The 288358-nt window shown below is 46.1% G+C and overlaps 1 protein-coding gene and 1 long non-coding RNA gene across 2 annotated transcripts; one reads left to right on the forward strand and one right to left on the reverse strand.

The window, feature by feature from the left end:
* Positions 1–91031: 91031 nt before the first annotated feature.
* LOC123154428 (uncharacterized) lies at positions 91032–91748 on the reverse strand. The gene is made up of 2 exons (XR_006476840.1): positions 91626–91748; positions 91032–91514 (listed from the first exon to the last, which is right to left on the reverse strand). It is a non-coding gene; the product is annotated as an uncharacterized lncRNA (long non-coding RNA).
* Positions 91749–284670: 192922 nt separating this feature from the next.
* On the forward strand, positions 284671–286151 carry LOC123153158 (peroxidase 1). The gene is made up of 3 exons (XM_044572410.1): positions 284671–285136; positions 285217–285382; positions 285469–286151. The coding sequence occupies exons 1-3, from the start codon at positions 284744–284746 to the stop codon at positions 285879–285881; spliced, it is 972 nt and encodes a 323-aa protein (XP_044428345.1). The 5' UTR covers positions 284671–284743; the 3' UTR covers positions 285882–286151.
* The last annotated feature ends 2207 nt before the right edge of the window (positions 286152–288358 follow it).

Raw genomic sequence — 288358 nt, forward strand, 5'->3', positions numbered from 1 at the left:
TACGTTGGAGACGTATCATCTCCCGCTACATTCGGACGCCCGACGAACTGCACCACCTTCGGTGAGGCAGCAGCGACACACCTCATGCTGGATCCATGCGCCATTTGGGCGGATGCAATGAATACCCAAAGAATGGAGTCCGAGCGCTGCCATCGGACGGCCTCCTCCGAGGAGCATTAGATCGCAAGGCGGGCGGTGATTTCCTCCTCAGGGCCGCATGGGATGAGCTCTGGATCAATGGATTTGGAGGTGTAGGATTCAGATCCATTGCCCGCTATGCTGGAGAAGGCCGGAGACCTTCGGGTGGGAGCTTGGGGAGCGGAGTGGAGTGGAGTTAATAGGGTTTGGTGCGGGGAGTGGATGGGGATGAATATATGTGGGGCCGACTGGGCCATCTTGGGCGGTTCCGATGTGGCAGACCTCCCGGTTGTGTCTGTCCCTCCCCATATCCGCCCCATGTTTGGGCTGGATATGAGGGGTGTCGTTCAGCCAGGGCATTTCAGGCCGGTTGAGGCGCCCGTCAGGGTCTGATTTTTTAGTGACCAGTGACTGGGCTTTCCTCCTGGGCGTTTGAGGGGTGTTCAAGGCGCCCGACTGTAGTGCTCTTATATTGTGGGAGTGAGCGAGTACATTTGACAACAAATCTACATATATTTTTTGTAAAATATAATACATATTTCTATAGTTAAATTGAAGATCTAACTCAAGGGAGTACATAGTATAATTTGTTAGATTTGGTTACTGTATACCATCAGATATGTATTGTATATCCTGCAAAAAAGATATGTATTGTATATACGTAGCATGATCCTTGGTTGGCTCAAGGCTGATCCTTGAAGCTCATACATTTTTCTCGATGGATGTAAGTGCATTTAGTATCTTTTCATGGGTTCTAGATGTCTCACAAAATAAAGAGGATTAATGTATTTGTGAATATACATAGGTGAAAGTCTCTGAGGTTTGATTTATTAGTGGATCATGACCCCCTAAAAATAATGTAAGAATGTTTAAGTCTTTGGAATGCCATATAAAGAATTGGAATCCGAAGAGTATTATTTTGTTTACTTGTTTCTTTACTCTTCATTGAGTTATAGGGCAGTTCATAATATTAAGGGGTTGTAATTGAAGCAATAGTGCAATACTGAAAGTGTTTGTGTGTGTGCTCAATCGAACATATATACACTTGTGAGTGAAGGACTGGAAATTTCCTTCCACGTAAAACCTTCTAGCTCGTGTGTCGAAGTTAACTCTGCAGACACTTGAGTTAGAATTTGATGGCACAACATTTCGGGGGTGTGCCAGCAACTAGAAGTCGTCCCATCAGGTTGTACCACTTACTGGACAGAAGTCGTCGTGGTTGTTGACAGTAAAAGCCACGGTGCCCACGTGGATCGTGCAGACAAGGTGGGTTGGTGGGTTGATGTGACCTGGACCACCCTATTGGCAGTGAAGGTGGGGGAGCCAAAGGTTAGGCTCTCTCCCAGCGAGAGGCCTCCATAGGATGGAGAAGATCCAATCTGAGATCGGTCTCCAGCTAATATGTCTCGTGCCTGGCGCACCAAGTAACGGTGCAGAAAACCGCCAGATCTCTCGGTAGGGGTCCAAGCATAGCTGGAAGTCACAGATCAGAAGTCACATGAGGGATTTACCCATGTTCGGGCCTATGGAGAGTAACACCCTACATCCTGCTTGTTATTGTTATTCATTGTAGAGGGATACCTCGGGCAAGGGGTTACAATGGTATATGAGATTGCTACCGAGAGTTTCTATCTGAGAGCAGATGGGAATGAGAGCCCTCTAGCCTCCCCTTGTATGCACGATGAAGGCTAAGGTTTTACATGTGGGCAGATGCTATCTTTATCGCCACCGCCCTTGGCTTGGGGAGCAAGGTGGTCTACGGCGGCCATCTTCTTTTTTGGGGCTCCCTTCTGTCGTGGGGCTTCGTGGGCCCCTGGGCAGGCCTTCTATCGGTCTCCCCTTGGTGAACCACCCTCGGTGTATGACACCATCAATGTCTGCTCATGCCAGATTCACCAGGGAAGAGGAGAAATCATTGTTCGAGACCATTGGGATCCTCTTTAAGATGTGTCAATCATTCAACGCATACTGATTGATGATATCAACAAGGGCAAGCTATATAAGCGAAACAAAAAGGCAGATATGGCAGCAACTGGCATGGAGACTCAGCTGATAACCCACAAGTATAGGGGATCATTTGTAGCCTTCTTCGATAAATAAGAGTGTCGAACCCAACGAGGAGCTAAAGGCAGAACAAATATTCCCTCAAGTTCTATCGACCACCAATACAACTCTACGCACACTTGACGTTTGCTTTACCGGAAACAAGTATGAAACTAGTTTGTAGGAGTAATGCTAGAACTATGTTGCAAGAATAAAACTAGAAGTAATTTGAAAGATAATAAAAGTTAGGTGTTTAGTAAAAGGGTTTGTGTCAACAAGAAAATTATTTGTCCCTAGGCAATCGATATCAAGTACCGATAATCATTCTTGCAATTTTATATGAGGGAGAGGCATGAGCTAACATATTTTTCTCTTCTTGGATCATATGCACTTATGATTAGAACTCAAGCAAGCATCCGCAACTACTAAAGATCATTAAGGTTGTGAAACCCAACCATAGCATCAAGTATCAAGTCCTCTTTACTCCCATACGCCATAACCCACTTATCCGCGTTTAGGCTGCTGTCACCCCCGCAACACTGACAATAAGCAAACCATGAACATATTGCAACACCCTATAGCGAGGGCCCCTCACGTTTGCGCGAGATGGAGGGCACCGTAGGACAACACCATAAATAAAATATACAATCATACCAACCAAGATCACGATTAACCCACATGACAAAACGGATCTACTCAAACATCATAGGATAACCACAGATCATTGGAAAATAATATATGGAGTTGAGAACCAAGTTTGAGTAGATATTACTGCGGGGAGAAGAGGGGTTACACCGCTGCATAGAGGGGGAGAAAGTTGGTGATGACTGTAGCAAGATTGTTGATGTAGATCACCGTCTCGATCGTTTCCTCGGTGGCACTCCGGCGCCACCGGAAGCGAGGGGGAGAGAGCCCCCCTCCTTCTTCTTCTTCCTTGGCCTCCCCTAGATGGAAGGATAGTTCCCCCTCTGGTTCTTGGTCTCCATGGCCGTGGAGGGGTGGGAACCCCTCCGAGATTTGATATCCCTCTCTGTTCTCTTCTGTTTCGCGTTCCCCAGATCTGGCCGAAAACCGTTTCTTATATTCTCGGAGATCCATAACTCCGATTGCGTTGAGATTTTAACACGATTTTTTCTGGATATAAGCTTCCTTGCGCCCGAGGTAGAGATCCAACCGACGTACCGGGTGGGCACCACCCACCACCATGCACCTGGCTCAAGGGTCGGACCCTGGTTTGTGCCCACCACGGGACTCCGTTTGTGGTGATTCCAACTCCCAAAAATCACATATATTCCAAAATAATTCTTCGTGAAATTTTATTGCATTTGGACTTCTTTTGATATGGATACTCTGCGATACAAAAAAACTGCAGAAAACAGGAACTGGCACTGGGCACTGGATCAATAGGTTAGTCCAATAAATCATATAAAAAGTTGCCGAAAGTATGTAAACGTTGTATAATGTTGGCATGAAACAATCAAAAATTACAGATACGACAGAGACGTATCAACATCCCGAAGCTTAATTCCTACTCGCCTCGAGTAGGTAAATGATAAAAAAAGATAATTTTTGATGTGGAATGCTACCTAACATAAACTTGATCATATGTCTAGTCATGGCATGAATATTAAGACATAAGTTATTCAAAGCAATAGTATATAATTTGACATAAATACATCAATACTCAGGCATCCCAACAAACAATCATGTCTTTCAAAATATCAACGCTAAAGAAAGCTATCCCTACAAAATCATATAGTCTTGCCATGCTCTGTCTTCTTAACACAAAGTATTTATCATGCACAGCCCCGATGACAAGCCGAGCAATTGGTTCATACTTTTTAACACGCTTCAGCTTTTTCAACTCTCACGCAATACGTGAGCTCAAGCCATGGATATAGCACTACGGGTGGAATAGAGTATGATGACAGGGGTAAATATAGAGAAGACAATAAAAGTAAGAAAGTCTCACATCGATGCGGCTAACCAACGGGCTATGGAGATGCCCATCAATTGATATCAACATGAGGAGTAGGGATTGCCGTGCAACTAATGCAATAAGAGCTATAATTGTATGAAAGCTCAATATGAAAACTAAGTGGGTGTGCATCTAATCCTATAATGAAAAATTCCCACTAGTATATGGAAGTGACAACATAGGAGACTCTCCATATGAAAAACATGGTGCTACTTTGAAGCACAAGTGTGGTAAAGGATACTAACAATGCCCCTTCTCTCTTTGTTTATTATTTTTTTATTTTTTTATTTTTTTTCTTTCTTTTACTTTTTCGTTCTTTTTCTTTTTCCTTTTTTTCTCTCATTGTCTGGAGTCTCATCCCGACTTGTGGGGGAATCATAGTCTCCATCATCCTTTCCTCATTGGGGCACTGCTCTAAAAATGAATAATGATTATCATCACACTTCTATTTACTTATAACTCAAAAGAAAATAAAAGTTACAACTCGATGCCTATGACAAAGTATGACTCTATATGAATTCCTATGGCATGTACCAGATGTGCAATGATCTACCGTAACCTGTATGAAAAATGATGAACGGTGACTGAGCCACAAACACTATGTCAGCTATATGATCATGCAAAGCAATATGACAATGAATGCTCAAGTCATCAAACAGAAGCGGTGGAAGTTGCATGGCAATATATCTCGAAATGGCCATGGAAAAGCCATAGTAGGTAGGTATGGTGACTGTTTTGAGGAAGATATAATAAGGCTTATGTGTGATAGAGCATATCATATCATGGGGTTTGGATGCACCTGCAAAGTTTGCACCACGTCTCGGTGTGAGAAAGGGCAATGCATGGTACCATAGAGGCTAGCAAATTGCGGAAAGGTAAGAGTGCATATAATCCATGGACTCACATTAGTCATAAAGAACTCATATACTTATTGCAAAAGTTTATTTGCCCTCGAAGCAAAGTACTACTACACATGCCCTTAGGGGGATAGATTGGTAGGAAAAGACCATCGCTCGTCCCCGACCGCCACTCATAAGGAAGACAGTCAATAATAAATAATGCTCCAACATCATAGCATAACGAGAGAATATACGTGCATGCTTCGGGAATCACAAACCTTGACACCAATATTCTTACTAAACACAACCGTTTACTAGTAACTCCCACATATTCCATCTCTATATCGCAAAAACTATTGCAAGGAATCAATCATATCATATTCAGGGATCCGTAAGTTTTATGTAGGATTTTATGACTAACCATGCAATTAACCAAGTCCTTTTGACTCCCTAAATAGATATAAGTGAAGCATGAGAGTTTAATTCCTTCTACAAAATACCATGCTCTAATAAATATAACTGAAGCAAAAGAACATTCTACAAACAACGGTTTTCTATGTGAAGAGAAACAGGCAATCCAAACTTCAAATGATATAAGTGAAGCACATGAAGCATTCTATAAATCCATACTCAAAAGAAATAAGTGAAGTGCAATGAGCATTCTATAAATCAACCATGGACTATCTCATACCAGCAGGGTGCATAAAACAAAAGTGAAAACTAAATGCAAAAGACGCTCCCAGATTTGCACATATCGCATGAACGAAATGAATCCGAAAACATACCGATACTTGTTGAAGAAAGATGGGATGCCTTCCGGGGCATCCCCAAGCTTAGACGCTTGAGCCTCCTTGAATATTTACTTGGGGTGCGTTGGGCATCCCCAAGCTAGCGCTTTTGCGAAAGTGTGTTAAGTCGACTAGAGGGGGGTGAATAGGCGATTTTTATAAATTCTTCACTATGGAATTTCAGGGTGAGGAAATTCCTAAGCGAAGAACTACTTGCAGCGGAATAAGTACTTAGATGCAGACATGACATAACATAAGCATGGATATCATGATGAATTAAAACAAGGCACAGAGTACAGAAAGCGTAAGCACAGGATAAAACAGGGTGAAGACAAACAGACTGAAGAAATTGAACTAAGGAAATTGAGGAAGTCTTCAGTCAAAGCCTTCAAACAGATATGAAGAAGCACACAACACAGTAATGAGGAAATGGAAGGGTTGAGGAAATAGAACTAGTTAGCTCGGTGAAGACAATGATTTGGTAGACCAGTTCCAACTGTTGTGACAGTTGTATGTCTGGTTGGAGCGGCTAGGTATTTAAACCTGAGGACACACTGTCCCGGACACACAGTCCTCACCGTATTCTCCTTGAACTAAGGTCACATAGACCTCATCCAATCACTCGTGGTAAGTCTTCATATGACTTCCAAACCTTCACAAACTTGGTCACCCAACGATCCACAATTTCCTCTTGGATGCTCTAGACCATGACGCCTAACCGTCTGGAGGATGCACAATCCTCAAAGGTAAAAAGCGTCGGTTCCACATAGGACCAATCTCTTCAGTGATGCTCAATCACTTTGGGTTTGTAGGTGTTTGGTTTGGGGTTTTGGGTTTTTCCTCACTTGATGATTTTCGCTCAAAGTCCTCGGAGGATGGGATGCTCTCAATGACAAGTGTCAGTTTCTCGCGGAGCATCCAACCAGCTAGTGGTTGTAGGGGGTGGCTATTTATAGCCTAGGGAGCAGCCCGACATGATAAGACATAAATGCCCTTCAATGATATGACCGTTAGGTGGATATTTTGGGACAGCTGGCGCGTAGCACAACAACGGTCGGAAATTTGGCTATAAAATTCCTTAGGGCTATCATGTTCCTCACTTGTAGGCAACCCGCACTGGCAAATTTCTAACTCCTCAGTCAAAACAAATTCATCAGAGACCAGAAGATCTTCGTCTCTGTCACTGAAGAAATTGACTGAACTGTATGAGATTTCCAATGCTTCACTCGAAGGAATTAGTAGGTGTAGGATTTTGAGATGAGCATCACTCCGAAACTTTTCCTTAGTTTTACCTCGACCCCCTTTAACAGTACGGTGTTTCCTATGACTCAAGAAAGAGGAAATGAAACTACGAAAACAAAAGTCTTCACGCTTCATGTTCCTCATATGAATATCAAGTCTTCACGGTCACACCAATTTCTTCACTTTCAAAGTTTTCAGAAAGTCTCCAAAAATCCAAAGTCTTGAGTCGAAGACATTCATTTTTAGGGGTCAACTTTCTCTGGAAATATCAAACTCCTCATAGACTTATAGACCTGTGTACACTCACAAATGCATTAGTCCCTTAACCTACAAGTCTTCAATACACCAAAATCACTAAGGGGCACTAGATGCACTTACAATCTCTCCCTTTTTGGTGATTGATGACAATATAGGTTAAGTTTTCAATGGGGATAAACATATGAAGTGTAAATACTGATATTGAGGAATTTGATTGCAAGATATAGAAGAACTCCCCCTGAAGATGTGCATAGTGAGGAATTTGCTTTTGAAGCAATGCACATTTGAAGAGTAAAATCATGGAGATCTCCACCTATATCTTGTAATTCATACACGCATTTAACATAAGATATGAATAATTTGAAATGCATGATGAAATATGGTGACTGATATGATTCAGCATGCGTGCATCTGCATATATGAGGAAATAGCATGCAGAAGAACATAGCAAAAGTATCAGACCACCATCGGGTTTAAGTTTACAACTCGATCCAATAAAACTTCAGAAGAACGAGAGTTGTAACTTAGAAAAAAATGCCCATATAAAGAGACCCGCTTGAAGACTAACTCAAATTTCTCCCCTTTTGTCATCGAATGACCAAAAGGGACGAAAAGTGAGGACTAACGCCCCTGAAGAATATCATCACTGAGTCGATGAAGGAGCGCCAGTGTTGTTGGGGTCGGTTGTTGAGGTAGGGCCTGCCGTAGTGTCGTCCAAATCTTCATGCTCATCAGTCTCGCGCGATGAAGAATATGAGCTGACTACCAAGGAAGGAACTTTGGTCTTCTTGAATTTCTTCACTGGTGGTTGAGACTATTCAAAGTCCTGCTTGAAACCCATTTGCTTCAAATCTTCTTCACCATACAGATGAGACAGAACAGCACAGATGCGATTGAATACTTCATGGAGGTAGAAGTGGTTCTTCTTCACTGCACTGTGTGTAGCAGTCATGTTGTGAAGAATAGAACCAAACTGACGCTTAACCCATTTGTGGTTGTGATCGACCTTCTGGTGAAGACTGAGGAGAAGCTCACGACTAGTCATCACCCTTGGAGCTGTGCCTTGAGGATTTTGTTTTGAGGCATTGGCAGCAGAGTCATGAGTGGCAGAGTGATCATTGGTGGAATAAGATGCAGCTTTGCGGAACTGACCATCCAATGGACGGATGCCTTCATCAATAATAGCAGTAGCCTTGCCGCTTGAGGACTTCTATTGGGGGCAAGTAACTGACGTGATTCTGCAAATCAGCCTTGTAGTTGATTGAAGACCTTGATCTGAGTAATCTCATAATCCAGGGAGCGTAAGGCTTCAACTCAAAGGGAGACAATGCAACATTGGCCAGAGTCCTCATGAAGAAATCATGGTAGTTGACAGGGATGCCATGAATGATGTTGAATAGCAGATTCTTCATGATACCAATGACCTCTTCTTCATTAGAGTCGTGGCCCTTGATAGTACTCAGAGTCTTGGACAAGATGCGATATATGGTCTGTGGTACATACAGCAATCCCTTCACGAGGAATTTGGTTCTTGAGGCTTGACCGGGCTTCAGCGGCTTCATCAACACTTGCATATAATGGTCAGTAAGTTCAAGTTCATGATACATACAACGTGCACCTTCAAGGGGAGGACTGACAGGCAAGGCATGAAGCAATTCAGAGGCCGGTGCTTTGAAGTGAGTATTCTTTGTCATCCAGTCCAATACCCAAGAGTTCACATCTTCAGCATTTCCTATGATGTGAAGCGTTGCATAGAAGTGAAGAATTAGTTCTTCATTCCAATCACATATATCAGTGCAGAAGTTGAGAATGCCAGCATCGTGAAGAACACTGAGGACTAGCGTGAAGCAAGGTAGTGCTTCCATGTCCATATGAGGAATATTTGCATGATCAAATACTTTGTCCTTATTGAAATGCGGTGAAGAATAGAAGTTGGCTTGGTTGGCAGTCCAGAAACGCTTCCTTCTAAGACGAGCAGAGTCATACGGGTTGTAATCTGTGAAGAAAACGTGTTCATGGAAGAAGTCAGCGGCCTTAAATTTTGCTTCTTGGAGAAGGGATTCTTCGGCTTGAGCTGAGGAGTGTCAGTCAAAGTCATCACAGCCTCAAGAATCACGTTCTCAGGAACCACATGCTGAGGAATATCAGTTTCAGTTACATCATGGCTAATCTTTCCTTCAACAGCTTTTTCATCAGCACTAGTGGCTGGAATTTCTTCAGGAATACGAGGTTCTTCAGAGCCCGTAACAACTTCAGTGTGCACAGGGGACTGAGGGATTTGTTGTAGTGGGGTGAAGAGTGGAGAGTTGGGGTGCTGACTATCCCAATAGTCATCATTTAGCACTAGAGTGGAGCACCCAATATCCACGTCTTCATCTTCTTCATTTAGTTCTTCAACGCCTGCCTCATCAGCTGTGAACTAAGGCATAGGCGATGAGATGATAGGAGTTGAAGGGATATCATCCGCTTCAATTTCTCCGTCCATCTTCTCTGTAGAAGCAGCAGAAGGAACGTCTTCATCCGATCCACTTGGGATCACATAGTCTTTACCAAAAGGAACGAGTTCCTTTGATCGCATGCTCGAAACTGGAATAGCATTAATCAGATTTTCAAATGAGCTTGTCAATTTATTCATCTTCTTTGGTGCTGAAGACTGAGATGAAGTAGATGCTTTCCTTTTCTTCACTGTTGTTCGCTCCGCAACTTTGGTTTTCTTCGCTTCTGATGTAGAAGGAAGAACTGAGCTTGTTGTTGGTGCAGGAGGAGCAGAGGAAATAGGTTCAGTTTCTTCAGGCGCAACTGATGCAGTTGCCCTGGTTGATTCAGATTCTTCAGGCTCAGCGGTTGATGCCTCAGCTGGCCTGGCTTATTCTTCAGGCGCAACACAAGTGGTAGCCCTGGCAATGTCATCAGTAGCTGGAATGCAGTCATCAGCCCTGTTACTCTTATTTTCTTCAGCAGCCTGATTTTCATCAGTGGTGCTGGCATGTTCTTCAGTCGGCTAAGCAGATGCTTTACCTTAGGAATTTCAATGTGCGTTTGGGTAGCAACATTGGGGGTGAATGTCTTTGCCAATTTCACGAATCTGAACTTGGCTCCCTTCCAATCAGCATGGTAGGCATCAAATTCATCACTAAGGTTTTTGATCTCAGCTTGAACAGCCACAAGTTCATCAGTTGTCATCTTGACAACGTTTTTCTTCAGATAGCGCTCTTTCTTGTACTGCACTTTCTTCAGCTGACTGGCCTTTTCAAAACTTCCATTTTTCTTTGCCTATGAAGGCGGTCAGCATGTGACTTTGGCCAGAAGTCAGCTTGAAGTCTGGCATAGGAGTGTTGGGCTGCCAGAGATCAATGTATTCAAGGATCACCTTTGGATCCAGTAGGAGAGGAGCTTCACTTCCTTTGGCTCTAGCGGCCCTGTGCTGTCTGTCTCTGATGATTTCTTCAAGTTCTTCATCATCAGCTTTGTCATCACTGGATAGCACATGGAAGGCAACATGCTTCTTTTGAGGATTTGGTCTAGTGCCTCGTCCAACAGTGGACTTGGTCTTCAGCAATGTGGGGCCTGTTCAGGAATTCAAAGGAGCTGAAGAACTTGCAGAGGCTCCTGAGGCAATTGATTTGCCCGTGGTCCTTTGACACGAGGCGATATGCACATGTGCTGAGGACTTTGTCAGAGGAGCTGAGGGTTTTGGAGCTTGAGGAACTGGGGCAGCTTGAGGAGTTGGCCGTGAGGGCTTAGCAGAAGAGCTTGGCCGTGAGGGCATTTAAGAAGAAGTGCCTGTCTTATGTGCGGGCTTCTTGGGCATAGCCTTCTTAGGCTTGCTAGCAATGTTCTCAGCAGTGGCATCAGCAGAGTCTTCATTGAATTTCCTCACTGCTTTTTTAGCCATTTTGGCTAGTTTTGCTTGGCGCTTGGCCCATTCATTAGGATAGTCCTCACCACGCTTGAGGCTGGTGGGATTAGCTTCTTGGCCAGGTGCCAGTGGAGGTCTTGGGCAAGGAGGGTGAAGAGCGAATTTCTTCATGTACTTTGGAGTTACATACCTGTACTCCCTCCATTCCTGTGCCCATCTCCTCTCTATCCTTTGTATGCACACCTTGAGATGATTTTTGTCCTCCTTTCCATGTTTGGCCTCATCAGGAGTGCAATATTCCTCATAAATGTCATTAGGGATCTCAAAACCTGTGTTGACTTCCAGCTTCTTTCCTACCTTCTAAGGTTTCTTTCCATCAACCATTTTCTTCAGCTGAGGTTTTGAACAATTGAATTCTCTGAAGTGGTATGTTGTTTTTCTTCGAGGAATAGTGCAAATGAGTTAAGTTGATGAGAACCTAGTGATTCAGCAGCAGACATGTGTACGTGTGAACAGAGTATAGGTGTGAAGAATTTGGAGAGGTCGCATGCGTTCTCAGAAGTTTTTGCAAAAAGAACAAGTTTGAGGAATTTGACCAGATGTGTCTTGAGGAATTTCACTAAGTGTTCTTTGAATTACTCCCTCCATTCCTTTATGTAAGGTGTATTTGTTTTTTAATAAAATTCTAGAATGTAAGGTGCATTTCATCTAATTCCTCCTAATTCCCTTGTTAGCCCTCCAGAAAAAGGAAAGTATCTCCCTCCTGATTGTTTGTATCTATCCTTCTAGTAAAAGAAGGAAACTATCTCTATGTCGATTGCATGTATCTCTTACTTTTCTGGACTAACTGATTTACTTGCCACTAACCAATAAATTTGCGAAGGGTAATTTCGTCCTAACATATCTATAATTATGTGCCTTGGTCACCGTGCTGAAAATAATACACCTTACATAAAGGAACGGAGGGAGTAGGTTCTAGAGTTGTATAGATTGAAAATCCACACAATTGAGGAATCTTGAAGAAAAAAACATGGCTTAGGAAACAGATCAAGAACAGATGTTTGTGTGAGGTGTTTAGAGTGTGAAGATTGAAGAATAAACACCTTTTGAAGATTTTGACAAAACCACTAGAATCAATAAGGGCAGTAAAAGTAACTTTTAATTACACACGACAAACTGGGAATGTAGATTGGAAGTTCGTCAGTGCAGATCTTCCACGCCATAACTTGGCAGAGGAAGATGGCTACGGCTGTGGCAGAGTGAAGAAATCCGTGGCCGGTGTCGGTGTCAAAACCGGCGGATCTCGGGTAGGGGGTCTCGAACTGTGCGTCTAAGGTGGATGGTAACAAGAGGTGGGGGACACAATGTTTACCCAGGTTCGGGCCCTCTCGATGGAGGTAATACCCTACTTCCTGCTTGATTGATCTTGATGATATGAGTATTACAAGAGTTGATCTACCACGAGATCGGAGAGGCTAAACCCTAGAAGCTAGCCTATGGTATGATTGTTGTTGTCCTACGGACTAAACCCTCCGGTTTATATAGACACCGGAGGGGCTAGGGTTACACAGAGTCGGTTACAAGGGAGGAGATCTACATATCCGAATTGCCAAGCTTGCCTTCCATGCAAAGGAGAGTCCCATCCAAACACGGGACGAAGTCTTCAATATTGTATCTTCATAGTCCAACAGTCCGGCCAAAGTGTATAGTCCAGCTGTCCGAGGACCCCCTAATCCAGGACTCCCTTAGTAGCCCCCGAACCAGGCTTCAATGACGATGAGTCCGGCGCGCAGATTGTCTTCGGCATTGCAAGGCGGGTTCTCCTCCAAATCCTGAGTACCTATTGTAACGAGTTGTGTCCGGCCTCCCATGAATGTTGCACTCCTCGGCTTCTGTGCCTTAATAATGGCTATCTTCCACATTTCGAGGGAATGCGAGAGGTCGGGTGGTTTTACATTTACCACCCTAACCAGACAGATGAATCATCTATTTAAACAGTCGGGGATCTTCAGATCTAGATCACACCACCTTCCCACAGCGAGTATCCATCGGAGCATGCCCGGAAAAATCCATCCCATCATGGCCGGCCACCGCAGCTCCTCCTCTCGCCCCATAGCCCTAAGCCAGGTAGTTGGGAGAAGTGTTCTACTACCCATAGACAGCTAGTAGAGTTGCAGACCCAGGGGTTTCTCCCTCCTGCGTACATGGTCCCCATCCGAGCCGTACTAGCCACTTATAATGGCGGGGAGCAAGAGGAAAGCTTTCCCAACCCATCCACGGGGGAGCGGGTATGCCTTGTCCCTTATTTATTGAGGGGATTCGGATTTCCAATCCATCCATTCCTCCGCAGGCTCCTGGAGTTCTATGGCCTCCAGCTGCATAACTTTACTCCCGCCTCCATATTACACATCACAGGCTACGTTGCCCTTTGTGAGCTATTTCTGGGATGCGAAGCTCATTTCGCGCTATGGCAGAGGCTATTTTGCCTCGTGCCCCGTACACAGAAGGGGCCAATATTTCAAGTGGGCGAAGCCGAAATATGGCGCATCGCCGGGACCGGATACCTGTCCGGTACTCCGAAGAAGACATCCAAAGACTGGCCTTCGGAGTGGTTTTATATGGAGGACGTTTCCCTCCGAGACCCTATTCGGATGGGCCTTCCTGAGTTCAACAATGCCCCTTTGAAGAAATGTCGTAGCTGGCGCCCTCGGAGCCCCCAAGAGGAAGATAACAGAGAGGTCCTTTACCTGATGAGCCGGATAAAGACACTGGCCGAATTAGGACTGACAATAATCGAGGTTATGTCAATATGTATAATGCGGGGGGTGCAGCCACTTCAATATTGGGGAAAACCCATGTGGCACTTCAATGGAGAAGATGATGCCACCCGCTGCGGCCGTAAAGGTCCGGACTCTGCCACCGCTCTGGCGAAAATACTATCCGATTTATATAAGGGAGAGGAAGAGGAGTTCATCCGTATTAAGCCGCGGGATGGATTCTCCATGTACAACCCCCCAAACTGGGTGAGCTACTGCTTTTGACTCCAAACCTTCCCTCTTTCTTCCCGAACCATATGGCCGACGTCGGACCTGTAGGGCCTGATGGGAAAGAGATCTCCGTCAGCTTGGTGTATGACCAGGTGAAATTAGCCACAAAGTATTCCCAACAGGATTGTAGGCTAGACAGCCTATTGGATGGTATAGAAGAAGAATTTAGTCAGTCTAAGTGACTGTGTACTTCGAGTGACATATATTGTCCCTAGCCGGATTGTAAATCATTTGTCATGGCGGACCTTTTCGCTTCGACCTTCGGACCCGACAATCCGGAATGTATCCAAATACCCGCTCGGTTATGTAAAAATCGGGGTACGCGTGGAAACCAGGCGTAGGAGTGATGATAAGTGCTTGAACAGACAAGTACCCAACTAGTTATGTTATATTACATGGAACATCTTCCAGGGAGAATAGTTCCGTTAAGGGTTCCTTTCCCTAGGTACGCATGCATTAATGTGCATGTCCAAACAGCGACAAGAGATGCAGGATATAAACATCTGGGGGTATGTATTCTAATAAGTAAAAAAGTCATCCTTTGTTCGCCGGCCGATATTCCCTTAAGAACGCTAGCTTCCGGCTTCACCCAGTCTGAGGTACACGTCCTGCTGACCTGGCAGTAACAATCGCAGAGGTGCTCCCCTTATGCCCTAGCCGACTTAACGGGAACGTAGGGCATAAACACAAGAGCCAGGCAACCCAGCTTGGCCAAAACTTATGTCATATCGATGCATATAATGGCAAAGAAAAGGTGCATGTGTAAAAATAACACATGTGCGGCGGGCATAGAGCCCGGATCATAATTATATTAAGTTTCTGTATAAGAAGCCCCCAGGTAAAATAAGTGTGCTTAACGCGTACAAATTGTGCAGTCAAGACACATTTTAACCTTTGAAGGTCGTGAAGAAAAGGAAGAAAGACAGAAAAATATAGGTAACGAATATGTATAAAAAATTGACGGAGGTAAGGAGACAAACACAGAGTCCGGCGCTAGGCGTAGAACCTTCAGAGTCTGGTCGTGTTCCATGGGTCTGTCTCGAGTCGATTGTCCGATGCATCCCGCAGACGGTACGCTCCACCGGTCAGAACTTTGTCAATAACAAAGGGACCTTCCCATTTGGGTTTGAGCTTGTCCTTTTTATTCTCTAGTAGGCGTAGAACGAGTTTGCCAACATTATAAGTTTTGGCCCGTACTTCTCTGCTTTGATATCGTCGAGCCTGTTGTTGATAGAATGTGGATCGGGCTTTTGCCACGTCATGCTCCTCCTCTAGGGCGTCCAAACTATCCTGCCGATCTAGCTCGGCTTCTTTCTCTTCGTACATGCGCACGCGGGGTGAGTCATGAATGATGTCGCAGGGCAGTACCGCCTTTGCGCCGTACACCATAAAGAAAGGTGTGTATCTGGTAGTGCGATTTGGCATGGTCCGCAGCCCCCATAGTACGGAGTCGAGCTCCTCGACCCAGTGCGAATCCGATTCCTTCAAGGACCGCACTAGTCTGGGTTTAATGCCGCTCATTATAAGACCATTTTCTCGTTCGACTTGACTATTCGTTTGAGGGTGATATACGGATGCATAATAGAGCTTAATGCCCATGTTGCCGCACCAAGTTTTAACCTCATCGGCTGTAAAGTTCGAGCCGTTATCGGTGATGATACTGTGGGGGGATACCGTAGCGGTGTACAACCCCGGATATGAAATCTATCACTGATCCGGATTCGACCGTTTTAACTGGTTTGGCCTCTATCCAGTTGGTGAATTTATCCACCATGACCAATAGGTACTTTTTCTTATGGCTTCCTCCTTTAAGGGGTCCGACCATATCAAGCCCCCAGACTGCGAAGGGCCAAGTAATGGGGATTGTTTGGAGAGTGGTAGGTGGCATATGGCTTTGGTTTGCAAAGAGCTGGCAACTGACGCAATGTTGAATGAGGTCATGTGCGTCTGCTCGAGCTGTCGGCCAGTAGAAACTTGTACGGAAGGCCTTACTTACAAGGGCCCGAGCTGTGGCGTGATGGCCGCTCAGGGGGTCCTGGATTAGGGGGTCTCCGGACAGCCGGACTATCTCCGTTGGCCGGACTGTTAGACTATGAAGATACAAGATTGAAGACTTCGTCTCGTGTCCGGATGGGACTCTACTTGGCATGGAAGGCAAGCTAGGCAATACGGATATGGATATCTCCTCCTTTGTAACCGACCTTGTGTAACCCTAACCCTCTCCGGTGTCTATATAAACCGAAGGGTTTTAGTCCGTAGGACAACAACCATAACATACAATCATACCATAGGCTAGCTTCTAGGGTTTAGCCTCTCTGATCTCGTGGTAGATCGACTCTTGTACTACCCATATCATCAATATCAATCAAGCAGGACGTAGGGTTTTACCTCCATCAAGAGGGCCCGAACCTGGGTAAAACATCGTGTCCCCTGCCTCATGTTACCATCCAGCCTAGACGCACAGTTCGGGACCCCCTACCCGAGATCCGCCGGTTTTGACACCGACATTGGTGCTTTCATTGAGAGTTCCTCTGTGTCGTCACCGTTAGGCTTGATGGCTCCTACTATCATCGATAACGATGCGGTACAGGGTGAGACTTTTCCCCCCGGATAGATCTTTGTATTCGGCGGCTTTGCACTACGGGCTAATTCGCTTGGCCATCTGGAGCAGATTGAAAGCTACGGCCCTGGCCATCAGGTCAGATTTGGAAGTTTGAACTACACGGCCGGCATCCGCGGAGACTTGATCTTCGACGGATTTGAGCCACAGTCGGGCGCGCCGCACTATCACGATGGGTATGACCTAGCTCTGCCGCCGAACAGTACCGCAGAGGCCGCACCCGCATCAGCTCCGACCCTTAGCTCGGAGCCAATTGCGCCAATCGAGGACGGGTGGTTAGACACCGCCTCAAGGGCTGTAGTCTCAATGACGATCGAGCCGAACACCAACCTAATCCTTTGCGCAGCCCGTGACCCCAAGGTGCCGGACTCTTTTTCTGATTCCGAACCGCCCGCGCCCCGGCCAATCGAATCCGATTGGGCGCCGATCATGGAATTCACCGCCGCGGATATCTTTCAGCACTCGCCCTTCGGTGACATTATGAATTTACTAAGGTCTCTCTCTCTTTGTCAGGAGAGCCCTGGCCGGATTATGTCCAACAAGATTGGGATGCGGACGACGAAGAAATTCGACGCCCACCCACCACCCACTTAATAGCCACTGTCGATGACTCAACCGACATGCTCGACTTCGACTCCGAATACATCGACAATATGGACGACGATGCGGGAGGCGAAGAGGAACCACCGCCCACAGGGCGCTGGACGTCGACCTCATCATATAACGTATACATGGTGGACACACCAAAAGAAGACGACGATGAGGAACAGAAGGACGCTTGTTCCCTCGAGAAGTAATCAAAGCGGCGGTGCAAGCGCCGCCCCAAATCCCGCCTCGACAGAAATAACGATCATACAGACCCAGTGTTGGAGCAGGGCGAACCACCGCCGGACCATGGCAATACGGAGAATCAAACCGGACAAACCAATTCTGTCAAAGATGATAATCCAGATGACATAACACCAGACAAGCACCCAGAGCAGCAGAATGCCCGCCAAAGGCTTGTTGCCACCGCGAGGAGTTTGAAAAAGTGGAAGCAAAGGCTCAAGGCTGCAGGACACACTCCAAATTAGATGGAGTAAAGTACTCAACACAGCAGCGAAGTACGGCGGCAATCGCCCCACCAAGAGCTACCCAAAGCGGAAGTTGCTACCTGAATTCGATGAGGAGGCGTCAGACCCCCCACAACCAAAAATTAAAACAGCCATCTGGCCGGATAGATGACCTCACGGCCAACATAAAGCGACAATCAATGCCGCACATAAGCCAATACGCGGTCTACGCGAGGGCTCGCATCAAAAGGAGGGCGAAACCAGATCCATCTATGGACCACGCAAGCATGCTCCAGCATACAATGCAACACAACAAACATCCGAACAACGCGGTGCACCCAGATATCAGGGTGCCGCACACCCCCTATGTTTCACCGATGAGGTGTTGTACCATGAATTTCCAGAGGGATTCAAACCCGTAAACATAGAGGCATACGATGGAACAACAGACCCTAGGGTCTGGATTGAGGACTATATCCTCCATATCCACATGGCTCGGGGAGATGATCTTGACGCCATTAAGTATTTACCCCTCAAACTCAAAGGGCCAGCTCGGCACTGGCTTAAGAGCCTCCCCGAAAGCTCCATTGGAAGTTGGGAAGAGCTCGAAGATGCCTTTCGGGCAAATTTTCAAGGGACTTATGTCCGACCTCTGGACGCGGATGATTTGAGTCATATAACTCAACAGCCCAGAGAGTCAGCCCGAAAGCTTTGGAACAGGTTTCTTACTAAAAAGAACCAAATTGTCGACTGTCCGGACGCCGAAGCCTTGGCAGCGCCGTGACAAATGGCTTGCTAGACACCTCGGCCAAGAAAAGCCGAGAACAATGGCAGCATTAACAAGCCTCATGACCCGCTTTTGTGCGGGGAGGATAGCTGGCTAGCCAGATGCAGCACCAGCGACCCCAGTACATCCGAAGTTAGAGATGGAAATAGGAAATCACGGCGCAACAGCAATAACAAACGCCGGAATAAAGAAGACAACACGAAGAGCACGGCAGTAAACGCCGGATTCAAAAGCTCTCGGCCAGGTCAGCAAAAGCCGCCCTCTAAAGGCGCCAGAGACGAACTATCCAGCCTAAACAAAATTCTGGACCAAATATGTCAAATCCATAGCACCCCTGGTAAACCCGCTAATCATACTGATAGAGAATGTTGGGTCTTCAAGCAGTCCGGCAAGCTCAACGCCGTACACAAGGGGGAGGATACACCAAGCGAAGAAGAGGATGAGCCTCTCAAGCAAGACACTGGGGAACAAAAGAAATTTCCACCAGAAGTCAAAACAGTAAATGTGTTACACGTGATCAAGGGAAGAAACAAAACGGCACTCGCAGAAAAATATGCCCAAGGGCCTATCACCGCGGAGTCCTGCCACTGGTCGTCTCAACCGATCACTTTCGACCATCGTGATTACTCAGCAAGTATCCGGCGTGCAGGATGGGATGCCCTGGTATTAGACCCAATAATTGACGATACCACTTCACACGAGTCCTGATGGACGGTGGCAGCAGTCTAAACCTGATATACCAGGATACAATCCGCTAAATGGGGATGGACCCAACAAAAATTTGCCATAGCAATACTACCTTTAAAGGAGTAACGCCAGGCCCAGGGGCTCATTGCACGGGCTCCCTGCTACTAAAGGTTATATTCGGCTTCCCTGATAACTTCCGTAGCAAACATTTAACCTTCCACATCGCTCCGTTCCAAAGTGGCTATCAAGCACTACTCGGACGCGAAGCTTTCGCTCGCTTTAATGCAATACCGCACTACGCTTCCCTCACACTCAAGATGCCCGGCCCACGTGGCATCATTACAGTGAACGGAAGTATTAAGCGATCTTTGCGCGCTGAAGAGAGTGCAGCTGCCTTGGCAGCCGCACACTAAAAACGGCCTCACCAACCAAAGCATTTAACAGGTCGTCAAGACCTCGGGCACAGTTAGACGAGTCTGGCGCAGCTATATGTAATTCATACCGGATCAATGGTCACACCCCTATTACAAATACAAGGGGCTCAACGCGTGCAGACAAGTGGCAATTTTTACTCATCTTGAATTATACATGGTTTCTTTAAAAACTATCTTTTTGCACGACAACTTTTTCACCTAAGTTCCTCTCTTTTACAGATGATCATCGTGCTACACCCGTCCAGGATACGGCACAACAGAGACACAGGCGCAAACATGCAGTAGGGACCCGCTCCAAGGATTCTTTTTAGATTAAGACCCTGCGTAAACCTTTTTTACTGTCTCTTGTTGATACACATCCACCAAATTCTCAGCACAGTTGAGAAGGATGCTGACGTCTTGGCATGTGGCCACATCAGAATAATGCACGTACCTGGACACAAAGGGCTTCTTACAAAGGGCACTATTTAGGCCCGATTTATACCATAAAGACCGAATACCTTAGGGAGTGTTCGGCGTCGCGAGTTTGGCCTTATATGCATCAGCTCCGAATCATTGTCTTTGGTCAAATGTTGGGTTTGCCCGGCTCCTGTGTTTTGGTGCCTTACGTTCCGCTTTATCGGCTAAGGTAGCACCAGGAGAACTACTGCGATTGTGCCCTGGTTCATCCGGACAAGCACCTTAGTAGAGAAAGCCAAAAACTGACTGTCATGATATAGCGTGAGACTGGTCAACCACTCGATGACCTATCGGAATGTTAGAATTCCTCCGCCTTAACGAAGGGACGTTTTCCGTCCAGGCATGTACGCACCCCGCGATCGGGAGAGTGCGGAGCCACCACGGGCTATCTAGTAGCCCCACTGTCAAACTCCTATGGCTAAGTGAAAGTGTTAAAGCATTATAGTCCGGTTGCCTCGTTCACTACGCTATCACCTCCTTAATAGGACCAAGACGTTGGGTTAAGTGTGAACACGCGTTTTTCGCGAGCACCTCCGCATTATATGCGTGGGGGTTGAAGCCGACGGCTGCAATCTTTCAGGTTATACACATGTATACATAAACGGCCGCACAGGAGGCATCATACTACTTTCAGGCAAAAGTATAAACATAGCCTTATAAAACTTCATAAAAGCATTGTGTTTACGATGAGAATACATATCACTCAAACATAATATTCTTCGAGCACTGGGCCTCTATCAAACGAGCACCCTCGAGAACCTCCTCGAAATAATGCTCGACAACCACTCGGCCTATGGCCAAACCCTGCGCCGCAACAGTGGTAGCGTCCATCTCCACCCAGTATGCTTTAACACGGGCAAGGGCCATCCGCGAGCCTTCTATGCACGCCGACCTCTTCATCGCATTAATGCGCGGCACCGCACCAAGGAACTGCTGCACTAAGCTGAAATAGCTGTTCGGCTTTGTCTTTTCCGGCCATAGCTGATCCACAACAGACTTCATGGCGAGTCCGGACAACCTATTCAGTTCGGCCCATTCGGCTAGCTGGTCAGTCAATGAAAGCGGACGCTCTGGAACGTTGAATTGCGATCAGAACAGCTTGTCCACTTCACGATTTGTCTGACCTTGGAAGTACTTGGCCGCATCGGCAGCGCTCGCCGCCAAATCCATATACGCATCTGCCGAACTCCGCAGCCGATCCAGAGGGGCATACCGTGGATCTCCGAACCTCCTCCGTAACATGAAGGGATTCCCAGCCGCAATATCCCCGGCTTCCCGCAGCTCCTCCTTCTTTGCTCTCATAGCAGAACGGGTGTCTTTGTCCGCCGTCGTGGCCTTCTCAAGGTCCGTTGCCTTCGCTTGGTTTTCTTTTTCAAGGACCCGGCAACGGTCGGCAGTGTCTTTTAATTCTATGGCCATCTTGGCCATCTTCACTTGGCTCTCGCAATGTGCGGCCTTCTCGGCCTTCAACTCTTCGGCCGCTTTCAAAGCAGCCGCATTACTAATCCTCGCTTGTTCCTTGGCTCGGGCAAGTTCTGCCTGCAAGGTTTCCACGGTGGCAGCTCCATCTGCAGTCACAACATATTAAAGATACTGGCATCATGCTACTCTTACTATGTGGCGTTCACCAGATAATAACACTTACCATGTGCCTCGCCAAGTCTCTTGTTAACAAGCTCGATGTCGGCGTCTGCCGCATCCAGTTGCCGTTTTAATTTGGCAAACTCACTAGTCCGGCTAGCCACTGGAGCTTCCACCACCTGCACATAGGGGCAGTCTGGTTATTGCCTGAGAATATGACCCTCTGTTCGCCGCCGTTCTCGACAACAACCAGAGTCTCAGGGGCTACTATCTACACAGGGCACACCTAACATGTGCAGTACTATCACATATTATCTCACGTACCTCAAAGCCTGTCAGTAGACTCATAAAGGCTTCATGTAATCCGCTTTCGGTGGACGAAATTCTCTCCATCACCGTACCCATCAGCGTACGGTGTTCTTTTGAGATGGCCGCTCGCCCCACCAACTCCCTCAGAACGTCCGACCGCACACCAGACGGTGTCGGACTCTTTTGTCTGCTCTCTTCGGGAGCTGGACGCTGGGGACTTCGGGGGTCTATGGGATTATCTTCTGGCCTCACCGGATCCAGAGAGGCCCTCCATGACAACACTTCAGGGTCGCCCGCTTCTTGAGCGGAGGAGTCCCGGGGAGGCGTTTCGCTCTCCATCATCTCTGGAAGAAGATCCCCCGAAGACGAGCTCGGCTGAGAGGGGCTAAGGCCCGAACTGCAAGATATATGCGGTGGTTATTTTCTCAGAAAAAAGATAGCATACCTTTACTATTAAAGTATTTTGGATCACTTACGAATCGTCGGAGGGCTGATCCCCCCGCGGACTTTGTGCGGCAAAAGCACCCCCCGAGGCAGGACCCTCTGTGGGAGACTTCTTCTCCCGTTTGGAGGCTTCGGCTTCTGGATCCTTGGAAGCAGTCATTTTCCTCCTCCGATTATCCTCCTTCATGGAGATGCTCATTCCCTCGGTTGGAACGGGCAGCGATGGGGGCCCGCGTCCTCCCGTATTATCCCCCCCCCCCCATATCTTCCTTCGAGGGCTCCGGGCAAGGTACGACCTCGAGCATCTTTTCCAATACCGGATTTTCCAAACCCTCAGGGAGGGGGGCCAAACACCGAATTATCTTCGCCTTTGTTAGCCAGTCCTGGTCAAAAAGCGAACTCTCAAAAATAACTTCATGACGAATAAAAGACAGTGTGTTCGGCCAGAGGATTTCTTACTTGTTCGGCGGCGCGGTTACTGCTTAGGCCCACGTCCTCGGTAATATCCAGACACTCTACTTGAGGTCCGAAGAATGACTTGTACATCTCCTCGTGCGTCAGGCCGAGGAAACTTTGAATGGCACATGGTCCCTCTGGGTTGAACTCCCACAAGCGAAGGGGCCGGCGTTTGCAAGGCTGGACTTGACGAACCAGCATAACTTGTATTACCACAACCAAATTAAAATCTCCCTCGAAAAGATCTCATATGCGGCTTTGCAGTATAGGCACGTCCTTGGCTGGACCCCAGCTCAGACCTCTGCTAATCCATGACATTAGTTGTGGTGGGGGGGCGAGCGGAAAGCGGGGGCAGGCGCCCACTTGGCACTTCTGGGAGCCGTGACGTAAAACCACTCTCGTTGCCATGATTCAGACACCCCTGGAAAGGAACCTTTCGGCCATGGAGCTCCTGCCATCTTGCCTATTGATGTACCTCCGCACGCTGCATGTTGCCCCTCGATCATCTTCGGCTTTACTTCAAAGGTCTTGAGCCACAGGCCGAAGTGAGGGGTAACACGGAGGAAGGCCTCACACACGACAATAAATGTTGAGATGTGGAGAAAGGAGTCCGGAGCTAGATCGTGGAAATCTAGCCCGTAATAGAACATCAAACCCCTGACGAAGGGATCCAGAGTGAGGACTAGACCTCGAAGGAAGTGGGAGACGAACACGACGTTCTCGTTGGGTTCGGGAGTAGGGACGATCTTCCCTCGAGTAGGCAGCCGATGCGAAACCTTGACGGTCAGGTATCTGGCCTCCCTCAACTTCTTAATGTCCTCTTCCGTAACGGAGGAGGGCATCCATCAGCCTTGAAGGCGGGATCCGGACATGATTGAAGATTCAGAGCACCTAACCTGGGCTTTGGGTGTTAGAACCCGAGGCGGGGGAAGGGTTCGATTGAGCACGAGAGGGAAAAAGTGAAAACCTTGTCCCTTTATAAAGAGGGTGAATATCAAGCGTCCTCTCCGTAGCCGTTTAGGACTTGCCTATAATCTAGGAGTCCTAGACACGGTTGGGTTACCCATGACCGCATTAATGAGAATCCCGTAATTGGAGGAACACGATCTCCGCTTCGACAAGACATGTTAAGAAACCGCCTCGCGTTATGTGTCGAGCTGGTTAAAAGAAATGGTTCGAATAATCACCGGGCCATGACATAACGTTGTGCTGCCAAAACAAGCCAACGAATTAGATCTGCGAAAATATTATTCTCTCTACGGTGGAATGTGGAACTTATTTTGCAGGGTCAGACACTATCCTCATATTCAAATTCTTCTGTGATGTATTCGGAGAAGGAACCCGCCTTGCAATGCCGAAGACAATACTGCGTGCCGGACTCATCGTCATTGAAGCCTGGTTTAGGGGCTACTAAGGGGGTCCTGGATTAGGGGGTCTTCGGACAGCCGGACTATCTCCATTGGCCGGACTGTTAGACTATGAAGATACAAGATTGAAGACTTCATCTCGTGTCCGGATGGGACTCTACTTGGCGTGGAAGGCAAGCTAGGCAATACGGATATGGATATCTCCTCCTTTGTAACCGACCTTGTGTAACCCTAACCCTCTCCGGTGTCTATATAAACCGAAGGGTTTTAGTCCGTAGGACAACAACCATAACATACAATCATACCATAGGCTAGCTTCTAGGGTTTAGCCTCTCTGATCTCGTGGTAGATCTACTCTTGTACTACCCATATCATCAATATCAATCAAGCAGGACATAGGGTTTTACCTCCATCAAGAGGGCCCGAACCTAGGTAAAACATCGTGTCCCCTGCCTCCTGTTACCATCCGGCCTAGACGCACAGTTCGGGACCCCCTACCCGAGATCCGCCGGTTTTGACACCGACAGCCGCCGAGTCCAGCATGAATTTCTGCCAAAAGTTGCCGTCCTTCCTCCTCGGAGATGCACCTTTGTAGTACTCCGGTAGCGCTTTTCTTATAAAGCTCTCCCTCGTGGACCTTGTAGGCTTTAGACTGCCACACAATGCAACATGCCTCGTTTTGGTCCTCAGGGAGTTCTTGCCTATTTAGGTAAGCCAAGAAGGGTTCTGTCCACGGGGCGATGACGACCATAATCACGTGGGCTGAAGGTGTTATCTCGGTGGCGGAGCCTCCGATTACGTCACAGTGTTCGGGGTCTGGTGTTGTGGCCGAATCCAAACTATTGTTGCCAGTCTCCCCTTCCCACACCATGGATGGCTTAAACAGCCTTTCCAGGAAGATATTAGGTGGGACAGGGTCGCGCTTAGCGCCAATTCGGGCGAGGATATCCGTTGCTTGATTGTTTTCTCGGACCACATGGTGGAATTCGAGCCCCTCGAATCGGGCTGACATTTTGAGGACGGCATTATGATAAGCCGCCATTTTTGGGTCCTTGGCATAAAAATCTCCATTTATTTGAGATATTGCGAGGTTCGAATCCCCATGCACTTCTAGGCGTTGAATGCCCATGGAGACTGCCATCTGGAGACCATGCAACAGGGCCTCATATTCAGCTGCATTGTTGGAGTCTGTGTATAATATTTGGAGTACTTATTGGACTGTATCTCTGATTGGGGATGTTAGGATGACGCCTGCTCCCAGACCCGCCAGCATTTTAGAGCTGTCGAAGTGCATGATCCAATTGGAGTACACGCCGTATTCTTTAGGGAGTTCGGCTTCTGTCCATTCGGCGACGAAATCGGGCAGTACTTGTGACTTAATGGCTCACCGTGGTTTGAATGATATGTCGAATGGGAGGAGCTCAATAGCCCATTTAGCAACCCGGCCCATGGCATCGCGGTTGTTTATAATGCCGTTGAGTGGAACCTCGGAGGCCACCATAATTGAACACTCTTGAAAGTAGTGTCGTAGTTTTCAGGATGCCATGAAGACCGCGTATGCTATCTTTTGATAATGTTGGTACCGGGATTTGCATGGAGTGAGGACAATAGATACGTAGTATACTGGCTTTTGAAGCGGGAACTTATGTTCGTCCGTTTCTCGTTCGACGACGAGCACTGCGCTTACAACCTGGTGTGTTGCCGTTATATATAACAACATTGGTTTGCCGATATTTGGTGCGGCCAAGATTGGGTTGCTGGACAAGGCAGCTTTTATTTCTTCCAATCCGGCCGTAGCCGCGTCCGTCCACTCGAAGTGTTCGGTGTGCCGAAGAAGGCAATAAAGAGGTAATGCCTTTTCTCCCAATCGAGAGATAAAGCGGCTTAAGGCCGCCACGCATCCAGTTAATTTCTGGATTTGCTTGAGGTTTGTTGGGATAGCCAGCTGTGACAGAGCTTGGATTTTAGCCGGATTCGCTTCAATTCCTCTGTTGGAAACGATGAAGCCCAAGAGCTTTCCGGCGGGTATGCTAAAAACGCATTTTTCCAGATTGAGCTTAACGTCATATGTTCGGAGATTGTCGAACGTGAGCATCAAGTCGTCTATCAAAGATTCGATGTGTCTGGTTTTAATTACCACATCGTCTACGTATGCCTCCACTGTTTTGCCGATTTGTGCGTCCAGGCATGTCTGAATCATGCGTTGATAGGTCGCACCGGCGTTTTTGAGCCCGAAAGGCATGGTGTTGACACAGAAGGGGCCATATGGAGTAATGAATGCCGTTGCGGCTTGATCGGGCTCCACCATATTGATTTGATGGTATCCGGAGTATGCGTCGAGGAAACACAATGAGTCGTGTCCCGTGGTAGCATCGATAGTTTGATCGATGCGGGGGAGGGGGAAGGGATTCTTGGGGCAAGCCTTGTTAATGTCCTTAAAATCGACACATAGGCGCCAGGATTTGTCCTTCTTTGGTACCATCACCAGGTTTGCTAGCCAGTCCGGATGTTTTATTTCTCTAATGAATCCGGCCTCGAGTAACTTGGCTAGTTCTTCTCCCATGGCTTGTCGCTTGGGTTCGAAGAAACGCCAAAGAGTTTGCTTGACCGGCTTGTATCCCTTTAGAATGTTTAGGCTATGCTCGGCCAGCCTGCATGGGATGCCTGGCATATCTGAAGGATGCCAGGCGAAGATGTCCCAATTCGCGCGTAAGAACTCCCACAGTGCGGCGTCTGTTGTGGGGTTCAGCTATGCCCCGATGAATGTTGTTTTTGTAGGGTCCGTTGGGTGGACCTGGAATTTGACTATTTCGTCCGCTGGTTTAAAAGAGGTGGACTTGGGTCTTTTGTCGAGTATCATGTCATCCCTGTCCACTGTAGAGCATAGCGCAGTTAGTTCTTCGGCCGCGAGGGCTTTGGATAACGCTTCGAGGGTCAGTGCGGCGGTTTTGTTTTTCGGCACGGAGTGCTATGTCCGTATCACTAGCTACAGTGATGATTCCATTGGGCTCGAGCATCTTGAGCTTCATGTACCCGTAATGGGGTATACCTTGGAAGATCGTGAATGCCTCTCGCCCTAGAAGGGCATGGTATTCGCTGCTAAACGGGGCCACTTGGAATGTGATTTCTTTGGACCTGTAATTCTCCAGCGTGCCGAATACCACATCTAGTGTGATTTTTCCCGCACATCGTGCCTCCCGACTAGGGATGATTCCTCTGAAGGTCGTGCAACTTTGCTCTATGCGGCTCTTGTCTATTTACATTTTTCTAAGAGTCTCCTCAAATATGAGGTTTAATCCACTGCCACCGTCCATGAGTACTTTAGTAAGCCGGAAGCCGTCCACAATTGGACTAAGGACCAAAGCGGCTGGAGCTCGGGCTGTGCGGAATTGAGGTTCGTCACTTGCATTGAAGGTTATGGCCGTGTAGTTCCATGGAATCGTTGCAACTTGGCAAACTTCGGCGAGGTTGTGAAGTGCTCGCTTGCGCCTATTGTTTGAGGCGAAAGTCTCGAAGACTGTCAGTACTGTATTGTCATTTTTCGCGGGAGGGTGCTCTACGGTATTGTTGACGAGGAAATCCTCGCCGCTCCTGGCCACCTGCCGGAGTATCCAACATGCCCTAAGGCTGTGTATTAGCATGGTATCCGATGTACTATGAATTTTGCATGGCCCATTGAGCCATCCCTCCAATATGGTTCTGCGCCCTGTAGTGGGTTTTGACTTCTTTGTAATTGGATTGGGTGACTTACAAGAGTACACCCTTTTAGTTCGGATAGAGGGTTTAGTTAGAGTCGGAGGATCCCAGAATTGTGTTTGGGTTTTCCAAGTGCTTTCCATCGCACAATACATCCGTACTATGGACGCCAAGTCAGCGAAGTGTGTTATATCACGGTTACTTATGGCGTTGAGGATTCCCTTGTCCGTGCAATTTTTGCAAAAGAATGAAATTGAGTCTTCCTCGTGACAGTCCTTCACCTTGCTTATTGCAAGGAGGAATCTGGCCCAATAGTGATGTATTGTCTCTTGGGGCTCTTGTCTAATATGGGAAAGATCACTTATGTGAGGGTGGGTGGGTAGATTTAAGTCCAAACCCTGACCCGGTCTGAGACCCAAAGGAGTTTCCCGAACACTTGGTGGAGGCAAGCTTGGCAATTCGGATTCTGGGACGTTGCCTAATGGTACTAGCCCGCTGTTCGATTCCAGGTTCGAAGCTTGGGCCATGTCCTCCCGTAGATGGGTATCCGGCTCGGAGAGCTCGGGAATCCGGATGTAGTTTTCCTCAAAATAGAGAAAGAATTGCTGCATCGCTCCTCCACCACCGCTATCTGATGGGTAATCGGCGGAGAGTTAATCTCCCTTGGGTCGGGTTTAAGCCCAAGCCGATCATAGTCCGTAGTGACCCCCAAGGCGGCGATGGGATCCAAGAGCTCGTTCAAAGAAGAGAGCTCCATTGGATCCATCTGCTCTGTGAATCCCAAGCCGACGTGGAGGTTGTTTTTGATGACCCGAGAAGTCATCATCGGCGCGACGGCTGATAACCCACAAGTATAGGGGATCGCAACAATTTTTGATAAGTAAGAGTGTCGAACCCAACGAGGAGCTAAAGGCAGAACAAATATTCCCTCAAGTTATATCGACCACTGATACAACTCTACGCATGCTTGATGTTCGCTTTACCTAGAACAAGTATGAAACTAGGAGTAATTTGTAGGTGTTGTTGGATAGGTTTGCAAGATAATAAAGATTGCGTAAATAAAATGTAGGGTCTGTTTAGGTAAAGACACAACTAAGTTAGTTTTAGTAGAAAGTTTGTTGTTACGAGAAAGTTATTTGTCCCTAGGCAATCGATAACTAGACCGGTAATCATTATTGCAATTTTATATGAGGGAGAGGCATAAGCTAACATACTTTCCCTACTTGGATCATATGCACTTATGATTGGAACTCTATCAAGCATCCGCAACTACTAAAGATCATTAAGGTAAAACCCAACCATAGCACTAAAGCATCAAGTCCTCTTTATCCCATACGCAACAACCCCCTTACTCGGGCTTGTGTTTCAGTCACTCATGCAACCCACTATAAGCGAATCATGAACATATTGCAACACCCTACAGCGGGGATCCCTCACGCTTGCGCGACACGGAGAGCACCATAGGACAACACCAATAATAAAACATGCAACTCAAACCAATCTTGATCATTAAATAGCCCATAGGACAAAACGGATCTACTCAAACATCATAGGATAGCCATACATCATTGGGAAATAATATATAGCGTTGAGCACCATGTTTAAGTAGAGATTACAGCGGGTAAGAGAGAGGTTACACCGCTGCATAGAGGGGGGAAGAGTTGGTGATGATGGCGGTGAAGTTGTTCGTGAAGCTTCCGGTGATGATGATGGCCCCCGGTGGTACTCCGGTGCCACCGGAAGCGAGGGGGAGAGAGCCCCCCTCCTTCTTCTTCTTCCTTGACCTCCTCCCTAGATGGGAGAAGGGTTTACGTACTTGGTCTCCATGGCGTGGGAGGGGCGAGAGCCCCTCCGATATTGGATCTGTCTCTCTGTCTCTCTCTGTTTCTGTGTTCTCAGATTCTACCCTTTCACCGTTTTTTATATTCCCGGAGATCCGTAACTCCGATTGGGCTGAAATTTAAACATGATCTCTATTCAGATATTTGCTTTGTTGCGGCGAACGAAGGGCACCAACCGCCTTACGGGGTGGACACGAGGATCAGGGGTGTGCCCAGGGGGGTGGGGCGCGCCCCCTGCCTCATGCCTCCCTCGGAACCATCTCGCGTGGATTTTTCTTCCCAAAAATCATATATATTCCAAAAAAATCTCGGTCAGTTTTTATCCCATTTGGACTCCGTTTGATATGGATATTCTGCGAAACAAAAAACATGCAACAAACAGGAACTGGCACTGGGCATTGGATCAATATGTTATTCCCAAAAATAGAATAAAAAGTTGCCAAAAGTATATGAAAGTTGTAGAATATTAGCATGGAACAATCAAAAATTATAGATACGACGGAGACACATCAGCATCCCCAAGCTTAATTCCTGCTCATCCTCGAGTAGGTAAATCATAAAAAAGATAATTTTTGATGTGGAATGCTACCTAGCATAATCTTGATCATGTATCTAATCATGTCATGAATATTAAGATACGAGAGATTCAAAGCAATAGTCTATCATTTGACATAAAACAATAATACTTCAAGCCTACTAATAAAGCAATCGTGTCTTTTTAAAATAACATGGCCAAAGAAAGTTATCCCTACAAAATCATATAGTCTGGCTATGCTCCATCTTCACCACACAAAATATTGACATCATGCACAACCCCGATGACAAGCCGAGAAATTGGTTCATACTTTTTAACGCGCTTCAGCTTTTTCAACCCTCACGCAATACATAAGCGTGAGCCATGGACATAGCACTATAGGTGTAATAGAATATGATGGTGGAGGTTGTGTGGAGAAGACAAAAAGGGAGAAAGTCTCACATCGATGCGGCTAATCAACGGGCTATGGAGATGCCCATCAATTGATGTCAATGTGAGGAGTAGGGATTGCCATGCAACGGATGCACTAGAGCTATAAGTGTATGAAAGCTCAAACTGAAACTAAGTGGGTGTGCATCCAACTTGCTTGCTCATGAAGACCTCGGGCATTTGAGGAAGCCCATCATCGGAATATACAAGCCAAGTTCTATAATGAAAATTCCCACTACTATATGAAAGTGATAACTCAAGAGACTCTCTATATGAAGAACATGGTGCTACTCTGAAGCACAAGTGTGGTAAAAGGATAGTAACATTGCCCCTTCTCTCTTTTTCAATCGGTTTTTTATTTTTTCTATTTTTTTCATTTTTTTTGGGGCCTTCTCCTTTTTTGGCCTTTCTCTTGTTTTCTTTTCTTTCTTTATTTCTTTTTTTTCGTCCGGAGTCTCATACCGACTTGTGGGGGAATCATAGTCTCCATCATCCTTTCCTCACTGGGGCAATGCTCTAATGATGATGATCATCACACTTTTATTTACTTACAACTCAATATTACAACTCAATATCTAGAACAAAGATATGACTCTATATGAATGCCTCCGGCGGTGTACCGGGATGTGTAATGATCTAGCGTAGCAATGACATCAAAAAATGGACAAGCCATGAAAACATCATGGTAGCTATCTTACGATCATGCAAAGCAATATGACGATGAATGCTCAAGTCATGTATATGATGATGATGGAAGTTGCATGGCAATATATCTCGGAATGGCTATGGAAATGCCATGATAGGTAGGTATGGTGGCTGTTTTGAGGAAGATATAAGGAGGCTTATGTGTGACAGAGCGTATCATATCACAGGGTTTGGATGCACCGGCGAAGTTTGCACCAACTCTCGAGGTGAGAAAGGGCAATGCACGGTACCGAAGAGGCTAGCAATGATGGAAGGGTGAGAGTGCGTATAATCCATGGACTCAACATTAGTCATAAAGAACTCACATACATATTGCAAAAGTTTATTAGCTCTCGAAGCAAAGTACTACTACGCATGCCCCTAGCGGGATAGATTGGTAGGAAAAGACCATCGCTCGTCCCCGACCGCCACTCATAAGGAAGACAATCAATAAATACCTCATGCTCCGACTTCGTTACATAACGGTTCACCATGCGTGCATGCTACGGGAATCACAAACCTTAACACAAGTATTTCTACTAATCCACAACTACCCACTAGCATGACTCTAATATCACCATCTTTACATCGCAAAACTATTGCAAGGAATCAAACATATCATATTCAGTGATCTACAAGTTTATGTAGCATTTTATGACTAACCATGTGAATGACCAGTTCTTGTCATCTCTCTAAATAGATATAAGTGAAGCAAGAGAGTTTAATTCTTTCTACAAAAGATACGCCCACGCTCTAACAAATATAAGTGAAGCAAAAGAGCATTCTACAAATGGCGGTTTTCTATGTAAAGAGAAACGGGCAATCCAAACTTCAAATGATATAAGTGAAGCACATGAAGCATTCTATAAAGCCATACTCAAAAGATATGAGTGAAGTGCATAGAGCATTCTATAAATCAACCAAGGACTATCTCATACCAGCATGGTGCATAAAAGAAAAAGGAAAACGAAAAGCAAAAGACGCTCCAAGATTGCACATATCGCATGAACGAAACGAATCCGAAAACATACTGATACTTGTTGAAGAAAGAGGGGATGCCTTCCGGGGCATCCCCAAGCTTAGACGCTTGAGTCTCCTTGAATATTTACTTGGGGTGCCTCGGGCATCCCCAAGCGTGAGCTCTTGCCTCTCTTCCTTCTTCTCACATCGAGACCTTCTCGATCATCGAACGCTTCATCCACACAAAACTTCAACAGAAAACTCGGTAAGATCCATTAGTATAATAAAGCAAATCACTACTCAAAGTACTGTTGCGAACCAATTCATATTTTGTTTTTGCATTGTGTCTACTGTAATATAACTTTTTCATGGCTTAATCCACTGATATAATTCAATAGTTTCATCAAAACAAGCAAACTATGCATCAAAAACAGAATCTGTCTAAAACAGAACAGTCTGTAATAATATGAACATTCACCATACTTCTAATACTTGAAAAATTCTACCAAAATTAGGAAAAATAAACTATTTGTATAGAAATACAGTTAAAAAATAATTAGAACCATTTGATGTTCCAGTAAAAAAATGTAAAATCGCGAACTACAGCCAAAGTTTCTGTCCCGTACCGCACAAACCAACAAGCAAAGTAAACATCCTAAAGGCAAATCTTGGAACATTATTTTTATAATACAATGGAATTGTACAAGGGGATAATTATTTTTATTGAAAAGTTTCTGTAATCAAGATTCACAAAGTTTCCGTGAGCATGAACAAATTTCAAGGCTAGCTCCCACTTCAACAATGCTCGTCTTTCTCACTTTCGCTTTTCTTTTTGAAAAAGTTTTGGGTTCCCCTCTTTATTTTTGTTGTTTTTAAACCATATAAAAGCACTCAACAGAAATAAATGACTCTCTAAAACTTCCGAGTTGTCTCCCTGGCAGCACTTTCTTTAAAGCCATTAAGCTAGGCATATAGTAGTGCTCAAGTAATGGATCCACCCGGATCCCAAGGTATATCAAAGCCAATTTTAATTAACAATGATTTGTAATTTAGTAGTGAGCACAAAGTAACATATATCATGTAACAACGAAGTATAACTCTCTTCCTATGCACCGGCATGCCATAAAAGAACAATTCATGCACACATAGTAAAGGCCAATGCATAGTATAAACAGTTTCTTGCAATTTTATAGTATTGGAAACATAGAGAGGTGGAGATATAGTTCCTCTCTCATAATAATTGCAAGTAGGAGCAGCAAGCACATGCATATTATATCTATCAAAATCATCATGTGTAGTAGTAAAAGGCAACCTATCAATATAATCCTTAATAAGCACAAACTTCTCCGATATAGTGTAGTTTGGAGAATTCAAAAAGATAATAGGACTATCATGTGTGGGTGCAATAGCAAAAATTTCATGTTTAACATAAGTAACTATAGCAAGTTCATCTCCATAAGCATAATTCATATTGGCATCTTGGCCACAAGCATAGCAAGCATCATCAAAAAGGGATATTTCAAAAGAATCAACGGGATCATAGCAATTATCATAGCATTCATCCTTCGGTAAGCATGAAGGGAAATTAAACAATGTATGAGTTGAAGATTCACTCTCATTATAAGGTTGGAATGGGTGATCAATACGCTCTTCCTCCTTTTGTTCTTCGCTCTGCTCCTCATCTTTTTCATCCAATGAGCTCACAGTTTCATCAATTTCTTCTTCCATAGACTCCTGCAAAATATTAGTCTCTTCTTGGACAGCGGAGACTTTCTCAATAAGTGCATCAATATAAGAATTGTATTCGTAATTCTCCTAGCAATATTTCAATATAGCAAAATTTTCAGGCATATAAACATCATCATCAAAAGCTTCATACTTTTCAAAGAAAGATTCAATTTCATAAGCACCTTTAAAAGCAACAAATTCTTCTATTTGTTCCACGTCATAATAGTCATATATACCTCTAGCATAAGAAGCCAAAGTTTCATTATCATTAAATTTGCATAAAAAGGGAAGTGTGGAGCCTTCATCCTAGAGCAACAAGTATAATCATATCTCAAACATAGTTGCCTAGCATACCATTTCAACATATAAATTTGATCCCATAATAGTTCCCCTTTTTGAGGCAAGAAATAATCCCTAAAGTATTCATGTTGATCCAACGTGTCTCCCATTACCAAATTGAATGGAGTTTTCTCTGGATTATCAAAGTAGTACATAATATCTGTCACATAACGAGCATCGAGGGTTTTAGGAGCTTCCTCATCTCCATGAGCAGCAAGTACACCTAATTTTTTGGTATTTCGTGTTCCATATCCATAACTAAAGATAAAGAACAACTAAGAACAGCAAATAAAAATTACTTAGTGATAAAGCAAACAAGCACACACGAGAATATTCACCCCATGCTATTGCTCCCCGGTAACAGCGCCAGAAAAAGGTCTTGATAACCCACAAGTATAGGGGATCGCAATAGTTTTCGATAAGTAAGAGTATCAAACCCAACGAGGAGCTAAAGGCAGAACAAATATTCCCTCAAGTTCTATCGACCACCGATACAACTCTACGCACGCTTGATGTTCGCTTTACCTAGAACAATATGAAACTAGAAGTACTTTGTAGGTGTTGTTGGATAGGTTTGCAAGATAATAAAGATTGCGTAAATAAAAAGTAGGGCCTGTTTAGGTAAATACACAACTAAGTTAGTTTTAGTAGAGAGTTTGTTGTTACGACAAAGTTATTTTTCCCTAGGCAATCGATAACTAGACCGGCAATCATTATTGCAATTTTATATGAAGGAGAGGCATAAGCTAACATACTTTCTCTACTTGGATCATATGCACTTATGATTGGAACTCTATCAAGCATCCGCAACTACTAAAGATCATTAAGGTAAAACCCAACCATAGCATAAAGCATCAAGTCCTCTTTATCCCATACGTAACAACCCCCTTACTCGGGTTTGTGTTTCAGTCACTCACGCAACCCACTATAAGTGAATCATGAACGTATTGCAAAACCCTACAGGGGTGATCCCTCACGCTTGCGTGACACGGAGAGCACCATAGGACAGCACCAATAATAAAACATGCAACTCAAACCAATCTTCATCATCAAATAGCCCATAGGACAAAATGGATCTACTCAAACATCATAGGATAGCCATACATCATTGGGAAATAATATATAGCGTTGAGCACCATGTTTAAGTAGAGATAACAGCGGGTAAGAGAGAGGTTACACCGCTGCATAGAGGGGGAAGAGTTGGTGATGATGGCGGTGAAGTTGTTGGTGAAGATTGTGGTGATGATGATGGCCCCCGGTGGCACTCCGGTGCCACCAGAAGCGAGGGGGAGAGAGCCCCCCTCCTTCTTCCTCTTCCTTGACCTCCTCCCTAGATGGGAGAAGGGTTTCCCCTCTGGTCCTTGGTCTCCATGGCGTGGGAGGGATGAGAGCCCCTCCGAGATTGGATCTGTCTCTTTGTCTCTCTCTGTTTCTGCGTTCTCTGATTCTACCCTTTCACCGTTTCTTATATTCCCGGAGATCCTTAACTCCGATTGGGCTGAAATTTTAACATGATCTCTATCCGGATATTAGCTTTCTTGCGGCGAAAGAAGGGCACCAACCGCCTTACGGGGTGGCCATGAGGGTCAGGGGTGCGCCAAGGGGGGTGGGGCACACCCCCTGCCTCGTGCCTCCCTCGGGCACAATCTCGCATGGATTTTTCTTCCCAAAAATCATATATATTCCAAAAAATTATCTGTCAGTTTTTATCCCGTTTGGACTCCGTTTGATATGGATATTCTACGAAACAAAAAACATGCAACAAACAGTAACTGGCACTGGGCACTGGATCAATATGTTAGTCCCAAAAATAGTATAAAAAGTTGCCAAAAGTATATGAAAGTTGTATAATATTGGCATGGAACAATCAAAAATTATAGATACGACAGAGACATATCAACGGCCGACGGGGCGGTCACGACGAAGCCGCCTAATCGGAGGGTTTGGCCTACAACCAGGGCTCCCCTAGAGGTAATGTTGTCCCTGACAACAAGACGAGCCATCAGGCCTTATCATGATGGTGCAGTGGAACTCTCAATCAAAGCACCAATGTCGGTGTCAAAACCGGCGGATCTCGGGTAGGGGGTCCCGAACTGTGCGTCTAAGGCGGATGGTAACAGGAGGCGGGGGACACAATGTTTACCCAGGTTTGGGGCCTCTCGATGGCGGTAATACCCTACTTCCTTCTTGATTGATCTTGATGATATGAGTGTTACAAGAGTTGATCTACCACGAGATCAGAGAGGCTAAACCCTAGAAGCTAGCCTATGGTATGATTGTTGTTGTCCTATGGACTAAACCCTCCAGTTTATATAGACACCGGAGGGGCTAGGGTTACACAGAGTTGGTTACAAGGGGGGAGATCTACATATCCGAATTGCCAAGCTTGCCTTCCACGCAAAGGAGAGTCCCATCCGGACACGGGACGAAGTCTTCAATCTTGTATCTTCATAGTCCAACAGTCCGGCCAAAGTGTATAGTCCGGTTGTCTGAAGACCCCCTAATCCAGGACTCCCTCAGCCGGCGCGAGTATGACGGCGATGAGGTCGAGGCAGTGAAGCTCTTCCTCACCAGCGACGATGAAGTAGCGGCGGCGCTAGGTTTTGAGAGCTCGAGCTAGGGAGCGAGCTCGAGTGGAGTAAAACAGACTGAGGAAGGGAAGGGGTATATATAGCCACTGTGAAAAACTGCTCATCCAAGGAAAATGGACAAACGTGCCCCTGACCTTTCTCATCTGTGCGACATGTGTCACCCCCGTCCTATGAGGTGGAGATCGTGTGAGATCATGGGTGAATAGATAAGTATAGTCGTGGAATGTGGAATGGTTTGAGCGGCAAAAGCCGAAAATTCAGATATGAGAATTTTAATGTTTCGTTCGCAAATTCTTCAGCTGACACACAGTGAAGATTTTGAACGGGTTTCAAATAGAATGAACATGAGGAATTTGTGAACATACTGGGTTGAGTTTAGCATAGAGGGGGAAGGGTCTGATCACATTCACTTAGCAAAAAAACAACTTGAAGAAATAGCTATAAGTGAATGTTGTAGAGGACATAAACTCATATATGTACATATATAGCCAAAGAAGAAAAACGATGGAAACAGTGAAGACATTGCAAAGTTGAAGAAATCGAACAACTGGGGAAATTCAAAAATGAAGAAAAACTCAAATTAAAGATTTCCAACTTTTGTTGGTGGCATGACCCACCGTATAAGAATGATGATTCCAGACACCGCGTACAATTATCGTAGGGCTCTGAGAATCAAATTCTTCGTTAATTTCTTCACACTTAGAGGGTTAGTCTTCATTGATTGAAGAAAAACGTTACTTCATGTGTTGCACATCTAAGTCATCATTTTTGCATAAGTGTTAGGATGTGTGTCCTTCTCAAAGGACATTCGAAGATTCTAAGATATTTAGCTCACACCGGAACTTGCTAAATCTCTTCTCATCCAAGGGCTTTGTGAAGGTATCGGCTAGTTGTTCTTCAGTCTTCACGTGCTCGATGGAGATGTTGCCCTTCAACACATGATCACGAAGAAAAAGATGACGAATCTGAATGTGCTTTGTCTTCGAGTGCTGAACTGGTTTATGAGCAATCTTGATGGCACTCTCATTGTCACAATAGAGTGGCATATTCTTCACATTGATGCCGTAGTCCTTGAGAGTTTGCTTCATCCATAGCAATTGATCACAACACGATCCAGCAGCAATGTACTCAGCTTCAGCAGTAGAGAATGATACACAGTTATGTTTCTTTGAAGACCAGCAAACCAAGGATCATCTGAGGAAATGGCATGTGCATGATGTTGACTTGTGGTCCACACGATCACTAACATAGTCAGAGTCTAAATATCCAATGAGATCAAAAGCCAAGCCCTTGGGATACCATAGTCCAAGTGTTGGAGTGTGAGCTAGATATCGAAGAATATGCTTCACAGCCTTATGGTGTGATTCCTTCAGTGTAGCTTGAAAATGGGCACACATGCAAACACTAAGCATAATATCTAGCCTAGATGCACATAAATACAATAAAGAACCAATCATGGAGCGGTATACTTTTTGATCGAAGTCAATACCATTTTCATCAGTGCATAGATGGCCATTTGTAGGCATAGGGATTTTGACGCCTTTGCAATCTTGCATGCCAAATTTCCTCAATACATCATTGGGGTATTTCTCCTGATATATGAATATGATAATGCACTATTGACGAATCTGAAGACCATGCCCGAGGGGCCTGCTTGAGGCCATAGAGGGCCTTATTGAGTCTGAAGACTTTGTCAGGATGCTTTGGATCTTCAAAACCTGGGGGTTGAGCAACATATACTTCTTCCTCAAGCCTACCATTGAGGAATGCACTTTTCACATCCATTTGATATAAGATGATATTATGATGGTTAACATAAGCAAGTAATATGCGAATGGCCTCAAGTCTAGCAACATGTGCAAAAGTTTCATCGAAATCAATTCCTTTAACCTGTGTGTAGCCTTGAGCTACAAGTCGTGCCTTATTCCTCACCACAAGGCTATTTTCAACTTGCTTGTTGCGTTAGATCCACTTTGTACCAATGATATTATGCTTGCGATGATCTGGTCGCTTGACAAGTTCCCAGACGTTGTTGAGCTCGAACTGATGTAATTCCTCTTGCATAGCTTGAATCCACTTGGGCTCCAGAAATGCTTCATCTACTTTAGTGGGCTCTGTGATAGAGACGAAATCAAAGTGCCCACAAGAGTTAGATAAATGTGAAGCTTTTGAGTGTGTGAGGGGACCTGGTGCGTTGATGTCGCTGATGATTTTCTCTATCTGCACTTCATTAGCGACGCGAGGATGAGCTGGTTGACGATGAGGAATTTGCTCAGCATTTTCTTCAGAGCCATTTTCTTCAGGTGTACCAACATGATGTTCTTCATGTTCTGAAATGACTTCTTCAGCAGATTCTTCGGTAGGAATGACATCCTCAGTAGCCTTAAACTTAATAGATTCCTCAGGAGGTATTTCATCTGTCATAGGAGGTAGGTGCTCTCTTTGCGAGCCATTAGTCTCATCGAACCGCACATCTACAGTTTCAACAACCTTGTGGTGATAGATGTTGAAGACTCTGTAGGTTTGTGAGTCCTTACCATAACCAAGCATAAAACCTTCATGTGCTTTCGGTGCAAATTTAGAGCTGTGATGAGGATCTCTAATCCAGCATTTAGCACCAAAGACTTTTAAATAACTCGCATTGGGTTTCTTGTCAGTGAGGAGTTCATATGCAGTCTTATTGAAGAATTTGTGAAGATATACTCTGTTGATGATGTGGCAGGCAGTATCAATTGCTTCAGGCCAGAAGCGAGGAGGCGTCTTGTACTCATCAAGCATAGTGCGGGCCATCTCAACAAGAGTCCTGTTCTTGCGCTCCATGACGCCATTCTGCTGAGGAATTTAAGGAGCAAATAACTCATGAGTAATACCAAGTTCATCAAGATAGTCATCAAGACAAGTCTTCTTGAACTCAGTTCCATTGTCACTTCTGATGTGCTTGATCTTCACACCAAAGTTGGTTGAAGCCCTCGAGGAAAATCGTTTGAAGACTTCCTGCACTTCAGTTTTGTAAGTGATGATATGCACCCATGTATAACGAGAATAATCATCAACAATGACAAAGCCATATAAAGATGCAGCATTAGTAAATGTGGCATAGTGAGTAGGGCCAAAGAGATCCATGTGAAGCAATTCAAATGGACGAGTGGTAGTCATGATGGTCTTTGAGGGATGTTTGGCCTTGGTCATCTTTCCAGCTTCACAAGCTCCACACAAATGGTCCTTGAGGAATTTCACACCCTCGATGCCAATGACATGCTTTTTCTTCGCGAGCGTGTGCAAGTTCCTCATCCCAGCATGACCAAGTCGTCGATGCCATAGCCAGTCTTCTGAAGATTTTGCAAGTAGACATGTAGCATGTTGTGGTCTTGTAGAGAAATCAACAATATACAAATCTCCTCTCCTAAAGCCTTCGAAGACTTTGGAATTGTTAGCTTCCATGATCACAACACAACGATACTTGCTAAATACAACAACCATATCAAGATCACAAAGCATTGAGACAGACATGAGGTTGAACCCTAAGGACTCGACAAGCATGACTTCGTCCATGTGTCGATCCTTTGAGATTGCAACCTTACCTAGACCTAATACCTTACTTTTGCCTTTGTCAGCGTAGGTGATATGCTTCAGATGTGATGGAGATAAGGGAGCGTCCATTAATATATTCTTGTCACCAGTCATGTGATTTGTGCATCCACTATCGAGGACCCACTCAATGGCTTTGGGTTGATCATCCTGCAGATGAATTAGTGCAGCTTACGATCTCATATACTTCTTCCTTGAAGAATATGACATCAAACTCATCAGATCAATTTCATCAAATAGTAGAACGGATATAGCAATATGAGGACATGAGAAATGAAGGTTCATTTCTTCATGATTAGCTTGCGTCCTTTCAAGCATATTCAGGTCTCCAGCAAATTTTTTAGACATTTAGGTTCGTCTGGAGACCTGACCCTGCATGAGAGATTACTTCTTTTTCTTCACCACCCACATCTGAAGGGGTGGCAAAGAGTTCATCTTTCTGCGAGCTCCATGAGAGAAAGGTGGCATATATGCCAATCCATTTTGTTTCACATAAGAGGGGTTAGGGTAAGCATATGAGTAAGCAAAGAAATTCTTCAAGGATTTATGAACATAATGATTTGAAGAATAGTGCACATATCCATAATCCTTAGCCTTACCCTAAGAAAAAGAGGTGTTAGCACGATGATGTTCATGTGAGGACTTTGATCCTTTTGAGGAATGAGGTCCATATGAGGATTTGGATCCATATGAAGACTTTGGTCCATATGAAGAATTTGATCTGGGGTTCCTATTCTTCACAGGTGGTGTCATGATGACATTCACCTGAAGACTTTCAAGGCACCTTTTGGGAACCCAGATTTTCTTCATAGGAGGACCATTCTGCAGTTAGTGCCAACATATCTAGCAAATACTTCACCATTCTGATTTTTGAACAGTTTGTAATTGGAGTCAAATGACTCATCAGAAGAATATGAAGATTCACATGTAAAGCTAGATAAAGTAGATGGATCCACTGAAGGTCCCTTTGCAGCAACCCATGAGGTTTTGGGATACTGCTCAGGTTTCCAGTAGGTCCCATCAGCATTAAGTTTCCTCTCAAAGGCAATACCCTCTTTCCTAGGGTTCCTAATGAGGATCTGCTTCTTAAGCACATCACAAAGAGCCTGGTGCCCTTTGAGGCTTTTGTACATGCCTGTCACATACAATTCCTTCATCCCTGCATGGTCAGTGATACTAGAAGCATCCTCAGATGAGGAATTAGTGATAGCAGAGACAGTTGAAGAGTTTGCAGCAATAGAAGCATTTGAACATTCAGGTGAAGAATTAGCAGATTCACGTTCAATGCATTTCTGAAGATCTTCATAACTCACTCTTAACTGCTCAAGATCTTGCTTTCTTTGAAGGAATTCATAAGAAAGCTTCTCATGGTCAGATAAGAGAGTGTTATGATGGCTCTGAAGACTGTCAAACTTGGACTGAAGTATCTGAAGATTTTCAGTCAAAATTTTCATGCGACCCATTTCTTCACCATACATATCATCGCTTTTATCTACCATGTTTTGAACTTTTTCAAGAGCCTTTTGAAGTTTCACAGCAATCTTAGCAAGTTTAGAATAGCTAGGTTTGAGGTCTTCATCAGATTCATCCTCACTTGATTTAGAGGAGGGATATTTGAGTACCTTTGCACCTTTTGCCATGAAGCAATAGGTGGGAGCGTAGTCATCATCGCCATCGCCAGTAGTGTTGGGGAGGTCCTTTTCCTTAATGTTGAAGATGGACTTGCTGACGAACGTTCTAGCGAGGGCTAGCCTCGCCACACCAGAGTCTGACTCCTTAGATTCCTCCTCTTCCTCTTTTCCTCAGATTCAGCCTCAGAGTCCATTTCCTTGCCAATGAATGCCCGTGCCTTCTTGGAGTTGCTCTTCTTGTGAGATGAAGACCTTGAAGGTTTTGATGAAGAGGACTTTGAAGATTTCTTCTTCTTCTTTGAATCATCAGAACTGTAGTCCTTGTACTTCTTCTTCGTTGATTCCTTTTCCCACTGAGGACAATCTTGAATGTAGTGACCGGGTTTCTTGCATTTGTGGCAAAGTCTCTTCTTGTAATCACGGGATGAGGAATCTCATCTTAAGTCATCACTTCTTAAGGATTTTCCAAAATGACCACGTCTTGAAAACTTCTGGAATTTCCTCACGAGCATTGCTAGCTCCTGGCTCAGTTCTTCAGGATCACCAAGGCTGTCGGAGTAAGTGACCACGGGTAGCCTAGCCGGCTCCCCCTGGCCTTTCTGCAAAAACTACGAGCCGATCCGGCTCTCAAGAACCCAAGACATGGGGCCGCCTTCCCCTGGCCGGCTGTCTCCCAGGCCGGCTATTGGAAGGCGGCCCGACTTCAGCCCTCATGAAGAAAGCCGTGGGATGGCCGGCTCCGGGGAGCCGGCTCCCATAAAGCGGTCGAGATCGTACCCTCGAAGTCTGCATCCACATAACGGCGATGTGACGGGGCGTGGCTACAGTGAAGCCTGCCACCCCCGAATCCCGGAGCGCGCCTGGCACAGTGCGCCGTACGGGTGGCCATGACCCGTCCGACGCAGCACTGTTGCCACATTGACCCTGATGTCATCCACGACGGGCTACCAGTACGGCCCACGGGCGGTGGGCCCCTTCGGGCAGAGAGACACCCGAAGGCGGCCTAGTCTCCCCCAGTCGGCCCAAGACGGAGCCGACTCTCTCCAGCCGGCTTGCCACCCCCTCGAAGGAGACGCCCCATTAAGGAGACAAGACACGGTGAGGCTACAGTGGTCACCCGCCGGACGGCAGCACTGTAGCCACGCTTACCTCGGCGAAGCCCTCGTCACCAAGATTGAGCAACAGTAACCAGCCACCGACAAGGCCCTAGACAGTGGGGCCTGCCTGTCGACCAAGGAGCTGGTAGCCGGCGGGACCCACCAGCCGGCGGGCCCCAGCAGCCGGCGCAGAAGCCGGAGAGCGAAGACACAGACGGCTGGGCCCCACGCCCAGCCGGATTACCATTGTACCCCCGGGGGGTAGGCCTATATAAACCCCCCGGGACACCCATGCAAAGGATGGATCCCTGCTAGTTTTAGACACCACGTAGGGAGGAGAAGAGAGCAAGCAGAGCCCTTCTTCCTCCTCTCGCCAAACAGCTCAAGGAGCATCGTGTAGCTACTTGTTCATCTAGTGATCATGCGGAGACCCCGCAGAGCAGCAGTAGGGGTGTTATCTCCACGGAGAGCCCCGAAGCTGGGTAAGATTCGCCGGCGTGCATGTCTTCGCCTCATCCCGTTTCCAGGCACCGGCGATGTTTTACTGGCTCCCACAATGATAAGCCACCCGTTGGCATATGTCGCACCTACCACCCGACATTTGGCGCCCACCGTGGGGCCAGGTGCACCGTCGTCCGGAGACCTGTTCTGGACGGGAACCCTCTTCCTCCCCCGCGAGCGTAGCCAGCCCGGCACGCCCGATGGCGCTTGCCACGACGCGCTGCAAGGCGTCACCAACGCCTGCGCAGCGAGCAGCCTCGCTGATCTCCTCGACAAGACCCTCATCTCCGACGAGCTCGCCTCCGACGCGGGCACCGACCACCTCGTCAACCTCCTCGGCCGGCTCCATGTCTCCGGCGAGCCTGCTGTGGACTTGGAGTCGGTTGGCTCCACCGATCCGATGCTGTCGACTCCGACACGGCCTCATTCGACACCTTCCCCACCAACGTCACGATCTACAACGACCCGCTTCCCCGAGCCGATGGCTGCGACGCTGTCACCACCGAGGTGATGGTCATCGGCCACGACGGCGCTGCTGACGAGAGCGCCCACGACGCCCCGCACGCGGCGGTCCACGACTTGTCCATCCCCCTCCCGGCCGACGCCGACGCTGAAGCACTGGAGGCTCGCCGCCTCGCCCTCCTCGCGGAGGGCCGGAAAGTTGGTTTCCATGAGACGCCTCGCTGAGGCCCACCGACGCGAGGCCGACCGCGCCGCCTTTGGCACGCCGCCCCCAGGAGGGCCCAGTCGGGTTGGCGTTGTCAGACAGCGCGGCGCTGTCGTTGCCGACACGTTAGGAGTCGACCGCCCAGTCTACGCCACTCCACTCGAGAACCTGCGCGCCGCCCAGGCGGCCGTAGACGAGCTAGACGGACTGGGGGCCGAAGAACTCCCCCACATGACCCGACGCATCCAGCAGCTGATCGATGCAGCCGCGCAGCGGCACGAAGCCGACGCCCGCGCGGAAAGCCCTCCCCCGCGCCGAGATCACGGCGCGACGTCCCGGACGCCGACTGCGGGTAGAGACCGCGCGCGGCGCGAGAAAGAGCCGGCTGCCAGCCGAAGCCAAACCCGGATCTCCATCGAGCGAGACGCAGAAGGCCACCCTCGGGCCGTGGAGTGGCGGGGCAACCCGCCTCCGCCTCGGCCCCGTGGAGAGAGATATCCCACCCCTCCGCCTGTGGCGCATCCGACTCTCAGCGGCCGACTAGGTCGCCGCGAAGGAGTCGGCGAAAACGACGCCCGCCATCGGATCGACCGCCTGGCGCGATCCCTGGCGCTGGAAGAAGAAGACGATGTCGGTCCGCCTTGCTTCGGCCCCCGCATCCGCGACGAGCCCTTCCCCAAAGGGTTCTCGCTCCCAAGAGACACGCCCAAGTACAACGGCTCCGTGAAGCCGGAAGATTGGTTGATCGACTACTCCACGGCGGTTAGCATAGCCAACGGCAACCGGCGCGTTGCCGTGAAGTACGTGCCCCTCATGCTGCAAGGCACGGCGCGGACCTGGCTCAACAGCCTCAAACCACACAGCATCAACAGTTGGCTAGATTTCACAGAAGCTTTCGTCCGCAACTTCACCAGCACCTACAAGCGGGCTCCCAAGCCCAGACAGCTCTCCTTGTGCGTACAAGGCCCCGCCGAGTCAACTCGCGACTACCTCACGCGTTGGGCCGAGCTCCGCAACTCTTGCAAAGGGGTGCACGAGGTGCAAGCCATAGAATACTTCACAGCCGGGTGCCGAGAAGGCACCCTCCTCAAGCACAAACTTCTCTGCGATGAGCCGATTACCCTCGACGAGCTTCTGGGCATAGCGGACAAGTACGCCACCGCCGACTCCTCAATGAAGACCGAGCTCCGGGTAGACGCGTCCGGAAAAGTACTCAACCCGGCGCCCAAGACGCCGGCTGGGGATTCCGGCCGACGCCCACACTCGAACGACCACAAGCGCAAGGGCCCCGCGCCGCCTCCCGCCAGTCGGCAGGTGGCCACAGTCGAAGACGTGCCGCCCAAGAAACCCAAGGGCGGCAGGACGGCTTGGCAGTCGGCCTTCTCCTACGAGCAAACTCTCGACGCCCCGTGCAAGTTCCACAGCGGCGCGAAGCCGTCCAACCACACAACCCGGAAGTGCCATTGGCTCACCCGAATCTCTAAAGGCGAAGGGCTCGCGCCGCCTCCGCCTGCCGGTCCGTCGCCTCCGGCTCCGGAGCCACCGGCCGCTCGGCCCGCAGTCGGAGCCGTGCACGATGAGTTCCCCGATGAGCATGCCGCCTATATCATCTTTACAAGCCAGCCCGAAGACCGGCACAGCAAATGCCGAGAGAACCAGGAAGTCAGCATGGTTGCTGCCAACCCCGCCGAGCACATGCACTGGTCAGAAAAACCTATCAACTGGAGCCGGGCCGACCACCCAGAGGTGATGCCATCTCCCGGCTCTTATGCGTTGGTTCTGGATGCCACCCTTGCAATGGACAGACGCGCCGCCCGCTTCTCCCGTGTGTTGATAGACGGCGGGAGCAGCATCAACATCTTGTACCGCGACACCCTGGAGAAGCTGAACATCAAGACAAAGCAACTCATGCCTACTCGGACCATGTTCCATGGCATCGTACCCGGCCTGTCCTGCGCCCCCATTGGCAAGATCAAGATTGATGTACTTTTTGGGGACAAGGAGCATTCCCGCCGGGAAGCGATCTGGTTTGAAGTAGTGGACCTGGAGAGCCCTTACCATGCATTGCTTGGCCGACCTGCCTTGGCCCAATTCATGGCAGTTCCCCACTATGCATACCTCAAGATGAAGATACCAAGCACCAAAGGCATCATCACCGTAGCCGGCGATTACAAGAAGTCCTCTGAGTGCGCAGCAGCCAGCAGTCGGCTGGCCGAGTCCCTTGTGATTGCCGAAGAAAACAAGATGTTGGACCGAGTCGTGGCCATAGCCGGCAAGCAGTCGGCCTTGTCCCCCGATCCCAAGGAGCATGATGCTCAAGGATCTTTCCAGCCGGCCAAGGAGACGAAGAAGATACCTCTTGACCCCGAGCACCCAGAGAGGTTTGCCGTCATCGGGGCAAACCTAAACAGCAAATAGGAAGGCGAGCTCGCCGATTTCCTCCGTGAGAATCGGGACATCTTTGCATGGTCCCCCAAGGACATGCCGGGCGTTCCGAAGGAATTCGCCGAGCACAAACTACACGTCCGAGAAGACGCAAAGCCAGTCAAACAACCCCTCCGCCGACTGTCGGAGGAGAAACGCAGGATTGTGGGAGAGGAGATAGCCCGGCTTCTGGCAGCCGGCTTCATTATGGAAGTTTTCTTTCCAGAGTGGCTCGCCAACCCGGTCCTCGTGCTAAAGAAGAACAACAAGTGGCGCATGTGTATAGACTACACGAGCCTCAACAAGGCCTGCCCCAAAGATCCCTTTGCCCTGCCAAGGATTGACCAAGTGATAGACTCCACGGCCGGATGCGAGCTGTTGAGTTTCTTGGATGCTTACTCAGGGTATCACCAGATAAAGTTAGATCCGGCAGACCGCCTGAAGACCGCCTTCATCACACCATTCGGAGCCTTCTGCTACCTGACTATGACATTCGGCTTGAGAAATGCCGGTGCCACTTTTCAGCGTTGCATGCAGAAGTGCCTCCTCAAGCAACTCGGCAGAAATGCCCATGTCTACGTAGACGACATTGTGGTGAAGACGGAGAAGCGCGGCACCTTGCTGGAAGACCTCAAGGAAACATTTGAGAACCTACGCCGGTTCCAAATCAAGCTTAACCCCGAGAAATGCGTGTTCGGAGTACCAGCCGGCCAGCTCCTAGGCTTCCTGGTCTCCGAACGCGGCATCGAATGCAACCCAGTAAAGATCAAGGCCATTGAGAGAATGGCGATTCCCACCAAGCTTCGAGACATCCAGAAGTTTACCGGATGCTTGGCCTCCCTGAACCGCTTCATCAGCCGGCTCGGAGAGAAAGCTCTCCCCCTCTACCGCCTCATGAAGAAGACCACTCACTTCGAGTGGAATGACCAAGCTGACCAAGCTTTCCACGAGCTGAAGAAGATGCTGGCCACACCGCCAGTCCTGGCGGCGCCGACTGAGAAAGAGCCCATGCTCCTCTACATTGCCGCAACCAGCCGGGTGGTCAGCACCGTCATCGTAGTCCAACGCCCAGAAGAAGGCCGAGCCCAGCCGGTCCAGAGGCCGGTGTACTATCTGAGCGAGGTGCTATCTACCTCGAAGCAGAACTACCCGCACTACCAAAAGATGTGCTATGGCGTATACTTCGCCGCCAAGAAGCTGAAGTCCTACTTCCAAGAGCATCCCATCACGGTTGTATGTACCGCCCCACTGGCCGAGATCATAGGCAGCCGGGATGCATCCGGCCGGGTGGCGAAATGGGCCATCGAGCTGGCCCGTTACGCGATCTTCTACCAGCCTCGCACCGCCATCAAATCCCAAGCATTGGCCAACTTCCTCGTCGACTGGGCCGAGACCCAGTACCTGCCGCCGGCTCCCGACTCCACTCATTGGCGCATGCACTTCGATGGGTCCAAGATGCGCACCGGCTTGGGAGCCGGCATCATCCTCACCTCTCCCAAAGGCGACAATCTCAGATACACGCTGCAAATCCACTTTGCCGCCTCCAACAATGTAGCTGAGTACGAGGCGCTCATACACGGGCTCCGGCTTGCCAAAGAGCTCGGCATTCGCCGGATCCTATGTTATGGCGACTCGGACTTGGTGGTCCAGCAATCATCCGGCAACTGGGACGCCAAGGACGCAAATATGGCAAGCTACCGCTTCCTCGTTCAGCAGATCAGTGAGTATTTTGAAGGATGCGAGTTCCTCCACGTACCGCGAGCCGACAACAAGCCAGCTGATGCTCTGGCTCGAATAGGCTCCACCCGGCAAGCAATACCAACCGGCGTCTCTCTACAACGCCTCCTCAAGCCGTCTATCAAGCTGTCTCCGAGTCTGATTCCATCTTCGTGCCGCCTGACCCCGACGCGGCCGGGTCTGGCTCGAAGAACCAAGCAGGTGGCCCGAGGACTTCGATAGTCGGCCAGGGGGTATCAGCAGGCGGCTCGGGGACTTCCGTAGTTACGCCTGACCCGGGGACTGCCTCACCCGGCTCGGGGACTGCGGTAGTCGGCCCGGAGACTACACCAACACAACAGGCGGCGGCCGACTCCAGCATTTCACCGCCCAGCCCGCCCGCCCTGGTCGCAGTAGCCGTTTTGGCAATAGAAGAAGTCGCAGCTCCGTCATGGGCTCAATCCATCCTCAACTTCCTAATAAACCAAGATCTGCCGGCTGACGAAGTAGAGGCAAGACAAGTCCAACGCCGAGCCGGAGCATACACAATCGTCAACAGAGAGCTCGTCAAGCGCAGTGTCACTGGAGTCCTCCAGCGATGCGTCGAGCAAGAGAAGGGCATTGCAATCCTCAGAGACATCCACCAAGGAGAATGCGGCCACCATGCGGCCTCAAGATCACTCGTCGCCAAAGCCTTCCGCCATGGTTTCTTTTGGCCGACTGCTTTGGATGACGCCAAGGAGTTAGTTAAACATTGCAAAGGGTGCCAACTCTTCAGCTCCAAGCAACACATGCCGGCTTCAGCACTCAAGACCATTCCCCTCACTTGGCCCTTCGCCGTTTGGGGACTGGACATGGTGGGCCCATTCAAGACGGCGCGCGGCGGCATGACACATCTGCTTGTCGCCGTGGACAAATTCACCAAATGGATTGAAGCAAAGCCGATCAAGAAGCTGAATGGGCCGACTGCCGTCACATTTATCGCAGATATAACAACTCGGTACGGCGTGCCACACAGCATCATCACCGACAATGGCACAAATTTCGCCAAGGGAGCCTTGGCACGTTTCTGCGCGACGCAAGGCATCCGGTTGGATCTAGCATCCGTCGCCCACCCGCAGTCAAACGGCCAGGTCGAGCGAGCCAACGGCCTCATCCTTTCCGGCATCAAGCCCCGACTGATCGTACCACTGGAGCGTTCAGCCGGCTGTTGGCTCGATGAGCTGCCGGCTGTCCTCTGGAGTCTGCGCACTACACCAAACAAGTCAACCGGCTTCACCCCTTTCTTCCTCGTGTATGGTGCCGAGGCGGTCATCCCAACTGACATCGAGTTCGACTCGCCTCGAGTAACCATGTACACGGAAGCGGAGGCCAAGGAAGCACGAGAAGACGGCGTCGACCTGCTGGAAGAAAGCCGGCTGTTAGCCCTCAGCCGGTCCGCCATCTATCAGCAGGGCCTGCGCCGCTACCACAGCCGGAAGGTCAAGCCAAGATCCTTCCAAGAGGGCGATCTTGTGCTCCGGCTGATCCAGCGAACAGCCGGCCAGCACAAGCTCTCGGCCCCTTGGGAGGGCCCCTTCGTCATCAGCAGAGCCTTAGGCAACGACTCCTACTACCTGATCGACGCGCAGAAGCCGAAGGCACGAAAGAGAGACGACTCCGGCAAGGAGTCGGAACGACCATGGAACGCCAACCTCCTCCGAAGGTTTTACAGCTGAAATGCAGTATGTATCACGCTAACTTTTGTACTAAGTACGAGACAATAGGGCCCCCGAGGAGAGCTCGGGGACTGCCATCTTTTGTCTATAAATGAAAAGTATCATGCTTATGGCCTTGTCATTGCATTCACTTTTTTCCGTCCGGCACCGGGTTCGACTAGTCGGCCCGGGGACTGGCCGCCTGGAGTTATATTAGAAGTCCTACCCGCAGTCAGACAAGTAGTGTGCCGGCTCCCAAGCCTTCTCTTGCCAAAAGTCGCAGTTCGAAGAACCGGCTGTCCGGCTGGCAAGAGTTAAGGGCAGGAACGGGTGCCCACACGAAAAACGGCTAGGGACTAACGGACTAATATAACAAAAGCCGGTTTTTCTCCCACCGCCGACCGGCTACCAGAGTAGCCGGCCGGCCGGCTTCCATTCACCTCGCTCCAATCTAAGAAAGCTCGAGTACTTGCCTTCCCAGAAGGGGAAGGCGGCAAAGGAAACAGCCTAAGGATAAAAAGCATACGTGAATGGAAACCAAACATGCACACGATAATATTTACATAAAAGACCTTCAAAAGGCCAGCATTCAACATAGTTTGGATACACCCCCAGTGGGTGGAACTGCGGAAGCTTAATAAAATTGTTCAGAAGGCAACAAGCAGGAAAAAACAAGGACGGCAGATTAAGCCGGCGGAGCGACTGACGAGCCGGGCAGGTCGGTGGAGACGGCAGTGCCGGCTGGAGGAGTGGCCGGCTGGCGAACCTCGGCATGATCACCGCCTCCCGCAGAAGGCGCGCTTGCGCGCGCCTCGTTGCTGGAGGCACGGTCAGGCTGAGGCTGGCTGGCTGTTCCACCGGCCGGCTCGACGTCTTCGCTTTCCTCTCCTTCGTCGTCTTCGCCTTCGTCGCTGGAGGCGATCTCTTCTGCCGAGTCTTCACCCGCCGCCGGGTCCAGCCCGAACCACTCCTCCGGCTGGGCAACGCCGTCATCATTAATCTCGGGAGCGAAGACGCTGATGTCAGTACACTCGGCGATTGTCGATGCGCGCTGAGCGATAGCCGGCCGCACCTCCGCTAGCTCTTCGTCGGCCTCCAGCCGCCAGGTGCGCAGCTGGTCCAGGTTCAGCCCCGGATACCAAGCTCGGACGAACTCCAGCGCCCGCCCAGCTCCAAGCCGGGCCGCCGACGCCTTCCAGGCCTCGAAGCGGCCAACCGCAACCTCCAGCCAGTCGGCAGTCCGACTCGGGGTGCGGGGAATCGTCTCGCTTGGCCAGAGGGCGGCCAACACCTGCGCTCCGGCGCGCTGGAGGCGGCGGAGCATACGATGAGCCGGCTGCAGCCGCGCTTGGACCGCCAAGAGTTGCTCTTCGAGTGACTGACTCGCGTCCGGCGCGACTTCAGCCCCCGCCTACCGGCGCGCTTCGTGATGGGCCTCGATGGTTTGGGCGGCGAAGACGGAGCAGCCAGGAAAGTAGTCTGCACAGAGAATAAAAAGCAGCTCAAGTCAGAACACAAGTCAGGCGGCAAGGGGCAGGCAAGGAGCGAGGAAGGTGGCTTACCGTCGATCAAATCCTCAATACGGCCGAAGCCTTCATTCAGCGCTTGCCTAGTCTCAGCCCAGCCCGCCGCTTCAGTCTCGAACTCGGCCTTCAGGGTGGCTTCGTTATCCTGCGCCTTCTTCAGAGCCGCCTTGTGGCTCTCCTCCTGGCCAGCCAGCTTCTTGGCCAGGCGGTCACGCTCCAGGACCAAGGCGTGGTACTCGGTTTCCTTGGCACGAAGGGCGGCCTACGCCTCGCCGAGCTCCCCCCTTAAGTCAGCATTGGCTTCTGCGAGCACAAAAGACAAAAGAAAAAACCAGTAAGGTGAAGTCGTCAGGAAAGATCCGACCCGACTGCTCAGCAGTCGGCCCGAATCTCGGGGACTACACCCAGTGGGTGCACTGACGCGCCCCCACAGGAGATGAACGAAACCAAGTACGTACTCCGGCTGCTGATCAGGTCTTTGGTTCTCCGACCCAGCTCCTGAGCCTGGGAGTTGAAGGCGGCAGCGCGGAGGTTATGATACTCCTGGAAGATTAGACAGGAGGCGAGAATAAGGTAGTCGTCAAGGAAGATCCGACCCGACTGCTCAGCAGTCGGCCCGAATCTCGGGGACTACACCCAGTGGGTGTGCTGACGCGCCCCCACGGAAGAAATCAAGAGAACAAAACAACCAAAGATAGAAGACTCACCCGGATGACGGCCTGTGTCGCAAGGAACTCCTGGGTGTATTGCTGCAGCGAGGCGGCTTGGGCCTGAAGCCGGTTCTGAACCTCTTGGGCCGCCACATTCAGATCGCCCGTCCCACCGCTGGGAGTCCACTCGGACGTGCCGGTGCTGGCCGCCTCCAAGGCCTCCACCGTCTGGCTGGCACCCGTAGCTCAATGCGGCTCCGGTGCAGCGGTGCCTCCCCCTGCGCGCCGGCGCATTGCCGACTGCACCTCGAGGCCGGCTCCTGCTTCCGGCTCACCCCCGGCCGGCTGCTCTAGCGCCGCAGCCGACTGGCCGCCTTGGCCCGCTCCGGTTGGCGCTGTCGGTGGCGCCCCCTCCACGAAGATCACGGAGTCCTCCCTCCGCTCCATCACCGGCGGTTCTTGGTCGACCTCCTCCAGCGGAGGCACAGGAATGTTGGGGGCCACGGCGCGGAGGGGAATGGCTAGCAGCGGAGGCTGGTTGTGCGAAGCCTCCGTCTCCGCAGCTGCCGCCTCCGCCCGGGCCTTAGCTGCTGCATCGGCCTGCTCCTTCGTCGCCTGGGCGGCCCTTCGCGCCGCCGCCTCCCGCTCCTCCCGCACCTCTCGTGCGTTCCGCTCCGTGGCCTCCCTAAGGTCGGTGCGGGGATCCACGCGGCGGGAGCCTGAAGACCCTCCAGTCGGCCCGACTACGGAGCCGCCCGGACCCCGCTCAAGGGAAAGCGGCGCCCTGTCCGGCGAGCAAAGAAAGGTTTAGAAGAGTTTTCAATCGAAAAGAACAACAAAAAATATGTATCCAAGCATTCGACGACTTACGCTGAGATCGCCTGCGGCTGCTTCACCGCCTTGCGGAAACGGGCCGCCTTCGCGGCCGCCTCATCTCGCTTGGTCGCCGCTATGGAAGCCTTGGACTTCTTCGGCCGGCTGCCGAAGAGGATCGACACGGCCCAGCGCTTCTGGGCGCCGCCGCCAGCAGCCGGCGCGGCGGACGAGCTCGCGCCTTGATGATCAGGCGCCGGCTGGCGGCGCGGGGCGACTTCGACCTCGGCATCATCCGGCCAGTCCTCGAAGCCGGCCGTGAGCCCCGCACCTCCGGCCTCATTGCTTTCCCCCACGATGGCGTCTTCCATGGCGGCCGCTCCCAAGTCCGGGTCATCGGCGTCGTCCATCGTGCGGTCAGGGACGAGCTGGCGCTCTACCCCTGTGGCCCCGGTCGTCGGCGGAAGGAGAGGGTTCTGCTAGGGGCAAACCGACTGATCAGAGGTCGGCTATCATGAGGCCGGCTACCAAAGGAAGAAAAGAAGAAAGAACTTATGACGGGCGGAGGGTTGTCGCGAGAGTACGGCCCCTTGCCGTACCGCCAATCCCCGGCGAGCTTGCAGTTGGAAATATAGTTCACCATGTAGGAGACCTCCGCATGAGGCATCTCCCTGGTGCATAGCCGACTTGGGTCGAAGCGGCCGCTCATCTGACAAACCATGTGAGGCCGGCTTTGGAGGGGAAGAACCCGATGCTCCACGAAGGCGGCCACCAAGTTGGCTCCGGTCAGGCCCTCCGACTGGATCATCACCCGAAGCCGGGAGACGGCTGCGTTCCCGGCCTGAGACAACGACCTAGCCCGGTAGCTCCACGGGGGTCGCCTCCCAGCCGGCGGGCCGGCTTCATAAGCCGGCAGGTTGACATAGTCGCCTTGCTGCGCGACATTCTTCACGTAAAAGTATGACTTCTGCCAGAGCTTCACCGACTGGATCAGCGGGATGGGCGGGAACGGGTTGTTCTCACTCGCCCGCCTCATGGCAATAAAGGCTCCACAAGGGGCGGGCACGCCCGCGACGACGGTGCCGAGCTTGCTTTGGAAGAATTCCGCCCAGAGCTCGAGCGCGGGAGGACCCCAAGGAAGCCTTCGCACAGCGTGACAAAGGCCGACAGCAGCATCACCGCGTTGGGCATGAGGTGATGCGGCTGGAGGTTGTAGAATTCGAGGAAGGCTCAGAGGAACCCGCTCGCCGGAAGGCCAAAGCCGCGCAGGCAGTTCGAGCGGAAGATCACCCGCTCGCCCTCCTCCGGTGCCGGCGAAATCTCCTTCTCCGGCGCTAGACGAACCCGAACGAAGTCCTCGCCGGGCAGGCGTCGCGTCTGGCGGAGGAACTCGATGTGGTCCTCATGGATGTTGGAGCCATCCCACGAGCTTGACAGCGCCATGGGGCAGCGCGGAGAGAAGAAAGATGATGCAGCGGCGGAGCAGCGCGGCAAAGAGTTACTGCGGCAGCGGGAAGGAGAAGAAGGAGGGCGAGAAGGGGCGGAGTGAGGGAGAGCGCGCGAGCCTCTGCCGCTCCCCCTCCTCCTCCTACTTATAGACCACGCGGCGAAGCCGAGGAGGCGCGGCGTGGGGGAACGTGGGGATCAACTGCGCCCACTCCCCCACGTCCCGCGATTATTGTGCCTTGATGGTAGAATAAAACTGCCGCGGGAAGATGAGCGGTCCATGTGGGCCGCGGAAGATCCGCGCTCGGACCAAGGCCTGCGAGTGGCGGGCCCGGGCCTGCGACGGCGTACCGTCGCGCGCGTACGTTGGCAGGATTTCCTCGCCACGTGGCCCACGTTCCCGCCTACGAGAAATGGAGCTCTCCGAAGTCGGCGCGCACAAGCAAAGCCGGCCCCTCAGGATAGGAAGCTGACCAAGCTTCTTGCCCTTTATCAGCCTCGAAGCTCGCTCAGCTTCGGGGACTACTGTCGGAGTAAGTGACCACGGGTAGCCTAGCCGGCTCCCCCTGGCCTTTCTGCAAAAACTACGAGCCGATCCGGCTCTCAAGAACCCAAGACATGGGGCCGCCTTCCCCTGGCCGGCTGTCTCCCAGGCCGGCTATTGGAAGGCGGCCCAACTTCAGCCCTCATGAAGAAAGCCGCGGGAGGGCCGGCTCCGAGGAGCCGGCTGCGAGAAGGCCGACTCCAAGGAGCCGGCTCCCATAAAGCGGTCAAGATCGTACCCTCGAAGTCTGCATCCACATAACGGCGATGTGACGGGGTGTGGCTACAGTGAAGTCTGCCACCCCCGAATCCCGGAGCGTGCCTGGCACAGTGCGCCGTACGGGTGGCCATGACCCGTCCGGCGCAGCACTGTTGCCACGTTGACCCTGATGTCATCCACGACGGGCTACCAGTACGGCCCACGGGCGGTGGGCCCCTTCGGGCAGAGAGACACCCGAAGGCGGCCTAGTCTCCCCCAGTCGGCCCAAGACGGAGGCGACTCTCTCCAGCCGGCTTGCCACCCCCTCGAAGGAGACGCCCCATTAAGGAGACAAGACGCGGTGAGGCTACAGTGGTCACCCGCCGGACGGCAGCACTGTAGCCACGCTTACCTCGGCGAAGCCCTCGTCACCAAGATTGAGCAACAGTAACCAGCCACCGACAAGGCCCTAGACAGTGGGGCCTGCCTGTCGACCAAGGAGCTGGTAGCTAGCGGGACCCACCAGCCGGCGGCCCCAGTAGCCGGCGCAGAAGCCGGAGAGCGGAGACACAGACGGCTGGGCCCCACGCCCAGCCGGATTACCATTGTACCCCCGGGGGGTAGGCCTATATAAATCCCCCGGGACACCCATGCAAAGGATGGATCCCTGCTAGTTTTAGACACCACGTAGGGAGGAGAAGAGAGCAAGCAGAGCCCTTCTCCCTCCTCTCGCCAAACAGCTCAAGGAGCATCGTGTAGCTACTTGTTCATCTAGTGATCATGCGGAGACCCCGCAGAGCAGCAGTAGGGGTGTTATCTCCACGGAGAGCCCCGAAGCTGGGTAAGATTCGCCTGCGTGCATGTCTTTGCCTCATCCCGTTTACAGGCACCGGCGATGTTTTACTGGCTCCCATAATGATAAGCCACCCGTTGGCATATGTCGCACCTACCACCCGACAAAGGATGCTACCAGAATCTTCACCTTCAGATTCATACACTGACTTGGCCTTCAAAGCTCGTGATCTGCCATATCTTGGTCCATAGAGATCTCTCTTCTTAGCAAGCTAGTGTCGGTGTCAAAACCGGCGGATCTCGTGTAGGGGGTCCCGAAATGTGCGTCTAAGGTTGATGGTAACAGGAGACAGGGGACATGATGTTTACCCAGGTCCGGGCCCTCTCTATGGATGTAATACCCTACTTCCTGCTTGATTGATCTTGATGAATATGAGTATTACAAGAGTTCATCTACCTCGAGATCGTAATGGCTGAAACCCTAGAAGTCTAGCCTATGGGATTATCATTGTCTCTACGGACTAAACCCTCTGGTTTATATAGACACCGGAGGGGACTAGGGTTATACAAAGTCGGTTACAGAGAAAGGAATCTTCATTATTCGAACGCCAAGCTTGCCATCCACGCCAAGGAGAGTCCCATCCGGACACGGGTGAGAGTCTTCAGTCTTATATCTTCGTAGCCCATTAGTCCGACCCATGTCCAACAGGCCGGACACCCGAAGACCCCTTAGTCCAGGACTCTCTCAGTAGCCCCTGGACCAGGCTTCAATGACGAGGTGTCCGGCATGCAGATTGTCTTCGGCATTGCAAGGCGGGTTCCTGCCAAACACTCCAAAATAGTCTCCGAACACAAGAATCGTGTCCAACTCTACAAAACAAATATCATACAACAACTGCAGAGAGTATAATACTTCACGAGTCCAATCTGCTGACAACTTTTTGTAGCGTGATATCACATCACCACCAGGTTATTATTTTGAACTGTTTTTTAGCCTGTCGCTCCATGTTTCGAGATGCGGTTTTATTGGCACGTCTTGTCGAAGCAGAGATCGTGTCCCTTTATTGCGGGATTCTCATCAATACGAGTGTGAGTATCCCAACCGTTCTGTTGGCATGATTCCTTAGGAATAGGCAGGTTTTAAGGCCTAGGAGGAGGCGTTCGATATTCATCACCTTTATAAAGGGGCTACGACCCAGCTTCTCCTATACTCCAACCCTTTCCTCAACCTCTCCAACCTCGAGTTCCAGCACCCAAGGTTCAATTTAATTGCTTCGAGCTTCTCAGTCATGTCCGGACCTAGCCCTCAAGGCCAGTGGGTGGCTTGCTCTGTCATAGAGGAGGATATTGCGAAGCTCCGGGCGGCAAGGTACCTGACCAGGGAAATCCCCCACAGGCTCCCTGCTCAAGGGTAGGTTATTCGTACTCCCAGATCCGGCGAGAGGGTCGCATTCATCTCCCACTTCCTCCGAGGTCTAGGGTTCACCCTTGACCCCTTCGTTCGAGGGCTCATGTTCTATTACGGGCTAGATTTTCACGATCTAGCCCTGGACTCTTTTCTCCTCACCTCGGCATTCATCGTCATGTGCGAGGCCTTTCTACGTATTCCCCCACACTTCGACTTATGGCTCAGGACCTTTTATGTGAAGCCGAAGGTGATCGAGGGGAAGCAAGCGGAGTGTGGCGGTGCCACGGTGAGCAAGATCGCCAACGCTCTTTGGAAAAAAGGATCCTTCATAGAATCTTCCAACTTATGGCAGCGGGAGTGGTTTTATATCACTGAACCCCGTGGTACCAAGTGGGCAGCTACACCTGCGTTCCGATCCGGTCCTCCAATTCAGCTCGCATCATGGATCAACAAGGGGCTGGACTGGGGATCAATCAATGAAGTGTAGACTCTACAGAGCCGCATCCGGAGTCTCCTTGAGAAGGATACCGATCTCATCGACGTGATTCAAGTAATGTTAGTCCGACGGGTCCTCCCATGCCAGCGACGGCCCCTCTGTATGTGGGAGTTTAATCTGTAAGGAGCACAAACCCTTCAGCACTTCTTCGGCACGACGCACAGAGGAATGTGGAAGTTATTTTTCGGGACACAAAAACAGTGGCCATACACTACCGAGGACATCGACCTTGACTGCAATCATCCGGATACCTCGGTAAGCGCCTGACTCCTGAACACAGCTTAATTAAACGTCTCATGATAAGATACTGAGAAAACCATCTTTTTCCAGGGCTGGACGAAGAAGGCGGAGCGAATTAGGTGTTCGGCCCCTCTTCCCGAAGACTTAGCTAGTCCTGTGCTAACAAGGATGCTAGTCCCGGCACCATTCCAGGTGCCGATGAAAGAGTATAATGAGGAGAGCGGGAAGGCCAATGGTGGCCTCTATTCCGAAGGTACACCAAACATTGTATCCGGAGAGATTAAGGTTCCCTCTTCCGAAGATAAAAGAGAAAGAGAAGCTGACATCCTTTCTCCCCATGGTAAGAAAAGGGCCGCCTCCGAAGGTTGGGAGGTAAAGGCTCCTAAGCGAGGTAAGACGCTCCTATCAGGCGGTTCGGGTTCAGAAGACGATGTTGTCACGCAGTTCCTCCGCAAGGACGAGCCTTTAGCCGAATCGTAAGTAAACAAGGGTGTTTTAAACATATCATGTTCCTTTTCCTGTTGCAAGGGTAACATCTAGAATACATGTTTTGCAGTCCGGCACGCGGTCTTCCTCAACAATCCTCTTCGGGGGATCTTCTTTCGGAGATGATGGAAAGCGAGACGCCTTCACAGGATTCCTCGCCCAATAGGGCGGACGACTTCGAGGTGTCATCCCGGAGGATCTCTCCCGATCAACAAGTGGTGCAGAGGGTAATGAAGACAACGCCCCAAGGTGAAACTTCGGTCGCCCAGGGTCCGGGGAGTGCAGTCCCTACATGACCAACAATAAAGGCCCTGGACTATCTGATTTACAGCCAGAGACGACTCTAGGGTCAGACAAACATATCCCTTCAAAGGGAGTCCGTACTCCCACAGCTGCTTCCCTGGGTCCGGAGGCGCCGGATACACTGATGGACATGTTGCAATATTCGTCTGTCTCAGAGGAACATCGTACCTTGATGGGTATGGTGGTTGAGAGGATTATGTCCGCGAAAAGCGGATTGAATGAAGCTTTCACGGGCCTGCTAAGAGGCTTCGAGGTACGTAATGTAATATTTTCTATTGTGCTCTATACGCAAAATGCTCCTGTGTATAGATAGTAGCCCCTGAGACTCTGGTTGTCGTCCAAAGGGAGGCAATCAGAGGATCGAAAAAAAATATGCCCAGGAAATAATCTAATTAATTGGAACATAGGCTGTTACATCCACGACGACTGCCCATGCTACAGAGGTTGCAGGTCTGGAGCAGAAACCTGATGCGGCGAATGACAACATCACGCTTATTAACAGGCGGCTTGACGAGGCACAAGGTATGTTTTGAGGCGGCCAGTGTATGTATGTATAATAACATGAGCACGAAGGTGAACTTGCCCGAGCCAAGGAGGAAGCCCGGATGGGTAATGTGGCTGCCAAGAAGGCAGCTGATGAGTTGAAAGCCGAACAGGCTGCTCGGCGCCAGTGTGAGGAGAGAATGTCTACCATGGCGCGCGCGCTAAAGGAAGCCACTGTCCGGTGCGAGTTCCTCGAGAGGGATAACAAAGCCAAAATGGGAGATGTCGACAATGACTTACAAGAGGCAAGGGAAGCACAATCCGAGTCTAGGGCGGCTCGGGAGGAGATCTGGCAAGCTGGGGAGATAGCGGCCGGTAAGCCCTTCTTATTGCAGACTAAATTCGGTGATCCAAAATATGCCCCGCTTAATCAAATGCGGAGCTCTCCAGACGCATTCTTGGACTTGCCGAAGAGCGCCTCCGATGCAGCGCAATTTTACCAAGCGCAAGAAGGGTATGCAATGGAGAATCTTTTCCGGACACAATTCGGCACGCCAAAGCACCCACTGTTGCTAAACGAACAGATGGCCCAGTGGGCCGAGCTCCACAAGATATCCGGTTCTGCCATGAAGGACGTCATGGTCCGGCTGTGGCTGACTGAGCCAATTCCAAATAGTTATTTTGGTTTGGTGCAGCGACTTATGGATGTGGTGTCGCGTATAGACGCCGTGAACTGATCGGCGTGCATTGAAGGTGCACGGATGGCCTTTGCCCGTGTCAAGATGTATTGGGCGAAGATGAAGGCCACCGATATTGCAGCGAAAAGTCCACTCGGGGGCAAGGACAAACACACGCCGGAGCATTATTTTGAAGATGTCCTAGAGGGCACCCGCTTAATAGAGCTTCAGTGCTCAAAGGATATGGTCTTCGAGTGAATGTGCTGAGATTGTAAAAACAATATTATGATATTTTAAGGCTATGCCTAAAACTTTTGGCTCCTCCTGTGCAGCCGTTTTTGTATAATCTGAAAGTTTTCCAGTCGTCGACTTCAGCCCCCTCGCATAAAATACGGGGGTGTTCGGAAAACACTTGATCACTCTTGACCCAATGTCTTGGTCCGTGAAGGAGGTGTTAATGCGGCGAACTAGGCAATCGGACTATAGGGCTTTAACACTTTCACTTAGCCATAGGAGTTTGACGGTGGGTCTACGATATAGCCCCTGGTATCTACACGGCTATCCGAATACGGTGTGTTACATAGGTGACCAGAAGAATGGTCCTTCGTGTAATATGGAAGGAATCGTGAAAGATTCTAATAAGTCATCGAGTGGTTGACCAACTCTCGCCACATCATGACAGTTAGTTTTTGGCTTTCTCTACTGAGGTGCTCATCTAGATAAACCAGGAAACAATCACAGTAGTTCTCCCTTTACTACCCTAGCCGATAGAGCAGAATGTAAGGTATTAAGCACAGGAGCCAGGCAACCCAACTATTGACCAAAGACATGATTCGGAGCTGATGCATATAAGGCCGAACTCGTGGCGCCGAAGTGTGCTATAAAGCTGTTCGGACTTGCCGGCAATTTATTTGTTACCATATTGAGCCCCTGGCAATTTGTGCTGAGGTGCGTGTGTGAAACAACCGAAGAAGCAAAATTCAGTTCTTTTGGAAAAGTGAATACTGAATATGGATTATGTTCACTGGAACCTGATTGATACATCAATTGCCATTGTACCGATAATAACGCCACGACCCGAGCCATTTGACATGCCAGTGATCGAAGGCCGAGGGGGAAGGCACTTTACAAGCTCTAAATAGAGAGTGCGGTCTACTAAGAATTACTTGGACCTCCTGTCGCATGTCTGCGCCGCCTTGCCTCAGTGAAAGGACTCCTTAACAGGAATCGCCTTTGGGTAGGTGAACAAAGCCGAACTCCGAAAGAGTCCGTGAGATGACCAGTCGTTGAGCCACCTGTGGTAAAAGATAAAAATAGTTAGAAAATAAAATAAAAGGAGGCTATGGGAGAGCTTGTAGGCCTGTCCGTATTGTGCCTTTGCCGATGACCAAGGTATTCTGAGTACATCATTATGTATGCGTGGTACAAACTTCGCAGGTATATGAGGCGAACGACGGAGGCCGAAATGCTAATCCAGCTCTGAGATTGATTGGCCCCATTTAATAGAGGCAAACGACTTAATGTCCGATGAGATATGCGGCTTGATGAGGCCGCTTTGGTACCTTAACTGTGGTAGTCGTAGTATGACTCGTGGCGAAGTTTTGGGGGGGGGGGGCGGCTCTATTGCATATGCGTCCCGTAGTGCGCGCCTGCGCTCCCCTATAGGGGTGTCCGTCATGTATACCATGTTTATGGTTTTACTTCGGGGGGAAATTGTTTCTGACCCCCAGTATTTGGCTGGCGAGTCTCTTCGTCATCGCTGTCACTGGGCGGCCCCTTCCCCTTGTGTTCGGCACTAAGCTTGTTAGCTTGTTTGAAGACCGAGCAGCTTCTGTTGGTGTGAGTAGCTGGTTTATCGGGGGTGCCGTGAATCTGGAAGGGCCGATCCAGTATTTTGCCTAGATTGGATGGTCCGTCTCTATTTGCCTTGAATGGCTTTTTCTGTTGACCGGGTTTGGAGCCGCTGAATCCGGCGATGACCGCCGTGTCTTGCGTTCTTTCGTTATGATTGCAACATTTGTATTTATTGCGTCGTGGCTTGCTGTTGCAGTCTCGGACTTCAGAAGTGCCTGGATCGCTGGCGCTGTTGCTTCTACGAGCGAGCCAATGGTCTTCTCCCGCGCAAAAGCGGGTCATTAGAGCAGTAAGGGCTGCCATGGATTTTGGTTTTTCTTGACCGAGGTGGCGGGCGAGCCACTCATCCCGGACGCTGTGTTTGAAGGCCGTGAGGGCTTTGGTGTCTGGATAATTGACAATTTGGTTCTTTTTAATTAGGAATCTAGTCCAGAGCTTCCTGGCTGACTCTCCGGGCTGCTGAATGATGTGACTTAAGTCATCGGCATCTGGTGGCCAGACATATGGACCTTGGAAGTTATCGCGAAAGGCGTCTTCCAGGTCTTCCCAGCTGCCAACGGAACTCTCTGGAAGGCTGTTTAGCCAATGCCGCGCTGGTCCCTTTAGTTTTAATGGGAGGTATTTGATGGCATGAAAATCATGACCGCGGGCCATGTGGATATGGAGAATAAAATCTTCAATCCATACCGCGGGATCTGTTGTTCCATCGTATGATTTGATATTCATGGGTTTAAACCCCTTTGGGAATTCGTGCTCCATTACATCATCAGTGAAGCAAAAAGGGTGTGCGGCACCTCTATATCGGGCCACATCGCGACATAGCTCAGATGGAGTCCATCTGCGGCATTCGGCCCGTGCGTGATTAGGCTTGTCACATCCGAATAAATAGCCATCATCGCATGTCGGGGCACATCCCCGCGATCCATAGATCGATCTGGTATGTCCTGCTCTACTGTACAGGTCTTGCCGAAGGTCATATGTATATGCCCGAGTTGTTTTATCCCTGCCTTTACAGCGAGGTAGTACGGGCTGGTATTCGGCTTGAGTTGCCGCTTTGTCCCGGCCACGTGGTGGTCGGTCAGCCGCATTGTGCGCTGACGGCACGGGCTCCAGTGCCTCATCATCGAATTGAGGTAGTAATTTGCGCTTCGGGTAATTTTTGAGTGGTCGCTCGAGACTGTATTCCTCGGCTGTCATGACATTAGTCCATCTATCGTTGAGCAGATCTTGATCAGCTTGAAGCTGCTGCTGCTTCTTTTTTACGCTCCTTGCAGTGGCTATTAGCTGGTGCTTAAAGCGCTCCTGCTCGAGAGGTTCCTCGGGAACGATAAAGTCCTCGTTGCCGAGGCTCGCCTCATCCTCGGAGAGCGTAAGGTAGTTACTGTCCTCCGAGTCTTCGTTCATGGCTTGTACATCGGGGCTAACTCACCCATCTTCCCGTTTGTCATGTTCGGAAGTTGGCTCAACGGGGTCTTCATTGTCTCCGGCATTGTCTAGAGTATTGTTTTCTCCTGTGCCGGTATTGCTGTCTTTTTCACGGCATGACTTAGAACGGCGCCGCTATCGTCGGCGCTTTGGCTGTATCTCAGCAAGTTTATCTTTCACTGGGTCTTCTTTGTCATCGTCTTTAACTTCTTTGGGTGTGTCCACCATGTATACGTCGTAGGGGGAGGTGGCCGTCCAGCACCCGATAAATGGCGGTTTTTGGGCCTGCTCCTCTTCTGCATCGTCGTCCATACTGTCGATGTCTCCGGAGTCGTAGTCGAGCATGTCGGTTAGATCTTCGACAATGGCTATTAAGTGGGAGGTGGGTGGGAAGCGAAATTCCCCGTCATCAGCCCCCAGTTCAAACCGGATATAATTCGCATGTGAGTCCCCTACTAGAGAGAGGGTTTTTAATGAGTTTAGCACATTGCCTAAAGGTGAGTTCCGGAAGATGTCTATGGAACTGAATTTGACGATCAGCGCCTGGTAAGGCTCGGCAGACGCGGATGCACGTAGTTCAGAACCAGTGGCCGGAGATGAATCTGGGGGTCTGGTGACGTAGACCCTGCTCGAGGTTGGGTCTATGTGCGGCTCCAACGCTGCTAAGTTTGTGGCTTCCGTGGCGGGGTTAAGCTTCCTGTCTTCGGATGGCGTAACCTGCTCCAGATCTAGGGCTAGAGCGCTTACAGGTGCGATCTCCTGGGTATGGTCCGATGACAGATTTGGGTCATGTTTATCATGGTGGCAGGGAGTGGCTGCCATGGGCTCAAATCCATCGAAGATCAAGTCTCCGCGGATATCAGTGACGTAGTTCAAGCTTCCAAACCTGACCTGATGGCCAGGGGCGTAGATGTCGATCTGCTCTAGATGGCCAAGTGAGTTGGTCCGCAGTGCGAAGCCGCCGAATACGAAGATCTGGCCAGGGAGAAAGACATCCCCCGGGCAGCAATGTTCTAGATGACGTATGGAGCCATCGAACCTTCTGATGACGGCACAGTGGAACTCTCAATGAAAGCACCAATGTTGGTGTCAAAACCGGCGGATCTCGGGTAGCGGGTCCCGAACTGTGCGTCTAAGGTTGATGGTAACAGGAGACAGGGGACACGATGTTTACCCAGGTTCGGCCCCTCTCTATGGAGGTAATACCCTACTTCCTGCTTGATCTCTCTATATGAGCATTACAAGAGTTGATTACCTCGAGATTGTAATGGCTGAAACCCTAGAAGTCTAGCCTATGGGATTATCATTGTCTCTACGTACTAAAGCCTACAGTTTATATAGACACCGAGGGGACTAGGGTTATACAAAGTCGGTTAGAGAAAGGAATCTTGATTATTTGAACGCCAAGCTTGCCATCCACGCCAAGGAGAGTCCCATCCGGACATGGGTGAGAGTCTTTGGTCTTGTATCTTCGTAGCCCATCAGTCCGGCCCATGTCCAACAGGTCGGACGCCCGAGGACCCCTTACTCCAGGACTCCCTCAACTGGAACTCATGAGTGTTTAGCCTTTCGAGGATATCAGCGGGATCAAGTGACTTCTAGTCTCCTCATTCTTGTATCATCAGTGCAAGGGTGTCAAATGAGGAATCAAGCGATCGAAGCAATTTCTTCACCACACCTCGTGGTCGGTGATGTCAAAGGCACAAAGTGCTTGAAGCTCATTCGAAATGTCAGTGAGGCCATGGAAGGTTTGCTGAACATTTTCATTGTCAAGTCATTTGAAGTGGTTGAAGAGATTGCGAAGAACGTCAACTCGAGAGTCACGCTGTGTTGAGACTCCTTCATTGACCTTGGACATCCTATCCCAGATAAGCTTTGTTGTCTCCAAAGCACTCACTCTTCCATACTACCCTTTGCTCAGATGGCCACATATGATGTTCTTCGCTTGAGAGTCGAGTTGCTTGAATCTCTTCACATCATCAGCGTTGATGGTAGGAGTGACAGAGGGAACACCATTTTCCACAACGTACCAAAGATCATTGTCAATTTCCTCAAGATGCATGCGCATCTTATTCTTCCAGTAGGGGTAATCCATCCCATCGAAGGTAGGACACCCAGCAGAAACCTTGATCATACTTGTGGTCGACATAACTAAAACTCCAGGCGGTTAAATCAAAATCACACAGAACAATGGAGTACCTTGCTTTGATACCAATTGAAAGTGCGTTAAGTTGACTAGAGGGGGGTGAATGGGAGATTTTTATAAATTCTTCACTGAAGAATTTCAGGGTGAGGAAATTCCTAAGCGAAGAACTACTTGAAGCGGAATAAGTATTTAGATGCGGACATGACATAACATAAGGATGGATATCACGATGAATTGAAAACAAGGCACAAAGTACAAAAAGTGTAAGCACAGGATAAAACAGGGTGAAGACAAACAGACTGAAAAGTTGAACTGAGGAAATTGAGAAAGTCTTCAGTTAAAGCCTTCAAACAGATATGAACAAGCACACAACACAGTAATGAGGAAATGGAATGGTTGAGGAAATAGAACCAATTAGCTCGATGAAGACAACGATTTGGTAGACCAGTTCCAACTATTGTGACAGTTGTACATCTGGATGGAGCGGCTAGGTATTTAAACCTGAGGACACACAGTCCCGGACACATAGTCCTCACCGTATTCTCCTTGAACTAAGGTCACACAGACCTCGTCCAATCACTCGTGGTAAGTCTTCAGGTGACTTCCAAACCTTCACAAACTTGGTCACCCGGTGATCCACAATTTCCTCTTGGATGCTCTAGACCATGACGCCTAACCGTCTGGAGGATGCACAGTCCTCAAAGGTAACAAGCTTCGGTTCCACACAGGAACAATCTCTTCAGTGATGCTCAATCACTTTGGGTTTGTAGGTGTTTGGTTTGGGGTTTTAAGTTTTTCCTCACTTGATGATTTTTGCTCAAAGTCCTCGGAGGATGAGATGCTCTCAATGACAAGTGTCAGTTTCTCGCTGAGCAGCCAACCAACTAGTGGTTGTAGGGGGCGGCTATTTATAGCCTAGGGAGCAGCCCGACATGATAAGACATAAATGCCCTTCAATGATATGACCGTTAGGTTGGTAGATATTTTGGGACAACTGGCACGTAGCACAGCAATGGTCAGAAATTTGGCTATCAAATTCCTCAAGGCTATCATGTTCCTCACTTGTAGGCAATCCGCACTGGCGAATTCCTAACTCCTTAGTCAGAACAAATTCCCCAGAGACCAGAAGATCTTTGTTTCTGTCACTGAAGAAATTGACTGAACTGTTTGAGATTTCCAATGGCTTCACTCGAAGGGATTGGTAGGTGTAGGATTTTGAGATGAGCATCACTTGGAAACTTTTCCTTAGTTTTACCTCGACCCCCTTTAATAGTACGGTGTTTCCTATGACTCAAGAAAGAGAAAATGAAACTACGAAAACAAAAGTCTTCACGCTTCATGTTCCTCGTATGAATATCAAGTCTTCACGGTCACACAAATTTCTTCACTTTCAAAGTCTTCAGAAAGTCTTCAGAAATCCAAAGTCTTCAGTCGAAGACATTCATTTTTAGGGGTCGACTTTCTCTGTAAATATCAAACTCCTCATAGACTTATAGACTTGTGTACACTCACAAACGCATTAGTCCCTTAACCTATAAGTCTTCAATACACCAAAATCACTAAGGGGCACTAGATGCACTTACATTTTGCCTCTCCTCCTTCTCCTCACATCAAGACCTCCTCGATCTTCAAACACTTCATCCACACAAAACTTAACCGAACTTTTAGTGGCAGGATTAGTGAATATGGCAATGAAATCCCATCATGTACTGCTGTAACATTCACTACTGCGGGATGCTGCTAACGCGACACTACGATCAGAGACCCTTCGAGAAACTGTGTGCGATGCAATAATCGCAAACTGTGGTGTATGAAAACCGTCAAAAAAGGTGCAAAACATTTGCGATGGAGATGCATCAAATACGATTCAGATTTTGGTTGCGTGTGTGATGAAGGGCATACGGTTCAGTTCAATTAACTGTTTGTGATGAGGAGGAACAAACGAAACGGGCAGCCAGATGAAGGCGTGTGCGATACACAGCATACGGTTCACTCGGATAAACTGTTTGTGATAGGCAACAAAAAAGAAACGGGCAGCCAGATGAATGTGTGTGCGATATACAACATACGGTTCACTCGAATGAACTGTTTGTGATTAGGCAACACAAAAGAAACGGTCAGCCAGATCAAGGTGTGTGCGATATATGGCATGCGGTTCACTCGGATGAACTGTTTGCGTTGAAACAAGAGAACAGAAATGATTCATCTTAACAAGACATGTGTGTTGTGCGATGGGATTGCATGCGGTTCACTCGGCCCTTGTCATCAGTGTGTGACCTCTATGGCAACCGTTCGCTCCCCAAGCGCCTCTTCATGTATCGTGGCAACCATCCACTGACTCTTCGCCTTTCCCTCTTGATTTGGAACTGCTGTCGCATGCTAGCTCTTCCTTCCTCCTCCATTTGCCTTCACCCTTCCTTCTGCCATTGTTTGATCGTCTTCTCCATGGAGGGAACAAGCCGGAAACGACCCCGTTATTCTTGCCCCGATCTGAATGATGACGCGGTGGAGGAACTCATTGATCGGTGCGACGTCATCACCTCGGCTAGCATGGCAGGTTCGTTCAAGACCATTCTCGACTCAACTAATAACATCATTACAAGGAACCCAAGGGTCCAGGAGCGGTTTGATCTCCCCTATCTTCTTTGCCATGACCCTGCTGACTGGCGCGGGGACGAGGGAAGCCTCGCCTTGTGTAAGTTGATGCCGCTTGATAATGATACGTATGATGTTAAGATGCCATCGCTTGAGGGCAAGGCTTGGGCAGGCGCAAATGGAGATTGGGTTGTTTATATTGGGTACAACTATGAGTGGTAACTTGTGAATGTGTACACTCGTCACCGGGTTCCACTTCGAAAAATCTCAGACGACTGCCCAGAGGTTGAGTACACCGGTATTCTACGTGAGTTCAAATACGACCATGCTGACTGTCGTCTATGGAAGATAGCAATTTGTCGAGTTCCCAACCGCTCTTGGGGTTATAGGAATGCTTGTGTTGTCGCCATCTTCGACAAGCTTGTTGCCATCCTTCATGGTTCGACTCGATGGATATTACTCAAAAATCAGTTTCTATACAAAGATGAGTACTGTGATGCAATTCAATACGAGGGTCTTCTATTTGCTGCCACCACTCGTGGCACTGTTTTACATAGAATCCTTATGATTTCGGTACGTTTGTCTTCCACCGTAATTATAATTGTTTCATCCACATGCATGCGGGTTAGCTAGTTTCCCTTTACTAATTAACCTTCTTGTGTTTCCAAGGTCCTGTGAACATTCCACCACCTATACTTGAAAATTTTATTCACGAGCAGGACCCATATACTCAGTGGTGCCTGGCAACTTATTTCGATGGATCACCTCTTCTTGTCTGTATACAGGGCACTGCTGATGTTACTAAGGAAGCAGGTGTTGTCTCGTATGGTCGCACTCTCCGGACCTACTCCAACATCCATTGCAGGGTATTCGGGATGGATACTAGTGTACTAGCGCCAACACCTTCTCCCTGGTTCAGTATTGAAAGTCTTGGAGGAAACTCGCTCTTCCTTGGACAAAACTATCCAATGATGGTGGAAGGCGATCCAGCTGTTGTTGACACAACATTACTACCATTTATGAGAAGCAACTGTATCTATACCTCGGACATTACTATGCTTCCCTACCATCCCAATATGGGTCCTGGCATAGGCTGCTTTAGCCTCGATGATCAGTCCTGTGTTGCTCTCGAGATTGACAGTACCTGGCCCTTCCGAGAGAATCACTTCTGGTTCAAAGCAAGTGTTTCCAACGCCGACGAGTGGTTGAGCTGAAGTTCATTTCATCGCTTTGTTATTTATTGTGTGAGAAAAACTTTACTAGAATGTTTTGTTGGAAATGATCTATAATCCAACGTGTATCCTTGTTGTCGTTGTGGGTTGATGACTTGTTGTATGTAATCAATGGTACATTAGCATATGCGTCCTTGAACTCATGCCTGCTAGTGGTGTCCATATGAATAGTGCTAGTGATTTTAGTTGCAAAAGTTAGATAGTGCTAGTGATTTGTAGCTGCATATTTTGACAAATTGCAGTGTTACAAGGTTGACAAATGGCAATGTTACTAGATAAACAAATGTCAATCTTTCCAGTTTGAGAAATGGCAACATACCCAAAATGATAGATATGCAAATCTTACCCAATTGTTTGTACGTGGTTGCACACGGGTCATGCAAAACAACTGTTTGCGTTGAAGGGATGCAGAAATCCTGCTCGGCACATTTTCCCTTGGCTTCCTGGGGAAGCTGTCGGTTGGCATACGGGTGTTCTAACTAAAACGTTTTCGATGAGTGTTTTATATTTAAAAACCATTGACGTTTTTTCCAAAAGAAAATCGTTGGATAAGTCTGCACATTAAGAGAGAAAAATGCAAATTCGTTCAAACCATATCTTTCATTCAGTCACACTGCGAATTTATATTCATATGATCAAGAATTCGAGATATAGTATTAAACCCCAAAAAAACTATTTTCTGCGGTGGCGGAGGCGGTGTGCTGCGCCGTCGTCGTCGTTGTCGTCCTTCGGGACGCCGTTGTTGAAGTCTTCAAGGCAGCACAAAATGTTCTTCACTTGTAAATCAAACATCATGTCATCGCGCGATCGACGGGCGGGGAGCGGGAGGATGGCAACTAGCGCCGCTGAGAGGTAGCGGTCGATGGCAGTGTCCCATGCCGTTGAGGGGGCATGCACACGAGCACGGGCGCGGCGGGTGCAGCCAAACACACGGGGACCGACACCGCGATGGGTGGAGGGGCACGCACGGGCGCGACGGGTGCAGCCAAACACACGGGGGCTGGTGCCACGGTGGGTGGAGGGGCACGCACGGGCGCGGGCACTGGCGCTGGCATGTACACGAGCTCGCACGGGTCCACGGAGACCTCGCTAACGCCCGCAGCTTCCAGCTCTACGATAGTGCTCGGCGACCAACCCATCAATGCTACGGGGATGGTCGCTGGCGCGGGCGCAGGGATGGGAGCTGGGACGGGAGCGGGGGCAGCAACCTCCGTGGCCAGCTCGTTCTGGGCCATGTCCATGATGCCTCATTCCTCCATATTTTCTATCTCCTCCGACTCGGAGTCGACTTCACCAAACTTGAAGACTAGTGGCAGATGATCATTCCGCGCCATGGCGGTGGAGGTCTACGGGGGGAGGGGAATGGGAGGCCAACAGTAAGGCCACCCGTATTAAACAGCGGCTCGGGTGCCATTAATGGATAGGAAGGCAGGCGGCCATGGAAGTCAAAGGGCTCGCTTCCCAGTGAGCCTGCTCAGCATACAGCTCGCACGCTTCCCGGTGAGCCTGCGCATTGGAGGACAACTTGTATGCATCTCGGTCAGCCTGCGCACCGGACTGCGCTCGCACGCCTCCTGTTCAGTCAAGGTTAAGCAGTTGTCCGCACGGCACCTCCTACAGCCATTAAAACCAAGACACATGGCGTCACATGAATGGTTAACAGAACGCACACGGTTTGAATTATACAAACGTTTGAGATATTAAAGTGGCAGCTATTTTTTCAAAATGCCTTTGTTGGCTGTCATTATTCGAGTGCGCCTTCTCTCAAAATGGACATGAAACATACCACATCATGTCGGGTGTCATTCCATGATAGCATGCCAAGTTTCATGAATTTCAGATGAGTTTTGGATTTACTAGAATTTAAAAACCAGGCATATCAATGTTTTGCCGCAATCAACGGTGCCCTGGTGTTTGAAATTCATTCTCATTTCTTGCATGGGACCTAAGAATGCACCCAAGAACACAGATTTGATTTTTCAACCAATTTATATGCACTGGAGCATGTGCATGTAGTTCAAATTTGAATTATGCACATAAATGCATTGAAAACTCAGTTAATGCATAAAAATATCCAAAAGAACCCCGAAAAATCACAAAAAATTGACACAACACTCCTGTTGTTCTATGTTGACACGAGAAAAAAATTGGAAGCAATAAGAGGCAGTGGATATCGTTTCGTCCCCAAAGGTGGGACGTTCCTACCGAAACCATGATGCTTGTTGTGAGAAGCATATACCCAAACCTACCCCAAACGGGACAATTTTTTTACCATGGCATGTTGATGCCGCTCCATGAAAGCATGCCAAGTTTCATGAATTTTAGACGAGTTTTGGATTTACTAGAATTTAAAAATGAGGCATCTCAATGTTTTGCCGGTAATCAACGGTGCCCTGGTGTTTGAAATTCATTCCCATTTCTTGCATGGGACCTAAGCATGCACCTAAGGACGCAGATTTGATTTTTCAACCAATTTATATGCACTGGAGCATGTGCATGTAGTTCAAATTTGAATTATGCACATAAATGCATTGAAAACTCAGTTAGTGCATAAAAATGTCCAAACGAACCCCGAAAAATCCCAAAAATTGACACAACACTCCCATTGTTCTATGTTGACACGAGAAAATTTATGAAAGCAATAAGAGGCAATGGATATCATTTCGTCCCCAAAGGTGGGACGTTCCCTATCGAAACCATCATGCTTGTTGTGAGAAGCTCTAGTTTGTGAGAAGCATATACCCGAACCTGCCCCAAATGGGACAATTTTTTTAACACGACATGTTGATGCCGCTCCATCATAGCATGCCAAGTTTCATGAATTTCAGACGAGATTTGGATTTACTAGAATTTAAAAACCAGACAACTTAACGTTTTGCCGGCAATCAACAGTGCCCTGGTGTTTGAATTTCATTCCCATCTCTTGCATGGGATCTAGAAATTCACCCAAGGACACAGATTAGATTTTTCAACCAACCTTAGTGCATTGGAGCATGTGCTTGTAGTTCAAATTTGAATTATGCACATAAAATGCCTAGAAAACCCAGTTAATGCATAAAAATATCCAAACGAACCCCGAAAAAACACAAAAACTGACACAACACTCCCGTTGTTCTATGTTGACACTAGAAAAATTTTGAAAGCAATAAAAGGCAATGGATATCGCTTCGTCCCCAAAGGTGAGACGTTCCCTATCGAAACCATCATGCTTGTTGTGAGAAGTTGTGGTTTGTGAAAAGCATATACCCGAACCTGCCCCAAATGGGACAATTTTTTTTACCACGGCATGTTGATGCCGCTCCACGATAGCATGCCAAGTTTCATGAATTTCATACGAGTTTTGGATTTACTAGAATTTAAAAACCAGGCATCTCAACGTTTTGCCAGCAATCAACAGTGCCCTCATGTTTGAATTTCATTCCCATCTCTTGCATGGGACCTAGAAATTCACCCAAGGAACACATGTGATTTTTCAACCAACTTTGGTGCATTGGAGCATGTGCTTGTAGTTCAAATTTGAATTATGCACATAAAATGCCTAGAAAACCCAGTTAATGTATAAAAGGCCAAACGAACCCCGAAAAATTCCAAGATTGAACACAACACTCCTATTGTTCTATGTTGACACTAGAAAATTTTTGAAAGCAATAAGAGGTAATGGATATCATCCCATCACCAAAGGTGGTACGTTCCCTATCAAAACCATCATGCTTGTTGTGAGAAGCTATGGTTTGTGAGAAGCTTATACCCGAACCTGCCCCAAATGGGACAAAAATTTCACCACGGCATGTTGATGCCGTTCGATGATAGCATGCCAAGTTTCATGAATTTCAGACGAGTTTTGGATTTACTAGAATTTAAAAACCAGGCATCTCAACATTTTGCCGGCAATCAACGGTGTCATGGTGTTTGAATTTCATTCCCATCTATTGCATGGGACCTAGAAATTCACCCAAGGACACACATGTGATTTTTCAACCAACTTTGGTGCATTGGAGCATGTGCTTGTAGTTTAAATTTGAATTATGCACATAAAATACCTAGAAAACCCAGTTAATGTATAAAAAAGGCCAAATGAACCCCGAAAAATTCCAAGATTGAGCACAACACTCCTGTTGTTCTAAGTTGACACTAGAAAATTTTTGAAAGCAATAAGAGGCAGCGGATATCGTCCCGTCCCCAAAGGTGGTACGTTCCCTATCGAAACCATCATGCTTGTTGTGAGAAACTCTGGTTTGTGAGAAGCTTATACCCAAACCTGCCCCAAATGGGACAAAATTTTCACCACGGCATGTTGATGCCGCTCCATGATAGCATGCCAAGTTTCATGAATTTCAGATGAGTTTTGGATTTACTAGAATTTAAAAACCAGGTATCTCAACGTTTTTCCGGCAATCAACAGTGCCCTGGTGTTTGAAATTCATTCCCATCTCTTGCATGGGACCTAGAAATTCAACAGGACACACATGTGATTTTTCAACCAAATTTAGTGCATTGGAGCATGTGCTTTAGTTCAAATTTGAATTATGCACATAAAATGCCTAGAAAACCCAGTTAATGTATAAAAAAGGCCAAACGAACCCCGAAAAATTTATTCCCATTTCTTCCATGGGACCTAAGCATGCACTGAAGGACACAGATTTGATTTTTCAACCAATTTGTATGCACCGGAGCATGTGCATGTAGTTTACTTTTGAATTGTGCACCTGAAATGGCTAGAAAACCAGTTTAATGTATGAAATGTCCAAATGAACCCTGAATAATTCCAATTCTTTTACGACACACATATAGTTGCATGTTCACTGCAGATAAAAGGTCTAGCAATTCAAACAGCGTCCATTGCCGTTGTGACCCCATTTTGTAATTCAAATCAAGTAGATCCCACACAGTTTATTCTCACCAACTGTGTGAGATGTAGTACAAAATATCTTGGAGCACCGTCGGTGTATAGTATGCCTATGGCTTACGCGAGAAGGTGTGTCGGCTATAGTCCACACCCGGTGTGTCAAGCACACTTGCTCGCTCCCCCAAAACTCCCGCCTATGCATCCCTCGCAATCTTGAAAATATCTACCGTTTGGAAGGTTTTAATGTTTCGTAGCACACGATTAGTATGTGCGGACCGTGTGTTATGTCTGTTACTCCCGCTATGCTTCAGTCCCTTGATTCAAATTTTCAGTACCCCCGGCATTTTACTCCCGCCTCTGCATCCCTCGCAATCTCAAAAATATCTGCTCACCCTTGATCCAAATTTTCAATAGCCCCGCCTTGTTACTCCCGGCTAGTAAAATTTTCAGTTGCCGCAGTATTTCCTCAAACACAACCTCCGCTCACACAGGCACACACAACCCTCCAAACCATTGTTAGGTCGCGGCCATCGCCGGCGCCTCCATCCTCAACCTCTGACTGTGTGTCGGGGAGCTCGAGTAGCCAATGTCCAAAAAGAGCTTTATCGCGGCCTTTTCGCCCGACGCTGGCAAGGTGGCCATCGAGGTGTCCCCATCGTCCTCCGCGGGCCCGATCCGCCGTCACCAGTCCCCTGATCCGCCCGCCGCCGCGCCCCTATGCCGGTTCGAGGACTTCCCCATCCTCCCTGGGACCCGGCAGCCGACGAAGTCCTACCTCGGGGTCTGGCAGCGGCGGTGGGGGACGTGGGCCACCGAGATTGTAGATCAAGAGACCCACACCTGCCGGTTGCTCGGTAGCTTCCACACGACCGAGCTTGCAGCCATGGAGTACGACCGCTGGCAGGGCCGCTACCACGGCACGGCGGATAGGCTCAATTTCCCCTTCGGCACACGTCCGGTCCACCTCATTCAGCCGGAGCCAGGGTGGTGAGCTCGGCTATGGCGTGGGAGGACTGCGAGGCGTGGGAGCATCTCGAGGCCGAGGCCGCCAACGAGCCTACATGCAAGAGCTCCGCCGACAGCACCCGAAGCTCATGGAGGCAGAGCGGGCGATCTTTGCCGGCATGGAGGGCGGCAAGGTTATCGCGCTCTCCTCCAATGATGAGGTCGAAGGCGGCGAGGACGGCGGCGAGGTTATTGCGCTCTCCTCTGATGACGAGGTCGAAGGCGGCAGCGGCGGCGCGGAGGGCGTCGAGGTGGGCCCTGAGGACGAGGAGATCGATGTCGATGAGTGGAGGAGTGCCTTCCCCAACGACACCGACGACGGTACTGGCCCGGACCTGGCTCGCAGCACTCCGTACATGACGAGGAAGGATTGGCTCGACCTCTACTTCGACCAAAAGTAGTTTAGCTTAGTTTAACTTTATGTTTTATGTTCGGTTATGCAAAACTATCTATGTTTATGTTTGAATGCATGCTACTTTCGGTTGAACCTAATTTGAACTTGATCAAATTGAAGTTTACAACCTTAAGTTTAGGGGATCGACTAGAAAAAGCCAAAAATTGCTAGAGTATATATATATAGGGTGGGTCTATTATGATAACACCCTTAAGATTCTTATTCTGCACACCGAATCGCTTATTTTGCTAACACCTCTCTCCGTACCGCACCGCGAACCGAACCACCCCACTGCCACTAACAAAGCCCACCCCCAGCTCCCGCACGACACCCACCTCCCTCTTCCCTCGATCCAAACCCCCACCTCCCTCCACCTTCTACCGGCGCCGCCGCCGCCACCGCTAGAGCACCACCTCACCTTCTCCCACCTTTCCCCCGCCTCGCCCCCACCTTCCTCCACCGCGCCCACCCCGGCGAGCCCCGCCGTGCCACGGCTCCACCACCCCGACCTTATCCCCTTCCAACCCCGCACCGTCGGATCCCCGCCCCACCACCCCGCCGCACCGGATCCATGCCCCGCCGGACACCCGCGACGCCCCGGCGCCGGATCTAGCCCCTCCGGTCCGCCCCCTCCGGCCAGCACCACTGCCTCCTCCCCATCCATGGCGATCGCCCCGCCACAGCAACCTCTCCCTGTGCTGGATCCGGTGGGATCCGCCTCCATCGCGTCCCGCCTGGACCCCCGCCGCTGCGGCCGGGGCAGCTCCCCCGTCCGGCCTCCTCCCCATCCTGGACTTGACGGCTGATGGGTCCAGGTCGCTCATGCCTCCGGTGGCTCCTGGGCGAGAGGACTCTCTGTAGTTCGGTGGCGCTCGTGGTGCAGCTCGGTGGCAGTGCAGCTCGGTGGCGCTCGTGCGTGCAGTGCGTTCGGTGAGTGCATGCATTTCAGTGCATCTCGTGTTGACCCCGACCACCATCCTCCATCGCTGTCCGTCTCATGCTGCCCCTCCTGACCGCGCGCCCTGGATCCGGGCAACCAGGCCTGCGCGCCATGCCACGCGCGGCCCGCTGGACTTCGACCGCTGGGGGTGTGGTGGTGGTGGGCTGCAACTTCATCTCCCTTATGCCCGTAGGTGCCACCATGGGCATCTCAATCTTGTCTCCCATCATCGGCATTCAGTTGAGGATAGGGCGCCGCCGGCTTGCAGTTCGCTTGGTTCCCCACGTTGTGGTGCGGTGCGTCACCGTCGTTCTATTGCACTTTGGGACCTTCTTTTTCTTCAGATTTTGCTTGTCTGCAGTTCGCCTATGATCTTGGTGCGGTGTCGTGGATGTGCCAGCGGCCGCTCTCTGTGTGGTTGGCCACGCTGTCCTTTGCAGATTGCTGGAGTGAGAGAGGAGGTGCTCTACATGGCGTGTTGCAGTTCCTGGTGCCACTCCAGTGCAGCTCGGTTTCTGCAAAAAAGTGGAGTTCTTTTTTTGTTGTTGTAGTAGTTCCTCGTTATTGTAATTTGTGTGTGTTTGTACTATGGATTAAAAAGAGGATCACTGTAGTTCGTTCGCCCCGGCTCGTAGTCCAGATATGTACAGATCGCAGCTCTCTCGGAAACATTCATTGAAGAAAACAACAAAAAAATTGTTTAGGTGCAGCTCACTTGTTTCATTGCCGCAGTGATCTTCTCTCTCACAGTGGTTCACTATGTTGCCGAGTGCAAAACAAATTGGAAAAGTTGATTTTTTTAATGCAGCTCACTCTGTTGTTGTGTGCAGTAGAAAGAATATTGGAAAAAGAAAAATTGATGCAGTGCACTCACCTCGTCCCTGCAGTACCAACGCTCGACATGAAGTGCACTCCACCACGTTTGGAAAAATTTACGTCCCACAAAAAAAACCATGCAGTGCACTTGCCCATCTAATGACGTGCGGTATTCCGTCTGAAGCAGTGCGTTCTTCTTTCCCGTCCGAGAAAAAATACGTCTAAACAAAAAGAAACCCATGCAGTGCCCTTGACTATCTAATGAAGTGTGGTATTTCATCTGAAGCAGTGCGTTCTTCTGTCCGATGCAGTAAATATGACGATTTTGGTCTCGCGAAGAACAGAGTGTCCGCTTTTCGGTAAAATCGAAACTGCTCTTAAACCGTAAGGTATTAGAGAGAGTGTTCTACATGAAAAAGTTGCGTCTCGTCGATATCTTTCCAACAGCGTATGATTTGAATTATCCTGACCAGCCGTTAGTAAAAATTTCGCGAAAAACAGCCGCTGCCTCTCGAAGTCAGCCGCACGATTTTCAAAATTAACTAAAATCCGTAAGGAATCTCAAAACCATTTCAACATATGAAAGTTGTGCCTTGTCCGTAGCTTTCCAACGGCGTATCATATGTCTCGTTTCGACAAACGGTTAGAAAACTGGAGCAAAAACAGTACCGAAAATTTCAAAAAAATTGAAAAACAGAGTTTCGCGATTTAGTAAATTTGAAACTGCTATTAAACCGTAATGAATTAGAGAAAGATTTATATATGAAAAAGATGCGCCTCGACGATATCTATCCAAAGGCGTATCATTTGCTTCATTCCAACAAGCGGTTTAGAAAAAAACACAAAAAATGCTCGCTGCCACTCGTCATCCGCCGCACTATTTTCAAAACTGCTCTTAAACCGTGTGGAATCTCGAAAAGTGTTCAACATGTCGAAGTTGCGCCTAATCCATAGTTTTTCAATGGTATATTACACGCCTCATTCTGATAAACGGTTAAAAAATTAGAGCGAAAATAGTACCAAAAAAATAATGCGTGCAGTTTTTTCCGACGAGAAGTTCACTAGTCTCTATTACAGTGCTCGTCGTCAAAATGATGCAGTGCGCTTCTGTTGAGCGTGCAGTGCCGAAGTGGTGTGCAGAATAGTTATTCTGCTAATATTAGCAGATTAGACCGTCTGTATATATATATATATCCACTAAGGTTTTAGTCCTTTAACTTTTTAAGGATCGACTAGAGATGTCCTTATGACTTGTTTATTCCAGTTCTTCAGTTCTTCACAATGTGATGCTCTATATGTGCAACTATTTGCCATGCAGTTCAATTTCATCAATAACAGTGTCAACAATACCACTATGAATTACGATATTTGGTTGCTATTAAGGATATTGTAGTTAACATGCATTTTCGTTTTTAATTTTTGTTTAGCAACATGCATTGTAATGAATGACTAAATATGCAATCCCAGGCCGCATAGCAACAAGGAAGAGTGTTATCTTAATGTTCTGATGATGTCTAGATATACATGTAATAAAATCTTATATAATGGGATGGATGGAGTGTTGTACTACATCATTTTTCAATTATTGTTTAGCTTCTAATAATAACTTGGTGCTTTTAGGTACATATATCATTGCCAAAGATCCACACTTCGACCCTTTCTGCGTATGGGGCAATTAGATATTCATGAACCAACATCAAGTGAGGAAACTGATAAAGATTGTTACTAAAATGGGTCAAAAGATGTCAATCGAACTATTTGTTTACACTTTATGCAAGACAACAGTGAACTGCAGGATGGTAAGTAAGAACCCTATAGCCTTCTTTTTACTACCCGTAATGAGTTGTGTTAGATGACAATATCTGAATCTTTTTTCTTTTGCAGTGGATCCTGAAGTAGTTTACTCGAGATTACCTCTCAAACTACATGATTGGCGGTCGGCTATCACAAGGGGTTGGACTAGAGTCATGCATGCCTTCTGCATCCAGGAGAGCACAATAGGGCCATTCCGCTTCACCTTGTTCAGCAACTGGAATGTCTGTCGCCTCTTTCTTTACCATCTGTAATAGTACAAGTATAGAACCCTGGTACATCATTCTTTATTTGCTGCTTCTATAATTCTTAAACATATGTACCTGTGAATCGAATAATGCATTGGTTGTTTGAACCTGATGGATATGAATCAAGCTATAGCCTACTTTCAAGTTGAAATTAGGTACAATTTTAAATAGCAACAATTAAATTAGGGTGAAATTATGTTGTGCAGGTCATTACGGCACACACGGTTGGTAAAACACAAATGTTTGCGATATACACCATAATACGAGACGGTTCACAGAGAGGAAACGTGTGGAAGCATGCACACAGTTGCCATTTGCAAAGCATGTGTGATGTCAGACACTATCACATACGGTGCGGGAAAACTAAATGTGCGTGATTGTCTACCTATTGTGCATGGTTTATAATCATGAACTGTTTGTGATGTGCTAGGCATCGTAAAACTCCCGTGCCTAGAATCTGCCTGGAAAACTCCCGTGCCTGGAATCTGCCTGGTTTTAGGCAGAACCACAAAACTCCGACCGCGATGGCAATGCCAGCACAAACGAGTAGCAAGGATGAAGCGTTTGGGATATTCGAGATATCAGAAATGTTTATATAGGGACAACTGTATGCATCAAGGCTCCCTATCCCCGATGGTTTCTGGGTCGTGTGGGAAGGACCCCCTATCGCCCACACTCACTTGGCGACGGTTCCAAATGTCGTCGCAAAAAGGGGTTAAAAACCGTTTGTTTAGGACCGGCGCGCACCAGTGATTATTGTATAATTATAAACAAACATTCCCCACTGTATGCTATCACAATTCTATGGCCCCAAGTCAAGGAGGCTTCAACAAGAATTCAAACATACGCAAATAATGAAGCTATAACAGCAATCTGTGAAAACAGGAGAGTCCGTAAAGATTTGAACATCCATCATACTTCTGTAACTCAAAAAATTCTGAAAAATTAGGACAAAATAAACATTTTGTATAGAAAGACAATGCAAGAAGTTTCAGAACCATTTGACGTTCCAGTAAAAAAATGTAAAATCGATCACTACAACCAAAGTTTCTGTTTTACACCGCACAAACCAACAAGCAATCTAATCATCCTAAAGGCAAACCTCGACACATTATTTTTGTAATACAATGGAATTGTACAAGGGGGTGATTATTTTTGTGAGAATTTTCATGAAAAAGTCTACATAGTTTCCATGAGCATGAACACAAGTGTTCAAGGTCGACCCTCACTTCTCCAATGCATAACTTCCAATCGCTTCTCTTTTGTAAAAAGGTTTTTAAGTTCCTCTCTAAATTTTTTGTTTTTAAACTTTATAAAAGCACTCAACAAAATAAATGACTCTCTAAAACTTCTAGGATGTCTCCCTGGCAGCGCTTTCTTTAAAGCCATTAAGCTAGGCATAAAGTACTCAAGTAATAAATCCACCCGGATCCCAAGGTATATCAAAGCCAATTTTAATTAACAATGATTTGTCATTTAGTAATGAGCACAAAGCAACATATATCATGCAATGACGAAGTCTAACTCTCTTCCTATGCATCGACATGCCATACAAGAACAATTCATGCACATCAAGTAAAGGCCAATATGTAGCATAAGCAGTTTCTTGCAATTTTATCGTGTTGGAAACATAGAGAGGTGGAGATATAGTTCATCTCTCATAATAATTACAAGTAGGAGCAGCAAGCACATGCATATTATATTCATCAAAATCAACATGTGTAATGGTAGAATGCAACCCATCAATGTAATCCTTAATAAGTGCAACTTTCTCCGATATAGTGTAGTTTGGAGAATTCAAAAATATAATAGGACTATCATGTGTGGGTGCAATAGAAACAATTTAATTCTTAACATAAGTTACTATAGCAAGTTCATCTCCATAAGCATAATTTAAATTGGCATCATGGCCACAAGCATAGCAAGCATCATCAAAAAGGGATATTTCAAACGAATCAACGGGATCATAGCAATTATCATGGCATTCATCCTTTGGTAAGAACAAAGGGAAATTAAACAATGTATGAATTGAAGAGTTAGTCTCACTAGAAGGTGGGCACGAGTGATCAATCTGGTCTTCCTCCATTTGTTCTTCGCTCTCCTCATCATCTTTTTCATCCAATGAGCTCGCGGTTTCATCAATTTCTTCTTCCATAGACTCTTGCAATATTAGTCTTTTCTTGGACAACGGGGTTATTCTCAATAAATACATCAATATCGTAATTGTATTTATAATTATCATAGCAATATTTAAGGATAGCAAGATTTTCAGGTCTATAAACTGAATCATCAAAATCTTCAAACTTTTCAAACAAAGATTCAATTTCATATGCACCCTTAAAAGCAACAAATTCTTCTATTCGTTCCACATCGTAATAATCATATATACCTCTAGGATAAGAAGCCAAGGTTTCATTATCATTAAATTTGCATGAATAGGGAAGGTGTGGAACTTCAATCTTAGAGCAACAAGTATAATCATATCTCAAGCATAGATTCCAAGCATACCATTGCAACATTTCAATTTGATCCCATAAAAGTTTTCCCTTTTGAGTCAAGCGATAATCCCTAAAGTATTCACGTTGATCCAACGTTACTCCCATTATCAGGTTGAATGGGGTTTTCTCAGGATTATCAAAGTAGTGCATAATATTTTTCACATAACGAGCATCGAGGATTTTAGGAGGTTCCCCATCTCCATGAGTAGCAAGTACAACTAATTTTTTTGGTCTTTCGTGTTCATATCCATAACTAAAGATAGAGAACAACTTAGAACAGGAAATAAAAACTACTTAGTGATAAAGCAAACAAGCACACACGAGAATATTCACCCCACGCTATTGCTTCTTGGCAACGGTGCCAGAAAAAGGTATGGACAACCCACAAGTGTAGGGTATCGTTTGTAGCCTTCTTCAATAAATAAGAGTGTCAAACCCAACGAGGAGCTAAAGGGAGAACAAATATTTCCTCAAGTTCTATCGACCAACGATACAACTCTACGCACACTTGACGTTTGCTTTACCGGAAACAAGTATGAAACTAGTTTGTAGGAGTGATGCTAGAACTACTTTGCAAGAATAAAACTAGAAGTAATTTGCAAGATAATAAAAGTTAAGTGTTTACTAAAAGGGTTTGTGTCAACAAGAAAGTTATTTGTCCCTAGGCAATCGATAACAAGTACCGGTAATCATTCTTGCAATTTTATATGAGGGAGGGGCATGAGCTAACATACTTTCTCTACTTGAATCATATGCACTTATGATTGGAACTCTAACAAGCATCCGCAACTACTAAAGATCATTAAGGTCGTGAAACCCAACCATAGCATTAAGTATCAAGTCCTCTTTACTCCCATGCGCCATGACCCACCTATCCGCGTTTAGGCTGCTGTCACCCCCGCAACACCGATAATAAGCAAACCATGAACATATTGCAACACCCTACAACGAGGGTCCCTCATGTTTGCGTGAGACGGAGGGCACCGTAGGACAAAATCATAAATAAAATATACAATCATACTGTGACGCCCCCAATTCAATCGTACACTAATTATACACGCAAACGTGTACGATCAAGATCAGGGACCCACCGGAAGATATCACAACTCAACTCTAAAAATAAAATAAGTCATACAAGCATCATATTACAAGCCAGGGGCCTCGAGGGCTCGAATACAAGAGCTCGATCATAGACGAGTCAGCGGAAGCATCAATATCTGAGTACAGACATAAGTTAAGCAAATTGCCATAAGATGGCTAGCACAAAATGGGATACAGATCGAAAGAGGCGCATGCCTCCTGCCTGGGATCCTCCTAAACTACTCTTGATCGTCGGCGGCAGCCTGTGCATAGTAGTAGGCACCTCCAGTGTAGTAGGAGTCATTGTCGATGGTGGCGTCTGGCTCCTGGGCTCCAACGTCTGGTCGCAACAACCAGGTATAGAAAGGGGAAAAGGAGGGAAGCAAAGCAACCATGAGTACTCATCCAAAGTACTCGCAAGCAAGGAGCTACACTACATATGCATTGTTATGAATGAAAGGGGTAGTATATGTGGACTGAACTTCAGAATGCCAGAATAAGAGGGGGATAGCTAGTCCTATCGAAGACTACACTTTTGGTAGCCTCCATCTTGAAGTAGTAGAAGAGAGTAGATGGTAAGTTAACCAAGTATCATCGCATAACATAATCCTACCCGGCGATCCTCCCCTCTTCGCCCTGTGAGAGAGCGATCACCGGGTTGTATCTGGCACTTGGAAGGGTGTATTTTATTAAGTATCTGGTTCTAGTTGTCATAAGGTCAAGGTACAACTCCGGGTCGTCCTTTTACCGAGGGACATGGCTATTCAAATAGATAAACTTCCCTGCAGGGGTGCACCACATTTCCCAACACGCTCGATCCCCTTTGGCCGGACACACTTTCCTGGGTCATGCCCGGCCTCGGGAGATCAACACGTCGCAGCCCCACCTAGGCATAACAGAGAGGTCAGCACGCCGGTCTAAATCCTATGCGCGTAGGGGTCTAGGCCCATCGCCCATTGCACACCTGCACATTGCGAATGCGGCCGGAAGCAGACCTAGCCTCCCTAATACAAGAGCAGGCGTTCCATCCCAATCCGGCGCGCGCCGCTCAGTCACTAACGTCAAGAAGGCTTCGGCTGATACCACAATGTCGAGTGCCCATAATTGTCCCTGCATAGTTGGTTAGTGCGTATAGGACAGTGGCCAGATTCAGATCAAATACCAAGATCTCGTTAAGCGTGTTATTTTGAAGTAATCGCGAACGCCGACCAAGGCCAGGCCCACCTCTCACCTAGGTGGTCTCAACCTGCCCTGTCGCTCCGCCACAAAGATCCACTCAGAGGGCCGTCGGGACTAACATCCTTTCGGTCCCAATCCAAGAATCACTCGCGGGTACTCTACGAGCCGACCCGACTTACCACAAGTATCACATATTATGTATATAAGTATATACCCGTGATCACCTCCCAAGTGATCATGGCCCGATAGTATAGCATGGCAGACGTACAAGAATGTAGGGCCACTATTGAAAGACTAGCATCCTATATTAAGCATTTAGGATTACAGGTAAAGGTAACAACAGTAGTAGCAAGGACGGGCTATGCATTCAGGATAGGATAAACGAAAAGCACTAACATGCTACACTACTCTAATGCAAGCAGTAGAGAGAAGATAGGTGATATCCAGTGATCAAGGAGGGGGGCTTGCCTAGTTGCTCTGGCAAGGAGGGGTCGTCAACAACGTAGTCGATCGGGGCACCAGCAGCGGCGTCAGTCTCGTAGTCTACCGGAGAGAAGAGGGGAAGAAACAATGAATACAATGCAAACAGATGCATAACGACGCATGACATGACAAGTAACGGTGCTAGGTGTGCCCTAATGCGGTAGGAGGTGATACCGGCAAAGGGGGAAAACAACCGGGAAAGTATCCCCGGTGTTTGACGTTTTTGGGCAGATGAACTGGAGGTGGATTGTTGCACGTTCGCTATGCTAGGGACGTGTGGTGGACGAACGGGTCATGTATTCGGATTCGCCTCGTCGTTCTAAGCAACTTTCATGTACAAAGTATTTTCATCCGAGTTACGGATTATTTTATATTAATTTTTAAAGTTTTAATCAATTTCTGACATTACTGTATTTAATTAAATTCGAGTTATTAAATAGCTATTTCATTAAGTGCACCTAGTATTCAACTGCTGACTCAGTAGTCAAAGCGAACCAGGTCAACAATGAACAGTGTAGGTGGGGGCCATCTGTCATTGGCTAGGGGATACACAACCAACACTTTGACTAGTCAAACCGGTCAAGGTGGGGGTCATAGATAGTGGCAATATTAACAAAGTTTATTTAAACTAATTAACTTAATTAGTCAGGGTGGGGCCTAGTGGTCAGTGGGTCAATTTGCTAACACATTTTGTTAGAGTTTAAACCTAATCACTACAGTTGCATGGCTCACCGTCAGTGGCCATAAGGATTAGTTTAATTAGCCGGCTAATTATGCCCATGATTAATTAGGTGCGGGTCCAGTTTGTCATTTACACATGGGTGATGGATTAGAGTCCAGCTTAGCGGCTAATCCCACGGGGCCCACCTACCGGTGGCCCACGGGACGGTTCGAACGGCCGGCCACGCCGGTGAGGCAGAACACGACGGCGCCACGCGGGGCCTCGCTGGAATCGCCCATCCGGCCACGAACGGGCATGTGGTTGGGCGCGTCCGACAGCGTGGGAGGTGCCGTGTCGGACGGTGGTCGTGACAGTCGCCAGGGAGGCCGGGAACGCTAACGGCAGGCGATGGCAGGAGCTCGGCCTCGCGGCATACGGCGCCAGGGACGGCCAAAACAAGCAGGGGAGGGGGAAAACGGACGGCGGCTCGCAGTGGAGCTATAGGGATGTCAGCAGGCTCGTGGTGGTGCTTGAGGCAGCGAGGCCAGGGCGGAAGTGGCTATGGCAACGCGGATCCCGATGAGGTTGGAGAGGCGGCAGCAACGAGCTTCAGGACGGAGCTCCAGGCGGCGGCTTGGTGCTCGTCTGGCAGCGAGGCGGCACAGGAGGACGGACTTGGCGCCGGGGATGACGTGGCTGCAGCCAGATCCATCCGCGAATGGGAAGGGACGGCGAAGGCCGGCCGGACCTGGTCGTTGGGCGGCGGAGGTCGGGGCCATCCATGTCGAGGTAGGGCGCAGCGGCGAGGTGAAGCAGCAGCATGCGGGGCGAGGGAAGGTCCCTGGTGACGGGGCACCGACGAGCGGAGGCGGGCGGCGAAGGTGCTGCAGGGAGCAGGGGAGAGGAGACGCTGCGAGGGGAGGTTCGGGCATGAGGTGCGGCGTGAGGGAGATGGGCAAGGATCGAGCGAGTCTAACCCTGGTGGCGCGTGGTGGGGAACGAGGGGATCGGGACGAGAGGCTGCTAGCGGCTAGGGTTAAGGAGATGGTGGGGCGCCTGGGCCTAGCAGGCCTGCTTGTGGCCTAAGGCCCATGGGGATGAGGGGGGCTTCCTTCTTCTCCCTTTTTTAATTCAATTCTCATTTTTCTTTTCTGTTTCTTTAACTAGCTTATGTTTGGCATTTAAATCTTGAACCAAATGACTTTTGAAAAGTAGAGCTTTGACATATAAATACTATACATTATTTAGGGCTGCCACAAAAAAAGTTTGACGACTAATTGGATTCATTTGAAATTTTGTTTAAATAGGAAAGGTTTATTTTGGGTTGTTCACCCAGTTTAAATAGTTTAAGGGCACTTTAATAATTCAAATAAAGTTGGTTTATTTATGACAATTAGATAGTGAATTTTTTCAACCCAGTGAATGTTTTTGTTTTACTTTTTGAAGATATAATAATTTGGCTTCGATTTTTGTGAAGTGGCAATTTGGCTAAGTTAAACCTAATGACATGGAATCATTAGGGGGATTACTCTAGCTTAATTATCCGGGCGTCACACATACCAACCAAGATCATGATTAACCCACAGAACAAAATGGATCTACTCAAACATCATAAGATAACCATAGATCATTGGAAAATAATATATGGAGTTGAGCACCATGTTTAAGTAGATATTACAGCGGGGAGAAGAGGGTTTACACCACTGCATGGAGGGTGATAAAGTTGGTGATGACGGTAGCAAGATTGTTGATGTAGATCGTCGTCCCGATCGTTGCCCCGGTGGCACTCCAGCGACACCGGAAGCGAGGGGGAGAGAGCCTCCCTCCTTCTTTTTCTTCCTTGTACTCCCCCTAGATGGGAGGAGAGTTCCCCCTCTGGTCCTTGGTCTCCATGGCCGCGGAGGGACGGGAGCCCCTCCGAGATTGGATCTCCCTCTCTGTTCTCTTCTGTTTCGCGTTCCCCAGATCTGGCCGAAAACCATTTTTTATATTCCCGGAGATCCGTAACTCCGATTGCGCTGATATTTTAACATGATTTTTTTCCGGATATAAGCTTCCTTGCGCCCGAAGTAGAGCTCCAATCGACGTACGGGGTGAACACAACCCACCACCACGCGCCTGACTCAGGGGTCGGATCCTGGTGGGTTGTGCCCACCACGGGACTCCGTTTGTGGTGATTACAACTCCAAAAAACCACATATATTCCAAAATAATTCTCCATGAAATTTTATTGAATTTGGACTTCGTTTGATATGGATACTCTGCGATACAAAAAACATGCAGAAAACAGGAACTGGCACTGGGCTCTGAATCAATAGGTTAATCCAATAAATCATATAAAAAGTTGCCAAAAGTATGTAAAAGATGTATAATATTGGCATGAAACAATCAAAAAGTATAGATACGACGAAGACGTATCATCGGCCAGGGTCAAAGGACAAGAACAATCAGGCCATAGTGTTTGACAACCATCTAGATGGATGGCGTTTGATGATGATGACAATGCTCCAAGCGGCGCCCCGCGTGCTTAAGTTGTGCTAGCATCTCCTTTTCCCCATTTGGCATCTTGATGCCCAAATGGGTAGAATATTTCTATTAGGGACGTTTGCATTTGAGATCACAGGCCTCGATACTAGTTGTTTGTTATTGTTTCTCGTTTCTCATACTTTTATCGTACCTTGTGTGGTGTGTGAGCTACTTTGATTATTTCTTTGTAAGACCTTGGATAATTATCATGTTTATGACTATGCCATGCTTTTAATATCTATACGCCTGTCATATGTCATACATATTTCACTGTCTCACATACCTTGCTCACCTACTACACCTCTCGCATGCGATTTATGCACCAGCTCTTTGATACTATTTGATCACATGTTCATCTTTTGTGCAATGATTCATTTAGTACCTCTTATCACTACACTTATCTGAGATATAAGGGGAACCACATTTTTGTATTTATGTTGCATTTCAAGCAATTCCCTTATATGCATACATCAAGGAGGAGCTTCATATATTAGTAGTGTTGCATGGCCAAATATTCTTTGATTATATCCCTTGCCATGGTCTAACCATATTGTCATCAATACATCATAAAGGGGGAGAATGAAAGTGCATTTATCTCAAAATGGTATTTTGGTGGGATGACAATGTGTTCAGTGGAACTAATGATGGTTGTTAAGATTTATCTCAAGTCATTGGTTCCTTAGAGATTTATTGAGGAGGTGGTTGACCCCTACCCCCTTTAAAAAGGTTAAAGGCGTAGTTTTTCAATGACTCAAAGCTTTGGTTTCAGTTTTTTTGAGTCGTAGGATAACCACAATATCAGGAGGGGTCAAGGTTCTCGAATGACGGTGTGGGAAATACTCCAAACATATACACCAGCCACCTTACACCTAGCACTTGAAAATGCCACAAAATCCACTTCTCCGGTGCCCATTATCACCATAGCCTGTGCCCACGGGGTTCACGGTTAATTCTCTGGACACCCCGTGTACACTCTCCGGACACCCCGTGCCCACGGGGTCCTTCCGAGGTATTTTCTCTAATGACCCCGTGCAGAAGGAGCCAACTCGTATTAATATGATTGTGTATAAATATATAATATTGTATTTAGTAAACACTACTTATTTGGTAGGCATATATTGATTTACCAAAGGAAACATATGTTTATTTGGCAAACACTGATTTTGTAAAAATTTATTGGTAATACCAATGGAAACATAAGTTTATTTTGTAAGTTATTAAGAGGTGTGATAGTTGAGTGATTTTCCGATAGAACTGTTGAAGAAATCGAAAATGAGAGAAAAATGAAAAACAAAAGGAGGAGGAACATAGGTAAGATTTAGTAAAGAATGAATGGATGAGTGAATCTTATAGTTTTCAGGACTTCGCTACAAATCAAACGCCAGATTTTTTATCATGGGAAATCAAATATCAGATTTTTTTTTATCGTGAGAAATCAAATATCAGATTTTTGAGCATGAGAAATCGAATGTTTTTTATCGCAATTTTTGCTGTCACGGTGACGACAATTTTCTTTAGCAAGCATGGCAAATCCTTTTATTGTTCAGTTTTTGCCAGAATCTATCATGCTTACTAAAGAAATTTGGCTTCCTCCTGATAACATAATATGTCATAAAAATGTTTGATTTGTCATGGTTAAAAATCTGACATCACCAATTTTTCAAGTAGGATAGGAGAAGGATAAAAAAACAAGATTCAAGTAGGAGAGAGTTAGACATAGAGGTCCAAAAAACAGTCCAGACTGTGTGGTTAACCCGGGCTCCGATGAGGGAGGGTGATGGCGGTGACGTGTCTTCAGCTTGCTCCAATGCTTGTAGTTGTTGCTGGGTGGTTCATTTTTATTTTATTTTTTTGCGGGGAGTTGCTGGGTGGTTCATTGACCTAAATGTAAAAAAATGGTTCATTGACCTAAATGTAAAAAAAATGGTATTCTTTGTGACTGTTGATGAATGGATTGATTTTTTAAAAATCCTGATTTTTTTTCCCGTCCAATGCGAGGAAGCCATGAAATTTTAGGTAATCTGAAGACACGGCGAAACAGTTGTACTCTGAGGCCTCAGCCCAGACTATGCTTTTTTTCACTTGGATAAAATGGATGAGGTCGGTACGCAAAGTGCGGCGTATTATTTTAGGTTATAATAATAAGCACACCAAGATAAAGTAAAGTAATCGTGGTGATAAAGCCATTGGTGGATCCCCGCAAAAAAATAAGAGCCATTGCTGGATCACCTTTCATATAGTGTTGTTGTCAAGGAGATATTCCAAGCATCTCCTTCCTGCATAACATATTGTTTCTGCCCGGTGGTGCCTGTCCAAATTAAGAAAAGGAAAGGCAATTGTTCGCGGGGTCCGGCTTGGGTCAAGGATAATAATTCCTGGACGATCGTGATTGATAATACCAGTTGGCATACGTACGTACATGGACTGATTATATTAAAAAATATACGCATGTACCTGGACATGTTTTTTTTTTTGAGGGTATGTACCTGGACATGTAGACGGTAGAGCACGCGCCGACACCAAGAAAAGGGTGACAAAAAAATACAGTACGTAGCACACAAAAAAATGTGTTGGTATATGCATGGATCGACGCTCCTTAAAATTCCATTTGTCTGCTATGTGCGTCGTTTTAGAACCTTTTCCTTTCAAAGAAAATCGCTACCTATCGTCGTTGTGTTGCCAATCAACTGATAATTGTGTATGCTACTAGTATCCTCTCCAGTCGAAGCTGGCGATCAGCAAGATGTTTACATTTGGCTTGAACACTCAGTCGTGGTACTTTCCATCTCCTACAAACGAGCTTACATATGCGTGGACATGAGTGGAGTTCGTGGTGCACCTTTTTGCTGCAAGTTCTAGTCATAAATAAATAAATAAATAAAGGTTTGGACAATGGTGTGCCCATATGCATGCATGATACTAGTCCATCCCATTTTCTCATGGTTTCCCCACTTATCTAGAGTACTAGCTAGGCCACTTGCTGCGCCAGACGCCATGTGAGATCTTTCTCCATCCCGTCTCGCAATTCTATTTTATTTTTTGATAGGATCATCCCGCCTCGCAATTGGTTGGCAGTTCAATGCACACAGCTCCACAATCAGAATGGGAGGTATACTTCCATGTTCTGGGTTTATCCTTGTTGCATCACACCAGCAACTATGCTATGCATGTTGGACACTGTATCCAAGGATCCGGATATTCTGCAGGCACACTGTGCATTGTCACCACATATATAATGGACTTGTATTGTCTAAGAAAAATAGGCATGCAGACATGTTAGGCAGGGAGATCTTGCAGGATGGATAGTTTACCTGTGAACCAAAGTAGTACTGCAGCAATTTTCAGCTACGAACCTCACCTTTTCTTTTCTGAAGATAGACTATTGTGGAAACCTCACCTTTTCTTTTCTGAAGATAGACTGTTGTGGAATGGGAAGGGGGGGGGGGGGGGGGTCAAAGACGTGGAATGGAGAATATATATATCCCTCAAAACACTAAAACTTGAACATGAGAAGACAAAGAGAGTAAGAATCATCCGGAGTGGCAAGGAACTTTACGTTATCAGGCTCTCGCCGATTGCAAAGCGATAAGGATTTGATGTTTACACTTCATCTGGTGTCACATGCTCACGGTCCCTTCTTGAGGCCCACTGGACTGGTGAACGGTGGCCAGATGGTATCTTTTCATTTTCCACCTCTCCCTTGGAAATATCTGGATATTTTCTGTCTAGTTTCCTCCAACCACCTCACCCTCGGCATCACCATCAGCAATCCACCGACTATGAGAATGGGAAATGATTTCCCTGCATCTAGCTGGCTATGATCTTTTGGCAGGACGCACGGTCTGGACTCTGTATTGGTTGACTGCATGTGTTCCTTGAGGCAAAAAGTTGTGTTTGGAACATCTGAGGTGGACAGGGTGCAATAATTTGGTAGCCACCTGGACAAATCAGACAAGCACCGTGCTCTGAAGATGTGGTGAGCATTTTGCCATCGTTTTTGGGTTTTGACTTTGGTTGGTACAGCATGTGGCATCTTGAATTTTATGTCCTGATATTATGTTATCAATGAGCTGGTATTGCTCTTACTGATGGTCTATTGATATTTGCTGGCGAATGCTCATTCTTTTTTTACGACGGATGAAGTAAGGTTCATTTGCATAATTAGTTAGTACTACCTCCGTCTCAGTGAATAAGTCATTCGCGTAGTTCTAAGTCGACGATTTAACTATCTAAATACGTATTATATATGACAAAAAATATATATTTAAAAACTACATCCGTATAGAAATCTAGTGATATACTTTTTATGACATATAACACATATTTAATTTCTTAAATCGATGACCTAGAACTACACAAATGACTTATTCACCTAGACGAAGGTAGTAAATACCTTCATTAGCCATGTCGAACTAAACCAACAGATTTTTATTCTCCTTGGGACAAGATACATAATTCTTCCCTACAAAATAAGATGCATTTTTCGATAAAAAGAATATATTAATATCGAGGAGATACCAACTACACCTAGCCTCTGCACCAACTAAATGTCACAAACGACATTCAGGATGCACACAGCCTGAAAGAAAAGAAAAGAAAAGAAAAGAGAAAAGGCCTGCCACGGTAATCAACTCCTCGCAGCAGCAACCCAACAAACTAGCCACAAACAACACCCGGAATACAAGAAGGTTCTCCAAAGGCCACGCCCCCAAGGAGGGAAACCGGTGCACAAGCGTCGTCGCCGCCCGATCGAAGATATTAGGTTTTCACCCTGGAAAAAATATGAACTCTCAAAACAATTTCTTCAGCAAGGTCATTGCCAGGCACAACCAATGAAGGTCACGCCTTAGGTTTTCACCCTGAAGGTCAAGACTTGGAACTCGAGGAACGCCACCAAACTTGAATACCTCCGGTGTTGTTGCCCCCACTTGCCAAGGCCGCTCCTGCAAATCATTAAACACCAGGCTCACAGTTACCAAATCCAAATTGGATCACTGGCCCCTGTGAAGCAAAATCTTCATTGCCTCGATGGTCCCCTCCATCAACATTGGTCCTCCAATCTCAATCATGATGGCCTTCTCCACCGCAGTGTACACCATGAAAATCGACATGTCGACATGTCCCATGATTTTGATAACCAGCGGAGCTTCGCGTCGCACTGTCATGAAGCCACGCAGGCAGATATGTATGCGCACGACCGGAATACATACTATCTCATGGCCAGACAGCGGAGCTTCGCGCCGCACTGTCATGAAGCCACGCAGGCAGATATGTATGCGCACGACCGGAATACATACTATCTCATGGCCAGATCGAAGAGGAGCAGACACGTTGAACACTGCCTTGATGCGAGAAGAATGCTAGGACCACCACCATTATTCTGAAGATTCGCAAGCCCCCACGCCGCGAGCACCACCCAACACGAACCACAGAAGAGGAAAGGACAGCCCAACTCGCATCTGCCGGTCGTTGCCCGCGTGGCCAAGGCCACAACAAGCTTCCCCCGCAGCGCAAGCCTTGAGTGGCCCTCAATGGCCAGATCGGAGCCTTGCAGCCCAGATCGAGACCCGGTGACCCAGATATGACACCACACAAGCCGAAGATGGTCATGGCGGCGGTGCACCACCTCCCCCTCGACGCCGCTCCGGCAGGGTCCTCATGCACCGGCCAAGAAGGCCGCGCCGCCCCATGCCCTCAAACAACGCCCCACCTCCTCGCGTATGACGCTGCCAAGGAAGCACCTTTCCTGCCCACCGTCTTCGACGGGATGGGCGCCGCCACCGCCGCCGGCGTCGGCAGCAGCGACGGCAGGAGATGCAGATACATAAATCTTGAAAGAAACAAGTTTGTTTCAAGAATGTAACTATAAGAAAATTTTACATGTGAGCAAAAACAACTGAGGGGATACAAAAAATGTAGTGCAGAGCAATCGTGTACAATATGAATTTCAGCGTGCCACGTCTTTCGTTATTTCTTTTTCTTTCTTTCCTTTTTCTAATTCGTAATGTTCACCGGATTTCATGAACTTTTTTCCAACTTCGATGAACTTTTTCCAAAATTTGATGAACTATCTTTCAAGTTCGATGAACTTTTTTCAAATTTAGTGAACTTTTCTTCAAATTGGATGAACTTTTTTCTACTTTGGTGAACTTTTTTGCAAACGCGATGAACTTTTTTCAAATTCGATAAACTCATTTTTAAGTCAATGAACTTTTTTCAAATTTGATGTTTCTTTTTGAATTTGATGTACTTTTTTCGAATTCGATGAACTATTTTTCAGATTTGGTGAACTTTTTCGAATTATGTTGAACTTTTCTCAAATTCAACGAACTTATATTATTTTTCGATGAACTTTTTTCAATTATGATGAACTTTGCTAAAATTCAATGAACTTTTTTTCAGATTCGATGAACTTTCTTCAATTTTGATGAACTTAAAAAACCAATGAACTTTTTAAAAAATTGAAAAAAGTAAATTTCTTTTTTTAATGTTTTCCTTTGATTTTTTTAGAAATGTTCACGTATTTAGGAAAAAGGGAAAGGAAGAAAAGCAAATAAAACCGTTACAGAAAAAGAGAAAAAAAGAAAAAAAATGGTTTGGACGCTTCCCTACACCAGGGGCTTTGCGAGCTGGAGAACGGATAAAAGAAAGCAAACAAATTCTATGAACACAAGACATTTAATGGTGCAGCCGTTCATGCATTGATATGCGAAGGGTGAGGTGCTGAGTTCGAATCCGACTCCCCGCACATATCCTTTTTTTTAGTTGATCGACTTGTTCGCTGAGAGGCGCCTGGGCCGGCCCAGTAGACATCTCCTTCAGGCACCAGGCAGCTGTTCGGGCGCATAAGGCGCCGAACAGGAGCTCTCCCTATAGACTAGTCTCGCATCGAGGTTTCCCACCGTGATCATTTACTGGGCTGGCCCATTTTCGCGCAGAAAAATACAAGGGGGAAAAGGGGGGAGCAACTAGTTAACGAGCGCTCCTTCGGGAGCCTCGCAACAATCAGCGCCACTTGGCGCGCTCTCAGCCATTCGCCACGGGTCGTGTTCTGGACGCTCTCTTCGGATTTTTTTTTTTATTTTTCCGCATGCGTTTTCGGCTTTTTAAACGGTTTTTTTCGACGTTTTTGTTTTCCCCGGTCTTTCTTAGCTTTTTGACCTAAAAAATTTTGGAAATTTTTTTTTCGCGAAAAAAACGCGTTTTCTTTTATTTTCCTTTCGCGAAAGTCACGGTTTTTCTTTCAAGAGAGGCGCGGTTGTGCTTTAGCGAGAGTCACGGCAGTGCCTTTTGAAAACGAAAAAAAAACACATTTTCTGTTTTTAGTTGATTGACTTGTTCGCTGAGAGGCGCTTGGGCCGGCCCAGTAGACATCTCCTTCAGGCGCCAGGCAGCTCTTCGGGCGCATAAGGCGCCGAACAGGAGCTCTCCCTATAGACTAGTCTCGCATCGAGGTTTCCCACCGTGATCATTTACTGGGCTGGCCCATTTTCACGCAGAAAAATACAAGGGGGAAAAGGGGGGAGCAACTAGTTAACGAGCGCTCCTTCGGGAGCCTCGCAACGATCAGCGCCACTTGGCGCGCTCTCAGCCATTCGCCACGTGTCGTGTTCTGGACGCTCTTTTCGGATTTTTTTATTTTTCCGCATGCGTTTTCGGCTTTTTAAATGGTTTTTTTCGACATTTTTGTTTTCCCCCGGTCTTTCTTAGCTTTTCGACCAAAAAAATTTTGAAATTTTTTTTACGCGAAAAAAACGCGTTTTCTTTTATTTTCCTTTCACGAAAGTCACGGTTTTTCTTTCGCGAGAGGCGCGGTTGTGCTTTAGCGAGAGTCATGGCAGTGCCTTTTGGAAACGAAAAAAACGCGTTTTCTGTTTTTTTTTCTTTTGCGAGAGTCACGGTTTTGCTTCTGCGAGAGGCACGGTTGTGCTTTTGCGAGAGTCACGGCCGGGCCTCTCGGAAAAGGGAAAAACAAAACGTGTTTTCTGTTTTTTTTTCTTTCGTGAGAGTCACGGTTTTGCTTCCGCGAGAGGCACGGTTGTGCTTTCGCGAAAGTCACGACCATGCCTCTAGGAAAGGGAAAAACAAAACGCGTTTTCTGTTTTTTTTTCTTTCGTGAGAATCACGGTTTTGCTTCCGCGAGAGGCACGGTTATGCTTTCGCGAAAGTCACGACCGTGCCTCTAGGAAAGGAAAAAAATACGCGTTTTTTGTTTTTTTTTCTTTCACGAGAGTCACGGTTTTGCTTTCGCGAGAGGCATGGTTGTGCCTTCGTGAGAGTCACGGCCGTGCCTCTCGGAAAAAAAAAAAACACGTTTTTTTTATTTTTTTTACTTTCACGAGAGTCATGGTTTTCATTTCACGAGAGGCATGGTTGTGATTTCGCGAGACGCACGAGCGTGCCTTTTTCGGAAAGGGAAAAAATCGTGCTCCCGATTTCATTTTTTTGCCTGATTTTTTTCGTCCGTTTTTTTTGAAAAAAAAGTTCGTCAAAATCTATCAACATGGGATCTAGTTTTAAATATCTCGACGCGAGGAATCCAATGATGAAAACGGTTCGAGATTTGGACGCACGGTTTAAGAGATAAAACGTTTTGAATAAACGGATCTACGAAAAAAAAACTCCCAAGTTGCGACAATGCGCCATTTGTCACAACCTGAAAAAATGGAGTGTTCTTTACAACAAATAATCCTTAATTAGTGATTTTGGGAAAAGAAAAATAGAAAGGATCGATCCCTGGTCGCGCACGAACAAACGAAGGGCACCAGAACTAGGCCATGCCAACCATTCGTGATAACAGGAAGGGCTCGACCCAGTTGAAGCATAACCTGATGGTCTTCTCCTCTTTTTCCTTTTTTCCTTTTCCTTTTTTCTTCTCCGTTTTTTCATTTCTTTGCTTTTGTTTCATCATTTTTTTCTTCTCCGTTTTTATTCACCTTTTCATTATCTGAATGCTTATTCAATATTTTTCAAATACTCATTCAATATTTTTAAAATACTCTTTCAACATTTTTTAAAACTTATTCAAGATTTTTTTCAAATATTCTTTCAACATTTGAATACTTATTCAACATTTGGCAATTGTTTTTTAACATTTTTCAAATACTTGTTCAACATTTTTTAAAACTTATTCAACATTTATTACAAATACTCATTCAATATTTTAATACATATTCAACATTTTTCAAATACTTGTTCAACATTTCTTATAACGTATTCAACATTTTTTGAAATACTCGTTCAACATTTGAATACTTATTCGACATTTTTAAAATTGTTTTTCAGAATTCAAATACTTGATCAACATTTTCAACATTTTTCAAATACTTGTTCAACATTTTAATTTTTTATTTAACAATTTTTTAATACTTGTTCAACATTCTTTTAATACTCGTTCAACATTTTTCAATAATTATTCGACATCTTTTAAATACTTTTTCAACATTTACTTTTCACACACACACACACACACACACACACACATAGGTACAAAAATATGTCAAAAAGGGGAACAGAAAACCGAAAAAAATAGAAAAAAATAAAACAGGCCATGGCTCCCGTACGTATGGGCCGGCCCGTCTGGTTCCGCCAAACGGGAGTGCTCCCCCTGTCACGAGACGCAAATCTTGAAAAGAGGGTGTACTAGGATTTGAACAGGCAACCTCCTGCTTCGCTGTACACTGCACTAACCACGACGCCACCAAGCCTAATGTGATTACATGCATCTTTCTCTTTCTTTACTTCCTTGTACTTTTCTTTTTTGATTTTTCCTTTTTTTTCTTTTTTCCTGATTCGATGCAAAATCGATGAACTTTTTCTTAAATTCGATGTACTTTTATATTTCAAATTTGTTCAACCTTTTCTCAAATTCGATGAACTATTTTCAAACTCAATGAATTTTTTTTCATTTCATGAACTTTTTTTTATCAAAAGTGAAGAACTTGTTTTGAATATGTGAACTTTTTTCAAAATCCAGTGAACTTTTTTCAAATTCGTGAACTTTTTTTATAAGAACCGATTAACTTTTTATAGATCAGTGAACTTTTTTAAATCAAATTCGTTGAACTCTTTTCAAACTCCGATGAACCTTTTTCAAACCCGTGAATGTTTTTAAAAAAATGATGAACTTTTTGTGATTTTTTGTGAACAATTCGTGACCCTTTGTCAAAATCAATGAACTGTTTTCAAATTCATGAATTCTTGTTCAAATTTTTCGTTCCCTTTTTCCAAATAATTTATACTCAGGCTGAAACACGGGTTAAATATAATTGTTTTCGTAAATAACACAACAATGTTATCCTGCTGCAGTGGTTGAAGCACCAAGTTTGTCTGTAATGGCATGTGGGTTTGACTCCCTCGTGGTACATATTTTCCTGCCGTTTGGTTTTTGAGCATCTGGCACGAGCGATGCTGTGCCGAACCACTATCGAGGCCGAGTACCTTATACGGTGCAGAGGGCGCCGAAGAGGAGGGGCGAATCCTATTTAGCGCTGCAGGCGCTGGTCAATGTGTATTTTGTAAACGGGCGCGTGCAGCGCCCCGTGCTGGGCCGGCCCATATAATATTCTCCATTTGTGTTTTAGTCTGCAAAAATTGTTTGCGCTGATGAAGAGTCGAACCGGTGACCTCCCTCTTCAATACCGACTGGTGTAACCACCGCGCCAATAAGTAGAATCTTACCACTTTTTTATTCTTTCTTCTCTGTTTTCTCCCTTTTTCATTTTTTTCATTTTACTTTTTGCCTTTTGTTTTCTAATTTTTTTCTTTTTTCCTCTTACCGCGCCAAATACGTGAACTTTTTCTTCAAGTCAATGAACTTATTTTGAATTTCGATGAACTTTTATTCAAAAAATGTGTATTTAAAAAAGTTGATGAATTTTTTCATTTTTCTGATGAACTATTTTCAAAATTGATGATTTTTTTAAATTCACTGAACTTTTTCAAAATCGAGAATCTTTTTTTCAAATCCGCTGATCTTTTTCCAAAATCAATAAACTTTTTTTCAGATTCAATGAATTTTTTGTAATTATTATGAACTTTTTTCATATTCAATGAACTTTTTCCAATTATGATGAACTTTTCTCAAATTTGATGAACTTTTTTTCAGTTTCGATGAACTTTCATGCATTTTGAAAAATGTTTTCATTTTTTTATAAAAGTGCACACATTTAGCAAAAAGAAGGAAAGAAAAAGGCAAAAAAAACTATTGCAGAAAAAAAACGGTTTGGGAAGCTTCACGGACCGGGGGTTTTGGGAGGTTGAGGAAGAATAAACGGAGGCGAACAACCTTAGTGAAGACGAGTTGGTCGTTGGCGTAGTGGTTCGTGCACCCGTACATTTAGGGTCGGGTACCAAGTTCGAAGGAAGCTCCCCGCACACCCATTCTTTGCTCTTTAGACAGAATGAGAAACAACAACCCATTTTTTGCTCTTTAGACAGAAAGAGAAAAAACAAATGGGCTGGCCCGCTACACGCCCCTGCGAGCGCCAGCATCTCTAATCCGCGCTAACAGAGCTGACTAAGGAGTTCCCAAGAGGAGCACTCCAAGCAAGAAATAGGGGTGCCCCCACCCTGCGAGAGCTATCCTCTGTTTGGGCTGGCCCACCACGATAAGATCCTAGAACATTCACTTTAACCGGTTTGTTCTTTGTTTTTTTCTCTGTCTTTTTTGTTTTTCTCTTACTCAGATTCACATACTGTTTTATAATTTCGTAATTGATAAAAATCAACAAATATCGAATTGATGAACATTTTTAGAAAAGCGACCATGTTTTAAAATCGTGACCATTTTACTAATAGCTGTGAATAATTATTGAATTTGAGATTTTTTTCAGGTTTGTTAACATTTTTTGAAATTCAATATTTTTAAAATGACGAACATTTTATCAATTCATAACCTTTTCTTAATTTTTAAACTTTTTTGGAATTTACGAAAATTTGTATTAGAATTCATGAACATATTTCAAACATCCGAATATCTTTTGATGTCACGTACATGTTTTGTACTTCAGGATTTTTTTTTGAATTCACAAATATCATGTGAAAGTCATGTATTGTTTTAACTCGCTAATATTATTTAATTTGCAAACCTTTCTTTTAATTCACGAACATTTTTTAAATCACGAATATTTAGTTTTTCAAACAATATAGAGCAAAAAGGACTGAATATACGAACATTCAAATTCGTTAACACTTTTCAAAAATTTAGAACATTCTTGAAAACCCTATTGTTTTTTATAAAATCAAATAAGAACAAAAATGTAAGAAATCAGAAACCAAAAACCAAAAAACTTTTGAGAGAAACAGGGGCGCCTGCACCCGCAACAGGACGGCCCAAAATGTGTGGATGGGTGTGTGTTTCCTCGTTTCTTTTTCTATTTTGTTTTTCTAGTTTTCATTTCTTTCTATTTTCGGGTTCGAAGTTTTCGTTTGTTTTAGTTTTATATTTTCATGATTTTTTCGTTACTAGAATTCTTGAAATTTAAATTTTTGGTTATTTTTTAATTTTAAATTCACGAACTGTTTAAAATTCAAGAATTTTTGTCTCAAATTAGTGAACTGTTTCCCTCAAATATATGAACATTTTTTAATATCGTGAAATTTTTTGTCACAAATTTGTGAACATTTTCCCTCAAAGTTTACAGCTATTTCCCAATTCACGCACTTTTTTAAAAGTCGTGATTTTTTTCTAAACTTGGGAAAAAATATTAAAAATGATTTTTTTCAATTTAAAGATCTTTTTGCAAATTGATATTTTTCCAAATATGTGAACCTTTTCCAAATCCACGTATATAATGCGTTAAACTTGTTTAAATTTTTTGAACATTTTTCAAACCCTATGAACTTTTTCTAGTTCGCGAACTTTTTTTATAAAACCCGTGAACTGTTTTTGTACTCATGAACTTTCGAGTTCACGAACTTTCTTTTAAATTCCATGAGCACTTGTTTTTGAATTCTTGTTTTTCTGATTTTATTTCTTTTAAAGTCAATGGTCGATAGTTGACCGGTGAACTGCGACTAGTTGACACCGAACCGACCGACCATGGAATGCAGCACATGTCGTGAGCGAGTTCTTCGGCTTGTTCTTGTGTCAGCACATGTATCTAGGGGCGTCGGTGCCAGGACAACATAAGCGGCGCAATAGGCGCTGGGGAGGAGGTCCCTTCCCCCACACAGGTCGACGAATACGAGCACTCGAGATGGCAGACAAGCTTGCTAATACACACATCCGCTCATGCGTTGCGGCCCAACAAGCCTAGCCTTTTACACTTCTTTGCTGCGGCGATCGAGTGGTTGGCCGGTTTTCTCTATTTCCAATAGTACGATATTGCTTTTGTATCGCTAGTACGCGCCTATTTTTTGATTTCTCCTGGTTTTCTATTTCTATTCTTTATTTGTTTCCTTTTCTGTCTTTCCATGTTTATTTTTTCATTTTTTATATTTATTTCCATCAGGTTTCTTCCTTCCTTTTGGTTTATTAATATTTGTTTTGGGGTTCTTTTTGTTCCCTATTTTCGTTATTTTTCAAATACATGTTGAACATTTAGTGTGATGAAAAAATTAAATGATATGAACAAAAGTGCGCTCACTTGCTTTTTCTTTAACAAAAAGTGCGTTGCTACATTTTTCATTTTTAGAAGAAATTTGTTGCTAACCATATTATTTTCCTATTTTCATTTTCATTTTCATAAAAACACATAGAGAAAGAAAAGTACAAAAATAGTGAAACCGAGAAAGAAACAAAGTAAATAAAGAGAAAAAAGAAAAAACAACAAAAATCTGGAAAGAAACAAAAAAACCGGTGAAAAACAAAGAAAAGCAGAAAACTGAAGAAAAACTGGTGAAGAAATAAAAGAAAAATGAAACGAAAGAAAAGAACAAGCCAATAGGTTGAGAGGGCATTGGAAGTGCTCCAAGCCTATTTGGCAGTTGTTCATGGACCTCTTAAATAATGGGATCCAAGACCTTATGGGAGGTGATGACATGTTGTTTTATGATGCACAATATGATCGTGGAGGATGAGTGTGAAGATGTAACGCCCCGAGACCATGTGCCAGGTGTCCTCTAGTTATTCGCTGTTGTGCCTTGTCATTGCTTGCGTGTAATGCATTGCATATCATGTCATCATGTGCATTTTATTTGCATACGTGTTCGTCTAATGCATCCGAGCATTTTCCCCGTTGTCCGTTTTGCATTCCGGCGCTCCTATCTCCTCCGGTGGTCATTTCTACCTTCTTTTCATGTGTGTGGGTTAAACATTTCCGGATTGGACCGAGACTTGCCAAGCGGCCTTGGTTTACTACCGATAGACCGCCTGTCAAGTTTCGTACCATTTGGACTTCGTTTGATACTCCAACGGTTAACCGAGGGACCGAAAAGGCCTCGTGTGTGTTGCAGCCCAACACCCTTCCAAAGTGGCCCAAAACCCACTTGAACCTCCTCCATCATCTCGGTCGTTCGACCACGATCGCGTGGCCGAAAACCGCACCTCATTTGGACTCTCCTAGCTCCCTCTATGCCTATAAATACACCCCCCTCCGAAATTCTCGGTTCCCTTCTCCCGAAAACCCTAGATCCATTTTTCCCCGCCGCTGCCGGACGAAACCCCGCCGACGGACATGTCCGCCCGCGACGTCCGCCGCCACGTGTCGCCGCCCGAGTGGCTCGGTCGCCTCCTCCACCGCGCGGCCCGGGGAGCCCATCGTCGGCCCCCGAGGGCCCGAACGCCGCCGCCGCCTGCCTCCTTGCCCCGCCGCCCGGACAGCCGCGCCGCCGCCCTGTTCGCCGGCGTCCGCCACCGCACCGCCATCTCCGCCGCCGCCGCCAACCATTGCCGGCACCGCGCCGTTCAAGGCCGCCGGTCGCCGTAGCACGCCGCGCCGTTCACTGCGCCCCGCGCCTCCTCGCTCCTTCTCTGGCCAGATCCGGCCACGGGAGGGCCGGATCCGGCGAGCTACGCCCTCCGGAGACCTCCATCTCCACCACGGCGACGTCTCTGGCGAGCCTCGGTTCGCGTGCACGAACCCTAGATCTGTTCTCGGAGTGGTAATTTCTACTAAGTCCCCGAGATTTCCATGTTTCATATGTCCATGTTCATCGCATCGTAACTTTGCATCCGTAGATCCGTTTTGGTCGTGTAGCATATCCAAATGTTCGTCTCAGAGAGTACATAATTTCATCTCATTGCATCATTTTCATTTGAGTTCATCTTGATGCCGAAAATGCTGTTGGAAGAGTGCTATTTGAGTTAATTGTCAGATCTGCTGCACCAAATAGCTATTTGTCATTTTTTCCATGATTATTGTGTGCATGATATGCCCCTGAGCTCTACATGAGTTTTGTTATATGTTTTGCCATCTTTACAAAGGTGCAATCCATGTATTTTTGTGATATGTGTGGTGACTAGCACAAGCTTGCAAAGTGGTGCATTCGTTAATGCTGATTTCAGGGACTTAGAATTTCACTAAGTCCTTGATCTGTTTTTATCAATATGCCATATGTTCATGTTGTTTCCTAGTGATTCGTGCCTCTTTTGAGGATGATCAGTAAGGACGATTTGTTAATCTTGTGGTGCTCTATCCATCCATGTCTTTGTTTGCATTATGGAGCACCCTAGCTTGAGTCAATCGAGCTCTACTTTTGGTATTTCGTGAATCTGGGCAGATTGTCTACTTGTTAGCGATTTTGCCGAGGATGTTGTTGTTGATCCGTGCATACTATGTTGTTGTTCTTGCCATGTCTAGCTGATATAATGTATATTCTTAATGTGTGTATGCTTAGTTTGTCATGCCTTGCTCTGTAGTGAGTGCATCGAGCTCGTGAACATGCCTACTTGTTAGCATATTTGCATGCTCCAGTTTTTCTCTAAGTCTGAGATCTGTTTATGTTTTTGCCATGTTCACATGCTTGCAATTGTATTTTCTGGTTCCTTTTGGCTCAAGGTCACCAAGGGACTTTTGTTAAGCTCTTTGAGTAGCTCCATGCCATGCTTTACTTTGCCATGTTCAGTTCCTGTAGCATATAGTTTTCATGCTCCAAAATGTGCTATCTGATCTGAGATTCCAGACAAGTGTTAATTTCACTAAGTCTGAAATCTGTTTGTCAAATGCATTTTTGCCATGCTTGTTTGAACCTGTTAATGGATGAATTGACCGTAGCTCAGTGTTCATCTTTTGTTAAGCATCATGAATGGATCCCTTCCATGTATTTTGTTGTCATATTTGGGTGCTGTAGCTTGTTCATCTCATTGCATTTAGATGGCTACTTGCTGTAAATCGCAGACCGGTGCCATATTTGAATGGCTTGCCATTTCCAAACCGTAACTTCGATTCCGGTGATCTTTATATCATTTTCAAGTGATTTCATCTTCCCTTTCCAGTGGCACACTTGGATTTCCAAGTTGAGGCCAGGTTCATTCTTTCCCTTGCAAATCATGCATATGCATCGCATACCGCATCCCGCATATCATACCATGTTCATGTGTTGGTTGTTTACTATGTTATGTGCTTCTTTCCGGTGTTTGCTTCTTAGGGTTGGTTCCGGTAACATCGCGTTTGTGAGGACCCGTTCGTCTATGTCCATTTGTCTTCTTCATGGACTCGTTCTTCTTCCTTGCGGGATTTCAGGCAAGATGACCATACCCTCGAAATCACTTCTATCTTTGCTTTGCTAGATGCTCGCTCTTTTGCTATGCCTATGCTGCGATACCTACCACTTTCTTATCATGCCTCTCATATTGTTGAACCAAGCCTCTAACCCACCTTGTCCTAGCAAACCGTTGATTGGCTATGTTACCGCTTTGCTCAGCCCCTCTTATAGCGTTTTTAGTTGCAGGTGAAGATTGAAGTTTGTTCCTTGTTGGAACATGGAGATGTTGTTCCTTGTTGGAACATGTTTACTTGTTGGGATATCACAATATCTCTTATTTAATTAATGCATCTATATACTTGGTAAAGGGTGGAAGGCTCGGCCTCTCGCCTAGTGTTTTGTTCCACTCTTGCCGCCCTAGTTTCCGTCATATCGGTGTTATGTTCCCGGATTTTGCGTTCCTTACGTGGTTGGGTGATAATGGGAACCCATTGACAGTCCGCCTTGAATAAAACTCCTCCAGCAATGCCCAACCTTGATTTTACCATTTGCCACCTAGCTTTTTCCCTTGGGTTTCGCGGACTCAAGGGTCATCTTATTTTAAACCCCCGGGCCAGTGCTCCTTTGAGTGTTGGTCCAACCTAGAGCACCGTGCGGGGCCGTCCCTTGGCAACTTGGGTTACGTTGGCTCCGGTACGCTTAGCTTATCCGGTGTGCCCTGAGAACGAGATATGTGCAGCTCCTATCGGGATTTGTCGGCACAGCGGGTGGTGTTGCTGGACTTGTTTTACCATTATCGGAGTTGTCTTGTAGAACCGGAATATCGAGTCTGATCAGAATGTCTCGGGAGGAGGTCTATTCCTTCGTTGACCGTGAGAGCTTGTCATGGGCTAAGTTGGGACTCCCCTGCAGGGATTTGAACTTTCGAAAGCCGTGCCCGCGGTTATGGGCAGATGGGAATTTGTTAACGTCCGGTTGTAGAAAACCTGAAGTTGACCTTAATTAAAATACATCAACCGCGTGTGTAACCGTGATGGTCTCTTTCCGGCGGAGTCCGGGAAGTGAACACGGTGTTGGAGTTATGCTTGACGTAGGTTGTTCTAGGATCACTTCTTGATCATAGTTCTCGATCGTGCTTTGCCTTCTCTTCTCGCTCTCATTTGCGTATGTTAGCCACCATATATGCTAGTCGCTTGCTGCAGCTCCACCTCATACCTTTACCTTTCCCATAAGCTTAAATAGTCTTGATCGCGAGGGTGTGAGATTGCTGAGTCCCCGCGACTCACAGATACTTCCAAAACCAGCTTGCAGGTGCCGATGAGACCGTGCAGATGACGCAACCAAGCTCAGGAGGAGCTCGATGAAGATCTTGTCCTTTGTGTTGTTTCGTTCTAGTTGATCAGTAGTGGAGCCCAGTTGGGGTCGATCGGGGACCTTTGTCGCATTTGGGGTTCTTCTTTTATTTTGGTTCCGTAGACGGACCTTGATTGTATCTGGATGATGTAATGTTTTATTCATGTAATTGTGTGAAGTGGCGATTGTAAGCCAACTATGTATCTCTTTCCCTTATGTATTGCATGGGTTGTGTGAAGATTACCTCAATTGCGACATTGCTTTCAATGCGGTTATGCCTCTAAGTCGTGCTTCGACACGTGGGAGATATAGCCGCATCGAGGGCGTTACAGAAGATGTTGCCCGGGGTCTAAAATTGAGAACATGGGTGATCCTATCCAACTTTCACATCAAATTACGGCCAAGTTTTTTTTACCAGAGAGGGATAGTAGGGGAAACCCCCACTGTCATATTATAGATGGGATAGAATTTACACATTTGCAATGGGTCTAGGGCTAGGTACCCTAGGACCAGGGATCTAATATAGGAAACAAATAGGGGGAGAACTCTTACAAGGGGTTTACCGATTAGTCCCTTTAGTGATCCGGCAAAGAAGTGGAAAGGATTCTTGCCTTTTTCATCACAGGTGGCCCTGAGCTATCGAACCCACAAGAGGGCGATACCCTTGAAGTCATAGGTTTCTACCAAGCTTCTGCAGGAGTATTAATTCCAGGGTTTGACCAGATCAAATTTAAGTTGACACTAAGAACACCTATAATAAAAATAGGCATGGGTATGAGGACTTATTCTTGCAACCATATATTCATGAATGGAGTCAATATGATATTAATTTGTGCCCTGGAAGTCATCCATCGAGTTGTGCTTGCAACTTATCGAGGTGGGGGATGTGTGCAAATTACGTCTTGACCGGCACACATCCTACATCAAGACTCAGTTGTGGAACCGAAAGGCCCTATCCGTCGCACGCAGTTGCCCCAGTAATTAAGATAGAAATTAGACAAAAGCATTGGGCATTTAATGATTATACCTCTTGTATCCCCAATGATAGGATCTGTGTTATCATGCTAAACCTTTCTGTCACTGGTGTTCAGAATAACACATCACGATCTCCCTACCCTTAGCCTCTCAGTGGCTCGCTCTCCATGATCTTGGGTACCCGCAGGTATGAAGGGTGCGGAAAAGACAAGAGATAACTACAAAGCAATTTATGTTACACATACGGGACGTTAACAAAGTACTTCCATCGATCCCTCCAACAAATACATTGGGTTGTAGGGCTATGTCTCGACCCATGACATTACCGAACTACTCACACATGGAGATTAGATCAAATGGAGAAATAATTTAAGAACACATCATGAAGATTTATTGATTGATAATATGCCTTACAATATATGTTGGATGTGATACATGATTACAAAGTAAGGCTAGTTGGCTGAGTTCTATGGTGGCGGAGATGGTGGCGTCTATGGAGATGTAGATGGGAAATAGCGATGACTAGGGTTGCTATGGATGATGAAGATGGAGATTTCGGCGATGATCTGTGTTGTTTCTGGCATTGAACCCTTTGCGATATTATTAGTGGTGGATCAGAGGTTGGCCATGGCAGGCCATACGACCACACATACGATCTTTTGCACCTCCCACTTGATCTTCTCTATCTCCTCTTTTACTCATTTCCATGTATTGACTTGATTTCGTCCATAAATAGCCCATTTACCATGAAAACAAAATAAAGATAGGATATTTACAATCCTTTGTATTCTTTAGTCATTAGTAGCAATATCGGAGTGAATATCTCAGTTTTAATGAAAAAATGGTTTCATCTTTAACTATGACCAGTTCTTTAATTTCTTCTTTTAATAGGGGGATGATATTTAAACCACTTCTCCTTAGGGAGATCAACGTGAGTAGCAAATTATTCACAAAAAGAGGCTCCTATCTTAGAGTCAAGTCCATATTTAGTGCTAAACTTGTGAAAAGCATCGGTATTCATAAAAGATTTAACACAATCAAACTCAAGCTTAATACCTAACTCTTTACCTTCGCCGAGTTCCCAATCTTCAAAGTTGCGTTTAATTCTTTCTAAAAGACCCCACCTGAATTCAATAGTCTTCTTCATAAAAGAACTAGTACAAGAAGTATCGAGCATGGATTGATCATCATGAGAAAGCCGGGCATAAAAGTTCTGAACGATAATTTCTCTAGAGAGCTCATGATTAGGGCATGAATATAACATTGACTTAAGCCTCCCCCAAGCTAGAGTGATACTTTCTCTTTCACGAGGCCAAAAAACATATATATAATTCTGATCACGGTGAACTAGATGCATAGGGTAATTTTTTTGGTGAAATTCCAATTTCAATCGATTCCAGTTCCAAGATCCAATATCATCGCATAGCCTATACCATGTCAATGCTTTTCCCTTCAAAGATAAATGGAAAACTTTCTTCTTAGCTTCATCTCCGGGAAAACCTGCAAGCTTAAATAATCCACAAATTTCATCCACATATATCAAATGCATATCAGGATGTTCGGTTCCATCTCCTGCATAAGGATTAGCTAGCAGTTGTTTTATCATACCCGAAGGAATTTCATAACCAATATTTTTAGTAGGTATAGTAGGTTGAGGGGCAACTAATTTTTCTTCCGGTCGAGGTGAAGATACCCCGAACAAACCCCTCAAAGGATGGTTCTCCATAGTAACAAATGACAATAAATTTCAGCACGTAGTAATAATTTTTCCTTACCTATTTCCACTTACCAAGAGCGCTTCACTCCCCGGCAATGACACCCGAAAAGAGTCTTGATGACCCACAAGTATAGGGGATCAATCGCAGTCCTTTCAATAAGTAAGAGTGTTGAACCCACATGTACCAATCTGAGGTTCCGGTACAAATATTGAACACAAGAGATGAACTAGGGTTTGAGAGGAGATGGTGCTGTTAAAGATGTTGATGGAGATTACCCTCCCAAAGATGAGAGGATTGTTGGTGATGACTATTGCTTCGATTTCCCCCTTCAGGAGGGAAGTTCCCTCGGTGGAATCGCTCCACCGGAGGGCAAAAGTGCTCCTACCCAAGTTCCGCCTCGAGACGGCGGTGCTTCGTCCCGAAAGTCCTCTCCTTATTTTTTCTAGGTCAAAATGACCTATACACCAGAAGATGGGCACCGGAGGTGCCCTGAGCTGAGCACAAATCACCAGGGCGCGCCTGGGGGGCCTGGTGCACCCAGGTGGGTTGTGCCCACCTAGCGGCCCCCTCCGGTTGTTATTTGCTCTAGTATTTTTTGTATATTACAAAATAATTCTCTGTAAATTTTCAGCTTGTTTCAAGATGTGCGGAATAGGTAACTCTAACGTAGCTTTTTCAGGTCCAGAATTCCAACTGTCAGCATTCTCCCTCTTTGTGTAAACCTTGCATATTATGAGAGAAAAGGCATTAGAATTACTCCATAAAGCATTATTGCGCATAAAAACATTATAAATAACAGTAGGAAATCATGATGCAAAATGGACGTATCACACGCCTAACATCATTAGTGATTCTAAATAACAAGTCACTCAAGAGAGCAATCATATCAGAGTTGTATTTCAGTTGTTTCATAACATTGGCATTGAAGTGATCTTGTTTTCTAATGTAGTTTTCAAACTCATATAAGCATTGGCTAGGATGTTTATTATAAGGGATGTCACCTTCATCAAATTTCATTAAACAATTTACCTCTACCACCCGTGGTGGTGGTGTGTCAAGCCCATGTATTTCTTCAATAGGTGGTAAATTCTTAACATCTTCAGCTTTAATACCTTTTTCCTTCATGCATTTCTTTGCCTCTTACATATCTTCGGGATTGAGATATAAGATACCCCTCTTCTTCGGAGTGGGTTTAGGCAGTGGTTTAGGAAGAGTCTAATCATCATAATTTTTAATATATTATTCAATAATTCCTCAGCTTGTTCAACAGTTTGTTCCTGAAAACACAACCAACACAACTATCTAGGAAGTCCCTAGAAGCATCAGTTAGTCCATTATAGAAGATATCAAGTATCTAATTTTTCTTAAGAGGGTGATTAGACAAAGCATTAAGAAATTTGAGAAGCCTCCCCCAAGCTTGTGGGAGACTCTCTTCTTCAATTTGCACAAAGTTAAATATTTCTTGTAAGGTAGCTTGTTTCTTATGAGCAGGAAATTATTTTCAGAGAAGTAGTAAAACATATCCTGGGGACTACGCACACAATCAGGAGCAAGAGTATTGTACCATATCTTAGCATCACCCTTTAATGAGAAAGGAAATACTTTCATGATATAGTAGTAGTGAATTTTCTCCATCATTAGCAAAAAGGGTCGCTGTATCATTTAATTTGGTAAGATGTGCCACAACAGTTTCAGATTAGCCATGGAAATGATCAGATTCAACCAAAGTAATCAAGTCTAGGTTGACAGAGAATTCACAATCCTTATCAGTACCAAAGATAGGTGAAGTAGCAAACTTAGGATCACATTTCATTCTAGCATTCAAAGATTTTTCTTTCAGTTTGCATAATAATTTCTTAAGATCATCTCTATCATTGCAAGCAAGAAAATCTCTAGCTATCTCATCATCCATAACATGACCTTCAGGTATCTTAGGCATTTCATATATATGAGAGATAGGTCTAATAGGTGTTTCAGGATTTCCAGTTTCAAGTACTTCATCAGTTTTAGCATTTTCAATATCTTTAGCTCTAGCAATTTGTTCATCAAGAAATTCACGTAGAGGCACAGTATCATCAAACAAGGTATTAGCATCATCAATAACTTGCGACATATCAAGATTAATAGCATGTGGTGGTGTTGCAAGTTTACTCAAAATAGAAGGTGAATCAAGTGCAGAGCTAGATTGCAGTTCCTTACCTCCCCTCGTCTTAGAGGAAAAATTCTTGGTTTTGGCATCCTTCAGATTCTTCATAGTGATAAATAGATATAAATCCCAAGTGACTCAACAAATATAGCTATGCTACCCGGCAACGGCGCCAAAAAAGGTATTGATAACCCACACGTATAGGGGATCGCAACAGTTTTCGAGGATAGAGTATTCAACCCAAATTTATAGATTCGACACAAGGGGAGCCAAAGAATATTTGCAAGTATTAGCAGTTGAGTTGTCAATTCAACCACACTTGGAGATTAAATATGTGCAGCAAAGTGATCAGTAGCATAGTAATATGATTGTTTTGATAGTAGTGGTAATAGTAACGGTAATAGTGATAGCAATGATTTTGTAGTAAGTGTAACAGTAATAGCAGCAGTAGTAACTTAGCAAGAACAATATTTGAAAAACTCGTAGGCATTGGATCGGTGGATTCGTTGGATGATATTCATCATATAACAATCATAACCTAGGGCGATACAAAACTAGCTCCAGTTCATAAATATAATGTAGGCATGTATTCCGTAAATACTCATATGTGCTTATGGAAAAGAACTTGTTTGACATCTTTTGTCCTACCCTCCCGTGGAAGTGGGTTTGAAAGTGCAACTATCCTTGGGTGGTTTTGGTAATTCCTAACAACATATAGCTCATTGAGCTAATGCTACTTGAAGATAAATATTTCAGGAAAATCTCAATGATTGGCATGGCATGGATTAGAAAGTGGACCCCTCAAAATGCTAAGGAGAGAAGATTGGCTCAAGCTCAAAGCACAAGACTCTACATTTTACTTTTAGTGATCCAAGATCACATTGAGTCCATAGGAAAAGCCAATACTATTAAAAGGGGGTGAGGTGTTGATTAATGAGTTGCTTGCTCAAAATGCTTAGTGATATGCTCCAAGAACTCTCAACTACTTTCCCATATCCACATATGTCCCAAACCAAAAGTCAAACTCGGCCCCACCGAAATCTTCTATCCGGCGCCAGCGAGTTCACTTGACATAGCTACTGCCAGAAACCCTAGTCACTTCGATCTCACCGATAGGGATCTCGGTCTCACCGAGATGGGATTGCAAACTCTCTGTTTCCCTTCGTAACATTTTGGTCCAACTGAGATGAGCGATCGGTCCCACCAAGATTGCAATGCAAACTCTCTGTTTCCCCTTCGTAACATTTCGGTCTAACCGAGATGAGCGAATCGGTCCCACCGAGTTTGCCTGGCCAACTCTCTGTTTGCCTATTACCAAAATCGGTCCCATAGAGTTTGTGTAATCGGTCTCACCGAGATTATGTTATGCCCTAACCCTAATGGAATCGGTCCCACCGAGTTGACATATCAGTCCCACCGAAAATCCTAACATTCACCTTTTGAACTAAATCGGTCTGACCGAGTTATATGATTCGGTCCCACCGAGTTTGGTGATTTTTGTGTAACAGTTAGATTTTGTGTGGAGGCTATATATACCCCTCCACCCACTCTTCATTCGTGGAGAGAGCCATCATAATATGCCTACACTTCCAACATACATTTTCTGAGAGAGAACTACCTACACTTGTGTTGAGGTCAAGATATTCCAATCCAACCACATAAATCTTGATCTCTAGCCTTCCTCAAGTTGCTTTCCACTCAAACCATCTTTCTACCAAATCAAATCCTATGAGAGAGAGAGAGAGAGAGTGGAATGTTGAGGAGACTATCATTTGAAGCACAAGAGCAAGGAGTTCATCATCAACACACCATCTATTACCTTGTGGAGAGTGGTGTCTCCTAGATTGGTTAGGTGTCACTTGGGAGCCTCCGTCAATATTGTGGAGTTGAACCAAGGAGTTTGTACGGGCAAGGACATCGCCTACTTCGTGAAGATCTACCCTAGTGAGGCAAGTCCTTCGTGGGCGATGGCCATGGTGGGATAGACAAAGTTGCTTCTTCATGGACCCTTCGTGGGTGGAGCCCTCCGTGGACTCACGCAACCGTTACCCTTCATGGGTTGAAGTCTCCATCAACGTGGATGTACGATAGCACCACCTATCGGAACCACGCCAAAAATCTCCGTGTCTACATTGCGTTTGCTCCCTCCAAACTCCTCCATTTACCTTCATATGCAATTGTTTTACATTCCGCTGCTATACTCTTAGAATTGCATGTGTAGGTTGATTACTTGTTTGTGCTAAGTTGCTAAAATCTGCCAAGACTTAAAATTGGGAAAAGGCTAGATTTTTATTTGGTCAAGTAGTCTAATCACCCCCCTCTAGACATACTTTCGATCCTACAAGTGGTATCAGAGCTTTGGTCTCCATTTGCCTTGATTTCCATAGCTTTGGTGATCATAGCCTTGGTTTCACAACCTAGGAGAGTATGGCGTCTAGTGAGGGAAATTACCACCATAAAGGTCCTTACTTTGATGGTACTAATTTTGCTAGTTGGAAGCATAAGATGAAAATGCATATTTTTGGACATAACCCCGCCGTTTGGGCTATTGTGTGTATTGGCTTGCAAGGTGAATTCTTTGATGGGAGAGAACCGAACCGTGAGGCTAGCACAGAAGAGTTGAAGATGCTGCAATACAATGCTCAAGCTTGTGATATTCTGTTCAACGGATTGTGCCCCGAAGAATTCAACAAAATCAGCCGTCTTGAGAATGCAAGGGAAAATTGGGATACTTTGATTGATATGCACGAAGGTACCGACTCCGTCAAGGAATCCAAATTGGATGTGCTTCAAAGTCAACTTGACAAGTTCAAAATGAAGGATGGTGAAGGTGTCGCTGAAATGTACTCTAGGCTTGCTCTCATCACAAATGAGATTGCCGGCTTAGGAAGTGAAGAGATGACCGATAGATTCATCATCAAGAAGATCCTAAGAGCCTTGGATGGAAAATATGATACCGTGTGCACATTGATCCAAATGATGCCCAATTACAAAGATCTCAAGCCAACGGAAGTCATTGGAAGGATTGTTGCTCATGAGATGTCACTCAAGGATAAGGAAGAGCTTCACAACAAGTCAAGTGGTGCTTACAAAGCCTCATGTGATGCTCTCACATCATCAAGTGAGAAACAAAACTTCAATGAAGAATTGAGCCTAATGGTGAAGAACTTCAACAAGTTTTACAAGAATAGAAGCAAGGAAAGAAGTTCCAAGTCAAGGTCCTACAATGACAAAAGATCTTCAAGTCGTGAACGCAATTGCTATAATTGTGGAAGACCCGGACACTACTCCAATGAGTGTACGGATCCCTACAAAAGAAGAGAAGATTCTCCCAAAAGGAGTATGAAAGAAGAATCACCACCAAGAGAGAGGAGTTGAGATGACCGTTATGAACGAAGAACATCACAGAGAAGCAAGTATTCGGAAAGGAAGGACAAATCAGCAAGGAGCTACACAAAACGAAGACATCAAGCTCATGTTGGTGAATGGGTATTCGGCTCCGACTCCGACAATCACTCCAAGAGAAGTTATCACTCCAACTCCGAATATAGTCAAGATGAAGGTGTTGCCGGTCTAGCACTTGTGTCAGCCAACTCCTATGACATATTTGAGTCACCAAATGAAGGAATTGGAAGATGCTTCATGGCTAAAGGCCCAAAGGTATCACACCCCGAGTATGTTGATTTCAATAGTGATGAAGATGACTTGCTAGGTGATGATGATTTACTTGTTGACAATTCTAGTGATGAAAACTATGATGAACTTGCTATTAATTAGGCTAATCAAGACAAAACGAATGACGATGATAAGAAGGAGATTGAGCGTCTAACTAAAGAGCTAAACACTCTTAAGTTAGCTCATGAAACTACCTTGGAAAATCATCGAGAACTTTTAAAGACTCATGAGAAGTTACGCTTCAAAAAGATCAACCTTGAGCAAGAGCATGGGTTCTTAAAAGCGATCAATGATGATCTTCGCAAGAAAAGTTCTTCTTACATTGCCAAGCGTTTACTCTTGTCTACTTACATGCCACAAGTTAAATCTAGCAACAAGAGTAAGAAAGATTCTTCTTCTAGTAGTAACAATAATCATGCTAAACCCAATGATGTTGCTTCTAGTAGTTCTCTTGATTCCACTAATGATTCTCTTAGCCAAGTTACACTTGAGCAAGAAAATAGCTTATTGAAGGGAATTATAGAGAAAGGTGTTTACAAGAGCCTTGCCGGAAGTAAGCAATTTGAGGAAATTGTACGCAAGCAAGGAAGACACCGGAAGAATCAAGGTGTTGGTTTTGAACGAAAGTTCAATGCCAATGGAGTTGAGTGGGAAGAAGATCAATACCCCAAGACGAAATTTGTTCCTCAACAAGAGAAGTATGATCCTACTTCTTTCCAAGGAACACAAGCTCAAGATGATCTTCCACCACAAGACCACAAGCAAAAAGGCAAGGACAAGCTTCAAGAGGAGATTGATGCATTTGAGGAAGCTCCCAAAGCCTTGGTCAAGTGGGTTCCCAAGACTACATCAAGTTCTACTTCATCAAGTATGACTACAACTCCGAGTATTCCCATCAAGATGGTGTGGATCCCGAAGAAGAAGAACTAGAGAGTTCTTGAGGGTGACTCCGCCAACATACTTCACTCATATCATTTTGGCGAGGACAAGTGCAAACAACTTCCATATCTTGCACTAGTTCAAGGAGTCACAAACCCTCTTGTTGGTAAGACAAGGGACAAGGTAACCTAATGCTTTCATGGACATCATCATATGTGAATATCACTCTATGTCTATGGATATCCTTGTTTGTTCCTTGTGGGACTAACCCGCGTAGGTATTGAATGTGCAACTCACTCCAAAGGATTGCTCCAAAGGATCTACATCAACATTGAGCATCTACATCTTCAACACCTACATGAAGTCATCATCGACAAAACCCAAGGTTAGTTCATCCCTCTTAGGGGGATATCACATCTAGGGGGAGCTTTACTCTAATCAATTGAGCTAAAGCAACTCTAATGGTGTGAACACAACAATGCTTTATGTAAAAGTGGCAACCCCACTTGTGCTTAAACGATGAGTATGACCTACGATCAAATGTTCTCATTTGACTCCTAAGTCAATATACTCATATATAGATGACCTAGTCATCGCCAAATTGCTTGATAGATGCTAGAGTGATTGTGCATGCTTTGTCACATATTTCATTTGCCATCTTATTGTGTGAGCATGTTGGTTGCATATTTTACTCATTCGAGGACATCCATTTGTTGCTTTGATTGTTTGGCTTTTTCTCTTTTGCCAAATGGATGGACAAGAATGCCTAAGAACTCCCTCTAGCTATCTATGCTTTTCTCGTCTCAAACTCTATTCATGCTACATCACAAAGTTTGATCAAGTCAGATTCGAACCACTTTGTGTGAGGAGCACTTCGAGTCCCCGATTTGTCATAGACTTAAACTTCCAAAACCTCTTTGTGCATTTTGGTATGACCGAGTCATCTATTTCGGTCACACCGAGATCACTAAGTTGATCTAGGTTTTCAATCTCGGTGCAACTGATTAGAACTTTTCGGTCACACTGAGTTGCAGCAACCGCTTGCGATTCTGCATCTCGGTGCCACCGAGTTGTTCCACTTGGTCACACCGACAGGGTCGGGATATATATACCCACGAGTGAGATTTTGGAAATTCCTTCAAAACCTCTCAGCCCGCGCTTGTCCTGCTCTACCGCCTTGGGTCTCCGGATCGTCCTCTCGCCACCAGCGACTTCCCGCCGCTGGTTTCCATCGCCGTCAACGGATTTCTGCCCCTCCGTTGCCGCCGTAGCGAACTCCGCTGAATTAGGGTATGAGTTCGATCTTTTGTGCTATTCCTTTAACCCCGATTCGTAGCACATTACTTTGCCATGATCATGACCATGTATGCAATCAATCTATCCACTGAAAACATCCCTTAGGTTAGGTTTGATTTGAAAATTTAGGGTTAGGTCTCCGCCGGACTCATCTCAGACCGACCGAATTGTAGAAATCGGTCTCACGGATTTGGCTTAGGCCATTGCAGTTGCACTTTCGGTCTAACCAAAAACTACAAATTGGTGTGACCGAGTTCAATTCTTTGTGAAACCCTAGCAGTCTCGTGCCACCGAACTGTGACTTGGTCTGATCGAGTTCACTAGTTTAGGTTCCAAAAGCTGCTTCGGTATCACCGAGTTTACAAATCGGTAGCTCCAAAATGCTTTCTGTGAAGAACTAACACTAAGTTTTTAAGTCATCTGTTTTGCAAAAACTCTGCACTTTGTGATGCTCATCCACTCTACCTCATCTATATCTATTCACAGGATCTGCTATCAGTAAGTTTGTAGAAATGTCTGACCAGAGTGACAGCCAGAACAAGTTAGAGGAATATGTGCAATTGAGTGAGGGCACTAGTCCCTCAAGCAGTTCTCATGATGGCAGTAGGAGCACACCAAGCAACTTGCCCAAGGCAGCCACCAGAACAAGGAAGAAGAAGACCTCAGATTCTGAAGATGAGGATTATGTGGCTATTGAGGAGGAAGTCAGCTCCAAGAAGAAGGTGCTGAAGAAAGAATATGGCTCAGCTGCTACAACAAAGCCAGGGATGCACAAGAAGGCTCCAGCAAAGAGGATTCCCATGTCTAAGGCTAGAGCCTCAACTGCTGAAATCTCCAAGCCAACTGAAGAGACAGTTGGAGAAGGAAAGAAAAGGAAGGAAAGGGTCAAGTAGACCACTGCCAGAGTACTTGGTAGATCCTCCATTATGAGAGATCCAGAAGAAGAGGAGGAGGAAGAGGATGCTGCTCTAGCTCCTAAGGCTCAGAAGCTTATGGGAGATGCAATCAAGTCAGGGGCTGCTTCATCTAAGCCCAAATCTGCTCCCAAGGCTGCTGCTCAGAAACCCCCAAAACCCAAGAGGAACACCAGGAGTATACCTGCTGAGGAGAAGAACAAGGCCCCAGTGCCTGAAGCTGAAGAAGAAGAAGACGATTCTCATGTTTTGAGAAAGTTGAAGCCCAAAATTCCTGACCACAAAGATGCTCATCCAGTTGCTGAGGACATGCACATCAGGAAAGATGCAGGATTAAGGTTATGGAGACAGTCTGATCCCTATGCTGTTAGGAGGAGGACTGCAGTTGACTGCAGGTTCCATACAAAGGAACAACAAGATTTCTATGAAACCATTCTACTTGACAAGAAGCCCATAGTATGTGACATGAAATGGGTTGATTGGGAATTCATCCAGGAAAATGAAGATCACTTCCCAGGAGTATATGATAGCTTCAAGGCATGTGGAGTAGATTAATTTGTTGGACAGAAGCTCACCAAATGGAATGATGAGTTGATCATGCAGTTTTACTCCACTGCCCACTTCTATCCAGATGGAAGAATAGTATGGATGTCTGAGGGTACCAGGTACCAGTCCATAGGTGATGAATGGGCCAAGCTAATCAATGCCCCAGAGGAACATGAGGATGCCTTAGATGTGTATGCCAAGAAAAAGAAAGACCACAACTCCATGGCAAACATGTACAAGGAGATCCCTGACAAAGCTTTGGAAACACATAAGCTTGGATCTGTACACTATCTGTTGTCTGGTCTACCTACCATTAACTGGATCTTAAGGCACACATTGCTACCTAAGTCAGGAGATCACAAGATGATCAGAGGACACTCCATCAACATGCTGCAAATTTTTGATGTACCCGAGAAGTTCAAAGTTATGAGCTTGATTAAAGAAATGATCAAAAGGACTGCTGCTGATCAAAGGAGGAGTTGTGGGTATGCTCCACATATTCAGGAGCTCATCAATTCTAAGATGGGCACATGGACTTATTTGCTGGACAAGGAGCATCTACCTCTATAGCCCGAGTTTGAAGACAACACTGTTGTGATGAATGAGGAAGAACCATCATCAGGTCAAGTCCAGGAGAAGAGATCCAAGGAAAAGGCTGAGAAAGCTGCCCAGATGCCAAGTGTTGAAGAGGCATCTCGAGTCTTCCTGAAGAGCAAGCAAGATCAGTTAGGCTATCTGATTCAAGCTACACTGAGGATTGAGAAGGGCTAGGCCACCCTGAATCAGAATCAGGAGAGCCTGGAGAGGATTGTGGAGACAAAATTCTATGATCTTGATCTGAAGGTGATTGAGATTCAGACTGCAATTGAGCAGCTTCAGGAGAAAGGATAGGAGAGGAAAGGAAAAGCAACCACTGATGCTTTTCAGCATGTGCCACGAGGTCCAAGGTCTGCTGCAGTGCTAGTCTCAGATGCCAGAGCTTCAGTGTCAGCACCAGCAGCTACAGCTCCAGTTACACCTCCAGCACCCACTCCATCAGTTCCAACTACATCGTCGGAAGCCTTCGTCCTTGGAGTTCTATCTACATCACCTCCCGAAGGCGAAGCCTGAGAGACATATAGCACTATTCGTATTCAAAATTTCTGGTAACTTGTTGCCAAAGGGGGAGAAATATGTATAGATCACAGGCTTCGAGAGAGAGTGTCTTGCTTTTTATCTCTCTTGCTTTTGGTTGAACTTTTTGTGTCCTTCTGAGATACTTATGTGATCATGTGGCTGATCATATGCTACATTAACGTTTGGTTGAATGATGCTATCCTTTATATTCCATATATGATCATTCACTTTCTTGGTGATGAGTGCATGCTTCTAATTTCTATCATTTGAGCGCTCCACCAAGATGTATGTGACATGGAAGAGTAACCCATGATTATAATCGATTGTGCATTTGCATTCAAAAGCAAATTTTAAATAATGCACAAATTTAGGGGGAGCTCTTTCTTATCACATACTTCTCAAAGCGACGATGTTTTTCAATCTTATAATCATTTGTCGAAGCTTTGATCTATATATGTTGTCATCAATTACCAAAAAGGGGGAGATTGAAAGTGCAACTATCCCTGGGTGGTTTTGGTAATTCCTAACAACATATAGCTCATTGAGCTAATGCTACTTGAAGATAAATATTTTAGGAAAAGCTCAATGATTGGCATGGCATGGATTAGAAAGTGGACCCCTCAAAATGCTAAGGACAAAAGATTGGCTCAAGCTCAAAGCACAAGACTCTACATTTTACTTTTAGTGATCCAAAACGACATTGAGTCCATAGGAAAAGCCAATACTATTAAAAGGGGGTGAGGTGTTGCTTTCTCAAAATGCTTAGTGATATGCTCCAAAAACTATCAACTACTTTCACATATCCACATATGTCCCAAACCAAAAGTCAAACTTGGCCCCACTGAAATCTTCTATCCGGCGCCACCGAGTTCACTTGACATAGCTACTGCCAGAAACCCTAGTCACTTCGGTCTCACCGATAGGGATCTCGGTCTCACCGAGATGGGATTGCAAACTCTTTGTTTCCCTTCATAACGTTTCAGTCCAACCGAGATGAGCGATCGGTCCCACCGAGATTGCAATGCAAACTCTCTGTTTCCCCTCCGTAACGTTTCGGTCTAACCGAGATGAGCGAATCGATCCCACTGAGTTTTCCTGACCAACTCTCTGTTTGTCTATTACCAAAATCGGTCCCACCGAGTTTGTGTAATTGGTCTCACCGAGATTACGTTATGCCCTAACCCTAATGGAATCAGTCCCACTGAGTTGACATATCGGTCCCACCGAAAATCCTAACGTTCACATTTGAACTAAATCAGTCTGACCGAGTTATATGATTCAGTCCCACCGAGTTTGGTGATTTGTGTGTAACGGTTAGATTTTGTGTGGAGGCTATATATACCCCTCCACCCACTCTTCATTCGTGAAGAGAGCCATCAGAATATGCCTACACTTCCAACATACATTTTCTGAGAGAGAACCACCTACACTTGTGTTGAGGTCAAGATATTCCAATCCAACCTCATAAATCTTGATCTCTAGCCTTCCTCAAGTTGCTTTCCACTCAAATCATCTTTCTACCAAATCAAATCTTATGAGAGAGTTTTGAGTGTTGAGGAGACTATAATTTGAAGCACAAGAGCAAGGAGTTCATCATCAAGACATCATCTATTACCTTTTGGAGAGTGGTGTCTCCTAGATTGGTTAGGTGTCACTTGGGAGCCTCTGTCAATATTGTGGAGTTGAACCAAGGAGTTTGTACGGGCAAGGAGATCGCCTACTTTGAAGATCTACCCTAGTGAGGCAAGTCCTTCCTGAGCGATGGCCATGGCGGGATAGACAAGGTTGCTTCTTCATGGACCCTTCGTGGGTGGAGCCCTCCGTGGACTCGCGCAACCATTACCCTTCGTGGGTTGAAGTCTCCATCAACGTGGATGTACGATAGCACCACCTATCGGAACCACGCCAAAAATCTCCGTGTCTACATTGCGTTTGCTCCCTCCAAACTCCTCCCTTTACCTTCATATGCAATTGTTTTACATCCCGCAGCTATACTCTTATAATTGCATGTGTAGGTTGATTACTTGTTTGTGCTAAGTTGCTAAAATCTGCCAAGACTTAAAATTGGGAAAAGGCTAGATTTTTATTTGGTCAAGTAGTCTAATCACCCCCCTCTAGACATACTTTCGATCCTACAGGGGTCCATAAGGAAACTAATGGATATTAGCCTCCTTTTAATAGAGAACTGGAACAAAGAATTAACACATGGTGTATACATGAACTCCTCAAACTATGGTCATCACCAAAAAATATCCCAATTACTATCACACTGGGGTTTACGGATCATAACACGTAATAGGTGAATATGACTTGCCAGATCAGATCGAACATAGATATAATGGTGAAAACATAAACGGTTAAGATATGAAATCATTGCACTCGGGCCCTAGTGACAAGTATTTGCTGGGGAACATAGTAATTTCAAAAAAATTCCTATGCACACGCAAGATCATGGTGATGCATAGCAACGAGAGAGCAGAGTATCGTCCACGTACCCTCGTAGACCGTAAGCGGAAGCGTTATGAGAACGCGGTTGATGTTGTCATACGTCTTCATGATCTGACCAATCCAAGTACCGAACGTACAACACCTTCGAGTTCAGCACACATTCAGCTCAATGACGTCCCACGAACTCTGATCCAGCAGAGCTTCACAGGAGAGTTCCGTCTGCACGACGGCGTGATGATGGTGATGATGTTGCTACCGACACAGGGCTTCGCCTAAGCACCACTACGATATGACCGAGGTGGATTATGGTGGAGGGGGGCACCGCCCACGGCTTGGAACAATCAACTTGTGTGTCCTAGGGTGCCCCCTGCCCCCATATATAAAGGAGCAAGGGGCGAGGCCGGCCGACCCTTGTAGGGCGCGCCAGGAGGAGGAGTCCTCCTCCTAGTAGGAGTAGGACTCCCCTTTCCTACTCCTACTAGGAGGGGGAAAGGAAGGAGGAGAGGGAGAAGGAAAGGGGGGCGCTGCCCCCCTTCCCTAGTCCAATTCGGACCAGAGGGGGAGGGGCGCACGGCCTGCCCTAGCCAGCCCTCTCTCTCTCTCTCTCCACTAAGGCCCATGTGGCCCATTACTTCTCCGGGGGGGAGGGGTGGTGGTTCCGGTAACCCTCTGGCACTCCGGTTTTCTCCGAAATCACCCGGAACACTTCCGGTATCCGAATATAGTCATCCAATATATCAATCTTTATGTCTAGACCATTTCGAGACTCCTCGTCATGTCCGTGATCACATCCGGGACTCCGAACTACCTTCGGTACATCAAATCACATAAACTCATAATACCGATCGTCACTGAACGTTAAGCGTGCGGACCCTACAGGTTCGAGAACTATGTAGACATGACCGAGACACGTCTCCGGTCAATAACCAATAGCGGAACCTGGATGCTCATATTGGTTCCTACATATTATACGAAGATCTTTATCGGTCAAACCGCATAACAACATACGTTGTTCACTTTGTCATCGGTATGTTACTTGCCCGAGATTTGATCGTCGGTATCCTCATACCTAGTTCAATCTCATTACTGGCTAGTCTCTTTACTCGTTCCGTAATGCATCACCCCGCAACTAACTCATTAGTCACAATGCTTGCAAGGCTTATAATGATGTGCATTATCGAAAGGGCCTAGAGATACCTCTCCGACAATCGGAATGACAAATCCTAATCTCGATCTATGCCAACTCAACAAGTACCATCAAAGATACCTGTAGAGAACCTTTATAATTTCCCAGTTATGTTGTGACATTTGGTAGCACACAAAGTGTTCCTCTGATATTCGGGAGTTGCATAATATCATAGTCTGAGGAACATGTATAAGTCATGAAGAAAGCAGTAGCAACAAACTAAACGACCACTATGCTAAGCTGACGGAATGGGTCAAGTCAATCACATCATTCTATAATTATGTGATCCCGTTAATCAAATGACAACTCATGTCTATGGCTAGGAAACTTAACCATCTTTGATTCAACGAGCTAGTCAAGTAGAGGCATACTAGTGACACTCTGTTTGTCTATGTATTCACACATGTACTAAGTTTTTGGTTAATAAAATTCTAGCATGAATAATAAACATTTATCATGATATAAGGAAATAAATAATAACTTTATTATTGCCTCTAGGGCATATTTGCTTCAGTCTCCCACTTGCACTAGAGTCAATAATCTAGTTCACATCTTTATGTGATTAGTTCACATCTCCATGTGACTAACACCCAAATGGTTTACTAGAGTCAATAATCTAGTTCACATCACTATGTGATTAACACCCAAAGAGTGATCATGTTTTGCTTGTGAGAGAAGTTTAGTCTACGGGTCTGCAACATTCAGATCCATATGTATTTCGCAAATTTCTATGTCTACAATGCTCTGCACGGAGCTACTCTAGCTAATTGCTCCCACTTTCAATATGTATCCAGATCGAGACTTAGAGTCATCTAGATCGGTGTAAAAAGCTTGCATCGAGGTAACTCTTTACGGCGAACTCTTTTATCACCTCCATAACCGAGAAATATTTCCTTAGTCCCCTAAGGATAATTTTGACCGCTGTCCAGTGATCTACTCCTAGATCACTATTGTACTCCCTTGCCAGAATCATGCTAAGGTATATAATAGGACTGGTAAACAGCATAGCATACTTTATAGAACCTATGACTGAGGCATATGGAATGAATTTTCATTCTCTTTCTATTTTCTGCTGTGGTCGGATTTTGAGTCTTTACTCAACTTCACACCTTGCAACACAAGTAAGAACTCCTTCTTTGACTGTTCCATTTTGAACTACTTCAAAATCTTGTCAAGGTATGTAATCATTGAAAAAACTTATCAAGCGTCTTGATTTATCTCTATAGATCTTGATGCTCAATGTGTAAGAAGCATCATCGAGGTCTTTCTTTGAAAATCTCCTTTCAAACACTCCATTATGCTTTCTAGAAAATTCTACATTATTTCCAATCAACAATATGTCATTCACATATACTTATCAGAAATGTTGTAGTGCTCCCACTCACTTTCTTGTAAATATAGGCTTCACCGCAAGTCTGTATAAAACCATGTGCTTTGATCACTTTATCAAAGCATATATTCCAACCCCGAGTTGCTTGCACCAGTCCATAGATGGATCACCGGAGCTTGCTCACTTTATTAGCACCTTTAGTATCGACAAAACCTTCTGGTTGCATCATATACAACTTCTTCTTTAAGAAATCCATTAAGGAATGCAGTTTTGACATCCATTTGCCAGATTTCATAAAATGCGGCAACTGCTAACATGATTCGGACAGACTTTTAAGCATCGATACGAGTGAGAAAATCTCATCGTAGTCAACACCTTGAACTTGTCGAGAACATTTTGCGACAATTCGAGCTTTGTAGATAGTAACACTACTATCAGCGTCCGTCTTCCTCTTGAAGATCCATTTATTCTAAATGACTTACCGATCATCGGGCAAGTCAATCAAAGTCCATACTTTGTTCTCATACATGGATCCCATCCCAGATTTCATGGCCTCAAGCCATTTTGCGGAATCTAGGCTCATCATTGCTTCCTCATATTTCGTAGGTTCATCATGGTCTAGTAACATGAATTCCAGAAAGGATTACCGTACCACTCTGGTGCGGATCATACTCTGCTTGACCTACGAGGTTCGGTAGTAACTTGATCTGAAGTTTCATGATCATCATCATTAGCTTCCTCACTAATTGGCATAGGAATCACTATAACTGATTTCTGTGATGAACTACTTTCCAATTCGGGAGAAGGTACAATTACCTCATCAAGTTCTACATTCCGCCCACTCACTTCTTTCGAGAGAAACTCCTTCTCTAGAAAGGATCCACTTTTAGCAACAAAGATCTTGCCTTCGGATCTGTGATAGAAGGTGTACCCAAAAGTTTCCTTTGGGTATTCTATGAAGACACATTTCTCCGATTTGGGTTCGAGCTCATCAGGTTGAAACTTTTTCACATAAGCATCGCAGCCCCAAACTTTAAGAAACGACAGCTTAGGTTTCTAGCCAAACCACAGTTCATATGGTGTCATCTCAATGGATTTAGATGGTGCCCTATTTAACGTGAATGCAGCCGTCTCTAATGCATAACTCCAAAACGATAGTGATAAGTCGGTAAGAGACATCATAGATTGCACCATATCTAATAAAGTACGGTTATGACGTTCGAACACACCATTACGCTGTGGTGTTCTAGGTGGCGTGAGTTGCGAAACTATTCCGCATTGTTTCAAATGAAGACCAAACTTGTAACTCAAATATTCTCATCCACGATCAGATTGTAGAAACTTTATTTTCTTGTTACGATGATTTTCCACTTCACTCTGAAATTCTTTGAACTTTTCAAATGTTTCAGACTTATGTTTCATCAAGTAGATATAGCCATATCTTCTTAAATCATCTGTGAAGATCAGAAAATAACGAGACCCACCGTGAGCCTCAACACTCATCGGATTGCATACATCAGTATGTATTGTTTTCAATAAGTCAGTTGCTTGCTCCATTGTTCCGGAGAACGGAGTTGTAGTCATCTTGCCCATGAGGCATGGTTCACAAGCATCAAATGATTCATAATCATGTGATTACAAAAGCCCATCAGCATGGAGTTTCTTCATGCGCTTTACACCAATATGACCTAAACGGCAATGCCACATATAAGTTGCACTATCATTATTAATTTTGCATCTTTTGGCTTCAATATTATGAATACGTGTATTACTATGATCGAGATTCAATAAACCATTCACCTTGGGTGTATGACCTCAGAAGGTTTTATTCATGTAAACAGAATAACAATTATCCTTGACTTAAATGATTAACCATAAAACGTGATCCAATCATATTATGCTCTACGCAAACACCAAATAACATTTATTTTAGGTTCAACACTAATCCCGAAGGTAAAGGGAGTGTGCGATGGTGATCTTATCAACCTTGGAATCACTTCCAACTCACATCATCACCTCGCCCTTAACTAGTCTCTGTTTATTTTGCAACTCCCATTTTGAGTTACTACTCTTAGTAACTGAACCGGTATCAAATACTGAGGTGTTGTTATAAACACTAGTAAAGTACACATCAATAACATGTATATCAAATATACCTTTGTTCACTTTGCCATCCTTCTTATCCGCCAAATACCTGGGGCAGCTCTACTTCCAGTGACCAGTCCCTTTGCAGTAGAAGCACTTAGTCTCAGACTTAGGTCTAGACTTGGGCTTCTTCACTTGAGCAGCAATTTGCTTGCTGTTCTTCTTGAAGTTCCCCTTCTTCCCTTTGCCATTTTCTTGAAACTAGTGGTCTTGTCAACCATCAACACTTGATGCCTTTCCTGATTTCTACCTTCGTCGATTTCAGCATCATGAAGAGCTTGGGAATCGTTTCCGTTATCCCTTGCATATTATAGTTCATCACGAAGTTCTAGTAACTTGGTGATAGTGACTAGAGAACTCTTTCAATCACTATCTTATCTGGAAGATTAACTCCCACTTGATTCAAGTGATTGTAGTACTCAGACATTCTGAGCACATGCTCACTAGCTGAGCTATTCTCCTCCATCTTGTAGGCAAAGTACTTGTCAAAGGTATCATACCTTTCGACATGGGCATGAGTCTGAAATACTAATTTCAACTCTTGGAACATCTCATATGCTCCGTGGCGTTTCAAGAACGTCTTTGAAGCCCCGATTCTAAGCCGTAAAGTATGGTGCACTAAACTATCAAGTAGTCATCATATCAAGCTTGCCAGACGTTCATAGTGTCTGCATTTGCTCCTGCAATCAGTCTATCACCTAGCAGTGCATCAAGGACATAATTCTTCTGTGTAGCAATGAGGATAATCCTCAGATCACGGATCCAATCTGCATCATTGCTACTAACATCTTTCAACTTAGTTTTATCTAGGAACATATCAAAAATAAAACAGGGGAGCTAAACGCGAGCTATTGATCTACAACATAGAAATGCTAATACTACCAGGACTAAGTTCATGATAAATTAAAATTCAATTAATCATATTACTTAAGAACTCCCACTTAGATAGACATCCCTCTAATCATCTAAGTGATCATGTGATCCATATCAACTAAACCATGTCCGATCATCACGTGAGATGGAGTAGTTTTCAATGGTGAACATCACTATGTTGATCATATCTACTATATGATTCACGCTCGACCTTTCGGTGTCAGTGTTCCGAGGCCATATCTGCATATGCTAGGCCCATCAAGTTTAACCCGAGTATTTCTACGTGTGCAAAACTGGCTTGCACCCGTTGTATATGAACATAGAGCTTATCACACCGATCATCACGTGGTGTCTCGGCACGACGAACTTTGGCAACGGTGCATACTCAGGGAGAACACTTGTACCTTGAAATTTAGTGAGAGATCATCTTATAATGCTACCATCAAACTAAGCAAAATAAGATGCATAAAGAATAAACATCATATGCAATCAAAATATGTGACGTGATATGGCCATCATCATCTTGTGCTTTTGATCTCCATCTCCAAAGTACCATCATGATCTCCATCATCACCGGCATGACACCATGATCTCCATCATCTTGATCTCTATCAACGTGTCGTCATATGGTCATCTCGCCAACTATTGCTTTTGCAACTATTGCTATCGCATAGCGATAAAGTAAAGCAATTGTATGACGCTTGCATCTTATGCAATAAAGAGACAACCATAAGGCTTCAACCAGTTCTCGATAAATTTAACAAAACATGATCATCTCTTACAACAATTTATATCTCATCATGTCTTGACCATATCACATCATAACATGCCCTACAAAAACAAGTTAGACGTCCTCTACTTTGTTGTTGCAAGTTTTACGTGGCTGCTACGGGCTGAGCAAGAACCGTTCTTACCTACGCATCAAAAACCACAACGCGGTATAGTGATTGCTTTTTGATCTTCAGAAAGAACCCTGTTCAGTGAATCCGATTCAACTAAAGTTGGAGAAACAAACACCCACTAGCCACTTGTGTGCGAAGCACGTCGGTAGAACCAGTCTCGCGTAAGTGTACGTGTAATGTCGGTCTGAGCCGCTTCATCCAACAATACCGCTGAATCAAGAATCAACTAGTGGCGGCAAGCAATATGTATATACCCATGCCCACAACTCCTTTGTGTTCTACTCGCGCATATAACATCTACGCATAAACCTGGCTCGGATGCCACTGTTGGGGAACGTAGAAATTTCAAAAAATTTCCTACGCACACGCAAGATCATGGTGATGCATAGCAACGAGAGAGGAGAGTATCGTCCACGTACCCTCGTAGATCGTAAGCGGAAGTGTTATGAGAACGCGGTTGATGTTGTCGTACGTCTTCACGATCCTACCGATCCAAGTACCGAACGTACGACACCTCCGAGTTCAGCACATGTTTAGCTCGATGATGTCCCACGAACTCCAATCCAGCAGAGCTTCACATGAGAGTTCCGTCAGCACGACAGCGCGATGACGGTGATGATGTTGCTACCGAGGCAGGGCTTCGCCTAAGCACCGCTACAATATGATCGAGGTGGATTATGGTGGAGGGGGGCACCGCACACGGCTTGGAACAATCAACTTGTGTGTCCTAGGGTGCCCACCTGCCCCCGTATATAAAGGAGCAAGGGGGGAGGCCGGCCGGCCCTTGCACGGCGCGCCAGGAGGAGGAGTCCTCCTCCTACTAGGAGTAGGACTCCCCTTTCCTACTCCTACTAGGAGGGGGAAGGGAAGGAGGAGAGGGAGAAGGAAAGGGGGGCACCGCCCCCCTTCCCTAGTCCAATTCGGACCAGAGGGGGAGGGGCGCGTGGCCTGCCCTGGCCGGCCCTCTCTCTCCACTAAGGCCCATGTGGCCCATTACTTCTCTGGGGGGGGGGGTTCGGTAACCCTCTGGCACTCCGATTTTCTCCGAAATCACCCGGAACACTTCTGGTATCCGAATATAGTCGTCCAATATATCAATATTTATGTCTCGACCATTTTGAGACTCCTCGTCATGTACGTGATCACATCCGAGACTCTGAACTACCTTTGGTACATCATAATACCGATCGTCACCGAACATTAAGCGTGCGAACCCTACGGGTTCAAGAACTATGTAGACATGACCAAGACACGTCTCCAGTCAATAACCAATATCGGAACCTAGATGCTCATATTGATTCCTACATATTCTACAAAGGTCTTTATCGGTCAAACCGCATAACAACATACATTGTTCCCTTTGTCATCGGTATGTTACTTGCCCGAGATTCGATCGTCGATATCCTCATACCTAGTTCAATCTTGTTACCGGCAAGTCTCTTTACTTGTCCCGTAATGCATCATCCTGCAACTAACTCATTAGTCACAATGCTTGCAAGGCTTATAGTGATGTGCATTATCGAGAGGGCCCAGAGATACCTCTCTGACAATCAGAGTGACAAATCCTAATCTCGATCTATGCCAACTGAACAAGTACCATCGGAGACACCTGTAGAGCACCTTTATAATCACCCAGTTACGTTGTGATGTTTGGTAGCACACAAAGTGTTCCTCCGATATTCAGGAGTTGCATAATCTCATAGTCTGAGGAACATGTATAAGTCAGGAAGAAAGCAGTAGCATCAAACTAAACGATCATTGTGCTAAGATAACACAATGGGTCAAGTCAATCACATCATTCTCTAATGATGTGGTCCCGTTAATCAAATGACAAATCATGTCTATGGCTAGGAAACTTAACCATCTTTGATTCAATGAGCTAGTCAAGTAGAGGCATACTAGTGACACTCCGTTTGTCTATGTATTCACACATGTACTAAGTTTTCGGTTAATACAATTCTAGAATGAATAATAAACATTTATCATGATATAAGGAAATAAATAACAATTTTATTATTGCCTCTAGGGCATATTTCCTTCAGTATTAAGCATAGCAAAGTAATAACAACATCAATCTTAAAACATAGTGGATAATAGGGATCAAGCCTTAACAAAACTAACTCGATTACATGATGAATCTCATCCAACTCCTCACCGACCAGCGAGCCTACAAAGGGATTACTCACTCCTGGTGGGGAGCATCACGAAATTGATGATGAAGGAGTGTTGGTGATGACGAAGACCGAAGATTCCCCTCTCCGGAGCCCCAAACGGATTCCAGATGGCCTCCCAATGAAGAACATGAGGTGGCGGCGTCTCCGTATTGTGAAACACGATGAAACATCCTCTCCTAATTTTTCTTCGAAAATAGGATTTTATAGTGTTGGAATTAGGGCCTGTGGGGCCATGGGGTGGGCACAACCCACTAGGGTGCGCGAGAGGGTGGCACCCTGGTGTCTTGTGCCTAGCCAGGGCCCCCCCTTCGATGGTTCTTGGTGCTAGTATTTTTTATGTATTCTGAAATAGTTCTCCAAAAAAATTCGTCCCATTCCGAGAACTTTTATTTCTGCACAAAAACTACACCAAGGTAGTTCTGTTGAAAACATCGTCAGTCCATGTTAGTTTCATCCAAATCATGCAAATTAGAGTCCAAAATAAGAGCAAAAGCATTAGGAAAAGTAGATACGACAGAGACGTATCAAACCAACCTAACAACCAAATACAGATAAACAAGGCATCTACTCACTATAAGCAACCAAATGTAGCCATTCGTGAAACTGAAGTGGACAATTCATACTTAAACATCACATAGCCCTATTGAACATTACATTTTTGCATAACTGAAATAATTAAACATGAAAAGTTAAAACACCGCATGGAAAAAGCTACTACAATAAAGGGTACGGGTTGGGAAGCTAGAAAAGGTAAGATTTGCTGATAGGATGTTGCCTCACATGTCATGGACGAGATCCTTCCAATTGGAAGAGCACATACCCATGGTGCACTCTCTAATGTCGCAGATGGGCTGTTTCACCTTGGAAGAACCTTTGTGGGTGCCCTCCTCATGGTCGTGGTTGATGAGATCTGACTTGGCAATTGAGGATCCTAAGCCACCTTTGTAGAATGTGTCCTTCAAAAGTGACAAAATGGGCTCGATGGCGTACAAGGATTGCAAATCCTTGACCGCGTGGTGGAGGAGATTAGTGGCAGGGCCCTCGAAGAGATCGACGATAGTTGAATCAGAGGGGTTGGGGATGGACCGCTTAACCCGTGACATGGCCTGCGTGAAGCCGTCGCCGCCGACGAGCTTGATGTCGGAGCCAGCTTTCTCGAGATACAGTAATACTCTAGCCCGCCAACCTGAAGCCTCTGACATGGCAACATAGTCAACGTCCTTGCCAGCTTCCACAGTGAGGTGTTGCTCTGGGATCGACAGGTCGGGAAAAACGGCGGCCACCTCGCCAGCGTCCGCCGGAGAGGCCATGATAAACCTCTTTTTGGCCGAATGCTCGCCGGGCTCCCTAGGAAACGTGGTCGGGCTTAGGCTATGACTCTCTAGAGCAGTGGATGTTGATCTGGTGGGGAGGGACACCGCATGCCTCATCTAAAAAGTCAGGTGGGCGACGGTATGGGAATCGCTGGGTAACCTGAATTTTATTATCTAAGCTAGGAGGAACGGGCAGACTGATAGGGATTGGTGGCGGCGGTGAGCTAGGGTTCGAGGGGGGGGGGGTGGTGGTGGTTGGGGGACCATGGAGGGGGGGGGTGGTGGTGTTTGAGGATATGCCACGACTACTGAAAATTTTAGTAATGATGGGTGGAGATGGTGGTGCATGTGGGATGGCGACGGTTCAAATGCCTCGGCTACTAGAATTTTATTATAAGGTCGATGCTGGAGGAGAGAGGGGACTATTGAAATACCGTGCCTACTAAAATTTGGGTAAAAGGAATTTTGATGCGGGGCGGGAGCACCCAAGATTGCACATGGTTCAATAAGGATATGCGTGTATGATAATAAGGAAAAGCGGCGGAACTGCCAATTTTTGCACCGCTCAAGGCGGGTAGTTTGTTTTTAGATTTCTAGCTAGTTGGTATATCGCACATGGTTCGTCCTTATTTTCAGACGCAAATGTGGAATTCACCCTAAATAAACTACCCGCCTTTAGTTTGCACATGCGGTGATTTCACAGCGCATTAGCATCGCACACGGTTAAGCCAGTACCTCCACCCTTGCTCGCGCTTGCACAGTTGTGGTGATTTCATAGCACACTAGCATTAGACATGGTTGGTCCACTACCTACACCCTTGCTCGCACTTGCACAGTTGTGGTGATTTCACAACGCACTTGCATCACACATGGTTAAGCCAGTACACCGGTGTCCGTTGAGCGTCATCCAAGTCTTCGCAGCAAAAAAACATGAGACAGGGTCAGAAGACAGCCACATCAGCATGTGGCCCAAATATATATGAATGAAAAGGGTGGTGTGTGATGTTCAAAATTCTAATGCACAACTTTGACCGCGCGGGCCCACGGTTGGGCCCGTTGTCGAAGATAGATGAGAGGGGCCAGAAGTCAAGAACCACCTGGAAGTGGCCAAGTATATGTAGGAATATAGGGTGTGATGTTTAAAACTTTAAATACACAATGCACAACTTTGGTGGTACCAGCCTCGCAAACTGTAAAGCCCCCTTGGATATATCTATAATGACATAATGTCGTAGCTACCTAGCTAGGGTGCTTGAGCCACCTCCCACTTCGTGTTGGCGGGATGGATGCACGTACTGATACATTGGTCATACATGCATGTCGCCATGACCTACCATAAGACAGACCAGTGAATCTATCACTTGGTCAAACGACAACTGTTGTTGTCGATCAAAAATGGATACGTGGCGACATGTGAGGGGCCACAAAACCAGCACCGCCTGCATGCGGCCCAAAATGATGCACGTTGGAAGGGGCGATGTGTGTTTTCAATATCGAATAATGCACAATTTAGATGTGGCGTCTGCCTCTCGATATAGACAACCACCATGAAAAGCCATGTAATTAAGGATGAGATACACAGGGTACAGTGTCGGTCCAACCCACCAATCTGAGCATGTGGGAGGGAATCCTGAGAATACATGAGCTTGAACTTTGCTCGGACGACATGTGATGGTGACCGGCCCTAACATGAACTAGGAGGAATCCATTCATGGCCAACACATACCCCTCATTATCGGTCAAATGGATGATATATATACACCCGGGGAGCCCACAGATATGCATGTCGTCACTAAAAACGACATAAGGGAGACGTGGTCGATCAAAAGACCCCCTATACACTGCATGCGGCCCAAAAATATGTATGGATGGTGTGTGATGTGTTCAAATCCCCAATGCACAACTTTGATGGGGCACCAACTACATTACAAACCAAACACCTTACCCGACCCCAAGCCAGGTTCAATACGTACGATGTCGGTTCCCCAACTTCGAGGCAGGCAGGGGGGAGGGGTGTCGTCCAACACATGTGCTCAAACTTTATTTGGTCTAACATGGCACACATAGCAATAGGAAACCGTCATGGTCAAACCCTTCTCGTATGTTGGGTCAAAGGGATAGATTGTGTGGCCCCCCTCGTTATCGGTTAAGGATGATATATATAGACCTCGGGGAGCCCACAGATATGTGTGGCATCTATAAACCGCACAAGGGAGACGTGCTCGATCAGAACACCCCCTATCCCCTGCATGCGGCCCGAAAAAATGTATGGGTCTGGTGTGTGATTTCTTCAAATCCCGAATGCACAACTTCGATGGGGCACCAACTACATTAGTAACATTACAAACTAAACATCGTACCCCCAGCCAGGTTAAAGACGTACGATGTCGATTCTGCAACTTCGAGGTGGGTGGGGGTGGGGGTAGGGGGTGTCGTCCAACGCATGTGCTGAAACTTGATTTGCTCTAACATAACACACAGAGCAAATAGGAAACCCTTCTCGTGCGTTGGGTCAAAGGGATAGTTTGTGTGGGCCTACAGATGTCGACCATTCTTCAATTTTTTAGAACAAGAAATAATGGATAAAAACATGTTCTATAAATTACCAAAACAAGGATCCCAAGGTTTATATAATCGTCATCACAGGTCACTACAGATACATTTAGATGATAAATGTTTGTACTGACCGTATCATGGCTCTTTAATGAAGTTGAGATATGCAACTTCCCACCGGGTTGCCCATCCTTATACTACTCCAGCCCCAACATGCTTAACTTCTGCGTTCTATTCGACTAGGTTGGCGGATGGGAAGCCGCCCCTTGCTGATAACAATTTCCTCCTTGCCTTTAAGGCGTTTCACGCTAGTCACCCTATGGGACCTACTCCCTACTATCATACACATTTGTGCTTTTAGAAACTGTGTGCAATATTTACATGGCTGGTGTGTCTCCGCCTAGCCTTCTATGAGCACTGACACTAGCAGCGGGAAACCAATGTGAAAAGAGGCAGGAAACCAATGGGAGGAGTGGCGGGAAACGGTAGCGTGTTTGGATATATAACAACATTGATATGGAAAACTTAGTAAAGAAGGAAGCGTGAGCTAGCACAACGCATGTGCACAGTGCTTACCCACCGGTGGCAGACGGTTGACCAGAACCGGTTTAAATATTCAGGGTTCATTTGGCCTTTTTATACATTATAATTCAGTTTTATAAGCATTAATTTGATATGCATAATTCAAATTAGTAAACCAAAATGACTACAAAAATCATACATGTGTCCTTGGATGCATGTTTAGGTCCCATGCAAAGAATGGGAATGAATTACAACCGTCTCGGCGTCTGGCTCGGCCTCGGACATTGAGAATCTCGGTTTTTAAATCCCCTTCAATCCAAAACTCACTCGGCCTGGAGACACAACTTTATTCATGACAAAACCTTGCTCTCTCATAGGATAAAATGTAAATACAGGGATAGCCTTTTGACTTGGATTTCTAATCTCCCATAGTTAGTTCTTGTTACCCAGTTTGGGTTGTAAGTATTTCTTTCTTCTTTCTTTTCTTATGTAATTGACTTGTAAATGACTTTATTTTCCTCTGTTGCTTCAAATAAAGAGTTGTGAGGCTATTGCCTTGCAGTATATAGTAAAAAAAACTCACCCAAAAATAGTGAAATTTGGCATGGTGTCATGACATGGCACGTATATGTCGTGGAAAAAATTGTCCATTTTGGGGCAAGTTTTATTACAAGCCTCTTACAAACCAGAGCTTCTCTCAAGAAGCCTCGTGGTTCCGATAGGGAAACATGTAAGACTTGTGGGTGAAATGATAATTGCTGCCTCTTTTCGCGTTGTATTTTTTCTACACGCAACATGGAACGGTAGGATATCCATGCTGAAATTTAAAATTATTCAGGGTTTGTTTGGCCTTTTTATACATTAATTGAGTTTCCTTGGCATTTAATGTCCATAATTCAAATCTGAACCACAAATACATGTTCCAGTTAACCAAAATGGCTAGAAAAATCATACATGTGTCCTTGGGTGCATGCTTAGGTCCCATGCAAGGAATGAGAATGAATTACAACCGTATCGGCGTCCTGGCTTGTCCTCAAACATTGGAAATCTCGGTTTTTAAATCCTCATAAATCCAAAACTCACCAGAGAATCATGAAAGTTGGCATGGTGTCATGTCATGGCACATATATGTCATGGTAATTTTTTCCAATTTGGGCCAAGCTTTATTACAAACCTCTTACAAATCGGAGACTCTCGTAAGAACCCTCGTGGTATCAATAGGGAAATGTGTCCCCTTGTGGGCAAACCGATAATCGCTCCCTCTTCTCGCCTTGTATTTTATTCTACACGCAACATGGAACAACAAGAGATTGACGCTGAACTTTGAAATTATTCAGGGTTCGTTTCACCTTTTTTATACATTAATTGAGTTTTCTAGGCATTTAATGTCCATAATTCAAATCCAAACTACAAATACATGCTTGAGTCAACCAAAATGGCTTAAAAATCATACATGTGTCCTTGGGTGCATGTTTAAGTCCCATGGAAGGAATGAGAATGAATTCAACCGTCTTAGCGTCCTGGCTCGACCTCAAACATTGCGAATCTTGGTTTTTAAATCTTCGTAAATCCAAAACTCACCAGAATACCATGAAACTTGGCCTGGTGTCACGACATGGCACATATATGTCGTGGTAAAAAATTGTCCAATCTGGGCCAAGCTATATTACAAGCCTCTTACAAACTGGAGCTTCTTGCAACCCTCCTGGTTCCGGTAGGGAAACATGATCCTCTTGTGGGCCAAACGAGAATTGCTGCCTCTTCTCGCCTTGTATTTTGTTTTCTACAGGCAACATATAATAACAGGAGTGTCGTGCTGAAATTTGAAACTATTCAGGGTTCGTTTGGCCATTTTATATATTAATTGAGTTTACTAGGCATTTAGTGTAGTCCATAATTCAAATTTGAACTAGAAGCACATGCTCTAGTGAAGCAAAATGGGTGGAAAATCGTACATATGTCATTGGGTGCATGTTTAGGTCTCATTGAAGGAATGGGAGTGAATTACAAACGACTCGTCATCCTGAAACATTGAGAATCACGGTTTTCAAATCCCTGTAAATCGAAAACTCACCCAAAAATCATGAAACTTGGCATGGTTTCATGACATGGCACATATATGTTGTGGTTAAAAAAACGTCCAGTTTGAGACAGGGTGCACCCATTAATAGCCAATGAAGTCCTTTTTGAAACAAATAGCTGACACGCTAATATCACAAACAGTTGTATTATATGGACCGTGTGTGTTCCCTTAACCATTTAAGTGCGGCCATAAGTGTCGGATTTCGGGTTCCGGCAGACCCTTGAGGTTCGAACACTGGGGTGCGCGCGGAGATTTCGCCTTCTACCTACCTGCACCCCTCCGCCTCGCTAAGATCTAAGCTATGGAAAGAACAACACAAGAGACACAGGGTTTATACTGGATCGGGCCACCGTTGTGGTGTAATACCCTACTCCAGTGTGTGGTGTGGTGGATTGCCTCTCGGGCTGATGATGATGAGCAATACAAGGAAGAACAGCCTCACGAGGGTCTGTTCTTGGCTGGGGGGATGAACTGCTGGGAGGAGTTCAGTCGCCCTTCTCTCTCTCTCTCTGCGTGATGCTACTCGATCCGATCCTAACTTGTTTCTCTCTTGGCTTCTAGATTCTCCCTTCTTGATTGCCTCCCTACCCTGGGGGTGGCTAGTCCTATTTATAGGCAAAGGCCCTGGGCCTCTTCCCAAATATTGAGCGGGAAGGGCGCCAACAATTGGCCATTTTGAAGGGGAACATCCGGTACACTTATCCTGACTAAAGTTGGTCCTCGCCTGCCAAAGGCTCTGGTGGTGATGCTGGCTTGGGCTCCACAATGACTTCCTCCCTGCCGTTGGACTGGTCTTGGTCTCGTTGCACCAAAACGGGTGCCTTTGCTTGATGCTCTCGCCTGCGCTTGCTCCCTTTGCACCAAAGAGGAAAGGAGGACACTGCACGGCTGGCGCCCGCCTGGCGCCTTTGGTTGTCATGGCTTGTGTCACGAGCACCTCGTGAGGTACCCCGCCTTGATCTCTCCGCCTCCTCGCGAGCCAGCCTGATGAGGCTGTGCCTGAGGAAACTCCGTGTCGTCCGCCCCGCAAGGCTTGGCCCCTCGCGAGGGTCTTGGGTCTGTGTTGATGAAGATGGGCCGTGCTGGGCCCCTTTTTGAGCCACGCCGCAGGCCGCAGGCAGGAAAGTCTGGGGACCCCCGTTCCCAGAACGCCGACAGTAGCCCCCGGGCCCAAGGCGCGCTCGGACTTGGCCGTGCGGGAGGCGAAAGGGCAAGAGCGAAGAGCTGCATGCCCTAACAGCCTGCGGCCTTGGGCGCCGCGTGGCGGTTGACTGGACGTGGGTGTCTCCACTTCCCCACGGCGCCTCGGCAACTGCACGGATTGGACAAGTCTCTGCATGCAAAGCGGGTCATGATTACCTGCGATCATGGAGGTTGTCGGTTGGCCTTCACCGGCCAAAAGTACAGAACGACGTGCGCCCTTCTAGTCCATCCCTTCTTGCTTCTCCTTCTTCCCGGTCCTTGCTCCGTCTTGCTGGGATGGCTCCGATCCGCCGGTTCTCGGCGGCAGAGAAGGGAAAGGCTCCCCGAGAGGAACCAGACCCGCTCCCGCCGAAGAAACGGCTCGCCCTCCGCGACCGGGACGAGGGGGCCCATTAGGTGGTGTTGAGGCCCTGGTGCGAGCGGCCACCGCCGGGGTTCCCGCTTCCCTTGTACGCCAACATCGAGGGCTCTGAAGGAGTCTATGCTGATCGCCACGGGCGGCGCCGCCGTCGGCGCCGATGGGTCACGAAGGTGTGGGTCGTCCCCCCTGGGGCCCACACTGAGGGCTCCTCCCGAGAGTTTGTGCTCCACGCCGCCATGCCTCCTCAGTCTTGGATTCGCCTTCCTCCCTTCTTCGCCTCCATCATCCCGCAGGGAGGACTCCTGGAGCTTTGGCTACAGCACACCGGCTGCAGCACCCTCGCGACCGAGGCAGAGGTCGCGGTCGTTGCCCCGGGCGAGGTCTTCATGACTCGAGGTTGGGGCGAAATCGCCCGGGTTTGCAGGACAAGAGGCGCCTTCGCGATCCACTTGGAGTACGATGGTGCTTCGGTGATGTTCTTCAAGGTCTTCGATGCGAATGGGCGCCGGCTGGAGTGCTGCCCTGGGAGAGGTGGTCGGGACCCTGCTACGGTGAGGACTGGGCCCGCCGACCGCTCCCTTGGCGGCTGCTCAGGCGGCGGAGGCGTCGGAGGGTCCAGCGACTCCGGCGAGCTCTTCGCGACTCCGGAGACGAGCGACGACAGCTACGAGCCCCCGAGCCGGCGCCGCTCCTGGATGGGTTTGGTGCCGTGCTTGACGGCCCACTGTTGACGATGGCGTCTTTTGCAGATGTCGGATTTCGGGTTCCGGCAGACCCTTGAGGTTCGAACACTGGGGTGCGCATGGAGATTTCGCCTTCTACCTACCTGCACCCCTCCGCCTCGCTAAGATCTAAGCTATGGAAAGAACATCACAAGAGACACAGGGTTTATACTGGTTCGGGCCACCGTTGTGGTGTAATACCCTACTCCAGTGTGTGGTGTGGTGGATTGCCTCTCGGGCTGATGATGATGAGCAATACAAGGAAGAACAGCCTCGCGAGGGTCTGTTCTTGGCTGGGGGATGAACTGCTGGGAGGAGTTCAGTCGCCCTTCTCTCTCTCTCTCTGTGTGTGTGTGATGCTACTCGATCCGATCCTAACTTGTTTCTCTCTTGGCTTCTAGATTCTCCCTTCTTGATTGCCTCCCTACCCTGGGGGTGGCTAGTCCTATTTATAGGCAAAGGCCCTGGGCCTCTTCCCAAATATTGAGCGGGAAGGGCGCCAACAATTGGCCATTTTGAAGGGGAACATCCGGTACACTTATCCTGACTAAAGTTGGTCCTCGCCTACCAAAGGCTCTGGTGGTGACGCTGGATTGGGCTCCACAATGACTTCCTCCCTGCCGTTGGACTGGTCTTGGTCTCGTTGCACCAAAACGGGTGCCTTTGCTTGATGCTCTCGCCTGCGCTTGCTCCCTTTGCACCAAAGAGGAAAGGAGGACACTACGCGGCTGGCGCCCGCCTGGCGCCTTTGGTCGTCATGGCTTGCGTCACGGGCACCTCGTGAGGTACCCCGCCTTGATCTCTCCGCTTCCTCGCGAGCCAGCCTGATGAGGCTGTGCCTGAGGAAACTCCGTGTCGTCCGCCTCGCGAGGCTTGGCCCCTCGCGAGGGTCTTGGGTCTGTGTTGATGAAGATGGGCCGTGCTGGGCCCCTTTTTGAGCCACGCTGCAGGCCGCAGGCAGGCAAGTCTGGGGATCCCCGTTCCCAGAACGCCGACAATGCGTCCCTATTTTCTTATGGGATAGTACTACCTCGGTCCTTGTTCATTGGTCATCTTTGTATTTTGTGCCAAAATTTAACCATACTCGGTGGCGTGCGTGCAACTGTTTGATTAGATGGGACGAGCGCGAAACTCTACTGTACAGGCTCGATGAGACGTGTTGGGGATATTACTACTGGACGTAAACTGGCCAGGAGTAACCAGATTAATTCTATGAAGATAGAAGCCCATAAAGACGTGAGGATGGTGGCGCTTTACGAAGGCCCAAGGCCCAAAGGCGGGTTAAGGCCTGTAGATGTAAACCGACTTTCTCATGTAACTTGCATTGTAAGATAGGAAGGATAGAGACCGAGCCAGACACGTTTATGATCCGGCCTCGGGACTCTGTAAACTGGCGGGCGTCAACTTGTGTATATAAAGGGACGACCCAGCAGCGGTTTAAGGACGACACATACAACAACTCGAGATCCAGGCAAAGCGGATTCGCTCCCTGGTCATCGAAACCCCAGCAATTCCATCATAAATAGACGTAGGCTTTTACTTTCATCGAAGGGGCCGAACTAGTATAAAACTCTTGTGTCCCTTGTCCGGTTTAACCCCTTTAAGCTAACCCATAGCAATGGCTCCACAACTAAGTCCTTTCACGAGGACATCTGCCGTGACAAAACCACGACAGTTGGCGCCCACCGTGGGGCTATCGCACGATGGTTTTGAGTTCTTGAAGGGCAGCTTCGAAGGACTCAAGGGATATGTTGTGGGCCGGATGACTAAGAGCCGTCGCGGCAAGCTCTACATCGACGATGCAGGATGGGGTCCCGAGGCCGGTTCAATTGTATACGGATACCGGGTCCCCTTTGGCAGGATTCACGTCTTCACCGGGAAGATCGGCGAACCGGGCCCTGAGCCGGACACCTGCACCGACATCATCGAGACGGCTCAACGTGTAAGCCTTGCCCAGGTTCAGCCCGCAGCAAGGCATGTTTTGGTAGGTGTCATCCATGGAGCGGAATACGAGGATGGGATGGCATCTGATGGGGAAACCATTGTCTGTTCTGATGACGAGTCTTCGACCGGAGATACCGAGTCGCTGTATTAGCTGCAGGACGGCCGGATTAGTGGAGGTTCCGATGGCAACGTTATTACGGACCCCCTCGGTCTGCCAAGCCGGGTCGCGGTCTTCATGGCCGGTACACAACCAGCGCAACACTCTTCTACCGCCGCGACAATGCTCTCCGGTTCAGCAACAGCAACGCCAGCAGGAGCAGGGGGCTCTGTGCCGCCTCCGGCTCAGGTTTTGTCTGATTTGTTCGACGCCTTGGCAACATTGCTGGCAGCAGAAGTGGATGCAGCAACCCGAGATCAGCACAATGCGGAGATTGCAAAGGTGAAAGATCAGATAACTCAGGCTAAAGCGGACCTAGCAGCAGAGAATGCCAAGATGGCTACAGAACATGCCGAGTTAGAAGCTCAGGCCTACCGGCTTAGGCTAGATCAGAGTGCCTCAGACGATGTCATGAGGAGGAGATACCGGTCGCACCTCCCGCCGGGCTATGAACCAAGAAATCTCTTCAACACGCTAGGAGCAGGAACCAGTAACCAGCCGGTGGTAAACCAGACTAAGGCACCGGTAACAGGAGCGCCGGTTCAGCCACGCACGATGAACCCGCCTCGCCAGAACAACATTGTGCCACAGTACGTTCCGACGCCCCCGTGGCATTACTCCAACCCGTTGGACAACATTGTGGCCGCCGCTTCACGATTGGCAACCCTCCCAATTGACGGCGAGTCACTAGTGGCGATTGAGACATGACGGGCCAGAGAGCTCCTTCAAACAGCTTTAACCCAGCAGCAGGCTTATTCGCATAGTCGCGAGAGGATTCATTCCACACCCTCGTCCGAGTCGGAGCTACAGCAGGCATGTTGAGGATGAACCAGCCATGTCAAGCAGTGCACGTCACCGTAACTTGCCGTGAGGGTATAACCCGGCAGGTGGTGGTGCTAATGCGCAGGATGTGGTGGATCATGGTCGTGCACGTCGAGAAGCCGAGTTAGCAGCACAACATGTGGCTCATCAGCTTACTCTGTTTCGTCCTACCGCTTCAGTAGAGCCAGGTGTGGTCTTCAGTTCTTTAGGGGTGGCGTGTCTCACCCTCGCTTTGCGTAATGTACGACTGCCCAAAGATTTTAAAGGTCCTCGTAAAGTGCCCAATTACACTGCTGATTTACCCCCTGAGTCATGGGTTGAGAGTTATGAGATGGCAATGGAGATGCTAGATGTGGATGAAGCGGTGTGTACTAAGTACTTCACCATGATGTTGGAGGAGACAACTCGTACTTGGCTAAAGAGCTTACCGACTAACTCCGTCGGGTCATGGGCCGAGTTAAAAAACCGGTTTATCCAGAATTTTAAGGATACTTGTAAGTAGCCTATGTCGATTGTAGACCTGTCCTGTAACACCCTCAATGCGACTATATCTCCCACGTGTCGAGGCACGACTTAGAGGCATAATCGCATTGAAGGTTTATGTCGCAAGTTAGGCAATCTTCACAACATCCCATGTAATATAGATAATAAAAGGGGAGATAACATAGTTGGCTTACACTCGCCACGTCAATCAAGGTACATAAATAACATTACATCATCCAAACACTCATGGCCCGACTACGGCGCCAAAATAAAGATAACCCAACATGCGACACGGTCCCGATCACCCCCAACTGGGCACCACTACTGATCATCAGGGAAAGACACGTAGTATCACTGAGAGTCCTCGTTGAACTCCCACTTGAGCTCGAGCGCGTCACCTGGAGCGGAATCATCAGGCCCTGCATCTGGTGTAATAGTAATCTGTGAACCACAGGGACTCAGCAATCTCGCACCCTCGCGGTCAAGACTATTTAAGCTTATAGGTAAGGCAAGGTAAAATATGTGGAGCTGCAGCAAGCGACTAGCATATATGGTGGCTATCCTGTTCGCAAAAGAGAGCGAGAAGAGGAGGCGAAGCGCGAACGAGTAACTAGAGGGCAACCTGCGCAAACATTACTCCAACACCGTGTCCACTTCCCGGGCTCCGCCGAGAAGAGGCCATCACGGTAACTCACGCTGTTGATTCATTTTTAATTAAGTTAAGGTTCAAGTTATCTACAACCGGACATTAAAAATTCCCATCTGCCCATAACCGCGGGCACGACTTTCGAAAGTTCAAATCCCTGCAGGGGAGTCCCAACTTAGCCCATGACAAGCTCTCACGGTCAACGAAGGAATAGACCTCCTCCCGAGACGTTCCGATCAGACTCGGTATCTCGGTTCTTCAAGACACTTCGACAGGTTAAAACAAATCCAGCAACACCGCCCGAATGTGCCGACAAATCCCGATAGGAGCTGCACATATCTCTTTCTCAAGGCACACTCAGATTGTCTAAACTTCCGGTAGGCCAGCCCAGAGTTACCCCTGGTAGCCACCGGCGGCTGACGAGTTGGACCAACACTCAGAGGAGCACTAGCCTGGGGGGGGGGGGGGTTTAAATAAGATGACCCTCGGGCTCCAGAAACCCAAGGGAAAAAGAGGCTAGGTGGCAAATGGTAAAACCATGGTTGGGCATTGCTGGAAAAGCTTTAATCAAGGCAAACTATCAAGGGGTTCCCATTATAACCCAACCGCGTAAGGAACGCAAAATCCAGGAACATAACACCGATATGACGGAAACTAGGGCGGCAAGAGTGGAACAAAACACTAGGCGAGATGCCAAGCCTTCCACCCTTTACCAAGTATATAGATGCATTAAGATGACATGGCAATATAATGATATCCCAACAAGTAAATAATGTTCCAACAAGGAACAGTCTCCAATCTTTACCTGCAACTAGCAACGCTATAAGAGGGCTATGCAAAGCGGTAACATAGCCAATCAACGGTTTGCTAGGACATGGTGGGTTAGAGGTTTGACATGGCAATTTGGGAGGCTTGAAAGCAAGTGGTAGGCATCGTAGCATTGGCATAGCAAAAGAGCGAGCAATCTAGCATAGCAAAGATAGTAGTGATTTCGAGGGTATGATCATCTTGCCTGCAAAGTTGTCAGAGTTGACCGGATCCTCGAAAGCAAACTCAACGGGCTCCTCATTAGCGAACTCGTCTCCCGGCTCTACCTAAACAAGACAAACAAGCAAACGGAACACAATCAACCACGTGCAAAGCTCAAACAATATGATGCAAAGATGGTATGCTATGCGGGATGCGACGCGGGATGCATATGCAAGATTTGACAAGGAATGCATGAACCTGGCCTCAACTTGGAAAACTAAGTGTGCCACTGGAAAGATGAGATGAAATCGCTTGAAAACGATATAAAGAACGCCGGAATCGGAGTTACGGTTTGGAAATGGCAAGCAATTCAAATATGACCACGTTCTGCGATTTACAGCAAGTAGCCATCCAAATGCAACGAGATGAACATGCTACAAAATTCAAACATGGCCTCAAAATACATGGCAGGGATTCATTCATGATGCTTAACAAAAGTCTAGCACTGAGCTACGGCCAATTCATCCATTAACAGGTTCAAACAAGCATGGCAAAAATGCATATGATAAACAGATTTCAGACTTAGTGAAATTAACACTTTTCTGGAATTTCAGATCAGGTAGCACTCTTCGGAGCATGAAAACTATATGCTACATGACCTGAAAATGGCAAAGTAAAGCATGACATGGAGCTACTCAAAGAGCTTAATAAAAGTCCCTTAGTGACCTTGAGCCGAAAGGGATCAGAAAATACATTTGCAAGCATGTGAACATGGCAAAAACATAATCAGTTCTCAGACTTGGTGAAAACTGGAGCATGCTGAAACAGATATCAAGTAGGCATATTTACGAGCTCGATGCACCCACTACGGAGCAATTCATGACAAACTAAGCATACATCCATCAAGAATACACAAAATACAAGCTAGACATGGCAAGAACAATAGCATAGCATGAACGGATCAACGACAACAACATCAGCAAAATCGCTAACAAGTAGACAATCTGCCCAGATTCACGAAATAGCAAAAGTAGAGCTCGATTGACTCAAGCTAGGGTGCTCCATAATTGCAAACAAAGACATGGATGGATAGAGCACTACAAGATTAACAAAACATCCTTACTGATCATCCTCAAAGGAGGCACGGATCACTCGGAAACAACATGAACATATGGCATCATGAGAAAAACAGATCAAGGACTTAGTGGAAATGCTAAGTCCCTGAAATCAGCATTACCAAGTGCCTCACTTTGCAAGCTTGTGCTAGTCACCACACACATCACAAAAATACAAGGGTTGCACCTCTGGAAAGATGGCAAAGCCCTTAACAAAACATATGTAGAGTTCATGGGCATAACATGCACACAAAAATCATGGCAAAATGACAAATATCTAAATGGAGCAGCAGATCTGACAAATATCTCAAGTAGCACTCTTCTAATATCATTTCGGGCATTAAGATGAAATCAAATGAAAATGATGCAATGTAATGAAATGATGTACTCTCTGAGGCGAACATTTTGATATGCTATATGCCCAAAACGGATCTACGGATGCGGAGTTACGGCACGATGAACAAGGGCACTTGAATCTGGAAAAACGGGGACTTAGAAGAAAATTTGGACCTTCAGATCTAGGGTTCTCACGCGAACCGAGGTTGACCGGAGCGCAGCGGCCTTGTCCGATGACTTGGACGCGGGGCGGCGCCGGAGAGTGGTCGGGGAGGCGAAGGAGGAGTAGATCCGGCCTCCTCCGGCCGGATCCGGCGGCGAGGAGGCGCGGGGACAGGTCCGGCGACGAGCTCCCTCGCCGGACGGAGAGCGGGGCGGCGGCCGGCGACCTGGGCGGCGGAGACGGCGACCGGCCGCGAGGAGGACGAGCGGCGGATCGGGCGGCAGGCGGCGGTGGGTGCGCAGGCCGGGAGGGCCCCGCGCGGGCCTGACGGGCCGGCGGCGCTGGCCGCGATGTGGGCACGGGTTGCGCCACGTGGCAGCGCGGGATTGGCCCGGGTGGGGCGGCGGACGTGTCCGGCCGGGGACGGACGTGTCCGGCCGGCGCGAGGTGGAATTTTTTAGGGTTTGGAAGAGGGGATCCGATAATTTCGGGAGGGTGGTGTATAAATAGGCATAGAGGGATCTAGGAGAGTCCAAATGAGGTGCGGGTTTTGGCCACGCGATCGTGATCGAATGCTCTAGATGATGGAGAGTGTTTTGGTGAGTTTTTGGGCCAACTTGGAGGGGTGTTGGGCTGCAACACACACGAGGCCTTTACGGTCCCTCGGTTAACCGTTGGAGTATCAAACGAAGTCCAAATGATACGAAACTTGACAGGCAGTCTACCGGTAGTAAACCAAGGCCGCTTGGAAAGTCTCGGTCCAATCCGGAAATGTTTAATCCCCACACACGAAAGAAAGGTAGAAATAACCACCGGAGGAGAACGAAGCGCCGGAATGCAAAACGGACAACAGGGAAAATGCTCGAATGCATGAGATGAACACGTATGCAAATGCAATGCACATGATGACATGATATGAGATGCATGAAAACGATAACAACACACGGAGACAAAGACCCGAACCCAAGAAAATAAAATAACTTAAAGCCGGAAACGGCAAGAGTTGGAGTACATATTGGGTAAATAACATCCGGGGTGTTACATGGCTGCTTGTGTTCAAGAGGACGGGGAGTCTATGACCCATTGGGTAAAGCGAGTATCAGCTATTTTGCATTCGTCAGATCGCATTAACACGGATACAGTAGTTTTGACATTGGAAGGCAATTACCGGTTTATGCCATTAAAACTGAAGTTAGGGAGGCTCAAACGTCACTGCAATGACATGTCAACCCTTATGCTGCTTTGGTGAAATATGCCGATTTGGATAGTACCAAAGACCCTGAGTCTGAGGATGACAAACCGGGGAGGGGAAAAAGAATGGCAATGCCAAGGGGCAGCAACACAATCTGGCAGGTCATGGGAATAATGGTAAGCGCAAGGCAGACGATAGTTTGGACTTTGTGGCTAACCCCAATGCTCAGGATAACGGTCAGCGTCATAAGGGAAAACCACCCCAGAGAGGCGGAGGGTGAGGCCCCAATATGGAGCGCCTGTTAAATCAACCTTGTCCAAAGCATGGGTCGAAGGAGAAGCCAGCTTTGCATCTTTGGAAGGATTGCTTCATCATGCGGGAGTTCAAAAATTCCAATATGTTTCAGTACAACAATGGCCGGCCCGGCGGTTCAGGAGGTGGTTTTCATGGGCCGGGTTACGGAGGCGACAACTCCGGTTCAGGATTCCAAGGCCATCAGACCGGACATGGCAATCAAGGTAATCAGGGAGGTTATAACCATTAGGGGAATCAGCAGCAGCAGCAGTCGGGTTATCAGAGCAATCCGAAGTAGTTGAATAGTAGGCAGTATCATGTCTTCACTACTAGCTTGTGTAAGCGTGACCAGAAGCTTCACAAAAGGGCCGTGAACTCTGTTGAACCGGCAGTGCCTCAGTATTTGCGTTGGTCTGAACAACCAATTTTATGGAGTCGAGAGGATCACCCACCCCAGGTTGATAATCCGGGTCATCTGGCCTTAGTGGTGGCACCTCAAGTTGGGGGGTATAAGTTCACCAAGGTGCTCATGGATGGGGGAAGTAGTATCAATATCCTTTACTATGATACCTTCCGCCGTATGGGATTGACAGATAAGAATCTTAAACCGTCGAACACCGTTTTTCATGGTGTGGTGCCTGGTAAATCAGTGTATCCAGTGGGCAAGATAGCCCTAGAGGTGGCTTTTGGAGATGATCATGATTCAAGGCCAGAAACGTTGACTTTTGAGGTGGTGAAAATCAAAAGTCTGTATCATGCCCTGTTCGGATGACCGGCTTATGCCAAGTTCATGGCGAGGCCGTGTTATGTGTATCCGCAGCTTAAGATGCCGGGTCATAAGGGGACCATAACAGTACATGGGATTAGGAAGATCGCTTTAGAATGTGAAGAGGGTGATACGGCTTATGCTGAGTCGGTTTGTGCCACAAAGGAGCTAAAGTTTTATAAGGACAATGTTGATCCGGCAGACATGACTTCTTTGAAAAAACCAACTACGGAGCATGATCCGGCGTTGAAGTTTAAATCGGCTAGAGACACTAAGATGGTTGATTTTGTTCCTGGCGATTCATCCAAGCAGTTCAGCATCAGCGCTAACCTAGATCCCAAATAGGAAAGCGCGCTCATCGAGTTCATCCGTGAGAACCGGGACATCTTTGCATGGAAGCCTTCTGACATGCCAGGTGTATCGAGGGAACTCATTGAGCACACACTTAATATAGATCCTAAGTTTAAACCGGTCAGGCAGTTTCTCCGCCGCTTCAACGAAGAAAGGTGTAAGGCTATTGGTGAGGAGGTAGCTCGGCTGTTGGCCGCAAGGTTTATTGTGGAGATCTTTCACCCGGAGTGGCTGGCTAATCTGGTGCTGGTTCTTAAGAAAAACTACACTTGGCGTATGTGTGTGTACTACACAGACTTGAACAAGGCTTGTCCAGCTGACCCCTTTGCCCTCCCTCGTATTGATCAGATTATTGATGCTATGACATGTTGTGACCGTTTGTGTTTTCTGGATGCTTATTCTGGTTATCATCAGATCAAAATGGCAGTTAAGGACCAGGAGAAGACAACTTTTATAACTCCCTTTGGAGCCTTCTGCTATGTCTCTATGCCCTTTGGGCTCAAGAGTGCCCAGGCGACGTATCAGCGCTGTGTTCAGAATTGTCTTCATAAGAAGATTAGGCGCAATGTTCATGCATATGTGGATGATATTGTGGTGAAGTCCAGGAAGGATCCAACATTGATAGATGACTTGAGAGAGACTTTTGACAACCTCCGGGTTTGCAAGATGATGCTTAATCCGGACAAATGTGTCTTTGGTGTTCCGGCAGGCAAGCTCTTGGGTTTTCTAGTGTCTCACAAGGGCACTGAGGCTAATCCGGAGAAGATCACAACTATCACCTCTCTGGCTAAACCGGCATGTATCAATGACATTCAGCGTCTGGCGGGCCAGATTGTGGCTTTGAGCTGGTTTATCAGTCGTCTTGGGGAAAAGGCTATCCCTTTATATCAGATGCTAAAGAAAATTGATGACTTTGTCTGGAGCGATGCGGCTGATAAAGCGTTTGAGGATTTGAAGAGACAGTTAGCTGAACCGCCAGTCCTTGCGGCTCCGGTCGATAAAGAGCCCTTATTGCTATATGTGGCTGCTAATGCCTGGGCTGTTAGTGTGGCTATTGTTGTGCAGCGCAAGGAGGCTGGAAAGGAGTATCCGGCTCAATGGCCGGTTTATTATATCATTGAGGTGCTTATCGAATCGAAGCAGAGGTATCCGCATTGGCAGAAGCTGGTGTATGGGGTTTTTATGGCAAGCCGAAAGCTCAAACATTATTTTCAAGGTCATCCTATAATAGTGGTTAGTTTAGCCCCTTTGGGAGATATCATCCAAAACAGAGAGGCGACTGGCCGGATTGCCAAGTGGGCTATTGAGCTTGGACCTCACGGGCTCAAATATACACCTCGCACAACGATCAAATCTCAAGCACTCGTGGACTTCATCAATGATTGGACAGAGTTGCAGGCACCAGAGGAAAAACCAGACAACACTTATTGGAATATTCACTTTGATGGGTCCAGGCAATTGGAGGGCTCGGGGGCTGGAGTCATATTAACTTCCCCACGAGGTGACAAGTTTTGTTATGTTCTCTGCTTAATGTTCCCTTGTACTAACAATGCAGCTGAGTATGAGGCCTTACTCCACGGCCTTCGGATGGCTAAAGAGATGAATTTAAGCCGAGTTAAATGCTTCGGTGACTCGGACCTGGTGGCTCAACATGTATCTGGCACTTGGGATTCTAAGGATCCACTCATGGCTGCATATCGCCGCGAGGTGGACAGAGTGGCTGGTCATTTCAAGGGTTATCAAGTGGACCATATAGACCGGCGAAAGAATGAAGTGGCAGCCACTTTAAGTCGTCTAGGCTCTCAGCGTAAACCGGTGCCACCTAATGTCTTCCTCGACGTACTTCATAATCCGTCGGCCAAGCTACCCACAAAGGAGGAGTTGGCTATTCCTGACCCGGAGGCCCAATTGGTAGTGGCTTTGCATGTTATACCAGATTGGACAGTTCCATACCTGGCTTACATGAACCGGGGCGAGTTACCAGATGATGAAACCTTGGCCCGGCAGATAATCCGACGATCCAAGTCAATGACCATTATCAACGGGGAGCTACATCATTACAGCGTCACAGGAGCAATTCAATGTTGTGTGTCTCCTCAAGAGGGTTGTGAGATTTTGCGAGAAATCCACGAAGGAGATTGTGGTCACCACGCTGGTTCAAAATCCTTGGTGGCTAAGGCTTTTTGTCACGGGTTCTACTGGTTGATGGCTCAAGCTGATGCTGAGGATTTAGTAAAAAGGTGTGACGGTTGTCAGAAATTTGCACGCCGCGCTCATGTTCCGGCTCAGGAGTTGAGAATGATTCCAATCACTTGGCCGTTTGCAACTTGGGGGCTCGATATGGTTGGACCCTTTAAGAGATCCAAGGACAAAAACACCCACCTATTGGTAGCGGTTGACAAGTTTACCAAGTGGGTAGAGGCAGAGCCAGTCAGTAAGTGTGATGCAGCCACATCGGTTCAATTCATCAAAAAGGTGATTCCGCTTTGGTTTTCCACACAACATTATAAGTGATAATGGTACTAATCTGTCCAAAGGTGATATGGAGGAATTTTGTCAACGTGAGCACATCCGACTTGATGTAGCGTCAGTGGCTCACCCCCAATCTAATGGTCAAGCAGGGAGGGCAAATCAAGAAATTTTGAGAGGTATTAAACCCCGGCTTCTGGTTCCTTTAAAACGGACGCCGGGTTGTTGGGTGGAGGAGTTACCTTCCGTATTATGGAGTATCAACACCACACCAAACAGATCTATGGGTTACATGCCTTTCTTCATGATTTACGGAGCAGAGGCAGTTCTCCCTAGTGACATCCGTCATGACTCACCCCGTGTGGCGGCTTACGTTGAAGCAGAAGATGAGAAGGCACGTCAGGACTCACTGGATCTATTAGATGAGGAGCGTGATCTCGCAGTGACGCAATCGATGATTTATCAACAAGATCTCCGACATTATCACAGCCGCCGGGTTAAGACTAGAACTTTTCAAGAAGGCGATCTGGTGCTCCGACTCATCCAGGATCAAACTGATATGCACAAGTTATCCCCACCTTGGAAATGACCTTTTGTGGTCAGCAAAAACCTGCACAATAGGTCATACTACCTTATCGATGTTCGAGAGCACAAAGACTCACGCAAATCGGAGGAGGAGACCCATAGGCCATGGAATATAGCTCTCCTTCGGCCTTACTATACTTGAGCCACAGGCTCTTCTTCTGTACATACTTATGACAATGTATATATTATATAATAAACCGGAGCCTCAGCTAAAGCGGGGTCTCCGTTCTTTTTTACATCATGTGTGGTCCCATGGGGGCTTCTACTTACAAAGTGGAGTTCTATTAACCCGGCCTATAAAACCACACAGATATAAAGGAAATCACTAGGGGGCTTGGTTGTATTCGAACCATAGCTACACCTCTTGATCAACTTAAAGACCAAAAAGGGAAATCACTAGGGGGCTTGGTTGTATTTACACCATAGCTACACCTTTTGATAGGCTTAAAGCCAAAAGGAAATTACGTGGAACCAAAGAGAGTCTGTTGCATAAAGCACAACTCAAACATAGGTATCCACTTAGCATAGCTCAAATATTACTTGGGGGCTCCTTGCTTCTCAAAGAACAACGAGCTTGAACCCTTGTAATAGGCTATCAAGCCAGGCTTGGAAGCCAGGTGTATTCACCTAAAAACCCGGGTTATCCTGCCTTTTTAAGTAAGCCACTCCGTCCAGGTAAACCTGGTATGACCCATCGAATGTTTGACAAGTCAATCTCATAGACCCTGAATTTGTCAAAGTTAAAACGGTGATTGGTTAAAGATTGAGGTCCATCTTAAAAGGCTTTGAAAAATGGTTTAACTCAGCGGCCTGGCAGCCCATGAAAAGCATTGCATATTTCTTTTGGATTTGCTATTTTTAAACATCTTTTGATAAAGGATTTATGAATATTTTCTGATAAACCGGTGTTTGTTCCAACCCGGCATGGCTTTCAACGCTCAGTTGTCAGTACATGATCATTTCTAAACTGGCAGTAAGTTGCTCCGGTATGGTTTTGGCTAGAGGTCACCAACATTATATGAACAAAACGGTGGTTATCATACCCCGATATAGTTTTTATATGAACCGGCAAGAGGGAAAGGAGTCATCAATACTCCAGATTGGTGTTTTCACCCTTACTATATCAACAGTTGGTCAGCCAACGAGATATATCACAGGTATCATCTATTTTATATCTGGTTGTTACAATCTTGGTTCTCTATCCAAGTTATGTATATATTTTTTGGGCATCATGACCCGTCCAGTGGTAAACCACTGGGACACTTTCAAGTTTTTATATGCAGGAACAAAAGCCATAATGGACTATGCATATAATAGCTCTCAAAGGCATGGCAAGTTCTCAGTAACAAGCAAAACAAACATGCTCGATGGCATGACAGATAAAGTGTTCACGCTATCCTATTACAAGGCACTTTAAACAACCCAAATTGAATAATTGTTTTAATAGGAGTGGCAGACTGCAACTGATAAACCGGCCTCCTGTTTATGATTCCTCATCTGGACGGCTTGAAGGTTGAGGGTCATCTTGAGCGGTCGCATTCTCCTCATCCCTACCCAGTCGCTGGAAATCAATCGTTGACCAATCGATTCCAGTTAAGGCTTGAAAAATAGCTTCTTCATGAATAAGGTTGGAAGGGTCAATGTCAGGAGCGTAAGTATGCTTACGGATTGGTGGAACAAGATCTTCTACATTATGAATCAACGCGGGCTGTCTTTTCCCCTCAACATCGTAAACCGGTTGAAAATGAGATAGATCTGTGTCATCCGCCAATTTGCTTGCTATAGGCCGCATCTCCTTTGTTAGCCTTCGGAGATCATCATTATTGAAATCTGAACCGTCTTCCTTCACGCCAGGATAACCTTTGATGATATCTGCCGGTTCCAGATCTGGAATCCACGCCTTGGCCCGGATTAGCGTGGTCAGTGCACCTGACCTTGCGGCTGATCTCTTTAGTTCATCCAACTGGGCAGGCAGCATGGCCAGCTTTTTGATGATTTCTTTTATCAGCATTGGAGGAGGCTTGTTATAAGTTGCCATGCAAATTGCTCGCTGGGATCCAGAATACAACTGTTCTATCAAAGTATAGGCCGCTTTAAGCTTCATCCGCATATCGGCACCCAGATGAGTGATGCGGGTTCCTGTCATGGTAAAGTATCAGTAAACCGGCCATTGATAAGACATTATGAATTGGAAAAATTTCATATGAGGATACTCACCAAATATAGCAGAGGTCATGGCATTAATCTGCCGTTTTAAGCCGGTCAGTTCTTCAACCACCGGCTTCAGGGCTGCTTCTATGTCTTCGGCCTTCTTTGTTAAACCGGCCTTCTCTGTCTCCCAGTCTGCACACTCTTTGTTAAAGGTTTCTTTCAGCTTTTCCATGGCTGCTAAGGCATTTGTCAGCTCTTCCTTGGCCTTGGAAGCCTCTGCTTGTTGAGATTTAATATTCTCCTGAAGGTCAGCGGTTTGAGCATCCTTCTTACTCAGCTCGGCCTACAAAGGCAAGATATATCATCATGGGCTATGTATTTTTGAAGTACCAAGTGTATAACAAGTTATGCACTTTGTACTTGGGGGCTAATGCTTATTTGCTTTGTCATCATTTTTTTTGCAAGTCTCAACTACAATGCAAGCATTATCCTTGACACTTGGGGGCTAATGTACATTTGTTCAAAGTTGAAGCATTGATTCAAGACCCGGTTTACCTTGGAAAGATAAACCGGCCCTTGGGGGCTACACAAATGAAAACCACATGAATACAATGATTAAGTATTGATTTATTTCACAGGATTACCTGACATATGGAGGATAAGCATGCAATGGTTGAGGTATTACAGAGTCCCGATTTATGATTGTTATCATAAACTGGCCCTTGGGGGCTACTAGAGTTGGTATTTATAATTGGACTTAAGAAAGGGAAAGTTATGTCAATACCTCATAGCGCTCCTTCATTAGATTCACCAAACCGGCTTCATAATCACGATTTGAGTGTAGACGGTTTAGGAAGCCAGAGTGGAGTTCTTGAGCACTGAAGTGGGCATAGCTTGATAAGTCGGTGCTCCACTTGCCTTTCTCCATGGCAGCACGTTCTTCTTTGGCACTATGTTTCGCCAATACAACAGGTTGGCCAGGAGAGGTGTGCCCAATACCAGTAATGATAACCTCATCTTCTTTGTCTCCAGCAGCCTTTTCTGGAGTTGATGGAATATCAGTAGTTCTCACTGGACTAGAAGGTCTATCATCAGTCCGGATTGGAATCACCGGTTCATCATCTGGCACAGCAGTATCAACTCCTGCTTGTTCATCAGCATTATGATCTTGAGGGGGTGGTTCATCAAATGTAGCCTCAGCATTTGGACCCTCCAGTCCTGCAGTTTGCTTCGGTTCAATAACCACATGGTCTTCGGGCGGATTATTCACCCGAGCCTTTTTACTGGGTCTGGATTTGGCGCTAAACAAAACAATATGCAAAGGTTAGCATAGCATATAAAGTGTGAAACATTAAAAGATTGTGTTGAAATACTTACCTAGCCACGGTTTTGAGAGGAGGGAGTTGGGTCACTATTGACTCGCCAGAGGATGAAGGAGGTGTCACCTGATAATTCGAATTGGACGGACTAAGAGGTTGTCGGAAATAGCCTGCCTTGGGATAAGAAGTGTCAGAAGTAGGTGAGACCTCAGATCGGCATTTCCGAACTAGGGTGTCCGGTAAACCGGTCGAAGTAACCTTTTGGCCGCTGTGCCGGGTTGTGCGGCGAGCCTCATGCTGCTGCTTCTTCAAAATAAATGTTGGATCCAAGTGAGCAAGAGGATGAGAAAAGCTTACTTTCCGGACCATTTGACGGATTTTTTGTGTTGGCAGAGAGTCTGAACTAGAGGAAAGGATAATTACGTCTGCATCGTCAGCTTGGCTGCCCTCAACGTCCTCCTGATAAGTATCATTGTCAATGAGATGCATGAAAAATGAACCAAGAGAATCAAGTTCTACCTCTACTTCCGGTTCATCCGGGTCGTCATCCAGTTCTAAACTGATGCGTTCAGGTGCCTTCCTCTTTGTGGTTTTCTTGACGGCTTTCGTCTTAGGACGAGAAGGCTTCGCTGCTTTCTCTTGAGGTTTCTTTTTCCAGAAAGGATTATCAACCTGTTTTAAACATGAGCAGAGGGTATTCAAAGATTGCACAGTTCAAACATATCAGGTGTAAAGTGGAAGCACAAATAATACTTACAACAGGCGGTTTGTTTTGTGTATAAAAGGGGCTTAACCCGGTGTTGCTGCAGGCAGCTTCCGATTCATTCAATATTTTCTTAACAGATTCAGTGACTTCTTCATCTGTTAGCTGAATATTGGTATGGCGTTGGGAGTCTTATACGTCACCAGTATACTCAAATATTAAAACGGAGCGGCGACTTAATGGCAAAATGTGTCGGTGTTCTGGGAACGGGGGTCCCCAGACTTGCCTGCCTGCGGCCTGCGGCGTGGCTCAAGCGGGGGCCCAGCGCGGCCCATCTTCATCAGCTCAAGCTCAAAGACCCTCGCGAGGGGCCAAGCCTCGCGGGGCGGATGACATGAAGCTTCCTTAGAGGCAGCCTCATCAGGCAGGCTCGCGAGGAGGCGGAGAGATAAAGGCAGGGGTACCTCGCGAGGAACCCATGACGCAAGCCATGACGATCAAGACCAGGCGGGCGCCGGTCTGCGCATTGTCCTTGTTTCCCCTTTGGTGCAAAGGGGGCAAGCACAGGCCGAGGCATCAGGCAAAGGTTACCATTTCGGTGCAACGAGACCAAGACCAGCCGGACGGCAGGATGGAGGTCATCGTGGAGCCCAAGACGGTGTCATCGCCAGTGCTTTTGGCAGCCGAAGACCACCTTTGGTCAGGATAACTTGTACTAGATGTTCCCCTTCGAAATGGCCAATTGTTGGCGCCCTTCCCGCTCATTATTTGGGGAGAGGCCCAGGGCCTCTATAAATAGAGCTAGCCACCACAGAGTAGAGGCAGACCCGGAGAGATCTGGTAGAACCCCAGCAGAGAGAGAGAGAGGCGACTGAACTCACCCTAGCAGTTCATCGCACCAGCTCAAGAACACCTCTTGCGAGGCTGTTCTTCCCTTGTACTGTCCATCATCAGCCCCAGAGGCAATCCACCACACCACACACTGGAGTAGGGTATTACACCACAACGGTGGCCCTAACCAGTATAAACATCGTGTCTCTTGTGTTGTTAATCATTTTTCATCTTAGTTCGCACGAGAGGATCAGACGTAGATCGGTAGGGGAGAGATCTCCGCGCGCACCCCAGTGTTCGAACCTCAAGGGTCTGCCGGAACCCGAAACTCGACATTTGGCGCGCCAGGCAGGGGTGCGCCGGAGTCCTCCTTCCTGACGACCCGTTCTCCCCCGACATCGCATCCTTCCCTCATGGCGGACAACGCGCCTCCCGCTCCTGCAACGGATGCCGACACTGGGGCCAGGGGGCTCCGGGCCTTGGCCCCCGCCTTGCGGCAAGTGCAGTGGCCGCGCAAGTTCAGGCCCGAGATGCCGCCGCGCTACGACGGCGCGACAGACCCGATGATTTTCCTACTGGCGTACGAGGAGGCCGTCCTCGGAGCCGGGGGCGACGATCGGGTGATGGCCAACTGGTTACCCATGGCCCTCACCGGCGTCCCGAGCGCGTGGCTCCTTGACCTGTCGACGGCCTCTATCACCTCCTGGGAGGAGCTGCGCGACCTCTTCCTCGCCCGTTTCGCCGCACCAGCGCCGCCCGTCGTCGCAGCTCTCCTGGGTGGCTCCCAGGCACCACCCTCGAGTGATCACGTCAAACCGTTCGCCCGCCGGATCAGCACCGCCTCCAGGCGCCAAGAAGCCCCCTCGGGTTGGGTGGCGCCCGAGGCCGATCTAACCTTCGACTCGGAGGACCACCCCTTCAACCCCATTGGTTCGGGCGTGCTCCCGATGCTGTGCACCCCCACCATCTGCCAGGTAGCCGTCACCAGGACCCTCATCGACGGTGGTGCCGGCCTCAACGTGCTCTCTATGGAGGCCTTCAGCCTACTCCACGTGCCGCCGGAGCGGCTCCAACCCAGCAGGCCTTTCTCGGGCGTTGGAGCCGGTTCCACCGCCTCCTTGGGACAGATCCGCCTCCCAGTGACCTTCGGCACCTGCGACAACTTCCGCACGGAGCTGATCGACTTCGACATCGCCCCTATCGGCCTCCCCTACAATGCCATCCTGGGCTATCCGGCCTTGGCTCGATTCATGGCAGCAACTCACCCGGCGTACAACCTCATGAAGATGCCCGGGAGCAGCGGCGTCCTCACCGTGTCAGGAGACACAAGGGATGCGCTGTAGGTGCTCCGGCTTGTTTTCAGGGCGGCCACGGTGGCGCAGCCCACTAGCACCGATGCCCTTGAGCACAAGGGGGCTGTGCCGGCTAAAAAGAAGTAGCTGTTCACCCAAGACAAGGCGGAAACCAAGCAGGTACCAGTCGACGAGGACGGGTCCACTGGCGCCACATTCACCATAGGGGCCAACCTCGAGCCCGAGCAGGAGAAGGCCCTAATCAGGTTCCTGCATGCGAACAAGAAGGTGTTCACGTGGGAACCAGATCAGTTAGCGGGGGTCCCAAGGGAAGTGATTGAGCGTCACCTCAACGTGTGCCCCAATGTACGCCCCGTGAAGCAGAAGGCAAGGCGGCAGTCTATTGAGAAACATGCTTTCATCGTTCAAGAGACCCGGAAGCTAGAGGCGGCAGGGGTTATCCGCGAGGTCCGCTACCCCGATTGGCTGGCTAATCCTGTTGTCGTGCCGAAGAAGGGGGGGAAAGAGCGCATGTGCGTTGACTTCACCAACCTCAACAAGGCCTGCCCGCAGGATCCATTTCCGCTCCCCCGCATCGACCAAATAGTCGACTCCACCGCAGAGTGTGACCTATTGTGCTTCCTGGATGCCTTCTCGGGCTATCACCAGATCAAGATGGCGGTAGAAGACGTGGAGAAGACGGCTTTCCTGACCCCGTGTGGAGTGTACTGCTATACGTGCATGCCATTTGGGCTGCGCAATGCATGCGCGACCTTTCAACGGCTGATGCACATCGCCTTAGGCCGACAGCTCGGGAGGAACGCTGAAGCTTACGTCGATGAAATTGTGGTGAAGTCTCGTGAGGCAAGAACCCTGATACTGGACCTGGAAGAAACCTTTGCCAGCCTCAACGAAGTGACCTACGGCTCGACCCGGAGAAGTGCATATTTGGAGTCCCCTCGGGCAAGCTCCCGGGTTTCCTCGTATCCCAGAGGGGCATCGAGGCCAACCCGGAGAAGGTCAAGGCAGTCGAAGATATGAGCCCGCCGAGGACCCTCAGAGAAATGCAGAAGCTCACCGGGCATGTGACTGCGTTGGGGCGCTTCATCTCCAAGTTGGGGGAACGAGCCCTGCCCTTCTTCAAGCTGATGAAGAAAAAGGGCCCCTTCGAATGGACTGAAGAGGCCGACAAGGCATTCCAAGACCTCAAGAGGTACCTTACCAGTCCGCCAGTGATGGTAGCTCTGTGTCCTCGGGAGCCCCTGGTGCTCTACCTTGCGGCCACCCCCTACTCCGCCAGCGCAGCCTTGGTGGTAGTCAGGGAGGAGCGCTGTGCCAAGGCCGCATCGACCGTCCAAACTGAAGCAAAGCAGAGCCAGGAGGGCCTCGCGAAGGCTGCAACCACAGCCGAAAAGGAACAGCTGTAGAAGGAGAATGCACCCGGAGCAGGAGAGGCCTCTTATGGTGACCAAGCCCCGGGGGCTCCGTCGTCTCCACAGATGCCTCGACCTCTGGAGGACGCAAGCAGCACCAACACCCTCAACCTCGTCGAACATCCCGTGTACTTCGTCAGCACGGCGCTACGGAACGCAAGGGCACGGTATCCCATGCCTCAAAAACTCCTCCTCGCGCTACTAGTGGCCTCGCGCAAGCTGCGCCACTACTTCCAAGGACATCCCATCAAGGTCGTCTCAGCATACCCCTTGGAAAGAGTGCTCAGGAGCCCCAACTCAGCTGGAAGGGTCGCCGAATGGAACATTGAGCTATAGGCATTTCAGCTAGAATTCAGCACGACCAGAGTTATCAAGGTAGCCGCATTTGCAGATTTCGTGGCAGAATGGGCAGAAGCGCCGGGTCTCGAGGCAGGCGAAGACCGATCACTTTCCCCGGGAAGTGAAGCACCAGACGGCTGGGTCGTGTACTTCGACGGGGCATTCTCCCGACACGGTGCAGGAGCTGGCGCAGTGCTTGTGTCCCCTACCCAGGACAAACTTTATTACGCCGGGCAGCTCTGCTTCCAGCACGGAGAGAAGGTCTCCAACAACATAGCAGAATACGAAGGCCTGATAGCAGGCTTGAAAGCCGCAATCGCCTTAGGGGTAAAGTGCCTCACCATCAAGGGCGATTCATAGCTCCTCGTCAACTTCTCCAACAAGATATACGAGCCGAAGGACGAGCACATGGAAGCTTACCTCGCTGAAGTCCATAGGATGGAGAAACAGTTCTGGGGGCTGGAGCTGCAGCATGTGCCTCGCGGCACCAATCAGGAGGCTGGCGACATTGCCAAGAGGGCGTCTAGGCGGCTGCCGCAAGAACCTGGCGTCTTCGAGGAGCGGCTCTTCAAGCCCTCGGCGGTGCCATCTCTATCAGGCGCGGCGCAGCCAAGGGAGGAGCCTCCTCAGCCGCCTGCCTCGGGAGCTCCGGTCTGCGGCCCGGCATCAGGGGCACGCCTGCTCCTGGCGTTGGAGCCTCAGGAGGGATGTTGGATCCCAGAGCTCAAGGACTACCTGATGCAAGGGATTCTGCCGGAGAACGAGGAGGAGGCGGAGCGTGTGGCACGGCAGGCCACGGATTATTGCATCCAGGATGGTGAGCTCTATAGGAAGCGGCCAAATGACGCGTCCCTACGTTGCATTTCCAGGGAGCAAGGAAAGGAACTGCTGGCGGACATACACATCAGAGACTGCGGGCACCACTCGTCATCACGAACCCTCATCGGCAAGGCGTTCCGCAGCGGGTTCTACTGGCCCACAGCACTCAGCGACGCCGTTGAGCTGGTGAAGGCTTGCGAGGCCTGCCAGTTTCATGCTAAACAGATCCATCAGCCTGCGGGGGGTCTGCAGACCATACCCCTCTCCTGGCTGTTCGCAGTTTGGGGGTTGGACATTCTGGGCCCATTCCCTCGGGCACCAGGGGGCTATCGCTACCTCTACGTCGCCGTGGACAAGTTCACCAAGTGGGCCGAGGTGGAAGCTGTCCGCACAATCCCGGCAGGCTCAGCAGTCAAGTTCATCAAGGGCCTCATGAGCCGGTTTGGGGTGCCTAACCGCATCATCACTGACAACAGTTTGCAATTCACCAGTAATCTCTTCAAAACATACTGTGCTAACCTTGGAACGCAATATGCTACGCTTCGGTAGCACACCCCTGGAGCAATGGCCAGACTGAACGAGCCAACGCGGAGGTCCTGAGGGGCCTCAAGGCCAGGACCTTCAAGAAGAAGCTGGAGGCCTGTGGCAGGGGCTGGCATGACGATCTCCAGTCCGTGCTATGGTCAATCCACACGACAGCAACCAAGCCGACTAGTGAGACCCCGTTCTTCCTTGTCTACGGAGCAGAGGTTGTTCTCCCTCATGAGGTCAGAAGTCGCTCCGCACGGGTCCTGGCATTCGACGAGGCTCAGGAGGACGCCATGAGGGGGACGGATCTCGTGCTGGGGGAGGAACACCGTCGGGAAGCCGCACTGCGAGCGGCAAGGTATCAACAGGCGCTACGACGATACCACAACCGCAGCATCCACCCCAGGACCCTTGAGGTAGGGGATCTCGTGCTTAGAAGGGTTCTCTCTAGGGAGGGGCTGCACAAGCTCTCTCCCATGGGGAGGGCCCGTTCAAGGTTGTTCATGTTTCCAGGCCTGGCTCCGCGCGCTTGGAGACTCCGGAGGGAGTACCCATCCAGAACCCATGGAACATTTAGCATCTCCGGAGGTTCTACCCCTGAGTGAAGCCGCTGCGTTTTGGAAAAGGCCCGATGCCTGTGAAGAAGGCGAATGCCTGTGAAGCCGCTGCATTTTGGAAAAGGCCCGGTGCCTGTGAAGAAGGCGAATGCCTGTGAAGCCGCTGCGTTTTGGAAAAGGCCCGGTGCCTGTGAAGAAGGCGAATGCCTATGAAGCCACTGCGTTTTGGAAAAGGCTCGGTGCCTGTGAAGAAGGCAAATGCCTGTGAAGCCGCTGCGTTTTGGAAAAGGCCCAGAGCGTGTGAAGAAGGCGAACGCCTGTGAAGCTGCCGCGTTTCAAGAAAGGCCAGGTGCCTGTGAAGAAGGCCAATGCCTATGAAGCTCGCCGCCCGTGACACTCTCACGTAATAATGAGTGCGGCTGTATATGCCCCGGAGTCTCCAGAGTGCCGCCCTCGGGCCTCGGGGGCTCTCGCCCATGCCCAGTGGCAGCACTTAGCTCCGCGCTGGTGAGAAGACGTCGAATACTATAATAGGTGCCGGACGCGGCTTTCCCATTTGCTTTCCGCAGTTGGCTTGTTTATTCCCGTTTGAAGTTTTAATTGGAGTTGCTAACATTCCTGGCTTGTGGCTCTTTGTCTTTCTTGCTCGCTCGCCTCGTTTTCTCTCGCGAAGTCTCGCGAGGGAGGATCGCGGGCACCCTCGCGAGTGTTTTCTGCCCCGATCGTTTGGAGCTTTCCTATCCGAGTCCTCTGTAGGAGCACCCCTCCTAGTCCGTGCCCCACGGGCATCGCGACACGAGCGCAGGACCTGGGCCGATCGCCCCCACAGCTAAGACCATATGTTACCCCTCCTACTGATCCTTGCAAGGAACGAAGCGCACGAGGAGGCCACGACCTTGGGAGGCGAGGACCGCGCCAAGCCCCACCGAGCTAAAATAGTTCCCGCACATGGGAGCGTGGCGCGAAAACATGGTGCAGAAATAGCGGAAACAGTGCGATGGGTAAACAGCAACAATTCTAATACGCTCCCGCGGGGCCCTACATTACTTGCTATTTTTGCGCAGGATAAGAAAGAAAACAAAACGGGCGCGATTCGTCCTACACCAACCCACAGCGAAGGCTCGAGCTACTCCTGGGGCTCAAGCGGATCCCTCCTCTCTCTTCACCGGGGTGCGATGGTGGGCTGACCCGCTACCTCCGCCCAAGCAGGAGCAACGACGAGGAGGCTGGTCGCGGCCACCGCTGGAGGAGCTGCTGCCTAAGAGGGGGTCGCCAAAGCTCGGCGAACCCCGTGCACCACCGCCTGTACGCCAGTCGCCATCTTCATCCTGGTCAGAGCCAGGGCTGGGCAGGTGGCCGCGGTCGTCGTCTTCAGGGAAACACCTGGCACGGCAACCGTCTTCCCCGAACACCCTCACGTAGAGGGTGGCGTTGCCATCAAACTTGAAGTACAGGGTGCACCACCGGCTCAGGCCACGCACGTGGGCAAACATCTGCCAGCTGCGTGTCAGAGCCCCGTTCCCAGAAACGGAAACCTCCAGCGACGCCCAGGAGGCCCTGCTGCAGCATCCGTCTACCTGGAGCCAGAAGCCGCACCGGGCGCTGGCCGGCAGTTCATCCACGAAGAAACGAGGGAGCTGGAGCCTGGTGCTGGATGGATCTGCCGACCACACGACGAACTCCGGCAGCACCTCCGCAGAGCGAAAGCGTGGCCTGGGGGGGCGCACACCCACGGCGTGCCCCCCATTGGCAACCGGGCACTCACCACCGCGCCGGGAACCGCCTCCATGGCCGCGGGAGGCCACCACGGGGACAGTGGTATACTTGCGAGGGAGGCCTCGGCCGCACTTGGCCGGAGGGGAGTCAGGCCCAGCCTGGGGGGCCTTTCCTTTCTCCGCGGCCGAGAATCTCTTTGGAGCCATGGGAGCGACGAGTAATCCAGAAGAAAGAAAGGAGCAGCAAGGAGGGACGGGCCAAAGGGGGTCGCCCAACCCCGTAGTTATAGCCGGGGAAGGCCAACCGCCAAGCACCATGACCTCAGGTAATCATGACCCATATCTTTGCATGCAGGGACTTGTCAAGTCGTGCAGTTGCCGAGGCGTCGTGGGAAGTGCAGACGCCCACGCCCAATCAACCGCCACGCGGCACCCAAGGCCGCAGGCTGTTAGGGCCCGTGGCGCTTCATGCTTGCCCCTTCGCTTCTCTGCTAAGCCAAGACCACGCGCGCCTTGGGCCCGGGGGCTACTGTCGGCGTTCTGGGAACGGGGGTCCCCAGACTTGCCTGCTGCGGCCTGCGGCGTGGCTCAAGCGGGGACCCAGCATGGCCCATCTTCATCAGCTCAAGCTCAAAGACCCTCGCAAGGGGCCAAGCCTCACGGGGCGGACGACAGGAAGCTTCCTCAGAGGAAGCCTCATCAGGCAGGCTCGCGAGGAGGCGGAGAGATCAAGGCAGGGGTACCTCATGAGGAACCCATGACGCAAGCCATGACGATCGAGACCAGGCAGGCGCTAGGCGGGCACCGGCCTGCGAAGTGTGCTTGTTTCCCCTTTGGTGCAAAGGGGGCAAGCACAGGCCGAGGCATCAGGCAAAGGTTACCATTCCGGTGCAACGAGACCAAGACCAGCCGGACGGCAAGACGGAGGTCACCATGGAGCCCAAGACGGCATCATCGCCAGTGTTTTTGGCAGCCAAAGACCACCTTTGGTCATGATAACTTGTACTAGATGTTCCCCTTCAAAATGGCCAATTGTTGGCGCCCTTCCTGCTCATTATTTGGGGAGAGGCCGAGGGCCTCTATAAATAGATCTAGACACCACAGAGTAGAGGCAGACCCGGAGAGATCTGGTAGAACCCCAGCAGAGAGAGAGAGGTGACTGAACTCACCCTAGTAGTTCATCGCACCAGCTCAAGAACACCTCTCGTGAGGTTGTTCTTCCCTTGTACTGTCCATCATCAGCCCTAGAGGCAATCCACCACACCACACACTTGAGTATGGTATTACACCACAACGGTGGCCCGAACCAGTATAAACATCATGTCTCTTGTGTTGTTAATCATTTTTCATCTTAGTTCGCACGAGAGGATCGGACGTAGATCGGTAGGGGAGAGATCTCCGCGCGCACGCCAGTGTTCGAACCTCAAGGGTCTGCCGGAACCCGAAACCCGACAAAATGCTCGAGGATATCCAACAACGGACAAAGTCCACGCCTGTTAAACCGTTGGCCAAGAAGGCTCTTAGCTTGGCGAGTTGAGGTGCATACGAGGCCCGTTCCTGGGCACTTAGTCGTTGAGGAAGTGTATGATTGTTAGCGAGCCGGTGTGCACGATAACCCGGTAGAGGGTTCTCATCTTCGGGAGAGGTGTCTCTGCAGTAGAACCATGTTTGGTTCCACTCCTTTGGGTGACTGTGGAGTTTGACATGAGGGAACTCAACCTCTTTTCTTTTCTGAATAGAGACGCCGCCGAGTTCAGTATTGGGTCCATCTACAAACTCAGTGCGGCGGTTTAGATGGAAGAAATCTCGGAACAACTCAACAGTTGGCTCTTCTTGTAGGTATGCTTCAGAGAAAATTGGAAGTTGCATATATTGGATACCGAGTTGGGTCCAATATCTTGAGGATGGAGCTGAAAGCTAGCAAGTACATCTCGGAAAAACTTCGATCCGGGTAGTTTAAAGCCGCGGCCTATGTGATCAACAAACACCACTACTTCACCCTACTTAGGGGTGGGAGGATTTTCCGGCCCAGGAACTCGCCATCGGATCTCATTTTTCTTTGGTAAAGTGTCAATCTTGACCATTTCGTTGAGTTGCTCCTCAGTAACTTGGGAGGGGACCCAGTTGCAAGAATAAAACTGCTTGGCCATTGCAAGTGAAAGGATGGGAAGAAAAATAATACCGGTTTACGATTCATTAATGGTAATGCATAAGGTACAACAGGGAAAAGGAATCCAAGTATGAGAAATTGGTAAACCGGAGGCTGATACAATTATGAGTGACAAAGCGGTAAGCGGAAACAGAGGTATGCACATATTACTAAACCGGAGTATGACAATGGAGATAAAGGGATTGCCGGTTTACAAGGGGACTAATGGTATATAATAGATTAATCTCTACAAGTGTAAACCACCTATGTGATAAAGAAGATACAGATCTAAGGCAAGAACGACTGAGTAAGATCAAACAGGTTTCACAAGATTGCATTGAAATTTTGGATCTACCGTAAGTTGGGAAAAGGAAAAATATTGAGACTTAAAAGGTTTGGTCCCGAAGCAGTTCACAGAAGGTTCAGATCAAGTTATTAGGTATTTAAGGTTTGGTTTACATGGCCGAGATAAGGAGTGCCATAGCTGTGGTGCGGAACACGTAAGGATTGAGTTCTGCTATCTATGGGTGGACGAAGAACACGAGGAGAGCAACATGAGCCCGCATGAACCCTAATGGATCTACAGAGGAAGGAGGAAGGGCTTACAACAGCTATTGAGGTAGCGGAGGTGTGCCGCGTCTCTCTGCTGCGACCAGGACGATGTAGCGGCCGTTGGTGATGCAGAGGTGAAGTTCGACGACGGTGGCGGCGCTCAGGTGCAGGGGTGTCACGAGGAGGAAGCAGAAGCGAAGAGACGAAGGGGGAAAAGAAAATGACCCTTGGTCCTATTTATAAGGTAAGTGGAGAGTTGACAGGCGCGAGAATCGAGGAGCCTGAATATTGGATATCTAACGGAGCGGTCGCCTCGATTGTCGGAGGCTCATTAACTGAAGGTGAGATGTATCATTTTTAAGTAACAAAGTGACGTCATGGCAATTTTTCATGATCCTGGAGTATGACATCACGGCGGTTTACAAGTTCAAAGTGTAGATGCAAAGGAGGAATTTTTCTAACTGTTGAAGATTGACATGAACAAGTTCAAATCAATCTGGGGCCTAATGTTGGGGATATTACTACTGGACGTAAACCGGCCAGTGCTACGTCTTGAGCTTGCGTTGGTTTTCCCTGGAGAGGAAGGGATGATGCAGCAGAGTAGCGTAAGTATTTCCCTCAGTTTTCGAGAACCAAGGTATCAATCCAGTAGGAGGCCACGCTCAAGTCCCTCGTACCTGCACAAAGCGATAGCTACACGCAACCACCGTGATTAGGGGTTGTAAATCCCTTCACGGTCACTTACGAGATTGAGATCTGATAGATATAATATTTTTGGTATTTTTGGTATAAAGATGCAAAGTAAAAAGTAAAAGCAAGGTAAAAAGCAAAGCAAGATTAAAGTGATGGAGATTGATATGATGAGAATAGACCCGGGGGCCATAGGTTTCACTAGTGGCTCCTCTCAAGAGCTTAAGTATTCTACGGTGGGTGAACAAATTACTATTGAGCAATTGACATAATTGAGCATAGTTAAGAGAATATCTAGGCATGATCATGTATATAGGCATCACGTCCATGACAAGTAGATCGAAACGATTCTGCATCTACTACTATTACTCCACTCATCGACCGCTATTCAGCATGCATCTAGAGTATTAAGTTAAAAACAGAGTAACACCTTAAGCAAGATGACATGATGTAGAGAGATCAATTCATGCAATATGAAATAAACCCCATCTTGTTATCCTCGATGGCAACGATGCAAGACGTGCCTTGCTGCCCCTTCTATCACTGGGAAAGGACACCACAAGATCGAACCCAAAGCTAAGCACTTCTCCCATGGCAAGAACTACCAATCTAGTTGGCCAAACCAAACGGATAATTCGAAGAGACTTGAAAAGATAACCAATCATACATAAAAGAATTCAGAGAAGATTCAAATATTATTCATAGATAGACTTGATCATAAACCCACAATTCATCGGTCTCAACAAACACACCGCAAAAAGAAGATTACATCGAATAGATATCCACAAGAGAGGGGGAGAACTTTGTATTGAGATTCAAAGAGAGAGAGGAAGCCATCTAGCTACTAACTATGGACCCGAAGGTCTGAGGTAAAATACTCACACTTCATTGGAGGGGCTAGGATGATGTAGAAGCCCTCCGTGATGACGGCCCTCTTCCGGCAGAGCTCCGGAACAGGCCCCAAGATGGGATCTCATGGATACAGAAAGTTGCAGTGGTGGACTTAGGTTTTTGGCTCCTGTTCTGATCGTTTGGGGGTACGTAGGTATATATAGGAGGAAGGAGTACGCCGGAGGAGCACCGAGGGGCCCACGAGGCAGGGGGCGCGCCCTAGGGGGGGCGCCCCCCACCCTCGTGACCGCCTCTTTTGTTCCTTGGAGCAAGGTCCAAGTCTCCTGGGTCACGTTCGGTGAGAAAATCACGTTCCCGAAGGTTTTATTCCGTTTGGACTCCGTTTGATATTCTGTTTCTCCGAAACACTGAAATAGGCAAAAAACAACAATTCTGGGCTGGGCTTCCGGTTAATAGGTTAGTCCCAAAAATAATATAAAAGTGGAAAATAAGGCCCAATATAGTCCAAAACAGTAGATAATATAGCATGGAGCAATCAAAAATTATAGATATGTTGGAGACGTATCAGGCATCCCCAGGCTTAATTCCTGCTCGTCCTCGAGTAGGTAAATGATAAAAAGAGAATTTTTGATGCGGAGTGCTACTTGGCATAATTTCAATGCAAATCTTATTAATTGTGATATGAATATTCAGATTCGAAAGATTCAAGAGAAAAGTTTATATTGACATAAAAATAATAATAATTCAAGCATACTAACAAAGCAATTATGTCTTCTCAAAATAACATGGCCAAAGAAAGTTATCCCTACAAAATCATATGTATGGCTATGCTCTATCTTCACCACACAAAGTATTTAGATCATGCACAACCTCGATGACAAGCCAAGCAATTGTTTCATACTCTAACTTTTTCAAAACTTTTTCAATCTTCACGCAATACATGAGCGTGAGCCATGGATATAGCACTATAGGTGGAATAGAATGGTGGTTGTGGAGAAGACAAAAAGGAGAAGATATTCTCACATCAACTAGGCGTATCAACGGGCTATGGAGATGCCCATCAATAGATATCAATGTGAGTGAGTAGGGATTGCCATGCAACGGATGCACTAGAGCTATAAGTATATGAAAGCTCAAAAAAACTAAGTGGGTGTGCATCCAACTTGCTTGCTCATGAAGACCTAGGGCAATTTGAGGAAGCCCGTCATTGGAATATACAAGCCAAGTTCTATAATGTAAAATTCCCACTAGTATATGAAAGTGATAACATGAGAGACTCTCTACTATGAAGATCATGGTGCTACTTTGAAGCACAAGTGTGGTAAGAGGATAGTAACATTGTCCCTTATCTCTTTTTCTTAACATTGGGCCTTTTCTCTTTTTTTGGCCTCTTTTTATTTGGGCTTCTTTGGCCTCTTTTTTTTTCATCCGGAGTCTCATCCCGACTTATGGGGGAATCATAGTCTCCATCATCCTTTCCTCACTTGGGACAATGCTCTAATAATGATGATCATCACACTTTTATTTTTCTTACAACTCAACAATTACAACTCGATACTTAGAACAAAATATGACTCTATATAAATGCATCCAACGGTGTACTGGGATATGCAATATGACAATGATGGAGTGTGTCATGATGAACTAGATTTGTGGAAAGTTGCATGGCTATATATCTCGGAATGGGTATGGAAATGCCATAATTGGTAGGTATGGTGGCTGTTTTGAGGAAGGTATATGGTTGGTGTATGATACCGGCGAAAGGTGCACGGTATTAGAGAGGCTAGCAAAGGTGGAAGGGTGAGAGTGCGTATAATCCATGGACTCAACATTAGTCATAAAGAACTCATATACTTATTGCAAAAATCTAGAAGTTATCAAATCAAAGTATTACGCGCATGCTCCTAGGGGGATAGATTGGTAGGAAAAGACCATCGCTCGTCCCCGACCGCCACTCATAAGGAAGACAATCAATAAATAAATCATGCTCCGACTTCATCACATAACGGTTCACCATACGTGCATGCTACGGGAATCACAAACTTTAACGCAAGTATTCTTTAAATTCACAACTACTCAACTAGCATGACTTTAATATTATCACCTCCATATCTCAAAACAATTATCATGCTTCAATCTTTTCTTAGTATTCAACACACTCAAAAGAAAGTTTCACAAATCTTGAATACCAAGCATATTATTATTAAGAAAATTACCATGCTATTAAGAGACTCTCAAAATAATTTAAGTGAAGCATGAGAGATCAATAGTTTCTTTAAAACAAATCCACCACCGTGCTCTAAAAGATCTAAGTGAAGCACATAGAGCAAAATTATAACGCTCAAAAGATATAAATGAAGCACATAGAGAAAAATTAACTAGCTCAAAAGATATAAGTGAAGCACATAGAGCAAAACTACTTAGCTCAAAAGATATAAGTGAAGCACATAGAGCAAAATTAACTAGCTCAAAAGATATAAGTGAAGCACATAGAGTATTCTATCAACTTTTAATTCATGTATGGCTCTCTCAAAAGGGGTGTACAGCAAGGATGATTATGGCATACTAAGACACAAAGGCACAAATAATACAAGACGCTCCAAGCAAAACACATATCATTTTGGTGAATAAAAATATAGCTCCAAGTAAATTACCGATGGAAGTGGACGAAAGAGGGGATGCCTTCCGGGGCATCCACAAGCTTTGACTTTTTGGTGTCCTTGGATTATCTTGGGGGTGCCATGGGCACCCCCAAGCTTAGGCTCTTGCCACTCCTTGTTCCATGATCCATCAAAAGAATTCACCCAAAACTTGAAAACTTCACAACACAAAACTCAAAATAGAAAACTCGTGAGCTCCGTTAGCGAAAGAAAACAAAAGACCACTTCAAGGTACTGTAATGAACTCATTCTTTATTTATATTGGTGTTAAACCTACTGTATTCCAACTTCTCTATGGATTATAAACTATTTTACTAACCATAGATTCATCAAAATAAGCAAACAACACACGAAAAACAGAATCTGTCAAAAACAGAACAATATGTAGTAATCTGTAGCTAGCACAAGATATGGAACCCCAAAAATTCTAAAATAAATTGCTGGACGTGAGGAATTTATCTATTAATCATCTGCAAAAATAATTAACTAAATATCACTCTTCAAATAAAAATGACAGCAGTTCTCGTGAGCGCTAAAGTTTCTGTTTTTTACAGCAAGTTCAACAAGACTTTCCCCAAGTCTTCCCAACGGTTCTACTTGGCACAAACACTAATTAAACACAAAAAACACAACAAAAACAGAGGCTAAATAATTTATTTATTACTAATCAGGAGCAAAAATCAAGGAATAAAAATAAAATTGGGTTGCCTACCAACAAGCGCTATCGTTTAACGCCCCTAGCTAGGCATAAAAGCGAGGATAGATCTAGGTATTGCCATCTTTGGTAGGAAATCCATAAGTGGCTCTCATGATAGTTTCATATGGTAATTTTATTTTATTTCTTGGAAAGTGTTCCATGCCCTTTTTCAATGGAAATTGAAATCTAATATTCCCTTCCTTCATATCAATAACCGCACCAACCGTTCTAAGGAAAGGTCTACCAAGAATAATAGGGCAAGAAGGATTGCAATCTATATCAAGAACAATGAAATCTACGGGCACATAATACCTATTTGCAACAATAAGAACATCATTAATCCTTCCCATAGGTTTCTTAATAGTGGAATCCGCAAGATGCAAGTTTAGAGAGCAATCATCAAAATTGCGGAAATCTACCAAATCACACAACGTTTTGGGAATAGTGGAGACACTAGCACCCAAATCACACAAAGCATAAAACTCATGATCTTTAATTTTAATTTTAATAGTTGGTTCCCACTCATCATAGAGCTTTCTAGGGATAGAAACTTTCAACTCAAATTTTTCTTCATGAGATTGCATCAAGGCATCAACAATATGTTCGGTGAAGGCTTTATTTCGACTATAAGCATGTGGAGAATTTAGCATGGATTGCAACAAGGAAATACAATAAATTAAAGAGCAACTTTCATAATTAAATTCCTTGAAATCCAATATAGTGGGTTTAGCAACACCTAGATTTTTATTTCTTTCAATCCCACTTTCATCAATTTCATTATTAAGATCTAAATACTCCGAATTTTTAGAACGCCTTCTAGGTAAAGGAAGATCATATTCAGTTTCATCAAGATTCATATTGCAAAATAAAGATTTAATAGGAGACACATCAATAACTTTTAGATCTTCATCTTGATTTTCATAGGAATTGGAAGAACATGCTTTAATAAAGGCATATTTGGAAGCACGCATCCTAGCGGTTCTTTCCTTGCACTCAGCAATGGAAATTCTCATGGCTTTGAGAGACTCATTGATATCATGCTGAGGAGGAATAGATCTAATCTTTAAAGAATCAATCTCAAGAGAAATTCTATCAACGTTTCTAGACAAATCATCAACTTTAAGCAATTTCTCTTCAAGCAAAGCATTAAAATTCTTTTGTGAATTCATAAACTCTTTAACACTATTCTCAAATTCAGAGGGCATCTTATTATAATTTCCATAAGAGTTGTTGTAGGAATTCCCATAATTATTAGAAGGATTACTAGGATATGGCCTAGGATTAAAATTCCCTCTATAAGCGTTGTTACCAAAATTATTCCTACCAACAAAATTCACATCCATAGATTCATTGTTATTCTCAATCAAAGTAGACAAAGGAATATCATTAGGATCAGAAGAAACACTCTTAGTAGCAAATAATTTCATAAGTTCATCCATCTTTCCACTCAAAACATTGATTTCTTCTATCGCATGCACTTTTTTATTAGAAGATCTTTCAGTATGCCATTGAGAATAATTAACCATATTATTATCTAGGAGTTTGGTAGCATCTCCTAAAGTGATTTCCATAAAAGTGCCTCCCGCGGCCGAATCTAAAAGATTTCTAGAAGCAAAATTCAATCCGGCATAAAATTTTTGTATGATCATCCACAAATTCAAACCATGAGTAGGGCAATTACGTATCATTAATTTCATTCTCTCCCAAGCTTGTGCAACATGTTCATGATCAAGTTGCTTAAAATTCATAATATCGTTTCTAAGAGAGATGATCTTTGCGGGAGGGAAATACTTAGAGATAAAAGCATCTTTGCACTTGTTCCAAGAATCAATACTATTCTTAGGCAAAGACGAAAACCAAGCTTTAGCACGATCTCTAAGAGAAAAAGGAAATAGCTTAAATTTAAAGACATCATTATCGACATCTTTTTTCTTTTGCATATCACATAAATCAATGAAGCTATTCAGATGAGTAGCGGCATCTTCACTAGGAAGGCCGGCGAATTGATCTTTCATAACAAGATTCAACAAAGCAGTATTAATTTCACAAGATTCAACATCGGTAAGAGGAGCAATCGGGGTGCTAATAAAATCATTGTTGTTGGTATTGGTGAAGTCACACAATTTAGTATTATCTTGAGCCATCGCGACAAACAAGCAATCTAACACACGAGCAAACAAAAAGGCAAGCGGGCAAAAGAGGCAAATAGAGAGGGAGGATAGAGAGAGAGAGGGCGAATAAAACGGCAAAGGTGAAGTGGGGGAGAGGAAAACGAGAGGCAAATGGCAAATAATGTAATGCGAGAGATAGGGATTGTGAGGGGTACTTGGTATGTTGACTTTGCGCGTAGACTCCCCGGCAACGGCGCGAGAAATCCTTCTTGCTACGTCTTGAGCTTGCATTGGTTTTCCCCGAAGAGGAAGGGATGATGCAGTAGAGTAGCACAAGTATTTCCCTCAGTTTTTGAGAACCAAGGTATCAATCCAGTAGGAGGCCACGCTCAAGTCCCTCGTACCTGCACAAAGTGATAGCTACTCGCAACCACCGCGATTAGGGGTTGTCAATCCCTTCACAGTCACTTACGAGAGTGAGATATGATAGATATAATATTTTTGGTATTTTTGGTATAAAGATGCAAAGTAAAAAGTAAAAGCAAGGTAAAAAGCAAAGCAAGATTAAAGTGATGGAGATTGATATGATGAGAATAGACCCGGGGGCCATAGGTTTCACTAGTGGCTTCTCTCAAGAGCATAAGTATTCTACGGTGGGTGAACAAATTACTCTTGAGCAATTGACAGAATTGAGCATAGTTATGAGAATATCTAGGCATGATCATGTATATAGGCATCACGTCCATGACAAGTAGACCGAAACGATTCTGCATCTACTACTATTACTCCACTCATCGACCGCTGTCCAGCATGCATATGGAGTATTAAGTTAAAAACCGAGTAACGCCTTAAGCAAGATGACATGATGTAGAGAGATAAATTCATGCAATATGAAATAAACCCCATCTTGTTATCCTTGATGTCAATGATGCAATACGTGCCTTGCTGCCCCTTCTGTCACTGGGAAAGGACACCGCAAGATCGAACCCAAAGCTAAGCACTTCTCCCATGGCAAGAACTACCAATCTAGTTGGCCAAACCAAACGGATAATTCGAAGAGACTTGCAAAGATAACCAATCATACATAAAAGAATTCAGAGAAGATTCAAATATTATTCATAGATAGACTTGATCATAAACCCACAATTCATCAGTCTCAACAAAAACACCGCAAAAAGAAGATTACATCGAATAGATCTCCACAAGAGAGGGGGAGAACTTTGTATTGAGATTGAAAGAGAGAAGAAGCCATCTAGCTAGTAACTATGGACCCAAAGGTCTGAGGTAAACTACTCACACTTCATCGGAGGGGCTAGGATGATGTAGAAGCCCTCCATGATGACGGCCCTCTTCCGGTGGAGCTCCGGAACAGGCCCCAAGATGGGATCTCGTGGATACAAAAAGTTGCGGCGGTGGAATTAGGTTTTTGGCTCCTGTTCTGATCGTTTGGGGGTACGTAGGTATATATAGGAGGAAGGAGTACGACGGAGGAGCACCGAGGGGCCCACGAGGCAGGGGGCGCGCCCTAGGGGGGCGCCCCCCACCCTCGTGACCGCCTCTTTTGTTCCTTGGAGCAGGGTCCAAGTCTCCTGGGTCATGTTCGGTGAGAAAATCACGTTCCCGAAGGTTTTATTCCATTTGGACTCTGTTTGATATTTTGTTTCTCCGAAACACTAAAATAGGCAAAAAAACAACAATTCTGGGCTGGGCTCCAGTTAATAGGTTAGTCCCAAAAATAATATAAAAGTGGAAAATAAAGCCCAATATAGTCCAAAACAGTAGATAATATAGCATGGAGCAATCAAAAATTATAGATACGTTGGAGACGTATCAGCCAGTAGTAACCGGATTAATTCTATGAAGATAGAAGCCCATAAATACGTGAGGATGGTGGCGCTTTACGAAGTCCCAAGGCCCAAAGGCAGGTTAAGGCCTGTAGATGTAAACCGACTTTCTCATGTAACTTGCATTGTAAGATAGGAAGGATAGAGACCGAGCCGGACACGTTTATGATCTGGCCTCGGGACTCTGTAAACCGGTGGGCGTCAACCTGTGTATATAAAGGGACGACCCGACAGCGGTTTAAGGATGACACATACAACAACTCGAGATCCAGGCAAAGCGGATTCGCTCCCTGGTCATCGAAACCCCAGCAATTCCATCATAACTAGACGTAGGCTTTTACCTTCATTGAAGGGGACGAACTAGTATAAAACTCGCGTGTCCCTTGTTCGGTTTAACCCCTTTAAGCTAACCCGTAGCGATGGCTCCACGACTAAGTCCTTTCACGAGGACATCTGCCGTGACAAAACCACGACAGGACGCGTGTGAGCAGTCTGCCGCGCAGGCTCGATGGGACGTGTGTGACCTGTCCACCACGCAGGCTCGACGGGATGCGTGTGACCTGTCCACCAGCCGCCCGCCTCACTCACAACTTATCCATTAATGGCGGCCGAGCCACTGTTTAACACGCGGTTAATTCAAGCACCTAGACACTGGGTGTTTCCTTGTGGTCCCATGGCCCCGCTCAATGTTAGCATTTGCTTTGTTTGTGTTTTCAACTCGTATTCAGGATGAAAGTGCAACTATCCCTAGGTGGTTTTGGTAATTCCTAACAACATATAGCTCATTTAGCTAATGCTATTTCAAGATTAATATTTCAGGAAAGCTTAATGATTGGCATGGCATGGATGAGAAAAGTGGACCCCTCAAAATGCTATGGACAAAAGGATTGGCTCAAGCTCAAAGCTCAAGACTCTACATTTTCTATTTTAGTGATCCAAGATCACATTGAGTCTATAAAAAAAGCTAATACTATCAAGGAGGGATGAGGTGTTGATTAATGAGGCTCTTTCTCAAAATGCTTAGTGATATGCTCCAAAGCCCTCAACTACTTTCTCACATCCACATATGACCTAAACCAAAAGTCAAACTCGGCCCCACCGATTCTTTCTATCCGGCGCCACCGAGTTCAGATGTCATAGCCACCTCCATAAACCCTAGGCAAATCGGTCTCACCGATAGGGATCTCGGTCTCACCGAGATGGGATTGTAATCTCTCTGTTTCCCTTCGTAACGTTTCGGCCCCACTGAGATGAGCGATCGGTCCCACCGAGACTGCAATGTAAACTCTCTGTTTCCCTTTCGTAACATTTCGGTCTCACCGAAATGAGCGAATCGGTCCCACCGAGTTTACCTGACCAACTCTCTGGTTAGCTTATTACCAAAATTGGTCTCACCGAGTTTGTGTAATCGGTCTCACCGAGATAACGTTATGCCCTAACCCTAACCATATCGGTCCTACCGAAAATCCTAACGGTCACTAGATTTGCTGAATCGGTCCGACCGAGTTTATCAATTTGGTCCCACCGAGATTGGCAAGTTGTGTGTAACAGTTAGATTTTGTGTGGAGGCTATATATACCCCTCCACCTCCTCTTCATTCGCGGAGAGAGCCATCAGAATGAACCTACACTTCCAACTTACCTTTTTTGAGAGAGAACCACCTACACTTGTGTTGAGGCCAAGATATTCCATTCTTACCATATGAATCTTGATCTCTAGACTTCCCAAGTTGCTTTCCACTCAAATCTTCTTTCCACCAAATCCATATCCTATGATAGAGAGTTGAGTGTTGGGGAGACTATCATTTGAAGCACAAGAGCAAGGAGTTCATCATCAACACACCATTTGTTACTTCTTGGAGAGTGGTGTCTCCTAGATTTGCTAGGTGTCACTTGGGAGCCTCCGACAAGATTGTGGAGTTGAACCAAGGTGTTTGTAAGGGCAAGGAGATCGCCTACTTCGTGAAGATCTACCCTAGTGAGGCAAGTCCTTCGTGGGCGACGGCCATGGTGGGATAGACAAGGTTGCTTCTTCGTGGACCCTTCGTGGGTGGAGCCATCCATGGACTCGCGCAGCCGTTACCCTTCGTGGGTTGAAGTCTTCATCAATGTGGATGTACGATAGCACCACCTATCGGAACCACGACAAAAACATCCGTGTCTCCTATTGCGTTTGAATCCTCCAAACCCTTCCCTTTACATTCTTACAAGTTGCATGCTTTACTTTCCGCTGCTCATATACTCTTTGCATGCTTGCTTGAATTGTGTTAAGATTGCTTGACTTGTCCAAAGTTACTAAAATCTGCCAAGAACTAAAATTGGGAAAAGGATAAGTTTTATTTGGTCAAGTAGTCTAATCACCCCCCTCTAGACATACTTTCGATCCTACAAGTGATATCAGAGCTTTGGTCTCCATTTGCTTTGATTTCCATAGCTTTTGGTAGTCATAGCCTTGGTTTCACAACCTAGGAGAGTATGTTATCTAGTGAGGGAAATTACCACCATAGAGGTCTTTACTTTGATGATACTAATTTTGCTAGTTGGAAGCATAAGATGAAAATGCATATTCTTGGACATAACCCCGCCGTATGGGCTATTGTGTGTATTGGCTTGCAAGGTGAATTCTTTTATGGGAGAAAACCGAACCGTGAAGCTACCACAGAAGAGTTGAAGATGCTGCAATACAATGCTCAAGCTTGTGATATCCTCTTCAACGGATTGTGCCCCAAAGAATTCAACAAAATCAGCCATCTTGAGAATGCAACGGAAATTTGGGATACTTTGATTGATATGCATGAAGGTACCGACTCCGTCAATGAATCCAAGTTGCATGTGCTTCAAAGTCAGCTTGACAAGTTCAAAATGAAGGATGGTGAAGGTGTCACTGAAATGTACTCTAGGCTTGCTCTTATCACAAATGAGATCACCGGCTTAGGAAGTGAAGGGATGACCGACAAATTCATCATCAAGAAGATCCTAAGAGCTTTGGACAGAAAATATGATACCGTATGCACATTGATCCAAATGATGCCTAATTACAAAGATCTCAAGCCAACGGAAGTCATTGGAAGAATTGTTTCTCATGAGATGTCACTCAAGGATAAGGATGAGCTCCATAACAAGTCAAGTAGTGCTTACAAAGCCTCATGTGAAGCTCCCACATCATCAAGTGGGAAACAAACATTCAATGGAGAATTGAGCCTAATGGTGAAGAACTTCAACAAGTTCTACAAGAGTAGAAGCAAAGAGAGAAGTTCCAAGTCAAGGTCTTACAATGACAAAAGATCTTGTAGTCGAGAGAGAAATTGCTACAATTGTGGAAGACCCAGACACTATTCCAATGAGTGTACGACACCCTACAAGAGAAAAGAAGATTCTCCAAAAAGAAGAAGTAGAAGAGAAGAATCACCATCAAGAGAGAGAAGGAGTAGAGATGATCATTATGAACGAAGAACATCCCGGAGAAGCAATGATTCGGAAAGGAAGAACAAGTCAGCAAGGAGCTACACAAAACGAAGACATCAAGCTCATGTTGGTGAATGTGTATCCTGCTCCGACTCCGACAATCACTCCGAGAGAAGCTATCACTCCGACTCCAAATATACTCAAGATGAAGGTGTTGCCGGTCTAACACTTGTGTCAACCAACTCCTACGACATATTTGATTCAACAAATGAAGGACTTGGAAGATGCTTCATGGCTAAAGGCCCAAAGGTATCACACCCTGAGTATGTTGATTTCAATAGTGATGAAGATGACTTGTTAGGTGATGATGATTTACTTTTTTATAACTCTAGTGATGAATACTATGATGAAACTTCAATTAATCATGCTAATCAAGATAAAACGAATGACAATGATAAGGAGAAGAATGAGTTTCTAACTAAAGAACTAAACACTCTTAAGTTAGCTCATGAAACTATCTTAGGAGATCATCGAGAACTTTTAAGGACTCATGAGAAATTACGTTTTGAAAAGCTCAACCTTGAGCAAGAGCATGAGTTCTTAAAGGCAATCAATGATGATCTTTGCAAGAAAAGTTCTTCTTACATTGCCAAGTGTTTACTCTTATTCTCTTACATGCCTCAAGTCAAGTCTAGTAACAAGAACAAGAAAGATTCTTCCTCTAGTAGTAACAATATTCATGCTAAATCTAATGTTCTTGCTTCTAGTAGTTCTCTTGATTCCACTAATGATTCTCTTAGCCAAGTTACACTTGAGCAAGAAAATAGCTTATTGAAGGGAATTATAGAGAAAGGTGTTTACAAGAGCGTTGCCGGGAGTAAGCAATTCGAGGAAATTGTACACAAGCAAGGAAGGCACCGGAAGAACCAAGGTGTTGGTTTTGAACGAAAGTTCAATGCCAATGGAGTTGAGTGGGAAGAAGATCAATACCCCAAGACGAAGTTTGTTCCTCAACAAAATAAGTATGATCCTACTTCCTTCAAAGGGACACAAGCGCAAGATGATCCTCCACCACAAGACCACAAGCAAAAAAAAGGCAAGGATAAGCTTCAAGAGGAGATTAATGCATTTGAAGAAGCTCCTAAGGCGTTGGTCAAGTGGTTTCCCAAGACTACATCAAGTTCTACTTCATCAATTACGACTACAACTCCAAGGATTCCCATCAAGATGATATGGATCCCGAAGAAGAAGAACTAGAGAGTTCCTGAGGGTGACTCCAATAACATACTTCACTCTTATCATTTTGGCAAGAACAAGTGCAATCAACTTCTACATCTTGCACTAGTTCAAGGAGTCACAAACCCTCTTGTTGGTAAGACAAGGGACAAGGTAACCTAATGGTTTCATAGACATCATCTTGTGTGTGCATCACTCTATGTCTATGGATATCCTTGTTTGTTCCTTGTGGGACTAACCAGTGTAGGTATTGAAAGTGCAACTCACTCCAAAGGATTGCTCCAAATGATCTACATCAACATTGAACATCCACATCTTCAACACCTACATGAAGTCATCATCGACAAAACCCAAGGTTAGTTCATCCCTCTTAGGGGGGATCTCACATCTAGGGGGAGCTTTACTCTAAGAATTGAGCTAAAGCAACTCTAATGGTGTGAACACAACAATGCTTTATGTAAAAGTAGTAACCCCACTTGTGCTTAAACAATGAGTATGACCTATGATCAAATGTTCTCATTTGACTCCTAAGTCAATATACTCATATATAAATGACCTAGTCATCGCCAATTGCTTGATAGATGCTAGAATTGGTTGTGCATGCTTTGCCACATATTTCATTTGCCATTTTATTGCGTGAGCATGTTGGTTGCATAATTTACTCATTCGAGGACATCCACTTGTTGTTTTTATTGTTTGGTTCCTTGTTCTTTTGCCAGGTGGATGGACAAGAATGCCTAAGAACCTTCTCTAGCTATATATGCTTTTCTCGTCTCAAACTCTATTCATGCTACATCACAAAGTATGATCAAGTCAGATTCGAACCACTCTGTGTGAGGAGCACTCAGAGTCCCCGATTCGTCCTAGACTTAAACTTCCAAAACTTCTTTGTGCGTTTCGGTCTGACCGATTCATCCATTTCGGTCATACCGAGATCACTAAGTCGATCTAGGTTTTCAATCTTGGTGCAACCAATTTGAACTTTTCGGTCACACTGAGTTGTAGTAACTGCTTGCAGTTATGCATCTCGGTGCCACCGAGTTGTTCCACTCGGTCACACCGACAGGGTCAGGCTATATATATCCCCGGGCCAAAATTTGGAAAATTCTCCGAACCCCTTCGCCCGTGCTCAGCTTGCTCTGCCTCCCTGGGTCTCCGGATCGTCCTCCTCATCGCCAGCTGCCTCCCGCCGCTGGTCTCCGCCGCCGTCAATGGAAATTGTCTCCGCCATTGCCGCCGTAGCAGGTCCATCGCCGCACTTAGGGTATGGACTTGATCCTTGTACTAATCTCACTCCGATTCCTAGCACATTGTTTTGCCATGTATCTTTCCACGATTGAGATCACTCTATCCAACAAAATCACTCCGTAGTTTAGTTGTGGATTGAAAATTTAGGGTTAGGTTTCCGCCGAAATCATCTCGGACCAACCGAGTTGTTGAAATCGGTTCCACCGATTTGGCTAAGGCCATTGCACATGTGATTCTCAGTCTGACCGAGAACTGCAAATCGGTGTGACCGAGTTCAATTCTTTGTGAAACCCTAGCAGTCTGGGTGCCACCGAATTGTGACTCGGTTTAGGTTCCAAAAGCTGCTTCGGTATCACCGAGTTTTCAAATCGGTAGATCCGAAATGCTTTTTGTGGAAAACTAAAACTAAGTTTTCGACTCATTCTTTTGCAAAAACCTCTGCACTTTGTGATGCTCATCCAATCTATCTCATCTATATCTATTCACAGGGTGTGCTATCAGTGTTTGCATCATGTCAGATCAGAGTGACAGTCAGAACAAGTCTGAGGAGCAAGTTCACATGAGTGAGGGCACTAGTCCCTCTAGCAGCTATGATGATGGAAGCAGGAGTACACCCAGCAACTTGCCTAAGGCAGCCACCAGGGCCAGAAAGAAGAGAACCTCAGATTTTGAGGATGAGGACTATGTGGCTGTTGAGGAAGAGGCCACCTCAAAGAGGAAAGTTCTGAAAAAGGAATATGGCACAACTGCTGCAACTAAGCCAGGTCTGAAGACTAAGATGCCAGCAAGAAGACAACCCATGTCCAAGGCAAGGAAAGTTGCCACAGGAGAAACAATGGAGTTCACTCTTGAACCCAAGGAAACTGGAGATGGTAAGAAGAGGAAACAAAGGGTCAAGAAGACCATTGCCAGAGTAATTGGGAAGCCCTCAATGATGGAAGATGAAGAGGAAGAGGTTGCTGCACCAGCACCTAAAGCTCAAAAGCTTATGGGAGATGCTATAAGATCAAGGGCTACTCCATCTAAGCCTAAAGAAGCTCCCAAGGCAGCTGCTCCAAAACCCAAAGCTGCACCCAAGAGGAGTACAAGGAATATTCCAGCTGCAGAGAAGAACAAGGCCCCAGTGCCTGAAGCTGCTATAGAAGAAGAAGATGATGAGTCACATGTCTTGAGGAAGTTGAAGCCCAAAATTCCAGATCACAATGATGCTCATCCAGTAGCTGAGGACATGAAGCTCAGGAAGGATGCAGAACTCAGACAGTGGAGATTGACTGATCCCTATGCAGTCAGGAGAAGAACTGATGTGGACTACAGGTTCCATACAAAGGAACAACAGGACTTCTATGAGACAGTGTTGCTTGATATGAGATGGGTGGAATGGGAGTACATCAGGGAAAATGAAGAACACTATCCTGGAGTCTATGATAGTTTCATGTCTTGTGGAGTTGAGGACAAAAGGATTGGCTCAAGCTCAAAGCTCAAGACTCTACATTTTCTATTTTAGTGATCCAAGACCACATTGAGTCTATAGGAAAAGCCAATACTATCAAGGAGGGACGAGGTGTTGCTTAATGAGGCTCTTGCTCAAAATGCTTAGTGATATGCTCCAAAGCCCTCAACTACTTTATCACATCCACATATGACCTAAACCAAAAGTCAAACTCGGCCCACCGATTCTTTCTATCCGGCGCCACCGAGTTCAGATGTCATAGCCACTGCCACAAACCCTAGGCAAATCGGTCTCACCGATAGGGATCTCGGTCTCACCGAGATGGGATTGTAATCTCTCTATTTCCATTCGTAACGTTTTGGTCCCACCGAGATGAGCGATTGGTCCCACTGAGATCTCAATGTAAACTCTCTGTTTCCCTTTCGTAACATTTCGGTCTCACCGAAACGAGTGAATCGGTCCCACCGAGTTTACCTGACCAACTCTCTGGTTAGCTTATTAGCAAAATCGGTCTCGCTGAGTTTGTGTAATTGGTCTCACCAAGATTACGTTATGCCCTAACCCTAACCATATCGGTCATACCAAGTTGCATGTCGGTCCCACCGAAAATCCTAATGGTCACTAGATTTGCTGAATCGATCTGACCGAGTTTATCAATTCGGTCCCACCGAGATTGGCAAGTTGTGTGTAACGGTTAGATTTTGTGTGGAGGCTATATATACCCCTCCACCTCCTCTTCATTCATGGAGAGAGCCATCAGAACGAACCTACACTTCCAACTTACCTTTTCTGAGAGAGAACCACCTACACTTGTGTTGAGGCCAAGATATTCCATTCTTACCATATGAATCTTGATCTCTAGCCTTCACAAGTTGCTTTCCACTCAAATCTTCTTTCCACCAAATCCATATCCTGTGAGAGAGAGTTGAGTGTTGGGGAGACTATCATTTGAACCACAAGAGCAAGGAGTTCATCATCAACACACCATTTGTTACTTCTTGGAGAGTGGTGTATCCTAGATTGGCTAGGTGTCACTTGGGAGCCTCCGACAAGATTGTGGAGTTGAACCAAGGTGTTTGTAAGGGCAAGGAGATCGCCTACTTCATGAAGATCTACCCTAGTGAGGCAAGTCCTTCGTGGGTGACAGCCATGGTGGGATAGACAAGGTTGCTTCTTCGTGGACCCTTCGTGGGTGGAGCCCTCCATGGACTCGCGTAGTCATTACCCTTCGTGTGTTGAAGTCTCCATCAACGTGGATGTACGATAGCACCACCTATCGGAACCACGACAAAAACATCTGTGTCTCCTATTGCGTTTGAATCCTCCAAACCCTTCCCTTTACATTCTTGCAAGCTGCATGCTTTACTTTCCTATGCTCATATACTCTTTGCATGCTTGCTTGAATTGTGTTAAGATTGCTTGACTTGTCCAAAGTTGCTAAAATCTGCCAAGAACTAAAATTGGGAAAAGGATAAGTTTTATTTGGTCAAGTAGTCTAATCACCCCCCTCTAGACATACTTTCTATCCTACACAGGATAATTTAAAATGCTACATAGGGCAACGGATAATACAAAGACAAATAAAATGGCAACGGATAATACAACGATAAATTTACAATGGCGCAGATAATAATTGTCTTACATATTCCGGATAATTTAAAATGCCACATGCGGCAAAACCCAGAAGACACAGGGGCAAGAGAAGAAGGAAATCATTGACAATGATCTGAGTCGCCACGGTCTCTACTCCTTGATGGATTGCTAGGCGATGAGATCCTCCAGCTCCTTCTTCAATTCATCATGACTTTGCTTGAACAGCAGCCGTGGATTCCTCCACGTCCTGCTCATGCTCGATCTGGAGCTTCCTCAAGTCACCCATCAGTTCCTCGATAATCACTTCCACCATCATCCCCGAGGCACTGTTCTGCTCATGCAGCTTCTTCCAGCCGGCGGCCTCCTCCTTCGTCTCGGGGAGCGCCTTGAGGATCTTTGCATTGTCACTCATGAGTTGCTTGAAGAGGCCGGTCGCCTTATCAACCAATGCATCACTAATCTCGAGCAGCTTTATCAAACCATTGACCAGCTCCTGCTGCTTAATTAGGCCAGCGAGAATGCCATCGTCGCTGTCCAAGGGCTTCAGCACCGCCAGCTCATCGCGATCACCGCACGACAAGTGCTCTTGTGAGAGCCCTCGCGTGCCAGTGCGAGCTCGTTCGAGGGCTCGACGGTGCGCTAGGATATCTCTGTTGCGGCTATCGCGTAGTGGCGGGACCTCTCTAGTGCTTCCACGGCCGTGGTCTTGCTCCCTGGTTATATGTCGACCCAAAACTCCACCTGTCGGTCATGGCGGAATGATTTGACATGAAAGATCTGTTTTGTGAGAACTATGAAGTAATTTTCGAGTGGTTAGTTTTTATAGTCTGGTGCTAAGTGTGAACATGTTTAGGTTTGATCGGTGTGAACAGATTTCCAATTACTTATTGCGTGGTAATCTAGAATGTGACGAGAAATAAGCTCGAAATTTATTGATGGTTCTGGGCTCGAAGCCCAAAACACACCTTCATATGGCTACCCGTTTCTGTTGTTCTAGCTCATATGGATCAACCGTATGCCACACATCGCACACGCATCCGAAGTCTGAAGCGGTTCCGGGATGGCGTACGTGGGCATGCATTCTCGGATGTGTACGTGTCTTCCCACTATCACACACGATCTAGATATCACTATCGTGTCCGACTGATGCGCCGTCACACCTCCCATGGGGTGCCAAGGCATTTAGGCGGCCACGACATGCTCTGCTTGCGCCCCACCACGCGCTCTGCTCGTCGTTTAGGCGCCAAGGTGCGCTCAGGCCGCGTCCCTCCGCGCGTGCTTTGCTAGCGGTTGGGGCCGGGGCAATATCACAATGGGGAAGCTTTAGTTGTTTGATCTCAGATTATGTTAATTAATTATACCTCAAGAACCAAAATCATCCAGCTTTGGAGGTATAATTAATTAACCTAAACTATGATCTCTGGCGCTCATTCCCATCGCGCAACTCCGTCCTATTATCCTCCGTTGGGAGTATGCCGGTATGTGTGGGTAACTAGCTAGCAAGCGGATCAGTAGCGAGTCACCGCCGCCGGCCATTGTTGTGGTTATTTATAGCTAGGAGCTGGCTAGGGTATTGGGGATTTAACAATACCCATGTGGAGTGCAGGAAGCCTTTGCTGGAGCGCGGAAGCCTTTGCTGGAGCGTGGAAGCCTTTGCTGGAGCGCGGAAGCCTTCCCTGGAGCGCGGGAAGACTAAGTGGAGCACACAACCCAGCAACCGTATGCGGTGTCACATGTTAACATAAGGAAATGTATGTGTAACTTACTAATCATCGCAAACGAGTACTCGCATATGTATCGTATGCGATACTCCTAGCCACCACAAGCAACTAGATTAGATTTTTCAAAGGTTTGTATACACACAGAATCGCACATGAATTAACTATAGTAACCGTCTGTGTCATATTTTCTCATCGCAAATAGTTCATCCGAGTGGGTTGTTTGCTGCATATCACACACATCTTGTTTACATGAATCGTTTGTGTTTTTTTGGCCCATCGCAAACAGTTGATCTATGTGAACTGTATGCCGCATATCACATACATCTTGTTAGTTGAACCATTTCTGTTGTGTTGCCTAATCGAAAACAGTTCATCCGAGTGAATCGTATGTCGTATATCACACACACCTTGATCTGGCTAACCGTTTTTGTTACATTCCCTAATAGCAAACAGTTCATCTGAGCGAACTATATGCCGATATCCCACACACCTTTTTATAGCTGCCCATTTCTGTTGTTCTGCCTCATCGCAACATATGGATTAATCGTATTCGCACATCGCACACGCAGCTAGAATATGAACCGTGTTTGATGTATCCGCCATCGCAAATGTTTTGCATCTTTTTGATGGTTTTTTTACATCACCATTTGCGATTAATGCATCGCACATAGTTTCGTCAATGGGTCTCTGATTGTAGTGTCATGTTAGCAGCATCCTGCAGTAGTGTTTTCCCTAAGCCCCTAGCACATTGGTCCCATATAGATTCCCAATGTTCATATTTTTGAAGAGATCGGTCTCACCGAGTTTTCTGATCGGTGCCACCGAGATGGGTCAAAAGTGTGTAACGGTTGGATTTTGTGTGGAGGCTATATATACCCCTCCAACCCTTCTCCATTTGAGAGAGATCCATCAAAACATGTCTACACTTCCACCATCCATTTTCTGAGAGAGAACCACCTACTTATGTGTTGAGATCAAGATATTCTATTCCAACCTTTTGAACCTTGATTTCTAGCCTTCCCCAAGTTGCTTTCCACTCAAATCCCTCTTCGACCATAGCCAAATATGTGGGAGAGAGTTGAGTGTTGGGGAGACTTTCATTTGAAGCACAAGAGCAAGGAGTTCATCATCTACACACCATCTATTACCTTTTGGAGAGTGGTGTCTCCTAGATTGGTTAGGTGTCGCCTGGGAGCCTCCGTCGTGATGTGGATTTGAACCAAGAAGTTTGTAAGGGCAAGGAGATTGCCTACTTTGTGAAGATCTACCCGAGTGAGGCAACTCCTTCATGGGCGATGGCCATGGTGGGATAGACAAGGTTGCTTCTTTGTGGACCCTTCATGGGTGGAGCCCTCCGTGGACTCGCACATCCGTTACCCTTCATGGGTTGAAGTCTCCATCAACGTGGACATACGATAGCACCACCTATCGGAACCACGCCAAAAATTCTCTGTGTCTCCATTGCGTTTGCCTTCTCCAAACCCTTACTTTTACCTTCATATGCAATGTTTTACTTTCCGCTGCTATACTCGTAGAATTTGATGTGTAGGTTGATTGCTTGACTTGTGCTAGTTGCTAAAATCTGCCAATAACTAAAATTGGGAAAAGGATAGATTTTCATTTGGTCAAGTAGTCTAATCACCCCCTCTAGGCATACTTTCAATCCTACAACACCATTGGTACCTGATACGTCTCTGTCGTATCTACTATTCCTAATGCTTTTACTCTTGTTTTGGACTCTAATTTGCATGATTTGAATGAAACTAACCTGGGCTGACGCTATTTTTAGCAGAACTACCATGGTGTTGTTTTTGTGTAGAAACAAAAGTTCTCAGAATGGAACGAAACTTTTTGGAGAATTTTTATACAATGAAAGAAAAATATTGGAGCCAAGAACCACTGGAGGGGGTCCCTGGGGGAGCACAACCCACCAGGGCGCGCCCCCCTGGCATGCCCAGGTGGGTGTTTCCCACCTAGTGGCCCTGCTGGCCTTACCTCTAACACTATAAAATCACATTTCTGGAGAAAAAAATCAGGGAGAAAGAATTATCGCGTTTCACGAGAGGGAGCCACCGCCACCTCCTGTTCTTCATCAGGAGGCCAGATCTGGAGCCCGTTTGGGGGTCCAGAGAGGGGGATCTTCGATCTTCGTCATCATCAACCCTTCTCCATCGCCAATTCCATGATGCTCCCCACCGGGAGTGAGTAATCCCTTCGTAGGCTTGTTGGTTGGTGAGGAGTTGGATGTGATTCATCATGTAATCGAGTTAGTTTTGTTAGGGCTTGATCCCTAGTATCCACTATGTTCTGAGATTGTTGTTGCTATGACTTTGCCATTCTTAATGCTTGTCACTTTGGGCCGGGTGCCATGATTTTAGATCTGAACCATTTATGTTATTAGTGTTATATCTATGTTCTAGATCCGATCTTGCAAGTTATAGTCACCCATTACGTGTTATGATCTGTAAACCCTGGAGTGACAGTATTCAGGATACTTTCCGATGATGACCGTAGTTTGAGGAGTTCATGTATTCACTATGTGCTAATGCTTTGTTCCGATTCTCTATTAAAAGGAGGCCTTAATATCCCTTAGTGTCCTTATGGACCCGCTGCCACAGGAGGGTAGGATAAAATATGTCATGCAAGTTTTTTCCATAAGCACGTATGACTATTTACGGAATACGTGCCAATTTCATGATGCTCCCCACCGGGAGTGAGTAATCCCTTTGTAGGCTCGCTGGTCGGTGAGGAGTTGGATGAGATTCATCATGTAATCAAGTTAGTTTTGTTAGGGCTTGATCCCTATTATCCATTATGTTTTGAGATTGATGTTGTTATGACTTTGCTATGCTTAATACTTGTCACTAGGGCCTGAGTGCAATGATTTCATATCTTAACCGTATATGTTTTCACCATTATATCTATGTTCTAGATCTGATCTGGCAAGTCATATTCACCTATTACGTGTTATGATCTGTAAACCCCAGTGTGATAGTAATTGGGATACTTTCTGGTGATGACCGTAGTTTGAGGAGTTCATGTATTCACCATGTGTTGATTCTTTGTTCCAGTTCTCTATTAAAAGGAGGCCAATATCCCTTAGTTTCCTATGGACCCCACTGCCACGGGAGGGTAGGACAAAAGATGTCAGACAAGTTCTTTTCCATAAGCACATATGAGTATTTACGGAATACATGCCTACATTATATTTATGAACTAGAGCTAGTTTTGTATCGCCCTAGGTTATGACTGTTATATGATGAATATCATCCAATGAATTCACCGATCCAATGCCTACGAATTTTCCACACATTGTTCTTGCTAAGTTACTACTACTATTACTCCTACTGTTGCACTTGTTACAAAATGATTGCTATCATGTTACCATTACTATTACTGCTACCACTGCTATCCTAACTATCATATTACTTTGCTACTGATCATATTGCTGCAGATAATTAATCTCCAGGTGTGGTTGAATTGACAACTCAACTACTAATACTTGCAAATATTCTTTGGCTCCCCCTACGTCGAATCTATAAATTTGGGTTGAATACTCTACCCTCAAAAATTGTTGTGCCCCCCTATACTTGTGGGTTATCAGTGCCCGCATGCAAGTTGGACCTCCTAGGAAATGGCGTAACACCGCTCTAGTGCAACCAACTCCACCCCAGGTACAAGTCAAGAATTCAGTAGTGGAGACTAAAGATATGAATGACAAGATCAGAAAGATGGAGGTTTCCTTGGCTGTCAACACTCATGAGGCTCTTGACACAAGCTTGAGGATCATCGCCAACCAAGATGCAACTCTTCGCATGTACCATTCTTGCATCACAGATTTGGAGGTTGCCAATAAGCTCTTGATTTATGCCCGCACCGGTGTCACCGCTCCACCTTCAGAAGAGAACACCAGTACCGATAAAAAGGAGAATAAATGAATCCAACATGCTTAGCATGTTAAGCTTGGGGGATTTTGAAGCCCTTTCTCATTTCCCCTATCATTATTATTTTCAATTGAGCTTTGTTTGAAAGAGTTCATTTAGTTCGATTAATAAAAGTACTATCATACCTTTTGGTGAAGAGGGAAGAGTCTTATCCATTGAATCATGGATAGTTTGATGAATAGCCCATAATGATCTTGACGAATTGGCTAGTATGGTTATACATCTTTGTGTGCTACACATATTTGCTTTTTATATGATGATTATAAGTCTTCCACATCTTTAGTATCAATCAGGAATGAGAAGTTAACAACTTGATGTGATGCATTGGAATTGATTTTAGTTTATTTGGTGATTACTTGGTGAGGTTTCTTAATACCGGCGAACCAAGTATGAAATGTTGGTAAGTTCTTGTACATAAAAACATAACATCATTGATTCAAGAAAACTTATGTAATTCCCAATAATTGAACTTGGATGATTAAGCATACCCTTCATATCACATCTCAAGAAGAGAGAAAACCTCGAGTTATATGGGGCGGGCTTGGATGTTCATGAACTAAAAGGGGGGGTGAAGATAGGAGGAGTCTCATTAACGATTGATAATAAGGTGTGGAAGCCTTCGTACTCATTTGATGGAAATTAGGATGTGATGGTGCACAGTGTAATTAATCATATGACGTAAATTTTGAAGTTTTACTTTGGACCCTTCATTTGATTCATCCGCAACTCATAACCAAGATGACCTCTTCATTACAAGCTGTGATATTTGCTCAGGGATGAGCAAACATTTAAGCTTGGGGGTTGATGAGTCCAAATTATGAGACCTTTTTACCGATATTTTTGTGCCTATTAGGTAGGCTTTGTGGAATTTTACCGCGTTCGTGCACTTCTTTTTGTTGATAATCCCTCGGGTAAAGGTTTTTGGAGAAATATGCATTGACTAGAGAAAATCCCTAAAAATGATAGTGGAGTCACATATTAAAGGTGATAAACACTTTCGATACAAGAATCTAGCAAGAAGGCTGACGAAACAGCCATCGTCACGCTTCCAGGGTGAACGATGGCGTAGAGTAGTCGTATGGTGGGCCGCCGTCTCTAGGAGATCAGCTATTTTCACCCCATGGAAGTGGATCATGGATCAGACGTGCAGAGACTCCAGAAACTCATCTAGAAAGTAGAACCCTAGCCACCAGATCCCATCTGGTGGTATGATCAACGAGGAGAAGGAGGGTAAATTCCACTCATCGCGAGGAGAACGAAGTCATCATCACAATCTTCATCATCAGCGCCTTCATCGTCATCATCATCCACATCCTTATCATCTATGACATCAAGAACCCTAGTGGACCATGCGGTGTATCGGTTAATCCATTCATCCATGCATCTCATTACCATTACCATGATGATTGTCGTTCCTATGTGTGAGTACACCCGTTGTTCCTGGGGTATGGATGAACCCTAATGTGTTATAGGATGTTGATATTAGGATTTAATATCCTCTTTGCATGCTTATGTTGATAATGTTCTTGACGTTGGGTGAAGTCGACCATCCAACATATGCCAACTCTGGACGGAAGGTTGTTACTGTTGGCTAGTTGTGTGGTTGTGGAGTTGGGTGGCGTGATAGGCCCATTCTCCCTTCGTAGCGGATAGTTGCAATAGGGGGTAAAATGGAGACCACTTTGGCTACATCCACAGGGACCTCTTTCCCCTTAATCACCATTTGATAATCGGAGTGGGGAAGAAGAGTGGTGGCATATGGGATATAGAGATATCACGAGTATACACGTATCTGTACCGGCTTCGCCCAGAAAGAGAAACATGTAAAGTGGCTTAGGAATCCAAAATAGTTTTGCATTTAGGCACCGCCATAGATGCACACTAGTGGGGATTCCGGACCCCTGGGAACTCTTTTAATCATTTGTCTCAGGTCTAGTCATTCTACTTGTTATTTATTTTAGCTCATTTATTCACCTTTACACTTGCAACCTTATTATTATCATTACTACTATTCTGGATCACTTACAATTTCTAGGCACATTATTCGCACCTCGCAAAGTATCAAAGGTTGATTCCTGTGCTCCTTGTGGGATCAATATTCTTACTTCGAAAAGGCTACAACTAAACCCTGTGCACTTGCAGGCTATCAGTAGCGAGCTTTCATACACTTATAGCTCTAGTGCATCCGTTGCTTGGCAATCTCTACTCCTCGCATTGCTATCGATTGAAAGGCCTCTCCATTTCCTAACGATCTGCCGAGTTGATGCGAGACTTTCTCCACTTTTTTGTCTTCCCTTATAAACCTCTACCAACATATTCTATTACACCTATGGTGCAAAGTCCATCTCTCACGCTCATATATTGAGTGAAGTTGAAAATGCTAAAACGAGAAAAGGTATGGTGTAATTGCTTGGTTTGACACTGGGGTGCTCATGATTTGTACTTATGTGAGGAAGACGGTGTCATGCCATGCTTACATAATTCAATGAGTAGGGGTAACATTCGTTAAGAATCATATATTTTGAAGAGTAATGACTATATTCTAGTATTCATAGATATTATTATGTTGATATCAATTACTTCACCGTTTCTCAGTTTTCATAATGTAAGAGAGATTACATTATAAGACAAGTTAAGTAGCATTCAACATCAAAAATTCTATTATTATCATTTACCTACTTGAGGACAAGCAGAAATTAAGCTTGGGGATGCTGATACGTCTCCGACGTATCCATAATTTTTGATTGTTTCATGCTATTATATTATTAATCTATATGCTTTATACATCATTATATATCATTTTTGGGAACTAACTTATTAACTCAGTGCTAGTTGCTATTTTTTTGCATGTTTTTGGTTTTACAGAAAAGCCATACCAAACAAAGTCCAAACACGATGAAATTTTTTGGCAATTTTTCCTGGACCAAAAGATAACCAGGAAGCTTTGGGGAAGTCTGGACACCAAACAAGACGACGACAAGGCAGGGGGCACGCCTAGGGGGGTAGGCACACCCTGGCCCATTATGGCCCCCATGCTTCTCCAATTGACCTAGTTCTTGGCCTATAAATTCACATATATTCGAAAACCCCCAGAGCGAGACCCTAACCAATTATTTTGTTGCCGCAAGTCTCTGTTCTTCCATGATCCCATCTGGAGGCCTTTTTCGATACTCTGTCATATGGGGAATCGATCAAAGTGGGCCTCCACATCAACCTTGCTGCCTCTCCGATTGTGCGTGAGTAGTTCCCCACAGGACCTATGGGTCCATAGCAGTAGCTTTATCTCTCTCTCTCTCCCTCTCTCTCTCTCTCTGATCTTCAATACAATGTTCTCTTCGGAGACCGATTCAATGTAATTTTTTGTGGTGCGTTTGTTGGGATCTGATGAATTGTCGGTTTATGACCAGATTATTCTTTGAAAGTAATTGAGTATTTTATCGACTTTATTATGTGTGACTGTTATAGCTATGTAATGCTTTCTGATCTATCCATTTAGTTTGGACAACTAGATTGATTTATCTTCAGTGGAAGTGGTGCACAGTAGTAGGTTCAATCTTGCGGTGTCCTCACCTCATGACAGATTATCTATCACTAGCAAGGCACATATTTGTATTATTTCTACTAAGGGTAAAACCATGGGGTTTCGATCATATTGATTGGTCTTATTTTATACAATATGTCATCATGCTTCAAACATTAATCTATTTGTTATGAACTTAATACCTAGAGAGGCAAGCATAGAAACACTCTCGAAGTAGAGTAAAGTAGGCATCAGTAAGTTTAACAGTCTACTTGTCACGAATATAATGCCTATGCACTGATGATGCCATGAATAATATCATAACTATGCACTTTTCTATTAATTGCCCAACAATATATTGTGTACCCACTGTTGCTATGTTCTTGAGAGAGATGCCTCTAGTGAAATCTATGACCCCGAGGTCCATTCACATCATATTACTAAAACCCTAAATAGCTTGTTGCAATTTTTTTACTTTTATTTAGTTTGGCAATTTATATATATATCACTATCAGAATTAATCCTTACAATTAACGAGTACAAGTGAATTGACAACCCTCTTGCTTGCGTTGGGTGCAAGTATTTGTTTGTGTGTGCAGGTACTGTTTATCGTTGTTTGCGTGAATCTCCTATTGGTTCGATAAATCTTGGTTCTTAATTGAGGGAAATGCTATCTGCTACTATACTACATCACCCTTCCTCTTTGGGGAAATCCCAACGCCTATCACAAATAGCACTATCCAACATGCATCTCAAAGTATTAACTTCATGATAAACAGAGTAATGCTTTAAGTAAGATGATATAATGTAGACAAAATAAGATCAGTCAATATGAACAAACACTGTCATTTTATCCTTAGTAGCAACAATACAATACATGTCTTTGCCCCTCATGTCATAGGGCAAGATCACCGCAAGATTGAACCTACTACATAGCACCTCTCCCATTGAAGATAGATCAATCTAAATTGGCCAAAGTAGATGGATAGGTCGGGGAGAAATACAATGCTAAAAAATTAGGCAGCAAAAAACTTCAAGATATTCATGTAAATTCAATGAATAATCTGATTATAAACCCACAATTCATCGGATGCCAACAACCACACCGCAAAATATTACATTGATTTGATCTTAGAGAAGATCTTTGTATTAAAGATCAAGAGAGAGAGAGATAGCCATCTAGCTACCACTCTGGACCCATAGGTCCTGAAGGAACTACTCACAAATCATTATGGAGGGAGCAAGGTTGATGAAGATGGCCTCCCCAATGATTCCCTCCTCCGACAGAGTGCTGGAACAGGGCTCTAGATGGGATTGCTTTAGAATAGAGGCTTGCGGCAGTGATAGAATTCTTTCGGGTCTCGCTCCAAGGGTTTCTGAATATTTGGGAATTTATAGGCCAAGAATTAGGGCAAATGGAGCTACGAGGGGCCCATAAGCCATGGTGGCACCCCTACCCCCAGGGTGCGCCCCTACCTTGTGGGGCCCTCGCGGGTCTTCTCATCCTCCCCCAAAGCTTCTAGGATCTCTTATTGTCCAGAAAAAAGCATCAAAAAGTTTTGTCATGTTTGGACTTCTGTAGGTATGATTTTTCTTGAAAACCAATAACATGCAAAAAAAGAATTGACACTAGGCATTAAGTCAATAGGTTAGTCTAGACAAATAATATAAAATTTCATATAAACATACAAAAGTGATAATATAATAGCACTTAACAATAAAAAAATTATAGATACGTTTGAGAAGTATCACTTGACGAGGTTGCCCAAGTCATTGATAAAACCCTCAAGACTATAGATGTCTGAGTATGTGGTGTATGCTTCTTCTTGTTGTGCTTCCTCTTGGGGCTGCCGCTCTTCTTCATCGGTGGCAAGTTCTGCTTCATCAACTTGTTCTGGTTCCGGGGCTTCTTGGTCAAAAGCCGCATCTCCTTCCTATGGCACATAATGCAAATCCATTTTCTGTGGAGAAACGGTTAGGAATAGAAGTAGGCAGCAAGTACCTAACTCTAGGAATTCGAATACAATGAGGACCACGGCGAACCACCACCATTGCAACACTAGAAAGAAATCTAATATTGATAAGGTTGTTACTGACACTGGGTTGGAGATGGTTGATCTTGAGGCCAAGGGAGTTGGCCAACATGGTGATGACTCCTCCATACACGATATCTCCTTGTGTGTATGATTTTCTTGGTGCGCAAGGTGCAACAAAAGTATTGCCCCTAGGTTGGGGGAATAACCAGCATCAAGGTTAGCTGCTTTCCCAAGAATTAGCATATTCTCATCATTCACCTTTGAAACATCTTCACCTTCCTGCAACAAGTTGGTGATAACATAATAGAATATTGAATAGCAGGACTTTGGATGCAATTGGCCCTTTACTTGTGGCCATGGTAACTTGTAGACATAACGAACATCATCATTATTGTTGATGAAGCCAAAGTGATTACACCACTCATCTAGAGTGATGTCGAATTCTTGGTTCTTGATATGGAAAGTGATCCATTCTTCCTCGTCCACTCTTGGGACTAATCCAACATTGTGCGAGAGAGTACTAGAAATCCAAGCATCAATCGTTCATATGTCGTATATTTCTGAAAAAATGATGCAACTCTACATTATCACATAATAAATGGAAATCATTAATTACCGATGCCCAACTTGGCTATGGTGGACTCACAAGCCCACATGGTGGTCTTTATCTTTGTCTCGTGAAGCTTCTTGTATTTGTTTTTGGCCTCATGAGTGGTTAAGATGATCCCTTGCGTGTAAACTTGTTGCATTTGTGCGACACTCGCGGATGAACTTGGTGCTTCAGCACGAGCGACACATGTGGACATCCTCATAAACATCTCTACAAAACAATTTTTCAATCAAATAGGATGAGATAATAGTAATCCTACAACAACTACTATATCATACTCAACTAATCTAGGCCAAAATCAAAATTTGAATGAAAAGTACGCATACCCTAGACATGGAAATGTTGGGGACATAGAACATGGATTCACAAACAAAAGTTGGGGATCGGAGGAGTGATGCGGCTTGAACTACGTCGACATTTCCCCAAATAGGAAGGCAAAAATTGTGCAAACACTCAAGAACAGAAAGAAAAAGGCAAAAATAAATTTATTCATTGGGTTGCCTCCCAACAAGCGTTATTGTTTTAAGCCGCTATCTAGGCATAATGCATAGATTCAAGTATTGTCATATTTATTTCTAGATCCATAATATGCCCCCATAAAAACAACGAAGAAGAACAATGGTAGATTTCTTACGAATAGATCTATTATGAGCATTGCAAATCCTATACAAGCATATTTTAAACTCTCCCCTCCCCTTTGCTTAAAGTTAAGAACCTCGTTCTCAGGGCTGCACACAATAGAGGAAGAACTATCCATAACGATAAAAAAGACAAACAAATTTGCACACAAAAATAGATCTGACGAGAAAACGATGGACGAAAAAGAGGGCGAATAAAAAGACAAATTTTTGTGAAGTGGGGGAGATGAAAATGAGAGGCAAATGGCAAATAATGTAAATTGCAAGGAGATGCGATTTGTGATTAGGAACCTGATAGATATTGATGATGTCTCCCCGACAACGGCGCCAGAAATTCATTTTGACGCGGCTTGAACTACGCCGGTATTTCCCCAAAGAGGAAGGGATGATGCAACACAACTACGGTAGGTATTTCCCTCAGTGATGAGACCAAGGTTATCGAACCAGTAGGAGAACCACGCAACACTACGTGAATGGTACCTGCACACAAAGAATAAATACTTGCAACCTGACGTAAAAGTGGGGTTGTCAATCCCTCCCGGGTAAAAAGATAGATAAAATTGTAGTAGATTGGATAAATATATCTCACGGGAACGCGAGATAAAATAAATAAAAATAAATTGCAGCAAGGTATATTTGTGTTTTTAGATTAACAGATCTGAAAATAAAAGCAAATAAAAATAGATCTCGAAGGCAAACATGATAAAGAAGAGACCCGGGGGCCGTAGATTTCACTAGTGGCTTCTCTCAAGAAAAATAGCATACGGCGGGTAAACAAATTACTGTTGGGAAATTGATAGAACTTCAAATAATTATGACAATATCTGGGCAATGATCATTATATAGGCATCACGTCCAAGATTAGTAGACTGACTCCTGCCCGCATCTACTACTAGTACTCCACACATCGACCGCTATCTAGCATGCATCTAGTGTATTAAGTTCATGGAGAAACAGAGTAATACAATAAGAACAATGACATAATGTAGACAAGATCTATTCATGTAGGAATAGACCCCATCTTGTTATCCTTAATAGCAATGATACATACATGTCATTTCCCCTTCTGTCACTGGTATTGAGCACCGTATGATCGAACCCATCACAAAGCACCTCTCCCCATGGCAAGAAAAATTGATCTTGTCGGCCTAACTAATCCAAAGATTCGAAGAATACATACGAGGCTATAAGAAATCATGCATATAAGAGATCAAAGAACTCAAATAACTTTCATGGATAAAAATATAGATCTGATCATAAACTCAAAGTTCATCGGATCCCAACAAACACACCGCAAAAAGAGTTACATCAAATAGATCTCCAAGAGACCATTGTATTGAGAATCAAAAGAGAGAGAGGAAGCCATCTAGCTACTAACTACGGACCCATAGATCTAAAATGACCTACTCACACATCATCGGAGAGGCACCAATGAGGATGATGAACCCCTCCGTGTGGTGCCTAGATTGGACCTGTAGTTTCTGGAACTTGCGGCGGCTGGAATAGTGTTTCGTCGACTCCCCTAGGGTTTTTGGAATATTGGGGTATTTATAGAGCAAAGTGGCAGTGCGGTAGGCCACTGAGGAGGGCACAACCCACCAGGGCATGCCTGGGTCCCCCAGGCGTGCCCAGGTGGGTTGTGCCCCCCTCGGGGCACCCGTCTGGTACTTCTTTGGCCCATCCTGTGTCTTCTGGCCTAGAAAAATTCTCCAAAAAGTTTTGTTGTGTTTGGACTTTGTTTGGTATTGATTTTCCGTGAAGTAAAAAACAAGCAAAAAACAGCACTGGCATTGGGCACTATGTCAATAGGTTAGTCCCAAAAAATGATAGAAAGTTGCCATAAAATGATTGTAAAACATCCAAGAATGATAATATAACAACATGGAAGAATCAAAAATTATAGATATGTTGGAGACGTATCAAGGAGAAACATATCGTATATCGATCATGCGGAAGATTTTGAACTGAAATCAAACAAGTAGAGAGATCCGACAAAGTTGTGGTAGGGTTTGGAGAGGTTTGGAGGAGGAGGAAGAAGAAAATAGATGAGATAGGAATATTTACCTCCTGCCTCGGCATCCTTATGGCCACCAGCATATCATACAAGCGCGCATACGAGGGAAAGCGCTCGCATGAAACACCATCATTTGCCCTGGAGCCAATTCTATGTCGGTGCTTACCTTATACGATCGTGCATACGAGCGGTCGCACTCATACAGAGCATCGTCGTTCGTTCCAATCATTTCTTTTGGTCGTTGGTCTCATACGAGCGGCCATACGAGCATGGATGCTCATATGGACCATCGTCTTCTTCTCTGGACTTCTCTTTGTTTTGGTCAAAGATCCATATAACTGCACATACGAGCGGTCACACTCGTATGGAATGCCGCCGTTGACTCTGTTGCCTCTATTTTGTTTTCATTGGCTCAGCCTATGATCCAACTGTCCATACGACCTCTACGATCATATAAAGGCCATCTTTTGTTCTATCTAGTCTGAAACTTTCTTTTCTTTGGTGATTTCTTTAGAGTTAGTTTCAACACAACATATAGGCATATATCTAGGCTTCCAAACGTTAGTACACCATATAGGAGTTTTGCACATGACAAGGGACTCATTAGCACAACTGTTACTCAACTTATTCTCCACTACAAAAACATCAACACTCTTTTATTAAAATGAAAAACAAAACTTACTCTTCTATCTTAATAGCATGGGTTTCCTCCCACGAAGCGCTTGTTTTTAGTTGGATTGCTCGGCCATAGTGTCGATTACTTGGGTACTGATGTCTACTATGCAACTTTATTCATGTAGACACATGTTGGGCCTCCAAGCGCAGAGTTTTGTAGGACAGTAGCAATTTTCCCTCAAGTGGATGACCTAAGGTTTATCAATCCGTGGGAGGCATAGGATGAAGATAGTCTCTCTCAAACAACCCTGCAACCAAATAATTAAAAGTCTCTTGTGTCCCCAACACACCAAATACAATGGTAATTTGTATAGGTGCACTAGTTCGGCGAAGAGATGGTTATACAAGTGTAATATGGATAGTAGATATTGATTTTTGTAATAAGAACAATAAAAACAACAAGGTAGCAATTGATAAAATGGAGCACAAGCGGTGTTGGAATGCTTGAAAATGAGGCCTAGGGTCCGTACTTTCGCTAGTGCAATCTCTCAACAATGCTAATATAATTGGATAATATGCCCACCCCTCAAAGTGTGATGAAGAATCACTCCAAAGTTCCTATCTAGCGGAGAACATAAGAATAAATTCTTTGTAGGGTACGAAACCACCTCAAAGCTATTCTTTCCGTTCAATCTATTCAAGGGTCCGTAGTAAAATAACACAAGCTATTCTTTCCGTTTGATCTATCCTAGAGTTCGTACTAAAATAACACCAAATAATTTCAGATTCATAATACTCAATCCAACACAAAGAACTTCAAAGAGTGCCCCAATATTTCTACCGGAGAAACAAAAGACGAGAACGTGCATCAACCCCTATGCATAGATTACCCCAATGTCACCGTGGGAATCCGTGAGTTGAATGCCAAAACACATATCAAGTGAATCAATATGATACCCCATTGTCACCATGAGTATTCATATGCAAGACATATATCAAGTGCTCTCAAATCCATAAAAGTATTCAATCCGATAACAATGAAATCTCAAAGGGAAAAACTCAATTCATCGCAACAAGCTAGAGAGGGGAAAACACCATATGATCCGACTATATTAACAAAGCCCGTGATACATCAAGATCGTGTCATCTCAAGAACACGAGAGAGAGAGAGAGATTCAACACATAGCTACTGGTACAAACCCTCAGCCCCGAGGGTGGACTACTCCCTCCTCATCGTGGTGGCCGCCGGGGTGATGAAGATGGCCACCGAAGATGATTCCCCCGCTGGCAGGGTGCCAGAACGTGGTCTAGATTGGTTTTTGGTAGCTACAGAGCCTTGCGACAGCGGAACTTTTGATCTAGGTTAACCCCGAGGGGTTTTAGAATATTTGGGAATTTATAGTGCAAAGAAGGGGTACAGGAGGCCACCGAGGTGGGCACAACCCACCTGGGCACACCAAGGGGCCCTGGCGCACCCTGGTGGGCTGTGCCCCCCTCGGGGCATCCCCAGGTGCTGCTTTGGCCCATCGGGATTCTTTCAGTCCAATAAAAATCCACAAAAAGTTTCGCGGTGTTTGGACTCCATTTAATATTGATTTTCTGCGATGTAAAAAGAAAGCAAAAAACAACAACTGGCACCGGGCACTGGGTCAATAGGTTAGTCCCAAAAAATGATATAAAGTTGCTATAAAATGATTGTAAAACATCCAAGAATGATAATATATTGCCATGAATACTTCATAAATTATAGATATGTTGGATACGTATCAGGTAGAAATACACCAAGCCCATAGCTTCGAGCATTCATGACAATGCCTTCTCTAGTGTATATCCTCATTTTCTTTTTCCTGGGGAAATGTCTCACAAAACGATCCTTTGGAGGAAGGTCAAATCTTGCATTCCCCTCAAACACATTTAACAGCCTTTATGGTCCTAAGAAACGACCTACCAAGAACTATAGGAACAATGGGATCTTCAGGCATATCAACTATAAGAAGATCAATCATAACCGGGCAATTATTAATTTGAATGCTAACTCCGTGCTTAATCCCTACTGCTTGCGTGAAGGTAGAATTGGCCATATTCAACTTGATTTTAGTAGTAACAAAAGGACCAAGATTGAGACTATCATAAATAGACTTAGTGATAGTGGAAACACTAGAACCTAGATAGCATAAATAATTCAACTTATTCAAACCAATCTCAATCTATATAGTAGGATCAGAGATATCTTCTTGTTTAGCAGGTAGCTTACCAAATAGCTTCTTTCATCGTCTAACTCACGTACCTTAGCTTCAACATGATCAACAAAAACATTATATGCTTCATTGATGACAGAGAAGAAGTGGGAGGAGGAGAAGGACAAGCGAGAGGAGGGACAACAAAGTTGATGGAGAAGTTCGAGGACATCTTGGCGAAGAAAGAGGAGGCATACATCAAGCACTCCAACGATAAGGAGGCATGCAAGGTTGAAATATTTAAAATGTTGATGGCAGCGACCGAGAAGAAGATAATACTCGAAGAGAAGAAGACCATACTCGATGAGAATAAGACATGCTCGAATAGAAGAAGGTTGTGATCACAGCCGCTTTGGAGGATGTGAACATGTTGACCTTGAAGATGGAGGATTTGGATGACAATGCAATGATGATTGTGAAAGTTATTCGTCTTAAGATGTTGAAGCGCACGAAGGATCGGCTGGAGAGGGCGGAGAAGGAGGAGGCCGAGATGGCGATGACGACAAAGTGAGCGTGGTGGCTCATATTACTGGTCTGACAAAGCAGAAAATCGTTTTTTTGCACGGACTGATATTCTTTCGTGATCGAGCATGTAAAAACTATGCATATTTGCATCTTTTTGGTTGTGATCGGGCGTGTAACGCCCGGGACACACCTGTCGGTTATTAGCCATTACTCCTGGTGGGATCCAGACTGGCCCCATAGATCAACACTAGTCTTTCCTACGCACTTTATTCTCACTGGTGTGCACCTGGGACCAACTTCCAAGTCGGTCACCGATCCTAAAGTTACTCCAAGCTAAGCACGCTTAACTTTGGAGTTCTTTTGGAACGGGATCCTGAAAAGAAGGAATTCCTTATTGATATGAGTAGTCTATCATGCCTATTAAGTAAGGATCTCACATACACCCCACTCAAAGGAACCGACGTCCTCGTCGAGCCACATGAATGTTCCCTCTTGGCACACGTGTGTGCATCTAGTCTAGCACGCGTGTCATGACGTGTGCCATGATGGGCCACAAACATCATGCACAACATGACCATGCACCTGGCCCACAAACATCTGTGTAACCGCGAGGGTCGGCTGTGATACCAACTTGTAATGCCCCGAACACACTTTCCGGTTACTGGCCGTTACTCAGGGCAGGATCTAGACTGGCCCCACAGATCAACACTAGTCTTTTTTGCACCCTTTGTCCTCACTTGTGCGCACCTGGGACAAACTTCCCAGCCGGTCACCAATCCTGAAATTGCTTCAAGCTAAGCATGCTTAACTTGGAGTTCTTTCTGAACGAGCTTCCGGAAAAGAAGGAATTCCTTATTAATATGCGTAGTCTATCATTCTTATTAAATAAACTCTCACAAGATGCTATGTGATCAATGGATTTGTATTCTAAATTAACCATTTCTAAATGAACATTTAGGAGATAATTTTGGATGGTCGGCTCCCGCATCAGTGTTTGTGAATTGATTCTCACTAATCCACAGATGGACACAGTGTGTGCTTTAGGGGCCAGCACTGCAGATGCCGCGTGCCCTCTTCACGAGTAGTCATATTGCCGCTAGATGATAGAATCTTAGCATGTGAGACCCCCCACAATGGAGTTTCATCAATATGTGTGGACGATTTAGGAAAAGCATACTAACAGTGAAGACACCATCATGATCCCAAGCAAGATTCCAAAAAATGAGCTCCTAGAAGCTATAAAGGAGTTTGACTGAATTTTCAACCTTATGGTCCACCCAATCCAGTATTTTTTTAAAAATATCGTCGACTTTATTAATTAGAAATCTCCTAAAACTCTAAGAGAAACTCCAATGCGCGGACACATTTCGTCCACGCGGACAGAAAAGTCGGCCCAACACGCTGACCCAAACGAACGCGCGTCTGTTTTTCGTCCGCCTGCCGACCCATTCCCAGCCCATTTTAGCCTCATTTGCGTTGGCACAGACACGAGGCGGACGCGCGCCACGCCCGCCTACTCCTCCCCCTGGCCCGCCAGTCGGTGGCAGCCTCCACCATTTCCCTCAACTTTCCCAAAACCCTCCTGTCTGCGCGCACTCCTGCTGCCCGCCATGGACAACTATCTCGATGCCGCCACCCGCCTCGCCTCCCTTGCCTCATCCGACATCACGACCGCCTCCTCCGGCAAAGGCAAGCCTTCCATCCCCCACAAGACCGCCGCTGCGCCCAAGCTGAAGAAGAAGCTGACGCCCGAGGAGCAGGCAAGGGAGTCGGCCAAGAGAAAGGGCCAGAGGCACGCGACGGACGCAAGGGAGGAAGCCATCATGGCAGCCGCCATCGCCAGCGCCGCGCAGTAGGAGGCCACCAACACCCACGTCGCGGCAACAACGAGGGAGGCGCTGATGTACCTAGGTTTAAACCTTGGCCAGCACGGTCACGGCCAGAGTCGACTCATCTGCGTTTCCTCGGATGGTGCTGCTCAAGTCGCTCCGCGCGTCAGCGATGTAGCCGATGCCCGACTTCCGTGTCTACCCGCAAGCCTCCCGACTCTCCAGGGAACGCTCCCCCGAGGCAAGTGCGCCAGCTGAACCGTGTGGTGTTTTTCTGAAGCTGGCATTGTATGTCATTGCTGGCATTGTGCCGACATGAACTTCGGGCGACGACATGGCCGCAGGCCCTTTTCAAAATTAGTGTGCGGATATGAAATGGGTCGCGGCCTGTCATGGGATATCCACGGCCACCTATGGGACCAGGAGGCCCCTTGCTGGTTCGATAGGGGACGTCGCGTTGCACAAAGAGCAGACCAGCGCATGGCAGCACAATAGAGAGCACACAAGCAATTTATCTAGGTTCGGGCCGCCGTGAGGTGTCAAACCCTACTCCTGCTTTGGTGGATTGATGGTGGAATGGGGGTGGTGAGGCGCAGTACACTTGCCCGGTAGGGGTTGCCTATGGGTGGTAGCGACTACGCATGTATGGGTCTGTCAACTTTCTAATCCTCCCGACAGACACACTTCAATTTCACACCGTTGGGCCTCCTTCTGTATAGAGTGTCATCGGCAAACTGATACATATTGGCCCTTTGGGCTACTTTCTCAGCTTCATCTTGTTCGCCGGGAAGTTCTCCGGTTTGGAGGAAGCGGACAATGTGCCTTGCCCAAGTTGGAGCCTGGGGCTCGGCAATGAGGATTAGTGGCACCTCCTCTGCTGCAGGAGCACCAACCTCGTTCACGGGGTCCATGGGCCCGGCTGGAGGGGGTGGTCCGGCAGGATGTGAGGAGTTGTTTCCGACAGGGACTCTGCCGGGAGCGGACGGCTCGACCGGAGAGGCTTACCGTAGTCCAACTTTCTCCTTTTCCGGGCCATTGTGACTGGTGATATGGAGGGCTGAGAGAGACAGAGAAAAAAAGTTCTTGGTTCCACAGGAAGCTTCTGCGCAGCACACTTTGACAGGTGATCAGCTATGCTGTTTTCTGCACGGGGTACGTGCTCTGTTTGCAACCCATCAAAGTGCTCCTCCAATCTCCTCACTTCCTCAATGTATGCTTCCATCAATGGGCTTTGATAATCCTTGTTGACTTGTCTCACCACAAGCTGTGAATCTCCTCGTATGATCAGCTTCTTGATTCCCAATTCTGCTGCAATTCTGAGCCCGGCAAGGAGCCTTTCATACTCAGTTGTATTGTTGGTACCTTCTTCCCGGGCAAAGTGCATTTGGACGACATACTTCAAGTGCTTCCCGGAGGCGGCAACAAGAAGCACGCAAGCCCCGCACCTTGTAGGAAAAAAACACCATCAAAATACATAATCCATTCTTGGGGCGATTCCTTGCCGGGGATAGCTGTCTCTGTCACTTCCTCATCAGGGGTTGGCGTCCATTCTTCAATAAACTCTGCCAGCGCCCTGCTCTGAATAGTTGATTTGCTCTCAAACTTCAAACCAAAGCAGGATAACTCCAAAGCCCACTCCACTATTCTGCTGGTAGCCTCAAGGTTTCGGAGTATCCTTTGCAACGGAAAATGAGTGAAAATCGTGATCTCATGGGCTTGGAAGCAGTGGCGCAGTTTCCTTGAGGCCATAATGAGACCAAAGATCAACTTTTGCATGCCAGAGTACCTCGAAGATCTAGCCCCTTGTAACAAGGAGCTGACGAAGTACACTGGGCGCTGCACCACTTTCTTCCTTACCACGTCCTTGGGGTTGCCCTCGTTGTCGTGCTCATTGCTATTCTGATCCTTTTCTGCCTCTGCCATTATCTGCCCACTTTCTGCCTCATCCACTTTTCGCTGTGCTACCAAGGCCGCACTGACCACTTGGTTGGTTGCCGCCAAGTATAGCAACAACGGCTCTTGGGGTTTGGGTGCAACCAAGGTAGGCACAGACGATAGGTAGGCCTTCAACTCCTACAGAGCTGCATCTGCTTCCGGGGTCCACTTCATAGGCCTACTTTCTTCAAAATTTTAAACAACGATAGGGCACGCCTGGCAGACTTGGAAATGATTCTACTTAGCGCGGCAACGCATCCCGTCAAGCGCCTCACATCCTTAACTGTCCTTGGTGCTCCGATCTGCTCGATGGCTTTGATCTTGTCGGGGTTAGCTTTGATCCCCCGATGGGACACGAAGAAACCAAGCAGCTTGCCGGAGGGGACTCTGAGGGAATCCTGGATTATGGGGTCCTCGGGTGTTCGGGCTGTGTGACATGGGACGGACTGATGGGTCGTGAAGGTATAAGGTAGAAGGCCTTCCCCCGTGTCCGTATGGGACTCTCCTTTGCGTGGATGGCAAGCTTGGCATTCGGATGTATAATTTTCTTTCTCTGTAAGCCAACTTTGTACAACCCTAGGCCCCTCTGGTGTGTATATAAACCGGAGGGTTTAGTCTGTAGAGGCAAGGCAAAATTCACATAGGCTAGACTTCTAGGGTTTAGCCATTACGATCTCGAGGTAGATCAACTCTTATAACCCCTATACTCATCAACGTCAATCAAGCAGGAAGTAGGGTTTTACCTCCGTTAAGAGGGCCCGAACCTGGGTAAACATGATGTCCCCTTTGTCTCCTGTTACCCTTGATCCTCAGACGCACAGTTTGGGACCCCCTACCCGAGATCGGCTGGTTTTGACACCAACATTGGTGTTTTTATTGAGAGTTCCACTGTGTCGTCGGCATAAGGTTTGATGGCTCATTCAATCATCAACAACGATGTTGTTTCCGAGGAAATCTTCCTCCCCGGTCAACTTTTTGTGTTCGACGGCTTTGCTTTGCATGCTGATTCGATTGGTCACCTAGAACAGATCGACAACTACGCCCTTGGTCATCAGATCAGTTCGGGAGCCTGAATTACGCCGCCGACGTCCGAGGAGACTTGATCTTCGAAGGGTTCATGACCTCGACCACTGTTCCTCTACTCCAAGAGGGAAACCCATCGAACCCGTCATTAGGCACCACTCAAGGACCAACTATCATCCCTGCCTGGCCTTAGATCCAGGGCAGACTATTTCATCCGAAGATGGGTATCTGAAACCCACCGGACTCTTGATAACCCACAAGTATAGGGGATTGCAACAGTTTTCGAGGGTAGAGTATTCAACCCAAATTTATAGATTCGACACAAGGGGAGCCAGAGAATATTTGAAGGTATTAGCTGCTGTGTTGTTAATTCAACCACACCTGGAGATTAATTATCTGCAGCAAAGTGATTAGTAGCAAAGTAATATGATAGTTTTGATAATAGTGACGGTAGCAATGGTAACGGTAACAGTGATAGCAGTAATTTTATCGCAAGTGTAACAGTGATGACAGCAGTAGTAACTTAGCAAGAACAATATAAGATAAATTCATAGGCATTGGATCAGTGACTTATTGGATGATATTCATCATGAGACAGCTATAACCTAGGGCGATACGGCACTAGCTCCAGTTCGTCAATATAATGTAGGCATGTATTCCGTAAATAGTCATACGTGCTTATGGAAAGAACTTGCATGACATCTTTTGTCCTACCCTCCCATGGAACCGGGGTCCATATTGGAAACTAAAGGATATTAAGGCCTCCTTTTAATAGAGAACTAGAACAAAGCATTAACACATAGTGAATGCATGAACTCCTCAAACTGCGGTCATCACCGGGAGTGGTCCCGACTATTGTCACTCCGGGGTTGCCGGATCATAACACGTAGTAGGTGACTACAACTTGCAAGATCGGATCTAGAACATGGATATAATGGTGATAACATAAATGGTTCAGATTTGAAATCATGGCACCCAGGCCCAAAGTGACAAGCATTAAGCATGGCAAAGTCATAGCAACATCAATCTAAGAACATAGTGGATACTAGGGATTAAGCCCTAACAAAACTAACTCGATTACATGATGAATCTCATCCAACTCCTCACCGACCAGTGAGCCTATGAAGGAATTACTCACTCCCGGTGGGGAGCATCATGGAATTGGCGATGGAGAAGGGTTGGTGATGATCAAGAATGAAGATTCCCCTCTCCGGAGCCCCAAACGGACTCCAGATCCGGCCTCCCGATGAAGAACAGGAGGTGACGGCGGCTTTGTCTCGTGGACCGCGATAATTCCTTCTCCCTGATTTTTTTTGGAAAAATAGGATTTTATAGCGTCGGTTTCAGGGTCTGCGGGGCCACCAGGTGGGGACAACCCACCTGGGCACACTAGGAGAGGGGGACGCTCCCCGGTGGGTTGTGCCCACCCAGGTGCCCCTCTCATGTGGATCTTGGCTCCAAAAATTCTTATTTATTGCATAAAAATTCCTCGCAAAGTTTGGTTCCATTCCGAGAACTTTTATTTTTGCACAAAAAACACACCATGGTAGTTTTGCTCAGAACAACGTCAGTCCGGGGTTAGTTTCATTCAAATCATGCAAATTAGAGTCCAAAACAAGTGGAAAAGCGTTAGGAAAAGTAGATACGTTGGAGACGTATCAACTCCCCAAGTTATAAACCTTTCTTATCCTCAAGAAATTTAGTAGGTAAACTGAAAGTGAAAAAGAAAAACTTTTACGAACTCTTTTGCTCTTATTTGCATAAATAAGCTTAAACAGCACCCAGGTTTTCAGCCAACATTATAACTAACCATGCCGACAATAACTCTTAAAGATTATATTAACTCATATCAATGACATAGTCAGCTAGCGAGCAATAATAAGACATCTCAAACGGCAACACGTTGTCAAAACAACCATGATATAATATGACAACAATGGTATCTCGCTAGCCCTTTCCGAGACCGCAAAACATAAATGCAGAGCACCTCCAAAGTCCAAGTAGCAACTAATCATTGTAATTCATGGTAGAAAAGATCCAGTCATGATGCACCCAACATTAGCTACACACAATGCATAAGTCATGACAGTTGTGCTCTCAGGTTCTAGCACTTGTTTTAGAAGGTGATGACACAACATAAAAGCAAATAGATAGTCCCTTTGCAGAGGGAAGCGGTGATTTGCAGAGGTGCCGCAGCTCAAGTTTTTAAAACAGAGATAGATGATATTTTGAGACATGCACCCTTCTCATTCACTTCACGACCCTCAGTTATCAATATCTTCCATGCTAAACACACTAGTGTCGGTTCCCAAGCGATAAAAAGTAAAGGTTTTGACTCCATTGGGAGTTTTTGTTTGATTATTTGAGAGATTAACTCTTTTTGTGTTTGCAGTTTGGGACTGGGCATCCCTATTACCGCCCTTTTCTCGTGCGATGGCGAGTGAATAAACACTCGACCTGAGAATAACCTGCTTAGCATGGAAGATACTGACCACCTCCTGTCGTTCCATGAACAATCTAGGCACACAAAAGGATATATTTTTAGAAGTTTTTAGAGGTGGCACATGCAAATAACTTAGGACGGCAGGGTAATACCGCATATAGGTAGGTACGGTGGACTCATCTAGAATAACTTTGGGTTCAATGTTTTTTATGTACAAGCAGAATTCCCACTTAGTACAGGCGAAGGCTAGCAATTAGATTGAGAAGCGGCCAGCTAGAGAGCAACAACGATCATGATCATGCATGATGCATAAGTAACATTGGACACTAGCATGAGTAGGATATGAACACCATGAACATAAATATCATAGAGGCTATGTTTGTTTTGATTCAACTGCATGCATGAACATGTGCCAAGTCAAGCCACTTGAACATTCAGAGGAGGATACCATATCATCATACTACATCACAATTATTTTAACGCAGTGTTGATATCCAAGATAAATCATTATCCACTCCCAGCTACTTATGCATGGCATGAGAAACTATAATCTCTAATTGTCATTGCAAACATGTTTAATCATAATGGGCTGAATCATGGAGACTAGGTTAAAGATATTTATACAAAGAGAACAAGTCGAGTTCATACCACTTTCTCTCTGCCACGATCAGTTCATCGAATATCGTCATTATTGCCTTTCACTTGCATGACCGCATGATGTGAAAATAATAATAGTGCAAGAGTGCCATGGACTAAGCAAGAATATGTAAACATCTGTTCAACACTAGAAGACAAGGTAAAATGGGCTCTTTATTAGTTCAACAGTTATTCATATGAGAGCCACTCAACATTTTCGTTGTGGTCTTCTCCTCGGTACAACTCGACTTAAAAAGAAATTCAGAGAAACACAGTGAAATATGTTTGGAGTTTTTAGTTTTATTGAACAAGCAAATAAAAGGCAAAAGCAAAAATGAGAAAAATTATTTACACGGGAAAGCTCCCAACAAGCAGAAGAAGAACAAGGAAATCTTTTTGGGTTTTCTTTTTAATATTAATATTACAACTAGGCATGCATAGAAAATAAACTAACTAAAACTATTTTTTTGGTTTTTCTAAAGTTTTTCAAACACACAAGAAGAAAGCAAGAAAATAAATTTAAGTGTGGATGATACAATGAAAAAGTGTGAACACTGACAGATGAAAATAAATGTAATGTCGGTGAAAAACACATACTCCCCCAAGCTTAGGCTTTTGGCCTAACTTGGTAATCGATCAGAAGCCTGGATAGTAGTTGGGATACCAAGGAGCGGGCATCCACTAATCCCACTGCCGAGGGTCCTCCTCTGCCTCTGCAGCAGCCTGAGCGTTTCGGTATGCGATGATGCTCGCAGGCATAATCCTATATCCAACCCTGGCAACAGAATCAAACAAAGCAGGCGTAGGCAATGGAATAATATCACGAGTTTGAATGCTAAAAACCAGGTTATAAGGAATAGGAATGTCAGGAGATTTATTATCAGTAAAATGGTGGTGATCCATGGCAGCACGGTCTAGGTAAACCTTTGTCAGAGGATAATCATGAGGGCGTATCTCAACCTCGAAGTGAGCCGCCAAACGAGTAGCATAAATCCCACCATGAATTTTACCCTTGGATTTACTAAGGTGGAGGCGACGAGCCACAATAGCTCCCAAGCTATAAGTATTGTCGCCCTCTAATGCACGACGTAAAACAACAAGGTCTGGTGAACTAAGTGCACCCACCTTCTCTCTAGCAAGTAAGCATTGTAATGAAAAGAGCAAAGTAATGAACAACAAGAAAATGCAAGCCAGCGGCAATGATAGCTGACACCCCTCTCTCATCTCCCACTATCAAGGTGCGATAAAAGGTCTCAAACTCTACCGGCCTAGGCTAGGCTAAGCTCCCATCAGAAGGGATCATGCATATGTCACAAAATTTAGTCAGTGGTATCTGATGGTTTTCAGCATATAAATCAAAAATCACTTCAGGAGGATTATTCCTAGGCTAAAACTTTGAACAAAGATGTTTGTGAGGATTTGGTGCTGTTCATACTCATCTGCGATGAAGTCGGTGAGGTCGGTATTAGCAGTATATTGTGCAAACTCCTGACGGATTCCAGCCTCTTCCAGGAACGGGGTGTGCGGCCATTCACACGGCCGTACTTCCGCAACCTCCGAGGATGAAGATCACTATCAGATGACTCCCTAATAACACCCTTGGAGTTCTTCTTAGAGCCAAACTTCCTAAAGATATTCATGGTTTTCCTATGAACAAAATTCTGAAATTTATTAGCCCACAAAATTTTCTCAACAAAACTTCATGAAAATGATACCAACTACTCATAGGGATACATGGAGGCCATAGCAAGCATTCAACCTACTTAGAACACTAAGAATTCAAAATGCAAGCTCATCTACAACAACACCAAGAGTAGCTAATTATTCAGAATATAAACCACTAAAATAAAAACTAATTGGACAAACGGTGGAGTCACATACCAAGCAACAATCCCCCGAAACAGTTTTAGAAATGGAGCTTCGAGCAAAAGAGATCAAAATCCGCAGGTTTGAGAGCAAGAACACGGGAGAGAGAGCAATGGAGATTTTTTCTGGAGGTAAGTGATGATGTGGTGTAAAGAGATAAGTGAGGGGGCCCACGTGGGGACTACAACCCACCAGGGCGCGCTTGGGAGTCCTAGCACGCCCAGGTGGGTTGTGCCCACCTGGTGCACCTCCCTCTGATATTATTTGCACCAAAAATTCAGAAATATTCAGAAAAATCGTATTAAATTTCCAGGGCATTCTGAGAACTTCTATTTTTGGGTCATTTTTTATTGCACGGGAAATTCAGAAAACAGACAAAACATGGCATTTTATTTTATTTAACTAATAAAAACAGGAAACAAAAAGTAGGGACAAAAGGTAGTGCTTACTAAATTCATCAACTTCATACCACTCAAAAATGATCCATTAATAAGGTTGATCATGTCTTATTAACAACTAATTTTGATTAGCATGAAACCGAAGAACTTTCATGAATCACTAAGGTACCTCAATGGGGATATGAATGTCCCCAACAATAAGCATTTCATATTTCATTTTGACAGTAGGTAGAGGTATTTGAAAACTTCCAATAGTGATTGTCGGAGATTTTTCAATAACATTAATACCATTCACTTGGAATTGTTTCTTCGGAAAGTGCACCGTATGCTCATTACCATTGATATGAAAAGTGATCTTGCTTTTATTGCAATCAATAACAGCCCTTGCAGTATTCAACAAGGGTCTACCAAGGATAATCGACAAGTTGTCGTCCCCGAGCATCTCAAGTATAACAAAGTCTGTCAAAATAGTAACATTAGCAACAACAACATGCACATCCTCATAGATACCGATAGGTATGACAGTTGATTTGTTAGCCATTTGCAAAGATATTTCAGTAGGTGTGAGCGTATTCAAATCAAGTCTTTTATATAAAGATAAAGGCATAACACTAACACCAGCTCCTAATTACACAAAGTAGTTTTCACATAATTCGTTTTTATATAGCAAGGTATAGTTGGTATTCCCGGATCTCCAAGTTTTTTAGGCACTCCATCTTTAAAAGTATAATTATCAAGCATAGTGGAGATTTCAGCTTCCGGTATTTTTCTCTTATTGGTGATGATGTCTTTCATCTATTTTGCATAAGGGGGCATTTTCAAGATATCATTCAAGCGAGTACGCAAAAAGACTGGCCTCAATATTTCAGCAAAGCGTTCAAATTCTTCATCATCATTCTTTTTAGTTGACTTGGGTGGAAAAGGCATAGGTTTTTGAACCCACAGTTCTCTTTCTTTACCGTGTTTTCTAGCAATGAAGTCTCTTTTTTCATACCTTTTATTCTTAGGTTGTGGGTTATCAAGATCAACAGGTGGTTCTATCTCATCATTGTCTGGTACTTTATTATTTGGTTGAGTATTTCCATGAACGTTAGCATTATCTTTTTCATTATCACTAGGTGAGTGTTCATTACCAGTCTGAGTTTCAGCACCAGAGATAGTTCATTATCATTGTCAGGAGGTTTTTCTATTTCAGGTTCACTAGGAGCATGCAAAGTCCTATCATTTTCTTTTTCTTTTTCTTTCTAGAAGGTGCACTAGTGTTATTTATTCGTGAATCTTGTTCAATTCTTTTTGGGTGTCCCTCAGGATAAGTGGTTCCCGAGTCATTTTACCTCCTCTAGTTGCAACTCTAACAGCAAAGTCATGCATATTATTATTCATTTCATCAAGCAATTCTCTTTGAGATTTAGCAACTTGTTCTAACTGAGTTTGAACCATAGAGGCATGCTTTCCAACACCTCTAACATAATTTTATATTCTAAATAACAAGTCACTCAAGCGAGCAATCATATCAAAATTGTATTTCAATTGTTTCATAACATTTGCATTGAAGTGATCTTGTTTTCTAATATAATTTTCAAACTCATGAAGGCATTGGCTAGGATGCATATTGTGAGGATTGTCATTATCATTGAACTTCATTAGAGAATTTACCTCTACCACCTTAGGAGGTGGTGGTGTATTAAGCCCATGTATTTCTTCAATAGGGGGTAAATTTTTAACAACCTCGGCTTTAATACCTTTTTCCTTCATCGATTTCTTTGCCTCTTGCATATCTTCAGGACTGAGTTATAATATACCCCTCTTCTTCGGAGTGGATTTTGGCGGTGGTTCAGGAAGAGTCCAATCATCATATTTTTTTCAATATATTATTCAATAATTCCTCAGCTTGTTCGTTCCCTGAGAACACAACCAGCACAACTATCTAGGAAATCCCTAGAAGCATCGGTTAGTCCATTATAGAAGATATCAAGTATTTCATTTTTCTTAAGAGGATGATCAGGCAAAGCATTAAGTAATTGGCAAAGCCTCCCCCAAGCTTGTGGGAGACTCTCTTATTTAATTTGCACAAAGTTAAATATTTCCTGTAAGGCAGCTTGTTTCTTATGAGCAGGAAATATTTTTCAGAGAAGTAATAAATCATATCATGGGGACTACACACACAACCAGGAGCAAGAGTATTGTACCAAGATTTAGCATCACCTTTTAATGAGAACGGAAATAATTTGAGAAGATATTAATAGCAAGTTTTCTCATCATGAGTAAAAAGGGTGGCTATGTCATTCAACTTAGTAAGATGTGCCACAACAGTTTCAGTGCCATAACCATGGAAAGGATCAGATTCAACCAAAGTAATTAACTTTGGGTCGATAGAGAATTCATAATCCTTATCATCAATAAAGATAGTTTAAGTAGCAAACTTAGGATCACATTTCATTCTAGCATTCAGAGATTTTTCTTTATAGTTGCATAATAATTTCTCTAGATCATCTCTATCTCTGCAAGCAAGAATATCTCTAGTTGTCTCCTCATTCATAACATAACCTTCAGGTACCTTAGGCAATTCATATCTAGGAGGGCTAGTTCTAGCAGGTGTTTCAGGAGTTTCAGTTTCAAGCTCATCATCAGATTCAACAACATCGTGTTGTATAACTCTAGCAATTTGTTTATCAAGAAAGTCACCAAGTGGCACATCATCATTAAGCAAGGTACTAGCATTATCATAAGCATTATCCATAGCAGAAGTAGCATCATCAATAACTTGCAACATATTAGAATTAATAGCATGTGGTGGTGTTGCAAGTTTACTTATAACAGAAGGTGAATCTAAAGCAGAACTGGATGGCAGTTCCTTACCTCCCCTCGTCTTTGAGGGAAAATCTTAGTCTTAGCATCCTTGAGATTCTTCATAGTGATAATATGATAATAATCCCAAGTGACTCGAGAAATATAGCTATGCTCCCTGGCAATGACGCAGAGAAAGGTCCTGATAACCCACAAGTATAGGGGATCACAATAGTTTTCGAGGGTAGAGTATTCAACCCAAATTTACAGATTCAACACAAGGGGAGCCAAAATATTTGAAGGTATTAGCAGCTGAGTTGTCAATTCAACCACACCTAGAGATTAATTATCTACAGCAAAGTGATCAGTAGCAAAGTAATATGATAGTTTTGATAATAGTGACAGTGGCAATGGTAACGGTAATAGTGATAGCAGTATACCATTCATCCTCCACCTCCTCGTCCATGAAGTCCGTTGACTTTCTTTTTCCGGTAAAGGCAGCATATGCCCTAAGAGCCTATTTTTCCACATCAAGAGGAAAGTCCTACACACAACCCCAAAAGTATAAACTGGATGGACCCCTATTCGCGCGCCTATGAACCGATGGTTCCCAACCAGTAACTAGTGCCCCCCCTATGGACCACTCCTATGTAACTCCAACAGAAAAGGGAGACAGAATATAAATGGAATATTATGGGCTTGCTCACCCTAAGCAACTGAAGGAAACTCGTATGGAAATACAGGTTTTGCTTCCGCATAAGAAAGGTCGCTACAAAGCTGGCTCACAGCAGTTCTCTCCTCTAGAGTGTAAAATCATGGATGGAGCTTGATGCAGCAGCCACTAGATTCCTACCTTTAGTGCTTGCCAATGGATGGTCCTTCTTTCCCTTCCGATACAAAAAATGGTTTATTGGCCTTCTCACTAGAGGTCTCAATCCTTGACTCTAGTATGTATCTCAATCAGGTGCCCTACTCCTTTTTATAGATAGATGCGTCTGGAGACTGATAACACATAGCAAGTGTAACAGTGATGATAGCAGTAGTAACTTAGCAAGAACAATATAAGATAAATTCGTAGGCATTGGATCAATGACTTATTGGATGATATTCATCATGAGATAGTTATAACTTAGGGCGATATGGCACTAGCTCCAGTTCGTCAATATAATGTAGGCATGTATTTCGTAAATAGTCATACGTGCTTATGGAAAGAACTTGCATGACATCTTTTGTCCTACCCTCCCGTTGAAGCGGGGTCCATATTGGAACCTAAGGGATATTAAGGCCTCCTTTTAATATAGAACCAGAACAAAGAATTAACACATAGTGAATACATGAACTCCTCAAACTACAGTCATCACCAGGAGTGGTCCCGACTATTGTCACTCCGGGGTTGCCGGATCATAACACGTAGTAGGTGACTATAACTTGCAAGATCGGATCTAGAACATGGATATAATGGTGATAACATAAACGGTTCAGATCTGAAATCATGGCACCCGGGCCTAATGTGACAAGCATTAAGCATGGCAAAGTCATAGCAACATCAATCTAAGAACATAGTGGATACTAGGGATAAATCCCTAACAAAACTAACTCGATTACATGATGAATCTCATCCAACTCCTCACCGACCAGCGAGCCTACGAAGGAATTACTCACTCCTGGTGTGGAGCATCATGGAATTGGCGATGGAGAAGGGTTGGTGATGACGAAGAATGAAGATTCCCCTCTCCGGAGCGCCAAACAGACTCCAGATCTGGCCTCCTGATGAAGAACATGAGGTGACGGCGGCTCCATCTCGTGGATCGCGATAATTCTTTCTCCCTGATTTTTTTGGAAAAATACGATTTTATAGCATCGGTTTTAGGGTCTGCGGGGGCCACCAGGTGGGGACAACCCACCTGGGCACGCCAGGAGAGGGGGGCGTGCCCCGGTGGGTTGTGCCCACCCAGGTGCCCCTCTTCGGTGGATCTTGGCTCCATAAATTCTTATTTATTGCACAAAAATTCCTTGCAAAGTTTTGTTCCATTCCGAGAACTTTTATTTCTGCACAAAAACAACACCATGGTAGTTCTGCTAAAAACAGCGTTGGTCCAGGGTTAGTTTCATTCAAATCATGCAAATTAGAGTCCAAAACAAGAGGAAAAGCGTTAGGAAAAGTAGATACGTTGGAGACGTATCAACTCCCCCAAGCTTAAACCTTTGCTTGTCCTCAAGCAATTCAGTTGATAAACTGAAAGTGAAAAAGAAAAACTTTTACGAACTCTTTTGCTCTTATTTGCATAAATAAGCTTAAACATCACCCAGGTTTTCAGCCAACATTATAACTAACCATGCCGACAATAAATCTTAAAGATTATATTAACTCATATCAATGACATAATCAGCTAGCGAGCAATAATAAGACATCTCAAACGGTAACACATTGTCAAAACAACCATGATATAATATGAAAATAGTGGTATCTCGCTAGCCCTTTCTGAGCCGAAGCAACGACTAAACATTGTAATTCATGGTAGAAAAGATCCAGTCATGATGCACCCAACATTAGCTACACACAATGCATAAGTCATGAAAGTTGTGCTCTATGGTTCTAGCGCTTGTTTTAGAAGGTGATGACACAACATAAAAACAAATAGATAGTCCCTTCGCAGAAGGAAGGAGTGATTTGCAGAGGTGCTAGAGCTCAAGTTTTTAAACACTACTGCAGGATGGTCCAAACGCGACACTACGATCAGAGACCCTTCGACGAAACTGTGTGCGATGCCATAATCGCAAATGGTGGTGTAAAAAACCATGAAAAAGGTGCAAAACGTTTGCGATGATAGATGCATCAAACACGGTTCAGAATTTAGTTGCGTGTGCGATGAAGGGCATACAGTTCATCTCAATTAAATGTTTGGGATGAGGAGGCACAAAAGAAATAGGCAGCCAGATGAAGGAGTGTGCGATATACAACATACAGTTAACTGGGATGAACTGTGTGTGATTAGGCAACACAATGGAAATGGTTCAACTGAACAAGACGTGTGCGATACGTGGCAAACATGTCCGTAATCTAAAATGTGTGCGAAGACCAATAATAACACAGACGATTGCTGCTAATATGCCGTGTGAATTGCTATGTCTACAGTAGAATAACATGTACATATATATATATAACTGAAATCAACATCCAATTACATAAGTGACTATACAGATCATTCGCACACACCTCAATAAACAATTGCATGCATTCTAAAGTAGGAGAAACGATCGTATAGTCATCTACTTCTTGTGACGCTCCCGCCACTGCTATGTGGCTCGATCCCTCATCTGGGCCAGGAAGAAGACAGTTCCTCATGTCAACGATCCGCCTACGTCTCGTAGCTTGTGTGCGCGTCCATGGCCGCGTACTTGACATGTTGTTCATCCAGTCTCTTATGCTACACACTGTGCCAGGCGTTCTTGTCCTTATTGCCCTCTTGCTTCATCTTCGCGTAGTAGGGGTTGATGATGGCCGAGGCGAGGTCAACCAGGGAGTTCAGTTTGCTTTCGTCGCTGCCCCAGACCTTGTAGTGGTGCTGGATGTTGACAAGATTCGGGCATTTCAAGTCCGAAACCTTGAGAGCTTTTAGATCGTTGGTGGTGTCCACCATAGCGAAACTGTAGTCAAAGCTGTTGATAAACCTAGAGAAATGCCCGCAAGGCCTTGTGGCAAGGTGGAAGTGGTAGATGAGGACGTCATGTCGCACACACAACTGGGCGACGGCGGCCTTCTAATCGTGCCCGGCACGACCGATGGTGTACTCAAGGTCGAAGCCGACCACTCGATACTTATCCTCGGCAAGGAACTGCTCCATAGTTTAGATGGAGCTCTCCACCGAGATCGGATCATTTGTGTACACCACCGAGAGGGCCTTCCCTCTCATGTGGGTGTCCACTACGTGATGCATGGTGAACTGCCCGCCGTTATCGTCGTCGGCCACTAGGAGCACCATTGGAGCCACGGGGAGAGCCATTGGAACCGCTGGGTGCCCTCTCTATATGTGTCGTCGTGGGTGTGCTTATTGTGTCGTGTGAGACGAGAGATGAAGGTAAATGGCCACAGGAATAAAAGGGGGCTGGGCGGCATGGATTCTCGGCACATCCGCATGGCAGTTTTTGCAGCGAGTAACAGCATCGTCGCGCCGCGCCCGGCGCAACCGCTTGCACACGAACGTGCGTGATCTTGCACCGACCCAAAACACTGGCAGCGCGTGTGGAGGGACGAGGGCAGAGCACTCTGAGGGACGCGAGAGCAGAGCGCGCGCGGCGGGATGTGAGCAGAGCGCGCCGCGGCCGCCTAAACCGCAAGCAACCACATGCATAGAGCAGTTGAACATGCAGGAAATGGTCGCCTACAAGCCGGCCGATAGTTGCGTCACTGCGTAGAGAGCGGTCGTGTGGTACCACCTCCATCTAGTCTATAGTCTTCTTTATATTCCGCACCATACTTTGCCCTCAAATTTAACCAACAAAATGTTAATGCATGTTTTAAAAATTATATAATTGGAAACTATGTTCAAATACAAATCCAGCTATATAATCTTTGGCGACATGCATTCGTATTTTATTAGTTAAATCATACTTATAAACTAGGCCGGTGGTTTACTTGGTAATTAAATTGCAAACATTTTTTTATTAACCGTATGTGTACATGGCCTTTCGTCCTCCTCTCGCATGTCTTGTCACCCCGCTGCCGCAGACGGCTTACAGCGCAAGTTTGCGCAGCACGCAGGGGCGTTCTTTTTGCCAAACAGTGGCGCCAATGAATCATCGGTGAGACCGTTCCTGCGCAACCTCACAGGTTCCCGCATAAGCTTCCTACCCAACTCGGTGAAATCCCCCAAAATCCCAATGCTTACCGGCCTGCTATAAAAACCCTCATGGCCGGCGAGTCCTACGTCACATTTTCCCCTCCATCCATGTAGCTTATCCCTTCTGCTTCTCCCACATTCACCAATGGCACCGGTCCGTCGTCATCGCTCGGCCACTCCGCCGTCATTAGAGGACAGCTCCAGCTGGGAGGCTACACCACGGTGGCGGCGGCGCAGTCCCCGGTGTAGTGTAGTGCGCGTGGAGTCCCTGTTGGGTGTGCACGGAATACCCACCACACGCTCCGCTGCCGGTGCCTGTCGACAGCTGTTGCCGGCCGCCGTTGCTGCCACACCACCGTCGAAATCCAGGGCCATCGCCCGCTCCGCCGCTGCGGCCCGAAGGCGCGAGAAGGCTGTCGTGGACGCCACCCCACTGCCGGCCACTGTGGCCATCACCCGCTCCGCCACCGCGGCCCGAAGGCGGGAGGTGGTGGTCGTGGCCTCCACCCCATCGTCGGCCGTCGTGGCCGCCAGCCCACCATCGACCGTCGGGATCATCACCCGCTCCGCCACCGCCGCCCGAAGGCGGGACGTGGAGGTGGATGCCCGCACGTGCGACAGCGACCTTGCGCGCTACACCGAGTTCCTGCGGGAGGAGGAGTGCCTCGTCGAGCACGCAAAGAGCCCTACCGCCGCAGTGGCCGCGGCACACGCCGCCTCAGAGGAGAGGAATCAGGAGATCTACGAGGAGAATCACCACTTTGAAAGTGCAACTATCCCTGGGTGGTTTTGGTAATTCCTAACAACATATAGCCCATTGAGCTAATGCTATTTCAAGATAAATATTTCAGGAAAGCTCAATGTTTGGCCTGGCATCGATCAGAAAGTGGACCCCTCAAAATACTAAGAAGACATGTTGGCTCAAGCTCAAGACTCTATGTCGTGGTTTTGTCACGGCAGATGTCCTCATGAAAGGACTTAGTCGTGGAGCCATTGCTATGGGTTAGCTTAAAGGGGTTAAACCGAACAAGGGACACGAGAGTTTTATACTAGTTTGGCCCCTTAAGATGAAGGTAAAAGCCTACGTCTAGTTGTCATGGAATTGCTGGGGTTTCGATGACCAGGGAGCGAATCCGCTTTGCCTGGCTTCGAGTTGTTGTTGTGTATTGTCCCTAAACCGCCGCCGGGTCATCCCTTTATATATACATAGGTCGACGCCCGTCGGTTTACAGAGTCCCGAGGCCGGATCATCAAAGTGTCCAACTCGGTGTCTTTCTCTCCTATCTTACAATACAAGTTACATGATAATGTCGGTTTACATCTACAGGCCTTAACCCGCCTTTGGGCCTTGGGCCTTCGTAAAGCGCCACCATCCTTTGTCTTCATGGGCTTCTAATCTTCATAGAGTTAACCCGGCTACTCCTGGCCGGTTTACGTCCAGTAGTAATATCCCCAACATTAGGCCCCAGATTGATTTGAACTTGTTCATGTCAATCTTCAATACTTAGAAAAATTCCTCCTCTTGCACCTTCGCACGGATCTTGTAAACCACCCTGACGCCATCCTCCGGATTTGTGATAAATCGCCATGATGTCATCTATTCATTGAAGATGAAGATGCCTTTTATTAATGAGCATCCAACCATCAAGGCGACAACTTTATTAAATATCCATTTTTGAGCTCCTCGATTCCCGTGCCTGTTACTTATCTCTTTGCCTTATAAATAGGGATGAGGCCTCCTTTTTCTTTTTCCTCCACTGCCTCTTCGTCACTTCTTCCTCCTTGCGACGTCCCTGCACCCGAGCGCCACCGCCGTCGTCGAACTTCGCCCCTGCCTCATCGTTGGCCGCTGCATCACCCTGATCGAACTAGAAAGCCACGGCATCTGTCTGCCGTCCCTGTGACACTGGTAAGCCTTCTTTCCTTCCACCTAGATCTTGTCTTTAGGGTTTCACTATTCGTCGGAGTTCATCAAAAACTCCGGTGCTATTCTTCTCTTTTCTTTTCCGTATCATCAAAGGCTAGTTTGACCCTGTTATTCTTGCGTGACCGTAGCCATAATCTTATTTTCCTCATTAGACTCCCCCTTTATATAAAGAACAACTTATCTGGATCTGCTGAACTGTTTAAGCACCTGAAGTTTAAACCTGAATATATTCCAGTTTCTGTCACACCTCAGATCTGTAATTTTCATATAAATCTGTGAAACCTGTTTCCCCTTACTTAGGTATTTTTAGATCTGTACTCCTCACACCAATATAAGCGGTTTAACTTTTTGAAGTATGATAATCCGGCAGGTACCATTAGTCCCCTTTTAAACCGCCGATTCATTTATACTCCAGTGTAACAATATGCATATACCTCTGCTTCTATTCATCGCTTTACCATTCATAAACACTCTGTCGTAGGCGGTTTATAACTTCCTCCGATTTATCAATTTCACATGCTTGGATTCCTTTTCCCTCAACCTATTGTACCTTATGCATCACCATTAATGAATCATAAACCGACATTATTTTCTTCCCAGCTTCTCACTTGCAATGGCCAAACAGTTCTATTCCTGTAATTGGGTCCCTTCCCGGGTTACAGAGGAGCAACTGAACGGAATGGTCAAGATTGGTACCTTACCGAAGAAAAATGAAATCCGGTGGCGAGTTCCTGGGCCGGAAAATCCTCCTACCCCCAAACAGGGTGAAGTAGTGGCGTTTGTTGATCATATAGGCTGTGGCTTTAAACCGCCCGGATCTAAGTTTTTCTGAGATGTACTTGCCAGCTTTCAGATCCACCCTCAAGACATTGGACCCAACTCGGTATCCAATATATGCAACTTTCAAGTTTTTTCTGAAGCGTATCTATAAGAAGAACCAACTGTCGAGCTGTTCTAGGATTTCTTCCATTTAAACTGTCGCACTGAATTTGTAGACGGACCCAACACTGAACTTGGCGGCCTCTCTGTTCAGAATAGGAAAGAAGTTGAGTTTCATCATGCCAAACTTCACAATCACCCAAAAGAGTGGAATCAAACTTGGTTCTATTGCAAAGACACCTCTCCTAAAGATGAAATCCCTCTCCCGGGTTATCGTGCTCATCGGCTCGCTAATACTCATCTGCTTCCGCAATGACTAAGTGCCAAGGAACGGGCCTCATACGCCCCACAACTCACTAAACTTAGAGCTTTCATGGCCAACAGTTTAACAGGCGTGGACTTCATCCGTTGCTGGATATCCTGGAGCATTTTGCTGTTAAGTCGCCGCTCCGGCTTAATGTGCGAGTATACTGGTGACATACAAGACTCCCAATGTCATATCAATATTCAGCTAATAGATGAGGAAGTCACTGAATCTGTCAAGAAAATGTTGAATGAACCGGAAGCTGTCTGCAGCAAGACCGGGTTAAGCCCCTTTTACACGCAAAACAAACCGCCCGTTGTAAGTATTGTCTGTGCTTCCGCTTTACACCTGATATTTTTGGACTGTGCAATCTTTGAATACCATCTGCCCATTTTTAAACAGGGTGATGATCCGTTCTGGAAAAATAAACCTCAAGAGAAAGCGGTGAAGCCTTCTCGTCCTAAAACGAAAGCTGTCAAGAAAACTACAAAAAGGAAGGCATCTGAACCCATCGGTTTAGAGCTTGATGACGACCCGGAGGAACTGGAAGTAGAGGGAGAACTTGATTCACTTGGTTCACTTTTCATGCATCTCATTGACAATGATTTTTACCAGGAGGACGCTGAAGGCAGCCAAGCTGAGATGCAGAGGTAATTATCCTTTCCTCCGGTTCAGACCCTCTGCCAACGCAAAAAATCCGTCAAGCAGTCCGGAAAGTAAGCTTTTCTCACCCTCTTGCTCACTTGGATCCACCATTTCTTTTGAATAAGCAGCAGCATGAGGCTCGCCGCACAACCGAGCACAGCGGCCAAACGGTCACTTCGACCGGTTTACCAAATACCCCGGCCCGGAAACGCCGACCTGAGGTCTCACCCACTTCTGACACTTCTTATCCCAAGGCCGGCTATTTCCGAGAACCTCTTAATCCATCCGATTCGAATTATCAGGTGACACCTCCTTCATCCTCTGGCGAGTCAACAGCGACACAACTCCCTCCTCTTAAGACCGTTGCTGGGTAAGTTTTAATTGAATCCGTTGACGCTTTGTATTTGCATGCTGTTTTCATCCTTGCATCTTTTCCTTTTCAGAGCCAAGGCTAGACCCAGCAAGAAAACTCGGGTGAATAAACCGTCTGAAGAATTGGTTGTTGAACCGGAGCAAACCGCTGAACCGGAAGGTCCCCATGCAGACATTGTTTTTCATGAACCACCCCCTCCGGATCATGATTTAAATGAGCAAGCAGAAGCTGAAGTAGCAGACCTTGCCGACAAACCGACGAGCCCGGTCCATCATGATGATGGACCGCCCAGTCCGGCGAAGGCTACTGATATCCCAACAACTCCAACATAGACTACTGGTAACAAGGAAGATGATGTTGTCATCACTGGTGTTGGTCATACCTCTCCTGGCAACCCTTTTGCTTTATCCAAACATAGCGCTAAAGAAGAACGTGCTGCAATGGAAAAAGGAAAATGGAGCACCGATTTATCAAGCTATGCCCACCTCAGTGCTCAAGAACTCCATTCTGGCTTTCTAAACCGTGTGCACTCAAACCGTGACTATGAAGCCAGTTTAGTGAATCTGATATAGGAGCACTATGAGATACTTTCATCACTTGTCCTTTCTTAAATCCAATTTGTAAGGATCAACTCTAGTAGTCCCCAAGGGCCGGTTTATGATGGTAATCATAAATCGGGACTTTGTAATATATTGACCCTTGCATGCTTATCTTTCACATATCCAGTAGTCCTTAAAATAAACCGGTACTGGATCATTGTTTTCCTATACTTTTCGCATGTACAGCCCCAAGGGCCAGGTTATCTTTCCAAGTTAAACCGGGTCTTTAATCAATGCTTAAAGTTGAACAGATGTACATTAGCCCCCAAGTGTCAAGGATGATGCTCGCATTGTACTTGGGACTTGCAAAAATTTCTGATAATAGAGCAAATAGGCATTAGCCCCCAAGTACAAAGTGCATAACTTGTTATATGCTTGGTACTTCAAATATACATAGCCCATTGATGATATATCTTGCCTTTGTAGGCCGAACTGAGTAAGAAGGATGCTCAAACTGCTGACCTTCAGGAAAACATTAAATCTCAGCAAGTGGAAGCTTCCAAAGCCAAGGAAGAACTGACTAATGCCTTAGCAGCCATGGGGAAGCTGAAGGAAACCTTTAATAAAGAGCATGCAGATTGGGACACAGAGAAGGCCGGTTTAACAAAGAAGGACAAAGACGCAGAAGCAGCCCTGAAGCCAGTGGTTGAAGAACTGACCGGCTTAAAGCGGCAGATTAATGCCATGACCTCTGCTGTATTTGGTGAGTATCCTCATATGAAGTTTTTGCAATTCATAATATCTTATCCATAGCCAGTTTACTGACGCGTACCATGACAGGGACCCACATTACTCATCTGGGTTTCGACATGCGGATGAAACTTAAGGCGGCCTATACTTTGATAGAACAGCTGTATTCTGGATCCCATCGAGTCATTTGCACTGCAGCTTATAACAAGCCTCCTCCAACGCTAATAAAAGAAACCATCAAAAAGCTGTCCATGTTGCCTACCCGGTTGGATGAACTGAAGAGATCAGCTGCCAGGTGAGGTGCGCTGACCGCGCTAATCTGGGCCAAGGCGTGGATTCCAGATCTTGAATCGGCAGATATTGGTCAAGGCTATCCCGGCGTAAAAGAAGATGGTTCAGAATTCAACAATGATGATCTCCTAAGGCTGACAAGGGAACTGCGTCCCATTGCAAGCAAATTGGCGGATGAAACCGACCTTTCTCATTACCAGCCGGTTTATGATATGGATCAGAAGAGATATCCTGCGACAATACATGACGTAGAAGATCTTATTCCGCCAATTCGTAAGCACACTTATGCCCCTGACATTGATCCCTCCAACCTTATATGTGAAGAGGCCGTGTTCCAAGCTTTAACTAGAATCGATTGGACGACGATTGATTTCCAGCCACTGGGTAGAGATGAGGAGGATGCGCCAACTCAAGATGATCCTCAATCTTCAAGTCGTCCAGATGAGCAATCCTAAACCGGAGGCCGGTTTATCAATCGCAGTCTGCCACTCATTATTGAAACAATTATTCTGTGTGGGTTGTTAAAGCGCCTTGTAATAGGATAGTGTAAACACTTTATCTGTTATGCCATCGAGCATGTTTATTTTGCTTGATACTGATAACTCACCATGCCCATGGGATCTATTATATGCATAGTCCATTGCTGCCTTATTCGATTTGCTCCTGCATATAAGAACTCGAAAGTGTCCTAGTGGTTTACCACTGGACGGGTCATGATGCCCAAAATATATACATAGCTTGGATGGATAACCAAGATTGTAATAACCAGATATTAAATAGATGATACCTATGATGTATCTCGTTGGCTGACCAACTATTGTTATAATAAGGGTGATAACACCAATCTGGAGTATTGATGACTCCTTGCATCCTTGTCGGTTCATAACCAAATCATATCGGGTTATGATAAACACCGGTTTGTTCATATAACTCTGGTGACTTCTTAGCCAAAACCAGACCGGATCAAATTAATGTCGGATTGTAACTGATCATGTACTAACAACTTAGCGTTTGAAAGCCATGCCGGGTTGTAATAGACACCGGTTTATCAGAAAATGTTCATAAATCCTTTATCAAAAGAGGTTTTAAATAATGCAAAAAATACCAGAAAAATATGCAAGGCTTTTCATGGGCTGCCAGGCCCTAAATCGAGGCTTTTCATGGGCTGCCAGGCCACTGAGTTAAACCATTTTTCACAGCCTTTTAAGATGGACCTCAATCTTTAACCAATCATCGTTTTAACTTTGACAAGTTCGGGGTCTATGAGTTTGACTTGTCAAACGTTCGATGGGTCATACCAGGTTTACCTGGACGGAGTGGCTTACTTAAAGAGGCAGGATAACCCAGGGTTTTAGGTGAGTACACCTGGCTTCCGAGCCTGGCTTGATAGCCTATTACAAGGGTACAAACTCTTTGTTCTTTGAGAAGCAAGGAGCCCCCAAGCAACATTTGAGCTGTGCTCAGTGGTACCTATGTTTGAGTTGTGCTTTTCCAACAAACTCTCTTTGGTCCACATAATTTCCTTTTGGCTTTTAGCCTATCAAGAGGCGTAGCCATGGTTCGAATACAACCAAGCCCCCTAGTGATTTCCCTTTGGCTTTAAGCCAATCAAGAGGTGTAGCAAAGGTTCAGATATGACCAAGCCCCCTAGTGATTTCCTTTTATATGTGTAGCTTTAACAAGCCGGATCAACAGAACTCCACTTTGTAAACAGAAGCCCCCATGAAAACACTTGATGTAAAACAAACAGAGACTCCGCTTTAGCTGAGGCTCCAGTTTATTATATTGACTATAATATATACATTGTCATAAGTATGTACATAAAAAAGAGCCTATGGCTCAAGTATAGTAAGGCCGAAGATTAGCTATATTCCATGGCCGCTGGGTCTCCTCCTCCGATTTACGTGAGTCTTTGTGCTCTTGAACATCGATAAGGTAGTATGACCCATTGTGTAGATTTTTGCTGACCACAAAAGGTCCTTCCCAAGGTGGGGATAACTTGTGCATATCAGTCTGATCCTGGATGAGCCGGAGCACCAGATCGCCCTCTTGAAAATTTCTGGTCTTAACCCGGCGGCTGTGATAATGTCGGAGATCTTGTTGATAAATCGCCGAACGCACCGCTGCCAGATCATGTTCCTCATCTAACAGGTCTAGTTAGTCCTGACGTGCCTTCTCATTATCAGCTTCAACATAAGCCACCACACGGGGCGAGTCATGACGGATGTCACTAGGGAGAACCGCCTCTGCCCCATAAACGATAAAGAAAGGCATGTAACCCGTAGACCTGTTTGGTGTGGTGTTGATGCTCCATAATACGGAAGGTAACTCCTCCACCCAACAACCCGACGTCCGCTTTAAAGGAACCATAAGCCGGGGCTTGATACCTCTCAAAATTTCTTGATTGGCTCTTTCTGCCTGACCATTAGATTGGGGGTGAGCCATTGACGACACGTCAAGCCGGATGTGCTCACATTGACAGAATTCTTCCATAGCACCCTTGGATAGATTATTACCATTATCAGTTATACTGCTATGTGGAAAGCCAAACCGGAATATCACCTTTTTGATAAATTGAACGGTTGTGGCTGCATCACACTTGCTGACTGGCTCTGCCTCCACCCACTTGGTAAACTTATCCACCGCCACCAGTAGGTGGGTCTTCTTGTCTTTGGACCTCTTAAAAGGTCCAACCATATCGAGCCCCAAGGTTACAAACGGCCAAGTTATTGGAATCATTCTTAACTCTTGGGCTGGAGCATGGGCATGGCGTGCGAACTTTTGACAACCATCACACCTCTTAACCAAATCCTCAGCATCAGCATGAAATGTCAACAATTAAAAGCCGTGATGAAAAGCCTTAGCCACCAAGGATTTTGAACCGACATGGTGACCACAATCGCCTTCGTGGATCTCACCAACGATCTCACAACCTTGTTGAGGGGAAACACAACGATGAAATGCTCCTATGACACTACAATGATGTAACTCCCCATTGACAATGGTCATTGACTTGGATCGCCGGATTATCTGCTGGGCCAAGATTTCGTCGTATGGCAACTTGCCCCAGTTCATGTATGTCAGGTACGGGACCGTCCAATACGGAATAACATGAAGAGCCACCACTAATTGAGCCTCCGGGTCAGGCATAGCCAAATCCTCCTCCATAGGTATCTTCACTGACGGATTATGCAGTACATCAAGGAAGGTATTGGGTGGCACCGGTTTATGTTGAGAGCCTAAACGACTTAAAGAATCTGCTGCTTCGTTCTTCCGCTGGTCTATGTGGTCCACTTGATAACCCTTGAAGTGACCAGCCACTGCATCCACCTCTCGTCTATATGCCGCCATAAGTGGATCCTTGGAATCCCAAGTGCCAGATACCTGCTGAGCCACCAGGTCCGAGTCACCAAAGCACTTAACCCGACTTAAGTTCATTTCCTTAGCCATCCGAAGACCATGGAGCAAGGCCTCATACTCAGCTGCATTGTTAGTACAAGGGAACATTAAACGGAGAACATAACAAAACTTATCACCTCGTGGGGAAGTTAATATGACTCCAACCCCCGAGCCCTCCAATTGCCTGGATCCATCAAAGTGAATATTCCAATAAGTGTTGTCTGGCTTTTCCTTCGGTGCCTGCAACTCCGTCCAATCATTAATGAATTCCACGAGTGCTTGAGATTTGATTATTGTGTGAGGTGTCTATTTGAGCCCGTGAGGTCCAAGCTCAATAGCCCACTTAGCAATCCGGCCAGTTGCTTCTCTGTTTTCGATGATATCTCCCAGGGGGACTGAACTGACCACTGTGATAGGATGACCTTGAAAATAATGCTTGAGCTTCTGGCTTGCCATAAAAACTCCATACACCAGCTTCTGCCAATGTGGGTATCTCTGTTTGGATTCTATAAGCACCTCGCTGATATAATAAACCGGCTGTTAAACCGGATACTCTTCCCAGCCTCCTTGCGCTCCACAACAATAGCCACACTAACAGCTCGGGCATTAGCAGCCACATAGAGCAATAGAGGCTCCTTATCAACCGGAGCCGCAAGGACAGGTGGCTCGGCTAACTTTTTTTTAGATCCATAAGTGCTTCATCAGCAACATTGCTCCAGACGAAGTGATCTTTTTTGTTTAACATCTGATACAAGGGGATAGCTTTCTCTCCAAGGCGACCGATAAACCGGCTTATGGCTGCAATCCGGCCCGCCAAACGTTGAACATCATTAATGCATGCCGGTTTAGCCAGAGACGTGATAGCTGTGATCTTCCCCGGATTAGCTTCAATCCCCCTGTTAGACACTAGAAAACCCAAAAGCTTGTCTGCCGGTACACCAAAGACACATTTGGCTGGATTAAGCATCATCTTATAGACCCGGAGGTTGTCAAAAGTTTCCCTTAGCTCATCTATCAATGCTTCCTCCTTCCTAGACTTCACCACAATATCATCCACATAAGCATGGACATTGTGCCCAATCTGTTTATGAAGACAATTTTGAACACAACATTGATATGTCGCCTAGGCACTCTTGAGCCCAAAAGGCATAGATACATAGCAGAAGGCTCCAATGGGAGTTATGAAAGATGTCTTCTCTTGGTCCTCAACTACCATTTTGATCTGATGATAACTAGAGTAAGCATCCAAAAAACACAAACGGTCACAACCGGCCGTAGCATCAATAATCTGATCAATACGAGGGAGAGCGAAGGGATCAGCTGGACAGGCCTTGTTCAAATCTGTGTAATCCACACACATACGTCAAGTGCCGTTTTTCTTAAGTACCAGCACCGGATTAGCTAGCCACTCAGGGTGAAAGACCTCCACAATAAACCCTGCTACCAAGAGCTGGGCTACCTCCTCACCAACAGCCTTATGTCTCTCTTCATTGAAGGGGCGAAGAAACTGCCTGACCGGTTTAAACTTGGGATCTATATTAAGGGTGTGCTCAGCGAGTTCCCTCGGTACACCTGGCATGTCAGAAGGCTTCCATGCAAAGATGTCCCGGTTCTCATGGATGAACTCGATGAGCGCGCCTTCCTATTTCGGATCCAAGTTAGCACTGATGCTGAACTGCTTGGATGAATCGCCAGGAACAAAATCAACCGGTTTAGTCTCCTCAGCCGATTTAAACTTCAGTGCCGGGTCATGCTCAGTAGTTGACTTTTTCAGAGAAGTCATATCTGCCGGGTCAACATTGTCTTTGTAAAATTTCAGCTCCTCTGTGGCACAAACCGACTCGGCATAAGCCGCATCACCTTCTTCACACTCCAAGGCTATCTTCCTGCTCCCATGTACTGTGATGGTCCCCTTATGACCCGGCATCTTAAGCTGCAGATAAACATAACACGGCCTTGCCATGAACTTAGCATAAGCCAACCGTCCAAACAGGGCATGATATGGACTCTTGATTTTTACCACTTCAAAAGTTAACACCTCTGATCGTGCATCATGCTCGTCTCCAAAAGCAACTTCCAGAGCTATCTTGCCGACTGGGTATGCCGATTTACCAGGCACCACCCCATGAAACACAGTGTTCGACGGTTTAAGATTCTTATCTGTTAACCCCATGCAACGAAAGGTTTCATAGTAAAGGATGTTAATACTGCTTCCTCCGTCGATAAGTACCTTGGTGAACTTGTAACCCCAACTTGAGGTGCCACTACTAAGTCCAGATGACCCGGATTATCAACCCAGGGCGAATGATCCTCTCGACTCCATAAAATGGGTTGTTGAGACCAGCGTAAATACCGAGGCACCGCCGGTTCAACGGAGTTCACGGCCCTTTTGTGAAGCTTCTGATCACGCTTACACAAGCTAGTGGTAAAGACATGATACTGCCCACTATTCAACTACTTCAGATTGCTCTGATAACCCAACTGCTGCCGCTGCTGATTCCCCTGATGGTTATAACCTCCCTGATTTCCCTGATTACCTTGATTGACATGTCCGGTCTGATTGCCTTGGAATCCTGAACCAGAGCTGCCGCCTCCATAACCGGCCCATGAAAACCGCCTCCTGAACCGCCGGGCGGGCCATTGTCGTATTGAAACATAATGGAATTCTTGAACTCTCGCATGATGAAACAATCCTTCCAAAGATGCGAAGCTGGCTTCTCCTTCGATCCATCCTTTGGAAAAGGTTGATTAACAGGCGTTCCAAATTGGGGCCTGACCCTCCGCCCCGCTGGGGCAGTTTACCCTTGCGACGCTGACCGTTATCCTGGGCGTTGGTGTTAGCCACAAAGAGCAAGCTGTTATCCGCCTTGTGCTTACCATTGTTCCCATGACCTGTCGGGTTATGTTGCTGCCCCTTGGCACTGCCGTTCTTTTTCCCCTTCCCGGATTTGTCCTCTTCAGACTCGGGATCCTTGGTACTATCTGAATCGGCGTATTTAACCAAAGCAGCCATAAGCGTTGACATGTCGTTGCAGTGACGTTTGAGTATTCCTCACTTCAGTTTCAACGGCATAAACCGGCAATTGCCTTCCAACGTCAAGACTGCTGTATCAGCATCGATGCGGTCTGATGAATGTAAAATAGCCGAGAGTCGCTTCACCCAATGGGTTGTAGATTCCCCATCCTCTTGAACGCAGGCGGCTAGGTCCACAATTGACATAGGCTGCTTACAAGTGTACTTTGAATTCTGGATAAAATGGGTTTTTTAACTCGGCCCAGGACCCAATGGAGTTAGCTGGCAAACTTTTTAACCAAGTACGAGCTGTTCCTTCCAACATCATGGTGAAATACTTAGCACATACCGCTTCATCCACATCCAGCATCTCCATCGCCATCTCATAACTCTCTACCCATGACTCAGGGGGCAAATCGGCAGTGTAATTCGGCACCTTACGAGGGCCCTTAAAATCATTGGGTAGTCGCACATTACGCAAGGCTGGGGTGAGGCACGGTACCCCCAAAGAACTGAAGACCACACCTGGCTCCATGGAGGTGGATGGACGAACCGGAGTAGGCTGACGAGCCGCGTTCTGTGCTGCCAACTCGGCCTCTCGACGCGCTCGGCCATGATCCACCACATCTTGTGCATTAGCACCACCACCCGCCGGGTTACGGTGCCGCGCACTTCTTGACACAGCCGGTTCATCAATATGCCTGTTGTAGCTCCGACTTGGACAGGGAGTGGAATGAATCATCTCGCGGCTATGCGAATAAGCCTGCTGCTGAGTCAAGGCCGTCTGCAGGATCTCCCTAGCCCGTCGTGTCTCAACCGCTACGGGGGACTCACCATCAATCGAGAGAGCTGCCAATCCTGAAGCGGTAGCAATGATGTTATCCAATGGGTTAGAGTAATGATCCGGAGGTGTTGAGATGCGATGTGACGGAAAGTTATTTTGACGAGGCGGAGGAGGCGGATCCGTTGCACGAGGATGAACCGGCGCTCCGGTCCCAGGTGCCTCCGCCCGGTTCACCACTGGTTGGTTGCTGTTGCTCGCTCCGGGTGTGTTAAAGAGATTCCTCGCCTCCAAGACCGACAGAAGGCGTGATCGGTATCTTCTCCTAATGACGTCCTCTGACGCACTCTGATCCAGCATAAGCCAGTACGCCAGAGCCTCCAATCCGGCCCGCTCTGCAGCCATCCTGACATTTTCTGCTGCCAGGTCCACTTTAGCTTGAGTTATCTGATCCTTCACCTTTGTAATCTCCATGTTGTGCTGATCCCGGTTTGCCGCATCCACCTCCACTGCTAGTAATGATGCTAAAGTGTCAAACAGATCGGACAAAACCTGAGCCGGAGGCGGTGCAGAGCCCCCTGCTCCCTCTGGTGTTGCTGTTGCTGAACCGGAGATCATTGCCGCGGCGGTAGAAGAGTGTTGCGCTGGTTGTGTACCGGCCATGAAGACCGCGACCCCGCTTGGCAGATCGAGGGGGTCTGGAATACTGTTGCCATCGGAGCCTCCACTAGTCCAGCCGTCCTACAGCTGGTACAACGACTTGGTCTCTCCGGTTGAAGGCTCGTCATCAGAGCAGACAATGTTTTCGCCACCAGATGCCGATCTATGCTCATATTCCGCCCCATGGATGACACCTACGAAAACATGCTTTACGGCGGGCTGAACCTGGGCGGAGCTTGCACGTTGAGCCGTCTCGATGATGTCGGTGCAGATGTCCGGCTCAGGGCCTGGTTCGCAGATCTTGCCGATGAAGACGTGAATTCTGCCAAAGGGGACCCAGTACCTGTACTCAATTGAACCGGCCTCGGGATCCCATCCTGCGTCGTCGATGTAGAGCTTGTCGCGATGACTCTTAGTCATCCGGCCCACAACGTATCCCTTGAGTCCTTTGAAGATGCCCTTCAAGAACTCGAAACCATCGTGCGATAGCCCCACGGTGGGCGCCAACTGTCGTGGTTTTGTCACGGTAGATGTGCTCGTGAAAGGACTTAGTCGTGGAGCCATCGCTACGGCTTAGATTAAAGGGGTTAAACCGGACAAGGGACACGAGAGTTTTATACTAGTTCGGCCCCTTACGACGAAGGTAAAAGCCTACATCTAGTTGTGATGGAATTGCTGGGGTTTCGATGACCAGGGAGCGAATCCGCTTTGCCTGGCTTCGAGTTGTTGTTGTGTATTGTCCCTAAACCACCGCCGGGTCATTCCTTTATATATACATAGGTCGACGCACGTCGGTTTATAGAGTCCCGAGGCCGGATCATCAACATGTCCAACTCGGTCTCTATCTCTCCTATCTTACAATACAAGTTACATGATAATGCCGGTTTACATCTACAGGCCTTAACCCACCTTTGGGCCTTGGGCCTTTGTAAAGCACCACCATACTTTGTCTTCATGGGCTTCTAATCTTCATAGAGTTAACCCGGCTACTCCTGGCCGGTTTACGTCCAGTAGTAATATCCCCAACACTCTACATTTTACTTTTAGTGATCCAAGATCACATTGAGTCCATAGGAAAAGCCAATACTATTACAAGGGGATGATGTGTTGCTTAATGAGGTACTTGCTCAAAATGCTTAGTGATATGCTCCAAAGCCCTCAACTACTTTCTCATATCCACATATGTCCCAAACCAAAAGTCAAACTCGACCCCATCGAAATTTCCTACCCGGCGCCTGTCGGTGTTAAAGCCGGCGGATCTCGGGTAGGGGGTCCCGAACTGTGTGTCTAAGGTCGATGGTAATAGGAGATAGGGGACACAATGTTTTCCCAGGTTCGGGCCCTCTCTATGGAGGTAATACCCTACGTCCTGCTTGATTGATATTGATGAATATGAGTATTACAAGAGTTGATCTACCACGAGACCGTAATGGCTAAACCCTAGAAGTCTAGCCTGTATGACTATGGTAATGAATATATCTGCTCTCCAGACTAAGTCCTCTGGTTTATATAGATGCCGGGAGGATCTAGGATTACAGAAGGTCGGTTAAAAGAAAGGAATCTACATATTTGGTCACCAAGCTTGCCTTCCACGCCAAGGAGGGTCCCATCCGGACACGGGTGGAGTCTTTGGTCTTCATATCTTCACAGCCCATCAGTCTGGCCCATAGTTAACAAGCCGGACGCCCGAGGACCCCTTAGTCCAGGACTCCCTCAGTATCCCCCGAACCAGGCTTCAATGGCGAGGTGTTCGGTGCATAGATTGTCTTCGGCATTGCAGGGCGGGTTCCTCCACCAATGACCTCCAAGTAGTGTATTTGACCTTCCATTCAATGTCTGTACCCTTCGGCTTCTGTGTATCAATAACTTCAGCTTCCACGTGTCGAGCGGATGCGAGAGGTCAGTGCGTTTTTGCGCATAACACCCCGATCGCGCGAGGGACAACATCTATTTAATGAGACTGGATCCTAGATCCATTCAACCATCCCGCAAAGAAAAATCCCAAAAGGTTTCCAGGAAAGAACATGTCTAGCGTTCCCAGCTCCTCCTCCCGTCCCTGCGGCCCAGAGAGAGGCGAGTGGGAGAGGTGCTCCGTATCCCACGACAGCTGGTGAAGCTGCAAATGCAGGGGTATCTCCCCCCTGCGGATCTGGTCCCTGTTCGAGCAGGTTGGCTTCCCTTGACGGCAAAACCTAGGCGAAGGATTTCCCTGATCCATCCGGGGGAACGAGTGTGTTTCGTCCCCTATCTGCCAAGGGGCATAGGATTTCCAATTCATCCATTCATCTGAGGGATTCTGGAATATTATGGCCTCCAGCTGCATTACTTTACTCCAGCCTCCATCCTACACATTGCGGGTTATGTTGCTTTATGCGAACTATTCTTGGGTTGTGAGGCCCATTTTGAACTGTGGAGAAAGTTATTCTGCCTTGTCCCGCGTAACCATCAAGGATCGATATTTGAAGTGGGCGGAGCCCAAATATGGCGCATTGCCGAGACCGGATACCTATCCGGCACGCCGAAGAAGGCATCTGAAGAGTGGACTTCCGAGTGGTTCTACATCGAGGACATCGTACTCCCAGACCCAGCCCGGAGGGGTCTTCCTGAGTTCGCAAGTGTTCCCTTAAAGAAACGTCACAACTGGCGCCCTTGAAGCCTCGAGGAGGAAGATGGTGTGGAGGTTCGCCAACTGTTGAGCAAGATAAGGGCGCTTGCCCAGTCCGGATACATGATGGTTGAAGTAATGGCGACCTCCGTAGTGCGGGGGGTCCAACCACTCCAATACAGAGGACTTCCCATGTGGCACTATAATGGGGAAGATGACGCCTCCCGCTGCGGCAGGAAGGGTCCAAACACCCCTGCCACCCTGGGCAAAATTTTGGCCGAACTGTTCAAAGGGGAGGAGGAGTTCTTGCGCATCAAGCACAGGGAAGGATACTCCATGTATTGTCCTCCTAGATGGGTAAGTTCCCAACACCGCCTCTCTACTCATTCTACTCCCTGAGCTGTGTTCAACGAACGCCAATCCATCCATTTACAATAGCACTGACGAAAGATTTCCGAGGGGCTTTACAGCCCTGCCCCGCAGCCCGAGGGTCACAATCGGGACCTCGACCCCGGATTCGAAGAGGACCCGGATATATTCGTGGTGCTCGCGAATGGGGTGTTTTACCAAGCAAGCTATGACGACATAGAAGTGGCCATCATCGCCAATTATCCCGGTCTTCTCCCCGCTTTACACGTATGTAATCCAGAGATATTTCATCCGCAAAAGTTTTCTCATACCGCCTCATCCATCGCACTGTCCTGTGCTCAAAAGGGGAGGTGCTCGGCGCGTCATGCTGCCCTAGGGCAACTTCGAAGAGAGTGGCCCCCACGCCAGGCAAGCCTTCGAAGAGGAAGGCAAACAAAGATACGGTTGAGCCTTCATCAAAGAGGTATGGATTTGCAAATATGCACCTTGGCAATCACATCCAACGGTGACCTTTATGTTTATCCTTTACCAGGAAAGTGTGTTGGACTATATCCGGGGGTCCGGCTGATCATACTTCCCACAACCAAGATCCAAATCCTGCCGTAAAGACAGGGCTGATGCGGGCGTAACGCCGGACTATCCCCGAGCCGAGGATTCGGAGGATGTATCCGTCACTAACTCGGAAGTGGAGAGCGCCATGAATCATCGGCGCCGCAGGGCCGTTTTACAAGACGCCGACTTTTCAGAAGAAGCGTTTAACGCCTTTAGCTTGGCTAATGCATACATCCGAGCTGCTCGAGATGGGCTTAACAGTGCCACAAGACATCATTTAAAAGATGTGCAGGTAAGTTTACTTTGTCTGATTATGATAACCATATGCCAGTAGCCCCGAGACTTGAAGCAGTTGGCACAACTGATTTAAGTATCGTTATATAACCAGGTTCTTACAGAGAAGAACGATCTGCTAGCTCAAGAGCTGGAGCAGTGCCGAACACAGCTAACTGCTTCTACCACCGAACTGGAAAAGCTCAAGAAGGCGTCCTCTGGTAAATTTTCCCTCCATCGGGAAACAAAAAATGATATGACAACTGTGTTGAAACTGCTGCTTTGTGTCATAACAGGGTCGTTAGACCAACTGGAAGAGAAACTGAAGGCCGCTCAAACGAGCGAAAAAGAGTCGAAGAGACAACATGCCGCAGGCGAGCGCGTTCTGACCCGGGTTAGAGGGGAGAAGAACAAACTCCAGGATTCAAACACCAAACTGGGCAAAGAACTGAAAGACGTGCGAGCCCAGCTAGCCGACTCTATGAAGGAGAACAAAAAGTTGCGAGGCGGCATATTCAATACGTGGTCGAATTTACCTTATAACAGTTTGGAGGTAGAAGTAGCTGATATAGCTATCATTGCAGGTATGTTGACGGGCCGTCCCGAAGAGGAGGTGTCCGGATCATCAAGTGATCTTCTGCAAGGTCTGTCGCAATTGCACGAGCATGCTCGGCAGGCAATGCAGAGTGTAGCCAAGGCCTTATGGCCATCCGCCTCCCCTCCAGGGAATATGGAGGATCTTGTAGAGCGGTTCAAGGGAGCGCGGAGGCATATCCGACTATGGAAGATATCGGCCTGCCGAGAGGGTGCGCGAGAGGCCTGGGCCATGGTGAAAATGCGTTATACGAAGCTGGATCCAAATCACATGGCCCGGGTCAAATGGGGAAGAGATTCTCGTTAGTTTAGTATATGACCAAGTAGCACTAGCTGCCAAATATTCCCAGCAGGATTGTAAGTTAGATAGCCTGCTGGAGGGTATAGAGGAGGAAATTTTTGAGTCGAAATGACTATGTATTTTTCTGTCTAGCTGAATTGTAAAACAATTTTCAAGGCAGACCTTTTCTCTTTGCCCTCTGGCCCCGAAGGCGCGGAGTGTTTCCGAATACTCGTGCGGCCGAATAGACCGGGGTATGCGTGGAAACTAGGCATAGGGGTCATAGTTGCTTGAACAAACAAGTTGTATCCAGCTAGTTATTTTATATTACATTATGTAAGAAACATCTTCCAGAGAGAATAGCTCCGTTAAGGGTTCCTTTCCCTGGGTGTGCATCCGTTAGAGCACATGTCCAAACTGTGATTGAAAATATATATATATATATATATATATATATATATATATATCTTCTAGGGGTTCGCAAATAGAGCGAATGCAAAAACATCTTTAATTCACCGACCGAATATTCCCTTAAGAATGCTAGCTTTCGGCTTCACCTAGTATGAGGTACACATCCTGATGACCCGGCAGTAACAATCACAGAGGTACTCCCTTTATGCCCTACCCAAACTAATGGAAACGTAGGTCATAAGCACATGAGCCAGGCAACCCATCTTGGCCAAAACTTAAGTCATATGATGCATATAATGGCGAAGAAAAGGTACATATGGGGAAAATGCATATGTGATGAGCTTGATGCCCGGAGAATAATAGCAAGCTTCTGTACAAGAAGCCCCTAGGTAAATGGAGTTACATATTTGAAAGCATATGTGTGCGTGCGCGGTCTAACCGCACGAAAGCTTTAAGGCTACGGAGAAAACTAAAAGAGAGAGAGAGAGAAAGAAAAAAGTATTGAGGAAACAACAGGGAGAAGGAGACGAACAAAGAGTTCAGCGCTTAGGCATAGAATGTTCGGAGTCTGGCCGTGTTCCAGGGGTTCGGTTCGAGGCGATTGTCTGACGCATCACGCAGGCGGTACGCTCCTCCGGTGAGGACTTCGTCAATGATGAAGGGACCCTCCCATTTGGGCTTGAGTTTGTCCTTTTTCTTCTCTGGCAAGCGTAGAACAAGTTCGCCAATGTTATAAGTCTTGGCCCATACTTCTCTGCTTTAATATCTGTGAGCTTGTTGTTGATAAAATGTGAAACGGGCTTTTGCAACGTCACACTCCTCCTCTAGGGCATCTAGGCTGTCCTGCCGATCGAGCTCGGCTTCTCTCTCTTCGTACATGCGCACCCGAGGTGATTCATGTATAATGTTGCAGGGTAGCACTGCCTCTGCGCCGTTCACCATGAAAAAAGGTGTGTATCCAGTAGTTCGGTTGGGTGTGGTCCGCAGCCCCCAGAGTACAGAGTCAAGCTCCTCGACCTAGTGTGTGTCTGATTCCTTCAAAGACCGCTGTAGCGACCAAACCTCAAATGGTCCAATCTCTGTGCTCGGGTGTCATCCCTAGATCAGTAATGCTGACACCACACAGTACTCGAAGGATTTACAACAGAGTAGCAATCACACACTTATTACATCGAGTGTCTCAAAAGAGAACTTATTACAATAAATATGGCATAAGGCCATCTAATAACGATAACAACGAAAGGCTTGGAAGATAAGTGAGTCCATCAACTCCAACGGCATCACTGAGTATAGAACCACGACCTAAGGGCACCTTATTCGTCGTCTGAAAAGTCTGCAACATGAACGTTGCAGCCCGAAACGGGTCAGCACATGGAATATGCTGGCAAGGTAACACATAGAGAGCAATGAAAATAAAAGGCTATACTATATGCATATTTGGCTGGTGGAAAGCTCTATGGTTACAGTTTTGCGTAAAGCCAATTTTTCCCTACTGCAAAGGAATAAATTTTATTTAACTATCATGGTAGTTGTTAAACATTGAGAATGGTTGACAGCATTCTCAATCCCAATTAAGCATCATCATTAAACAAAACCCAAGAAAATTAATTAGAGTAACATGATGAGATTCACATGATAATCCAGGTACTAGATACTCAAGGTGTCCATAACCGGGGACATGGCTAACCATGATTAGTTTATACACTTTGCAGAGGTTTGCGCACTTTTCCCCACAAGACTCGATCTCCTCCGTTGGGATTCTCGCACTACATGGTGTTTGAGAAATGGATGACTGAGACATAGTCTTTCAGAAGCGCTAGCACCTTACGATCAGGTAGACCGTTACACCTACTTTCCCCTACATCTGCTAGTCTACCACTATAAGAGTTCGCATGACTTAATCAACTATGCTAGAGCCCATAGTAGCTTGTGGCTGCACATGGAAGTTTCTAGCATGAATAATCTCATGATCCCTTTGAGCCTGGGTGGCGGTCCAAAAGAAAAACAGGCAATCGCTGGTATACCCAGGTGCCTCAATCCTCCCAGATGTGTCTTTAAGTTGCCACCTTAGATAAACCATTAATTTAACAATCTCACATCTGTCATGGATACACTCACCCAATCCACGTCTACTTGCATAGCATGGCAATATAAACAAACGTAGAAATAACTCCCAAAGGTTTGATAATAAACAAGTAATAGGTACTACCTCAACTACTTCCCAGTGAACCCACAATTTAATTAGATCCTAATCATGCAATGTGTGAGGATTGATCTAATGCAATAAAAACAGGGTAGTAGGAGGTATGATCAAAGTGTTACTTGCCTTGCTGATGATCCGCAAAACCTAGCGATTCGAAGTAGCAAGCGGCGCACTCCGGGTACTCTATCGCAAACAAACAAGCATACAATAAGTACTCAAATAATGCACAGGTAAAACTCAAATAAGAGATCTAACCAGAAAGTTCAACTTAATAACTCTGGTTGGCAAAAAGAATCAAATCGAATGAAGCAACGAAAGACAAACAACAAAAGAAACAGGATTCCTTTACTATTCTGGATCTAGGGTAATTTTTATAGTGTCAAAAACTTGTTTGAGTTGGTTAAACAGAAAGAGGGTTTCGGGACGAAACTCCAGGCGCTTGAATCGCCTGATTCCGATAAACGAGCGAACAGTTATACTAGAACGAAAACCGGATCAGGAATTGCGATCAAAAAAATCACGGATTTAATCCGAGAAAAAGAAAAACGATGAACAGATTAACGAACAAACGTTCGTTATCTGGATCTAAACGATGAACGCGTTCGTTAAAACGAACGAACGAGCGAACGCTCGCTAATTAAATAAACCGGGAAAAACGATCTATTAAAAAATGAAATAAAAAAAGAACGAAAAACCGATGGAAAACCGAACGGTTTTTCGAGAAAAGCCGGCAGCGGCGAGGTAACCTCCGGCGAGCGGCGGCTTCGGTGGGTGGCGGGGTCGGCGGGCGGCGGCGCGGGGCGGCGGCGGCGCGATGCGGCGGCGGGCGGCGGAGGCGGCGGGGCGAGGCGCTAGGGTTTGGTGCTCGGCTGGGCTCCTTCCCCGGCTTATAAGGCTGACTGGGCCAGGTGTCTGGGTCGGACACGGCCGGTTAGGTCGGTTCGCGTTTTTTTAAATAGTTACGCTCAGAAAAAACAAAAGAAATACTAAACAGACTCCAAAAATCCCGAAATAAATTTCCCCCGGCTTCTAAAATCAAGCCACACAAGATGAACATTTATTTGGGGCCTAAATGCAATTTTGAAAAACACGCATTTTTCCTAAATTCAAATAAAATAGCAAATAAAACCAAAATAAAATCGTATTTGATTTTATTATTAAATCCTCAATATTTCTTTATTTTGGGAAAGTCATTTTATTCCCTCTCTCATATTTTTGTAATAGAAATAATTGAAGATAAAATAAATAAAATCAAATGATCCTATTTTTCAAAATTTGAGAAAACTCAAATATGAAAATAACGAAATCCCCAACTCTCTCCGAGGGTCCTTGAGTTGCGTAGAATTTCTAGGATCAACCAAAATGCAATAAAATATGATATGCAATGATGATCTATTGTATAACATTCCAAATTGAAAATTTGGGATGTTACAAACCTACCCCCCTTAAGATGAATCTCGCCCTCGAGATTCGGGTTGGCTAGAAAATAAGTGAGGGTGGTCCTTTAGCAAATCTTCCTCTCGCTCCCAGGTGGCTTCATCCTCCGTGTGGTGGCTCCACTGAACCTTGCAAAACTTGATAACCTTACTGCGGGTGACTCGGCTGGCATACTCAAGAATCTTGACTGGTTTCTCCTCATAGGTCAAATCACTGTCCAACTGAATCGCTTCCAGCGGCATTGTGTCTCTCAGTGGTATATTAGCCATCTCTGCATGGCACTTCTTCAACTGGGAAACGTGGAACACGTCGTGAACTCCTGACAATCCTTCGGGCAATTCCAACTTGTAGGCTACTTCTCCCATATGCTCCAAAACCTTGTATGGGCCTACAAAACGTGGCGCTAACTTTCCTTTAACTCCAAAGCGCTTAACTCCTTGAAGTGGAGATACTCGAAGATAAACTCGGTCTCCGACTTCGTAAACTGTTTCCTTGCGTTTTGAATCTGTGTAGCTCTTCCGCCTGAACTGGGCTACCTTGAGCCTATCGCGAATCAATTTCACTTTCTGTTCAGATTCCTTAATCAGATCCGGTCCAAACAACTGGCGGTCTCCAACTTCATCCCACGACAATGGGGTCCTGCACCTCCTTCCGTACAAGGCTTCGAAAGGGGCCATCTTCAAACTGGATTGATAACTGTTGTTGTAAGAGAACTCTGCGTATGGCAAATTCTCGTCCCAACTAGATCCGTAATCTAGCGCACAAGCTCTCAGCATATCCTCCAAAATCTGATTGACTCTCTCGGTCTGTCCAGCTGTCTGCGGATGGAAAGCTGTACTGAACTCTAGCCTGGTACCCAAAGTTTCATGCAACTGATTCCAAAACTTTGAGGTAAATTGGGTTCCTCTATCTGATACAATGCTCCTTGGAACTCCATGCAGACATACGATTCTGGTCATGTATATCTTGGCCAACTTTGCACTGGTATAGGTAGTCTTCACTAGAATGAAATGAGCTACCTTTGTCAAACGATCGACTACAACCCATATAGAGTCAGAGCCTGAACGAGTTTTGGGCAATCCGGTAATAAAATCCATGCCTAACTTATCCCACTTCCATTCGGGTATCGGCAATGGCTGTAGCAATCCTGCTGGCTTCTGATGCTCTGCCTTCACTCTCTGACATACATCACAAACTGCTACATACTCCGCAATATCCTTCTTCATTCCGGTCCACCAGAAAATATCCTTCAAATCCAAATACATCTTGGTCTTTCCTGGGTGAATCGAATATGGTGAATCATGGGCCTCCTACAGAATTAACTTCCTGATCTCCGAATCATTAGGCACATAAACACGGTCTTCAAACCATATGGTATCGTGCTCATCCTCACGAAATCCTTTAGCTTTTCCCTTGCTCATTTTCTCCTTAATAGAAGAAATCTCCTTGTCAGTCTTCTGGGCTTCTCTGATCTTATCCATCAAAGTAGTCTGAATCTCCAATGTTGCTACATAGCCTCTCGGGACTATCTCCAAACATAGCTCACGGAGATTTTCGGCTAACTCCCTTGGTAAATCTCCCGTCATTAGGGTGTTGACATGGCTTTTACAACTCAACATGTCAGCTACTACGTTAGCCTTTCCGGGGTGATAATGCAATCTCATGTCATAATCCTTGATGAGCTCCAACCATCTCCTTTGTCTGAGGTTCAGCTCCTTCTCTGTGAAAATATACTTCAAACTCTTGTGATCCGTGTATACCTCACAATGGTTTCCAATGAGAAAGTGTCTCCAGGTTTTTAATGCATGTACTATGGCTGCTAACTCCAAATCATGCGTAGCATAATTCAACTCATGAGGCTTAAGCTGTCGTGAGGCATATGAAACAACTCTTCCTTCTTGCATAAGCACTACTCCAAGTCCTCGACATGAAGCCTCGCAATACACATCATAATCCTTGGTCTGATCGAGCAAAATCAACACATGTGATGTAACCAAACGTTTCTTAAACTCCTAGAAACTGGCCTCACATTCCTCAGTCCATATGAACTTGGTATCCTTCTTCAACAACTCTGTCATAGGCTTCGCAATCTTCGATAAATTTTCAATAAATCTCCGATAGTATCCTGCGAGTCCAAGAAAACTCCGGATCTCTTCGACTGCTGTTGGCGCTTCCCAATTTTTCACAGTGTCAACCTTGGTGGGATCTACTGCTATACCCTCTCCGGATATAACGTGTCCGAGAAATCCAACTTCCTTCAACCAAAATTCACATTTGCTAAACTTGGCATATAACTAATGTTCTCTGAGCTTACCAAGTACCAAACACAAATGCTCCTTATGCTCCTCTTCATTCTTCAAGTAAACCAGTATATCATCAATGAACACTACGACGAACTTATCCAAAAACTCCATAAACACCTTGTTCATCATGTTCATAAAATATGCAGGTGTGTTAGTCAGACCAAATGACACAACGGTATACTCGTACAACCCATACCTAGTGGTAAGACCTGTCTTAGGTATATCCTGTTCTCGAATCTTCAACTGATGGTATCCTGAGCGTAGGTTGATCTTGTAAAATACCTTAGCTCCTTGCAATTGATCAAACAGATCATTGATCATCGGTAGTGGGTACTTGTTCTTGATGGTTACTTCATTCAATCCTCGATAATCAACAACCATCCTTAACGATCCATCCTTCTTTTCCACTAGAAGTACTGGCGATCCCCAAGGCGAAGAACTTGGGCGAATATAACCTTTATCCAGTAACTCCTTAATCTGCTTCTTAATCTCCACCAAATCCTTTGCGGGCATCCTATATGGTCTCTTAGATATTGGCCCTGTGCCTGGCAAAAGCTCAATCAAAAACTCAATGTCTCTATCCGGTGGCATGCCTGGCAACTCCTCTGGAAATACATCAGGGAAATCCTTCACCACTGGTACTTCCTCCTGCACAACTCCTGTTAAACAATTTACTTGAGTCCTCTTCGGCACATGCCGGGATACATACTTGATCCTTCTCCCTTCTAGGGTGGTAAGCAAAATTGACTTACTAGCGCAATCGATGTTTCCTCCATACATCGACAGCCAATCCATACCCAGAATTACATCCAATCCTTGTGATTCCAAAATGATCAAATCCGAGGGAAACACATGCCTACCTATACTCAATGGCACTTGAAAACATCCCTTACTAGCCATATACTCCGCTCCTGGTGAGCTTACTAGCATAGGTGTTCTAAGAACTTTGGTGGGCAGGTTATACTTATCCACGAATTCCCTTGATATGTATGAATGCGATGCACCAGTATCAAAAAGAACGAGTGCAGTAAATGACTTAACCAAAAACTTACCGATTACTGCATCCGGCTGCTCTTCAACCTCCTCCACGTTAACGTGGTTCACCTGTCCCCTGTTGAAAGGGTTCGGCTTCTTCCCAGAGCTTCCATTGCCATTTCCATTCTGGGATTCAGGACATTCATTGGCATAATGTCCGGTCTTCTGGCACTTAAAGCAAGTGACTTGGCTCAGGTCTCTCTTGGCTGGGGTTGATGGGTTGGTGCGGTTCTGGCCATTGCTTCCTCCATTCCCATTACCATTCTTGGTGCCGTTATGATTGTGCGAGCTACCTCCTCCATGGGTATGCTGAAAATGTCCTCCCGGTCTAGGGGTAAAACGTGGCTTCTGCTGAGCTCCTGAATTGTACTTCCCTTGTCCATACTTCCTTTTGCGTTTCTCAATCTGCTGCTGCTTCCCTTCAATCATGAGAGCATGATCTACCAACTCCTGGTAGTTGTTGAAGGTTGCTACCATCAACTGCATGCTCAACTCATCATTCAGTCCTTCCAGAAACTTCTCCTGCTTAGCTGCATCCGTAGCTACGTCATCTGGGGCATAACGTGCTAGCTTACTAAAGTCCTTCACATACTGGCCAACTATTCGTCCTCCTTGGCGCAAGTTGCGAAACTCACGCTTCTTCATGGCCATAGATCCTGCTGAAACATGGGCAATACGGAAAGCCTGCTAAAACTGGTCCCATGTGACAGTGTCAATAGGGAAAGTGGCTGTGAAATTCTCCCACCATGATGTTGCGGGTCCTTCAAGCTGATGTGCGGCAAACTTCACCTTTTCCGCATCTGTGCATCCTGCCGTGGTCAACTCCCTTGCTGTCTTGCGGAGCCAATCATCTTCTACTATAGGCTCGGTGCTACTAGAAAACACCGGCGGATTCAGCCTAAGAAAACGGGCTAAGTGATCAATAGGTGGTGGTGGTGGTGGGTTGTTGTTGTTCCCCTGATTCTGATTCTGGACTAGCAACTGCATCAATGTGTTCTGCTCCTGGATCAACTGGGTGAGCTCCGGTATTAAGGTAAATCTGGGGTCACGTCTCGGAGGCATCTGAGGGTTTAGAAAAGATGAGATTTAAGAATAGAAAGGGGTCTAGAGAGAAAACACTACCCATATGCACATGAGGCAAAAGCAAACAATTCACTTCATTCAATCAATCAAACAAGGGCATACAATCGATCTAACTATCGCAAAAGTGCTCGGGCTACTATATTTACATGGTGGACTACTGCTACTGATGGGGTGGTCTACTAGAAATATTCTTCGGTTGCAGACTCCATGATATCTGCTCCAGCTTCATCAACATAGTCATCATCGCTATCATCTGGATCCGAGTCGGTGTCGTCGATGATGATGTAGTCTTCCGGGCGAATCTCCTTGGGTTCTTCGTCTTCTTCTACTGGTGTAGGGCCTCCCATAAATATTCCGATCTTCTTGATTAGATCGTCATTCTTCTCCACTAGTACTTCGATTTCCTCTTCATAATCTTCATGTGTGGCCTTGAGTTCTTCCTCCAGTTCCTTGATTCTTGTCCTCGCCTTCTTCAGATCTATCATGTCGGCGCACATCTGGTTCTCCTGACGTCGAATGTGCTGGTTTAACTCCTGGATAAAAGCTGCAATTGATCTATCCTTCCTGGTGGTGATCATCTCCCAGTGTTCATCTCGGCGCCCACAAATCTGGTAGATAGTATCCTTGAGATCATTGCGGTAAACTTCTCCAATGCGTCCCATGGCGATGTGAGCTGCCATGCTCTTTCCTAGATTCCAAGTTGGTGCATCAAAAGAAAACTCTATGGGTTCAGTGACTGGCATGAACGTCCTTCCTGGAACTTGAACTTGAATCATCCATCGCTCCTCTTCAGGTAAAGTGGCGTTGTATGTCCCGGTGAAGCTTGGCACTCCTATGCTTAGGTATCTAGTGACTTCCTTCAAGTGACGTCCAAAGGGTGTATCTTCATCCGGTTGCGTGAACTTGTTCCTTGCATCCGCCATCCTAAAAGAGTAGAAAAGATGAGAAGTCAGAATGAGAAGAGAGTGAGTAGTGATCTAGGTCTTTTAGCTTAGTGGTCGTGTCCTACAGTCAGCGTGTGCTCTGATACCATCTTGTAGCGACCAGACCTCAAACGGTCCAATCTCCATGCTCAGGTGTCATCCCTGGATCAGTAATGCTGACACCACACAGTACTTGAAGGATTTATAACAGAGTAGCAATCACACACTTATTACATCGAGTGTCTCAAAAGAGAACTTATTACAATAAATATGGCTTAAGGCCATCTAATAACGATAACATCGGAAGGCTTGGAAGATAAGTGAGTCCATCAACTCCAACGGCATCACTGAGTATAGAACCACGACCTAAAGGCACCTTATTCGTCGTCTGAAAAGTCTGCAACATGAACATTGCAGCCCGAAACGGGTCAGCACATGGAATATGCTGGCAAGGTAACACATAGAGAGCAATGAAAATAAAAGGCTATACTATATGCATATTTGGCTGGTGGAAAGCTCTATGGTTACAATTTTGCGTAAAACCAAATTTTCCCTACTGCAAAGGAATAAATTTTATTTAACTATCATGGTAGTTGTTAAACATTGAGGATGGTTGACAGCATTCTCAATCCCAATTAAGCATCATCATTAAACAAAAACCAACAAAATTAATTACAGTAACATGATGAGATTCATATGATAATCCAGGTACTAGATACTCAAGATGTCCATAACCGGGGACACGGCTAACCATGATTAGTTTATACATTCTGCAGAGGTTTGCGCACTTTTCCCCACAAGGCTCGATCTCCTCCGTTGGGATTCTCGCACTACATGGTGTTTGAGAAACGGATGATCGAGACATAGTCTTTCAGAAGCGCTAGCACCTTACGATCGGGTAGACCGTTACACCTACTTTCCCCTACATCTGCTAGTCTACCACTGTAAGAGTTCGCACGACTTAATCAACTATGCTAGAGCCCATAGTAGCTTGTGGCTGCACACGGAAGTTTCTAGCATGAATAATCTCATGATCCCTTTGAGCCTGGGTGGCGGTCCAAAAGAAAAACAGGCAATCGCTGGAATATCCAGGTACCTCAATCCACCCAGATGTGTGTTTAAGTTGCCACCTTAGATAAACCATTAATTTAACAATCTCACATCTGTCATGGATACACTCACCCAATCCACGTCTACTAGCATAGCATGGCATAATAAGCAAACGTAGAAGTAACTCCCAAAGGTTTGATAATAAACAGGTAGTAGGTACTACCTCAACTACTTCCCAGAACCCACAATTTAATTAGATCCTAATCATGCAATGTGTGAGGATTGATCTAATGCAATAAAAATTGGGTAGTAGGAGGTATGATTAAAGTGTTACTTGCCTTGCTGATGATCCGCAAAACCTAGCGATTTGAAGTAGCAAGCAGCGCACTCTGGGTAATCTATCGCAAACAAACAAGCATACAATAAGTACTGGATTAATGCACAGGTAAAACTCAAATATGAGATCTAACCAGAAAGTTCAACTTAAGAACTCCGGTTGGCAAAAAGAATCAAATCGAACGAAGCAACGAAAGACAAACGGCAAAAGAAACAGGCTTCGTTTATTATTCTAGATCTAGGGCAATTTTTACAGTGGCAAAAACTTGTTTGAGTTGGTTAAACGGAAAGAGGGTTTCGAGACGAAACTCCAGGCGCTTGAATCGCCTGATTCCGATAAACGAGCGAATAGTTATACTAGAACGAAAATTGGATCAGGAATCGCGATCAGAAAAATCACGGATTTAATCTGAGAAAAACAAAAATGACGAACAGATTAACGAACGAACGTTTGTTATCTGGATCGAAATGATGAACGCGTTCGTTAAAACGAACGAACGAGCGAACGCTTGCTAATTAAATAAACCGGAAAAACCAATCTATTAAAAAATGAAACTAAAAAAACGAATGAAAAACCGACGAAAAACCAAACGATTTTTTGAGAAAAGCCGGCAGCGGCGAGGTCAACCTCCGGCGAGCGGCGGCTCCGGCGGGCGGCGGCGCGATGCGGCAGTGGAGGCGGCGGGGCAGGGCGCTAGGGTTTGGGGCTCGGCTGGGCTCCTTCCCCGACTTATAAGACCGGCCGGGCCAGGTGTCCGGGTCGGACACGGCCCGTTAGGTCGGTTCATATTTTTTTAAATAGTTACGCTCAGAAAAAAACCAAAAGGAATACTAAACGGACTCCAAAAATCCCAAAATAAATTTTCCCCGGCTTCTAAAATCAAGCCGCACAGGATGAACATTTATTTGGGGCCTAAATGCAATTTTGAAAAACACACATTTTTCCTAAATTCAAATAAAATAGCAAATAAAACCAAAATAAAATCGTATTTGATTTTATTATTAAATCCCCAACATTTCTTTATTTTGAGAAAGTCATTTTATTCCCTCTCTCATATTTTTGTAATAGAAAGAATTGAAGATAAAATAAATAAAATCAAATGATCCTATTTTTCAAAATTTGAGAAAACACAAATATGAAAATAACTAAATCCCCAACTCTCTCTGAGGCTCCTTGAGTTGCGTATAATTTCTAGGATCAACCAAAATGCAATAAAATATGATATGCAATGATGATCTATTGTATAACATTCCAAATTGAAAATTTGGGATGTTACAACCGCACCAGCCTGGGTTTGGTGCCACTCATTATAAGACCGTCGGCCCGTTCGACTTGACCGTTTGTCTGTGGATGATAGACAGAGGCGTAATCGAGCTTGATGCCCAGATTAGCGCACCGGGTTTTCACTTTGTCGGCTGTGAAATTAGAGCCGTTATCAGCGATGATGCTTTGTGGGACACCATAATGGTGTACGACGCCGGATATAAATTCTATCACCAGCCCGGACTCGTCCGTTTTGACTGGTTTGGCCTCTATCCACTTAGTGAATTTATCCACCATGACCAGCAGATATTTTTTCTTATGGCTTCCTCCTTTAAGAGGTCCAACCATGTCCAGTCCCCAGACCACAAAAGGCCAAGTGATGGGGATTGTTTGTAGGGCGGTGGGGGCATGTGGCTTTGATTGGCGAAGAGTTCGCATTCGACGCAACATTGGACAAGGTCCTGTGCATCTGCTCGGGCCGTCGGCCAATAAAACCCTGTATGGAAGGCCTTGCTAACAAGGGCCCGAGCTGCGGCGTGGTGCCCGCCGTGACCGACATGAATCTCAGCTAGGAGCTACCGCCCCTCCTCCTTGGAGATGCATCTTTGAAGGACTCCGGTAGTGCTTTTCTTATAGAGTTCTCCATCGTGAACCTTGTAGGCCTTCTAACGCCAGACAATGCGGCGAGCCTCATTCTAATCCTCATGAAGTTCCTTCCTATTAAGGTAGGCCAAGAAGGGTTCGGTCCATGGGGCAATGGCTGCCATAGTGAGATGGGCCGACGGTGTTATTTCGGTGGCTGAGCCTCCGATGATATCGGTGTGTTCGGAATCTGGGTTTGTGTTCGGGTCCGGACTAGTGTTGCCGCTTTCCCCTACCACACCACGGATGGCTTGAAAAGCCTTTCCAGAAAGATGTTAGGTGGGACTGGGTCGCGCTTGGCGCCGATACGAGAAAGAACGTCCGCCACTTGATTACTTTCTTGGGCCACGTGATGAAACTCGAGCCCCTCGAACCGAGTCGACATTTTTAGGACGACATTACGATAAGCCGCCATCTTTGGATCTTTAGCATTGAAGTCTCCATTTATTTGAGATATTGCAAGGTTTGATTCCCTGCGCACTTCCAGGCGTTGTATGCCCATGGAGACTGCCATCCGCAGATCGTGCAATAAGGCCTCATATTTGGCTCCGTTATTGGAGTCTGTGTATAGTATTTGCAGTATGTACTGAATGACATCTCTAGTGCGGGACGTTAAAACGATGCCCGCTCCTAGCCCTGCCAGCATTTTGGAGCCATCAAAATACTTGTAGGATCTAGAAGTAGATGTGTCTAGAGGGGGGTGATTTGACACATAATGCTCAAGTTGCAATTTTTAAGCTTTTTCGGTTTAAGTGGAGTTTAGGCACAATTTCAACACACACAATACATATCAAGCAAGCATGCAAAGAGTATATAGGCAGCGGAAAGTAAAGCATGCAACTTGCAAGAATGTAAAGGGAAGGGTTTGGAGAGATCAAACGCAATTGGAGACACGGATGTTTTTCCCGTGGTTCGGATAGGTGGTGCTATCCTACATCCACGTTGATGGAGACTTCAACCCACGAAGGGTAACGTTTGCACGAGTCCACACAGGGCTCCACCCAAGGGTAACGGTTGCGCGAGTCCACACAGGGCTCCACCCACGAAGGGTCCACGAAGAAGCAACCAACCACAAAGGGTCCACGAAGAAGCAACCTTGTCTATCCCACCATGGCCATCACCCACACAGGACTTGCCTCACTAGCGGTAGATCTTCACGAAGTAGGCGATCTCCTTGCCCTTACAAACTCCTTGGTTCAACTCCACAATCTTGTCGGAGGCTCCCAAGTGACACCTAGCCAATCTAGGAGACACCACTCTCCAAGAAGTAACAAATGGTGTGTAGGTAATGAACTCCTTGCTCTTGTGCTTCAAATGATAGTCTCCCCAACACTCAACTCTCTCTCATAGGATTTGTATTTAGTGGAAAGAAGATTTGAGTGGAAAGCAACTTGGGAAGGCTAGAGATCAAGATTCATATGGTAGGAATGGAATATCTTGGTCTCAACACATGAGTAGGTGGTTCTCTCTCAGAACATATGAGTTGGAATGGTGTGTGTGTTCTGATGGCTCTCTCTCCGAATGAAGAGGAGGTGGAGGGGTATATATAGCCTCCACACAAAATCCAACCATTACACACAGTTTTCCAATCTCGGTGGGACCGAATCAACAAACTCGGTCGGACCGAAAATGTAAACCTAGTGACCGTTAGAGATTTCGGTGGGACTGACTGGATCAACTCGGTGGGACCGATGTGCTAGGGTTAGGGTAAATCCAAAACTCGGTTTGACCAATTACTCAAACTCGGTGGGACCGATTTGGGTAATAAGTGAAACTGAGATTTGGCCAAGCAAACTCGGTGGAACCGATTGCATATCTCGGTGGGACCGAGAATATTGCAATGGGTAACAGAGAGTTTGCAAGCCCATCTCGGTGAGACCGAGATCCCATCGGTGAGACTGAAATGATTAGGGTTTGGCAGTGGCTTATGACACGTGAAACTCGGTGGCGCCGGATAGGAAGAATCGGTAGGACCGAGTTTGACTTAGGGTTTAGGTCATATGTGGAAGTGGGAAAGTAGCTGAGGATTTTGGAGCATATCATTAAGCACATGAAGCAAGAGGCTCATTAAGCAACACCTCATGCCTCCTTGATAGTATTGGCTTTTCCTATGGACTCAATGTGATCTTGGATCACTAAAATGTAAAATGAAGAGTCTTGAGCTTGAAGCTTTAGCCAATCCTTTGTCCTTAGCATCTTGAAGGAGTTCCCACAACCTTTAGTCCATGCCACTCCATTGTTGGACTTATCTGAAACATGCTAGATAGAAATGTTAGTCCAACAAGAGATATGTTGTCATCAATTATCAAAACCATCTAGGGAGCACTTGTGCTTTCAATACATAACCCAATTCGAATATGTGACATACTCTTTAGGGAGTTCGGCCTCTTTCCATTTGGTGACGAAGTCGGCCAGTACTTGGGATTTAATAGCTTGACGTGGTTTGTATGTAATATCAAATGGAAGGAGCTCAATGGCCCATTTGGCAATCTGGCCCGTGGCATCGCGGCTGTTATTATGTCATTGAGTGGTACTTCGGAAGACACCATGATCAAACACTCCTAGAAGTAGTGCCGTAGCTTTTGGGATGCCATGAAGACCGCATATGCTATCTTTTGATAATATGGGTACCGGGATTTGCATGGTGTAAGGACAATGGATACGTAGTATACTAGCTTCTGAAGCGGGAATTTATGTCTGTCCTGTTCTCGTTCAACGACGAGCACGGAGCTCACCACTTGATGTGTTGCCGATATGTATAGTAGCACGGGTTCACTGATGTTTGGCGTGGCCAGGATTGAATTGCTCGCTAGGAGTGTTTTTCTTTCTTCCAGTCCGGCTGTTGCCGCGTCCATCCAATCAAAGTGATCGGTTCGCCGTAGAAGGCGATAGAGTGGAAGTGCCTTTTATCCCTGGAGATAAAGCGGCTTAAATATGCCACGCAACCCGCGAGTTTTTGGACTTGTTTAAGGTCTGTTGGCGTAGCCAAGTGTGACAGAGCTCGGATTTTGGCTGGATTTGCTTCAATTCCTCTACTGGAGACGATGAAGCCCAGCAGCTTTCCTGTGGGGACGCCAAAAACACGTTTTCTGGATTGAACTTAATGGCATATGCGCGGAGGTTGTCAAATGTGAGGCGTAGGTCATCTCTTAGTGTTTCGACGTGCCTTGTCTTGATTATGACATCGTCCACATAGGCTTCAACTGTCTTTCCGATTTGTTTCTCCAGGCATGTTTGGATCATGCGTTGGTAGGTGGCGCCAGTGTTCTTGAGCCCGAAGGGCATGGTGTTGAAGCAGAATGGCCCATACGGGGTGATGAATGTTGTTGCAGCTTGGTCGGACTCCTTCATTTTGATTTGATGGTATCCGGAATATGTGTCGAGGAAACACGGTGAGTTGTGTCCTGCAGTAGCATCAATGATTTGATCAATGCGGGGGAGGGGGAAGGGATCCTTAGGGCAAGCCTTATTGAGGTCTTTAAAATCGACGCACAGGCGCCAGGATTTATCCTTCTTTGGTACCATCACCAGGTTTGCTAGCCAGTCTGGATGTTTTATTTCTCTAATGAATCCGGACTCGATTAGCTTGGCTAGCTCCTCTCCCATGGCTTGACATTTGGGTTCGAAAAAGTGCCGCAGTGTTTGATTGACCGACTTGTATCCCTTTAATATGTTGAGGCTGTGCTCGGCCAGTTTGCGCGGGATACCTGGCATGTCAGAAGGGTTCTGGGCGAATATATCCTAGTTCTCATGAAGAAAATCCCTTAGCGCGGCATCGACCGTTGGGTCTAGTTGTGCCCCAATAGATGCTGTCTTTTTGGGGTCCGCTGGATGGACCTGGAATTTGACCATTTCTTCCACTGGCTTGAAGGAGGTGGACTTAGGGCATTTGTCTAAGATCACATCATCCCTGTCCATCGTGGAGCGCAGTGCGATTAATTCTTCGGCCGCGAGGGCTTCACATAATGCCTCAAGGGCCAGGGATGCGGTTTTATTTTCGGCGCGGAGTGCTATGTCCAGATCACTGGCGAGAGTGATTATGCCTTTGGACTTGGGCATTTTAAGCTCATGTACCCGTAATGAGGTACAACTTGGAAGCGTGTAAATGCCTCCCGCCCCAAAAGGGCATGATATCCGCTATTGAAAGGGGTCACTTGGAAGGTTATTTATTCGGACCGATAATTCTCCGGCGTGCCGAGTACCACGTCGAGTGTTATTTTTCCCGCACACCGCACCTCCCGACTGGGAATAATTCCTTGGAAGGTCATGTTGCTTTACTCAATGCGGCTCCTGTCTATTTCCATTTTGTGGAGTGTATCTTAGTAGATGAGGTTTAGTCTGCTATCGCCGTCCATGAGGACCTTGGTGAGCCGAAAGCCGTCCACGATTGGACTGAGGACCAAGGCGGTTGGTGCTCGGACGGTCCTGTATTTTGGTTCGTCACCAGCATTAAAAGTTATAGCCGTGTTGTTCCAAGGTTTTAATGCTGCTATTCGACAGACTTCGGCGAGTTCGCGTAGTGCTCTTTTGCGCCTATTGTTTGAGGCGAATGTCTCGAAGACCGTCGGTACTTTGGGGTCATTGTCCTCTGGGGGTGTTGTTCTGGGTTATTCTTGGTGAGGATATCCTCGCCGCTCTTGGCCACTTGCCGGAGTATCCAACATGCTCTAAGGCTATGTGTTGGTATGTTATTCGGTGTTGCGTGTATTTTGCATGGCCCATCGACCCATCCTTCCAGAATGGTTCCACGCTCCGTATTGGACTTGTATTTCTTTACTATTGAACCGAGCGTGTTGCAAGGGTGCGCCCTTTTCGCCTGAATGAGGGGCTGAGTGGTGACTGATGATTCACAATGGGCTACTTGAGTTTTCCAGGCGCTTTCCATTGCGCTATACTTCTGTACGATAGTTGCCAAGTCAGCGAAGTGTAGGATGCGACGACGGTTGATGGCGTTGAGGATTCCTTCGTCCCCGCAATTGTTGCGGAACACTGAGATCGCTTCCTCGTCGCGGCAATCTTTAATCTTGTTTTTGACAAGAAGGAATCTGGCCCAGAAGTGGTGGACCGTTTCCTGAGACTGTTGTTGTATGCTCATGAGAGCGCTTGTATTCGGGTGGGTGGGTGGATTTAAATCTGAACCTTGACTCAGTTTTGGATCCGGAGTCTGAAGGTCTTCCAAACTTAACAGATCGGGCTGTGGGATGTCCACTAATTTCTTAGGCCCATCGTCCGATTCTATGTTCGGAGGGCAGGATGCATCTCCTTGCAGGTAGGTGTTCGGCTCTTCGAGACCGGAGATCCAGACATAGTCCGTCCTTAGTATGGAGGAGGAGTTGTCGACTCGCTCTTCGACTACTGCTATCTGGTGGGTGATCGGTGGAGATTTGATTTCTCTCTGATCGGGTTTAAGCCCAATTCGATCGTAGTTTGTAGCGACCCCCAGGGCGGCGATGCGATCTAGGAGCTCGTTTAAGGATGAAAGCTCCGTTGGATCCATCTACTTGGAGTGTTCGGAGTCGATACGAAGGGGGTTTTCGATGACCCGAGAGGTCATCGTCATCTTAACGACCGAACGGGCGGTCATGGTAAAGCCGCCCGGCCCGAGGGTTTGGCCTGGAGCCAGCGTTCCTCCGGTGGTGATATTATCCTTGAGAACAAGGCGAGACATCAATCTGTCGTCGACGTCACAATGGAACTCTCAATGAAAGCACCAATGTCGGTGTCAAAACCGGCAGATCTCATGTAGGGGGTCCCAAACTATGCGTCTAAGGTCGATAGTAACAGGAGACAGGGGACACAATGTTTACCCAGGTTCGGGCCCTCTCTATGGAGGTAATACCCTACGTCCTGCTTGATTGCTATTGATGAATATGAGTATTACAAGAGTTGATCTACCACGAGATCATAATGGCTAAACCCTAGAAGTCTAGCCTGTATGACTATGGTAATGAATATCTCTGCTCTCCAGACTAAGTCCTCTAGTTTATATAGACACCGGGAGGATCTAGGGTTACACAAGGTCGGTTACAAAGAAAGGAATCTACATATTTGGTCGCCAAGCTTGCCTTCCACGCCAAGGAGGGTCCCATCCGAACACGGGTGCAGTCTTCGTATCTTCACAACCCATCAGTCCGGCCCATAGTTAACAAGCCGGACGCCCGAGAACCCCTTATTCCAGGACTCCCTCAGTGCCACCGAGTTCACTTGACATAGCCACTGCCACAAACCCTAGTCAAATCGGTCTCACCGATAGGGATCTTGGTCTCCCCGAGATGGGATTGCAAACTCTTTGTTTCCCTTCATAACATTTCGGTCTAACCGAGATGAGCGATCGGTCCCACCGAAATTGCAATGCAAACTCTCTGTTTCCCCTTCGTAATGTTTCAGTCTAACCGAAATGAGTGAATCGGTCCCATCGAGTTTTCCTGACCAACTCTCTGTTTGCCTATTACCAGCATTGGTCCCACCGAGTTTGTGTAATCGGTCTCACCGAGATTACGTTATGCCCTAACCCTAATGGATTCGGTCCCATCGAGTTGACATGTCAGTCCCACCGAAAATCCTAACGTTCACATTTTGAACTAAATCAGTCTGACCGAGTTTCATGATTCAGTCCCACCGAATTTGGTGATTTGTGTGTAACGGTTAGATTTTGTGTGGAGGCTATATATACCCCTCCCCCCACTCTTCATTCATGGAGAGAGCCATTAGAACATGCCTACACTTCCAACATACATTTTCTAAGAGAGAACCACCTACACTTGTGTTGAGGTCAATATATTCCATTCCAACCACATAAATCTTGATCTCTAGCCTTCCCCAAGTTGCTTTCCACTCAAACCCTCTTTCCACCAAATCCAATCCTATGAGAGAGAGAGAGAGAGAGCTGAGTGTTGGGGAGACTATCATTTGAAGCAATAGAGCAAGGAGTTCATCATCAACACACTATCTATTACCTTTTGGAGAGTAGTGTCTCCTAGATTGGTTAGGTGTCACTTGGGAGCCTCCGTCAAGATTGTGGAGTTGAACCAAGGAGTTTGTATGGGCAAGGAGATCGCCTAATTCGTGAAGATCTACCATAGTGAGGCAAGTCCTTCATGGGCGATGGCCATGGTGGGATAGACAAGGTTGCTTCTTCATGGACCCTTCGTGGGTGGAGCCCTCTGTGGACTCGCGCAACCTTTACCCTCCGTGGGTTGAAGTCTCCATCAACATGGATGTACGATAGCACCACCTATCAGAACCACGCCAAAAATCTCCGTGTCTACTTTGCGTTTGCTCCCTCTAAACTCCTCCCTTTACCTTCATATGCAATTCTTTTACATTCCGCTGCTATACTCTGTGCTAAGTTGTTAAAACCTGCCAAGATTTAAAATTGGGAAAAGGCTAGATTTTTATTTGGCCAAGTAGTCTAATCAACCCCCTCTAGACATACTTTTGATCCTACACACTTCGAGAGGAGTCATCTGGAGCGGCAGAGGGCGTTCGAGGTGAGCGAAGCTGCATTAGCGGCAGGCACCGCATTGCGGTTGCCCAGCTCGTCGGTAGGCTCCTCCTCCTTCGCCTCTTACTAAGCGCGCTCGGCAGAGCATAGGCAGCCGGAAGTAGCACAAAGCCCCTCTGTAGTAGTATTTAGGGGCTATTTTTTAGTTCATCTGACTATAGATGTGGTGGAACTGTACAACGTACTTAAAATTAGCTGGTATATATAGTTGAACTAGCTATTTCAGTACGTGGTTGCCAACAATTGGGGAAAATTTGGTCGGTTCAGCTGTCGAGTTGAACTGTTTGTATAAACTAAGAACGACTGCTTAATCTATGAATGAAATCTATGCTTAATTACTGAATTTTAGTTTCAAAAAATAGATACTGCTAGTCATTTTTAGCTTCATATTTTGACAAATCACAGTGTTACAAGGATTGGCAAATCATACCAAATTATTTGTACGTGGTTGCACACGTGTCATCCAAAACAACCGTTTGTGTTGAAGGGATGCACAAATCCTGCACTGCTCTCACTTTGCATACGGGTGTTCTATCTAAAACGTTTGCGATCAAGAGCTGCAGAAATCCTACTCGGTACATTTTCTCTTGGCTTCCCGGGGAAGCTGTCGGTTTGCATATGGGTGTTCTCACTAAAAGGTTTGCGTTGAGTGTTTTATATTCAAAAGGCGAATTAAACTGCGGCTTGGGTGCCATTAATGGAGAGGATGCGAGCAAGGCGGGCGGTCATTGAAGTCAAAGGGCTCGCTTCCCAGTGAGCCTGCGCAGCGTACACTTGCACGCTTCCCGGTGAGCCTGCGCACTCGAGGACAGCTTGCACGCCTCTCGGTCAGCCTGCGCACTGGACGATGCTCGCACGCCTCCCGTTCAGTCAAGGTTAAGCAGCTGTCCGCACGACACCTCCTACAGCCATTAAAACCAAGACATGTGGTGTCACATGAATGGTTAACAGAATTTTGGATTTACTAGAATTTAAAAACCAGACATCTCAATGTTTTGCCGGCAATCAACGGTGCCCTAGTGTTTGAAATTCATTCCCATTTCTTGCATGGGACCTAAGCATGCACCCAAGGACACATATTTGATTTTTCAACCAATTTATATGCACTAGAGCATGTGCATGTAGTTCAAATTTGAATTATGCACATAAATGCATTGAAAACTCAGTTAATGCATAAAAATGTCCAAACAAACCCCAAAAAATCACAAAAATTCACACAACACTCCTGTTGTTCTATCTTGACACGAAAAAAAAATGAAAGCAATAAGATGCAATTGATATCGTTTCGTCCCCAAAGGTGGGACGTTCCCTATCGAAAACCATCATGCTTGTTGTGAGAAGCTTCGGTTTGTGAGAAGCATATACCCAAACCTGGCCCAAATGGGACAAAATTTGTACCACGGCATGTTGATGCGGCCCCATGATAGCATGCCAAGTTTCATGAATTTCAAACGAGTTTTGGATTTACTAGAATTTAAAAACCAGGTATCTCAATGTTTTGCCGGCAATCAACGGTGCCCTAGTGTTGGAAATTCATGCCCATTTCTTGCATGGGACCTAAACATGCACCCAAGGACACATATTTGATTTTTCAACCAATTTATATGCACTGGAGCATGTGCATGTAGTTCAAATTTGAATTATTCACATAAATGCATTGAAATCTCAATTAATGCATAAAAATATCCAAACAAACCCCGAAAAATCATAAAAATCACACAACACTCTTGTTGTTCTATGTTGACACGAGAAAAAAATTGAAAGCAATAAGAGGCAATGGATATCGTTTCGTCCCCAAAGGTGGGACGTTCCCTACCGAAAACCATCATGCTTCTTGTGAGAAGCTCCGGTTTGTGAGAATCATACACCCAAACCTACTCCAAATGGGACAAAATTTGTACCACGGCATGTTGATGCCGCTCCATGATAGCATGCCAAGTTTCATGAATTTCAAACGAGTTTTGGATTTAGTAGAATTTAAAAACCACACATCTCAATGTTTTTCCGGCAATCAACGGTGCCCCGGTGATTGAAATTCATTCCCATTTCTTGCATGGGACCTAAGCATGCACCCAAGGACGTATATTTTATTTTTCAACCAATTTATATGCACTGGAGCATGTGCATGTAGTTCAAATTTGAATTGTGCACATAAATGCATTGAAAACTCAGTTAATGCATAAAAATGTCCAAACGAACCTCGAAAAATCACAAAAAATTCACACAACACTTCTATTATTCTGTGTTGACACGAGAAATTTTTTTTGAAAGCAATAAGAGGCAATGGATATCGTTTTGTCCCCAAAGGTGGGACGTTCCCTACCGAAAACCATCATGCTTGTTGTGAGAAGCTCCAGTTTGTGAGAAGCATATACCCAAACCTGCCCCAAATGGGACAAAATTTGTACCACGACATGTTGATGCCGCTCCATGATAGCATGCCAAGTTTCATGAATTTCAGATGAGTTTTGGATTTACTAGAATTTAAAAACCAGGCATCTCAATGTTTTGCTGGCAATCAACGGTGCCCCAGTGTTTGAAATTCATTCCCATTTCTTTCATGGGACCTAAGCTTGCACCTAAGGACACAGATTTGATTTTTCAACCAATTTATATGCACTGGAGCATGTGCATGTAGTTCAAATTTGAATTATGCACATAAAATGCATTGAAAACTCAGTTAATGCATAAAAATTTCCAAACGAACCCCGAAAAATCACAAAAATTCACACAACACTCCTGTTGTTCTATGTTGACACGAGAATTTTTTTTGAAAGCAATAAGAGGAAATGGATATCGTTTCGTCCCCAAAGGTGGGACGTTCCCTACTGAAAACCATCATGCTTGTTGTGAGAGATCCGGTTTGTGAGAAGCATATACCCAAACCTGCCCCAAATGGGACAAAATTTGTACCACAACATGTTGATGCTGCTCCATGATAGCATGCCAAGTTTCATAAATTTCATATGAGTTTTGGATTTACTAGAATTTAAAAACCAGGCATCTCAATGTTTTGCCGGCAATCAACGGTGCCATGGTGTTTGAAATTCATTCCCATTTCTTGCATGGGACCTAAGCATGCACCCAAGGACACATATTTGATTTTTCAACCAATTTATATGCACTGGAGCATGTGCTTGTAGTTCAAATTTGAATTGTTCACCTGAAATGGCTAGAAAACCAATTTAATGTATAAAATGTTCAAACGAACCGTGAATACCAATTCTTTTACGACACACATATAGTTGCATGTTCACTCCATATAAAAGGTCTAGCAATTCAAACACTGTCCATTGTTGCTGTGACCCATTATGTAATTCAAATCAAGATGAAAAATCAAGTAGATCGCACACAGTTTATTATCAGCAACCGTGTGAGATGTAGTACAAAATATCTTGGAGCACTGGCGGTGTATAGTACACCTATGGCTTACGCGAGAAGGTGCGCCGGCAATAGTCCACAGCCGGCGTCTCAAGCACGCTAGCTCGCTCCCCAAATATCATTTCACTGTTCAATCATTACCGGTGAAAGATGGGCACGTGGACCCGCATCATGAGGGCAACTTCGATGGCCCACTCCGGCGAGAGCACGGCCGCAGCCGCCATGCGCGTGCCAACAAGGTGCATGAGCACAGCCGCAATTTGCGACCGGGCGGCAAAGGCAGCCAAAACGGCCGCTGTTGCTTCTCAGGTGGCGGTAGCAACATCTGCCTCGGGGATATCAACTGGCGAGAGCGGCACAGCAGCTGCCCGTTCCACAGCGGTGGCCTTAGCCCTGATGGAGGCCGCCCACGGCCATGTCGAGGCCGCCCATGCCCAGCTCCTGTCGGTCACCACACAAATCGAACGAAGCTTCTCCGACAACTGTCGGCAACCCACGCCCGAAGAGCTGGCAATCGCCAAGAGCGTTCGAGCAGCCGTCCGTTCTTCCACCACATACCTTGCGACGATGGAGCCCGTCCAAGCCTAGATCACGTCCGCCCACACTCAGCTCATGGAGGCCTTTTCCAAAGAGATGGCTGACATGGATGGTGAGATGCTTGCCGAGTATTGTGCAATGGATGCCATGGAGCCCCTTCCCTAGGAGACCGTCGGGCGCGAGCTGGACATGGAGGTGGCGGCGGAGATCGACGAGCACTAGTCGTAGTAGTACTCTTTGTTTTGTTTAATTAAGAGCGCTGGTCTTTAATTTGTTAGAGTAATTTTTAGGTCAGCTAGCTCTATGTAATTGTTGAACTTGCTCGATTAAGAAGTGTGGGTGTGATGTAGTCTCCTTTGTGTACCCAAATTATGCAACGACGTGGATGACCACTGTAACCATGGAAATTCAAACCAAAACTTTTTACGTTCGAACTCATCACACATGGGTTAAGCTATCTGAATCGTTTGTGATGTCCACATATCGTACATAGTTCTGAATAAGGGACTATGTCTGATGACACTTTGCACGCCAGTTTTTTGGCTGAAGCGATTCCAAATTTTTGGCTTCCACGGAAATATCTACCTCCCCGCCCCCTCCCCCTTACCAAAAGCCACATTTTCCCTCTTTCCGCCTTGCTTTCCAAGTTGAAACCTTCACTCCTTGCTTGTAGCGCCGCCGCCTCCTTGTCGGCAACCCTCCTTCACGCTGCTCGGCCTCCTCTATCCAGGCAAGTAATCCACACCCGACCCCCATCCTCCTCCTCCTTCCACATCCCACATGCCCCCACCGCCAGCGCGAGCGCGACACCTTCCACCCAAATCACCGACCCCTCCACCAAAAAAGCTTCGGCCTAAGCCATGCTGCACGCAGTATAGCCAGGACCTCAAGGAGCATTTGGCAACGGAGAAGCAAATCGCGGCCACATGCGTGGATGAGGTCGCGATGGCTGACATTCGTGCCGACCCCCAGATCTTGAAGGAGCACCTTGCTAATTGCTAGCTACGTTGGTTAAGCATGCTCGGTTTACCCGTTGCATGTGCTGCTCCTGGCTTTCCTTCACAAATTCTAGTGAATTGTGCTATCTAATTTCACCATGCAATATGTTGCTCTAGTGTATATGTTCTATATGTCGTGCAATGTTGTGCTCACTTATTAACTGTTTTGTTAATTAGTTGTCGTCTTCAGTTAACTGGTTGGTTCAATTCTGCAAATGTGATGTTCAATACTTCAGGCTGCAATTTTGTATTGTCTTCCATGTGAGAAATAAATCGAATTTATCTTTACAAAATTGTCCGTGCATTCGGTTATTGTATACCATGTGAGGAATAAATTGAATTTGGTTGTAGTTAATACATGAGAAACAAATACAATTTCTACAATTGGTTGTAGTTAACTATTTGGTTAACTCTCTGATCTTCTATTAGGAGTATGTTATATTGTGCAATGTGGTGCTTAGTTAATGTTTGGTTCATTTGTTGTGGTGTTTAGTTAAATGCTTGGTTCAATTCTGCAATGCGATGTCCAATTGTCGTGGGTAGAATTTTGTATTGTTGTGCATGTGAGGAATAAATCGAATTTGGCTGCACTTAATACATGAGAAACATATACAAGTGCTATATTTCCTAGTTCTTAATCATGCTTGGTTTGGGTAAATGGGTTTTCCGTGTGGCTTCAATTAATCTAATGAATCTGCAATGTGTTTATTTTCCATCAACATATTTTACTGATAGAGTGTGAACCGTTACTTAACCTGATGACTAACTACCTTATATGTGTTGTAGGGAAACAATGGGAAGCACCGAGGTTTACAATCGAGGTTAGCACGTGCATTATCCGTTGTCTAATAGCACATTATTGTGCAATTGTAGGAACCATTCTAATATTTTGATTTTTAACAATTTGGTCTTCCACATGTAGGTCCTGCTGTCAGAGGTTTTGACCCACTGTTCGACCCTTTTTGCATATGGGGAAATGAGTTGTCCATGAGTATCAATCAAATCAAGAAACTCAGAAAGATTGTTAGGATAAAGAAATTAGCAACAAAAAACAACAAGATCTTTGTCTGCACAATGAAGAAGACATCAGTTCACTACAAGATGGTACTAACTATTATACCTTGCATTTTTATTCCTTTGCCCCATTTCCAATATAGAGAAGATATTTATGCACATCCTTGTTTCAGGCCTTTCCAAAGCAGTTCACTGATGATTATCTTTCAAACCACCTCTATGGTCAGGAGGCGAGGAAGGTTTTCATACAACACCCACGGTTCAATATTGAAGTGTTCCTGAAGAGGACGAAGGACAGACAGTCAATCATCCATAGGTACTGGCCTAAAGTTGCAAAGACCTTTAACATGATTTAAGGCTCAATATTCGCCTTCCGCTTCAGCAGTTTTCTAGGTGAGATGCATCTGTCTATATACCATCTATGATGCTAATTTCAAAAGGTTCTACATGTTGCATGTGGAACTTGCTGCTGGTGCAGTTGTGTAATGGGGTAGCTGAGTGCTGAAGCTATATCATGTTGTACTCTGATGTATTTCAATTATGAAATCTACTTCCTTAATATGAAAATGAAATATATTGTGTGCTTAATATGAAATGTCAATTAGATTAATAAATGGATTATGAATAATTCGATAATTAGCCTGCTAATGGCGAATTAGCTTGCTAATTGTGTTTTGCTATTGCAAACGGTTGTTGAAAAAATACCGTGGGCGATGACCTCAGGCAACCCACACAGTTTCTAGGAATAAACCGTGTTGGATCAATGAATAATCATACACGACTTTCTCTTGAAAACTGTTTGCATTAGGTCACCTTGCGCAAACGTTTACGACATAAAAACTGTGTGTGATGGACATCCTTTGCCACACATTTTCTTCTACGGACCGTGTGTGATACATTCAATAACGCAAACGATTTAACGGAAATTTTTTTGTGTGATGTACCTGTGAACGGAAATGTTTTCCTTGGAGCGACTGTGTGGGATGTGCATACGAACAGAAACGTTTAGCGGGGACTGACTATGTGTGATGTACTTGCGGCCGGAAACAATTTGGATGTATAATTGTATATTTTTTAGCCCTACTATACGTATTTCTGTATTTGCGTGCTCGTCGGTCGCACACGACCTCATTTTGCCGAACGTGTGTGCCAGGAGGGCATATGCCCGACGGTTTCTAGGTCGTGTGGGAAGGACCCCCCTATCGCCCACACTCACTTGGCGATGGTTCCAAATGCCGTCGCGGAAAGGGGTTAAAAACCATTTGTTTAGGACCGACGCGCACTAGCGAAAATAGAGATAAATGATATTTTGAGACATGCACCCTTCTCATTCACTTCACGACCCTCAGTTATCAATATCTTCCATGCTAAACATGCTAGTGGCGGTTCCCAAGCGATACAAAGTAAAGGTTTTGACTCCATTGGGAGTTTTTATTGGATTATTTGGGAGATGAACACTTTTTGTGTTTGCATTTTGGGACTGGGCGGCATCCCTATTACTGCCCTTTTCTCGTGCGATGGCGAGTGAATAAACACTCGACCTGAGAATAACCCGCTTAGCATGGAAGATACCGACCACTCCTGTCGTTCCATGAACGATCTAGGCACACAAAAAGGATATTTTTTAGAAGTTTTTAGAGGTGGCACATGCAAATTTACTTAGGACGGCAGGGTAATAGCGCATATAGGTAGGTATGGTGGACTCATCTAGAATAACTTCAGGTTCAAGGTTTTAGATGTACAAGAAGAATTCCCACTTAGTATAGGCGAAGGCTAGCAATTAGATTGAGAAGCGGCCAGCTAGAGAGCAACAACGGTCATGATCATGCATTATGCATAAGTAACATTGGACACTAGCATGAGTAGGATTGAACACCATGAACATAAATATCATAGACGCTATGTTGGTTTTGATTCAACAAATGCATGAACATGTGCCAAGTCAAGCCACTCGAACATTCAGAGGAGGATACCATATCATCATACTACATCACAATCATTTTAACCCAATGTTGATATCCAAGATAAATCATTATCCACTCCTAGCTACTTATGCATGGCATGAGAAACTATAATCTCTAATTGTCATTGCAAACATGTTTAATCATTATGGGCTGAATCACGGATACTAGGTTAAACATATTTACACAAACAGAACAAGTCGAGTTCATACCAGTTTCCCTCTGCCACGGCCAGTTCATCGAATATCATCATTATTTCCTTTCACTTGCATAACTGAATGATGTGAAAATAATAATAGTGCAAGAGTGTCGTGGACTAAGCTAGAATCTGCAAACATTTTATTCAACAGGAGAAAACAAGGTAAAATGGGCTCTTTATTAGTTCAACAGTTATTTGTATTAGAGCCACTGAATATTTTCATCGTGGTCTTCTCCTCGGTACAACTCGAATAAAAAAAGAAATTTAGAGAAACACACTGAAATATTTTTGGAGTTTTTGGTTTTCTTGAACAAGCAAAAAAAGGGAAAAGCAAAAACGAGAAAAACTATTTACACGATAAAGGTCCCAACAAGCAAAAGAAGAACAAGGAAATCTTTTTGGGTTTTAATTTTAATATTAATATTACAACTCAGCATGCATAGCAAGTAAACTAATACAACTATTTTTTTGGTTTTTCTAAAGTTTTTCAAACACACAAGAAGAAAGCAAGAAAATAAATTTAAGCATGGCTCATACAATGAAAATGTGTGAACACCGACAGATGAAAATAAATGGACATGAATGTAATGTCGGTGAAAAACACATACTCCCTCAAGCTTAGGCTTTTGACCTCACTTGGTAATCGATCAGAAGCCTGGATAGTAGTTGGGGTACTAAGGAGGGGGCATCCATTGATCCCAGTGCAGAGGCTCCTCCTCTGCCTCTGCAGCAGCCTGAGCATTTCGGACGCCAAATATCTTGAAGACCCGCTCGAACCTACATTAGAGCAGGATGAATGGGAGGAGGCACAAGTTAACCCTGATGAGCCGGTCAACAATGAGGAATCGGAAGATAGTAACTATCTACCGATCTCCGAGGATGATGTCAGCCTCAGTAACAAAGACTTCATCATGCCAGAGGACCCCCTCGAGCAAGAACACTTTAAGCGTTAGCTAATCACAACTGCACGGAGCCTAAAGAAGAAGCAGCAACTGCTCCAAACCCAACATGATACCCTCAACGACAGATGGACCCAAGTCCTAGCTACCAAAGAATACGGCCTCGAGCGCCCAACAAAGATTTATCCGAAGCGTCGGCTACTACCACAATTCGACGACGAGGCCCTTGAGCCAATACCGTCGAGATACAGTCGCGCTTATGAACCAGACCGACCACCACGTGGGCGAGATAAAGCGGCTGCTTATGCCGAACACCAGCCCCTACCACCTCGCCGTCGAGGCAAAGAGGTAGCAGCCCCGGGCTATACCTACAACTTACGCCAGGACTTGGACAAATAGAGCCGGCTAGGCTAGATCAATCTGTGGATCAAAGGAGCATGCCCCAACGCGAGACAACAGCCATCAAGCCGGCGCGATAGGCATAACCTCACTCGGGCCAAAAACCGAATATGGATGTCATTCGAACTCCGTCGTGACGTTGCCCAATACAGAGGCGCCGCACACCCCTTATGCTTTACCAATGAGGTAATGCGACACCAGTTCCCAGAAGGGTTTAAACCCAAAAACACCGAAGCATGTGATGGAACGACTGATCCCGCAGTATGGATTGAAGACTTTCTTCTCCATATTCACATGGCTCAAGGTGACGATCTCCATGCCATCAAATACCTCCCCTTAAAGCTAAAAGGACCAGCACAGTACTGGTTAAACTGCCTCCCAGAGAACTCCATTAGCAGCTGGGAAGATTTGGAGGATGCCTTTAGAGACAACTTCCAAGGCACCTATGTCCGACCTCCGGACGCCGGTGACCTTAGTCATATAGTCCAGCAACCCGGAGAGTCAGCCCGAAAACTCTGGACTAGGTTCTTAATTAAAAAGAACCAAATCATCGACTGTCCGGACGCCGAAGCCCTCGCGGCCTTTAAACACAGCGTCCGCGACGAATGGCTAGCCCGACACCTCAGCCAAGAAAAGCCGAAGTCTATGGCAGCCCTTACCGCACACATGACCCGCTTTTGCACGGGAGAAGACAGCTGGCTAGCTCGTAGAAGCAACAATACCAGCGATCCTGGCACCTCTGAAGCCAGAGATGGCAACGGCAAGCCACGACACAACAAACATAAGCGTCGAAGCAAGAATGAAGATACCGAAGACATGGCGGTCAATGCCGGATTCAGTGGCTCTAAACCCAGTCAGCGGAAGAAGCCATTCAAAGGAAACATGGACGACCCATCCAATTTCGACAAAATACTTGATCGGCCTTACCAGATTCATGGTACCCCCGACAAGCCTGCAAACCACTCCAACAGAAATTGGTGGGTGTTCTAACAGGCCAGTAAACTAAATACCGAACACAAGGGGAAAGGGCCGCCAAGCGAAGACGAGGATGAGCCTCGCCCACCGAACACAGGGGGGCAAAAGAAATTTCCCCCTGAGGTAAAAACAGTAAATATGATATATGTCACTCATATCCCCAAGAGGGAGCGCATTCGTGCACTAAGGTACGTCTATGCCGTAGAGCCGGTCGCCCCAAAATTCAACCCCTGGTCGGCTTGTCCGACCACCTTTGATCGAAAGGACCACCTGACCAGTATCCTGCATGGAGGTTCGACAACCTTGGTCCTTGATCCAATCATCAACGGATTCCATCTCACCAGAGTCCTCATGGACGGCGGTAGCAGTCTTAACTTGATTTATCAAGACACGGTCCACAAAATGGGTATCGACCCATCAAGAATCAAGCCTACTAACACTACCTTCAAAGGAGTAATACCTGACGTAGAGGCCCGCTGCACGGGCTCAATAACATTGGAAGTAGTCTTCGGTTCGCTGGATAACCTCCAAAGCGAAGACTTGATCTTCGACATCGTCCCCTTCTGCAGTGGTTATCACGCACTGCTTGGACGAACGCCTTCGCTCGCTTCAATGCGGTCCCACATTACGCTTACTTAAAGTTGAAAATGCCCGGACCCCACGGCGTTATCACGGTCAATGGAAACACGGAGCCCTCCCTTCGTACTGAGGAGCATACCGCGGCCCTTGCGGCTGAAGTACAGAGCGGCCTTATCAAGCCGAACACTTCATAGGCCATAAGCCTCCGAACACTGTTAAACGAGTCCGGCCTACCTCGCAGAATGATAGCTTGGTCAATCCAGAGCTAGACTAGAAGTTCCGTCTCCGTCAATTGCCCTATCTAACTGCGGCATATGTACCGCGTGTGCATGACTATGCACTTAAAATACCTTGGGCAGCGACGGAGGCCCATCGCGGACGAGGTTCAGAGTGCGGCTCGACCCTATTCGGACCTGAAACATTTTTTCTTCCCTTTCCTTTTTTTCTCTCCTCTTATATCACAGGTTCATCAAGACCTAATAACTTCACAGTCGTACACGGGCACTTTTCCAGGCCCCCTTTTTTTTTCTTAAAACGATCGTCGATTGCTCCTCTCAAAGGATCTTGCACCAAGGCGAAAAGCGGAGTAGACGTGCGGCAGGGTGTCTAGGGGATCTTCAAGACTACCTTTCTCTTTTTGAGGCCCTGTATACAGCTTTCCCTTGTTCACAAATTCTCGGCATGTAAAATAGCCTCGAGGTTTATGGCATTATCCGTAATAGCACATTTTGACGTATCAATCAAAATATAAGGGAAACCGTTTTTTACCAACCTTTGTTCGGTATTGTTTTCTTTCACAATCTGTATTCCCCCTTTGCGTCAGATTGCCATATATACTCTGGCACGGCCCAATTGCTAGGGGATCTATTCGGCCACATATATTTTCAACAAGTCCGAACACTTTTATAGTGCACTTCAGCGTCCCGAAACATCGCATTATATGCATCATGTCTTTGGTAAATTGTTGGGTTGCCCGGCTCCTGTGATTACTACCTTATGTTCTGCTTTTTTGGCTAGGGTAGTAAAGGGAGAACTACTGCGATTGTGTTTCTCGTTCGTCCAGTCAAACACCTCAGTAGAGAAAGCCAAAAACTGACTGTCATGGTACGGCAAGAGCTGGTCAGTGATTAGGCGACATTCTATAAATATCTTACGATTTTTTCCGAAGGACGGGCCTTCTCTCAATCCCATGTTTAAGGCACACCAGTTCGGATAGCCGCATACACACTAGGGGCTAATAGTTAGCCCCATTGTCAAAATCATGTGGCTAAGTGAAAGTGATAAAGCAAAATAGTCTGATTGCCTAGTTTGCCGCGCAAACACCTCCTTTACGGACCAAGACATTAGGTCAAGTGTGGTCGTGCGCTATTCCAAACACCCCTGTAGCATCTACGTGGGGGTCGAAGCCGATGAATGGTAAACTCTCGGAAATAAAAACGGCCGCATAAGAGGAAACTAATTTCAGATAAAGGTATAAATATATTACAAAGCCCTGGTTCATAAAACAACACCTAGACAACTCGGATACATTCATACAAACATGATATCCTTCGAGGTTGGCCCTCTACTATCCGGGCACCCTCCAGGACATCATCAAAATACCGCTCCGGCTTGCGGTGGTCCTTGCCTTCTGGCGGGACCTCGGTCGCGACGACGGTGGCCTTCATCTTCGCCCACTGCATCCTGACATGGGCGAAGGCCATCCGTGCACCCTCGATGCATGCCGAGCGCTTGACAACTTCAATACGGGGCAGCGCATCAGCGAGTCGCTTCACTAGGCCGAAGTAACTGCTAGGAATGGGTTCGGTTGGCCAAAGCCGAACTATGACATCCTTCATGGCCAAACCGGACATCCTATGCAGTTCCGCCAGCTGCATCATTTGGTTGTTCAACAGTGCTGGACGCTCTAGTGCCAGGTAGTGTGACTAGAAGAGCTTCTCCATGGTGTTCCCCTCCTAGGCCCGAAAAAACTGCGCGGCGTCGGCAGCGCTCTTCCCCAAGAATATTCCAATCCTACTAGGCCCGAGAGAGAACCATCTACTCATGTGTTGAGACCAAGATATTCCAATCCAATCACAAGAATCTTGATCTCTAGCCTTCCCCAAGTTGCTTTCCACTCCAATCATCTTTCCACAAAATACAAATATGGGAGGGGAGTTGAGTGTTGGGAAGACTATCATTTGAAGCACAAGAGCAAGGAGTTCATCATCAACACACCATCTATTACCTTTTGGAGAGTGGTGTCTCCTAGATTGGTTAGGTGTCACTTGGGAGCCTCCCTCAATATTGTGGAGTTGAACCAAGGAGTTTGTAAGGGCAAGGAGATCGCCTACTTCATGAAGATCTACCCAAGTGAGGCAAGTCCTTCATGGGCGATGGCCATGGTGGGATAGACCAGGTTGCTTCTTCATGGAACCTTCGTGGGTGGAGCCCTCCGTGGACTCGCGCAACCGTTACCCTTCGTGGGTTGAAGTCTCCATCAACGTGGATGTACGATAGCACCACCTATCGAAACCACACCAAAAATCTCCATGTATGCATTGCGTTTGCTCCCTCCAAACTCCACCCCTTTACCTTCATATGCAATGATTTACATTCTGCTGCTATACTCTTAGTTTTGCATGTGTAGGTTGATTGCTTGACTTGTGATAAGTTGCTAAAATCTGCCAAGACTTAAAATTGCGAAAAGGCTAGATTTTTTATCTGGTTAAGTAGTCTAATCACCCCCCACTAGACATACTTTCGATCCTACACGAGCTCACAGCGCTGGGCTTGAAATAGGACAAGATGCAAGATCAGATCGATCAAGTGAATACACATCTGCAGATAATAGAATCTTTGGAAAAGCAGTTGGGGAAGGTCGAGCTCCTGGTCAAGAACAATTCCAAGGTGCAATAGGATATTTTCGCCATCCTACGCGAGATGCGCTCCGGGACTCCCAACCCTCCCTTCCATGTTGCTCAGGCATCTACTTCACTGGTTCTACAACCAAATCCAATTCCATAACCACAACCAAATATGGGCGCCAAAGTAATCAACCCTCAAGGGGAAATGCTAGTCCAGCCACCGGAGCAGCAAACACAACCTCGGAATAGCTTGACTGACAGATGTGCATATCAACAAACACAATTCAGGAGTAGTACTGCAACACAACACCAGACTGACAAAGCAATTCAATTTATGAAGAGCATCTCCAAGGACCCTAAGATCGACTTCCCCAAATTCAATGGAGATAATCCCCTAGGACGGATCAGAAGGTCAATAAGTATTTCCAGCTTGCTCAAATTCCTGAAGAGTGCAAAGTGGATTTGGCCCCGATTTACATTAATGGCAGAGCTGATAACTGGGTTAGAAGTGCTCGAATGGAAAACAACAAATTGCCCTAGCCAGAATTTTGCAGAGCACTATGTGACAGATTTGCCGACTCCAACATCTATGAGATATTGGAGAAATTCCACAATCTGAAGCAGAATACTCTGTCTATAGCTGCTTACACTAACAAGTTTGAAGAAGTTATGGAGTAGTTAGGGATGAGCACCCATACTTACAAGAAAATTACTACATAGTGAGTTTTGTCAATGGATTAAAACCCAGCATCAGGTGTAAATTAAGACCACATAGACCCACCACTCTCAACCAAGCATATTGGTTAGCTAGAGACTATGAAAGTGGTTTGCAAACAAAATATCAGTCTTACATCAACCACCAATTAAAACAGTCTCAAGCTCTCTCTGGATAATCTAAAGTTAATCCTCCATCAGCTCACTTACAAATCCCTCCACCAGCACCAGCTATAAGGAAACCAGGGGTTTGTTGGAGATGCAATGGGCCCTGGATCCCTGGTCATAAATGCAAACAATCCCCTGCCTTGCATGCTATTGCAAGTGAAAATGACCCTGAAGATATCTCACCTGAAGAAGAAGCACAACTAGCAGTATTAACTGTAGAAGGACAATTCACATAGACAGCAGATAAATGCATGCACATTTCTACACAAGCAGTATCTGGTGACTCCTCTGAATCTACTACAGCAGTGAGTATCCTACTTGGGGGAAGAAAAGGAGTAGCTCTAATAGACACAGGAAGCACAAATACATTCATTGACCTCAAATTTGATCTAAAAACTAACTGCCAGTTGATCTATACACCCACACAAAAGGTTACAGTGGCTGGTGGAGGCTCACTAAATTCAGGAGCTGTTGCTCCAAACACAAACTTCAGAATATACAATGAAGACTTCTCAAGTGATCTCACAGTGCTGGAATTACAAGGATATGATATTGTTTTGGGTTGTGATTTTCTGAAGAAGCACAACCCTTTATCCATGGATTTTGATGCAAGAACTGTGACTGTCAACAAAGACGGAAAGTCTTATGTAACTTTCACAGATTGTATAGCTACAGAAGCACCTAAACTCACATTTGCTGAAAAAACAGAGAAACTATGTTCCAAGGGAGTAGTGGGTTTTGCTATGAGCATCCAGTTTATGACCACTATCAGTAATTATAGTTGTGTTACTGATCAACCTGTGCAGAAGATAGCAGAGGAATTTTTACCAGTTCTGGAACAATACAAGGAACTATTCACAGAACCAACTGAATTACCATTTGCCAGAGATTGTGATCATAGTATGCCTCTCAAAGAAAATTCTATACCACCCAATGTGAGGTCATATAGAGTTCCCCGCCTACAAAAAATGAAATGGAACATCAAATCAAAATGTTGCTCTCCAGACATATAATCCAACACAACATGAGCCCATATGCTTCCCCTGCTATTTTAGTGAGGAAGAAAGGAGGTACTTGGAGATTGTGCATAGACTACAGGAAATTAAATGCTCAAACAATCAAAAATAAGTTTCCTATACCTATCATAGAGGATCTCTTGGATGAGTTACATGGAGCAACTATCTTCGGCAAACTTGATCTAAAATCTGGATATCATCAAATGAGGATGAAACCTGGAGATATTCACAAGACTGCATTTAGAACTTATTTTGGCCATTTTGAGTTCTTGGTTATGCCTTTTGGTCTCACAAATGCTCCTGCTACCTTCCAAGCATTGATGAACAAAATATTACTCCTTACTTGAGAAAGTTTGTGCTAGTATTCTTTGATGATATATTAATATTTAGCAAGACACCAGAGGAGCACAAGGAACACTTGGCCCTAGTGATGGAACTGCTCAAGAAACACAATCTCCTCTTAAACGAAGAAAAATGCACCTTTGGTACACCTACTGTAGAGTACTTGGGACATGTGTTATCTGCTCAAGGAGTTGCAACAGATCCTAGCAAGATCTCAGCTGCAAAATAATGGCCCATACCATCAACAGCAACTGAACTGAGTAGTTTCCTTGGACTGGCAGGTTACTATAGAAGATTCATTAAGGATTATGATCTAATTTGTAGACCACTTCATGATCTTCTCAAAAAGGATTCTTTTCTCTGGACTCCTTTACAGACATAAGCATTTGAAAAATTAAAGTATAGTCTGACACATGCCCCAGTGCTGGCACTCCCTGACTTCTCTCTTCCTTTTGAACTAGAATGTGATGCATCTGGAGCTGGAATTGGTGTTGTTCTCATGCAGAAACACCAACCAATTGCTTACTACAGTAAGTCACTTGGACCAAAAGCAACTGCTCTCTCCACCTATGAAAAAGAAGCAATAGCAATCCTGGAGTCCCTAAGAAAGTGGAGACATTATTTCCTAGGATCATCTTTAATCATCAAAACAGATCACCAAAGCCTCAACTTCATTACAGAACAAAGAATATCTGAAGGAATACAACATAATCTCATGTTGAAGCTACTGGAGTTCACTTATACCATTGAGTATAAGAAGGGTAAAGAGAATAAAGCTACTGATGCTCTTTCCAGGAAACCTCAACTTATGACATTTTCCAGTGTGGTGCCTAGTTGGACTGAACAACTAGAACATTCCTATAACTCTGATGACAGATGCAAAACCTTGATAGCTCAATTGACTGCTGGTACAACTGATCTTCCATTATACAGTTACACAGCTAGCATATTGAGGTACAGAGCCAGAATATATGTGGGCACAGATGAAAATTTCAGACAACAACTGCTTACCACATTTCATTCATCCCTAATTGGAGGACATTCTAGCATTAGAGCAACCTACCATAGAATCAAGAGAATAATATATTGGCCAAATCTGAAAAAGGCATTGGAGCACTTTATTCAGCAATGTCCCATTTTTCAGAGAGCCAAAGGAGAACATTGCCACTATCCTGGGTTGCTTAACCCTCTTCCCATTCCTGACATGGCTTGGAGACACATTTCTATGGATTTTGTGGAGGGACTTCCAAAATCACAATGAAAAGATGTGATCCTGGTGGTAGTGGACAAATTCACTAAATACTCCCACTTCATATCCCTCTCACACCCCTTCTCCGTCACCACAGTTCTACAAGCATTCATTGACAACGTTTTCAAATTGCATGAAATTCCAGTGTCTATGGTAATAGACAGACACAATATTTACTAGCAACTTTTGGCAGGCACTATTTAAAACTCTGGGAGTTAAACTCGACATGAGCACAACCCACCATCCTTAGTTTGATGGCCAAACAGAGAGACTTAATCAATGTTTGGGAGCTTATCTCAGAAGCATGGCTTTCAATGAACCAAAGAAGTGGTGTTCCTGGCTATCATTGGCAGAATGGTGGTTTAACACATCATACCACACTCGTACAAATTTTACACCATTTTAGTGCCTTTATGGATTTCTCCCACCTTAAATTGGAGAGGTATCTATACCTGGCCCTAATGACACTGAGGCTCAATCATTTCTGGAACAAAGAGAACATGTACAGCAACAGCTCAAGCATAACTTACAAGTGGCACAAGAAAGAATGAAGAAATATGTAGATAGAAACAGAACAGACACACAATTCCAAGGAGATATGGTGTATCTAAAACTGCAACCATACAGACTTGATGCTTTCAACATTAGATCAGAGCTCAAGCTGGCCACCAAATTTTATGGTCCTTATAGAATTTTACAGAAGATTGACAACTCCTCATACAAACTACAACTCCCTGCTAAGGTACAGATACATAATGTGTTCCATGTCAGTCAACTCAAACTACACTTGGGTCCGAATGTAGTCCCTGATCCAGACTTGCCCTTAGTAGATGCTTCTGGCAAGATCAAAATAGCTCCCATATCAGTGCTGGAAACACGAGTTGTACCAAGACATCCTCTTCTGGTAACACAATGGTTAGTATAGTGGTTGAGCATGTCACCCGAAGAAGCCACATGGGAAGACGCTGATTTCATCAAAGTCACTTTTCTGGAGATCTTCAACAGTACTATCCGTTCTTGGTTTCCTATACCTCATCCTTGAGGACAAGGATCTTCTCTAGAGGGGGGCAGTTTTCAGGACCCTGACAGCCTATTCCTGTTAACTGAAGAACATGAGACATGCACTGAAGAAATAGAGTTCAGTCTGTGGGAATCAGATGGCTGGGATCAAACGAGTTAAGTGAACATCAACAACTCACATGTTCACCGTCATCTGTTTCCGCCACCAGCAAGACAGTAACAGTGACGGCAACGAATCCTTCCGTTCCAAGCCATCGCCACCTGCTCCAAGCTATAAGGGCCTTGCCCACCGATCTGATGGTGACCTTTCCCCTTTCTCCAAGTGTAATAGTTAGCGTAGCCTTAGAACCCTAGACTACTTGATAGAAGTTGGGCAGATCCTCAATCTGAACCCTGTATCTATAACTCTGAATTCTGAGATAATCCAAGCAGGGCTTGTTTGAGTACTTTGCTGTGTTGATTGAGTAGTGTGGTCTTGTCAATCCCTACTTGCCGCTGCCCACTTCCGCCCCTGCCAGGCCACCGCTCCTTTTCCTCCCCAGGTCACGGCGGAGTCACGCCCCGCTGCTCCGCTACCCAATCAAGCATCGCTGCTACCCTGCACCAGAGGTGGTGAGAAGGGTGGCCAGCACCGCACACGACCACTGCATCGATCATCACGCAGCCCACCATGGAACACTGACGGGAGGAAGATCAGGTTGCCGAGAGGAGCACGAGGACGGTGTTGCCGCCGTGGAGGCCAAGCCCAAGGCAGGGTGGGGCGAGCGAAGGTGCAGCACGGGGTGACTCGGTGGAGGCCCATCCTCTCACTCCGGCTTTTGGTTTGCATAGTTAACAAAGAACTGTTTCTTACTCTTTTGATGTAGGAGTATTTCTTTGGGTTCTGCTCTATCCGTACCTTTCTGTTGTGCGCCTCTTGCATACATGCGAGATGTCTGAGCATAGGGAAAAAGAATCAAGAGGACTGTCCGTGTCTCTCCAGAGGTTGGTATCATTAGGACCGGTCGAGACCTATGCTAGAGAAATGGGGCTGGGAAGTTGTGGTTTGTATTGCATATCGCTTCCACCAGTTAAAATCGTGAGTGCTACACTACTGAAGAGGCGGAACCCACTAACTAATTTGTAGCCATGGACATCTTCTTCAGAGTTTACTGAGTTTAGCACTATCTGACATCAGTAAGTATCTCTTTGGAGATGTAGTTAATTCACTGGCCATGTTGTTTAGGATCTGCACTGTGCTCTTGAAGAAATGTACTTCTTATTCTTCTGCACCCAGTATGGAGCAGCTATGATGCCTGGTTGATCGATTTTGCAGTTGTTGTTTGCTAATATAGTACAGTTGCCTTGGCCGGTTTTAGAATTCCATGACAAATGTTGAGTTGGAGTCTGTATAAAATAACTCTATGTCATCAATTCTTGTGAGCAGTTGATAATAGCTATTGTCTCTTGACTATTAAGAAATGGGCAACTGCATCTTTTTCATTAGCTTATTTGCCCCAGGATGTTTTACTTGAAAAGAGTGCTTGGATAATTTTGTACTCTTTTGATAAGGAATTTTTGGGTATTACTTCAAACTTATATTAATTAATTAGTTAGGAACAGTTTTACTTACCATTCATAGTTAACATTGTATTCTGAACATAATATATATCCTCTTTTTTCCGAAAAGGGGCGCTTTATTACTTAAAAAGTTTAAGTATTACACCTGGCCTCTGCATACCTAAGATGCACACAGCCAATAAAGTCCTCACGACAAGCAAAAATAAAATAGGAAGGCGAATAAAAAATGTATATCTGTATAGCGCCTAAACCATCGGTGGCCCAATACTAAGATCATGCTGCCACCCATGTTGGGTAAAAGTATCCCTCGCCGTAGCCTCCAATCGTGTACACACCTCCGTAAACATGTCTCGATTCTCCACTCGTTGTAGAGAGGACCATAAACGAAGCGTCCCAGTACATCTGTAGATAACCTGCATAAGCAATGTACTTTTATCGTTAAAAATCTTATCATTTCTACATAGCCAAAGCGACCAAATCACGGCAAGCGCTCCCATCCTAAGTAGAATTCTGAACCTGTGATCAATCCCATGTAACCAATTGCCAAATATATTAGCAACACTACAAGGAGGATACAAGCCAAAAGCTATTTGGATGACTGACCATATAGAACGAGCCAATTTACATTAGAAGAACAAATGTTTTATTGTCTCATCATGCTGACAAAATACACATTGCGTACTTCCATGTGACGCCCCCGATTTGACCGTACACTAATCATACACGCAAATGTGTACGATCACGATCAGGGACTCATGGGAAGATATCACAACACAACTCTACAAATAAAATAAGCCATACAAGCATCATATTACAAGCCAGTGGCCTCGAGGGCTCGAATACAAGAGCTTGATCATAGACGAGTCAGCGGAAGCAACAATATCTGAGTACAGACATAAGTTAAACAAGAATGCCTTAAGAAGGCTAGTACAAACTGGAATACAGGTCGAAAGAGGCGCAAGCCTCGTGCCTGGGATCCTCCTAAACTACTCCTGGTCGTCGTCAGCGGGCTACACGTAGAAGTAGGCACCTCCAGTGTAGTAGGAGTCATCATCGACGGTGGCGTCTGGCTCCTGGGCTCCATCGTTTGGTCGCAGCGATCGGGTATAGAAAGGGGGAACAAAGCAACCGTGAGTACTCATCCAAAGTACTCGCAAGCACGGAGCTACACTACATATGTATGCATTGGTATCAAATGGAAAAGGGGGTATCATATATGGACTGAACTGCAGAATGCCGAAATAAGAGGGGGATACCTAGTCCTATCGAAGACTACGCTTCTGGCAACCTCCATCTTGCAGCATGTAGAAGAGAGTAGATGGTAAGTTCACCAAGTATCATCCATAGCATAATCCTACCTGGCGATCCTCCCCTCGTGGCCCTGTTAGAGAGCGACCACTGGGTTGTATCTGGCACTTGGAAGGGTATGTTTTATTAAGTATCCGGTTCTAGTTGTCATAAGGTTAAGGTACAACTCCAGGTCGTCCTTTTACCGAGGGACACGGATATTAGAATAGATCAACTTCCCTGCAGGGGTGCACCACATTTTCCAACACGCTCGATCCCCTTTGTCCGGACACACTTTTCTGGGTCATGCCCGGCCTCGGAAGATCAACACGTCGCAGCCCTACCTAGGCACAACAGAGAGGTCAGCACGCCGGTCTAAATCCTATGGCGCAGGGGTCTGGGCCCATCGCCCTTTGCACACCTACACGTTGCGAACGCGGCCGGAAGCAGAACTAGACCCCTTAATACAAGAGCAGGCTTAAGGTCCAATCCGGCGCGTGCCGCTCAGTCGCTTACATCACGAAGGCTTCGGCTGATACCACGACGTCGAGTGCCCATAACTGTCCCCGCGTAGATGGTTAGTGCGTATAGGCAGTGGCCAGACTCAGATCAAATACCAAGATCTCGTTAAGCGTGTTAAGTATCCGCGAATGCCGAACAGGGCCAGACCCACCTCTCTCCTAGGTGGTCTCAACCTGCCCTGTCGCTCCGCCACAAAGTAACAGTCGGGGGCCGTCGGGAACCCAGTCCCACCTCTACCGGGATGGAGCCACCTGCCCCTTCAGCCCCCATCTCCGAACAGTATCATAAGTAATGTAACAGTATAAAGTATATAGCATATGCCCGTGATCACCTCCCGAGGTGATCACGGCCCAGTAGTATAGCATGGCAGACGGACAAGAGTGTAGGGCCACTGATGGAACACTAGCATCCTATACTAAGCATTTAGGATTGCAGGTAAGGTATCATCTTAGACTCTTAGACCACTTGACTTTGTCATAAGCCTCTTCAAAGTCAATTTTTAGAACCACCCCATTCAGTTTTTTGCGATGCAATTCGTGAAGTATTTCGTGAAGGACAACAACCCCATCTAGGATGTTCCTGCCTTGCATAAAAGCAGTTTGAGACGGACGAACCACATGTTCAGCAACCGAATTGAGCCTAATAGTCGCTACCTTAGTGAAGATTTTAAATCTAACATTAAGGAAGCATATTGGACGATATTGTTGTATCCTTTCAGCCTCATTAACCTTAGGTATTAAAATAATTTCACCGAAGTTTAAGCGAAACAACTCTAGTTGACCAGCATGAAGGCAGCCAAACAAGAGTAGGAGATCATGTTTGATGACCTCCCAAAAGTTCGGTAGAACTCAGTGGGAAAACCATCTGGACCCGGTGCTTTGTTATGCTCCATTAGGAAAACTGCCTTTCTAACTTCCTCCTCGGAAAATGGAACTGTTAGAAGGCTATTTTCCGCATCAGAAACCTGGGGGATGTCATCTGTTTGAGACTCATCCATCAAGAAGTTTCCTTCCTGAGGAGTCCTGGATAGATTTTTATAATAACTAGTAATATAAGACTTAAGTTGCTCATGCCCTTCAATCATGCCCTCCTCCTGTTGTTGGGAATGAATAAGTTTCTTCCGGTGGCTGCCAGTGGCGACACCATGGAAATATCTCGTATTCAAATCACCTTTGAGGATAAATTGAGAGTTTGAATGTTGGTACCACTTCAGTTCCTCCTCGCGCAACATGCGATCTAACTGGGCATTCAATTGACTCTTGATCTCTAATTCGAGGTCAGAGAGAGCTCTAATCTCTGCCAAAGCTTCTAAATCATCAATAATGGATGAAAGACGAAGCTTCTCCTTTCTGAGGATACCCGCAGTGTGCCTAGCCCAACCACGAAGGAACTTATGTAATGCACGCATTTTGTTGTTCCATTTGTGTATTGGGGTAGGCCCGGCAACCGGTTTATCCAACACCTCCTTGACCATTTCATAGAATCCATCTCGATGCAACCAACCTAGTTTGAACTTGAACTTGCGTCGATGTTGTGGACGTGGTGATCCGATGGTTAAGAGGATGGGTGCATGGTTTGAGATAGCCTCTATACGAGGAAGGGCGCGAACAGAAACCATAGGGAATTTGGATTCCTAGTCGGTATCCATTAAAACGCGATCTAGTTTCTCATATGTCGCCTCCGGAAGACTATTCGCCCAAGTGATTGTCTTCCAATCATGGAAACCTCTCGCAAATCTAGACTGTCTATGATAGCGTTGAAAAGGAAAGGAGTGATTATCGAACCTACCTTGGCTTTTCTCATTTGGAAATCGTAGCAAATTAAAATCCCCACCAATAAGAATGGGGTAGGGATTATGTTTCGCTAGATTAACCAGTTCACAGAGAAAAACGGCCTTGAGTTCATCCTGGGCTGCCCCATACACGGCGATGAGGGTCCATGTGAAGTTGTCAGCTTTGTTTCGGATATGGAGTTTAATATGAAACTCTCCTTCTGAACTAGCCAAAACATCCATAGTCTCTGTGTTAACGCCGAGTAAAATGCCTCCGGAACGACCTCGAGGTGGTCGTGAAATCTAGTTATAATCTATCCCGCCAGAAAGGCGGTTAAGCAGACTTACTGAGAAATCACGTCTCCCCGTTTCAGATAAAACCAAAAAAAACTAAATTGTACTCCCTATTACATTCCACAATGAATAGATGTTTAGCCAAGTCACCAAGACCTCTGCTATTAAAGAACATGACATTCATGAGGAAACAATAGGAGATTTAGAAAATTTCCCCCTTTTAGAGGGTTCACGACCCTTTTTGATCGATCAGACTTGGATTTACGACCGGAAGCTGTAAGCTCAATCAATGAACTAAGCTCGGGTTCCTCCAAACCCACGTCCGAAACCTCCCCTACTACATGAGCGAGTAGCTGACCATCTGATGTGGCATGCAGCTCCTCCTCATCTAGATGTGAGATAAAAGATTTGCTAGAAACTCGTGGAGTAACCTTCAATCAGTCCTATTCCAAATGTCTCAAAGCGTTTGCGGAAACAGAAATATCATTCTCATTATTTCATACACTAACACCCACATTATTTAACTTAGCAACAATGGATGTAGTAGAAAAAGATAAAAATGAATTGGGCGATGACGAAGTACCTTGGTTGTCAAGGTTCTGCATAGCTTTATGCCGCATAGCCTTGGTCAAAGAGTCCTCATCGGTGTCCGTCCTTCCATCATCGGCCACCGCATGACGACCACTTTGGCGTGTGGGTGTCACCCCCGGTGAAGGATGTCGCGCATGCACCGCTGCCGGAGGAGGGGATGAGGGTGGAGTAGCAACCCCCTCCCCGGCAATCTCGACCGCCGGTACACGTGGCGCCGCTGCCAAAGATGGCCTAACTGCAGACATGGGTGAGGCGAACACGTCCGGCTCCGCCTGAGACCGAAGAGCAGCCGCGGACACGTCCGACTCCGACTGAGACCGAACAGCAGCCGCAGGTGCAACAATGCATGGCTGCACACCCGGGGGTAGGCCTTCACGTCCAAGCCCACTAGAAGCATGCATGTCTAGCTCTACGTGAGCTGCATGCATGTCTTGCTCCACCTGAGCTGCCTGCTTATCCTCTTTGACTTATTACAGTATTGATAGGAAGATATCTGGTGCTAGAATTGATTATTCACTATACATAAAATCAGGCATGAGGCTACATATCACCATCTGAAATTTGGTAATGCCCCTACCTCTTTCTTAATGACAACCTACAAATGCATAAAATCATTATTTCTCTACTTAGGTCTGTCAGCATCTCTTTTGTATTATTTCCTTAGTTTTTCATAAAATGGGACTGATTGTTATCACCATTTGTGATTGCGATCTCAGATTTGGCTATACCAGCAAATCAAGTAATCACCAATTTGGTTTCTCTGCTTTGTGTTTTCACTATAGGATAACGATTCGACATCAGATTGAAGAATTGGAAATGTCTTTTTTTTTTCTTAGTCTACTGAATTAGAGGCCAAATCTTATTGTGTAATTTTGTTCTGGAAGCTTGAACTGACGAAACTGCTTAGGTGCTCAGGTATTAATGCATATAAGCTTCTGAGTGTTAGGAATAATCTTACTACTCTTGCGGCTGAGTAAATTTACTACAAGATTGTTTCTATGTATAGTCTAACAAAGCTGTGTATGCTTGGTTCATGGACCTACTTATCTTCTGATATATACCTTCCTCTACAATTGTCAGTCTAGACGCATCTTGCTTTCTTCCACTGCTCCATCTCTTTATCGTTCCACACTTTTTCAGCATGTCGGTTAAGCATTCATTATTGCTAAATGTCATGGACTAAGACAATGTTAATGCCATCCGCCCTGCTGCAAGTACCTTTGGGAGGTGTGCATTTAACTAAATATCCATCCACTGATTTCAGGTGTATGTCATGAGCTTTACGTTTGTGAGTTGTAAAAGAGATACATGTGGTAAATGTTAAACTGCTGAACAATATGTTGCGTCTCCTACAATTTGCATTTGCATGTTCCTACATGGATATGATCTTAAAATAAGTGATGGTTCTCTTATGTGAAAAACAAGAAATGTGAAATGTTTGCAAAGTGTCTGCTCTTCTTTGGCCCTGTGGAGTCCAATATTATCTTCAAACCGCTGTGTTTCATTAAAGCACTATACACAGCTCCATTTTGTTGTTTTGTAAGCTGAGCATATTTTGTTAGCAGACAAGGTAATACGAAATGCCCCCCCCCCCCCCCCCCCCGCGCAAAAAAGAAGGTAATACGAAATGAAGAAGAATATGCCAACTCAGCGCAAATGAAGCGCTTGTGCATATCTGAAGAAATTTATGAGAAGAATTGTGTTGTTCAAATGAAGTGAAAGAAATCTTATGGAGACTCATAGTCGAACTTCTGTTTTGTATCCGTCTTTTTATGGTGTATAGCTGTGTCTGATTTCAAGTTTTAAAATTTATTATTTTTGTACGATTTCATGGGGAGTCCAATGTTAAACTTTGCGTATATGATTCTGTCTAATGTCTGTAATGCACTTTTGCTTCCAGGACATGTTCCCTGTAGTGGAACTTTTAACTTATTTAATTTACACCGCTGGAGCTTGGTTATGGTTCAGGACATCAATATAGTTTTTTATTTAGCACAATTTTTTTTCATAAGCTTTACCATTGTATCAGCGGACAGATTCATACGCTTGCCGCTAAAGTAGCACAAAAGTATAATAGGAGTAATTGATTAACGTGGGTTAGCCGACTGAAAGCTATTAGCCTGGTATTATCGGGCGCGGCAAAGCGCGCCTACCCATGTACTAGTTATTACTATCAAGCAAGGAATTCGCCGGGCTGTTCAGTGTCAAAACAAAATGTTGACCAGTCCATTTAATCGGCAAACATACAAAAACAAACGAAACGAACGGTATCCAGCGCCGCAAAGCACAGAATTAGCAGCTCATTTATAAGTTTGATTAGTCAAGTAGTCCTAAATAATCCAATTCATCCCCCCTAGCTCGAATATATTCCCCCTGTAATATAATGACAGAGACGATCGAGCTGCCCTGGTAATGGTCCGCACGCATGGCATGTTTGCTATGTTTGTCGACGGTCATGGCGAGCACGAACTGTGCTCTGCAAGGTCAACTCAAACATTTCCATCGAACATCCATATAACATCTTCGATCGCCATATAAATGCAGCCACGATCGGCCAGGATCTTCATCCATCCATCCATCCATTCCCTCTTCCTTGCTCGATCAGACCGTGCGCACATTGGTTCATCGAGTCCTCTGCCATGGCTTCCGCCACGTTCTTGATCTTGGTCGCGGCGGCGAGCCTCCTGGCCAGCTTTGCGCAGGCCGATTTGCAGTACGGTTACTACAACACGACGTGCCCGGGCGTGGAGGAGCTTGTGCGCACCGAGCTTGAGGCCATCTTCGCCGACGACTCCACCCTCCGCGCCGGCCTCCTCCGCCTCCACTTCCACGACTGCTTCGTCCGGGGCTGCGACGCTTCCCTCATGCTCAACTCCCACAACGGCACCGCTGAGAAGCACGCCGACCCTAACCTCACCGTGCGCGGCTACGAGGCCATCGAGGCCATCAAGAAGGTGGTGGAGAAAGCATGCCCCCTCGTCGTCTCCTGCGCCGACATCATGGCCATGGCCGCGCGCGACGCCGTCAATTTTGTACGTATTCCTTGATGTTACTAACTGGTACTCCATGGATTATGAAATTGCTTTGCTCATCATAAGCTGTCGTGGCGCAGAGCGCTGGGCCACGCTACGAGGTGGAGACCGGGCGCCGCGACGGGAACGTCTCCATGCTGGAGGAGGCCCTCACCAACCTGCCACCGGCCGATGGCAACGTCACCGTGCTCACCCAGTACTTCGCCGTCAAGAACCTCACCATGAAGGACATGGTCGTCCTCTCCGGTACGAAAGAATCATTCATAACTCGATCGCGCTCTTCTTTGTCTCCGATGACCTGACTCAACATGTCATACAATGCATGGATGCAGCGGCGCACACGATTGGAGTGACGCACTGCTCGTCCTTCTCCAAGCGGCTCTACAACTTCACTGGAGCCGGCGACCAGGACCCCTCGCTGGAGCCGGCGTACGGGAAGACGCTGACGACCAAGTGCCCAACGGAGAAGATGGCGAGCGTGGTGCCCATGGACGATGTGACGGTGGACAAGTTCGACCTGGGATACTACGAGTCCGTGTACAATCACCGGGCGGTGCTGCGCTCCGATGCCGCGCTGGTGGAGGACAGCCTCACCGGCGCCTACGTCGCGCTCATGAACAACGCCTCCTCTCTCGACATCTTCTTCGCCGACTTTGCCGTGGCCATGATCAACATGGGCAGGGCTGGCGTTCTCACCGGCACCCAAGGCGAGATCAGAGAGACCTGCGGCGTCTACGTCGACTGATATGATCGATCGTGAATCAAAATTCAATCTGACTATTTTTTTTATCTTCAATCTGTCTATTTGGTCTGACCGGTCGACTGTGATTTGCTACTCGATCGGAATTTATTTCTAGACGCAGGGTGCTACCCGCATATGCACCACAAGTTTTTTCGGTTGTAACATTTTCCCGTGAAGTTTTGAAAAGTTCATTGTGTTCGACGAGTTTTTGTACTATGTATAGTATACGAAGATAATGAGAATATATAATTCTAAAAAAAAGAGTTGTCTTAACTATAATGTGCCCAGATGATATGATATGCATACATTTTTAACGCATGGAGCAAGGACTGCCCTTCACTTAGCTTATTATATGCGTGCTTAATTAATACATGGGCCGATTAATTCCAGTATTGCATGGCCCATGCATGCAGGTGCGGATGGCAGCCCCCTGGCCGATCAGATGACGAGAAACGACGGCCGGCAAGATGGCGCAAGCATGGCCGGCACGTCGGCTGTGACAACCGCGCCCCTCTGACCCCGAGCAGGAGCAATCATCGATGATGATGGCCAGACACGAGGAGGCGTTTGCAGCTGGAAGCATCATCAGCTGGCTAGCACGCCCTCATCTCTCTCTTGTTCCCAGAGTACGTGTTTTGATTTGTTTTGTTTTATTGTGTTATCAGGTTTCGCGGGAGAGAGGTCCGCATCGAGGGAAGACGCGCCGGTGACGACAGCATCAGGAAGATCATCGAAGACATGCCCGCGGCGGTGGCACGCTCGTTGGTGAAGACACGTACCATGGCCATGTCCGGCGGCGCATAGCTCGCTAGCGAATCGTGGCGGCGGCCGCCGCGTGAGGTGAACGCACAGCGAGGTAAGGAGAAAAACACCCGGGACGTGACTGCACGCAGCGGACGCGGCCAAGAGGAGACGCGCCTAGGGTGCAGCGTCGAGGAGCTCGAGCGGACGCGCCCCATGCCGGCGGTGGCGCTGGGCCGCTGGCTACGTCCCGAGCTCAGTGACGGCCGACGGCGACGGTGTCGACTTGCAAGGCGCGCACTGAGTTGCGCTGCCGCTCGCCGCTCGTAGGGGCGCTGGGCCGGAGGCGTCATAGATGCAGAGAAGAAGAAGAACGTGTTCACAGCGACGACGGCAGTGGGATCACGTTGCATCCCGAAGATCCGGCGATGAGTTGCGTTGAAACCGGAGATCGTGACGACATAGCCCAAGACAGACCCATGGCGAACAGATCACCGACGTACCGGACATTGGTTTAGCACCTGCCAAGGCGACGCGCCTTCAACGACGCCACTCTTCGCCCACCCTGTAAAGAGGCGCCTTTGTGTTGCAGACCAACCAATACGGCGTCCAGTTGAGGTAAGGCGATACAACCACAGCGATCATCTCTTCACAAGTTCACCAGGCGATGTCCCCTGATAAAGTGGAATGCCATAGACTTGCATCCAATCAAGTGAGGTGCACCCATCACGATGGACAGGTTCTTGGGCGTACATGTCCATGGCGTCGCCGGTGTACAGGCCATTCTTTGGCGTAACACCAGCCCAAGGCGACGCGGCTTCTACGACGCCATCTTTCCACGGTCCTGTGAGGCAGCACCCTTTCTCATGGCGGACCGCCGAATACTCGGTGTCCAGCCGAGACAAGGGGCCAACCACACTGGTCATGCCGATGTGAGCGTGCGGCGGTTTTACAGCAATGTCGGTCTCCTAAACAACTTACTCCCGCGAGCAGTGGCGGAGACACGGGGGGCGAGCAGGGGCCTGGCCCCCCTATCGATCGAGCAAACATCGAGTAGGCCCTAGATAATTAACGATATGATTCAGGTACAGAAGTAATTGGCCCCCCCTAACTCAACGTCATTTATGAAGAAAGGAAAAAGGGTCAATGTAAAAGCCCATTAGCGATCGTTTACAAGCCCATGACAAGGCCATATTTGTTGATTGACCTCCGTTAAAAGTCCCCTGGTCGCTGGGCATTATTCCCTATGATTAGCGCCTATGTTGATTATCGCTGCGCCGTTGCCGCCGCCCGTCTCTGCTATCCCTTCTCATGATCTGATTCGTAAACGCAAGCTAATTCACTCGCTAATTATTTGTCCTGCAGCCAATGATCTAGCCAAGGTTAATTCAGCACACCGTCTACTAATCTCTCTTAATTCTCACCTTGTATCATTAATTCGTTATACATCAGATTTTAACTTTTGATTGTGTGATTTGTGATGCGTCGCGCTCGGGCACATGCAATCGTTTGAAATCATGCACCTTTCATATACATATGACATCGTTTTATATGCAAGCTAAAAGCCAATCATTCGGTTATACAGTAATTTTTCTTATTTGTACATATGACATTGTTTTGTAGCAGCACATTTCATGTCATATTTCGGGGTAGTTTGATCATCAACCTTGTCTAGTCGGCTTCAGCTGCAAAAGGTTGTGTGTGTCTATGCAAAGTTAAAGATGAATGACACTCGAATG

Source organism: Triticum aestivum, chromosome 7A (genome assembly GCF_018294505.1).
Source record: "Triticum aestivum cultivar Chinese Spring chromosome 7A, IWGSC CS RefSeq v2.1, whole genome shotgun sequence".
In the NCBI taxonomy this organism is placed as follows: domain Eukaryota; kingdom Viridiplantae; phylum Streptophyta; class Magnoliopsida; order Poales; family Poaceae; genus Triticum; species Triticum aestivum.

What these genes read in the sequence shown, in the direction of transcription:
- LOC123153158 (XM_044572410.1), top strand. Translation starts at nt 284,744, where the DNA reads ATGGCTTCCGCCACGTTCTTGATCTTGGTCGCGGCGGCGAGCCTCCTG. An exon ending in CGCGCGACGCCGTCAATTTT is followed by an intron (nt 285,137 to 285,216) that starts GTACGTATTCCT and finishes GTCGTGGCGCAG; the next exon opens with AGCGCTGGGCCACGCTACGA. An exon ending in GGACATGGTCGTCCTCTCCG is followed by an intron (nt 285,383 to 285,468) that starts GTACGAAAGAAT and finishes GCATGGATGCAG; the next exon opens with CGGCGCACACGATTGGAGTG.